This window comes from Zonotrichia leucophrys, chromosome 6 (assembly GCF_028769735.1).
Source record: "Zonotrichia leucophrys gambelii isolate GWCS_2022_RI chromosome 6, RI_Zleu_2.0, whole genome shotgun sequence".
Classification (NCBI taxonomy): Eukaryota; Metazoa; Chordata; class Aves; order Passeriformes; family Passerellidae; genus Zonotrichia; species Zonotrichia leucophrys.
The window spans coordinates 16,037,387-16,325,744 of NC_088176.1; the positions used below are offsets into that span (position 1 = coordinate 16,037,387).

Below are 288,358 nucleotides of genomic sequence, written 5' to 3' on the forward strand. Positions count from 1 at the left end.
AGAATACCTGATAGCCCTCCTTGCTCCTGCACTCAGAGCAGGCACCCAGAAGCTGCCCTTGGAAGAAGAGAATGAGCCCCAGTCATGCCTCAAGAGAAACAATTTCCTTGAGGTACAGCCACAGACCAGAGGCGTTCCCCTCAGTGACAAGGACAGCTCAGCAAGGTCTTGAGGGCAGCAGCTTGTGCATGTCAGAACATTCCCGGTTTTGCTGGTATTTCAGAGGGAGTAATCAGCTTGTGTGTGTCATCAAACCCGAGCTCACTTAGCGTCCACTTGCTGGGAGCCAGGAACAGATTGCAGAGGTCAGCACACGCCGCAAAAGCTTGGTCAGCCCATTCCTAGGGGGCTGCCACTCTGGCACTGTTCACAGGATCTGAGCTAGCTGAGGTTACAGGGACATAAAAATAACCATTTGGAGTTAGACCTGAGCTCGTGTGCTCCAGGGTCCTGCCTGCTTGGTGATGTTTATTAGAAAACCCAACAATATGGAATTACAACACTGTGATTTCCCAGTATACCCTCCCAGCCTCCTGCAAGAAAGGAAAAGAAACCCTGCTTCTTTCCTTAAGGAGGTGATCTTGTGGACAGCAAATGCCCAGAATAGGTACATCCCTCATGCAAGGCAGCAGCAGGGTTTTTGCTCTAATGAGGAATGCTCTTCTGCATTGCGGCTCCTGGAGGTAATGAAGGAGCACTGACTCAATTAAAAAATCATGAAAAAAAAAAGACCCCACTTATGTCTGTGACTCTGACAAAACAAAAGGGCTTTCAAATCTGTATTGCAAGGTTTTCTTTCCTTAACAAAAGCTGGAGCTGCATTTCAGATCACTCCCCTTTGAACATACTGGTACAAGAAAACTGACAGGAGTGAGCTTGTTGGAATAAGGTGAGAGGTGCACAGGCTGAATGATGTTGGTGTTTCATATGTTTGTCACAAGTCTATATATACATACCAACATAAATATGCTTTATATAATAATGTAACAATAGAATAAATCATTCAGATATATAAAAATATATAAATGTGTCATAGAGTCCCAATGCACTAGTACTGAACCGTCACCTGTGACAAGGTTATTTACATTTTATGTAATTTTTGTTCGGGAGAAAAGTAGAAGCTAATGAAGAATAATCTCCTTCAAGTAAGGCATATAAACAATTGCTTAATAATTCATAGGAGTTGCTAGTAAGGAAGCATCCTCCTTCTTGCCCTGCAGAGCAGCCCCAGGCAGATAGCTTACAGAATAGGAAACATACTGTGTAAGTGCCAAGAAATGCAGCTGATTGAAATAGTTCTCTCCCTTTCCACGAAGAGAAACTATACATTCAGTCATTTCTACTGCTGTAAAAAGTCAGTTAAAGTGACAGTGACAAAATATAATTGAACAAATTATCTTCCTCTCAAAGTCAAAAAAGGGCATTATAGAACAGAACAAAAGAAGCAAAAATGGCAACTGTGAGCAATTTCCACTTTCCTTCACTCCTCCTAGGGAGCTCTGACCCTCAATGGCACTCAAGCTGTACTTCTGTTTTCTGATTTTTGTACTGTACTGCCAGAAATCTCTGGAAAGTCACCACCACAAACTTTAGGATTACATAATATTTTATATCTCCTTTGTTTTTTTCTCTCCATGGTGCTTCGTGCTATGAACAAGAAAGAAATATGCCCCCTTGTCTGCTCCTAATTCTCTAACTGAGTAACTTAAAAGGAGTATGTATTTTATGATTGCATCATTTCTACTCAAGCAGGTTGCAGAATGGTAACTGATAACCTTCTGCCTATTCCTGTTTTTTCTATCTGTGTTTCAAAGACTATCTGCCCTTCCCTCTTTCAAGCCCTTTGGCTTTAGTAGCTGTGTGGAACAAGCTTTTATAGTAATTTCAGTTATACATAGTGGCAACTAAATAACAGGAAAAATTATTTCCAAGATTTCCAAGAACCTCTCCAAGAGAGAGGTAGAAAAAAAGAAGAGTTACCAAAGAAGAGCTACCAAAATTCCCAAAGATGTTTTTTTTTTTGAAAGATCCAGAAATTGGGATAGATTTGGGAAAGAATTTTAAATGAAAAATATGTTTGGGACTTAATATTGTTGAAACTCCAAATTTAGATATTTCAAAATGAAGCACTGTATTTTGGAAAGATCTAAATTTAAGAAACCACTGGGAGGAGATGCTTACCAGAAGAAGCAACTACCCAAGGCAGTGCATGCATAAATTCTAGCATGCTCATTTCTTCTTTTTCATAATCATATGCCATCATCTTTTGATTTATTTTTCTGGATTCCTTTTAAAGTTTCTTGTATTTTCCTTCTTTTTTTCCACTGTGCATCACTGACTGATCTTAATCTTTATGAGTAACAACTTATTCAAAGGGAACCGATCTTTACTCAGTTTTATGGCTAATCTGATAACTCATAACTAAAAATAGTACTGACACATCAGAAAGTGCAGTGAGGCAAAGGGAACATGCCAAGATTGCACTCACTGCATAAATGGCTCCAATAAACAACTGGAATTGTAAGAATTCCTGTCCTGCAAGTTTTTTATGTATAGTGAGTACTCAGATACCTCCAACCCACCAAATGAGACAATATGCCTGAATAAAACCCCACCCACAATTCTTTTGCCAGAAAGGAGACTTTTCTAAATTCAGACTTTCACACTGGTTGCATTGCCAAGTTTATATTAAAAATATAGATTCTCCTAAAGAAGTAGAAATAATAACCTTGTACATGTTTTATCAAGCACTGCCAGTTTGAAACATTAGGAATTCTGTTCATTACCTGCACTGTATCACTGCATAAACTAAGAACATACCTGACATGGAGGACTTACACCTGAGAGAGAGGCACACAGGCTGTGTAAATATGCATTTATTGTTACAAACTCCTTTCACTGAGAATAGCATGATATACTTGTAACAATCTATAAAACTTCACTGCAGTACCACAGCTAGTGGTGCTGCTGCTTCCTCAGAGTAGCAGGCCAAGGCCTGAATGCCACCCATCACCACAGTGCTTACAAAACTTATTACAGTTTTGGCCTGTGGCAAATACAAATGATCCACAAAACCAGTGCACTGCTGTTCGTTTTCTTTTCCAACAGTGAGTTCTTTCCCAAGAGTGAGTGAACTACAGTTCACTCTCTTGGTTTGCATAGATGTTTGTTTTCTTTGGTGGAAATAAAATAATAGAAAAAGGAAGAATCATACAGATTTTTCATTAGGTGAGTAAAAGAAAATATGTTTTTGTCCAAGATGTATTGGAATAACAGTCTTTTCCATGTGCTTAAAAAGAATTTAAAAATTGCATAAATTTTTAAAGATCACCATCTAAATTTGCATAAGCTCTGCAGACATTCATGTGAAATACAAGAATGAAAACACTGTGGTCTTCAGAGTACGTAGAAATTATTTTTAATTTATCCTTCCAGGAATACTAGCTACAGAGACTTGACTGCTTAGCAAGCAGTGCAGTTAAGCCATCTGAGTACAGAAGCATGACCTTTATGTGACCAAAGTCAGTTAAGCAGTATACCTTTAATACTGGATTGAAAGCACCCTAACAAGTATAGAAGCAGAATTCTAATATTGTCCTGCTTATCCATTATTTTTCAATTCTTCAGAAGTAAAAAAAAGAAATTCTTCCATTCTGGAGACCTCAGAATTTTTTTTTACTTCTTACTTCTACTGAATTTACCTATCTCAACACTTTCAGTTTCCTGAAGAGCAACTGCTAGTAGTGCAATCTGGAAAATGCAGTTAAAAAAGAGCCTCAGGGTATCTCCCTTATATTGACCATAACTGCAGGATTCCCTATTATTTCAGTGTTCCACCCCATCTCCTGTTTTATAATACTATTCATTACAACCACCAGCTCAGGAAGAAGAAAACTGTGATACTTGGAACATACTGTGACACAAGATTAAAATGTTTGTACAACAGTCCTAAATATACATGCAGAAGCAATTAGTGGTGATGGCAAAACCTGGGCTCATTCACCATCCACCTTAACAGGGAACCTGAAAAGTACAGGTCTCTTCTAACACCTGAGGAGGACATGAAACCCACTAAGACAGACTAGAATTTTGATGGGGAGGCAGGAGCTCATATGGACCACATTTTCACTGTGCTGAAAGACTACAAGTTTTCATTCATCTTAAACATAACTTTTGTTTTAAAGTTTTTTTTTAATGTGTTTGAACACAAGAGCATGTTGCCCTGGGAGGTGGTGCAGTCTCCATCCTTGGAGATATTCAAAGTCCCAACAGAGAGAGAATCTTGAACTCTAGCTGACCCCACTTTGAGCAGGGGAGGGTGGAGCAGATGACCTCTCAGGGCACCAGATGTGCCATCAGCCTCAGCTATTCTGATTCCCAAACAGCTCTGGGTTGGACAGAAGTTTGAATGAATGACCAGGACAATGAAACTCCTTGGTGCTGCAATAATCATCTGTTTTATGGCACTCAGGTGCAGAGGTAAATGGTTATTACAACGCACTTAAGAGTTGGATCCATTTCAGAAGCTGAGAAAGTAATTCTTATCTGGTTTTTTGTTAAACCTTTTCAGAAGGAAAGGAAACCATGCAAGTTTATTATTTATTTTGCTACTTCACATTAGTCTGTATTTCTTTGGATGAAATTTTGCTCGACAACTTTAAAAAATTGGTTTTACAGAACTGGCATTTTTACAGAATAAGTGTCATTGATATGGACTACTGTTTTGATTTAAATCTACTACTTTTATAGCTTAAGCAGTACCTAACAGTGCTGACACAGCTATGTTCAGATGAAACTGGGATAGATGTCACCAGGGTGTTCCACGTACCAGGAATCCAGATGCCTTTCCTGCTGGAGCTCTGCAGAGCTCTTAGTGCTGCCCTCAGGAGAGGTGAGTAAGGGCCACCTCAGCCCTCAGTTTATATTATTTAGTTCTCACTAAACCTCCAAGAGCAGCAGTGTTCCAAAAAGCTTATTAGGATACATCAGCAGTGGATAAAAGAAGTTTTGTGATAATGGATAAAGTTCTTATAATCTCTTAGAAAAGTCCCACGGTTCTCCACAAAACTTACTTAATTGCTTTGTCATTTGTGCTTGTTAGTGTTTCTGGAAAGCCACTCTGAGGAGTCAGAAACAGCATTTGCAGGGGGGGAGATGGAAACCAAAGGGTCCCTTATGAGGCACACAGACCAGCGACTCATTACGGGACTTTCAGTACCTGCCAGGCCTGCAACTCAGCCTGCAGGGAAATACTGGATTGTTCCTGGCATTTATAGTGACAAAACCTGTGCCTGAATTCTGGATGACAATATTCTTCCTTTGGAAAGAGCAGCCTCAGAAAGCTCTATGTGTGGAGAGTGGTGACTGTGCAGGAGCTGGCTCGCTTTCTGCACTTATGGAAACCAAATAAATGCCATTCTAGCTGGTGCTGCAGTTACATTTCAATGATCAAATTGCCCATGCTTACTAAAGCCTTTTCTTATGGAGTTTGCACTCAGCAAAGACATTATAGGTGATGTGCTGGAGAAAGGAACAGCCAGTTCTGGGCACAGTATCACAGAGATGAGACTTAATCTGTACTTGAAAAAGCCGCATTAGACATTGACCTGCACATTTATGCAGGTACTTAATTTTCCAATCTAGGGCAGCATGCCTGCAAATTACATTTGCCTGCTGCTTAGTTTGGGCAGCTGCAACTGCTCTGTTTCCTTGTTCAGGGAAGAGGGTTGTACTTTACAAGGAGAACTTGGAAGCTCTCAAGCTGAGACAAACCTGGCAGTTTGACCAGGAGCAAACAGAACACTTCATGTATCTTGGCATAAACAAACACTGCCCTCAGATGTTCCCTTTCAAAACCAGACACGGAGGGGTACGGAGGGGGTTGTTGCAGTCTCTTTGAAACTCTCAACAGCTCAGCACTTGGCATTTTAAAAAAAATTACTATTATAAAATAAATATATAATCTGCACATTTTAAGAAATAGCCAGAAATTGTAAGAACTCATTAAAATTTATTCTGTGTCTGTGCTGTGGACCATGTTTAGGCTCTGGTTTTGTTCACTGAAGATGAGTTAGCCAGCTGCTTCTGCTGTTACTGACTCCAAAGGCAACTCACCCAGCGACTGTGCAGCCAGCCACAAAAGTTGGGGTGAGTGTGTTCTGCTGCACCCCCAGTGCCCAGGGGATGGGCCAGGTGTTCCCCTGAGACACCTGTGGGATCAGCAGCCTGGGATGGCTGCTGAGAAAGGATCCCCACTGCCCTTCCACCAAAACTCGTCTGGGGAAGGACAGCTCTAACTTTGTGTTGGTGATTCATGGAACAGCGGCCTGTGAAAGCCGCCTTGGAGTGCAGGGAAGCGTAAGTTTCTTCAGAAAGCAGCAGACTGCCAGGTTTATTTGCACCTTTCTCTCTAAATTAAACTCTGATTAATAGATAAGTGCATTAAGAAAAAGTAACTTCTTAATTAAGAGAAATTTGGGAAATTTGGGAAATTTTTCCTCTGGAGAAATTGTATCTCCAGAGGAAAGATTAAAGCTTTCAGTATAGACTTTGTAGAGAGCTATGTTGATAGGAACTGTAACACAAGTTGTTCATAAATACTGCAGCATATATTTAATTATTTTCTTGGTTCATAGCAACAGAAGTTTAGATAATGTAAATATTTAGAGATAATTCTGATTTCAACACAACCTTATTAATTGATTTCTCTTATTTTAATAATTGATATAGCACATCTAATTTTTAGTTAAGAACAATTTGTGAAACAATTCTGGTCATATTAATCAACTGCTGGCTCCAAGATAATGAAATACTTACAGCCTCTGGTGGGTTAGCATGGACTATAAAATGTGCTAAATTAGAGACACCAAAAGCTTGAAATAGCTTTTATGAGGTAGCTTGAGGGAAAACCTAAAATCGTTTGTAGGAAATAGCTTTTATCTACCATTTGGCATTCATTTTGCTAAAGCTGTAGATTACATTTCCCTTTGTTAAGAATAAAGAAATAAACAGGGATTAATTTATGCAGCTAAGAGATTAATGTGAGCATAAATCTTTCCTTTTAATAGAAATTCCTCCCATTTTAATTATTGATAACAGTTCAACTTGCTCAAAAGGGGAAAAAATAGCATTTTAAATTTATTCTGCTTCTTTTACTCTGCACTTTTTTATGGGTGAGGAAAAAGGACTACTCCTGTTTTTCTCTCTACCCTTTCCGATTCCCCTGCCCAAAGGCATCGGCAGCATTGCTTTCTTAGAGAAAATATCCAAGGAGGTGGCTACATTTCTGTACCTCACTAACAATCCTGACTGAACTGCCCACCAGGTTCGCATCTCCACTTTCACCCGGAGCAGGCAGCAGCTCTGGCAGGGAGCGATGCGCTGTCCCTGCTCACCCACACAGCAGCACTGACGGGGGCTCCGGGGCCATCCCGGCTCTTCACGGGGCGCGGAGCGGGTCCGGGGAGGTCCCAGGGTGACAGCCGGGCCAGGCGAGGCTGCGGCCGCTGCACTGTCTCGGGGCAGTATCTCGGGGCAGTATGTGGGTGCAGTATGTGGGTGCAGTATCTCGGGGCAGTATGTGGGTGCAGTGTTCGGGCGATGGGCCCGGCCAGGCTGAGCTGAGCTGAGGGGTCAATGCCGCGGGCACTCACAGCGCTGCTTTCACTTTGGGCGCGCAAATGACGCAACGACGCCCCCAAAATAACTTCGCGTCACCTTTCCCCAGTGTTTTATCTCTTCTGCTCGCAAACAGCCGCGGCCTGCGCGGCCCCCTCCGCTCTCCGGCGGGGTCAGAGCTCCCCCTCCCGAGGCACCACGGCCTCGCTGCTCCCCGGCACCGCTCCCGCTGCCCCCGCCGGGTGTCTCTCCGGTGGACGCCAGGAAGGAAGCGGCGGGGCGCTGCCTCCTGTCCCGGCAGGGGCGCTCCACCGCCGCCCGGCTCGCAGGCAGGTACCGGCCGCGGGAGGGCCGGGCCGCCCGGGCGGTTCCAGGCGGGGCCTGGCGGGGGGTGGCGGAGCCGGGACCCGGTGCAGCCTCCCCCGCGGGTGCTCGGCGCTGCGGGCGGGCGGGGGCAAGGCGGCGGGCGGCGCTGGGCGGCCGCACCGCATGCGCAGGAGGGCAGGTGTCGCCGGCAGCCGAGGAGCCGCCGGGAGCATCGCGGCAGCTCCGCGTCCTCATGGTGCTGTATCAGGGCGGAGAGGGCGACGCTGCTCCGGCAGCGAGCGGGCAGGAGCCGGAGGTGCCGCCGGGCCGGGAGGACGGGCTGGGTGCGGTGCAGCCATGCCCGGCGCCCGGCGTCGAGGCGGCGGGTGCCGAGGAGCGCCGCGCTTGTGGCTGCTGCTCGGGCATGTCCTGGCCGTTCTGCTGCGAGGCACCTGGTGAGGAGAGAGAGTCGGGCAGGGGGGCAGCGTCGTCCCGGCAGGGCTGCCCGCTCTCGGGGTGACATTGCCGGGCCACGGGGGATGAAGAGGCGGCCCGAGGGCATCGGGCCGTCCGCACGTGGCGGCGGAGCGGGGAGCGGCCTCGGGCGGCTGCAGAGGGCGCCCGGCATCGGTGCCCGCCCCGCCGGCGGCAGGAGCCGCCTCGCCGCTTCCGAGCCGTCCCCGGCGGCGGCAGCTCGCACCTGGTGCCCGCGGGTCACCTGCGAGGGGGTTCCGCCTCGCCCTCGTCCTCCCGTCCTTTTGAGCGGACAGGCCGGCTCGGTGAGGGAATCAGCGGGCCGGCAGCACGTCCTGCTCCGTGCCCCTGTGCCTGTGTGCCGGGCGCGGCTCGGCCGGGTGCCCGGTGCCCCCCGCCCCGGGAGCGGGCACAGCGCCGGCACCGCTCACCCCCAGGGCCGGGCGGCTCTGTCGCCTTTGTGAGAGCCTCGGGAGCGGTTATTCCTCGGGAAAACAGTACTTCCTGTTTTTTAAAGTTTTAAAGACTTGACAGGTTTGGATAAATAGAGGTGCCTTCTGCCTGTGTGAACTTCTGACACTGTAAATGCATTTGAGAGCGCGCTTTAGTTGGTCCATGTACTTGGGACTGTGACTTCCTGATAAAGCCACAAATTGATAAAGCCACAAACGTGTTGGGAAATGTAGGTTTAAAGTGGAGTTGTCTTAAAACATGAATGCCACCTTAAAATAATTTCTGAAGTTATCTGGAGTACTTTTTTTAAAACAATTTCACTGAAAATGTGTTTGTCATTAAAATGACTGTAATTGGCTTTCCAGCAGAAAATAGATTTGTTGGTGAGCTGTGGAGAGGCCAGAGTCCTTCATCAGTAAAATTCACATTAGTGTCACTTACAAAGCAAAGCTTGGGGGAGAAAACCCAGTGTTTGAAATCCTGAGAAACTTTGATTAATTAACCAGAAAGAGTACTTCGGTTTTGGGTTGTCTGCCTCACAAAATTGTTGACTGAGGTGATGACTGAAGACTATGAATCACCCCTAGATCTTGTCTGCATGACCATGATTAGTTCCAATGCAGGCTGTTGTGCTCCTGGCGCTTAACACAAGTCATAGAGAGCTCTTCTGCTTTTTATGACTTGGGGAATCTTCTGCCTTTCCTGAAGGTCTAAGACAATCATCTTCTCACTGACTATCTTTCCCAAAGCCAGTACTCTTCTGCCTCTCCTGCTATTCTTGAGATTCTTGTATGTGAGAAGATTTTTTTTTCATTGCATGCATTTTGCAAGTGTAAAACTGTTTGCAACAAAGTACAGCATTAAAAACTCAATTAGAATTTACAACTAAAACAGGTCACAGTGGGAGGCATTTACCTATGACTTAAAACAGAAGTGGAAGATTGTTTGAAAGTATTATGTGTGGAGATGGCCAGGAAATAAAACTGGAAAACTAAATCTGTAGCCAGTCAAAAAAAGAGGACTTGGGTACTGCTTGAAATCTTTTGATTTTCAAGCTGCTACATTCTTTGAAACAAGCATGAGTGCTTGACTGTTTTGATGGTGTTAGGCTGGTATTTTGAGGCTTAATATTTTGTGGGGTGGGAATGTTATCTTAATGTAACTTCTCTCTAAAACTTACTTTGAAATAAGTACTCTTCAGAACTGCAGTTCTTGTTTTTGGTGGAAGAACAGACCATTTTATTTTTAAAAGGAAATAAAACACTTTCTTATTGCGCTAAGTACATACTTTGGCAATTCAAGATGTTGATGGTTTAAATTCTAGTATTACAAGATTCTAAAGATTCTGGTTTTCATAGGCTTGGTCTATTGGGTAGCTTACAGAAATTAGTTCCTTCTGATTTTTGTTTGTTCCTTACAATCCAAAGTTTAGTTCTGGATATAAGATCCTTTCAGTATATTTTGCTTTAATTTGATTGGTTTTCCATTTCAGCGCTTCCTTTATTTAGGTTGGCTTCATTCTGTAATAATCAGAGAAGCTATCATGCCTGAGATAAAAGTTAATAGTTCTGTTTGTGCTGTGTTCATCCATAAGCCAGCCTGGGTTTGGATTTCCCATTTCATTTATAAGCCAGTCTGATTCCTCTTGTTTCAATATTAGTGACTGTTAATTTTGAAGTTCTGTTATGTGACTGTGTGGATTAAGGCATTACGTAGTTCATGGACACTTTTTAAACACTTTGTTTCATAGCTGGTAGGTGTCCTGGTCCAGTGTTGGTTTGTGGTAGTTTTTATAGTCAGTTTTATGTAAGAGGCTGTTGCTAAACAGAAATATTTCAAGTGGAAGCTGTAACTCTCAGCTGCAATGTGGCAGGATTCCTTGAGAAGTAAACCTTTTGCCTACTTCAGGTTGTGGTTGCTGTTGTAAAGCCTGGGTCCCTAGGACTCCTGCCTGCAGTCTTCCCTTCTAGGCAGTAAGTAAGATGCACTTTCTCAGCCTTGAGTGCTGATCTCAAGGAAGATCAAAATGGTTTGTGACAAGTTTTGTTAATTTAAAAAAAAAAAACCTCTCAAAACCATACTTAGTTGCTAAGCAACTCGCAGCAGTACCCAGCTGATGGTGTTTTGGAGGATCCATAAGGCTCACAGGCTGCCACACTAATGTGAGATGAGACACCCTTTTATCAAAGCACTGCCTCTGGGACATGGAGTTCTTGCTCCTATCTTTAGAGGGAGTTGCAGAAGAAAAGGTAGCTCCCAGTGTTTTATGCAGGTAGAGAAAAAAGAAAGAGATAGTGAGGTGACATCCCACTCAAATTTTTCGATGGGCTCTGTTTTCATTGATGTTCACCTCTAGGTTCAGTGGAAATACTGTTCCTTTTATGCAACAAAGCAGTAACAAAAAAGGCTGATTTCTTTGGAGATTGCTGCTGCTGACTTCAACACAGTTCACTGTCTCACAGTTCTCCCTCTCCTTGTTTGCCTTTTTTTTTTTTTTATTTCAATCAGTGTGGAGAAAATGAGTGGAATGAGGAAGAGTATGTTGTGGAAGAGAGCCTGAGGCAGTGAGGAAACTTGAATAGAAACATGAGACTTGGGAAACTTTCAGGAAGGGGAAGTCTGATAAATAAGCATAAACTAAGGTCTTCATGGAATTATGATAAATACCAGGCCTTTGATGTTCTAACATTAGTTACTTAAATTTATTCTGCTTAAAAATCTGTATTTGATGCCTATTTGAGGAAAATATTTGGATTCTTACAGCGAGATAAAAATGTTATCGGTCTTGGTCAAATTTAGGGTGATTTCGTTGCAAAGTAAACATGAGGTATAATAAAAATGAACTTCTGTACAGAGATTTTATATTGTGTATTTGTGAGAAAGGAAATGAACTTTTGCTTAGGAACCTTAGTTAACTAAGCAGCTGATTCCCAAGATAATAGTTTCAGAGTCTGACCATGGACTGTTTTGTAGTCAGTTACATTTGTTGGTTCCTGGGCAGAATTGTGACTAGTCCCTATATAAATCACCCGTACTAGTTGATATCTACAAGAAGTTAAGTCTGCCATCTTGTGTAGAACTGCAGTGTTATGTATCTCCAGTGTTAGAGTTCATCTCTTACACCCTGTTGTAAGAAAAAAAGAAGACCCATAATGGTCAGTGAAAAGAATTCGCATGATAGATTTGGTAAATACATGTAATATTTGCATTTGTTGCTTTGGTTCCCCTGTTCTCCATCACAAAAATCACTGCAGATACGTGGAGCACTGCAGTGTATAGAGCTGTCTGATCAGAAAAGTCTTCTAATAGATTCTTATTAACTGCAGTTTTATCTGTTGCAGGGGCAAAGAAGAAAGCTGCGTGCCCAGGACTTGGTCTGTTTTATACCATACTGTCTGCCTTCCTTTTCTCAGTGGCCTCTTTACTTCTTAAAAAAATAGAAGATGTGCATTCAGTGGAAGTGAGTGCATTTCGATGTGTTTTCCAAATGGCATTTGTTCTTCCTGGTTTAATATACTACAAGTAAGTGTAAAAAATGTTTAAATTTCAAGTTATTTCTTAAAACTAGATCTAGAATTATCACTCAAATATGATTTCAATGCAGTGGTATTTTAGTTTGGACGTCAGTTGCATAACTGCATTATTTTAGATTAGTTGGTTGTTTCTTAATATGATACAGAAAACTGAAAATCCTTGACTCCCTGAATGGTTAGAGGCTTCTACTAGGATTATTGTATCAAATGCTTTGGTTTCCACAAAGGGGTGATCTTAAAAAAAACAGAAGATAATTTGTAGATACTATTGGGTTATTTTGGAAGTGAAAAATTAATCACTTCCAAGAACAGGTTCTGAACTCTGAATGTGATTGGGGGTCATGATGGAAATAAGCTGGTCTGTGATCAGACAGTTAAGAATATTTGGGTATTAAACTCCTTTGTCTAGAAAGGTGTATACCATACTTAAATATGTTTGGATGTTAGTCATGAAATAAGCAAGGTAGTGACATTAATGTAACATTTCTGTTTTTCAGAACAGGGTTTTTGGGACCAAAAGGTAAAAGAATTTTTCTTTTCTTCCGAGGATTCCTTGGCTCTACTGCAATGATTCTTCTCTACTACGCATTACAAGTCATGCCGCTAGCTGATGCCACTGTTATAACTTTTACCTGTCCTGTTTTTACGTCATTGCTGGCATGGATCTTTCTCAAAGAGAAATACAGCCTTTGGGATGTTCTGTTCACTCTCTTTGCAGTCACTGGAGTGATTCTTATTGCCAGACCACCATTTCTGTTTGGCTCACGTGTTACAGGGATTGAAGGAAGTTACTCAGATCACCTTAAAGGAACTATAGCAGCGATTGCAAGCACGTTATCTGCAGCTTCAACTATTGTTATACTAAGGAAGGTGGGAAAGTCTGTGCATTATTTTTTGTCAATTTGGTATTATGCAGTCATTGGATTAATTGGATGTGTTATAGCATTGTTTGTTTTGAATGAATGGCGTTTACCACATTGTGGTAGAGATAGGGTTTTTCTAATATTAATAGGCTTCTTGGGGTTGGGGGGTCAGATATTTCTCACAAAAGCATTACAGATAGAGAAAGCTGGACCTGTGTCAATAATGAGAACAATGGATGTGGTGTTTGCTTTTATTTTACAAGTTCTTTTTCTCAATCATATACCAACTTGGTGGACTGTGGGTGGTGCCCTTTGTGTAGTAGCAAGTAGTTCCGGAACCGCCCTTCGTAAGTGGAGACACAGTGTGAAAAAAGCTAAAGAGAGGGAAATCTGACAATACAGACACCAATTCACTACAGAAACAAGCAATCTTGAAAGATATATAAATACAATATTTATTTTTATTTATTTATATATCCCATTTACCAAATTGTAGTACCAGATTATATCCAGTAAAATAAGTTGACTTTTTTTTTAACCAAAATCGAATGTTTTAGCAACTGATGAGGTATATACTTTCTTATATTTAGGTGTGCTAATATGGGCAGTAGAAAGATACTTCAAAGATGTTGCTTCTTTTCAGAAGTGTACAATATTTATTTTCCTAAAGTTCCTGACTCTCCACTTAGACTCTGTTTTTCAGAGCAGTGGAAATAAGTCTCCCAGACTTAATAATATTCTGTGCTTGATTACCACAGGGATTGCAGTACAAAAGTTGGAAGAGAATTAAGAGCTGATAATCCTTAAGCAACCAGCTTTTATACAATAGATGAAACTTGTACTTCTATAAGCTTTCTAATTATTATTTTGCACAAAGAGATGCCAAATGTGGATTTAATTTGGATTCTAAAAAAACAAAAGCGATTTCATTTTTCCAAGTAACATAAAGAGAAAATTAACTTGGGAAAATTACCTATCAGCTTTGCTTTTTTAAAAAAAGTATTTTAAGTGTTTGCACTTACTTCACAGACATAGTGAAATAACCTAATCACCTATTTTTTTCACAAGTGATTTTCCCTGTAAACATGTCTTTGGTTGCTGCAGTCTCAGTGATGAGAGACAACAGTTAATTCTATACCACACATAAATTAGCCCTTTCTTCTGGTAGGGACTGCTGCGCTGTAGCTGCACTTTTCTTTATTCTATGCAAAAGATTATATATTTTAGGTATTTAATATAGGTTATATTTAATGCTGCTTATGACTTTTCAGATCCTTCTATACAAAAGTTCTTTATGAGACCAAGTTTGAGTCTCCTTTGCCTTCATAAACTTAGAAGGATTTACATTAAAGCTTTTGCCTGTTTCCTAAGAATGTACAAGAGTGCAGTGTAATTGCAGTTTCACAGAAAATGCAGGTTGGCCAAGGTCATACAGAGATTCTACAGAAGAGATTTGAGGAAAGCTTGGTGGAAGGGTGACACTATGCATACAAATCACATTCAGGCATCCACACTGCATCAGACAGTCCTAGTGGGCAACTTCAGTCCCACTTCTCATGCTGGCCCTTTTGAGTCTGCATTTATCACTTCTCTTGCACATCTTCTTATTTTTGTCGGCTTTAGTTTGAATGCAACAAATACTAAAGAAAAATAGTTTTATTACTGATCTTGGTGTCTTTCACATTTCAGGAGGACTAAGTGTTTAGTATTAGGAAGTGGAATTTTCCCAGGTTGAAACTTTTGGGTCTTATCTCAGTAAAGTTTAAAGAAAATTTTTATTGGAATCTTTATTTGGTCCTTTGTATCTTGAGGAGGTTTTCAGTTACTTACTCAGTCTAATGTCTTTTTAAAGAGAATGCTGTCTACTATACATTTGATAGATGTTTTTTTCTAAATCACTAAATGTGGTGGAATTTTTTTGATTTATAGATGTCTGGTCACATGTCTTTTCCTTTGCCAGTTAGTGTTGCATCCTGTCAGGGCAGATCCAGGGACTTCAATCCCAAAGGCATCGAATGCAAATAGTACTTTAGGGTCAAAGTACCATAATATACTGAGTCAGAAAGGGCCTGTCAGAATTATTGAGTCCAACTCCTGGCCCTGCACAGGACACCCAAAGGGTCACACCACGTGCCTGAGAGCATTGTCCAAATGTTCCTTGAATCAGATAGGCTTGGTGCTGTGACTGCTTCCCTGGGGACCTTGTTCCAGTCCCCAGATATCCTCTGGGTGAAGAACCTCTTCCTAATATCCAGCTTAAACCTCCCCTGACAGCTTCAGGGCCTTTACTTGAGTTCTGTCACTGACTACAGGGAAAAGAGATCAGCACCTGCCCCTCCACTTCCCCTTATGAGGATGCTGAAGACCTCAGTGAGGTGTCCTCTCATTCTCTTCTTCTCCAGGGTGAACAGACCAAGTGACCTTAGCAACTCCTCATAAATCTTCCCCTGCAGACCCTTCACCATCTTCATGGCCCTGCATTAAGCTCTCTAATAGCTTAATGTTGTTTTACCTTATGGCACCTAAAACTGCCCCCAGCACTCAGTGCAAGATGCAGTGCAGAGCAGAGTGGGACAGTCCCCTCCCTCACCCAGCTGGCCGTGCTGTGCCCCGTGCTGTGCCCAGTGCTGTGCCCGGTGCCCCCCAGAACACGCTTGGCCCTCGTGGCTGCCAGGGCACTGCTGACTCTTACTCACTCACCTTGCCATCCACCAGGCCTCCAAGATCCCTTTCTGTGGTGCTGCTCTCCAGCCTCTCATTCCCCAGTCTGTCTGTTGCCCCACCCCAGGTGCAGAATCTGTCACTTGACCTTGTTAAACTTTGTATGTTTGGTGGTTGCCCAGCCCTCTAATTTATCAAGGTATCTGCAGGGCCTCCCTGCATTTGGGGGAGTCAGCAGCTCCTCCCAGTTTAGTGTCATTGATATTCCCTGATATTCCTTGGGGTCCTGCATCCAAGTCATTAATGAAGATGTTGAAGAGAACTGGGCTGTGTCTGGAGCCCATTAGAGACTGGACCCCTGATGTCGCCCCATTCTCTGTAACTCTCTGTGCCTGACCCATGAGCCAGTTGCTCACCCATTGTGTAACACAGTTATCCAGCTGTGTGCTGGACATTTTGTCCAGAAGGATGCTGTGACAGTATCAAAAGCTCTGCTGAAATCCAGAAAGATGTGTGTACTGGCTTTCCTAGATTGACTAGGAGGTTTGACAATCAAGACTTGCATTCATGAAGCCGTGCTGGCTGGGACCAATGATTTTGTCCTCCAGGTGTTTTTCATTACCTCACAGAAAAACCTTTATCTATGTATCTGGATATGAGGAGCTGTCTTTGTCCAAGTTTCTGTAGGTAAAACCTGTACCCTGAATCTGAATGTTTTTATGGATATGAGGAGATTCCATTTGAGTGGTAGAACTGGTTCCTGCTTACAGCTGTCTGTTCTCTGCTTTTCCTGAGCACTGAAGCTCAGCTACTGCTGACAAGGTCAGAAAACTGCTTTATTATCTCTTAAAAGCCTCACATAATAATAAAGTTCCAGTTTGGCACCCTTTTTGCTTAATACTTGAAACTGAACTGGGATTGTTTTTCTGCTGCTTAACCATCACTGCCATTGAGAGCAGCTTTCAGGGGAGGGAAAGAAAACAGACTGCATTTTTTACTGCTTCACTTCATGTGTAATATGCATGTGTTTGAGTTGCCACTTATAAAGGTGTGGTTCCAAAGCTGTTCAGATTGATGAAAACTTGGATTGTCAGCTAGCCCTGCTCTCTCCTCTTGGCTCAATGCCTATGTGATTATGTGATGAGCTACTCCTGGGAGCTGATCCAGTACATATCTTCTTAGTAAGGGTGTTGGAGAGGGCAAAACTGGAGTAGCCTAAACTTGATGACAGTATAAAAACTTCAGGAAGTAGAATTCAGTAGTAGTTTAAATTACATTATATGAATGCTGCTTTGTCAGTAAAGAATAAAAATTATGTGAAAGCTTACATTAAAAAATATCTTTAATCCGTGTGATTTCAGTCAATCTTGTTTACACTCAGTAGAGAAAACAGGTTACTGAAGAAAGGATTGTTTTCTTGTCCTTAACACATAAGTAAATGTAGAAAATATGCTACATGAGCAGAAGTCAACATCTAGGTATAGTGGTTTGTAGTTTTTGTCTCAAGTTCTAGCAGAAACTCCTTCAATCTATTTCTTGTGCCAAAACCCCCAGATGATTGGTTTTTTTCTTTGTTCAAACATACAGGGTTTCCTTATGGCTTCATCTGCTTATTTCCTCTTGCTGTTCTTAAACCTTGCTAAATATTTAAGTTGTTAAGATAATAATCTAAACCAGATCCTGTGTTGGCAGATGTATGTTTTGGAACATTGTTTGGATTTTGATCGATCTTTTAGGGAACTGTTTAACTGGAATGAGAATGAAGGACTTGACCAGGGCTTCTCTGTCCATACAGCATGACAAGGTAGTTTCTGTAATTGGCTTTTCTAGATGATGTTGGGAATTAAAGACATTTAAGCTTTAAGTTCTTCAACCACCTCAATTTTAAAATTTTTCTTCCTCTCAAATATAGGCAGAAAGCCTAAATATTAGTTGCAAGCCTTAAAGATAATGAAACTACAGAAGTGTGGATACAATGAAATGCTGGGGTTTTTCAATTGAAAATATTTCTTAAAATTTCTGTTGGGATGGTAAAACTTTTCTTCAAAAAATAACAGTTTGAGAATCTGAAATGAAACTGGCTGAGTCTTGATTCTTTTAGATTTTGATCTTCTTTAGCTTTTTAATACAACAAGTTTCTCAGGGTCAAAAGTTATTTTTCTGAGCTTTGAGTCAGAAATATATTGATGTTCATTGTCTGTAGTGTCCTGCTGTGATCTTTACTTTATAAATATGCTATTCTAATAGCAACTCCTTCCTAGGTAATATGATGAAATATTGTTGGATTGCAATTGCTTTGTTATAATGTTAAGTTTCTCTTGAATTTCAACATATTCATTCAATGTTCTGATTTCAGTAGATTCTGAATAGAGGGAGTAATAATTAATTACTGGTTATTTTGCACAGAAACATAGGGATAAAAAGATTTAATTGTCACTGATGCATCATAAGTTTGGTTCATATGTTCTTTACTATGCAAGACACTGTAATTGCTGGTGGTGAGACTTTGTAGCCTTAATGCCTTATGTACCTAACTCTTCTATAGAAAGCTGATGGCTTTGTTCTGTCACTGTGCAGCAGCCAATTTCTTTCAGGTTCAGTTGGTTGTTCAAAGTATGCTCTAAAAGCCCTTTAAATAAGGGCTTTTAAATAAGTCTATGCCAATAATTTGACAAGCTCATTGTAGTAGACAAGAGTGATCTATATAATTAAAATGGATTTCTATCTAACACTAGGCATGAAATAACCTCAACTTAACAGCATTGGTGATATTACTATTTAAATGTGTAATTTTTATTCTGAAAACAGATTCCCAATTCCAAAAAGTGGTCCAAGATGATGCTTCTCAGAATTAGTAATAACAAAATGGATTGCACTTCCCTTGATCATAATTTAAAAAATTAACAACTACTCCCATGGTATTTTCTCTTCCTTGAGCTTTTGTTTTAAGAGCTGTCTGATGGAGGGTTTATTTCTGGGGAGGCAGCCTCTTTTGAAGTTATTTCCTTGCTAACTAGCAGTAGTTACCCAGGAAGAGTTTATGTTTTAGTTCTCTAACCTTGATTACCATGGCAGGCTCATCTGTGGCATCAGCCCCACCAGGGTAATAAAAACATTGTCCGTGTCCCTGCGTGGATTCAGTGTTGGCAGTGCTGATCTCTGACTTCAGCAGGACATTGCAGCTACCAGCAGAATGTTTTTGGGGTCATAACTGCCTGTACATCCAAAGAAAAGTTTTGGCTTTATGTTCCTGCACATGCAGGTGACTTCGGGGGGGAACACACATAGAGTTCTATGGTGATAACTTCTGTATATCAGAATGAGTAATTTCCTATGTTATGTGAATTACTGTTTGACAAAAAGGGGGTAAAATACTCTCAGCATTAATTAAAGGATTTTTGCTATGTTCTATATTGTCAAATATATGTTGAATTATATGTTTTGTAGAAGTTAATGGCTTTGTTATGTAGTAGTATATTTTTATAGACAATTCTTATATATTGAAATGTTAAGATTATTTTCATAAGAGATTTATATTCCTTATTGCTAATAAAATGATTCTGAAGAATTAATCTCTGGTTTTGCATTGATTAGTGGAATATAACTGAATGCATTAATTGTAAAACTTAATGAAATAACTGTTAATCAAACAGTCCCCAGTAAACATGAACATAGGCCTCAAATTCTGCTAATACTGTCATGCTGCATCACTTTTTATGCCTTGCAACAAGCTAGTGACAAAAGGAAGCTTCATCAACTTCCATCCATTAATTTCTTTACTGGAAACACTGTAGCATTGACAGATCAGTAAAGTTACATTTTCCTGTGTCGAACTGGCAGTCTGTTTCTGTGGATTTTTTTGTTCTGTTTTATTACTATACATCATGATTGGAATTCAACTTTTGTCCCACATGTCACAAGGTGATACTTAATTCACCCTTATGCTTCCCATTATCTAGTGTGTTAATAATTAATTTTTCACCAAAGAGGAAAAAAAATCACATTTCTTAAGTATTACAGAAAGATTGCTAATTTTTATTGTCCTTACAGCAGTGCTGCTTCCTACAGTGTTGTCAGTTCTTGTAAGAGCAGAAGATACCAGAAATGAACTTGTCAAGCTTGCACTTTAGAGCTTTGAAAGGAGGTGAGAGAGGTTTTTTTCTGGGTGTAACTTAGAGAGGGGAAAATAGAGGAGAGACTGTGAGTTCCATCGTGGGGAGTTACTGGCAGCATCCTCTTCACTTTGTATGCTCAAAAATTAACTCATTGTAGGACAACTTGTCACTGTTTGTTTCACATGCTTTGAAGTAAAGGAAAAGCAAGGCACTTTGCAGAGATCTAACTCTGCCAGGCATAGGCAAGGGAAGATTATTTGTGAAAGAAACTTTGCCCCTTTCTCTTGGCAGTTCTGTGTGTTCTTTGGAATAGCTAATCTAAAAGAAATTTAAGCTTTGAGGGAAGGGGGAGGGAAAAGAGCTTTTTTGATGACTATTAAAATTTTTAATTTAGAAATTATTAGTGACATAGCCTAAGAGACAAAGGCTATTACTAGATGATAAAACTCTTGAAACAAAATTACACAATTATGCTGTTCACACACACATGAAAAAAAAAAAAATCCAAAACCAGACAAAAAACCAACAAAAACCAACAAAACAAACAAACCAAAAAACCCTCAAGTAAAAGAGATCAAAGGATTTAAAATTAAAGAGTATTCCCATTACTGGAAAACAAACTTCACTCAAATTGCAAAATATTTACATGCCCTGTACTTTATTGATTTGATACAGTGTTCTTACAGTCCTGAGCACAGGAAGTAGTGCATGAGATTAAATATGCAGATGAACTCTTCAAATACATTTCAGTTGATTGTTCTTCAATTGACTTTTATGGAACTCTATTTTCTGACCATTCTGAATATTTCATACATTACCCTGTTGAAGAGCAGTGAGTTCCAGAAAGGATGAAAAACTGATTTGTCAGCTGAGTTTATACTCCGAGCAAAGGGAAAAAGATTTGAGTTCTTGCAATGCTGGAATGAAGTGTTTTTGGGGTTCCTATGAAAGAAGTGGAAAGAAAATTTGTGTTTCCTGGCTAGCAAAGTTCATTTTCCCTCTGTAGTGTGGCTGTTCTGTCGGCAGGTGGGGCTGTCTTTCTTAATTTATTCCTTAGGGTGTAAGATTAAATCCTCTTAAAAATCCAAATCCACAGATCTAGACATTAAAAGTTTTAGTACAATGATGTACTCAGTTTAAATATGAAATTTAAGTGGGATTCAAAAGGCTATTGAAGCATTTTCTTGACTACACAGAATACTGCTCAGCAGACCCTTGAATAATTTCTTTAACTCTTTTCTCTGATGTTTTAAACTGTATCCTGCACCTCCCCCAGAGTAAAAGATTCTAGATGGTGCTGGATGACTTTGGCAAGGCTCTGTCTAAAATTCTAGGGAGCAAGGAGAGAGGGTCTGCTCCATTCTTGTGAGCATCACTGGTTGGCAGGGGTCCTGTAGTGAGATTGGACTTCTTGCCAGTAATGATGGTACTGGATATGATGTAGTCTATATATGTAGCAGATGTCCTAAACATTCTTATTATTATTAAATAAAAAACAATTAAAAGGGAGGAATAGCAAGTACATTCTTACTGCTAGATTCTTTGTGGTGGCCTAGGATGAATTTAGGCTACTGGTTTTAAGGTTGCACAGAAACAGCACATATGCTGTCTGAGCAGTTGACCTTGGTGCTCTCTGTTTTTCTCCTGTTTGGCTGGGGAATTTAAAAAGTATTTCTGTTCCACTCTTAATTTTTATTTTGGGGTTGGGGTGAGACCCATGCATAGTTCTTGAGCAGGTTCTTGGTGCAGGTGCTGAGGCAGGGAGGCCTTTTACATCATCTAGCACCTCATCCCCAGGCCCTACTGCCAAATATTTCCAGTGCTTGGGTTTCTCAGTAACTGTTGTTCTGGTTTCCCAGTAACTGTTCTGGTGCACAGCACAGGGCTGTGGACAGGAGCAGGTGTGCTGGAAGAGCCTCTTGAGCAGAGCAGCTGATTAAATAAGGAAGTTGTGCGGCCTTTGGAGCATGGATGCACCATACTGTGCCTGAAGCCTGGTAGAGTTGGGAAAGCTGGTACCAACTTAAATTAAGGCAGAGAAATATTAGAAAGGGAGGAGGTGACATGGCTAAGTACTACAGTGAGCTAGAAAAAATACTTGTCAACATGTTTTCCATTAGAAGTTTGGCTGGAGTATATTTTGCTGGTGTTAACTGGCACTGTTAGGTGTTGTTCTACTTCATAGGAAGTACTGGACAGTTTTTGGGAAGCTGAGTAATGTTAAAGAAGAGAAAAACCTTTTTAATACTATTTGGAAAGGCTACGTGGCAAACTCATTTTATTTTATAAAAATACAGTGCACTGTGAGTCAGATATTAATATTTACTTTCTTGTTTTCCCATTAGTACTTTATTACTTAAAGCAAATATTCCTTTATATTACCATAAAATTGTTCAGTCACTAAGAAGTTTTCATCAGGAAATGAAGGAAAAAGCTGTTTGCTTTTGAAAAGTAAACCTGATTTTTTTTTTCACTTTGCCAGAATCATTTCATGTCAATCCATGCCTTGTAAAAGATGTGTGTTGAATTTCTTCATTAAACATCATCTTTATGTAATATGAACAAGACCCTATGTTCTGCTATTTGTAGTAATGTATGTAGGGAGTCCATATGAAAACACTTAGCTGATGTTCTTTATTCTTGCCATGTGATATTTTATTATTAAAAATGGAGAGTGATAATAAAATACTACAATCTGAAATCTCGCATGAGAGGACTGCAGGACAGCCTTTTCTTCCCCAGAAGCCTCGTTTGCTTATGTGATTTATCTCCCTTTTCTGCTTTACCTGCCAGAACCATGTAACTGTGTTTCCTTTGCAATTTCTTACTTCTTAATTTGCACAAAAGGTGGCTAATTTGAATTTCTGATGTTACCAGCACAGTTATGTGGTTTTTTAAAGGAAGGAAGGAAGGCACAAAATACACACATACACATATATTAAGACAAGCTAGAAACTTTTTATAGACTAACCATATTTTTTGCATCAACAAGACTTGTAAATTTCAATTACAATGTCTGTCATAAATCATCTTGGCTCAGCTTTACAGAACAGCCTCTTGTGTCTCCTGTTCTCTTAGGAGGGGGAAGGAAGGGGGAGAAAAGGGAAACGAAAAGTCTGGGGGAAAATCTTTGTTCTCTCACTGGCAAGTTCTCAGTAGCAAAGCTGTCCCACTGAAGCCTGACTGTGTGATTGGGTACAGATTTAAGGAAGAGAAGGAACAGTTTGTTCTCTGCTGATTATATAAGAATACCCTTGACAGCATGTTGCTTGCTTCAGATTACAGCCTGTATCCCATGATTAGCATGGAAAAAAATAGGAAAACTAGAGTGATACCCACATTTCTATTTCTTTACTATGCCTTTTTTTAATCCTGGAAACTTTGGGTTTAAGATGATGGACACTATTTTAGCCCGTAGCTCTCTAAATCTCAGTTTTGATCAATAAACTTAAATACTGTTTTCCTCAAGAAAAATATATTTTCCAGTTTGATTCTGACTTTTAAAATTTTTTGGAGGATTCTGGTCTTTCCAAATTCTCTGATGCCCACAGATATTTTTGTAGCATGTTTTTCTAATTTGCCTTTTGTCTCCTTGGATATTTAGAACTTCATTTCAGGATTGAAAGCATTTTTGCAGTCTTCAAAGATCTTTTTTTGTGACAAGACAGATTTCCTCTTTCATATGCAGAGTTGGAAATATGTTCCAGGTAGATAATGAACAAGCATTATTAACATTTCATTTCTCCTATTTAAATGTTTTTAAAGCATTAGGAACTTCTAGACAGAAGCAGGAAGGGTTACATTGCACTTTTTAAAACTGCAGCCTAGATGTCTTTCTCTGGAGCTTAATGGATGTGTTTAGGCCCCCAAATTTTTATATAGATCATTACATGCTCACATACAATTTGCTGTAAAGAACAGCAGCTACTTGGAGTTGTCCTCACACTGTCATCTCTCAGAGGTGGAATCAATGGGATTATTATGGTTGTACTCTCAGGGAACTGGCACTGGGTGTGCAGTGAGGGTGCTCAGAAAAGGGAATACAGCCCTACAGATCAGTCAGGGCTGCAAAACTCTAATCCTGCATATGGCGAAGGTTCATGTGGTTTGAGATCATCTTCTGCTCCCTCTCCTCTCAAATGCTGCCATGGATGGACTGTTCACTGGAAAGCCAACCACATTTACAATACACTGGCAACTGAGAAACCTGAAACCAGCAAATATCAACACTGTACTGTCTTCAGAAATCCTAGAAATTTGTTTTGGATAAATATTTTATGAAGATGTTTCCATACTAGTCCCATTCAGAAACAATTAGGTTCTTTAGCAGCAGTCTTGCTGTCACACTCTCCTTGGTAACTTTTCTGCAGATGATTGTAGGTCATTGCTTTGGAATCTGGTGGTGCTTATGTATAGTTTTATTATTTACTCTTTTCCTTTAAGTGTCAATTTTGTTTTTATGACTTCCATGATAACTTCAGATGTACTTTTATTGGTATGTTACTACACTTAGAAGAATTTTTGACTCGGTTGTCTGGGATTTTCAGTATTAAATGCCTCATAACCACATGTATTTATCTTCTTAACCTTAGCATATATATGACTCCAAGTTGTAATTAGTGACTCCATGTTAAACTGCACCAACTTGTATATAAAACACAGCATATGGATATCTTGATGAAAGGAAATTGGGAGATGCTGCTTTTATAAACCTGAAAGCTGCAGAGCAGATGTGGAAGGAATTACTGCAAAGAATCTCAACTGGCATATAAAACAGAAGCTGAAGTTTATTTTGGTTTTATTATAAAAGAAAAAGCATTTTACTAAAGCTCTGTTGTATTTAGGTTACATAAAATTGTGTTGTTCAGGACTAGCTGTGAAACTACGTGCACTGATGTGACAATGGAACAAGGCAATTTTTTGTCCTTTAAATATTTAGTACTAGAACTTTACAAGTGGATTGTAAAATACGTATTTTTAGAATATACAGTAAATTTAATAATGTTCCTTTTTGGAGGAGAAGACTGTAATAGATATTGTAAAGTTAATATCCTTTTTTTAATTTCATGAGCAAAGAGCAAAATAGTGATTACCCTTTTTGCAGTCTGATTGTCTGGCTTCTTCTGCGGAAAGTCCTGGTCATAAATGCTCATTTCTGAAGAACTATTAACCACAAGCATTCTCATGCTCTCATATTTTCAACACCTAATCAGTGAGCCAGACTTTGTAGAAAACACTAGATTATTGTTTACTTACCTATTATAGATTTCAGAAAAGCATTGATGTGCTTACCAGGCAAGTCTTGTAATTTTATGCAAGAAAGAACACACTTTATAATTATAAAGGTATTAAGGATTTTACTGTGTATTTGAGGAACTTTAAGACTATATGAAGAAAGTAATAAAGCAGGCTTCTCAATACATCTTCAACATGACCGTATAATCTGATGTGGAGTGAAAGTGCTAGTTACTTGCCACTTTAAAATTACTAACATTTATGTCTATTTTTGACTCCCAAATTCTCATAGATTAGTCAATTAATAGCTATATATTTTCTGTCTTCTGTTTTGTTTTTTTTTTAGGTAGAATTAGCAGAAAATTATGGTATAGTACTCAATTTTATAAAAATTTATGAACTTTATTCAATTACTGGTATTAATACTTTGACTTCCATTATCCTGAATTGTAATATGAAATAAACAAGAGTTATCACTGCAATGTTTTGAGGACCTGTATTTTAATGTAGTCTCTAACTTTAAAAACCATCATAAGATAATGGCATACTAAAAACATAGCTAGGTTATACAAAGGGAATACAGTTAAGGCATAAAAGGCTTTTTTTTGATCTACATCAGGAGCTACTTCATTGAAATATGAAATTTCTCAGACTAAAACTTGTGTAGCCCAACAATGCTAATGCAGTTGATCCATATTTACAATTTATTATCAATAGGAGAAATGGTCTCTCCTAGAGATATTTGAAAAAAGTGTGTGAACTTTTTTCAAGTTTACTATGAAACCTTTTGTAGCTCTTCCAAAGACTAACTAAAGACTTTATTACTGATTTGAAAGTCAAACAGCCGATGTCAATTCCAAAGATCATTGTTTCAGCTTTTTTTAACTGTTATTTTTAAAAATTAGCTACATTTTTTTTTTCCTAACTGAAATGTCAGAAAGTCTTTAAGCAAGTGCAGTAGACTTTCAGAATTGCCTCCATGACTGCTGATGGTTATAATAGTCAGGCAAAACTGACCTCACATCACATAAAGTAACATTAAGTTTGGAATATAGTTACAAAGCTTCTGGAACATTTGTAGAATAGCAGACTTTGTAAGAAACCTTCAATCCAGAGTTAATACTGTAAAAACAGTTTCTGAAATTCAAGTAGTTTGTATTATTTATTATGTATGTATTTATTTATTATTTTGAATCAGTATAGAAGTCGTACTGGTTGGGATTATTTATTTAGCAATCACAAACAGCTTTCAAATAGGTCTGTTAGTAAAAAAATTGTCTTAAGTGAAACTGCCTTTGTGTAAGAACTGTTTTCATGGGGCAGAGTCCCTTTATGACTGAAGCAGGGTTGTGCTTTACAGAGTTGAGATGCCCTGACAGAGCAGTCACCACCCTGCCTCTGTGGGCTGCACTTCTGTAGAATGATAATTGGTTTCTTGGAAGCAAGGAATTAATTGCAGATAAAGCCTGTGTGTTTCTTCACAAGAAAACTGCCTATCCATTAGTAAATCAATGAAAATTTTGCTGTGCAGAAACCAGAGTGCAGTTAAGAAAACATTCTCTTTCCTTACTTTCATGTGTTTCTAATTTTCTTTTAGAATTTCTGTTTGCATTTGTGCAAATGTGCGTGCTTTTCTTTAGTCCTAGCTGAAGGGTGAGTTTTGGAGCAAAGCCCAAGGAAAAACCTTTTGGCTATTTTTTTTAAATTAAAAGCATATTTTAAGTGTTTTATGTAATTTGTTAAATAAATTGTTTGAAAATATTGCTATATAATACCACAATTAAAAACAAAATATTCCTTTATACACTATACTGCAGGGTTTAGGCAAGTGATTCATAGTTCAGACTGAGAGCACAAAAAAGCCAGGTATTCTGGAGTACTGATGCTACCACTGTACTTTTTTTTTCTGGTGGGAAAATTGCCCAAGTAAACTCACATTGCTTTAGTTTCCCCATCTGTATAATGTGAATAATACTTAACTATCTTACAGGAATGTGTGGAATGTAATATTTATGCATCACTTTGAAGTTCATCTCTAAATCAATTCTGTAACCCAAACTCCAGACTGTATGGTTGGTGGAAGACTGTGAGACACACCAATATTTTCTGGAAGCACTGCATTTTTCTCTACCTATGAATACCGTATTTGTGCTGGATGTGTTGTCTTTAGTTTATCATCAATTTAGTTTATCATCATTACTGCCTGATGGAGCAGTAGGGTATAATGTGATGACTAACAGAGAGTTCTCATGAGAACAGGGTAGACACTGATGTACAGTGAGAGAGAAAACTGAAGCATTCTCAAGGCACTCTCTGCTTGGCTGAGAATGTTAAAAAGAAACCTTGACCCGTGAATTAAGTCCAGCAAAAAAATACTTTCTTCATCTGTATAACACTGAGGTTGCCAGGCAGCTCAAAATTCACTTCTGCAAAGCTCAGATGTGGGATTCCCCCAGAGAAAGTGGAATTCTGGCTGCCTGCAGAGTTTGCTTACCTTGGGAACAAATTTGAAAGGAAGAAGGTGACTTTTTTTGAGAGGAGTCACTTCCATTGTGTGTACAACCAGGGAGAGATGTCCTGGCTAACAATCCTAACACCAGCTTTCCAACTTGTCACCAAGGAAACGAGCTTCCTCCCAAGTAGGTCTGCTTGCAGCAGCTTTATTACATATATCTAGACACCATTATTTCTTAGTCAAATTTTTCTCAACCTGCAATGCTTCGTAGCAGGGATGCAATTTCTGAACTGGTAATTGCATAAATACATTCTAGGAAAATACCAGTTCTGCAGCTTTTTGATACTCATCATTACTTCTTTCCTACACTTTCAGAGAAGCAAATGTCCTGGAGAAAATGAGCATCTAATTACCTTGTAGAGAGCACCTGTCACTTTTGTATCTCAAGTGTAGCTTTCACAGTGCTCAAAAATCTTACTGTTATTAAATAATTGTCCAGTATCCTGATGAAATGAGAAGTCTTCAATTTACACGTGAGGAGCTGGATAAAGAATAAAATCCTTAATACAAGGAATTGCTCGAGCTTGTTATTGATCCCCAGTGTGCTAAGTTGGCCCATTGATATGTGCCTGAAGACAGATGCCTTTTTGGCAGGTCAAGGTGATTTCTCCAAATTTTCCATTCAGTAAAATGCAACACTTCCTTTTCAGTATAGCATGTCTTTTATTGTTGGAGGTTTGAAAGTTGGAAAAAAAGTGCAAACACATTGTAAAGGAACAGTTATATATATTTTCCCCTGGAATAATGTGATAGCAACTTTCCTACACTCTTTAAAACAAGTGGAAAAGCAGAGAGAAACTGGAAAAAGCTTCTGTGGAAAGGTTGGTGTTGCCTGTGTGTTTGGAGGATAATTCATTGTCACTATTGTAGAGCTGAAAACCCATTGCATGGCTTGCTATGAAGCAACTGACATAAGTTGTAGTGTACACTAGAATATTATTAATTAAATGTATTTTGAGCCAATATTCAGGCTCTAAATATATGAAAGTATGGAAAAATACACAGATCACACAAAACATGAGTTGGAAAAGATTCACTACTCAAATTTCAGTTTCTGCAAAATATTGTCTTACGGCATTTTTTGGATACTATATGCACTGAATGAAATCCAGGCCATGCTGGAGGCAAAGGCAAGGATAAATTTTCAGCAGGACCTGGATTTTATTCAATATATATGATATTTCAGTATAGGATGATCAACATTACAAGTTAATTACCTAAATTAGTTCAGACTGACCATGTGTTATGTCTTTTAAACAATAAATTATTTAGATGGTATTCTGCTAAAAAGATTAAGGTGCTCTTCTATGGTGGATGTATTTTATTCTCTAATAACCAGAATCTATAAGCCAGGGAAAGACTCAGAATAGGTAATAAATGTAAAGCCAGGAATTAATAATGAACAAATATATAACACACTATACCTGACCTGATTTGTTTTAAAATTCCAAATAACAACATAAAACCTGTTTGAAAACATGTAACTTACCAGTGGGTAACTTCACTGGCTTTTTTGATGTATTTGTTGAATAGAGTGTTTGCTAACAGACCTTCTCCACAGTTATTAGTGTCTACAGGATATCAATACTCTCGTATTATGCTCACAAGTTAATTGTTGCAATGAGGTGATGTGTGTTTGCTCAGGTAACAAAGTAGAATATGTAGGGATAGATCTGATTTTCAGGTGGTAGTAATCTAAATAGTATCATGTAAAATGGTACGACGAGTTCCTTGCTTTGAAAGAGAATGAAATAAATGAACTCTAAGTTTTACAGCCCCACACTGGGACACAATCCCTGCATACCTTTGTTATGAGAATCGGTGCCCTTCACATAAAAACGTCCTAAACAAACACGTGTTAGCTTATAGCCAACTCTCGCCAGTTTAAAAACTGAGAATGGTTCCTTTAAACTAGAACTTTACGAGACTTTTCTTTCTTCTACTTTCGTACAGAAAAAATCGCAGGCAGAGGTGCACTGCTGCCTTCACCAAACCGCGTTGTCCCGCAGCGATGATGAAGCCCCGCCGCGTTCCGCTGCCCTCCGCAGGCTCCGCTGCCCGCGGAGCTGCTGCGGGGCGAGGCAGCGGGCAGGCTGCGCTCCCCGAGCCGCTCCGGGCGCTGCGGGCGGGGGGCGCGGGCCCGCATTCCGATGCGCTGAGGCAGCCGCGGCCCGGCCCGCCCCCGCCCCGGCCCCCGCTCGCAGGGCGCGCACGGCGATGGCGCTGGACCGGCTCCAGCCGCGCGGGACGGCGCCGCTGCTCCGCGGTGCGGAGGCGCGGCGCTGGGGCGCTTGGCCGACGGCGCCCGTTCGCGGGAGGTAGGAGGAAACTCTTCCGCGGGCGGCTCCAGCTGGCAGCTCCGAGCGGCGGGACGGGACCCGGGGCGCGCTCTCTGGCTCCGGGAGTCCCCTCAGCGGGAGCCGCCCGGTCCTTCAGGGGCAGCCGCGCGCACGCGGGGCCGGGGCCAGCCGTTCCCGCTGCCGCACTTGCGGGGGCTCCACAGTGCCTGCGGGAGCGCGGGGCTGCCCCGGGCAGGACAAGGAGGAGCTGCCGCATCCCATCTGTCTCGGTGCAGGGGATGATCCTAGCGACCGTCCCTAGGGCAGCCATCCGGTGGGAGAAACCCGCTCTCCATCGAGGAGGGGCGGTCCCGGGGCACCCCTCCCTGGCGGCCCCGCGCCCTCTGTCCGCGGCTGACTGAGCCGGCGGCGCTGCCCCGCGGCCCCTCCCCAGCTCTCCCCGTCCCTCCCGAGCCCGGCGGGGCGGTGCGCGCCCGCAGCCCCCGCCCCCGGCCCGCCGGGGAAGGCGCCTCGCTCGCTCCGCCGCCCCGGGCAGCGGCGGCCGTGGAGCTCTGGCGAGGCGGGGGCGGCCCCGTCCCGCAGAGCGCTCCGCCGCCGCGGCCCCGCCGCCGCTGGAGTCACCGCCGAGCCGAGGAGGAGGACGAGATACCGGGGGGACGCTGAAAGGTGCGTCCCCTGCACACCCCGCCCGCTCTCACGGGCTCTTTCCCTGACTCCCGAGCGTGGTTGGCTCTCCTCAGGGGCTCTCTGGGGCCCCCACGGCTCTCGTGGCCCCGGGGGGCTGCCGAGGGCTGCCCGGCCGCTGCGGCCGTGCCCGGGGCGGGCGGGGGCTCCGCTTTCGGCCATGTTCCGCAGCCCCCGCGCCCTCCCCGCCTGACCTTCGGCTTACGGCTTCTCCCCCTTCCTCTGGCAGGGTTCAAGGAAACCCCAATTGCAAATGAAAATTGGGGTGGGCTGCCCTTATCCCACATGCTAGAAATTGTTCTCAATTCATCCCTCGCTTTCTCTCTTCCCCTGTACAATGAGTTGTAATTTTTACGTTCAAGTCTGGCAAAATTTAGTCCCAGCTTGGTGCAGCGCATCGGAGATGTGGCGTTGGAGGGCGCCTGTGGCTGTAAAGGACAAGGGGTGCTGTGTCTCCCCCTCAGTGGCTCTCTGCTCTTTGGGGGTGCTGCAGGCCCTGACACCCAGGCGTGGAGGGGCAGTGCATTCCTCCCAGCTCCAGACTTCTCTTTGCCCCACTTGCTGAAGTGCTGTTGAGTTAGAAAGACTCAAAGTCTGCAAACACTAGAGAAGTAGTTTTGCTGAAGTGTTTGTAGGATCAGGACCAAAGTGTCTAGGTGTGATGCTTATCTGTTCTGCTGCACCCTCTTGGGATGCCACCAGCACAGGTGATAAAGGGAAGAGCCTATACAGGTGACTGTGAACTGGGCTTCTTCTGATAAGGGCAATGAAAGAGCTGGATTAGGAGTGGTAGAGAAATGCCTGAAGGATCAGCTGTACTTCAAGGAACAGTAAAATGTTTTGTTTCATTGTGAGGCATTTGTGTAAGGTACAGAATTGGCCTTCTTGTTCCATTTATTATTATAAAGTTTTCCAAATATTTCTGTCCTCTATATTGTATGACAAAAATTTGTAAATATTTCAATCATTTACATTTATATATTTGAAAGAAGATCAGAGAATCTGTCAATTATGAAGCAGCCTCTTAGTAATCACTGCAGAGCAGTGACTATTATGTATTTTAAGAAGTCATGTTTTTCCAGCTACATATAATCATCTTTGATCTGTGCTATCACATCCCTTAAAAAGTCAATGGCAAACAACCAATGTTTGTGATGGTTACAAAAGCAGTGAAACATACAAGGTGAAACGTGAAACAGACACTGGTTTGTGTAGTAGGAAGTGCTCAAGAGAAATTCACAAGACACACTGGACATGGATGCCCATCTGCACAAATTTGCAGGGGATTTCTAAAAGTCTTGCTTTCCTAGTGATCTAAATAGAATTCATTCTTGCCACATTGAGGTAGTAATCTCAGATGCTGTAATGAGTTCATTTGTGTTTTCATACAAGTTAAAGTTTGTTATTTAGACTTTGTGACTGTGGACGAGGCAAGTGCAGGTCCTGTCCTCTCAGTTAACATTAATTTAATGTGATGCATTTTATGCAATAAAAGTGTGATGTCCAACCAGGGCTCCAAGACATTAAAAAGGAAAAGAAATACCACAAGGTAAAACTTTCAGATCAAGAAATATGGAAGCCCTACTGCAGAATAACTAATATCTCAAAACTGTGTTAAACATAGAGCAAGTTCATGGAGATGATAAGGTAATTTGAGATTTGGAAGATTTGTAATATGAGAAAAAGAAACTCTCTGTATTAGGTTATCCAAAAGAATGTAATGAAACAATTTGAGCACTATTTGTAAGTATCCATAGAAGAATTTCTTTTATCAAAGGGCTGTTTTATTTGTTGTATATGAAACATGGATGTTAAGATCCTCTAGTGACTAGAACCTGCATGGAAATCCAATATAGGACAAGGCACATATTGAAAAGTGACAGCTGTGACTATTCATGAAAGATTGTAGATATATAACCACTGGAAACATTTTGCTTAAGTTAGCAGCTCTTCCTTCTTTTTTGGAGAAAAGCAGCTATTATTTACCAATAGTTCTTGGATTTGAAGTGAGAATTAGTTAGAGAAAAACTTCAGTTATTAAGGAGGCAAAAAGTAATTAATCTATTATTTCATTAGAGGGCCATGATTTGCATAGGGATTTTTTTATTAAACATTAAACTAAGGGGTTTTTTTTAGTGATCATTTATGTGCGTATTGCAAGAGCATTTCTTTAGGAGTGTTTTCTTCTAAACACTTCTAAAACACTGATAACCACACTTCAGAACTTGGGTTGTGATTTTGTTTCTTGTTTCTACAGCACTTAGTACAAAACAGATTTTGGGTCATGACTGACTCTTAAATTTTATAAATGACAATGATACGTGTTATTAGCAATAACTCACATCTCTTTGTTTGTTTGTTTTATATACTTCTTGAAAATACCAGTAACTGGAAGGTTGGAACAAATCATGCAGTTCCAGCGTGGACAGACTTTCGTGCCTGTTCACAATGCAGCCATTGATGGTTTCATTGAGCAATGTCTGTCATTTGATTGTGCAGACAGCAGGTTAACAGCTCTCTGTACCTTTAACATGCAGTCTGATTCGTTTGTAAGTAACACTTTTCATCATGTATCTGTTTTAGGAAGCTGTTAGCATGCTAGCATTAAATCCATGTTTTCCTTAATTTTGTCCCTTCCTGAGCTTTCTTAATCGTTTAGAAGAGAAGTGTTGCTCATGTACTTGAGGACCTACATGACTGAGTACGTTATGTGAGAGCCATCCAGCTCACAGCTTACACTGCATACTGCTTTATTTGTCTTGGCAAAACTATATATATATATATCTGCTTATGGGTAGGGTTTTCCATAGTCATGGAAATGCCAGATATTGGTCATATTTCACTCCTTGACGGTCGTATTTCACTCCTTGATTTTTTTGAGCAAAACATCTATCTGCTGAAACAAGACTTGTGTTTAAGAGCTGAGGATAAGGTGCTGACAGACTTTCTATAAATTTCCTGTATTGGGAAGTCTCTAATATTTTTACTCTGTTTCAAGGCACAGAATTTTGGTTTTTACTTGAAACAAAGAAGTTAATTTGTAAGTATATCAATGTGTGATCAAAGTCTGGTCCTCTGGTTTCTCCTACTCTGTCACGTTGACATCTCTGTGCAAGACATAATTAATGTCACTGATTTTAAACTAGGCCATCCACAATACTTTCTTCTTAACTGCCCAGTCGTTCATAAATAATCCAACATGTTCAAGCAGGAGCTCGATGTGGCAGCACTTACTGAAACCTGGTAACCAGAGCTGAGAGGAGTGAGCTCAGCTCCTCACCAGAATTATCCTTCTTCCTGAGCCCGCTACGTTGCTCCAATTTATCAAGTGTCAGTGTAATACCAGCTCTTTCAGTGAATGATTTAGAGCAGCAGAGACACAAACCTTGTGGAATATGTGACGTGCCCCACGGAGCTGCCTCCTGCATTCTTTACATCTGAAACTTGTGTGTACTTGGCTTAGCATTGGGGGTACAGACAGTGCAGGCTTGAGTCCTTTAGGAGGAGGTGTCTGTGGGCCAGTAGAGGTACTGTGACATTTACAGTACTCTGAGGCATAGCATTAGGGTTTAAATAGGCTGTCCACTTGGGATGCTTTTTATTCTACATTGCTATCAGTAAGTAATATTTAATAACTTGTTACAACACTTTCAGTGATGCCTCCTCATTAAAAAAAATGAGTATACTATTGTATTTGTCAGTTGTAACATTTCATAAGTAATTTAAAAATTAAATGCTCAGGCATTTTTAGTGTTCTTTATGTTACTTATTTCAATGTTTTAAATGAGACACAAAAAAGCAGAAACACTGAGAGCAAAGTTGAAGCTACCAATTTAAAATATTTTGGGGTAATGGTTTTATTCTGTCAGTATGCACAAGTGCTGCATAACTTGCATCTAATAATAGTGTGTTTTCTTAAACAGATGACTCTCCAGTTGTGTTGACCTTGCCTTGTGTAGTAGGACCTTGCTGTCTGCTGTTTCAGACAATGCTCTGATGTGAGATCTCTCCTCCCACAGTATTTTCTCTGTCTGTGCTACAGCATACAGCAAGAATGCTGCTGCAGTGATCTTTGGTATTTGAGGTTTTTGTTACACTGCATCTTCTTTCAAACATGTTCATAATGCATTCCTTTACTCCAAGTACAAAACTCTGTTGCTTGGATTAGGTTTAATTTCTTTCTGTAGTGGTACAAATACCTTTCAGCAGTGTTTTGGGGAGAACCAACTTGGTTTCCCTTTGGAATTTAGCAAGATAAAAAGGGATCATACCAGACCAGCTACTGCTCGGTGCACTACAGGCAGTTCACATCAAAGAACAACCTGTAGATTTCTTCTCGAGGAACTTTCTTGATATGAATGCCTCCTTTTTAATTCCTTTAAAGTTTTGGATTTGTAGCTATGTACCAAATTGCAAGGGAAAAAGAAAACACAGTGTTGTAATATCCGGGTTGGTTTGCATTTTGAAGATGGTATTTTGCTTCTGTTCTAATTCTAGATGATTTTCATACTCTGACATTTTTCAAAGATGTATTTTCAACCAGTTAGCTATTGTTCAATGTGGACAAGTATGTTAAAATATGTTTATATGAGATTGTTGCCCATTGGTGGGCAATTTCTAATAATTGGATGTTATTTTTCTAACTTTTTCTAGAGTCACACTTCCAGTGACTTTCAAGTGTTCAGATGTTCTGTGAGTACATGCATTGTTCCTATTGAAAGCAGTGGGGAAATAACCTCATTGCAGGTATTTCTTGTGAAAGCTCTGAGTTTCTGATCACTCGCTGTGCACCCATTGTAGTTCAGCACACTTGGGGAAGCAGTGACCATTGAGGAGTGTCTCTGCAAGGCAGCCCCTGGGTTTCTGACTGCAGGCTGAGTCCCTGCTTGGGTGTGGAGTTCATATTCACTCCTTAGCTGTGCCACAGCCCGTGGTTTTGGAGCGTTTTCAGTGGCTGTGGTGTCAAAGAAGACCAGGCAGATAATGCTTCTTGAAGTCTTTTGTGTTATGGTACTTCTTTATTTTTTACATAAAGAATATTTCTTACTGTGGCTCCTTTAGAGCCCTTGAAGATTTTCAGTGTAGCCATGAAAAGTCTGTTGTTTGCATTTTTACGTCCAAAAGACATATAAAAAGGGAAAATCTTGCATAATTACCTTTGTATTGTTATGATTGCACCTTTTTTGTTTGTTTGTGGTTTTCTTAATAATCAATTTATGGAATAGACAACAAAAATAGAAACAGTGAAATCAAACAGTTGGACACCTGCTGGAGTTTTTTTTGTCTTAAGAGCCACTCAGAATGTTGTCATTATGGGAATATACATGTCTTCTCATTCTGTGCTTTTATTCAGAAAAATATATGCAAGAAGTTCAGCGGTGGTTTCACTCAGTAGACTTAGAAATGAAATAGGGAGAAATAACAACATGAAATAAATGGTTTCGTATGTGTGTCATTTAAAAAAATCTCCTTGACAATACCACTTAGAGGCATTCCTTATATCATTAGCCTGGGTAATTTAAATATTTTAGTACAATTATAGGCTTTTTTATTCTGGTTTTTTTTTTTTGATGGATTTAGAATGTAGCTATCAGTATTCCATCATCTTGTGAAATTATATTAGCTTAGGCCAAGTCCAAATAGCATTGGGTGCTGTTGTTTTAATTGCGGTACTTGTTATGCTTTTGTCCCTCTAGTTAAAGCAGATTTCAGAGACTGTAGGACTGCAATACAGTTTAAACTAAGTTGCAGTACGAAACAGAATTGTTTATTAATTGTTTAATAAACAAATCCTTTAATTTGTCTTTAGATGTGTCAGGTTGAAGAAGGTGTTTTTTTTTTACCTAAGCCAAACTAGCCTTCCTGCTAATTAAGCAGAAAACATTTGTAGATAAAAGTCGAAAATTGACTGTTTCTCATTTCCTATCCTTACCTAACTTTTCTAAAAGAGAATAAAAGTTAAATGTATATGTAGTACCCTGGTATAGGAAGGCTGTGATCATTAAAAATGAAGCTTTAGCAGCCAGTTTCATTGTGGAGAAAGAGTATAATATTAATACTGTTTGTTCTTGTTTGTGTTAAGCAGATATTGTCAACTACCAATCTATTTGTGCCGATTGAATTTGTTTATATATAGTTATGGGAACATTTTGGATTTGCAATAAAGAAAGAATATTCTTGTAAAATGTTAGTTTAGGCCCATGACTAAGAAGGCATTTATGAGTCTCTTAAATTATTCAATGCTTTTTTTTTTTTAGTGGTCAGCTGAAATTTTTTCTTGTCCCAGCAAATTTCTGAGCTATGGCAAATGTTTTTTGCTGGATCCCTGTGTCACTCACTATGAACATTTTTTGGAAGAATGTTTTGCTTGCTCTGATTATGTTCATGCAGCAAATTCTGTAACTCTGTCTTAAAACTTCTTATTTCTTTGTAGTAGGAGATATAACGACTTCAGGGATCAGGGAAAAAAGAGTCTTGTTTAAAATTTTGTAGTTTCATTTGTAGAAAGCAATATGATACCTTGAAAGTCAGTGACATTTTGGATTGTAAATGGTCCTTCTGCTTTACCAGGATAAGGAAATACTAAAATTTTAGATTAACTTTGGGGGCATTGGAAAAATGATGGGGTAGTTTATGATATTAATAAATGGATAATAGCTACAACTGAGATGTATCTTCACTGTTTTATCTCATCATTCTGATCCATTCTGGGGACATACCAACAAACTGATTTTATTATGAAAAATGTGTTTATAGCACCGAATTCCAAAATCTCATTTTCCTTCAATGGAACCTTCCTTTTTTGTCTTAGAATTATGAAACCATTATTGTTTCCATTTGCATTTTGTTTTTATAAACAAAGGTCCTGTTTTTAAGGTTCAGATTATGAATAATTATATTACCAGTACAACTAGTAATTATATAATAGTTCAACTAGGGCTTCTGGAAAAACAGTGCCTCTCTGAGTACATTACTGTAAGAATTGGCAATACTGGGAATCCCCTTCAGAAATTAATTCTTTATACTTTGTGAACTGTGATTCTAGATTTGCAAGCCAGGTTCAGTAGTGGTGTGTAGAAATAAACAGTTCCCTAGACAGCAGCCTATAAAACAGGTCAGTGTTAAAATATGCAGTAACATCTTTCAAATGTCTGTTTAGCATTAGACTACTATGCCTGCCTGAATTCTCTTTCAGAATTCAGATCATAGCATTTATTTGGAGTTTTGTTACCTGGTAGGTGTAGGAATGTTAGAGATTCACAGACAGTAATGGGTTCTCTGGAGATCTTCACTTCCACCCTCCCAGAAGAGGCAAGTTTGTGTATTCTCTAAAAATTTGTGAATATCATTCTACTTTGCCCAAAGCTTAACTTCATCTTCGTGCCATCCCCTCGTTTTCTTCCACATGGTTTTTATTCTGTTATGCAAGTCGATAATGAAAATGTTGGTCCTTAACAGTCAGTTATCTTGTTGGCTAGGTGCAGAAAGCTGGTTTTGAGGCTAAAATTTCTGATTTTAGCCTCAAAAGATACTGTACCACTTGCAACAGTACGGCATAGTATTGTCCTTTATAACAGCTTCAGTGCACCCTTGAACTTCTTTTCAACTGTGGTGCTTTACAGAAAGCTGCATAGAATTGACTTAGGAGTTAGTGGGAGAGCTGTAAAAATATTTGAGGAAGGTGTGTGCACAGATTTAAAGCAAAGAAAATTGTTTGGTGTGACAGCATTGGAGCTCTGAGGTTGCTGTTGAGAAGAATGGAAAGCCCTGGACAAAAGAAAAAAAAAAACAACCTTCAGTTTCTTGTTCTTGCTTGCACTTGCATTTAGCAAAACTCTCCCATACATTTTCTGTGCATTTGAGTCAAAGAAATCAGTGGATAATTTTATTTAAAAAGCCTTTGTGGCCTGGTTTTCCCGCCTTAGCCATTTTGCTTACAATAAAGCTCTATTCTGTGAGCAACCATATGCATCCCAATAAAGGTTTTAAAGTTTGAATTGAGACAGAGACTGTCTCAGCTTTTGGCCAGCAAATGCAAAGAAAGTTGGCCATGTTCCCTCTATTTGCCAGAAAAGCATGAAAGCTGGGGCCCCTCCTCTGTCAGAGAGAAAGGGAAGCTCTGATCTTTCTGCATACAGAGTTTTGCAAGTATTGGTCCTTGACATATTATTGGTATGACTTGTCTGTCTCTCTCTTGCTAGATGTGACCCAAACCCCCTGAGAAAAGATCTCATATCTACAGTGAACTTGTATATATTAACCTGGGCTTTTTTCTCTGATTATCAGTTTGGTAGTACTTTTTTCCCTTCTAGTTGCAGTCCTAAATATCAACAATTAATTCCATGTCTACAGAATTACAGGTTTTTTGCATGTGGCTTGTCTCTCATGCTACTAAATCTAAAGATTGCTTACTTTTTCAATATTTGATGTACATATGGGTGTGTAATTAAAAAAGCATAGATATTGTACTATTTATTGCATGTTTGTGTGTAGGCATTTCTACTACTTGGTTTGCTCGTATTCAGGGCTTTGCAACTTTCAGTATTCAGATAATCTGACAATCCCTTGAATGATGTATGACTATATAAAATAAGAATCTTAAGTTATGAAGGAGATTATCCATAAAATTTAGACTATTTTTAATGTGTTCTGTTATGGTTCAAAAAGAATTAATTATTGTAAAATATTTGAACTTAAAATATTAAAGATCAGAATATGGGTTTTATAATTAGTACATAATAATATCTCTTGCACTTTTTTTTTTTTACCATAACTGTACCTAAGATTATGTATATGTTGCTGTGTAATTTTTTTCTGGTGAGTGAATCATGGAAACTAAGCAAGTACTTTGGTTTTTATGGTTATTATAAGCAGTAGTTATGCACACCTGGATTACGTACAGCTATTATTAAGTTATATAAACAATGTACACCCAAACTGCTTGCTTTTTCTCTATAATTACGAAATTTATATAGTGGGTACAGTTTTTGTTTTTTAGAGCAGTAGCTTGTAAGATTAGAAGTGCTGAAATGCATGCATTGTATTTTCAAAAATAAGTTTAAATGTGGTAGTACTGCTACCCTTATTACTTCCATAGCTGTTTCTGCTTTTATAAAAGCATTAGAACACTTAAATAAAACCAACCAGCATTAATGAACAAGTAATACACCAGAAAACTATACAGAATCCTTGAATACTTCAGTGTGAGGAGTGTGCTGTTTCAAATTAAATTTGTTCTTATATTACTCTCATGAAGTGTTCGAAGTTTGTCAAATACTCTGTGAGGTCTAAGGTAGATTTTGTGTTTGAAGGTAGAGCTTGCCTTTCCTAAACTAAATTAAATTCTACTGATTTTTCTTTTTTCTTAAAGGTAGGTAAAAAGGGAAAGCAGATAGTTTTGGAAATCAGTAAGAAGTTGTCTGGAATACAGTGGATCTGAGTGTGACACAGTCCCCACTAAATTATCAGGACCAGATCTATAAGGAGGTACTTACAAGATTGCAAGATCAACTCGTAATAAAATAAAAGGGCTACTGATAAAAAATTAAAGAATCAAGAAAAAAGTTGATCTAGAACTTGAAGAAAAAGATGAAAATGAAAAAGATTTGCAGGAGCAGCTAACTGTTTTGAGGTGTGGCAGTAGTTTGCCTAAGAAGACAGATGAACAATATTTAATTTGAAATCTCAAAGGACAGGTTAGTCTGCATTCATTTACGTATGCTGGTTTTATATGCTCTTTCTTCAGAGGTCACCTGCGGTTATCCATGAACTGTATTCTAGATGTACAGGTACTGTATCTTTATACCTCATCTCCACATTTCTCACACAACCTTGTGAGAAATTGACTTTTCCTTGTTGGCTTTCTATATCTAGGAAGTACCAGAGAGGAAAGCAATACCATCCACATTAGAAACTGTTACTATTAAACAAAGATCTCCGTACAGTATGCAAGATATTGATTGGAAAAGGGAGAGCTACAGTCTGCCTGTTGCACCTTGTGAGCTGGAACAGGTGGGACCCTCCCTGAGCTACCATGTGTAAGCACTTTCTGTTCATGTCACCATGAACGTGACCAGTTGTGGCACGTCACTGAGAGGCATCACCTTGCAGACTGTCTTGGAGCAGGTTTTTGTTTTGCACGTTTTGAAACATTACAAGGTTTTTGTTGCAAGCAGAGCACTGTTGCCAGCATCAGCCCTTGTTTTGCTCAGAGCTGTGTAGACTGCACAGACCATTACTTTTCCTTGCTGCTTTGCCTCCCTTCAGGGATCTTTTCTCGTGCCAGTTATTACTTCATAACACACTCAGCCGCCTGCTGGGGTCAGCGCTGGTTTGAACGGTCTGTCCTGCAGGTGAGCCTCCTCCTGCACTGGTCTGCAGGGTTTTCCCCTCAGCGGGATGAAGTCACTGTTGTCATCTTGCCCAAGAGAAGTCTGATTACAAGGCCTTGGACTGCTCCTTATCTTTCAGTTTGCTGGTTCAGTGCTGGCCTGATAGTGTTTGATTCAGCATTTCAGAGTAACCTCCTCATCCCTGTTCTTGGCGACATTGAAAAGTCCATATTCTTACTGCTGCTCGAGTGTTACTTGATAATTAGTTTCCCTCAACTTCTTTTTATCATTTGTGGTTGTGCCTAATGGTGAGACAGATGACCTCTTGTGCTGGGGAGTTGCAGGAGGGATCAGTGGGAGGACAAGCCCGGGGCTGAGAGTCTGCTGCAGTCCACCTGGGTCAAGAAAGGCAGAAAGTGGGTGAGCTGGGTCCTGATTCTGATCTTAAAAATCTCATCAAATGGTTGGGAGCAGCAGAGAGCGGGGCCTGAGCCCAGAGATGTCAGCAACATAGCTCAGCCAGAGCTGGTGCAGTCCTGAGCTGAAATGGCTCCTGGCCTGCTGTGGGGGGCTGCAGGTGGGGCTGCTGATGCCGTTTGAGGACTTGGTGTTCTCAGAGCCCTGACAGTGCCTCTGATAAATGCCCACATTGATCCTGTCCTGGGTTAACACCATGGAATGCTGTGCTGCTTGTAGCATTCATTATCGTGCCCAAGAACGGTACAGAAAACAGAGTGGTTTGGTCTTAAACTGTTACAGCAGAAATAACCTTGAGTGTTTCAGCATGCGTCTGCTGGCTCGTTATCTTTTACAGTCCTTTTGTGGTTGTGTTCTTTGGCTTGTTTAATTGTGGCACCAGCTGCTTCCTCTGTGGTGCTGTCCCTTCTCTGCTCAAGTTTAGAGCCTGGATCAGGCATATGTGCACACCTCCTCCCTTCCAGGACCTTTCTGACCTAAATACAGGGAGTAGAGTTGTATTGAGTTAATGTGTTAGCAGCAGGGCTGCACAATCAAATGGATGCAAACAAATCTTTCTGCTTGACTGAGAAAGTATATATGTAACGCCCATTTTTATGTAATATGTTATTACAGAGGCATATTAATATAAGAATGTATCCTAGGGTGAAAGAACCAAGATGATTTCCTAGCAACATTTTCAGATTTTAATGAAACAGTTTTGTTTGGATACTAGCAGACTCTCTGGCACGTATTGCCAGTTAAGTCAAAATAGAAAAAAAGGTGTTCTGGAGAAGGAAGTGTCATTTTCCAAATTATGACTGCAGTTTTTAGCCTAGTTTCTTATGGAAATGACTTTGTAAAGGCACACTATGTGTCTGTACACATTTTCTTCCAACTTTTAACTTGGCCTGTGGCAACTGGGTTTATTACAAAGTGCAGGTCTCGAAAATGCTAGACTCAATAAATTTCATGCAGATGTAACTCAGATATAGAAGAGAAGTTCTGTAAATCATTTTGGCTGGGAAGAAGTCGCACATTAGTTGAGGGTCTGTAGAGGAGAAAGACCTTGGTAATACCTTAGCATTAAGAAAAGCTTTTGTTGGAAGTGGCGTCACAGTTATTTCGAATTCATTTCTTCTAGGAGTAACTAAGTTATAAAATGCTTGATTATTGTGCATTCTCTTGTTTTAGATTGTACTTTTAGCTACTCTACATGAACCTTAAATATCCTCTGAGATGCTTGTCCATTGATTTTACCAACAACTTCATTGGGTTAAAATTCCATCTATTCAGCTGAAAGTACAAGAACTTTTTGAGAAATGTAAGAAGCTTTGAGCAAGTGATTGTTTGTGTTAGATAATACAGAATTAGCTTTTGCCACATATTCTTAACTAATTAACTATAGTGTGTGGACTGAAGTAGACTAAAATCTGGCAAAAACTCCCATCTCATCAAGGGAGCAGATTTTAGTGTTTACAATTCTATATTCTTACTCTTCTTGAAGCAAGGAGCTTAACTGTACTACCCATGAGTGACCTGTTTTATGAAGACTGAACTTAAATTGAATACTTGGTGCAGGTTGTCTTTTTATCCTGAAATAATGGGTGAAGTACAAATGCACATTTATGAGCCACAGATTATAAGTACAAGTAGTCAGAAATATTTAATGGACTACTTTCTTAAAGTGTCTGAAAGATAACCAGGAAAAGCAAATAAATACCTCCTCAGCAAGGATGTAAGTGTTCATTACGATGATTTTGAAGGTTCTCAAATGAAAGATCACCTAAATATGTCACAATCATTAACAAAGACATGCTATGGTAATCTTCAGGCATGTTTCTCCTTCAAATAGGTTAAGTTGTTAAAGAAATGCAACTGAGACTTAAGAAACATGGAATTTGTTTTGTATTTTCTATATTTGACTCCATTTATCTTGGAAGATGTGACAGTATATTATAAAAGAAACTTTGTAATTTTGATTGTGGGTATATTTCTGTCCTATTTATTTATTGAGTGAGATTGAATAAATAGTATTTATAATTTGAATTGCAATGAGGCCTACAGGGGTTTTAAAGTATTAAAACATTTAATTTAAAATGATCACTGAAGGGGTCTTTCTCAACATAATCAATTTTATCTGAACATAAGGAACATCTTCCAGCATCCTGAAAAAATAATTTGCAGTCGTGTGGTGACTTGCTGCTTGCACATTTCATTTTAGCAAGAGCAAACATCTTAGAGGTTGCTTCATGGCTTGAATTAGATGTCAGGGTGGGCTTTCTCCCAGAGAATGATGTGACTGATAAAACCATCATAGGAAAAAAATTAATGTAGTCTTGATTCGCTGAGCAAATATTATTTGAGTAGTGCTGTTTTCAGTGTCACAGTGCTTAATATTTAGAAATATTAGAACAGTAATAGTAATATAGAAATAGTTTAAATGTATTTTCAGGGCTGCTGAATCAATAGTCTTCTGAAAATTCCATGTTTTTAAAGAAGATAATTGATTACAACTGAAGTAAACAGGTTGTTTGCTCTTGCCTTGTTTTACTTTTACCCTGTTTTTTACTCTTATATTCTCTCTTAGGCATAATAATATGCACAGGACATAGCAGATGTTCAAAAGAGAAAGAATCAGAGGTTAAATATTAAGTTTCCTGAATGAATTGCATTAATAGATCCAGAGTGGTATACAAAGAAAATCTATTTTGAGAAAGGGAAATTGTGCAGTAATTTAATAATGTCAGTTTTCAGCATTTGAAATATTTTTCTTTGCTTTTCCTTAACTAAAGTGTAAATGCATAAATTGACAAATGACTGAACTTTTGTCCTCCTACAGATTAGCATTTAATTTTTATTTGAAACATATACTGGGGTTTCAAACTCAATCTTATTGTAGTTATGACAGCTGAACAGTAACATTAAAGTTATTTCTCAAGCCATGTTTTAAATAGGACTACTGTGGCTTAACATACTGTGACTAAAAGTCTTAGCTTGGGTTTACAGAACATAAATTGTAGTGATATATGTGCCTTTAACGTACCCTCAGACATTTTAGTCTCAGAAATATTTTTATTGCAGGTTTGTTCTGTTCTCACCAGCGTGGCTTGAATTACAGCTAATACAGGACAGAGAGAGAGAGGGAAATGAGAGAAGATTTGGGTGCTCCAACGAGGAAAATGCTGTAAGGAAAAACAAACAAGACTAGGAAACTGAAGTGTTCTTGCTGCTTGTTGTGTCACATCTGGATTGGAGTAATTTTAAAACTTCAGTGGGGTGACAGGTTGATATGACAAAGTGCAGTTGCTGTTTATGGAAATATGTGTCAGTGTGGCACATAAAGTCCCTTGAAGGCATGGTTTCACATTGGGTGCAGTTGCTAGTGAGCTCACATGGGAAGACTACTGGCAGTGGCACTTTGCTGTTAAGCTGAGCCAGATAAGAAAGAGGCTTGCCAGGGCTAGAGATTCCTGCTGGACATGGGGTTTTGCTTTGTGATGTGAACCTCTCTCTGCCGTAGGAAAAAGGAGAATGAGAGTTAATGGTGTTTGCATATTTGGTAGAGGGTTCTTTACCTCAGGGCTGAACTGTCACTGTGTTACCAGTGTCCAGGCAAATAATCCTGTGCTGTAGGAACTGATGTGCTGGTTTCTGTCCCTGCTGAAGTGTGGGTCCCAGCACAGGGGGTGGAACTTTGCTGGGAGGCGTGGGTGCTACTCGAGGTGGGGTGTGGAGTGTGGCTGGCATGCTGTGGTACTGTAGGGCTTGGCCAATGCCTGGCTGACCTCTGGAGGCCTGGGGCAGCTGACTCAGACGAATGGTATCCTCTGGTTAAGGCAGCATCTCCAAAAGCATTTCTCACAGGTGTGGTAGGAGGAGACTGGGATCAGAATGTGAAACACCCAGTTCTGTCACTGGTGTGCCATTGTGAATCTGTGATTGGATGTTTTTTACAACTGAAGGCCAACATCTGTTTCCTACTTACTTCCTTTCACATCTGAGAACTCATCTGGCTTTTATCTGGCTTTCTGTAATTTGTCCTGCTCACGTACTTAGTTTGTTTGTACTACTGACTCTTTGAAGAGAGAGTTTGATAAAAACTATGATGGATATGGTATGCCATTTTGCTACTACATTAGTCTGTAGTCCCAGGTTGGTGTTGACTCTTTGGAGTCATAATCAGTTCATATTTCCAAGTGGTAGATTTTGAATGTGATAACCAAAGTCTCAGCATATTAGTTTTTGTCTGTAAGCCCTCCATTTTGTATTAATGTTTTAAGTGATTGATAAATAAGTACGTACTATAATTTCCCCCATATTTATTAATTGTATTTTGATGACAACAATTATTTTCATCAGTATTTTAACAGACACAATTTCAAATATTTTAAAAATAATTTCAAATCAATGTGTGTTGTGCACAAAGCACTTTCAATTCTTCTTCACTTCCATTTGATAGACTTAGAGCCTTGATCAGTAGAAAAGTCTCCTGTTATTTTTCAACATATTTAGTACTTGGTGGCCTTAATGAAGGTTCTTACTGTGCTTTAGCAACTGAGGAGAAATGGCATAATTTGACTGAAGTGAAACCATGCAAATGAAGGGGGGTGTGTGTGTGTAGAACTCGATAATTTTTTTAAGGGTAAGATGAAAGTATGAATGATGGCATTGAGTTCAGGGGAACTATAAAGTTTTCAAAGGCAGACAAAGCCTTGAAATAGGATGATGGATGAATTATTTTCAAGTCTGAAGCTCTAGGTGCTTCAAAGGATCTGAATGACTAATTGTTGGTACTCAAACACACATTCAATGTGTGGGCAGGGCAGTTGGCTTAAAACTCAAACCTCATTTTTAATTGTGTCTATTTTTTTGCATGGTTTGTATGATTACTTTTTAAATTTCCAGATCTTAAATTCTGATGACGCTAGTGCATTTGTTTTTTACTTGCTTATAAAAAAATCCTTTTATTTCTCACTGTATTTCTTATTTTCTTCTGTATAAGCATTATTTAGCGTATTCTTTTGTGTAATATAGTTTATTAATTGTCAGTAATTTTCTTCTCGCTTTTTATTTTGTCTTATCTTTCTGAGAGATGTACTTACCAGTGATAAGTCTGCTGAATTCTGTGCCTTGAAGATTTTTGTTTTTAATTGTACTGCGCTTTGTTTTCCTGTGAGTGACTCAGTGCTTGAAAATCTTTTTTATGCATTTAAGACTGTTTTCACATTCCTCAAAAAATTAAGAAAAGTTATTCCAGAAGTACTTGTTCAAAGATGGAGAAGAATTATTCTGCCTTCAACAGCTGGAGTTGTGCATCTCAGATAGAAGGGCTTGTTCGTCCAAGTGTCAGTGATGGAATTACAGCTTCCAGATAAGGTCACTTAGCATGAAATTCAAGTAACCACTAAACAGAAAGTTTATTTAAACAGCTTATTACAGGTCAAATCTAGAAAGAAATACAGAACTGATCCTGACAGTGAGATAAATGCAATTTTGGCTTCTCTCTGTGCATCTCCTTGGCAGAAAAGGAATTCCTGTAAAGAAATGAAGAGTGGAGCTGGTATCTGGCAGAAGCTTCACATTCTCCCTGATGGAGTGATGAATGATGAGGCAATTGAGAGGGTTCACCATCTGGCAGACATTTGCATAGTTTGAGACATCTAATACACAATTATGTTTAGATAAGTATTCTAGAAATTAGAAAAAAGGCTCTAACTTGACAGGACATATAAATACTGTAGTTCTTTGAGATTTTTTTGTTGTTGAAACACAGATGCTGGTGGTAAATCTGAAGTTCTGAATGATGCTCTTTGCCAAATCAAATGTTGTTATAACTTGCTTCCAACTGTTCAAATAGGATTTGTGCACATCTTGAGTGATTCTTAAGAGTCTAGCTATTTCCTTTTACTGTTTGCCCATAGTCCCCTAGGGAGAAATGAGGTTTAGAAAATGGTGATGACATGTTGGTGCCCTGTTATTGTGATAGTATCTCCTGCTTGTTTCTGACATAAAACACTGTAATGAAGAACTTACAGTGTGCATGATACAGCATAAATTGAAGAGGGCTCAATAAATGTGGTTTCTTACTCTGTTTAAGGAATTGGTCTGGAACAAACTATAGCTTACATACTAAAAAACAAAGCCCATTATTCTTTTTTAATTGTAAATGGATAGTTCTAATATACAAAACATTTTCCTGATCAATCAGTTTTCTCCTTAAGAGCTTGAACTGGGATTATAGTTGTCAAGCATAGTTGTTAGGGTGATGTGACAAAGATGATCAGTAGTTTTATATCCACTTACTATGCCAAATTGTTTTCTGTAATTTCCCAAGAATCTCTCAGTAACTGATTGCTTATTCCTTAGATACTATGTAAATAACAGTAATTTGAAATAATTAATGAAATCACTTGGTTGTTGGTGGGTGTTTTGTATGCTGAAATGACTTTTGCTTAGGATAGTTACCTTGTATACGTAGCACGTAGGATGAACACTGAAGAAATGGTTGTAAATGTCCCAGTGTGGCCAGGGTAGAGGGGAGGATTGTCAGGGTTCTTGCACTTCCCTTTAGCTGTTTTGAATTACTGTCTGTCTCAGTCCAAAAGCAGATAGTCCATGGAAACCACAGTATGTGTTTAGTAATGTCATGTATCTGTTTCAGTCCCCCTTATTCTCTGCACTCATAATCCTGGCCCTACCAGGCATTCACTGAATTTCCTGTGCAGCTTCCATGGCATCATACATACAGAATTGCATTTGGCATCACTGACAGCACCCAGCTTCTCCAAACAATCCCCATCTTCACCTTGACACCCATCCCCTACTGCCTCTCATGCAGTTGCTACTTGTTCCCACAATCCAAAGAGCATCCTCAAACATTTACATGATCCTCTTTTCCTTGACAGCCTAGAATTGAAGGGCTTTCTAATTTCACGTGATGGTTCTGGTCCTTCACATGCCTTTTCTAAGACTAAATAATGCTCTAAGTTCAACATGCTATATTTTGTTTTCACTGAAGCAGAATTCTGTCTGACTTCAGATTGAGTAATGAGTTACTGGTTAAATGGATAGTAAATTAATACAGTTTTGTAGTCTTTGATTATGTTGGATGTTTTGCCTAGACTGTTGTAGACTGCAGGTCCAGATATCTGGGGATTAAGAAATCATTAAATGCTGATATTAATTGTTATTAATACTAATTAGAACCAGCTTGTACTTGAAGTCTTAAAATGCATGCAGTCAGTAAATGGAAAAAAAAAAAAGTAGACAAATTACTTTTGTATCACATGTTTTCAGACTTAATACATTCTGAGAATGAGTGTGCTGAATGGTTGCCAGGTTGTTTATTTTAATTACTCATTTGTCTTTGTTGGCTGACCTCTGCATCCACAATGATTCACTAACGCTGGATCTAATGTCTTATATTTTTACTTTCCTTTACTGATAGAAGGAGCACATTACATTTCTGACATAACTTAGGCCTTGTAAAATGAACCAGTGTCATTATTAATGGATTTCATCAGCCAATCTATTGGCTTTAGAAAATGCCAGCATGTACTGAGTACAGTGCAGGCTTTGCTGTCTGCTTCAAATGCTTTTATGGTCAGATTTAACTGTAAACTACATCAGTGTGGATGTACAACGGGAAGAGTATGCTTTTGAATAGTTTCAGCTTTTTTACATGCAAGTGCATGTGTATGTTTGTTTGAGGGTTTTATATGGAGATCTAGGCTTTGGCCACCCAAATGCAGACGGGCAAGTAAAGGAAGCCGCAGGGAGTGATAGTTCTGCAATTCTGCAGTAAGATACGAAATACAGTTTTATTGGTTGAGCTTGTGAGGTTTTTACTTGATAGCATATATAACACTGTGTTAACACACTTCATAGCATGTGTAATGAATTCCATCAGTTTCAGGAATTTGCTGTGCACACCGAGTTGAAGTCTGTTGGTTGCAGTGGAAAGCAGATGCTGAGAAGAGTATAACTGAGGACACATGAAACCCCTGTCATCTGTTCAGCAGAGCCACAACTTCAGATATTTCTGCAGTTGTCCGTAGATCATAGGCTTTGCCAATGTGGTATTTACTTGCTATCTCATGAGGTTTTGCATCATACACTAGACATACCAGACTTAGAGAAATTTCAGGGTCCATTTAGACATCCTAGCAAACATGATCTAAACTGAAGCTTCTGCTGAGATGTGTTGTCCCTACCAGGCATTCCTGATATTTTCCTTTCATGGAATACAGTGATCATGTCGCTGCAGTTTGTTTGGATGAAAAGAATAATTTTTGACTTATCAACCAAGTGAATCAGTTTGACTCTGTGGATTCATGATCTCCAAATGAGTGAGGTGGAGAGAGTGGGGACAAAAAGAGAAGAGTGAGGAGAGGAATAGGTCTACCAGTTTTGGTGGCAGCTACCTGCTAGATTGACATAGTTGAAATATCAAATTATGTTTGAAAATTGCAGAAATGTATAAACCATATTAGGAAGCATTTTCTTCCATTCCCTATGCTGCTCATTTTCTCCCTTGAGCTATTGTAGCACTTTAGTGCAACCATACTACGAATTAGATTAGGAAGATATTTTAGCTGTGAAGTAACTTGAGTAAAAAGATTCTTGAGATGTATCACATTTGCATTGCAGTCACATTGCAGTGATCACAAGGGGATGGGAACAGCTGGACATGCAGTGGGAGCTTCTTATGCAGACATTATTCTTGATGACTTGGATTTCAAACAGGCACAGATGGAGAAGAGTGATACTGGTAGAGAGAATGGGCAAGGAAGGAATGGAGAGTAGTATGGCCTCAGCAGCTCAGGAGAGAGGGGTCCAACAGAGCCAGTGTTGAGGGAGATTTGAGATAATTTCTAGAGAAAAGAAAAAGGTCTGAGAGAAGCTGTTTGGGGAGGGAGTGGAAACACTTTGGTGTAAGAGAGAGATGGGAAAATTATTCCATTATTATTAGTAGGAGGAGAACTGTGAAAGCTCAGTCCTAGTCTGTGAATGGACTTTTTGGATAGTCAGGGATCTAAATGGGCTTCTGGTTCTAGTAAATTTCTACTTAGAGAAGCAAATCAGTGATGTCATTAGTTTTCTTTTTTAATGTTTCTTCATAAAATACCAGTGTAATTTAACATACATGGTCAATTTCATGATCTTAAAGTCATTGTGAGATGTTAAAGTTGCATAATAATGTTGTCTTTTTGCACAGTAGAGTGATATTTTGTTAGAGCTTCACTTAGCAAAAGCTGTAATGAGAGGTATAATACTTGCAGTGACAATCCAATCCATTATTTTTTATCCTTGACTTAGGAATAATACAGGGAGTACATTTATGTATATATCATGGTGGCAGGAAAGATAAATCAATAGAGTAAGACATTTTGATAGATCACAGGATTCTTTGAAAAATCAGTGCTGAAGACAACTACTGATAGACATGTTTTATACCTTTTACAAAGAATTATTATTACTTGATAAAGCAGGAAAAAAAAAAAAAGAGATCAAGAAAAAAATCAGTTGCTTCTCCTTCCTAAATCTTTCTCTTTTGATCAGCATCACTGCATGTAGATTTCGACTGAATGGCCCCGATTGCCAGAAAAAATAAGATGGGCTCCATCAAGTGTGTAGTGTCAAAAAGTTACGTAAGCTGTCATCTGTGTATTTGAAGAGGAGGGACAGGGAAGAGGGATAGGAAATGATATAATAAGAATTGCTGAAATGCTTTCCTTTTTTTGTGTGCATGTTGGTGGTAGTGTGGGGTTTTTTGTTTTTTTTTATAAGTGAAATAAGTGAGGTTGAAGAAAGTGGATTAAAATAAATTTCAGGGTACAGTTTAAAGGTAGCGGGACTACCAGAGAATGTAGACTTTAAAAATTGCAGGAGTGTTACCTTTTCATTGTATGTGCCCTGCAGCTGAGCTGTTGCAGTAAGTCATAGGGTGCTCTGTGATCTGTGTTGGTAACATGACTCTTGTCCTAAGACCCAAGCTTGCCGCTCCATTGAACTACTGCTGTCTCCTTCTACACAACTTTTCTATGAACTGGGGCTGTTATTTTCCTTTCTGGTGCGAAATCTCTCTAGTACAGGATCCGAGTTTGCCACCTGGACTCTGATCTGGCCGATCTGGCATGCACGTGCGCTTCGTAATGGGTGGACAATGTAAAACTTGTGGCTCTTTGTTCTCTGTCACTTTCCTTTGTAACCCTCCCTGTTTTTAAACCAGTAAAATTGAAGTCTTTATTGAAGTATGAAATTGCATTTTTTTTCCATGTACTAGTGGTAGTTATTGTATGAAGAAATAGTGCTGTTCCCGGCCTAGCAATCTTTTAAGCCACAGATTTGTAGCTAAATGTCACTTCTTTTAAATTTTTTTCCTTTTTTTTTTTTTTGTGACCCTCCATCCACCGTAGCAAATATGATGCATTTAGTTACACTTATTAATTTAATTTGGTGGGAAAATGGGATGTCAAATATCCCATGAACTAATGATTGTGTTTACCTTTTGATTGGTGCCAGACTGCCTTTGGATGAAGGTTAGCAACCAATAAAAAATGGAAGCTGACACTCTAAAATGGATTAAAATAAAATTGTTAATCATAATTACTTGAGAAGAATATCAAAATAGATTTTACACTTCAAATTAATCATTGTGCTTTGCTGCTTTTTATGCCCCCCACAATTTCTAATTCTATCTACTATGGATGATTTCATTATTATGTGTTGCTGAAACACTGATTTCATCATTTGCCTTTGTTTTCTGCTATTTTTCAAACTTTAAAGTTTTATTTTCTTTTGCTTGTTCCTATTGAATTTAGACTGTTCTGGTAAATGTAGGCCTTAATATAACTGCCTACATTTTCCATAGTTTTAATAGTACATGTTATGTTTTGCAGTGGCAAATGTGATAAATTGAAGTATAAGTGCATTTGTTTAATTCACCATGATTTATCTAGGCATGTCTCTTTTAGTCTTCTGTTTCCTTTGTTGAGCTGTCTGTAATCTCGTATTTTCTGACTCCAAGATTTATTTCTAATATGCTGCTTGCAGGAAGGTAGTTGAGAATTAATGACAGTGTTGAAAGGCAGGTTAGCTTTCTAGCTTAAGGCATACAGTAAAGGAGTCAGAATATTATTTGTGTTTCAGTTTTACTCTTCATGCTTTTTTAGTTATAAGCTTGTGGTGAAGATACTGTGTTTTCTTTACGATTTTGTGGTAACAGCATACAGTTTAAGGAAAGCAAAAACCATATAACACCAAAACAATTGTAGTTGTACTTCTGAACACGAAAAGAATTGCTTAAAAGACAGTGTAGATTTAAAACTGTGTTCCTCAAAATATTTTATCCCAGCTATGAGTCAGAAAAAAAATATGGAAAGTACATTTTCTCTTTTCCCTTTTTATTTATGTGTTCAATTTCATTGTTACAGCTTCAGACTAATAAGTTTTCTGCAGTCATGTGGCCTTCCGTAGTGCAGTGGAGAAAGCCGTTTTAAATATGTAAAACATGACAATGATGACAGTCCAAAATTCTTCTGTGAAATTTTAAGACAGATTTAAATGTGTATTTTGGAATTCTCTAGGTTTCAGTACAATTATCTTGTGTTTGTAGTTGTGATGGTGAATTTTGTGCCATGGATGCTGTTTAATATCTCTATATATGTTTTTTCTCTACAGAAAAACAACTTTGTGGGTGCCCTGTGGGGAGATGCATCTGTGACCTGAAATATGTGTTTGGTCATCTACAGTCTGAGGCAACGGTGTGTGGGCTATATATGACAGAAGAATTACTTGTGGATTCAGTCCAGCTGAATGGCTATGTCGTAATAAAGAACTGGTTTAAAAATGTTAATGTCTCAAGCCATTAATCCAAGTTTGGGAAAGCCTGGCCGCCCAACAGTAAAAACAATGAATTTTTTGTAAACGTCGGTGCATAAAGAACAAGCGGTTGATATATATTTTACCATGTGTTCCCTGATTGTTTAGCACTGAATCTTTCATTACACTGAAATCATGGTATGAGGACCGGTGGGGAAGGCCCTCCCCCCATCCCCAGCACACATCCAGCAACTAGAGACTGTGTCAAGATGACCTCTGAGGAGATGACAGCGTCTGTTCTGCTCTCTGTGGTACAGGGTAAGGTGATAGCTGCCCAGTCAGCTGGAGATGAAAATACTGAGAATGCTTTGGACACCAGTGTTATAAGAAGACATAAAGCCAGTTCAGGAAGGCAAACCACACACGATCTGTCTTACTTACACAGACTTGAAGAAGAAAGTCTTCAGGGCTCAGTGCCCAAAATATTCCCTCTGGCTAAAGAACAACTGGCTAACGACAAGAGTAATGAAAACTTCTGGGAGAGGAACAACTCCATCTCTGATTCAGTGGAATTTTTTAACATTAACTGTAACATTGTACAGAAGAACTACAAGAGCAATATCTCCTGCAGCCAGTTGTATCAATCTTGTGGTCCTTTAGCAGGGGAAGAGGCATGCCTGGAAACTGGAATTCCTGTTTCTCTGGAAAGAGCCATGCTTGCTGAAATTCAGTTGAAAATGAATGGACCTTCATTAAGAAGCCAGACAGCAGTAAATAAGAATGACAGCAGTGATCCTGATAAAGTGGCCTTTTTTCACTTACATTGTGCTAGTGAAAGGAATATATCAAAGGCTTTGTGTGGTTTACACAAGAGCTTCCTTTTGGATGACTGCTTGCAGCCCACGAGTGATGGTGATGGTAACACCGCTGGTTCCCCAGCCTGCACTTGCAGCATAATGCAGTTAACAAATAATTGTGAGAATAAAAATGGACAGCAGTTGTATGAAGATGCTTTAAGGGATAAGTTCTTATGTCTGGAAAGAGCACCACGAAAGGTTAAAGTGGCATGCTCAGGTGACAACTTCTGTGGAAATAACTTTACTGGAAGGATGCCCTCAAAGCCCTTTCTGAGCCATTTTGAGGACTGCAGTGATAACTGTGAAGAAGAGCTGGAAGAGGATTTTTTTAGAAACAAAAAGGAACGTTCGACGCTATTAATAAGACGTTTCTGTAAAAATGATAAAGAGGTTAAAAAATCAGTTTATACTGGAACAAGAGCAATTTTTAGGACTTTACCATCAGGGCACATAGGAACTGTTGCTTGGAATTTTGTTGAGCAAAGGAGAAACAACAGTGGCATGAAGCTTTCTAGGATTACAACAGAACAGCTAACTATAATTCAGTCCCTAATAAAATGGAAATTTAATTCCTGTCCTGAGAAGTCTTTATGGTATGAGGTAAGCTTTTCATAGTGTTTTTTGGTTTGGTTTTTTTTTTGTTTTGTTTTGCTTCCTTTTTTGTTTTGATAAGGTGATGACCTTTCCATTAAAAAAGTGGCTTCAACTAGTAAATACTTAGTAACATTGAATGTGATATTTCACTTACCCACATTGAACAACCTTATGCTAAACACTGCTTTTCAGAAAAAAGTATTGACATCTTCTAAAATTCTTTTGGTTTAAAATAGACATGTGGTAAATTATATGTGTATAAAATTTATACGTATATAGCTGTATACATATAGATCAGTATAAAAATGTGTATAGGTAAATATTTATGCCTAGATTTATGTATAAATTTGTTTCTTGATAAATATTCTTTTCATATAAGAATATAACACACCTATATACGGGATAAAAAGATAAATGCATTTTATAGATATTTCTATTTTAAACAGAAAAGGTATGTAATATACATTTATATTTTTCCATATATATGATAGGTATAAAATGATTCATTATAATTCTATGCAATTGAATATACATAACATATATGTATGTATAAACATTTGATGGATATAGTAATAATATAGTTGTTCCATAAATATAATAAAACCATTATATATGAGAGTCATAGATTACAGTGAAAAATTTGTTGCTCAGGAAAAGAAAGCACAGTATTTCCCCAAGTTGAAGGTATTTCTATTTCTTTTACACCTCTTTTACAATAATAAAACAAGTAATACTTGAATAAGGTACATTAATGTGCTGATACTGCCCTGGTTTGTGTTCCCTTAAGTTATGTAACACAATGAATATAAGTTTAGAATGAAATCATGAATGTATAAATTATTATAGAAATTACATAGCGCATTTTTAATATTTTAATATTTTAAGCACGTTCTTAATTATTTTAAGTAGTAAAAGATTTTCTGCACTGGTGGAAATTAAATAGTTGTTGATGTAATCTATAAAAGATTTTGACCACTGATTACTGAGCTTAGCAAAAAAAGGACTGTAGTTTTCCTGTGTTAAAATGTATGAATAAGCTGGAGGAAGGGGTAAAAATAATCAAGGTAAAGGAGTGTGTTGTCATATAAGCTATGCTTATAAATTGGTCCTGAATAAATGGAAATCTCTTCTCGAAGAAATTTCTAGCAATTATTGCTCGGAGTCTTCAACAACTTCCAGTAGGAATGAAATGGAAGAAACTTACATATTCATCTATCATTTACATTCATGTGAGATCACAGAATCCTGTGGTAAAATTGATCAAACAAATACGAAGTTTTGTCAGTGATAAGGGAAGAGAGGACTCTGACTCCATGACAGTTGTGCCCTCCTGTAATAGACTCGTGTCCTTCTAGAAATTAGTATTTTTCCACTTAAGTAGTTAATTGAAGAGTTCTCTAAATGTGTATATGTCAGGTTTTTTACCGGTTTGCAGAGCTTTGTGGTACTGTTGATTGTTGTGAAATTCACCACACTGCTCAGTGGAAGTACACACTTGCTGGGACAGCAGATGCAGTGAAGAGGGCGTGATCACTGTCCCACAAAGGGGTGAATATAATTCTGTAGGTTTACTTAACATGGTGTATGAAATTTTATGGGGGAGAGATGGGGCAGTGTTTTGTAGCTGAGATAGCTGAAGGATGTGTTTATATTTTTTCATTGGACATTTCCAATTTGACATGAGTTCCTTAGGTTCTATTGTGCTTGCCTGTTTAACCACTTTCCACCACTGCTGTATAATACAGAATATACGGCATTTTGTGGTGGGAGAGCTTTAATTTGAAGATTTTTTGTAGTCTATGTATATGAAATAAAAGTAGTAAGCACTCACTGAATAATTATTTAAGTAGAAAAAGTTCTGTCTCCAAGTCAGCAAAAGATAAACAGGCACTGTAAAGCACTTTGCATAACTGCAATGCACAGAATGGCACATGGTCAGAAAAAGCTTAAAACCACGTTTCTAAGTCTTTCTTCATCCAGATGGACACTAAAACTGTTTTCCTTCTTATCAACCTCTGTATATAATCTCCTTATATACAACATGCATCAAGTTCTCTTAGCATTGTTTTCTTGTTATTTTAGTGTAGAATATTGTTTTTGTAATATTATTTGTATGGGTTTATGGCTTATATTATTAGCATTATAGATGGATTTACACAAACATAGAAATTAACTTAATGGATGTGATAAAATATATGGACCTATTGAATGTATGCACTGGGTTAAAATAATTTAATGAATTATGGGCATTTGTAGGAATCTTTCACGCTAATAATCAAAGGAAGAAGGAAAAAGTAATAAATGAATGTGGTAATTTGTTCTTCCTTTCCCCTTATCTCACCCTTTGAGCATGCATTCTGTTTGGAACAGCTAAGTGAACAGTAGTTCTGTTCTTCAAGAGGAAAAAAAAGTTGGAGAAATTAAGTTTTCATAGCAGTACTGGTGCAACATGGAACAATAGAGACCTTTATATTTTAAAGTAGGAAAATGTGGGTCTCATTTGTGCATATCCCTTACATAAAAGTTCTAGCTCTAATAAAGGAAAGGCACTGAAATGTCGTTTGGTTAAGTGATTTTTTCTTTTTTCTTCCTCTGCTTAGGGAGGTGGGCCTAAGGATTTGCGCTATATTGAAAATACGTGATGTTACATTTTTCTTCATGTAGCATATTATTACTGTTGGTAGGTATTTCATATGCAGATTTAGACTCCTCTGGATTTAATGTATGTTTTGTATGAAGAGAGAAGATCTTTATCTTGAATATTTTTTCTAATTTTGCACTTAATTTTTGTAGCTAAATTCAGGCAGCATTTCCCCTTATTGGATGGGTGTGTGTAACGGGGCTGTTGTATCTGTTCAGGAGACACCTACCTGTCTGTGTTGGAACAGTGCAAACCCCTCACATTAGTACATATTCAGACATATTCAGGGAGTCACAAGTGCAAACAGTTTGCCCTAAAACAAATAGTGAGAGTGCAGGCTCTGGTGTTGGCTTTGCTTGAACAGGGATCCGCTGCTTAGGTTGAGTTCAGCTGCGCTGTGTTAGCAATCTGATTAATTCCTAGTCAGAGTTTCTGGGATCTGTGAGATGTAAAGTTCACAGAGCTGAAATACACTTTGGTTTTTGCTGGTATGATGGTGATTTTGCCATGGTGGTAAAGTAATGTGACAAAAGTGAACCTGTCCACCATTGACTAAGATAAGAAATCTGGGCAGCTCACTAGACTTTCACAGAGTGATTCTCTCAAGCTCTGGAAGTGACCTCAAGATCTGCAGATGGCAGCTGCAACAACATAGTTGCAGTGCATAATAGCTAAATTCTTTAGTTAAGCTTATTTTGTAGGCGTCAGTACTATCTCTGCTGTGTCATTACATTCCTGGTGCCAGCAGTTTGAGCTTTAAGAAGCAAGAACTCTGCTGCCTTGCTCAACTCCGCTCAGATGTAAATTAGCACTCTAATATACCTGATGTTCTTCATAGTTGCTAAGTTAGTAAAATGCCAAATACTAATTGGGCAGCAATTAAAGAAAATATTAATTGCTCCATGTCTGTTCCCATGGAGAATAGTGATTCTCTAATAGATTTACCTTGTGGGAGTTTTTCATAATTCATGCAATGGTTTGGTACAGTACCTCAGCATTTGTTAGCATGAGGTTTTTTCCCCTGTAGTGTCCATGGTGCTTTTATGACTCCTGTGTTAAATAAATGTAATGCAAAGATTTGTGATATGCATGGCTAATGTAAGAAGTTGCATGTGAAGATTTCTTTATTTCCATGAAGTTGAGCTATAATCAGTTGGTGGTGTCTGTTAACAAAAATTTCAGGGAGAAAAAAGATTTGGAGGTAAAAAATGTTTATTTTTGTAAACATTTTATAAAAATCTATATTTTAAAATTTTTATTAAGGTGGAATATAAAACAGTCATTTTGGATAATATTTTTTAACAAATAGAGCTAGGCAGAAGTTTTCTGTTTAATATATAATATTTTTGTTGTTGATAATTGATTTTTAATTCTTAATAGATTATTAGTTACAGTAAACATTTTGTAATTAATATAAATATTGATTTTAATTTTTGAACCTTTAGAGAGATCTCAGTTCCCTCCCTTTGCTGTCCTCCTCCCTTCCAGAGCTGTATCAGCAATTCTAGTCGGTGCATGCTTTTGTGGCATTTCTGAAAATACAGATAGATTGAGTATTTCACTATCAGTCATGGAAGTGATGTTTGCTTAGGCTATTTCAACAACAGTTGCATTAACCAAATGCAGAAACCCAATTTTTCACATGTTGAGTTAATTGTAATCTTAACTTCTCAATATTTATCACAATAAAGAGTGCAACCCTCTTTTTTATCTAGTAGTATTTTGGAAGATACACTTTTCCAATGTATTCAAAACCTAATTTATATAATGAAGAGGCCCATATTGATTCTTAAGAAGTGAAAGAAAAACTTGCAAGCAGTTGATTACCCTCTGTGCTGGTATGAATTAGCAGTATAGAGTCCCCGTTTGTGTGCTGTGTTTCAGTCACGACGGATCTGAGCTATTGCACAGAGGGCTTGTGGAGTGTCCGCATGAAGTTACCTGGACACAAGTCTTGTTAGTAAAGTTATTCTGCCAAACTCTCTGAGACCCACAACACACAAAGTAGTCTAAAAAAATTAAATTATTACTGACTTTCACTTCTGGGTTGTTTTTAATTGTTTCTGTAGGAATTTCAGGTCTGGGTTTGCTGTCATACCTTATTTCTGTCAGAATTATGTGCTTTTCCCACAGTTTTTTACTTTTTGCTACATATTTTAAAAGATAGAATTCTTTAAATGGACTTTTACTCTCTTCCTTCACAGTTTTCCCTGCATACCTGAAATGTAACATTGCTTTTCAGGCTAACATTTATGCTGTACTTGTATTTAACAAAAAAGGCTACTTTGTGATTCTATGGTGTGGACCACAGGCAGATTTGAGATTTTTCAGCTTTCCATTTTGAAATAAAATTTCTAGTCTAGCATGCTGAAAGGAATTTACAGGAAATAATGACATAAAGCAAATAATCTGCAAGTGGTTGGAGTGTTTCTCCACTCTAACAATAATTTTTTTATCTGACGTGCATGAGTATTTTGCCTGTTAAAATGCCATTGTGCTTTTTAGACATAAAGGTGTATATTTACTTATGGTAAAGTAGTTGGTAGGTAAGGACAAACAGGTTTTTATTCTACCTGGACCCAGTATTTCTCATTTCTTTGTTTAAAAAAAGAAGTTAATGAGCAGAATTGACTATTTGGAAAAAAATCAGGGAAGGAGGAGAAAAGCCAAATAGGCATGAAATTATGTTTTCCCTTCAGTAAGTACTGTAAAAATAAATGGAACTTTTAAAAATGAAGGTCTATACTTGTATTTGCTTTGGGTTGAGTTACTCCAGCTTTACAGGCTAGCTTTAAAACCAGAAAACTTACCCTCTGTCTGTAGAAGTCATTTTACTGCCATAATGTGATAGGGTTTGAGCTAAATTGCTTAATATTTTGTATTATTTTACAGTTGCCTTATACCTTTAACAACATTGGGCCAAATTATGAACAATAAGTTTTAGCTGTGACCACACTTAGGTATTTAGAGCCAATAGTGTGGGAGTCTTGGCAAGAACATTATATTATGCTTTCAGTTTTTCCACATTTTCTGTCTTTCCTTCTAGTGACTGTTCATTAACTGTAAAGCAGCATGAAGTTCTGGTTTAGAAAATCTCCCTGCAGCACATTAAAGGGTTCATTTTAGAGTGTTAGAGTTGGACACTTTTCTAAATTCTTTCTCAGTTGAAACTAAGTTATCTCCATTACCTGTATGAACTGTTGAAAAGTTGGGTTGTTTACTCTGGTGTAAGTTAATAAAAACTGTGCCATATAAACATGACTCTCTTGGTGAGTGAATAACTAAAATTTGAATTTATGAGATTTCATATACATTTTAATTTATCTTGCTTTTCTACAATCTTTCAGAATATTTTAAAAAAAATTTTCTAAAATGAAGTAAGCTTGGCTTGACAGTAGTTGGTGGGCATATACCTAAACAGTATGATATTTCAAGAACAACTTAGAGGAAAAATGTCTGTTGGAAAATTTTATTTTGCCACAATATCTAAGCCATCCTCCATGAGATGTGAGGCTATTTGGTTCTTCTGTGTGTGAAAAGTGCTTTGATAATGTACAGTTATGAGCCCTCTGGTCGTGAAATTTTCTTGAAAATATGGACTAGTGGCAACCTAAAAGTGAAAATAAAGATTGAACATAATACAGTCATTGAGCACTGTCCAAGAATGCCCACTTGGCTGGGCCACCAAGTGCCAGGGGGTCTGAGGGTGCTCCCGCACCCGTCAGCGCCAATGGCACCAGGGCAGCGCTGGAGCCAGGCTGGCTCAGGGCGGGGTGACAGCACACAGAGTGCTGCTAGTGGGGCAGTGCTGGAAACAGCAGCCCTGACATTTGTGGCCACTTTTTCATTTTCTTTCCTTTTTAGAATTTTTGTTGTCCTAATAATTTCACTAGACAATGATATAGTTAGACACTATTATTTACCTGTAAAACACACGTATCAGACAGTGCTTCTATTGTCCTGCAAATCGCGTGAAAGTACAAATTTGTTTAATATTTTCAACTGTAACCAGATACGTTAATTTTTGAACTGAGATTGAAGACTTGCTTTTAGTATAGAAAATAATGGAAGATGGAGACCTACAGAGAAGGTTGCTGGGATAGCACAGAAGAATACAAAAGCAATGAAAAAGTTTATTTTTGTCTTGAAATCAGCACCTGCACTTGTTGCAGGACTCTGAATACTCTAATGAACTCTCATGAAAGTAGGGTTTTTTTTTCTCTTAGCTTTTCCAGTAACTGTAATGCCTGTTGAGTGTTGCTACCATTTGGACTTTGAATCCACAGTAAAATAATGTAATCTTCTTTTAAGGTGATTAAAAGTGATTGTTATGTACTGGTTATTTTCATGCTAGTCTCTCAACACTGTAAATATTGTTTTCGAGCAATCAGAATGGATACAGGCCTTCATTAGTAAATAGTGGACAAAACAAAGGAGGTATTATTAGCTGCTCCAGTTTCATGTTACAGCAGTCATAGTTCTTAGAGTGTTTAGGAATTCGCTTCAAGTATTAGAGAATGGGTGAAATCCTGGTCATACTGTAATCTTTTAAAATCTCCTGTTGGGATAATGTTACTTGGAGGGAGAAAAAGAAGCATGTGCAGAATGAAGCTATTGGTTTCATGTGAACCATAGTTTTATGTCAAATGTTTTAAGAGACAGACATGTGCCAGGATGACAGACAAGCTTATATTAAGCACTTTTAAAACGACAGTTTTATACTAAAAATATTCCCTATATAAATGTATATTTATTGTAATATAAATCAGGTGGGATCATTAACTTAACAAATAAAAGTTCCCTCAGTCCCTATCAGTTGTTTATGCTGTTTTTTACTGGTCATGTTATCACAGTGCCTGGAAGCCCTGCTTCTGGACTCGAGTCTGTGTCCTAGCTGTTTTACAAACAAGTGATGATCTCATCTGTTCTCTAGACTTAGAGGCAGTTGGTTGTTAGTGAGCTCACTCAGAGTTTGAAGATAAACTTCTCCCAAACACTCTCCATATGCTGTGGCTAGATTTCCTTTTATCCTCAGCAAGCTCAGTAGCTGTGTGCTGCACTGTAGTCTGCACAAGAGACATATCCTGTAAGTTTCCAGTGAAGGGGAGGGGGTGGAAACCCACCTTCAAATTTACCTACCAGTTATTAAAATTAATGTTAAGGAACTTTGTAGTTACAAGCATAAAAGCAAAGAAAAACCAAGTTTTTAATAACAATGTATATAACCAATCAACTATGAACTACTTCTAGGCTGAATAAAAATCTGAATGATAGTTCTGGATGGTTTGTCTTTCAGAAAAAATATAAGAATGTATCTGAGGCCTGGAGAATTTTTCTAAATGTGATTTTGTATTGAATCAAGAAAATACTCCATAGAGCAAACTGCCCTCCATCTCCTGATTTAAATCCTTGAGTAACTTTGCAGACTTAAAACATCCTGCAGCATGCTTGAAGCCATTATCGTTCTGACCCTTGCATATGTGAGATTTTTTGATTTTATAGAAGCACATTGCTGTTGTCATGGGAGCTGTAACATTGGACTTCCTGTCTGCTGTTTGCAGTCTTGGGATTGCATTGGTGGCTTGTGTATGTCCATGTATGCATTTTCAAGGGAAAACATGTTATTTCATGAGCATTCAGAATATTTCCCTTTCAAGAAAGTTACTTGTATTCTGGGTTACCTATATGTCTTTTTGAAACTTACCTTACTTGAAATGCAGTCAAGAGAAACTACAAAAGTGCAAAACCTTTTGCTATGTGGCCATTTCATTGAGATGTAGTGATTTACTGTCAGCATAAAGGAATTTTTGGTCTATTCACACCAAGTCACTCAACAGGGTTGGGGCTGCAGAAAAGATAGAGGTTATCTATAAGCATGAAGTATAACATGAAGCATGTTTTACAGCAGTGTATTAATTTTCTTGTTTTCTGTAAGTACAGAAGTAAGTAAGAAATAGAGAGGTTTGTTTCTTTTTTATTGTTTTTCTTAACCAACAGATTGTGGATGGACATCTATTATAGTTTAAATGCATTTGAGCAACAAAGTTCTTTCATCTTTAGTGGGCATTTGTGAATCATTGCATATCTAATTTAGCTTGCATAGTGATTCTTCGCAATTGGTTTGTAAAAACTGCAAATCCAGCCTTTGTAAATGATGATCACTTTTGAGTCATATTTTTTCTAGTTTTGAATAAATTTCTCATCACACATTGGTTTTGCCCAGCTGTTTCCTGTTTTTCCTCCCAGTGGTTCAGCTGCTGAGGAGATAAATGCATCAATGCTTTGTTTCAGAATTAAATTACCTTTATAAAATGATGGAAGAGTACAACAAATATGTTGGACACCATTACAAGTATGAAGTTATGCTGAAATTCAAGAGATGAAGTACTATTTGCTATACCTAGGTGTTTCATACTGCAGGGCTTTTGCTACACCAGGAACTCACTTGATACAGAATTACCAGAATTACCATCGGAAATACCAGGATAAAGCTTTGTGTGGGGAATTTGGATGTGTGTGATGGAATTTTCAAGCAGTTCCAGGTTTTTGTGTTTGCATGAGGATATTTTGATTTATCTGGTATATCATCTACATAATTACCAGACCATTACATCATATTTGTCCTGTTCTGCTACCCCCAGGTTTTGGACTGCTTTGGATAGATAACAGGTTCATTTTTGTAATCATACAAATAACTTTGGAATTTTAAAACTGAATTTGATATATATTTTCAGAATAAAGCCGGGCTGGTGTATCAGGGAAGACAGAGAATAGTTGGTATATTTCCTGCCTATTAGAGCTGGCTTGTTCAGTACACTTTGTTTCTGTTTTGTTCATGGTGAACTGACTCCATATCCACATAGAGACCAGCTGTGTTTTGTCCTTGCTTCAGACGTCTTTCTTGAGGACCTTTGAATGACTTAGTTACTAACCCAAAAGGTGTTTATATAGATAATAAAGAAAATATTGCTCCCTATCTTCAGATTTGAAGTAATTTCTGTGTAGGATTGTAGAAGGATCACCTGTTGCCCCAGATTTGTTTTGCTCTAGACTAGCAGGCTGTTCTGTGGCATCCAGCTGCACCTGTCCCTCGTGCTGTTTTAGTCCTCCCCGGAGAGCTGAGTGGGCAGATTTTATTTAGTCTGCGCCCTCTGGCATGATAGAAAAGCACACAGAGACAGTTGGTAGCATGTCTTCTCCCATGGTCAGTCCCCTGGGCTGAGGGCTTTAAATATTCTTTACTGTTGGGTCACTGAGTTTCTTATCAGTGAGTAGCAGAGGAAGAGCTGGGTCTGTAGTGAAGGCCCCAGCTCCAGAACCTCAGGGCATGCGTTTGCTTCCTTGGACTACTTCCTCAATTATTTTATTTACCCATTTGTAGGCTTATTCCATTCCTGTTTTAAGGGCTCTGCAGTTTTCTACACATGCCACGCTTAACAGTATTTACCTCAGGATATAGTCCAGCTCTTGCCATTTGAAAAAGTTTCACCGCTGCAGTTTGCACTCTCTTCATTTCTCTATGGCTTTTCCAGGCTCCTTCTCCCTGCGTTTCTTTTGGTGGCTGACTACAAGATCTGCTCTCTCTTTCAAGGCTTCCTGACCTTGGAAGTCTCCGTGGGAATTCTCATTAAATGCAGTGATAGGAAGGGGGAAGCATTTTCCTCTCTCCCTTGAAAATTCTAGTTATTTATAACTCTCCTAAGTAGCTTTGCTGTTTTTACAGCAAGCGTATCGAATGGTTTTCTGATCTTGTCTTCTAGTGCCATTCTTGAGCTTACATTCAGCATGCTTACTATTCCCTACCCTGGTGATCTTGATGGGGATCTCCTTTATTCTTAATTTCCTTTATAGAGGGCAAGAATTTCCCAATATATTTTTCTTTAGTTCTCTACTATTAGATAGTACTTTTTTGTAATATTCACAATCTACGTTCAGCCAAGTCCAGTACTTAAGGCTGAAATTCCTTCTTCATGAAATTGCATGGTCTTAATGGGCATTTCTACTTATAAAAGTCCAGCTTTGTGGAGCTCACATTCCCATGCGGCATCTGTTGCATTTTTAGCTATTATATGTCAGTTTAAAATTTTGTTTTGTCCTCTTGTTTTCCATATTATTTTTAGGGAATTTTTTTCATGTGAGATTCGGTAAATGGCATTCAAACTTTACATTGGGTGATTGATATGCAAATGGTTGTACTGTTACACTTCAAGACTGCAATTTCCTTTCCTAAAGAGCTGGTATTTTTGGCCAAAGTTAAATCCAACTATGATAGAGCATAGTACGTTTGTAAGGGGTTTTTTTCTACTGTACTCATCAGGAAATAATAAGTATTTGCTAATTAATATTTATATTAGGCAGTGATGACCAGATTCCCCTAATCCTTGCTAAATTTAAATTCTGCCAGTCTGCCAAAAACCACAAGGAAAACAACAGCCAAGATGAAAGCAGATTCACAGGACATACCCATGTGGTTGTGACTCAGTGAATCTAAGAGAACAAAACCTTTAAAACCCCTTTTTTTAAAGTAAAAGACATGGAAATTGATTTAACAGTAGTGGGCGAACTTGCTAATGGGGTATGAAAGGTAGTTAACTGAAAGAACTAATGAAAAGGAGCCAGTGTTCTATGACAAACTTGGAAGGAAAATAAAAGAGATAGTTGACAAAGCGTCCTTTGAGTTTTGGAACTTGAAAAATGTAGAGAGCAAAAACCGACAAAATCTTGTTTTGAAACCTAACCAGAACTAAGAGATTTGCTGGTTTTCTGTGGAACTAAGACAAGTGTAAACCAGTGCTAATGCTGTCATGATAGTCATGTACAGAGTTTGTACTTTCAAGTAGAAATATAAAGAAAGTTAATAGAATTTGGAGAGAGATTACCAGTCATCATTTGATTTGTAAATCATTTGAATTGAGACACTTTGGCAAAGCTTGATGTGACAAGGCCAAGCATGTGTGGCAAGGCTCAGTAGTTGGGCAGTTTTACTACCTTCTTGGATTTTTAATTGCATGATATTTTATAGGGTTTTTTTCCTCAACAACATTTCTGTCATGGAAAATATTTGACAAACTGACCTGCTTTTTAAAAAATGGTTGTTAGTTTAAAAAAGACAGATCTTCAAGAAGATTTAGTGTCTCAAGTTTGATAAAAATTGGTTTTAAATTCTTACCTGATCAACAAATGAAATTAAATAACGAAATAGAATGGCACATAATTTTGGAAACCTTAGAATTACAAAGTTTCTTAGAAGACTAAGATGAGGCATATCAAAATATTTAACACTGCTGCTGCTAGTTTGAGTCTGCTTTCAGAGACTTGCAGACTTCCACCTTTCTCCCAGAGACAAGGAGCAGAGCTCCCCACTTTCCTTGCTCATATATTACATTGCCACAGTACTGGCAGTATTTGTGTGCATACAAGAGGAGGTTTTTGGTTGCTTAGCTGACATTTGTGTGTCATTAATAGTATGTGGACCACAGCTTGGAAACCCATGACTGAGTCCATGACTTTGTTGGATCAAATTGTGAAGTTTTTGACTGAGATGACATTATTTGCTTTATGTTCTTTTGATAAATACTATGCTGGGCTCCATAAAGACAGTCTAGACCATTAAGTTGTTTTCATGTTTGGAAAACAGCCTGTTAGCATCCCTTATGTCTTAGGCTTGTCCTGAATCACATCATAGAGCCTCTCTTTGTGCCTGTGTCAGTTCCAGCTGCTTGGGAGGGAGTCCCACAGCTGTACCAGGGACCTGGAGCAGCTGCTTGGTGAACAGGGGCTCAATGGCACAGCATGTCTGCAGGACTGTAAAACCAGTTTCAGGGTTTACAGATATTTTTATAAAAACCTTGCCATGTTGTTAGGCCAAGATGTTAAGATATTAAAAGTCTTTGATACCCATTAAGACTGGGGAAAAAAGTTCTTGATGACTTGTCAAGATTACCATTGTAGGATAACAGAGGTTTGAGGCATGTTTTTCTACAATAGATTATTCATTATTTTGTATGGTGGAAAACCATACTATATTTTCTTCTAGATATTTGCCTCATTGTAATTCTTTTCATTAAGAATCATTCATAAAATTGATTAAGCATTGACAAAATGCTAACTGGAAATTTGAAACCACGCTGTTTTTGAAAGACAGCAGTGTTGTTACCACCGAGCATTCAGCAGTTTTGATTTTTGTACTTCTCTAATTTTTAACTTCTTTGTGCAATCAAGTACTATAGGCAAGTCACTGGTACCAGTTTTTTTTCTCTAGGCCAGGAGAGAAGTGCTTATTAACATACTTTACCTGATATTTTCTTCTATATGATCAGTAGTTAAAGGATCTCCTTATTAGTATATCCATTAGCATGTGATTCAGCAGTTGATCCTCTACATTTATTGACATAAGACTTAGGTAAGAATGAAGGGCATAAAAGAAATTATATTTTGTGTGTCCTGCCTGAATCAAGTTTGGTCATAGGATTTGCTTGGATCAGATGGCTGTAGGACCATTAGATTTTGTACATCCCTGGTTCAAAGACTATTTGCATTTTGCTAATTGGTGCATGTTGCTCCTCTCCAGCCAGCTGTTGCCATGTTGTCCAACACAGCGCTTTTAACTTAGCCTAATACCATGGACAGATACAATTGGTCTGGCTGACATCAGCCAATGAAAGCATGAAAGTTTGAACTGTTTGTCAGAGTTGAGTCCCAAAAACAAGATGGAGATGATCTGAGAAAGCTTTGTTTATACAGTCATTCTCATTATACTTTTCTGAAGTTAGACTTCACACTTTGGTGCTATTCAGAAAGTATTGCAGCCAAAATTGTGTGTTTAAATTAGACATAGAAATTTCCTAATCAGTCTGCTCGCAAAACTACCATGATTTTCAAGATGCTGAATGCCCTGTGTTCCTCATAATCAGACAGCAACAGTTAGAAGTCTTAGGGATTTACAGGTTTGATTTTTAGGAGTCCAGTTTGAAAATTGGGCCTATGTTTCACTGAAACACTCTTTGAAAGTATTGACAGGGCTGCTGCATCACTGTCATCACTGATTTCCACTTAGACCTGGTTTGGATGTGTATGTACGTGCACATACATATATAATCAGGAGTAACTGCCAGAATGTGGTATGACACCCATGATGATAAAATATTTGTACTTCTGCAGTCCTTTTGACAATAAGGCTTCATTAGATAAGAATCTTTATACTATATGTATACTGACCCAGATCTCTGCTAGGATAGTTTTACAGGTGTAACTTTCCCAACAGAACTGTGTTAGCGTCTCCTTGCTAGGAGAGCAAAGGCTAAGGTTTCAAAACAGCTCACAGATGGGCTTGTGTTTATTTTATATGTGGGAATTCTCATTTTTCCATACCGTGGTTACAGAACACGTATTTTCATTTGTTAAAACTGTATGAATACTAAAATATAATTAAAATTTGTACATTAGAAGATAAAGAAATAGGAAAGATCTGATCTTTGCACCTGTCATTGAAATTGTACTATATTTGAAGTAAAATGTGAGGTATATGCCATCTGGTGGATAGAATAATTCATACAGTTTTACTGCAAATCTTGATATATATTCTCTGCTGCATTATCACTTTTAATTGGCATTGGTGGGTATTTCTTCAGTCAGAAAGGGAAAAAAGCCCTGAAAACTGAATTTGAGGCAAAATGGAATTCCAGACTTGGTGCTGGTGTTTGATTAGACAACTGGATGCTTGGAAGAAAAACTCCAAAGCCCAAATGATAATGAAACCATTTTCCCCCACTTCAAATATTAATTCTAAATGTTTAAAATTGTGTACCAACTAGTCAAAGATCATACCTGACAGACCTTTCTCCAGGCTCTGGCTTGTTGCAGATGATGAGGTGTTTGCCATGGCTGTTGCTGTGTCTGCGCTGGCGCAGCAGTGGGGCCGGGGCAGCCTTTCTGAGCCCCTGCAGCCGTGTCCCACAGCATCATTCAGGTGCCTTTGCCTGCAGGTCACAATTCCATTTTCCCACCCATTTGGAGCACAGTTTCATTGAATATCATTTTCTGCAGAAAGCTGTGCTTCTAAAACTGTTGGATTGCTGGTTGGGGTGAATGCAGAGGTGACTTGACTATTTAAAAAGCCTGGGTTAGGCAGATACACTAGAGAGCATGGCCACTATCCAGTATTTCTCTTTGCACACAATGCTGCAGGGGGGCATGGCTTCATGGTACACATCTCAGGATGGTTTATGGAATAGACATAGTATGGGATAACAAGTGGAGCAGTTGATAGAGAATTTCTGTTATATTGATGAATAGTTTATATTCTTTGCTCTTTCATGGACATGAAGGAATGTAACATCCTGTTAATCTACTGGAAGACTGATAGTACAGCTCCCTTGTTTTTTCTTCAGATTGACTGACCCAATATCTGCAATTAAAATATCTAAAATTAGTTTTTCAAAACTTACTATTTACTTGCTTTAAACTTTAAACTTATTTATTTACTTTAAACTTGCTTTTAACTTTTTTGAAACTTAATATTAGCCTATTAGAAAATAATGGAAGTACTTCATAATATCTTTCATACTGGGATTTACTACAGATTTGATCTAATAAAAGCACGTTTGTGCTTAGAGTCTGAAAAGGAACAGATTATTCAATTACATTGTAATCAATGCATGTATGAAATGGAATTGTCATCACCATGTTATGTCATTGTTCCACTAGCTAATGAAAAGGCAAGGAAAGAGCTGAAATACAATACAGTGGAAAAAACAAGTAATGCTATTGCTTCCACATGCTCCTGATTTCCCTAATTCACACTAGCTCAGGTGTCTGGAGGTTTATTGGTTCAGTCATGGTGCACAGGAGGGAGATATAATTGTACATGGAAGCATTCATGGTGTGTTTTATTATTGGAAGTAATGGGCTACTTTAGAAATATTTTTAAAGATTCTTCTTGACAGTAAACTTGCTTAGAGGAGACTCAACAGACTTGCTATATGTGACTCCAGACTTCATGGAGTTTTTATTCTCCTTGTAACTGAATTATTTCTCAACATTCAAAGATAAATAATGTTTAAAAATATAGTAGAACAAGTGTTCAGCTTATTTGCAAAAATTAGAGTTGAGATGTTATTTGCACTGTGGTATTATACAGGCTTCTTTCTGAACTAAGCTACTTTGGCACTTTTTTGTGTTGAATATTTAGTGAAGAAAGAGCACTTACAGTCTTGTTTAACAGTCTTTTAACTGTTTCACTGGTCAGGAAACACATACTCAGTAGAACACTGCTAAAATGTTGACAGGCTTATACTTCACATGGTTGCAGTCTTGCAGAAGCATATGTATGCTATACTTGGAGTAAATTCTCTGGTTTGTGCTATGAATCTTACTGTGACTAAAATGTTTTGTATGATTATTTACCCTCAGAAAGGCCACAGCACTTCAAAAGGTTCAACAAACACTGGTGTCGAAAGTTGCTTTGAAAAGAACGTTTTCCATAAACTTTTAAGCATTTTCCACATGCTGCTTTCTCCCCCTGAAATTCTGAATTACTTCTATCATATTTAAAAAAAAAAAAAAAGGTGTTCTTCCCATCCTGGTTAAATGATGGTCAGCCAAAGGAGGAGCCCAAAGAGAGGTCATAAACAAAAAAAGTGCTCGTGTATAGGTATATTTTCCTAATGATTGTTGGGGAGAGTATTTTTATGATATTTCAGGGGTACTCAAGGATTCCTTTAGGCAACTTGTGGTGAAGCCTTCCTCCATTCTTCCAGCTGAAGAGTGCAGTTAGGGAGGCCGGTCTGCTTCCGTCCTGTGGGACCAAGTGGAAGGGCGAGGTCTTTTCAGAGGCTTTGCGATGTCACGTAGGTCCAGATCCCATGTTTTATTTAGGACAATTAGGTCTAGGATGTATATATCAAACCTTAGTTTTCTGAGATATCCATTGCCTTGCCAGCTTGAGAATCCTCAGAAAATGGTTAAGGTTTGGTTTTAGTGTTTTGCTGAATTTCTTCTACAAACCAGACAAAATAATCTTTTCCTGAGGTGAATTTGCCCATCATGGAGCCAGCCTTCCTGGCTTTTTGTGCTTATATGGCTTGAACAGAGATGATATTTTCTCTTGGATAGTCTTATGCCATGACACTTACATTTATATGAATATAAACAAAAAGAAGGGTTTTTTTGAGCAAATTATCTTAATATAAAAGATCTATTCCATTTGCTTTGTGTTGTTGATTAAAATGTCCTTTGTCTTCATGTATGTATTTAAAAACATTTAAAAATCTGTGTCTAGTAAAACATTGCTCTTGGCAAAAGGATGAAAAGAAACATTTTTTCATGTAAAAAACATTACAAACACTAAATATAATAGATTGAATAAAAGAAAATTTAAAATAAATTTTTTTTTCAATCTTCAATGCTATTTATTTCAAACAAGTTTAGGCTTTAAAGTTAGCCAAGCCTCAAAACAGCCTGTGAATTTTAAAAAAATGGAATGTCACTCCAACTCTTTACTAGGACCTTTTAGATTTAAATTCCTTGTTTAAAAAAACAATTTTCCCTTTTACTCTCTATTACTTGAATAACATTGTGGGCAAAGCTTTTTTCTTGTTTATGTCACTATCAAGGCTATAGAAAACAATTTTCCTACCAGTAGGTGGAATCAGATGAAAATCTTAATTATTAAACAGAATGTAGCTGTATTTTCTGATCCAGCTAAAAAAAAATCATCTGAGTTGCTCCAGTTTTGAAATAGCAGCTTTCTAAAAAATATGTAGCTCATGAGAATAGAAATTAGACTAATAGAAAGTTATTATTTATATTTAAGAATACTATGACTTTGACACCAATTCCTTACATGCACTTTTGGAGAGTACTCCTGGATAGGTTAAAAATGTTGCATGAAAGAAATTTCCGTTATTAGTTAATATCTGTGTCTGTTCAGTAGGCAGTTATTCTTCTGGGCAACTTTTTAATAAAACTTTAGAATTAAAATCTTCAAATTATGAATACAAATATAAGATACAAAAAGAATACAGTGCCAGAAACTTATGAACATCTGGGTTTTATAGACACTATTTTAGAAAATAATTCTGATCATTTTTGTAATTGTTTTGTATTACATTTATTCCCACACCTCCTATAAAGAAAGTTGGCCAAATAATTGATTTTATGCATTTATTCAGAAGGAAAGAGGGAGTAAAGGTTTCCTGGTAGTGTGTATAGTTTCATGTATAGTGTGTATAAAGTTTTGGCAGTGTTAACTCTTAGTTTTACATTTAATTAAGGTAGCAGGGTTGTCACATATATCTCTTCTGAAAAATCTGAGATTATGCACAGAAGAGTGGCTGATTCACACACCAGTTTATCTTCATCCTGCTGATTGAAAGAGGTCTGGAATCCTTTGGCAAGCTCAAGCAGGAGAAAAAGGTTTGTCCAGCCTTGTTGTATTCGTGGCAGTTGAGGGCGAGTTGTTCAGCGAAGAGCAAGATGCTGAAGTTAGACATTACAAATTTTCCTTCTGATTCTTTCTCTGTTTTCACTTTGAAAATGCTATTTACATGCTCATTTTTTCCATGGGTTCTGTATTTGTAAATCTATAGTAGTTTTATGTACTGATTTTGGGGTATAGTTTGTTTTCCTTCTGGGTGTTTTGGAAAGTGAATGAAAATATTCACCCACCCAGTACTTGTGAAACTTTTCAATAAACTTTAGAAATTAGGAATTATACAGCAAAGAAAATGTTAAGGTCTTCAGTGGTGGACAATGCAGATTTTCCAGCTTGTCTTTGGCAGATATAAAAAGTGCAAGTTAGACTTCAGTCTTTTTTTTTTTTTAAATCTGCTAAAATTGTCTCCTGCATTCTTGCCTTTCGTCCTTCTTTACTGTAACTTTGTGTGCTGGAGAGTTCCCATGTATGTTCTAGGAGGAAATAATTTTTCATGGGAATGTTTTTCTCCTTTCACCGAGGACAAGATTTCCAGGGATGGTTTGGATCAAATCATACAGAATATTTGTGATGGAAAGTATAATTTACTGGAGCTCAAAATGCAGCTTACACTTTCTCTGTGAAAGGACAGGGATGTTTAATGTATTGCAAATGCATGTCTTGGTATGGACACAGGTTCCAAAATGTTTGAAGAACGAAAGCCCTCAGGGAGAAACCTACACAGACAAATTCATGAGAGGTATGTGGGAGAACTTGTAACACCAGAATTCTGCATCTGGGGTTTCCAGCTATGGGACAGACTTGGCAAGCAGACCAAAGGGAATATGTTTGTTGTGGTCTTTTTTTTTCTTTCCTAGGATGTATACTGTAGTAAAATTCTTTGCAGATATGCACTCTCTATAGTTCCATTCAGACAGAGAAGCAGAAAGCTAATGAGTTATGGATTTAAGGATTTGTAGGAAATACGGAGTTTGCTTCTGTTCCATAGCACAAAGTTTCTGCTCTTTGCAATGTCAGAGAAGGTCACTGTGATTAAAGCTATATTAGAATTGACTGCTCTTAAATAAGAGGTCAAATAATCAGTCTTTTGCAGAGATGGATTGTTCTCTTTGGAAGGAAAACAAAGTTGAGTAATAGGGTACCTTCACCTTTTTGTCAAGAAAATCCCACAGCTGGGGACAATGTCAGCTTCTCTGAAAACATGTCACACCATTTATGACTTGTGCTGGCACAATAAACTCTAACTCTCATCCCTCAGGCATTCGTAGCGGTTTGTTTACCTAAAATTTCTTGATATTGTTGAGAAAACATTGCTTTTCTTCCTTGGACTGAAAGAGCAACAAACCCAAAAAAAGCTGTTGATGTGGGTTGGAGGGAACAATGTTGTTCATCTGTTGGATTCCACAGATGAATGGGACGTCTTGTAAATGCTATTAGGTCCATATGTTATGAGACTGAAAAATACATGAAAAGTGTATTTGACAGGAAAAGCTTTTGGTTTTCCTGCTGACCCTGTGCAAAGATGAAGAGAGCAAGGATGTCTTAAGGGTGCCTGACTCCTGACTGTGTTAGTCATGCCAATACTTTACCTCATGTCCTTCAGGTGATACTGGAGTTCCTGGTGAGAGCTTAGAAACAACTCAGAACTGACAACTTAAATGAATGTGGACTTGTCAGCTGCCTCCTCTGTCTTCCTTTTTTTTTTTTTGTGTGTGTGTGTATGTATGCACAGGGACACACTTCAGAGTGCTGTCATTTTAGTTAGATTGACAAGCCTACTTGTGTAGAAAATATGTTCCAGACCAGAGTGACATGATGATCTTAAATTCAACTGATAGAGAACATTACCAGACTATAGATGGAATTTAGATAGTGTTGTGTTTTTCTACACAAACCCTAAGTCCCCAAAAGAATGAGAGAATTTTCATTGTTTATCTGCCAGAAGTGCACTTAAATTGTATTTGAATAAATCTGTTAGATTATTGTTTTGTTGGGACTGCCAAGAACGGATTGGCTGTCTTGAAGTATTTCTTTGCATAGTGGATCATGCTGCATATTAAAGAAGCTTAAAAGAAGAAAGCAGTTTCTGTGCTAGATGGTTTCAGGGTTCACGCTTTGGATAATGATGTGTGGTTGTAGGCACTTAGAATTAAGATTCTAGTATGGACAGCAGAAGTTAGGAATTTTTAGCAGAAATTAGGAATTTTCAGTTCAAATTGCATCTTTTTTCAGGTGATTTTTTCTAGATTCTCAAACATTTCTGCAGCTTTTGTGGAGTAGTAGCTATAAGAGACTATGAACATAAGCAGCACACAGTATATATAGGTAAAGCTACAGATAGGTAGAGCTGCTTAGCTAAATCCATTGTAAATTTTAAAATTTTTTTCCAGTTACCTTCTTTGAAAATCATTTTGCTAAGAAATCATTAATGTCTCCTTTAAAACATCCATATACTTGAAAATGTCAATTCATTCTGAACTAAATGCCTGTAGCAAACTTCACTTTTATCTTGGAATAAATGTCCTTGTAATTAAGAAAAACAGTTACAACTCTTTGTCTGAACTTTATCATATTTATTCATTATATTAAGTTTTTTTTAATTCAGAACAACAATTTTTCCCCTACTTTACAGTGTAAGTAGAAGCTGACACTGAGACTGGAATGAATGTAGTAAAGATGAGCATCTTTTCAGTGATAATCTCCCAGTAAAAGTAGGGCCACCTGTTATACAGAAAGTGGTTTTGTTGAAATGAAGGAACAGGATTGTCATCTGAGATGTCCATTATTTAAAATACTAGCAGGTAGAACATCCGCTGACATTTCTCTCTGTTTCCAGTATAACATTGGCAGGCTGCTAAAGGACTAGAGCTGGGTTTTGTGACTTGTAGTTTCAAACATTATAATAATGGTAGGGAATTTCTTTGAGGAGCTAATCTGTGTTGCAAACCTCAGCATGGTTCGAAGTCTGTACAACATATTTTCTGTAGGAGAGGTATCTTAAAATATTTATATGATATGTCTCTACCAAAGGCTCTAGATTTTGACATTTCAACAAAAGTTAATCATGAGCAAGAAAGCAGAAGGCTGAGTGTGTACCTCCTATGTTGTCATACTGTGTAGAAACACTCATTATTGGGCACAAAATAGGCAAGAAGAGACTACAGCTATTTGTCTCGCTCTTTACCCATATAAACTCTCCTTCCCTTGTTGTTTTACTGTTGCACTTTTGCTCAAAAGTATTTGATCCATCTCTGACTACAAAAGATGCAATGATATTGGTATATGTGGAAGAGGTGTTTACGCTGTTCTTTTCCAAGGGGTTGTCTTCTAGACACAAATCTGTATGGGAACAGTGAACCAAATTTTAGAAGATCCTAAAGGCGTCATGCCTTGTCAATCAAAAGTACATTTTCCCTGAATATAACCACTAAAATATTTCCTCCAGCTTCTAGCACTTGAGAAAATAAACCAGAAATTGGTATTAGGGAGGTTGGATACTAAAGCACATCTTAAAATATCAAAGCAATACCAGAGGATCAGTTATTAGAGTTAAACAAATTATTTTGTTCTAAAGAAAAGTCCTTCATGTGTAATTGTTGTATGATATTTCATTATTTTTAGAGAAATAAAAGATTCTGTAGAAAAGTTTATTTTATGAATCCTAGGAAGCCTTATTCAACAAAAGCATGCATGTGAAATTTTTCTTGCTTCAGTTTTGGAAGAGTGAGATAACTGCATTGTAATGCCAGAGCCTAAATACTTAAAATGGTTGTAATGTATTGATCTTTGGGGTGTTTAATGACAAGGTGTTAAGAAATTTTATAAATTTTTTTGTATAGCCTTAAGCTACTTCCTGCTACTTTTGCATTACTTGCCTAGATGATCTTGTATTTAAAATTGATAGTCCTGATAAATATAATAATATTAAAACATTTATTATAGAGGTTTTTTCCAGAAATCATTATATCTGTTTTCTTTGAACATAATGCTCTCTGCCATATGCGTTTTTTATGTACTTACTGCTGTCTGGTAATTATTGTAAAAGAATACTGAATGAAGCTATCATGTTTTACTAATAGTTGGACATTTTACATGCTTTTTACTTTCCCAGCATCCTAGCATGCAACTGTAGCTTATGTTTTAAGAGTTTTTCTTCTGTGTGTTTCCATAACTGTAGAGAAAGGTAAAGACAGTAAATGGTGTATCATGTTATTTAAAAAGAATTCAGAAGATATGCAGCTCTCACATTTACGTCACACGTTCTGCTACTCAGTGGTTCTTCAAAACTCCTGCTAGTCAGTGGTTTTCCTACTTTCACCATTGTCATCATTACCTTTATCACATGCTTCTTTTTTTTTCTCCCTTCCATAACTTGTTATTCTCACCTATAATCTTTTTTCAATCAGTGTTTGTTCAGAGATCAAGTTACTGAAGAGCAGTATGTGAGGGATAACTAAAGAGTAACAAGGCCCACTTCTGAGATAAAGTTAGCCAGGTTACCAGATACGGAATTAGTCATGTTTATTTGAAGTGTGACCCACATTAAGGACCCTTTCTGGGGAAAACCGCAAAATAGCCAGTGTGCTGCAGAGCTTTCATGTTGGCTCCATCGTGTATCTTTAATTAACGAAAACAAGGATTTGTAAAGCTGCTTATTTCAGTTCCTGTACTAGCAAAAATTCTCCTTCATCTACTTTGTGTTCCTCTGGGACTCTCTAAAAGTAGGATACAGCTGTCCTTGGAATTTTTTAGGCTTGCAAAAATGACGTGTGCACCAGGCCTTTCCTTTATAAATTGTGCCCCCTTGTGAAGAAATATGGTGGGTCAGTAGGAAGGACAGCATGAGAGCAGAGCAGTGTGTGGCAGCCTCAGCTGTGTGCTTGGGAACTGATTCTGGAGGACTGCAATTAGAAATAATCCTTCTGTTTATATAATTTGTCTCAAAGTTTTTTTTCCTGTTAATCTGTACATTTTCTGCAGTGGTATAATTGTATTAGTAGCTTAGAGGTGAGAAATCTAATGTGGGAAGAATCATTTTACTTTTGCTTACAGTGAGTTTACATCATGCCAGTGACCTTATTTTCTGTATTTATAAATAAGTTTTAGAAATTGCTTCATGGCTGGCATTGTAAATTAATGTTTTCTGTAAATTCATACAATACCAAGCACAATGCAGTGCCTTCAGATAAATTTAGCATTGCATCATTTTATTTGCAGTAATGTAAACACAAACTCCAGTAGACCTGCAAAATTAAACATTAAATGTATCAGATTTTATTATCTCTGTGTCTGTGATCACATTGAAATGCTTATGGAGTTTTAACAAGGAACAAATTTCCACAGACTGTTGGGAAGTAGACTTGTAGGAGCTGCGGAGGTGAGGCAGCCCCATGTGCAGTGCGGCCACGGGATTAGGATTTGGCAGCAGAGTTCTGTTCTCTGCAGGCTCTCAGGCAGCCTCTGTAGACGGGAACCGGCTGTCACCGGGGGTTGCTGAAAGGCAGCCTGCACTTTCTGCTTCTGTTGGCTTCTTTCAGTCTCTATAAGTTTGGTCATTTTTCCTGCCAGATGGTATGATATGGATATGGTGAAACACAAGGGAAAAAGGTATGGTTCATGTAATACTAACTGTTAAAAAGTTTTTCTTACTCCAGGGATAATAGGAAAGCTTTCCTTCGCCAGAAAGAAGAATGTAGTGCTGGAGAAAAATATATTCTTGCTTTATTAAGCGAGACATTTCTTTCTGGAACAACTTTCTTTTCAGTCAGTACTTATCCTGTTGTTGTAAACAGTTAGTAATTTTGAAGAGTCTGTGTTGTTTCCTTTTTATTTTAAATAGGGGTACTGAATGTGAATGTTTACTAGCTTATTGCGTTTAATTGATTGTAAAGCCAGAATTTTAGCACATAAAGTTATGAAGTCTACTTTTTTGCTTAGTATTGGGCTCTAACTCTGTAAATAATGTAAATATTAATTACATACATTTATTTTTCTTACTTTATTGTTTTGATAAAATACTTAGATGTCATTAGTGAAGTTGACATTAAACCCCCCAATGAATTTCGGACTCTTACTGTGACTTGATGAAGAAATATTACATGTACAATAGGATTTATAGAAAACACTGGATATTTTTTAGTAAAGAATATTGAAATCATATGCAAAGTATGTAAGACTTGTTTTTTTTGAACATGCAGTAAAATATAAATGGAAAAAAATTCTATAGCTATCGCTTCACCCAGTGTAATCAATACAAAACTGTTCAGTAGAAATGCAATCAGGATGACATTTGATTATTATATATATTTTTATAAATGCTAAAAATTTGGTTTTGTCTTATTTTCCCGTCATGTGCATGTGAAGCTAAAATTACACTACCCACTAGTGATGATAGAGAATTGTTTCATTTTCTCAAACAGATGTTGTACTTTTAAATAGTGTATAAAACTTGGAAATTGTCTAATGTTTAAATGTACTGGACTAGTCTTCCAGTAAAGAAATGTGTTTCAGGAATTTAAACTGAACAGTGCTTTTGACTTCAGAAGCAATTTATTGTGTAGGTTGGTTTATGGGGGGATCCAAGTACCTGCTTGTGAAAAATAACAAAATACTGTTCTTTTTTATACATGAGCTCTCATGATTAGTAAGAATAAGTTGTGATGGTTACACTTAATGAATGCAAACTTTGTATCTCTGTGACAACTTTTCTTACTTTCACTTAAATAGCAGGAGTTTTACTTTTCTGATACCTTGTAGTTTGGTTATGTTCAAATCAAATGACATGGGAAGATTAGGACAGAGCTTTGGGGTTTTAAGGAACGTGTCCAAATATTAATTTGTTTTTGTGCTGCTACAAAATCATAACACAAAGGGGAACTAAAGGTTGATACATTAAAAATATGTTAAATCGTATGTACTATGGTAATGTTTGGCAGCATTAGGTTGTGGGACCTACTCTCCAGGAAGCAGAATAAATGCATAGGAAGATAAAAGTTCCTGTTTTAAAGTGTGTACACAGTGATAGAAAGGTGAGTTGTGGGTTATACAGATAGGGCATTTTATTAAATTACCATATTACTAAGTAGCATGTAAATATGGGCTTTTGCTGATATATTAGTAAGTCTAGGGCACTAATGTCCTGTAAATGAATAAAATACACAGTCAGCCAGTCAGAAGATTAAAAAAAAGAATGACTGGAAAAAATGTTGAGTTACAGTCACACACGTGTCAAGCGTATATTGAAGGAGCAGTTAGCAAGCCCATTCTTAGTTTATGGAATTGTATTTGTTGCCATCTTTATTTGTTCTTATCTTTCTATTAATTTAGAGAGGGGACATGACTCTCAGACAGCGTCTTTTTTGTATCAGTCATTTTAATAAAACCAAACTAGTGCCCAAGCTTTACATCTTCCATTTTCATAAGTACCTAGACCTCCATCATTGCGTCAGTTTGTTTTCATGTGGTCTTTACATCTTCATGAGCAGATTTCATTATAGAAGAATGCGTTAGTACAGTTTGTAGAGTAACTTATGGAATCTAAAGACTGAGTTTGAAAATAGGTTTTAGAAGTACAGATGGAAATTACTTTTTTGCACCACGCAGTTGCCCTTTGCGGTGCCAGTATTGCAATAGGTTTACATATTTAATGTAGATTTGGCATTTGATGAGATTTCTGTTATAAAAAGCATATGTAAACTTTTCCGTCTACGGAATAGATTGTCCTTGATGTGGTTCTGAGAAGATAGGAGCCTGGAAATTATCTCTCCTTGTTTATTCTGTTCTACAGTAAAGATCCATTAGATCTATCTAATCTTTATGAAGTACTGGTTTTCTGGGGTTTTTGTCCCTGATGTCACCTTAAGTTTTTATCGTAGCACTGTTTGAACAAGTCTTCCTGCTTATTCTCAAAATGATGATCCTGTGACAAAACTGCCCTCTAAAGATCTTAAGAATGTACTTGTCAAGTTGAAAGTATTTGGGACTTGAGTAAAATGTTAAGCTACTGCTAGAGTTTCATTGAAACGTATAATGCTTTCTACGTTTTTTTGTCTTTCCATGATAATTATTTAAAACAAGGGCAAACAACCATTTTTGCTTCATAGTTAACTAAAACATCCATTACAAATTTTCCTCCCTCAAGTACATGAATAGTTCGTTATGTACATGAAAACTTGCTGCAGTTAATTCAAAACAAACCTGTACTCAGCTCTCCCAAAGCTGTTAAAGAGCACTATTTCTCATTAAGGTGAAGCTTTTGAAGTTTAAAGAATCCTAAATTTGGCTCATGTACTTATAGATAAATAAGTCAAAATGTGTTCAGAACTGGTGTGATAGTATGAAAGAGAAGCTTGTAATAGGAATCTAGGTTTTATCCTTCATTTTGTGAGGCTAAGCATACACACAGATCACTTATGCATGCAATTCAGTGTAATATAATTGCAATTTATAAAAATGATTACACTGAGCAGAGTGGCTATGAATTTTGGTAAGGAAGCTGTTGTATATACAAAGTTTAGTTGAAACTAATGCTAAAGCAAAATAAATCTCATGGATGACTAAACTCTAGTCCCTGGGTCTGTAACAATCCCCAGAGAATAAGGAAAGTTAGTTTAAAATATTTTTGTTCATCTGGTCTTAAGCCAGATGCCTTAAATTCTGAAAATCAAGCCTCCAGTGACATTCCACTCCAGTGGGAAAAGAAAGGAGAACATATACTCTGATCCTGCAGAAACTTAACTTCATCCACAATTAAAAAGTGTAATTTAAATACTGAACTACTGTGCTCTTATTCCTTCTCCCTTGTTCAGTCACTCCACTTTTTCATTCATACTCATTCTCTTAAAACAAGCATATTTACCTTAAAAACATGTTTTAAATGTGATGAAGGAATTAGAATTTTTGAAAATTGCAAAACTTTAGACTTAGATTATCTATTTTGTGATTTTCAGTGCAGTTAAACTGAACTGGAAATATAATTAATGAATCAATGCCCCATGTTTAGATCTTGGACTTGACTTCCAAAGCTCCCTTTGGAGACAGCATCAATTATAACTTAATAACAATGTTACCACCCTTGCATCATTTTAGCAGATTTGGATGATAATTAAAAACTCTTTCAGTGACAATTACTGCCATAGATTCAGTTTGATTCCAGTATACAGTTGTCTTAATGTACGTATGGCTGTTAGTGTGTATTCAGTATCTATCATCAAAAGTGTTTCATAAAATAGAAATATGATGTGAAAATTGAATGTATGGTGTTCCCTAGAACAGTTATTTAGGGGCAACAGGTGAACACCCAGCTGAGCTGGCAACAAGGAAAACAGGAAGTTATTTTTTAAGTTGCTGCATTGTATATTAGTTCACAGTGTCTTCACATGTATAGCTTTTCTACGCTTCCAGATGCAGTGCAGTCTTCCTTAGCAGCTAATGACCAGGGAAGATGAGTAGTGTTGAAGGTAGTGCCTTCTTGATCCAAGAAAGCAACATAAGGAGAATTGCTGCATTGTATCGTGATGGATCATTGTGATCGCTTAGTTTTAGCTGAAATTTATATTCTAAAAATTTACAAGATAGCCCTTTTTTATTCTTATCTTTTTGTAGGGGTTGTTATTAAATGTTCATTGTAAACAATGATGAATGAAGACTCACTTTTTATCAGTAAATTATGATTAAACATGTCACTTCAAAGTTAAGTTTGAAATATCAATATTCTCTTGTGACTTTGGCAAGGAATTTTGCCTTTCCTATTTCTGGGTAATTTTTAAAAAAACCCTTAAAGTGGAAAATGCCTCTTTATAGAACAGAGTTATTTTGTTTCATGAAATCATGTTCTGTATCCTGACCTAAAAGTCTATCAAACAATTCAGTCATGAAAACTCTGAGAATTTCCTGGCCCCGAAGTACTATCCAAAATAATCTTATAATTATTCATGTGACCCTATGAACCCAACAGCTGAAGTAGAAGCAAACAAATAAGCATGGATTCAGTGTCTATAAAATTAGAAAATGAGAACTAGATTTCCTGTGCTAAGGAAAACGTGCTCTTTTATTAGCTGTATGCCATGGGTAGGATGCATAAACTTCACAGCTGTAGTAATCTGCCTACCAATCTTTTACTGTAATATCAGTTAAAATTGGTTATAAATAAAAGTATTTTGCGATACAGCAAGGTTCTATTGCACTTTACATTTATTCAGTCCTTAGGTTTCTGTCTACATATCTGAACTATAGACTGTTTCTGATAGATGGGCTGAGATCCACCTTTCAATGTAAGTCCAGAATGTAAAGTACAATAAAATCCCATTATGAACCCTTTTTGATGCAAATAGAAATAGTGATTGTATAATTAGAAAGGCAGTTTTATTACACGTACTTTGTGTCTGAGCTTTGGCATATTTACTCTGAGCTTGAGATCTTAAGCAATTCTGAGCAGTTTGTCTACTTACAGGGATGCAGCATTACTCTGTAAAAACAGAATTAGCCAGCTCTAGGACCTTTAACCCTTGCCACTGGCTATCTTATGAATTTTAATATGAAAGACATGGGAATGGAACAGACTGTGTGCTTTCTGAATCAGTTATAAGTATACATATTAACAAAATATTTTTAAAGAATACTTAAGGCCAGAGTTCGGCATAAGCAGCTATAGTGAACTTTGACAAATAGATGAGATTGTAGAAAGAGGATGAGAAACCAAACTTGTAAGGGATGGTGAGATACGGTTTTCAGCAGCCATAATTTTTAGGTTTTTCTGTTTGATTCTAAGATGATCATGTTGACAGGAGATCTCTTAAGTGGTTTTTTTTCTCTACTGCATGTTACTCCCAAACCTTATTGTCAGTTTATAGATCAGGACTATGCCACTAAGCTCATCTTTCAAAGTTGTTTAAATAATCAGTTCACATGAGTGGGAATGCAGCTATTTTTAAATGTGTGAGTTCTCTGGAAGCTTTTCATCTAATGGGAAGAATACAGTTGATATTAAGGTACAAACCCATAGAGATTTCTGCCTGTATCTGATGCGTGTCTGGAGTTTTTGTTTATTTTTTAGAGAAAATCTAGACTTGCTATTGCTCCACATACAGAATAATAGGTGAAAAAAAAAAAACCGTGGGACATTTGGAAGATGCAGTGATCCATTGTAATAGCAGCATCCTTTATGGTTTGACTACCAAAGACCTTTCTACTATGATGAAAGGAGGAATTTAAAAATGAAAATATTAACCTGTCCTGAATTGAAATTGTTTCATCATGACACATTTAATATTCTAACATCTAAATTATTTGAGTGAATTATTTCTGTCTTTCTGAGAGTTTTAAGCCTAATTCGCCTATTTTAGGTAATGTACATAGCTACACCAAACCTTCAGAATCAAAAATTCAACTTGCTAATCATCCTCTTGTTTTAAATACTTTTTATAACATACCTGTGAAGTTTTATATGAATGCTTTTTTTCCATCAGTAAGGTATATCAAAAGTCATTATTAAAATATATTTTTGAACAGCGCTTATGTGTGTGGTACTTATACTTTTATGTTTAAAACATAGTAGGTAACAAGCTGATAACCCAAGAAATTCCAGTCCACATGCTCAGGTATTCAAAGACATGATCCACTTCAGACTAGTAAAATTATCAGCTTTTCAATAAAATACCCAAGGTGTGCATTAGTTAGGTGGAGATTACGCAGATGTTTATTTAAAGAGTAATTTAACTTATTTAGTTACTAAGGCAGCAATTTTTTTCATAAATTATGTTGTTGGTGAAAGTTTGGAGGAAGTAAATAAATACTCAGGAAATAAAACTAATACTGGCTGCATGTAGAATTGACAAGGGTAGAACAGAAAATGTTTAAAAGTTATATGTTGCAAAGTACTATAAAAAGATAAAAATATTTAAAACTCAGGAAGTGAACTTAGTAATAAAATAATTAATAACTATATATTTTTTTTTCACATACACACTTGTACCAACAGAGGTGTAAATAACTGACTCCGCCGGAAATGATATTTCGGCTTTTCCTAGCTAAGATTACAGAGGTTTCTCTCAGTGGCAAAGGCATTGTTTCACATTGCTGAAAAGTGATGTGAAGAACTCCTGTTTTGTGTTCTGTGTCATCCTTTCATTTTCTCTGTAATCAACTTGAAATTTCAAGCATTTATGAAAAAACTTCCAAATTGCAATTAATGCCTTTTATCAGCTTCTGTTTTATATCTTAACTTGATTCTTCTTAGTAGTTATTTGAATCTAAAGTGTAATACCTGCCATAAAAAGCAGGACTTTCTTGGAGTGGAGGTACTGTTTTAAATCTGTATCTTAATTAGATCACACTGCTTTTTCTGTCTTCTAAATCTGTGAAGTTCATCTTTCCTTTGGAAAGGGCTATTTAATACTGTTACCTTACAGAAATGGAAAATAAGTAAGTAATAGCAACCAAGTTTTTACCAGAAGTAAAAATGATGACTTGTTGGAAGTTTCGATCTTCTGTTACAATTTCTGTTCATAAATCCAAATGTCAAATTAATTTTTTTTAAAACTGTGTCATTATTTCCTGATGATAAGGAATGAAAAAAATTCTCCACTAAAGGCGTTTGTCAGACACCAGAACTGAGTAGGGGTGGCTGTTAATATTTCTGAATAATGTTGAACTGTACTTAAGGATTATTGCCTGTGCAAGATAGTTTGATCCTCATTAAATTCTGTTTCTGTTCTTGAAATTATCTCATCCTTAACAGGATGCAATTCATAAAAAATATTGGCTGGTGAGGTAATGCACATTCTGTAGTTGCAATTGAAGCTGTAGAAAGTTCACAGAACATCACTTAATGAATATTAGTGTTTGGGCACATCTGTGCTTGATCGCTCTTTTGGCAGCCTTCCAGCTGCCACTGCCACTGATTTCCATGTTCCCAGGGTCAGCTCATCTGTTCTCTGTGTGTCCTCTGCTGCTCTGGGCCACGTTGCCCATTTACAACTTACTGTGTAGAGCTGAATACTCAACAGAACTTGCTGTTGAGTAAGTGAGCATTGTTGCTCTGTAGCACAATACTGTTGTCTTGTGCTCTGTGCTGACATTCTGTCAGCATCTTCCTCATCCTTGAAGACAGCACAAAAGCTGGAAAGGTTTTTGAGAGCAGAAATTGCAAAAAGGATATTGGCAAGACAGCTGCTGGAAGGGTTTCTTCTAACTTGCTGGAACCTGAAGATCATTTGCAGAAAAGGAAAATATCTGGGTCTCCCCCAGTGACTGCATCCCTGGGCATTGGAAAAGCTATGTGAGTATGCTGGAAAAAGCATTGACTCCTATGATGAAGAGATGCCTGAAGCCTTTTATTGCTTTCCTGTGATCTGTTCTTTCCTTCAGGTGTGTAAGGGGACTGGACAGGTATGTGCCCTACCCCAGGGAGGGCAGCCTCTGTTTCAATTGGGAGATTTATTCCTACTGTAAGGAGAAGGTGAAGACAACATAGCATTCCTTGTATGTTATGAAGTACATTTCAGATTATACCATGACACTGTATCCTCTTATTTTTTTCTTATTTTTTAAAATACAGTACACTGTTTCAGCAGTCTAGGGATACTTTAAGGAACTTTTCCATTACAAAAACTGGCATCTCAGCAGGGAAGTTATTCCATTTTAACACCATGTGAAAAAACATAGAAAGCAAGATATGAGCAAGTTAAAATATAGACAATACTCTTACTCCGTGCCATTCTTTCCATTTTTGCTGAATTGCATATATTTCACTGTGAATATGTATTTATAGCTCTAGTTTTCTTGTTGATTAGTTATCAAAATAGCCCTTTACTGCTGTTTCTTAAGCACATATGCAAACCTGCGCCAAATGGCCGTGTTTCAGCAAAACCTTCAGGTGGTGGTAGTTCTTGTTCGCGTGTTGGTGAAGCTGCAGGCAGGCTGGGTGGCAAGTGCCACTGCTGAGTCTGTCAGTTCTGCTTGGTGGGGCAATTGCTGGCTTGCAAAGCCACCTGAAGGGTGATGTTCAAATACATCTCCAAAACTGTTGAGTATGAAGAAAGGCATCATAATATGTAACCCTTTATTTGATTGCATTTTATTTTAATCTGGGATGGCTGTTTGTACTTTGAGAATGTTGCCTGTTAGCCAAAAATGTTGGATCATGAGATGCTGGGAGAGGATCTGTGAGTTTGATGCCAGCTTGCAAAACTGCCAGATAGTTGTCTTTGTGTTTGCCACAGGGAGAAACTGCAATAGAGTGTCATGGCAAACAACAGATCAGAGAAGCTTGGGAGAGGTAGTTGCCCTGGTTTCAGGTAGGGTAGAGCTTTCTTCTTAGTAGCTGTTACAGTGGATTTGGAATGGAAATGGTGTTTCATCTCCTGCTGGGCTGGACAGTCAAGAGTCTCTCACACATTTCAGTGGTGCTACAATTTAGAAGAGCTTACAATTGAGTGATTGCATTCATCCACTTCATCTGGAATAATAAGTTGGGAATGAAATTTCGTTGACCACAGGTTTTATCATAAACCTTGCCCTGCTTGTTCTTGTAAATACCAGAACTCAGTTAGACACATAGCCAAAAATTTCATCAGCTGTCCTGGTGTGTGCTTATTTGGTTACAGGCTGCTGAGTACCACCAAGAAGTTCGTGTTCTAACAGTCCAAATGTCTGACTTTTGTACTCCAAACACTGAAAGCCACTTATCAAAATGTCCAGTTTCTTGAAAGGATTTCTGAAGACCTCACCTGATCGATTGCTGAAGTGAACAAGACTTGCCAGTGAACAGAGCTGAGAAATAGTCCTGACAGAGCAGACCTTTCTGCCGTTCTCAGCATCCTCTTTGTCTAACACAGTAAAATCCCTCGGCTTTGAACAACCTGCACAACTGTTTGAGATGTGGCCTCTGGCATGTCCTCTTGAGAATATCATGTACACAGTAGGGAGAAAGATAAACATATACACTATTGTAAGGATAACAAAAAATGCATTCGGTGTTTAATGTATTTCAGTTCTTATAATTGATACATAATCAGAAATTGTTACAAGATAATTCATATTTTAGAAAGACCTTGAATTAAAGATTTGTACTTTAGCAATGATCTTGAAATGTCATGAACTGATGAGTGGGGGTATGGTCATAACCTGAATGAGATAAAGCTGAGAAAATCCAGTGTATTTCAGAAAATTAACTATCAGCAGTACCTGTTTTTACATTGTGCTGGAGTACCATTTTGGAAGACATAAAACTGAAATATTGACCAATTCTGCATTAATGCCTCATTCACCCAAGTTCACCTTGCATATTAGTTTCTTTCTGACAAAGGTGTTTTTTTGCATAGCAGACTGTGCTTCTATTCCATGCTATATATGTCCAATATATAAATGATATAATGATGGAATAAATACATGATAGAATGATAAGTAAATAAATGATAGAATAAATACATGTAAACACAATTGGAGTAGTCCTTGGTCATGACTTCCAAGAGACCACTGTTAGCTTCATTTGACCAATTTTAGTAAGGGTTTTCTTCTGAAAAATCTGCAAGGCCAAAATGAAAAATCACCCACAGAATTTCCTCACTTTAATGTAATTTTTCTTGGAACAGAACAAATTTGAAAAGAGCAGCGTTTCCTGTTCTGTTAATTGTGTTTAGGCTTGTATGTTCTGTGAAACCTTTGTGTTTTCGAAGGAGATGTTTAAATAATCTTCAACACATACTGTCCTGAGAGTTATTACTTGCTAATATACCACTATGGCTTACAGGCATTTTAAAATGCTTTAAAAGTGTGCAACAAATGAAGGCAGGCTGCTGTCAGCATCCTCCATCACAGAAGTGCTCTGCAGGTGAACAGCCAGGAAATCAGACTGAAATGTGTTGTACAAACTGAACACATGCACACACCTCCTACATTTCAATATTTAATCTTGATCATTCAGGATATCTTGATAGATGTGTTTAGAGAGTGTTTGGACAGATGCAGTGAAGTATTAAAACCTCATTACCCTTTTGTATTATATTTTACAGCGCAGTAGCAGTAAGCGTAATTTTTCATTACTGTTCTTTGCAATGAAATTCTTGGGTACACATATCCTTCTGTACATATTCTGCTGCCTAATAAATGGGACATTTTTAGTCGGCTCATAATTCCAGTTTCTGGGTTTCAAAAGCACAGCAGCAGCTAGATATTTGACAATATGATAGCATGCTTCCAAGTTCTAAACTAAATACTCGAGGCAGAAAAAATATGAAAAGAGAAACAAAAAAAAGACTACAGTAAGAGATACATGTGAATTTAAGTAAGAAATTGCAATTATTTTTTATGAACTGCTATATCTGATATTTCCAGTACAGCAGTACCCATGAACTCCAGCTTCATTTTGGGGGAATATGTGTCATAAACTGGACAGTAAGTGGCTGCGGTGTTTAGGTTTCTGCCATTTCTACACAGTAAAGCTGTAGTAATGTTGTGGAGAAAAGGACATATTGCAATTTGCAATTCTGTGATGATTAAACAGGAAAAAAAAAAGATTGCAAGAGAAAACTAAGGTATAATTTCAAGGCTAGCATAAGTTGCTTGTTCTTGTAGTTAATTTTAAAGAGATTTTTAATATCTTAGCAAAATATGTCTGTCGTCACTGTAGGAAACTTTTATTGCCTGAAGGTTATCAGTAAGTTAACTTGCAGATACCATTTTAAGTTACTAGAAGCAAAACTGAGGGGCTTTTAAAACTAAAGTTTTGATGATTTATTGCATACATTATTAAGAGGTGAATATTCTATTTTGTTTCCATGCATTTTCCAAGTATGGACTTGGTTGTAAAGCTGCAAGGATGGAATTCTGTCTGAATTTAATCTTTATTTTAATGCTAATTTTAATTTTTGAGTTGGAGGACAGTTTTCTCTACTAGAAATCAGAAATATTGTATGTTGCAAGTAATTTTTATTTTCTTTTTACTTACCATTAAAATCTCCTTAAACAAGAAAAGAAAGTAAAAAGCTATTGAAGCCATAGTATACTTTTATTGGAATACTGGTGTATTACTATATGGAGTTTCTGGTTTCATCTTGTTTCTTTTTTTAAAAGTGTTGTGTGTTCATTACTGAGTGTTTAGTATTGCAACACTTTCAGAGTCAGATACTGTCCTGAGTTTCTTTTGAGTTACTGTTTTGTATGCAGTAAGTGAGACATGGCAACATCAGGCTGCAGATGGTTTTGAAATCTTTAATTTAATATGTAAGGCAAAAGTGAGGCTTGGTTTTCTTGATGTGTAGCTTTCAGTTCAGTGCTGCATCTTACTCTTTTTGGTTTACATTCATTTTTAATTACATTAACCATTCTTTGTTAGTGGCATTGATCAATAGGATCTGGATTCTGCCAGGATAAATTGTAAGCTCTGGCTTGGAATAAACTTCTTTGTCTCCCAGGCAAGATTAAGTTTCCCAATTGTCTGTGCAATCTCTCTGAAAGGTGGTTTTCCCTATCAGTTACCTGAGGGATTTGTTGCTATTCTGATTGTTTCAGTTCTTTACAGGGGCTGACAAGTATACACATTGTAAGTCTGTATTTTTTCATAACCTCATCTGTGTGCAGCAGAAGTAACATGTTCAGAACTTTAACACATCAAAACAAACAGAAGTTGAAAATGTTAGGTGATGTGCAAAGTCTTTGGAGACAGCTAGTGCCCCAAAGTCTACTTTACACAGAAGAGATTAACACCATTATTCTATGTATAATCTCTCTGGCAAAACACTGTCGCCTATTTCTGTCAACAAATGGTTTCTTTGCTTTGGCAGCTGAGAGAAATTTTAGTCGTGTAGGCAACAGAACATGCCTTTATAAGTTGCAGAACCCAATTTTAAAAATATTTTGGATGGTAACTGCAGTTTTGAGAAGTTAAATTATATTCATTAACTAAATATTTCTTTAAAACAAACTGAAAAGACTAATTATGTCTACTATGTGTAACACACTCATAGTCCAAAGGTTTACTGTTTCGCAGTACACCTTTTGAAAAGGTACTTGCAGACAGTTAGCTAAATAAAAGATCTATACACATCCCATCCAGGTAAGGCACGCTTTAAAAACACATTTTCTTTCTGAATTAAGGTGATGATGTGTCTATACGGACAGTCAAAAGTCTGTGAAACTGCCAGATAGCAAAGAAAAGAAGATAAAGATGCAGGTGTAATATTTCTAGAAACCTCAGACCAAACAAATTTTGGAAAATCTGCAGGGAGAGGGGAAAAAAGAAAGGTGCCACAGCATTTCATGCTGTAGTGTAGTACATGAGTAGTGCAGTGCATCACAGAAGGTATCTTTTAAAGGGATTGAGTTATATTATAACCGTAGTCAACATGTGAAAGTTTCTTTTTTTATCTTAATAATATGTCAATGTTCTTTTTCAGATCATTGAGTTACATTACTAGTTAATGAATTATTATGTTTTTAATATAAAATTTTACTGTTTTCCCCCAAAGGTGGTTATTACAAAAATTAAAGCTAAAATAACAAATATCTACTTAATAGATTAAATTGTAATTGATTTTCTGCAATTTGTTTACACAGATGAAGGAACCACATCATTGTTCACCTCTTCTGTTAGTGGAGGGTCAGATCCCTCGTGGAGCAGGCAGTTGGATCCCTCCTCACTGACCTGGCAGGGTGAATGGCAGGCTTGGGCAGAAGTGATGGGTGTGAGATCCCTGTGCTGGGAGCCCCTTCCCTCCCGGGATCCGTGGCTGGGCACGTGCGTGTCCCGTGGGCAGGGTGTCAGTGCCTCTGACACGTGGCGTGCACAGGCTGTGCAAACAGGTTCTTATCATTTGGCTGAGCACATGTGTGCTTGCTTTGTAGGGCTGGCTGCAGTTTCTGCCATGTTGATGGATAGCTGTATTTTGTTTATATGTGGGAAAGGATGGCAACAAGACACAAGGCGCTAATTGAAAAAAACTGTCATTAAGCCATCAGCTTGTTTCTTCTGCACATCTTTGACTGGTGGGGATCAATCTCATGAAAATTGTCTCAGCACCTGTCCTGGTGGCAGTAATGCTGACCTTTCCCTGTGTTAATTTTTAGTTTACACTTTGTAATTAAGAAGCACAGATCATTGAAACAAATTATTAATGTTAATCAGTAAGTCAGCATGGAAGAATGCAAAGAATCAAGTCTCCCCTTGTATACTAAATGAAGAGATTTCTTCCAGATTCTTGCTTTGATCATTAGACTCTTTTAAATAAGCAAACATTACTTAGTTGCTAAGCCACAGACTGAAGTTCATTAGTGTGTTATCACAAATATTGGAGAAAGAGTACTAAACCAATATAAGATAGAGGACCTGTGCGTAGGCTGGAAGTAATGCAATAAATGTGAACATTTTGAAGGAGGGTTCAGAGTGATTAAAACCATCTCTGTTTGCAAAACCCCGCCTACTCAGTAAGAAAAAGTGCCAACCCTAAGTTGATCTGTTTTTTTCTGCTACTGATATCTCTAAGGTTTTCTGGAAGTACAACAGATCTAATAGTATTATAAACAATTTTATTCATATTCAGTATTTTAAATGTTGATGAGGTATATTGATATGGGGTTTTTTTAGTCTAATGGTTTTCTTTAGAATGCTTTTAAACATAGATTGAAGGCCAGAATGACTTCTTACTTAAATATTCGGTTTGGGAGCCTGACCCAAAATTCTAACAAACCAGTTTTGGATAAGTAGATACTGCAGGTCATTGAACTTCACAAGAAGTCGTGGTCATTTGGAATTGTTTTATATTCAGTATGTTATTCTAAGCAAGTGAACTAACAGTCCATGCTTTTCCATTCTTCACAGATCTTCAGTACAGTGAGAGAAGAGGAGGAAGGAGCAGAAGATATTTTTGAATTTATTCCTCATCTTCTGAGGAAGCTCCCAACATCTGTTACAGACTGTATATACAAAGGAGATGGTTTTTGTGTAAAACCATGTGTAACAGGTGCTTACTGTCAATATCGTGCCACTTCTCAGAGGACTGCACTCTCTAACTATGTAACTGGTGCTTTACTAGAAGCAACTACATCATTAGGAGCAAGAAGTGGTCTGTTAAATATCTTCGGAGGATCAACTGGAAGAACAATGCTTAAAGGTAATGAAGATTTTCTTTTATCTCTGTCCACTTAAAGTATAGAATGAGTTGCAAAATTATGAATACAGATAAAAAAGATTTTATGTTTTCAAATATTTTCCTTTGCAGTCATTATATGAATGGCTGTCTTAGTTTAATAAAGTAAAAATGCAACTAAACTGAAGAGACTTGTGTTACAAAATGTTTCAGGTTTTTTTCTTGTTAGAATCTTTTCTGCCTGCATCCAAATTTAATGCCTAAGCCATTGTTTTTAGGGTGTTTCCATGTGTAGTATTTCTCATTTACCAAGTGCTCCTGCTCATGGGCTGACTTGGTTCAGAACTAGAGAAAGGAGTGTATGCTCTACTTGGTTATTACTGTTGTCATTGTACAAGTAGCTGTCAGCATTGCACTGTATTGTGAAGCATGAACGCTTCGTTACTGGTTTATATTGGCCTTCTCTTGGGTCCATCATCTTTGTAGTACTGGATCATTTCAGATAACATGGGTGCTCTGTGTGTGGAAAGTGCCTGTTGGAAAATGGATGTTGCATAGTAAACTTCCATGCTGATCATCTTCATATGTAATAATATCCTCAGTGTGATTTAGTTTGATCTGTTTTGGAAGCTAAACAAAGCCTTCTTAGTAAAAATTCTATGCTTTAAAATATGGTATTGTACACAGCAGTACTTATATTATTGATTAATTTTTAAATCATGCCTAGAATATTTCATAAGTTACTCAAGAATGTGGAGATCTGTCATCATCTGATAAACCATAACAAAAGGATGTACTATCTCTGTCATGCCGTGGTAGGAGTGATGCATGTGGGTATTATGGCTTGCCCAAAATTTTACAGAAATATGACAAAATAAGTGGAAAACCAGTGCGGTTCCTTAACTAACGCAAATACTGACTTCATTTCTAACAGACAAATAATGGTATAGTTTATGGTCATATATGACTGTCTTATTTTTATCCCAAGAAGTGGCCCTTTCTTGTTTTAATTCTAGGTGAATCAAAGGGTAGAGAGAAGCACTGAAATATTCTATGAAAGACAGGTACAGATGGCAAACTTGTAGCATGTGAATGAATTTCAGTAGTGCCTTTAGTAACGTTACTAAGCGTCATGTACCATCATCTGTGAGAGACAGATACGTACAGTATAGCACCCAATTTTGGTAGGGTTTTCCATTTTATTTTGTTTGGTTTTATTTGTTCTGGGGAGATGAGTTCTTTAGAAAAATGAACAGGAACAGTCCTGTGCTAGCTTGGAAATCAAGATTAGAAGAGCTGAGCCATGTGCTTCAGAGCGGAGTTCTGGAACTGAAGCAGCAGCAATAGTTAGCTCAGGCCCACCAAGCTGCTGATATGGCTACATCTTTTTATGGAGCCTCAGCTAGTGAGTGCTCTTGTGTGCTTTGTGTACTCCATGTACCAGCACACTTTGCACTAATGTGGGGGTATCTATGGTGACAGTATTACGTGATGTATGTTGTTGGATTCTGAGCCAAAAGATGTAAGACATTAAAAAAATAGTTCAAGATTTTGAACTCAGTTTGCAATTCCACTGATAGCCTGTGTAGAGAGTAGAGACTGGATTTACTGTAGTGGTCTAGGCATGATTTGCTGTGCTGATCTCTGGTGAGGAAGAGGTGTGCTGCAGCTCTAGGATATTGAAATTTTCTGGATGTGGAAGCTTCCTGTTCATTTATATTGTGATGATGTATTATATCTGAGAAATTATGAGAGTTCTCTTTAAAACATTTATATGGAGTGTTACCTGGTGATGTGACCAAGTCATTTACATTAGCAGGGAACCCAGCTGTATTCTGAATTCAGAGCTCTGGTCATCATTCATGGGTGTGTACCTTTTGAGAAATTGTCCTGTCTATACAGATTGATAAGAAGGTTATTTTCATCTGTCTGGCATCCTCTGTATTGCTGAATTTAACCTCAATAAGCTAACCTCATCTAAACCTGAGAAATTTTAATTCACATCAATAACTCTGTAATCAAATGCAATGGAGGATTTATCTCAGGATACAGAATGTCATGGGAACACTTCACTCAGTAGTTGTTTGCAGGCATTGAAAAGGGAAGATATTGATTGTGTTGTGGTTTAATAGCTGCTGTTGTTTAACCCTGGTAGATAGCATCTTGCTGCCCCTCACTCCCCTAGAATGAGATGGGAAGAGAATCAGAAGGGTAACAGTGCAAAAATTCATTGAAAAATTCATTGAAAAATTCAGTTGAAGAGAGTTTAATAGATAAAGTAAAAGCTGTGTGTGCAATCAAAGCAAAATAAAGAAGTAATTCAACACCTGCAGTCAGCAGGCAGGTGTTTTAGCCCTTTCCATGAAAGCAGGGCTCTGTCACATACAGTGACTTCTTGGGAAGACAGGCACTGTAACTCCAAACTGGTTGTTAACAAAAGAGTAAATATTACTGCACTTCACATGATTTTCAAGACAGTTCTTAAAAAGCTTCCAAAGCAGAAGTAACTCTGCTTAATAGAACCAATCTATATCATGAAGTCTTGAAAAGATCTCAAGGGCTATTGAATTTGTGTTTGGAAACCTTTTCTGGACTAGACAACATTCCACTACTTTCAAAATGTTCGCAATTTTTGGAGACAAAGTTCAGTACTCTCTTGCACAGTGTGTTTAAAGAGGAGCTCATTACTTTAATGGGGAGTGCATTCATGGTTCAAAAAGAGGACTTCTCAAAAAATCAATTCTCTCTTTAGTTAGGGCTTTTATGTAATATCTGCCCAGGAAATAGGGATCCTGCGAGCAGGAAGTCCCTAATACTGGGATAGCCTCCTGGGTTTGTGTCTCTCTAGCACCAAGCACTTCGTCAGTTCTTTGTGCTCAGTCCTTCAGGGGTTACTGAGTGACCTGAGCAATGAACCTTGCAGTCACAAGCAGTCCAACTCCAGGGAATACTTTCTAAGGTTTTGCTTGGTAGCTAAGGACCTTAAATGCTCCGAGTCCCCAGGGCTGGGATGGTTTTGTGGGCAGATCAGCCACTGTTGTTAGTTCCACAGAAGGCTTCCAAACATACCAGACCTTCTAAGCCAGAATTCCCAGTCACGTGGATCTGGGACTGAAGAGTTTTCAGAAACTCAAGTAGGGCCTGCTGTGTAGGAGAGTCATGTCTGGGGCCTGGAGCAGAGCTCCTGCAAGCCCTGCTCTCAGATGGCTCTCAGGGCTCTCAGGCTCCCGACTGAGGGGCTGCCACTCCGCTCCCGCTAGCACAGGGATAGTCTGAGACTGCTCCCGGGAACCACGGATGCCTGGAGTTCCCACAGCTGCTCAGTGACATTCACATCCTTGTCAGCATCTTTTTCCTACAGAGAACATAATTTTCACATATGAATGCTGAAGACATTTAGGCTGCGCTGTTTTAGTACCTCTGTATGTAACTCAGAGTTTTTGGTTGGTAAAAATTTTAAGTGTGTCTTTCAATGGGATTTGGATTGAAGCCAAGTCTTTTTTCCTGTAGAAAGGAAACCCTGCTTCTCAGCCTGCTCTGTGTCTTACAAATTGATTGTCATAGAAATTTGCTCATAGTTGTGAATGGGCCAGAACTTCCACTGGAATCATATTTGAAGGGCCAGTCATTGTCATAGTTCATATGGTGTTGACATTTTTATGCAGAAAGTGAAAAAGTTGTGTCTTTCTTAAAGAAGGAACTAAAGTATGTGAAAATGTTTGTACTTTACATTTGATAGAATTATCGTTTGAAGGAAACGTGTACACTTCCCCCCCCAATTTAGTTCTGTTTGTAATCTAAGAAAAAGGGAAGGACAGTTAGAAAGAGGTGTCTGAAGATGGAGCAGACTGCAAACACATTTCTTATCAGTACTGTTTTCACTTTAGAGTCTTCTAAAATGGGTAAGTCTGATGCCACTCTCTGTGATATAAATCGGACTACATCTTCTAGAGAAAGCTCAACAAGACTTGTTAGACAGACAATAGCAGGTTTTGACCAAGAACATAAGGAAAGTAATTTGTCATGAATGTGGAGACAGACTGCAATGATCTTAAGAAAACCTGCTCTGTTCATCCTTCAGAATTTAGTGATTTCCCATTTTTTGTAATCAGACTTTGCCATCTGCAAGACTGCACAGCAAACAGGTGCCCAAGTCTCTGTGGCTTTTCCCACTGCTGTTTCTTGTATCCTTTGCAAAAAGTGTATTGTTGCAATACTGGGAAAATTCCAGGATCTCTCTAGTTAGGGCAGTTGTCTGATAGCTATATGTCAGAGTCATGGATGATAACAAGCTTGATGTACATAGATTTAGAAAGGCCAGCATAATTTAGCTGGTGGGTTGTGTGTGTGTTTGTGTATGTTGTGCCCAAAGGTTAAGACCATATAGAATGAGAGATAAAGCCAAACAAGCTGAAATTGAGACCTGAAAAGACAAAATGTGTCTTAAGGTGACAGTCTGTGGTGAGATGTGTCAATGCACTGTAGGAGAGGAAATCAGATACTGGAGACAGGTCAGTCTGTACGTAGATAATGTGGCCTGAGGCAAGGGTGTGAGTCAGGAAACAAGGATTTCATGCCTGCTGTGTTGCCTCCAGGATGTAGGTTAGGAATAGCAGGAGCAAGTGCAGGTCATCTGGTTAGGAACAGAAAGACGACAGGAAGCACAGATCGAGGCTGACATCAGGAAGGAGGAGAAAGATTTTGGAGGACAGCTGTAAGTGTAGGGACACGTGGGACTGTCTGGAGCTGGCTACTGTGATTGTCCCTGCAAACTGGCAGAAGGGAAAGATCACTGAGGTCGGTATCCTGGACCTGTCTCACCCTTTGGCCAGCCCTAATTGCAACCAGATTGGGCTGCAATCAAAGGGACACACAAAGGGTAGTGGGAGAAGGGCTTAATGAGGATCCTTGACAACATTAATTTAACAAAAAACTTCCTTCAATCCAACCTGTTTAATACATTATAGGCACAAAGATTTATGTTCTGTCGGCATAGCTTGTCTTATCCTTACAGTCTTCTTTCCAGGGTCAGTAAGGCATAGTACTGCAAGATAGACACATAATTGAACCAGGCAGAAAATTGAAGTTAACCAGTGTAAGTAATCTTATTAAAAGAATTTAAAATATTTTCGTCTTTAAAATTGCACCTTTGGATGTGATAGATATCATACTTCTGGTACATGTCTGTATGGATCTGGATATCCTAATCTGTGTACAGGGCTAAGCAATTAAGAAACAACTGAATTTCAGCTGCTTTTATGTAGATTTTCAATAATACTGTGTGAGAGTTTGGGTACACTGTTGATCCTTTAACCTGTCTATCTGAGTCTCAGCTTATAGCAATATTTTTCTTGGGAGTCTATAGCTGTTATTTCCACTAAAAGAAAAACAAAAGGGTTTAAATACATAGAATGAGTCTGTTGTTAGAGGTTTGTTGTGAGGAAGGTAGTAAAGGACATGCTGATGTCTGTAGATGAAGGCTGAGAGAGCAGAAGTTTGTGCAAAGTGATGTTAGTTTTAAAATCAAATTTATTATTTTTTTATGACAACTACTCTTCAGAGAAAAATGAAAAGGGATTGAGTGCAGATAGTTAATCCCTGAACTGCCTATTATTGTTTATTATTTCAAAGGTCTGAACATTTGTTTGAATGGACCTTGTAAAAGTAGTGTCCATGGGAACTTTTAAAGTGTAGAATGGAACTTTTTCAGTATGTTTATGTTAGCATGTCAGTCATGAGCAGAAAACCCCAAGGACTCAAGAAACAAGATGACTCAAAAGTCATCTCTTGAAGCTTTGGTTTTAGGAAACAAACTAGAAGAGAAAATTCAGTTTTGTAGGATAATGGTGTTCTATTTCTCAGAAATAGAGTCTTGTGACAGAATTTTTTTGCTAAATTTCAAGAAATAATGTGCAGTTCACTTAGCAGATCAAAGACATTCAATTTTTTTTCCTTTGGGCTTTCAGATATTTGCTTTTATAACTAGTGAAAAATACTTTAGTAATTGAGCCTATAATGATGAAAAATGCCTAATTTGATGGCTCATTTTTTATATTTGTAGTGAGATAGCATTAATAAAATTTATATTTATAAATAAAATTATTTTTAAAGTTTTCTATTGCATCTCCATGTGCATCCTTATGTTTTCATATATAACATGATTTTTTTTGAAAATCTAAGTGTCCTAGTTTCCATCTGGAAGTGGGAAACAACACTAAATTGTCATTCTTCCAATTAAGAAAGAATATGCTTGTGTTGTCAATGAAAAAATAATGTTGTGTGGGCCAGGTCCCATGGTCCTTCCTTCAGTAGAGATTTTTCAGACAAGACGTATATTCACCGTATAAACAAAGTGTCTCTGAGTGTACTGCTCGCGTTCCAGCTCTGCACAGACCTCTCTCAGACTTCCTGGGGAAATGGAGAAAGCTTTCTTGTGGCAGCATATTGGTGTTCAGTCTTGTGTACTCTAGCAAATTTCATAACTGACTTTTCAGTGATGTAGTCCTGCTGCTTATAAAAGTGATGTAAACCTTGTGTAGGCAAGGGTTAGGTTAGAATGAAGAAAAGAAGTGATAAAAGTGCCAGAGCCAGATACTGACTATGGGATGAAGGCAGGGGTTTGGTTTCTACTGACTTTCTGGACATAGATGCTGTCTTTTTAATTCCCCCTATTTGTAATTTCTTCAAGGTTAATCACATTTCTGGAAGCCTCAGGGTGGTTTTTCTCTACTTTGCCTCTCAAATAAAATTTTTTGGATGGTTGCCTAAGTCATAGCCCTTTGTCCCAGAAAGTTAATGCTATTGCCTTTTACTAGAGTTGTTAGTGCAGAGAGCATAATAGCTGTAAAGGTAGGGCATTTGCTAATAAAGAAACACACATTGTGGTTTTTGTAATGCTTCAGATGAAGTTTCCTAAAACAAAAGTAATTCCATTTATTACTTTTGGCCTGTTTAAACAACATTGATATAAATATAACTTGTACAAAAGCCTCAGTGTAGGGTAACTTATTTCTTAATATATTTAAAGACAAAAATCCAGCAGAATTAAAATGACTCTTGTTTATAACTCTGCTGTCAAAATCAAATGCTTTTAGTCTTAGCAGGATGTATGCTCATCCTTAATTTCTAAACTTCCTTCCATTTGAATCCTAGTGTTTCAGCTTTTATCTGGGGAGGTGGGAAACCTGACCTTTCGGTGAGCCAGCCAAATGCATGTCTTCTTCATGGCTTACACAAGGCATGTCAGTTATGCATTTTGCCACAGTTTGTAGCTTTAAACTGAGCAGCTGTTGCCTCACTGTTAGTTTGGACAAGTGCAGCGTGGAGACTTTTTGGGGCACTGAAGTACCTGCTCTTCTGGCATTTTAGGAGGAATCTAGGATTCAATGGAAGGCACATGTGCTGGTGAGATTTGCCCTTCTGTGACCCGTAGTACACGGTTCTGATTACGCACAGGGAGTTAAATCAAAGTGATAGTTTTGTTTCCAGAAAAGTAACTTGGGTGCCGGTTTTCTAATCTTATTTTAGAGCTATAATGGCTGCATTTAATATTAGTGCTGTAAGGACACAAAACTGTTTCTAGGTGGAAAATGAAGTAAGGATTTAATTTAGGCAATATGAAATAATGTCTTAACGGTGTATTTTGTATTTCAGCTTGTTTGAAATGGAATGCAATATTTCAAATAATTTAGGAAAATTGCTTTGCATTTATTTAGTTCACATTGCAACTATTTCAATATTAAATTATGTTGTGGGACATTCCTTTGTTTTGTATTCTACAAAAAAACAAGTGTCTGTTGCAAAATTGCTGGACGAAATATGAATTTCAGTACTTTAAGAAGTACTAGAACAAGGTAAGGGTTTTTTTCCTAAAGTATATCAATTACTCAAACATTACACGTTCATAACATGTTTTTGAATGTAAATGCACTGCTGCTTTTTCTTTAGTGAGCTTTTCTTCCTGGATCTTCAATATGCAAGCTTATAACTTGCAAGCAGTTTTTGTTTCATGATTGCTTAAGGGATTTTATGGTTTTTTTTCCTTTCTGAGTGGCATGTACACATAGTGGCATGTAATAGCGATGTTTTGCTCCCAATTGGTCACAAAGAAACCCCTCCATTTGCATATTTTTTTCAAGTGGCATTTGTAACTTGAATGAAGGTTCATAATATTTTACTCTGTGAAAGGAATGTCCGTTCTGTGCTAACTCTCCCATTGCCCTAATCTGGCTGTTGGCTAAAGGCTGTGACAAGCATTCACCATTGCAAGCGGCAGTACACATTGCAATAGGAAGGTTGTCTTGGTTGTCAGCACCGTTATTCTCACCTCAGTGATTTAGAGAGCACAGAAAAAAAGCACCCTGATATCAAGTGTATCTGTATTAATTGCAAAACAGTGGTGGTTTTGATGTGCCTATTCAGGCAGTGATAACAACTCTGAGATAACTAGAAATAGTACAAGAAAGGGAGTGAAATTTATTTTAGTTAATTTCAGCTCAGACTCTTCTCTTTGGCTGTTTTGTAATGTTTTTAGCTTTGATTTGAGACGGAATGGCGTAAACATTTTTCTAAAAATTGAGCTGATATGAGGATTTTTCTTAGGGCATAATTGGTTTAGCTTTTATTTAAGAGGATTCATATTGACATAGTTTTGAAATGTTTAGGTATTTGCTTTTGAAATAATAGTTATGTATATAAAAGCATTGCTATCTATTTTAGTAATTCAGAAATAAGTAATCTGCCAGGAAGATTTATCAAAAGCGAATTGAAAATATTTCAAAATAATAGTAGAAGAACTAGGATACAATTTGCTGCTAAAAGTACCTTTAACTTTTTTCTTGAGCTTAATTTTAAGGGCTTTGCACAACTCTACAGTAATTACATATTTTTGTCTACATTTCCCATGGACTTTGTGGGACAGATTTCATGCACACTTGCATGTTTCTTTGTAAGTGTTGAGATCCTCTAGGAAAGGGATAGATCTGCTTCTGTTGCATTATGTTTCCTCTCTTTGCCCCCATCCATAAGAGCATTTTTCTTTGAGAGGAGAAAAAGAATTCTCAATCTGGAAAAGCTATTGCTTCAAATGCCTTTTATTATGTTACTCCTAGCTTTAGAGTACATTTTACCTGGAGCTGTTCACCTGTATTTGCTTGTTCAAATTTAAATTGCAAAGCTCTGCAGAGAAACAGCAAAATGGTCCTGTGGAGAGCCAGGAGTTGGGCTGGATGATCCTTCTGGTCCTTTCCAGCTCAGCATGTTCTGTGATTCTGTGAAAAATTTGTTTAACATGGATGAAGTGTCATAAATATTTGTAACTTATTCTAAAAATGATTATACAGTTTTTTCAAATAAACTGCTCTTCTTATTAATTTCTAGAACTTTCAAGTTGGAATTCAGAAGAATTCCAATTGGAAAGGTCATTAATCTTTGGGACTTGATTCTGAAAATAGCTATACCTAAAAATAATGCTTTTGTGTTGTTTGCTTAGAAGAGTTAGTTCTGTTCTTGTGTTGGTGTAGGCACGCTGCTGATAAACTGTAATTTAACATTTTAGGAACTTATTTGTGGTATTAAACTTTAAAGCACCATGAAATAGCTTTGTTATTATTTAAGTTGAAGTGTCTTAAATGTAAAAAAAAAAAAAAAAAAAAAGAACCTTAGAAGTAGAATTTTCTTCTAGGCTTTAGGTGTTCATAATATGCAGTTCTGTAATTGCCATGAAGTACCAGAAATTGAATTAAATCATATAGTTCATGTCTACCTCATAGGTACAGTATTTGAATATAAAACCTCCTAATAGCTACTAACAAAACTTTTAAATCTGTATTGAGTACAAAAAGAAGAGGTGCTGGTTGTCTTGAGGATGGTGGTAGAATTTGCATACTAAGTCAATGTTTGGGAGAGAAGTCTTCAGGTATTTTCCATTACCATATATAGAATTAATTTCTCTAAAAAAGACATCAAGAGGAAAAATGAAAATATTCTTGTTTTCAAAAATAGAACTAGAACTGTGTCAGTAGCTAGGATTTCTGTTTGATTCCAAATCACCAAAATATTATACTTTCTTTTGTTCAAAAGAAACAGATCCTTCAAAACCAAAACTTTTCTTTGAACATCAAATATTGGAAAATATTTCAGAAATCTTGAGAAGGAAAAAAGGTTTAGTTATTGCATGGATGATGGTACATCAAATTTGAAAACAGGACGGCACTAACAGCATGTTGTTTGGGAAAGTAAGAAAGCTCATAGAATTGCAAAGCCTGGTGTCAGTGGAGACATTTAGCTGGTCTGGCATCATTCTGAGTTGTCTCTGTTCTAAGCTCAGTAGTCAAAAGGCAGCTGTGCTACTGTTCAGCCTTCTGAGGAAGCCTGAGAACCATCATCCACAGGCTCTGCTTTTCCCAAGGCAAAGAAGAGTGGCACTTCTAGTGTGAGTTTGTCTGTCATCAACGTCCAACCATTTGTTCTTGTTATGAATTTTTTCTGTTGGATTTAATTATTTCAAATCTGATATATTTCCCCTGCTATGAGGTGCTTACATATCTGCTACAGTCAAGTCTCCTCTCAATTTCACTTTAGTTCAGTAAAGTTACACATTTCTGATCTAAATATCTTTCTCTGGGTCTCACTATTCAATCCTGGAATTATTTTATAGCTCTCTTTGGATACTCTGTGGTTTGTCTGTGTCTTTAAGAAGTAGAGAAAGGATAACTGCATGTTACTGGTGTCATCCATGATCTATACAGGGGGACCTGGTTTTGCCAGCACCACTTCCTAAAAGCTCATAGACAAAATTTGGTTTTAGGGTCCCAAAAATTTATTTCTACAGAGCTGTTAACCTTAGGAAAGCAAACCTCCTTTTCATACACAGGATTTGCAGTTCTTATGCCTGGAATGCTTCCTCTTTCTTATAGATCTATAATGTGTACACTAACCTGGCTACTTGCTTTTCTCTTAAAGTCAGGTTTGTAAGGTAAAATGGTTAATTGCCCTGTAACAGTCCTGGAATAATTTGCGTTGGAAGGGACTGTGCTGGTCTTAAAGACAAATGTGCTTTATTTTTCCAGTTGTTTTATTTTCTTGCTATATAAACAATATTGTTGACATGGTTGGGCCTAACTCTATTTAAAGTCAACTTCAATATAGGTAGCAGTAGCACCACAAGGAAGGAAGAGGAGTGTTAATTTTTGCTGTGTACTTTTATAGAAGGAATTAATTGTGTTTGAAGTCTTCAAGTTAAGGGAGATTTCTTAAAGTCTGAGGAAGGTACTAGTTTTGAGTTTGTTTTCAGATGGTAAAATCACTGGCTTTGATAGTTTCCTGTTAAGAAAGGACTGCAAACACCCTTTCTAGTATAATCTGCTAAAGCCTAATGACAAAGGCACAATTCATTAAGGAGTCTTGTGACTGTTTAGAACAGCTTTTATGTAGCAAGTGTATTAATCCTGTGAAAGCCAAATGTAATAAATACTTTCTTTTTTTACAAAATAGCTAGCTTCAGCAGTATGATACATAGACCTATATTCATTTGCTTGAACACAATCTTGTATAAATGTATCTTTTTAAATTTACCTCATGATCCCCAAATGATATAAACTAAACAAAGACAATTACAGAAAATAGTTGCTTATATAGTTGATTATAGCAGGGTTTAGTCCAAGCAGAACTGTATCAATTTACTAGTGAAGTTGTAGAAAAGCTTGCAATGATAAATAAGTACTTAGAGCATTTATATTAGAGGTAGGAAGAAGTAAGTAATATTGAGACAAGTCATAGATGTTGAGATTGTTTAGATCTCTATTATGAAGTTAAGGTTGATTTAATGCTTTGTGTAGTCTATTGTTTTACTTCTTCTGGCTTCCAGACATGTGCCTGCCCTGTTCTCTGCTGTCTGCTGTATTCCACTAATCCCCCTCTGGCTTAAACTTCTGTGTCGTAGAGCCGATTTCAGTTCTAAGGCTAAATCACACAGACTGCTCCACTCTGTAATTTAAAAACATAGGAAAGGAAGAATCAAAATCTTTGAAGCTTTGACTTTTTTGGCAATTCTTGTTATTGTGATGAGTTTTTTTTCATTAAGCTGCATAATGTTTTTGGTGTCTGAGTACTACAGAACTTTCCTTGGACTCCAGATTTTATTAAGCATATCAGCATTTCCCCTGGTCACTTGCCTGGCCATGTCTGTACTGCATAGCACTCATGGCTCTGTCTGAAGTGGTGAGGAAGCCCATGGTGCCATTGGTCCTTCAGTCCTTGGTATAGCCAATGAAAGTATGGGACTGTGTTCTGTATGTCTGTGAAAGAACTTTGATTATATTGACCTGAGTTTTGTTGTGTATTCCTCTTTTCCTCTTTAAAATGTCTCACAGCATCCTTTGGGTTGTGCTTCTGGCACAGGCCTTTGTGGTTCCAGAAACCTTGCTAAGAATAGCTGGCTAGTAGCAATACTTTCTTAAAAGAAAAACTGGCGTGATATAATACTTACATAACATCATGAATGTGACTTACTATGATGGGAAGTTGTAAATTCATGTTAATCCCTTATAAAAATAGTGTATAAATTTTCCTTAGCTTCCCATCAGCTTCCTCATGAGAAAAATCAGCTTGGTAAGGATGCAGGCTGTTACAACCCTTTTGAAAATTTTCTGGTAATTGGCATCATTAGGTGTTTGCATTGAAAGATACCTTTCAAAATTACCTTTTTAAAATTTGGAAATTGCATTCTAGAGTAAGGAATAGCTTCTTTCATTTAATTCTGTAAACTCATTACAGAATCTTTTTCTTCACTCAGTAAATTTAGCAATGGTAATTGGACTTGGCCAAACAGGTATTGTACTACACTGGAAGCTTGCATTCAAATTGCAAATAAAGAAAAAATGTGAGACTAAGAGGATTGTTATTCTAGGTAGAGAGATTAGTTTTACTCTTCCTGAATTACGAGAGGAAGTAGTTTACAGAAGAAAAGAGCTGAATTACTTCCCTTCTGAAAAAAAACCCAAAACCAACACTATGGCAATAATTTTACTTTTTTCCTCTGTAGTTACAAACTTTCCTTTTTTTCAGGCTGGCTTCCTCAGTTGTATTTTTAACCCTACAGGAAAAATGCTAATTTGACATGCTGTACGTTTACAATACTTATTCACCAATGAGCTTGAGAAAAGACTGTGTCTGGGGGAAGAGAAAAAGCAGATAAACTAATCCACACTAAAATAAACAATAAACATGTATTAGGAGAGCCATCTGTGTTTTGCCTGCATGGACATGCATGTTGTCTGCATGTTGTTTTTCCTTCCTTTAAATGATCTGTTAAGTAACATACCTTTTGTCCTGAGAGCACTCAACCCAGGATACTTAGCCCATAAAACTGTATTTCTCAGAAATTATTGTTAATACTAGCTTTGAAGATAGTTCAATTTTACTTCCAACCACAAGGAAAAAATATAAATAATATGTAGAATACAGTAGTCCAAAATAGTTCAGTTGGAAGGGCCCTACACATCATCTAGTCCAACTGCAGTAGCTAGCCTTAATTCTTTTAAACTAAAACTTAGGAGATTGTTTTTACCCAGGAGTACATGTAAGGATTATGGCAAGGGCATCTGCTGTGATTCTGCCTTTGTGTTTCTGTGCAGTGTAAACAGGACACAGACCAAATGATATTTTGTAGGCAGACACCTAAGGAGGAGTAGCACAGCTCTGGCTGTGTTGGGGAAGAGTGGAGGTCCCTGACCGCCGTGGCAGTGCTCTGCAGGACGTGCAAGGAGAGCCGTGGATTTGCTGCACAGTGGCTGCACGTTACTGACTGGGTCATCATCAGTTAATGACATACTCATTTTCACATCTTAAACATCTCCCTCTCTTTTTGACCAGTTTCAGTGAATACTCTTTTAGTATGTCTTAAAATGCTTTCGAGCCATTTCTTTATAATGAAGTGCAAGTGCTGAATGGTTGTGAATTATTAGTATTAGCCTTGCCCTTCACCCTGTTATGTAATCCATCAATTTATTTCCAGTTCATAATTTTTCTCCATTTTTGGCATCTTTTTCAATTAGTGTCCTTGGTTCACTCATTTATCCTTATGCAAGAGAATCTTTTCATATTTTCCTCTACATCATGAATTTTGAACTAGGAGGTAGAATTACTGCAGCATTTCTTTTTAGCAGCATAGAACTCACTGTTCTTATTAACTCTTTTTAAAGTATCTTTATAAATTATGGTACTGTCTTTAACAGCACTTTGAAAAGTGTGTTAAAGTGTGTGAAAAGTATTTTGTTCTTAGGTTCTTCCTGCTGTACACTGCTGATACAAAACTATTATCACAATAGTTTTGTGGTGTTCCATTACTAAGTTTTTGACTAATGCCTTAAAAAATCATGCAGTTTTCTCTGATGTGTCTTAGGGAATTTCTGTGTGTATGTTTTTGATAAATACAGGTATATTTCCTGGATTTTGTTTTTGTTAGAAATCTAAAAATCTTGGATATCAAAATAAATTATAGCTGCTACAATAAATGTGACTGTGCTGGCCTATTCACAAAATGTTCTCATTATCAGAGAAAATTCAGAGCACACAATAATTGAATCATCACCAAAACCAAGTGGTGAAGGGGTAGATTTTGTAGGTGCTTCAGTTATGTAGAGGTTGAATTTATATTATTCCAAGTGTAATATCAAATAAGTTAAAAAGTTTCCATAGCAGATCATACAAAGACATTTTGTACCCAGGTGCACAATCAAAGTATCTGCTGTTAGTGATTTTATTCTCTATCCATTTTCGTAGTTATGTAGAGGACAGGTCTCAAAATAAACTCATGTTAGGAACAGAATCTGTTTAGGGAAATACTGAAAGCAGGCCAGAATGATGAAAACTCTGAACTGATTGAGCATTTTTCAAGTGTATTCCATTCTTTTAAAATTCTTTCACTGCTAAGCTTCAGGGCTTAAATCGGGAACATCTAATCAAGTGTTGTTTTTACTGGATGTGGCTTGGATTAATTTTGTTCCAATAATCAGTAAGAATAATAACCAAAACACCTTATGCAGCAGATTTGCCTGCCCTTTGGTCTATGTGGAAAATCTGGTAGCGTGTCTCATGCACTGGATTGTCTTTCCTTTGAAGATTCAAAAGACAAGAAAAATTAGTTGTAAGTGTTGTACGCTTATCAGATCTTACTTAATTCTCATGTTATTCTTTGACATGATTAAAATCAAGTTCTCAGATTGGCATCTAGTGTTCATCTTGTGTCTCTAACACCAATGGCAGTTTTGGTGTGTGCTTCACTTGGTATGGCACTGAAGCCGTAGGAAGCATTCTTATTATTTTTACCTTGAAAGACTGTATTTAATGATTGTTGTCCAAATTGAAACAGTTTTCATGGGGATAGTTGCTATAACTTGGGCATTCCTGTGCAGTATTTGTAAAACTGGACCCGATGGGAGCAGACCATTGCTCTTTCCCACCTATCCTTGAAGGTTCACTGCTGCATGTAATCTGAACTTCATGATAGAGCAAAGTAAGGAAGATGATGCTTTTTACAAAATGTATTTCTGAGGATCTTAAGGCCAGAAATGAGTTTTAATTTGTGCTTATGGTAATTTATGAAGTTGTGCAGCAAGGTGCAAACTTCAACATATCATTAATTAAATGCAGGGATTGTTAATGTCAAAGTCCAGTGCACTCAGACTAGAAAGAAATTACTCAAGGCTGAGGCATTGAAAATGCCTGTTGCAGTTTTACAGGTATTTACATTATGAATGCTATGTTTTGCTGCTACAGTTTGTAGTCTTTTAAAATTAAAACATTCCTAAAGCAACAACAAAAAAGAAAATGTAGAAAACCAGTATCATAAGCCCTTGCCTTAATGGGTATATAACTGTATATGCATCTAATTTTTAACATCCTTCTTTTCCATAGGTGTGTGTATATATATTTTCAAACTACATTTTTGTTTGCATTTTCTGCCATACTCACTGATTATAACAGAGTTCTTTAATTCTTAAAATTGAAAAACTTTTGCATTACATAAATGGAAAAAAATAGAAGCAAGATTAATTTTTACTGTCTTGATTGAAATACTCAAATATTGGAACCTGACTTGAGATTCTTGCACTCTGTCAAATCACTGGATATTTCTCCATTGCAGCATTAACTGAAAGTTGTATGCATTTTAATTTAATTTTGAACAGCAGCTCCTGTTTTGATTTTGGACAAGCTTTGTGTTATTTTGGGAGGTGAGGTCAAACCTTGAGTTCTGCTTTGACTCAAGCAGTAACGAGTTCATTTTGCATTGAGAATTATGTGTTCTTTGTCTACAATACTCTTTTCTTCCAAAGTAAACTCATAAATCTTCCCTTTTGACCATTTTGTTCTTATGGGCTGGAATTTATCTGGTAATTTACATGTACATTTATTTAGCATTTGAACTTAACATTCCATATGCTATGCTGTATTTATATCCAGATCTTTAAAGGTCTTGAATACAGATGCTGCACAGAGAACCCTCCTGCTGGTGTGTGTTGCTCAAGTCAAAGTCCTGTTAGTCTACCACTGTGGCAGCCTTTAGGAGAAAGATTTATGAAATGCATGTGAAAGTGGAATATTTCTGAAATCATTTAGGAGTTTTGCAGGGGAGGGGATTCATTAGATGGGATTACATTGCAGGAAAAAAATGAAAAACTCAAAACCACTTGAACAGCAAGTGCGGTGGTGTCATATTAACCTCTTTCCAGCCTTTTCACATATCTGTTACACTGTGGTATAAAGATGTAGGTTTAGCCCAGAATCCCTTCATCCAGCCTTCTTGGTGATAGTTGCCTCTGAAGCAATGGAATCTTGTGTCTGGTCTTGCGCAGTGCATGCTGCAGCATGCCACAGCAAGACAGATGGCATGTTGGTATCAAACAGCTTTTGAGAGCTAATTTTCAACCAGTCAAGCAGACATTCGCAGTCTATCTACCAAATTATAATTAAACCTTCTTCTGGCAGGTGTTCTGAAATGAGGATCCAGTTTCATAACAGCAGTAGGTGAAGGTCCCCTAAAATAGCAGGTCTCAGGTGGCCCATTGCCATACATGTAGACTGGAAGCAATAAAGCTGCTTTCTGACTAAATATGTACATGGTGGATCTCTTCAGACTTCTGGCAGCACTGCTGATTCATCTCTCCATAATACCTATAAGCATGTCTCTGTTCAGCAAACCCTGTGTGACACAGGGTGCCCTTTGTAGTTGAAGTATCCATTTGCTACCCTGTTAGCCTCAGGGTAATTTTTACAGGTGCTGCCTTCAAAGCCTGTTATTTCAAGTGCAGAAGAAATGTTTACTGGCTGGGGTTAACACACAAAAACCACATTGATTGTTATGCAGATATTCTGCAGCCATTGCTAGTTGTACTTTTCTCCATGATGATGCAGTCTCAGCTCTTTGCTAGCTGCCCTGAAAATGGAAAGGAATTGGAAAATCAGCATCAAATTGGATGAGTTTTGTCCTGAGATCTTCTGATTTTGCCAAGTCAAAATTAATGTTACACCAGTACTCGTTGCATCTTTTTTCTTGGGAGTTTACAGCCAGAAGAAAACCCAGTATGTATTATGGACTTTTGTCAGTCAGTACTAGCCAACCTGCATACAGAGAGGAAATGGTTGGTTAAATGTGTTGATAATATATGGTAATTCAGGGACAAGCAGCCAGGTTCTCCTGTACACTGCAAAATATTTCCATGAATGACTCAGGCTAGTGGAGTGGTAAAAGCCCTTGGATACAATTCCAGAAATCTGAGCAGCAGCGTGGCTGTAATTACACACGGCAGTGTAGCTGTACACTGGGGATGATGGGAGGCAGGCATGGCAGTTCAGGTGTGGTGAAATCATGGTGATGCTTTGAATTCCTTGCATGTATGATGTCAGTGCTTGTATTTCACAGAGATTTCACAGGATATTCTGAGTTGGAAGGGACCCGGAAGAATCATTGAGTCCAACTCTTAAGTGAATGGCCCATACAGGGATAGAACACATGGCTTTGGTGTTATTAGCACATGCTCCAGCCAACTGAGCTAATGTCAGTAAATCCAGTTTAGAACCAGGATCTTCTAATCCAGCCATAAACAGAGTTCAAATAGGTTTTCAAGCTCATACTTATGGGTAGGAACTTCTGAAAAATGTAAGGACTGCTATGTAGTTGTTAACTCAAAGTTAATATATTAATAAATACTTCATGCTGATCATCTTTAAATCAACTTTACAATCTGAATGAATGTTTTGTTGTGCATAGGTTTCACCCTGTGAAAATGTTTACCCAACTTTGGTGGTTAAAGAAAAAAAAATATTTCTCATGCTTGTGCATCTCACCTGTCCTAATGATTATGTCACCTTTTTAGAAAACTTAAATTTGTTTCAAGTCAGAAATTATATAGGCAGGTTGTATCTCTTAACAATACAGCACTTTTATGGTTTTTTCCCCTGGGATTTCACATGATTGATCCTATAATTGCAAAATTTTAAAAGTGTGTTCAAAGTCTGGTTTTCAAACCTGAACTCTTTGCCAGTTCCTAAAACAAGAAGTTATTTTAGGAGTGACTGTTGTTACAATCACTCCATATCTTTCTTTTTGCTGAATTCCACTATTCAGTCAGTTCGTGAGTCAGGATTTTGTGGTATATAATGTCATTTAATTCAGTTATACTTCAACATGCTAGTTGCCTTTTTAAAAAATCCTCTCCAGAAGTTTCATAAATCTGTTCAGCAATAAAATCTCAGCCTCAGTAGAAATATCTGTGTGTTATAGTTTCAGGGTGTTCTATTTCCAGCAAAATTCTTTTCTACATGTGATTTCTCCTTTTTCATTTTCCCTTTGTACTATAGAACCTATCTCTTTTTTCACCTGGCCCAATGTTGTAACTTGCTGCTGCTCCCCAAGAGAAGATCACCTTCTCCAATGTCTTGTTCTTACTATGACTGAATTAAACTCAAAGCAGGCGTTCTTGAACTAGCTGTGAAGTTTGCTGTTTCTATTCCAAACCTGGAAAGGGCCCTGTGCCCTCTGAGTGTATCAGTAATCTTACTTAGTCTAATAAAAAAAAATAATTCTAGAGACTCATCTTCATTTCTTCATGTTGTCTCTGTGTCTTCTGCTTGCTGATGCTTAGGTCCTAAAGAACTCAGTTTATGTAGTGCAAGTACACTGTAGATCAGAGCTCCCCTGCTAATAATAATTTCCAATGTGTGCTGATAGGCAGTTTTAAGAGGTAGCCCATATTGCTAGATTTAGGTATATGGACAGAGAACCTGAGTGTCTTCTCATTCTTTGATTACTTAACTCATAAGTAAATTTGAAGACAAAACAGATCTATTGATTTCAGTGGTTTCTACAGTGAAATTGAACTTGAACTTGATCGTGTTCTGTGTCAAGCTTCCCACTTAGTTAAATATCAGGCTCTTTATTAGTGGAGTGAGTTGTTTGCAGTCAAGATTGATAATGGTGAATTCATGTTCATTAAGGGAGAGAGAGATATTTTTAATTAGATAGAAGAGAAACAGGAAATTAACAGAAGCTTGTTGGTTTGGTTATTATGGTATTGAGATATGGAGCATCCAAGGGACAGCAAAACAATGTTATCCCAGTTGTGCTGATCCATACTGGAAGCTGGTGTTCCATTTAACTGCTGTATATTGCATAGGTGTCTTCTGCTTGGGCAGCTTTTATTGTATTTTTCCTCTTTTTTGAACAGAACAGTTCTACATTTTCTATATTGACAGTTGTTCACCTGTGGCTATTTCTTAATTTTTTTTACTGTGGTCAGATTATATTTTCTCACTGTACACATAATCCATATGTTCTCCTAAAGCATATGAGCAGTTTGGAGGATATCTGTAGCATAGCTTACTAAAAAGGCTTCTATTAGAATCCATTTATTGCACACACATTTTAATACCAGCAGAGAAAAAGAATTGTCGTAAGATTTTTCTGTACTTTCAGTTAGATTAGTATAATGTCATAGAAGCAAAGTCTATTATCAAAAACTGTCTAAGTTAAAAGATATTATAATAGGTTGAGTAATTACTTTTATTCTTTCAGCTATTGAAATCCGTCTTTTGCTCTTGTGCACAGTCTGTCATAATCACAAGATCTTTTCCAGTGGCCTTCTAGAGAGTGAGAATGTTGTTAGGGGCTGTAATTTTCACTTTACAGCTCTAAAACTGTTTTTTGAATGTAAAGATAGAATAATTTTTTTTTAATCAAAGTAAGTGTAGAAAGAAAAGGAGCTAGAAATAAAACTAAGACAGAAATACAGTTATTGAATATTTCAGTTCATCAAACTTTGTTGAAAGAAGATTTTCATATTCTAGGCAGGCTTACTCTTTTTAGACAGCATTCATTTAAAAAATGTAGTGACTTTTCCCTGGCACTCTGTATTTTTCTCCCATTCTTAAAAAGATTATTCTTTTGTTAGAGAAGAGGAGCCCTCTTTGTTCCCACGGGCATCAGCGATGATTAAGTCAGTCTAGGAGTCCTTTGTTAAAACTAAGCAGAGGTTATCTTGTTTTGAGTAATAAAGGCAATACTTGTGGTGTTAAAGATTATCTGCTTCAGCTGTTTATCAGCAGGATAAGCAGAGCTATCCATTTCGGCTTCAGGCAATTCGCAAATGAATAGTCTGGGTCCTCATTTTCTTGTAATATTTTTAGCATTAACTTGATGTGGTAGAACACAAAAACCAGTAGCATTTGCTGCAGCAGCTAATTTTAGTGAGGATCGTATCTTGCCTTAACTGTGAAAAAAACTACTGTGATTTGGGTCTGAAAGCAGTTCCATTCTGCAAGTTACTCTAAGGACCTGGCCGTTCTTTGAAGTGCAGAAAGCTACTATCTGTTTCCTGAAGAACACAAACTGACAACACAAAGCTGGAGGATTTGCGTATGAGACTGGATAAGGAGTTTTATAGCAGAAGCAGATCCGTTCCTGGAGTGAAAAATGGTGGAAGTCTGAAGCACACACACACACAAAAAGATGAAAAAATAGTCCAGGGAAAAAAAAACCTAGCTTAATACAGGCAAAGAGACAGAAAAGTACACTTTCATGCAGAGTGTAAATCATGGAAGGTGGTGAAGTTGAGAATAAGGATCCTGGATTTTCTGTGATGAAACACAGAAGACTGGAATGACGAAAGATAAGATACCTGAATCTGGAGAGGTAAATCATGCCAACAACCAAGACTTGCAAAAGATGTGAATTATGGAAGAATTAAATATTTATAGGTGTAGAAAAAGTCAACAGAAATAAGTTATTCTACTTACTTAAATAAGTTATTTCTACTTCTTCAGTATTTATAGCCATACTTTAGCCATGAGCTGTGTGCCTTCAGATTTCTGTTTAGCCTCTGTTCCGCTCCTTGGATATCAGCTGCATTTTTGCTGTAGCAGCCTGTTCCATGTGCTCTCACATTACAGAGAGAATTTACATAAAGTTCTTCCAGTTTAATGAAGAATTGAGAAATGCTAGTTTGAAATTCAGTGTTTTGAATCAGGAAGTGTTTTATTTACTTTCAATCTTTCAAATCCAGCAATACTAGTGGCTGCTCTTGAGTCATCTTGGCTTCACTTCCATGAAAAGATTTTCTTCTTTGACAACTTCATTTTTTTGTTAAAGTGAAGCTGGGTTGTGAAGATTTCATTATGAAGGATGATAGTTCCATTAAAGGTAGTTTTATTAAAGGCATTCAAAATCCCTCCGCTAGCTTTCTGCTGGATTTGATCAATGGGCAGTCAGTGTAGTGAAATCCAGTTTTAATGAGATTCTTATTCTTAATGGTTTCAGGCAATATAGAGATATGCTTTGCAGCCAGCCTTGGCTGTGGTCACTTTGTGGTGTTGAGCCTTGTTCTAAGATGTGAGAGGTTGTGCTAAGTGGAGCCTGAAGGGTGATTATACTTAGGCAAGGTAATGCGCCAAGATAATGACCAGTGCTCTACCCTATTGCAAATTCAGTGTCAAATTTTGCCAGATTTTGAGGTCTTTGTGCATGGTGTGGTTGGTACAGTGATGGAGAAGGTGAATTACTAAGAATGCGCCTTTAAACCTCATCAGCGAGCAATGGGATGCAGAACAGCTCATATGTTTTCTCTCTTTCATCAGTCACTAGGCACTCCTTATTCTTCCTGCCCTGCCACATTGACAGCTATAAGGTGTTTACAGCTGTACTTACCAAATAACGTTGGGTTTGCAAAGCACCAGTGTCGCTGTGGCCTTGCACTGTCCGTAGTACTTGCTGTCTGCCTCCTCTGGTACGTGATCACCTGCAGCCAAGCCACCATCTGAGCTGCCTGTCCTTTCCTGACCTCGGTGCTTGTTCCAGAGACTGGATGTTTCTGACAGCTACAGCTTTTTACCAGTTGGGATGTGTTAGTTGCCTTCTGGGGGCACATCTTCTGGTGCAGTTTTGTCTGAAAAGAATCCATTTTTTTGCACTAAGACTAAAGTAAAGCACAGTAAGTGAGGATGCTTGGGAGATTCACTTCAGAAGTCCATTTGAGATCTGAAATAAATGTACAGTATAGACACAACGAAACACCCTCTGTTTCAGTGTGAGATGCAGGGAGGCTGGTGTGGGAAGGGCTTTCATGCACGTGGAGTCAGTGAGGCATTGTGACTTCTAGGGAGCAGATAGGTGTTAGTGGGCGTTTGTGTCACACCTTCCATATCATCTTCCTGAGATAATGCTGGTTGTGACAGTGACAGTTCAGTCCATGTATGTAAAGCATGTGTAAATACGTAGTGCTTCTAATATAAAATGAACATTGTATTTTGCGTTGTTTTTATTTAGGCATAAGCTTGTGTTCTGCTGCAAAGTCAAGAATAGTGCACATGAGCTTTTAGTGCTTTTTATTACAAAACCTCTCAGAATAGCTCTGTGCAGGTTGAGGCAGGAAACAGAACTGAAGTCTCATGTAGAATTGAAGCAAAGACAGCTGAAAGGGAGCCCAGAAGCTCACTGCACTCCACCTGTTGCCCAAACCTGCACCACATATCAGTGGTGTTCCTAACTGGCTTTCCCCCCCCTCAGTCTTTGCTGTAATGACAGAGATTTCTCAGTATATACAGATACTGTGCAGCACTTCTTCATTATCACCAAAGTTACATATGTTTCCTGCTATTTAACCAAGCTACTGCTTGTTGCAAAGTAATCCCATTACTTTTTTTCTTGCTGGTGTAGACAGAAACAAATTGTTCTTTCAGAAGTTTCTTCACTATTTGAACATTTCTCAATAGGTTCTGTTAGCCCAAAGACTTTATTTAGGGCTATTGCAATTTATCATTTGACTTTCAGTAGACTTTATTAAGAAAAGCCAATTTTCTGTCTCCTTAACTTCCCTCTGATTAATAATAGTTTGCACAAAATGACTTAGAGTGGAAAACTCATGTAGCATATTTTATGTTTACTAAAAGGGACTGAATTTTAATCAGTCATTATGAACTTGGTTTTTTCTTTCTTAGAGAAACAAATTGCACCCTTTATTACTTGAGAGCTTATAGATATATTAAAAACACTGGGTAAGAGATAGTTCTAGGGTGTAATCTCATTATGTGTGGAAAAAATCTCTGAAGATATTTCATGAAGCAATGCAAAAAAATAAACTCCTTTTACTGAGAATGATGAAGAGTATGTAATATATGGCTATGAATGTTTTTACATTTAAGTAATTATTGAAATATTTTTCAGAGAACCCATTCTAAACTTATCTAGTAAGAAGATTCACTCAGTATTTTGGAATCATTGTGTTGATGTTTCATGCTTCCCACATGATCTTAGAAAGCTTGCCTTCTTAGGAAAAGTTTTATTTTTCAAGAGATATCACTGCTGGGATATTATAAAACTACCATGAATGTTTTGTATTAACGGATAAAACATGCATGCTCCCAAATATATGGATTTTCTGAGAGGAATGAAAAATATTTTGTGGCCTTGGACATTTGGTTTCACGATGCAGCAAGCTCAAATACAATTTATTTTATAGCAAGTGGATTATGAAGAAAAATACTGACCCACATGGGTTTTTAATTATCATTATACATTATTTCTTGTGGGAATCGGGTCTCAGTGCCCCAGTCAAGCCCTCAAACTGCTTTGCACCGTGGCTGTTACATGGGGGCAAAGCAGAGGCACACTCTGCCAGATGAGCCCTTTATTTGAGGCTGTGACAAGGCCACGGGTGCTGGAGGGAGGTATTTGGATGTTTCTGGAAGCAGGTGTGTTTTGGCAGGTGGCTTTACAATCTCCTAACTCTAACTGCCCTCTATCTAGCCAGCACCAGATATAAAAAAACCATGTAAAAGAACATATTAGGTTGTTTAAACAGAAAGAAGGTACTTAGAATATAGTGTGCTGCTGAGTAAATGAATGAACAGCTTAACAAAACCAAAATACCAAGTTGTCTCACTTTTGCACAGCACGGTCCAAGAGTTAAAGGCAAAGCCTGATGAATTTTTCCTTTGTTTTGTTTTAGAACGACAAGCGTGTACATCCATGGCTGGCTCCAGCGTGCTTCCCTCCAGCGTGGCCGGTATCAGCAGGGAGCTGATCGAGCTGCAGCACCTCATCCAGTTCCCAGAGGAGGTTGCCAGCATCCTGACCGAGCAGGAGCAGGAGCTCTACCGCAAAGTCTTACCCATCGACTACCTCTGCTTCCTCACCAGGGATTTGGGCAGTGCTGAGTGTCAAAGCAAGCTGCCGTCTATTAAGGCATCCATATCTGCTACTGTTCTTTCTGCTCCCAATGGAGAACATAACGCTGTAGAAGATCTTGTGACAAGGTTTAATGAGGTAAATCTTTTAAATTGCTTTTTGTAAGGGTTATTACCTGATGTGTGGGTTTGTTATTTCCTTTATCTCTCTGAGCCGAATTTAGCTGTAACAACAAATTTTTAAAATATAACTTAAGATGACCAGTTTTTTAGCTAAATAACTTACACATTAATTCAATTAAGTAGGAGCTATGTGATCAATTTGCTCAGTGATGTTGGGAAACAGTGGCCAACCTTTTTCTTGCACATTGTAAAGTAAACATGAAGAAAAAAATTACAGACTTCTAATTCTTGGTATTTATACTGACAGTATGGGGTAAAGTTTCAGTCAGTTTATTATTTTGTTTAGGTGCTGGAGTTCTATTTATTTGTTTTGGATTCTTGTAGACTAAGCATGATCTTAGGAGTCAGCACGGAAGTATTATAAACTAGAATTTTCTGTATTTGCTGTAATATAACTACACTAGTCTGCACTATTTATTTAATCACTGTGTGTGTCTTAAGCATTGTTATACAAAGAAGTGTCACTTGACATGACATTTTCACAAGCCAAGTTGAGTTCTTCAGTAAGATTTTATTTTATTTTCAGAAAGGTGGTCTTCTGACGAGTTTAATAGAAAACTGGTTAAGGATTGAGAAAATTATTTAAAAAAATCCACCCAAAACTCCAACCCAAATCAAAAATCAAACCACCTAAATAAAAGCTACTGGTTTAGCTGCAGAAACATGGAACAGTTTGTTCTTTTTTTGGGAGTAGAGGGGGGTGAACTATGTGTGATGTTAGCAGTTTCTAGAATTGTAGAAGTGGAATAAAATGAAGATATAGTTGACTTAATGCTTTTTTAGTTTGCTATCCACTGCATTCTTATGGGGGGTGAGATAAAAATTTCTTTACTACTATGCAAGTAGAAAATTTTTTTGCTACTATGCAAGTAGTAAAAAAAAGACATAAAATTAAGTAAATGTAGAAGAATGTGTATTGACCCCCAGTGACCTTCCTGTGTGCTGGGCAAAAAAGAATCAGGGAATGAATAGTTAGCATGCTTCAAAGTGTTCCTTCTTGTGTATTACTGAGATTTAGCAACTAAAATAGGGTAAATATATTGGCTTCTCTCGCCTCATTCAATTATGGGAACATACATAAAAGCTGAAGCTACAATATTCAGTCTTTAAACAGAGCCTAAAAATGGTTTTATTTAACTGCAGTAGCAGTACTCCGTTGGAACGGACTACAGAAGGTGCTGTGGCTGGAGAGGACTGTAGGTGCTGACCCTGCTGGGGCCCTCCCTCCTGGGGGGCTTCTCCTGGGGCTGAGGCAGGGGAGATGAGGTGCTCTGGCCAAGCTGTGCTCCAGCCTGGTGAGGCACAGTGCCAGGGCAGTGTCCTGAGGACATGTGGCCATCAGCCGCACAAATCAGACTGACCATGATTGTGTTCTGACATTGAAGGGTCCCAGGATTGAAAAGCAAGTAGGTCCTGAAGAAGGCTTGTCAGAAATTACTGAAATTACTGAGTCTGTTCCATATCAATGACAATTTTATCATTAAAGTTGCCTTTTGATAAGATAGTCAGCATTATCTTTTAATCTTGGAGGTTTTTGACTTTGCAGTTTTTGTTGTCTAGTGTTCCTTGTTTGGTAATTGTGCAGGATAGTTTTTTATATCATTTGAATTAATTCCCAGATCTTCAGTGCACAAATTCTTTGGTATTTAGTGCAATGGATTATTTGAAGCATAATCTGGAATGCATTTTTAAAAACATAGATGTTATGTGTTTAAATAGAGTTATTGTAAAATATTTACTGCTTGTAATAAATCACTGGTTTGCTATATGCTTTATCTTACAGTGGAGTATATCAGTTGCCATAGCCAATCATGAGCGTGAACTCTCAAAGTGTCTTTGTTTATAAATGGAAAGAAAATTCTTGTACAAAGAGTCATGATTTTGTTGGCAAAACTCCGTGAGCACTTGCTGATTTTTTTGGCATTCCCTATAGAAATACTGAAGTGTATTTGTAATGTGGGAGCCAAAACTACTTTTAGGATGACAGGCTTCTGATACATGATGGGGAAAAACAATTCCACGTAATTTTTCTGTTAAATAATAATTATATTATTTTGTGAATTTTTTATAAAGCAGTACACTTTTTAGTATTTTTTTTCTGACAATACATATTAAGGAGGAACACTATAAAACTTGTGTAAAATGATAGTCAATCCTGAAGATTTTGGGCTACATGCATACAGTATCATCAGCTATAAATAAAGCATGTAGTCTTTAGGGTTTGATTAAAAATGGAATTGCATAATAGTGGGGCCTTGGGCACAACACGTACTCACCGGTGAGCCACAGCTCATACTTCATTTGCTGCTAATAATATCCAGTTGATCTTAGAGTCTTGTCAGAGCAAGGCTCTAGACCAAGCTAAAGGCAGATATTCTTTCCTGTTACTAAATGTAATTAAAAGCTGATTCTGAATTAGTGGCTAGTGGGAGGATTAGAGTGAAATACAGTAACATCTACCTTTACAAAACTATTGGCTCTTAGACTGTGCACTCCATAGTGCTAGTAATGTATTTTTCTGCTCTGATGGAGCTTTGGCTATAAGAAGTTTAGTTTTCAAGGATGTAAAACTGTAGGAAGAAACTGTTGAGGTTCTGCAGAGTTAGCAGAGCCCTGGCAGCTGGGAAGTTTGGAAAATGGTGCCTAAGTGTGCTTTAGGACTCTAACAACTGGAACATACTTTTTTGCCATCTCTCCTTGTTGCCTGCTGTGCCTCTCTGCGGAGGGGAGCATAACAACACACTACAGCACCTCTCTTCTTGATTCAGTTCTTTTCTCTGATTCTTGTATGACATGAGTTCACCCTGCTTCTTTACATGGAGTGACACGTGCTCTTTCCCCACTGTCATATGGCACAGTCTTCTTGGGATTCTGTTTCTTTTTCTGTCTCTTTACCCCTCCAGGCTCTTGTACCTTTATGACTGACTCCCAGCCATTCCTCTGCCTGTTACCAGCAAAGTGACCACAGAGACACAAGCACAATGCACATGTTGTAAACATTCATGTGTATGTAAACATTAAAATCATTTCAATCATTGCTTTATATAAACATGAAAAGACTCTCTTGTAACTTGATGTTTCTGGCTTAAGCTTCAAGTAAAAGAAAGCCAATAAAGCTTTAAACAAACTGAAACATTTAATTTTCCATGCTGACATATAGGAACAGAGCAATTGTGGGTTCTTAGATTGAAAGTTGCATCAGATTGGAAGACAGACAACTGACTGTGAAGTTAGTCCCACTGATGAACTGAAAATGCAAAATCAGAAGTCAAATGCGTAAGGTGATTTTTTGGAAAGATATGGTTGCCAGAAAATAAGCTAAAAAGGTTAAAAAGTTTCAAAAGTGTTAGTATAGCCCTGCTACTGGAGTGGGTTCATCACTCATTAAAGCCTTCTTAAAATCAATAAAGTTAATAAAATATGGTTACCTAGGTCACTTAGTGATGTTAGTTTTATTTTTAATGGTTAAATTTTGTAAGGTTTTTTCATTTTTCATTCAAAATACAAATTTAAACCTCACTAGCAAAACAGAGACATATCATTTTACTGAAATAATGGAATGTAAATAAATATTGCAGTCTGTCTCTTAGTTCAGCATTTTTTTGCAATGCCTAAATGGGTTTGCATAATGCTTTTTAAAAGATTGTGTTTGTACAAATATCAAACTCTTTCCAGTCCTTGTTTGGAATAGTGTTTAATCAGATTTAAAATGGTAAATGTTCTCTGTAATGTTATATAATTTCACACAAGCGTGTAAAGTAAACCATCTATTAATAAGCTATGCAACTTAAAATATTCAGATATTAAAAATGCATCTGAAAATTATCTTGCATATTATACCAAGAGCCAAAAAAATTTACTAATTTAACCTCAGTGAAACTCATGTAAAAATTCCAGTTCTGTTTTATACATAGAACTGTGTATAGATATATACACAGATATTCATCAATATGCACTGACAGGTTTGTGCACAGTTATCAGTGCAGAGGAACTCATTTCAGGCAGCTATTAGTGCTAATGCTGCATACTGCTAGTGTTTTTTAATTACTGTTTTTAAAGGGAGAAATTGGATGATCCTGATACACTAAGAATTCTGCTTTTAAACAAAGTAATGTTTTTCCCTCTTGCCGTGATTACCATCGGATATCTGAGGAAGATTATCATTCATGTTCTTTAGATTTTACTCAAATGTCTTGATTTTTATCAGAAAAAAATTACTAAAACCAGATTGACTTGTTTAAATGGGTTATAGATTGCCATGCTTATCCTTTGGATACCTTAAAAATCATCTTGTTTTGTATGCAGGTATTTTTCATACACATACTCTATTTTGTCAGTATTAAAGTTTCTGTCTTTCTTGCTCCAGTTTAGGCAGTATTTAAATCAGCTACAATTTGTTATAGAAAGATATCCATGGCTAATTTATGGTAGGAGTTAAGGAAGGTATGTACTGTAATCTTACCTTGTGGTGAACCAAAAGATTTTGTTTTACTTGCTAGCAACAGTAATTGCTAAACTTCAGGCAGGCAGCTGTGTTTGGTAATTTCACCTCTGAAAGCTGCATCTCTCAAATATTATTAATTTCCTGAAAATGTAATATAAATATAGAAGACATCATTTCTTCCATTTAGCCTCACCCCCTGAAGTATGTAGCTTGGGAATTGCTGTAAAAGTTTTACAAACTGAAGTGCTGGTGAAATGAATGTAAAACACTACAGATGATAAAACACGGCACACTGCAGCTAGAAATTGTTAATAATTTCCTCCCTCAAAGCACCACTACATTTCCATTCTTATAAAATATAAAAAGTAAGTTAATTCCCATTTTTAAAAATCACATAATGCATTCTCTAGCAGGTATATAGAGGATAGTTAAGAATTCATATATATATATATAAATATATATGTATATCTATATGAATAATCTAAATTTTGAGTATTAGAAGACTGAAATAAGAGAATGATTGAGGAAAATCCACGACAGATTTAGGGATACAGTTAGTAATTCAACATGCATTAAATGCTGTTCCTTCCTGTGTACTACATGGAGCGAGGTTCCCATAGAGTGAATGATAAACAGTCCTGTAGGTTGCACTTGTACAGTGATTTAAGGTCATGTACCATAACTTGAGGATCAAGTTCCATCAGGAGTGTCTCTTTCATGTCCTTCATGTTTTATTAGTAAAAGCAGCTGACCCTCAGTAATAAGCTATATCCTGGCCCTGACAAATTGGTAAATATTTGCCTGCATATAGATTTGTCTTGAAATCAGAGGGAGTCCAATAATTGGGTAATCAAAAACATAGGCTCATTTTACATTTTTAGTGACTGATATATATTTCTCATGTTTAAAAGTAAAAAATAATAACACTGAGTAAAAATATGCCTTTCCTAAGTGCATTAGCAATAGCTAACCTGAATTTACTTGAAGTCTTTGATCAAAGTAAGGTAAGCCAAACAAACTTCTAAAAAATAGTTAAATTAGTTATTGAATGCAGCAGATTTTGGTGCAGTTAAAATAGTAGCAATTATATAAAAAGATAATTTCAGAAAACCTGAAACTGTACAGATCTTTTTGTACTACAAACCGTAGTACATATTGCTCAGTATAGCTTGCATTGCCAGGACATCGATACAGGTCCTGTGTGCTCGGATTCGCATTTGAAGGAGATTCCTATATCTCTTAAACTTTGCAAATGAGACTACTTTCTATGTATCTGAACTTTATCTGGCTCAATGTTGTTAGTGCTTCTATTAGGGCACCAGAAAATATTTAAATCTTAAGCAAATATCTGTTCAGTTTGACTGGTTTAGTACTTAATATTAGTGTCCAGTAATCCTGAATGTCACTCATTTTTATCCATCTGAATGAAAAGACTGATGTTATTATCTACTTGTTTGAGTGGATTGTGTGTTAATTTATTACTTTTCTTGTGTCTTGCCATCATGTGGGTTACGGTAACAAAGCCAGGATACATTTTCTCATGCTTTTCAGACTCATCAGCAGTGCAGCGGAAATCTAATTATAGGTTTGCTGTGATGATTTCTGTTCTGAAGGGAGCTTAAAATGACTTACATAAACAGAACTATGTAAGTCAAGTGTGAAAAAAAAGAGTAAACTAAGGAAATAGTGATTACTGTGTTGAAATGTAGATCATGATCTGATGTTGGAAGTACTGTCCAACACAAAAACTTAGTCCAAAAAGCTTTACTGCTCTTTCTGACAAATACTTGCAATGCATTTTGATCTCCTTGGCAAGGCTACTCCTGTGCACTCTTGGCTGGGATGTGCTGTGTGTGCTCAGGCGCTGCCTGAGCCCTGAAGCTCTCGTGCTGATGTCATGGCAGCCTGGTACCAAGGCAGCTGATGGTGCTGCATCCTGAGGTCAGGTGTTCCTCGGCTGTGCTGCAGCTGGGGACGTGGCTCTGCAAGCCAGCCAAGAGGGAAGTGCTGCAAGAGGAGGTGCTGTTCTGTATCCACTTGGCTGGAGTGTCCAGGAGTCGGAGCTTGCCAGGATGGAGCTTCCCTTTGCTCTCTTCCCCTGCTAGAAATCCCTGGATTTAGTGACAGAGAAATTGTGCCACATCAAAATACCATCTATGCTAATAGCTTGCCAAAGTAGGATTCTGAATTCAGCTTCCAGATGAATTCCACAGCCACCAAAAAATTAGTACCTATAGAGTTCTCTGCTTTTGTGTGAGGTGCATCTAGCTCAGCTGTACATGGACAGCATCTGAGGAAACTCACTTCTGAACTCCCATTTCAATGAAAATTTGATAAGTTTGTTATTTCTTGAATACCATCTGTTCCAGGAAAAATTAAAATACCAGCATTTCTAAGGCAGGCATGTTCATTATTTCTCAGGAGTGGTATGTGTCTTAGATGCTCACTTCTGTCCCCTGATTCTACCCAGTCGGTTATATCTGCCTTTGTCTATTCTATTTTAGAATGAAAAGATTCAGATACCTTTTTTTCTTGTTTAATGAAAGATTTTTTAAAATGTTTTCTACTCCTCTATTGTTGTCCAACAGGAGGAGTGAGCGTGAACTTCCTGGTGCCTTTTGTACCCTTCTTTTGCTCTTACATGTTATACAGTATCTCAAGTCGGCAAAGGCTCACCCATGCTGCCCTTTATAGTTTTTTGTTTGTGTTTACGAATTGTAAAAGTTCATCATGCGGTTTATAGTGATCTTAAACTCTCTATTAAATAGAATTTCATCAAGTGGCTGCTCTAGTTTAAAGGTTTCCTGTTAACAGGGAGTCTGAAGTCAGTTGCCTATTTAAATATTCTTTCTCAATTTTGATAGTGTTTTCTCCTGATCATTACATCTTTACTACTTTAGATTAAAACATATCTGTTTAAAATTATATGATTCATTAAAACTTTTTAAACCTTATTAATCAAGTCATTACCACATTTGGTATTGCATAGCAAACAAATATCAATTTTTTGTGAGATTGCATGTTTAGCAGTTCCATTCCCTAACAGAGCCATTTCTGGAAAATGAGAATAATCTCCAAGAATAATATGTTGCTTTATTCCAGCATACAAAAACAAATCTGTGCCACAGATCTGATTGTTCTGTTTCACAGTTTCTGATTTTTTAATGGATTTGTTTTATTACGTTTTATTCTGGTTTTGCCCTCATTTGATGCCCGTGCCATGCAGTTCTGTGATGGTTTGTATTTTCCATACCTTCATGTTCTTTGGGTATGCGCTTCTTGGTCAATTGAGTTTTTATATTTTCGGAGTAACTAAGTAAATACACCAAATAAAATTTCAGCTGAATTCAGAATCTCATTCTGAGCTGCTGCAGTGGTTAGTGTGCTGCCCCTGATGCACACAACCTATTGCAGCATCCCCATAGTCACTGTCCTCACTCCCGAGTATGTCCCCAGTGAATGAATCTTCAAGAATTCTGTCCCAAAAGTGTGGCTTTTAATTTTTTTTCTGTATAGGATGTATGACTTTTCTTCTCACATGGACATTTCTCCTTTACTGTTCTTGATTGATGTTGCCCTCAGACAGGTTAAATAGTAACTTAGATTTTTTGTAGTCTTTGATTTTCCTCCCTCAGAAGCAGGTGGCTTGGAACACAGAGTCTGTATAGATATGCATAAATAGAAGCCCTATATATTTTCAGGAGGGTTATTTTCCTGTTAGTACTAATGCATTTACATTTTATTTCACATGCTTGGTTTTTAAAATAAAAGTCTGTGGCCCCTGAGGGGTGAACTAGTGTTTCCTAATTGTTACAAGCCTCTCTTCACACTGGTATTATCTGTAAACACTTGAGTCCTTCAGGACCAAAGAATGGAACACAGTGTCAGTAAACAAATCACGTTTATTGCCTCCTAAGTGTTTACACAATGACAAAAATCAAGCCTCCAGGGAGTCATATTGTAAAAAGAAACAGTTGGTTTAAATTAGTTTTCCATGTGAAATATAGCTACTTTTTATGGATATTGTGGGAACATAAACTGGAAAGAAAATCTGCACACTGATAAAATGAAGGGTTGATTCTTATTTGTTTAAATACAAACAGAATCATGTAGTGAGTTGATTTCTGATTCCAGCATTAATTGCCAAAGAGAAGTTGGTAGTATGGGCACACTTTGAAAGATGAGAATTCTTTTTATTTGCTTGATTAGTGATCTTGCAAACAAATAATGCAAAATACCTGAAATGTTCAGTGCATGTAGGAATTAGCAAAATTGTGCATTAAATGCAGCTAGTTTTATGAAATTAACCAAAACCAAAAATTCCAATTTATCAACTTTCACTGTTCATATTGTTAACAAGGGTTGTGTGGGACTGAGATCTATAAGCCACGTTAATGAGAAATTACACTGCAGATCTCTCCAGCAGCTTTAGAAATCAGCACTAGCTGAAGCTGTCCATTTTCTTCTGTAGCATCAATGCAGATTCAGAATATCTTATATTAAGATGCTGTAGATTTTTGTTTAATAAAAGTTTTTCTAGACTAATTAATGATTTAACTGTTGCCATGTAAATGTCACTATGTAGGTTGTGTTTGCAGTGCATATGTGATTTGGCTATGAGCCTGTAAGTGGAATTTTGGCTGATACCCTCCTGATGGAAGAAACCAAACAAACCCATGTTACCTGTCAAGGAAGCATGAGTGCTCCAAGGGTTATTGTTTTGGCTGACCATACTGTCTGTTTGGGTTTACCAGGTGAGCTCCTGGGTGACCTGGCTGATCCTGACTGCAGGTTCTATGGAGGAGAAACGAGAAGTCTTCTCATACTTAGTACATGTGGCAAAGTGCTGCTGGAATATGGGCAACTACAATGCTGTAATGGAATTCCTGGCAGGGCTAAGGTACTGGCAACTCTTTTTTGTTAAATGGCTTTTCAGTGATAGATTGCATTGCAGCTTCTGTTAAGCAGATGTCTCTGGAGAACAATGAAACTAAACAAAAATCCATGGCTAAGCCACATCATCTCATGCTGTGACTTTCTAGTAATCCCTTTTTGAAAAATGAAGCATGCTAAACCCTTTCTTTTTTCTCAAAATGCTCTGAGAACTCCATCCGTTTTCCTGGTGCATGTTGAATATATTGCATTGCAAAACTTTTTTTAACAGAAATTTTAAAAAATGTTAAAAGAAGGTGGGAAAGCAGTTGTGGTCTATCTAATGAGCAATAACTAATGTAACCTTTGGTTGGAGTCTCCAGAATACAAGTGCAGCATGATCATGGTGATGCTTTAAAAGGATCAGTCTTAAGTGTAAAACAGAAACTACCCGAAAATTACAAAAAACCCTCAAAAGACCAAACAGCCAAACCTGTGTTTAATTCCTCTGATTTACTTACACAGACTGATGTTGGGATCTCATGCTGTCATGGTCTTATTATCTGCATGGTCTGCATTATCTCAAGGAGGAGAGAATGGGGGCTCGCGGTGTGCTTTCCTCTGGAATGACAGGTTCCTGTAGGGCCAGGGGAGCAGGAAGGCAGTGCCTTAGCACTGGCACTTCAGAGGGCAGCAAGTGCCTCTGAACAGGGAAGAGTTAAGATCAAGTTTCCTATCTCTTGGCTTTGACCCTCGTTGTATAATATGTTTGTGTAACAAAGCTGTAAAGTGTTTGCATTGCTGTTCTTTGTGGTTCAGTAAGGACCTCACTGAGCTATTTGTTTATGGTTTTGGTATATAAAGCTCTTTTGGGACACTCATAGGCGTGGGGAGTATATTTCAGCAGAATTCATCCACCAGCTCTAAGCCATATAAGTTATGAGGGAAAATGCAAGGCCAATTAAGGGCTTAATTTTGTCTCCAGTGCATCTGCACAGTGCAGGAGAGAAGGGAGAGGAGGGTTAGTGCTGATGAGCAGCATTTCAGGACAGGGATGGAAAGTGGGGTTAAGGGCACTCTACAGTGAGGTATCTTTGGATCTTTTGGTATGTCTGAGGCCAGGGGTGGGAGGAAAGGGCATGTGATTACACAGACATACAGTTCAGAAGGTAAAAGAACTCCCAGAGGTACTCATAGTCCTTGCAGCTATTTCTGTTGGAAATCAGAATTTCTTTTCAGCTACAACTCTGTACTGATGCCTGAGAGCTTAAACATGGTCCTGACTTCCTTATTTCTGTGAAATTGAATAATTTGTGAGTAAATCAGGGAAGAAATCAATGTAAATTCGTAAAAATAAATTTAATTAAAACTCTCCAACTTTTGTTTACTTTATGGATTGTTCATAATATAGTTGAAGGAATTTGTAAGAAACAATCTGATTTATCTTTATGCTGTTTCCTCAATCTTTTCTTATTTCTTTATGAGCCCTTAGAAATTTTAGGCAACGACACAATAAAAATGTTAGAAAGCCTACTGGTGTGTTTTATGCAGCTGGGCTTTTATAAAAATGTGAAATACTGCTCCAGTAGATCAGACTGCTAGTTTCTCATTTTTAGTTTTGTTCTTTGATTATTCAAAAGGAGAATTTTTATAAAAATAATGGTCTTGATTTCATTCATCTCTGTGCAATTATGATTTTCTCTATTACATATATGCTGCAGATGTTGGACTTGAAGGTAAGTTGTTGAAATGTAATAAATTTTGTGATCCCTTCTTGCAATAGGTCTAGAAAGGTTTTAAAAATGTGGCAATTTATGGACCAGTCTGATATTGAAACCATGCGAAGTCTGAAGGATGCTATGGCACAGCATGAGTCATCATCTGAATACAGGAAAGTGGTCAACCGGGCACTCAATATTCCAGGCTGCAAAGTTGTTCCTTTCTGTGGTGTCTTTTTAAAAGAGCTCTGTGAAGTTTTGGATGGAGCATCAAGCCTCATCAGACTCTGTCCACGATATAACTCCCAGGATGAAACACTAGAGGTAAATGAGACAAATATTCTAGGATGTTATGTTCTTAGCCAGTGCTTTATTTTATATAATCTTACCCATAGGCATCATCAAATTAAGTTTTCTAAACCAGACTGTTACTAGGCTACTCATTTACATGGACCTCAATTTAATTCCTTTAGTTCCTTGGCAATTTAGATTTGGTTGTTTCTACCTAGTTCAATATCAGAGTACTGAGAAATCAGCATTACTAATAAAGGATCTTGATTATACTGTGGATTAAGTAAGTATGTGAAACCTGAAATGTGTTACTATTTTCTGCTAAATACTCCGACCTTCTACTTAATTAAGTGGGAATTGGAAGTTTGTGGTTTCTTAAAAACAGAATTTAGAAGCTCAGCAGATCAAGCTTTTGCTCTATGGAAAGAAACTATTCTTATGAGTTCTGTTATTGTGGTTTGAAAAGAAAAATGCCCCTGTTAGATGAAACATTAAAGACGAAGCCTTTTTTTTAGGTTTTCAGGAGTTTTAACTTATCTTGCTTGATTTATGAAATTATTTGGTCTGTTTTGTATTGCAAGTAGGTACAAAATCCCATGGGAAGCAAATAGGAAATATACACTAAATGTTCTTAATAGTAAATATTCCTACAGTGAGAAGTAGATGATACAATGTTCTATTTGTAGCTGTACTAATCTTTTAAATATCTCTATAGTTTGTTTCAGATTACAGTGGACAAGATAATTTCCTACAACGAGTAGGCCAGGATGGTTTAAATAATCCAGAAAAAGAATCAACAACAAACAATATCTTTCAAACAATTCGGAGCTGCAATCGCAGTTTGGAGTCTGAAGAGGGTGAAGATAATGTCAGTGAAGGGAGCAGCTCAAGGAAAAACTCCTTGAAGGACAAAAACCGCTACCAGTAGGTCTCATTTTATTTACTGTCACCACTTCTATATGTCATGGATTTGGTCTTTGATTTTCTTTTACCAAGGCTTGCCTTTTGAAATAAGAGCAACTTCAGCATCTTTCCTTGTATTTACCCATTTCCAGTTCAGAACTTTTCTCCCCTGATACTCAACTGCTTGGAAACTCTCTGTATAGCTGTATTTTCCCTCATGATGTAGTTACTTCCTCTCATGATAAGGGTAAATCCATTTTGTCTTACACAGAGAGCTTTAAAAATCCACAGTTACAATTACAATTTTGATCTCTAGCGACAGGAATAGCACCAGGACATATTTGCTATCAGAGCTCAGAACATTATATTCTGCATGCTCAGGCAGTGTTCTGGCCCCTTCAAAAAAAAGGGTTATTTATTATCCTTCAAAAGACTTCTTCTTTTAAGGACATGTTACTTTGAGGGGTTTCAGTTTTGTCCAGGAAACATTCATGTGTGAGTACATATTTTGAATTTTCAGGTTGCTGTTAGTCCTGCTGTTTTGCAAAGAAGTTTACTTCATTGTGCTCTGTGTAAAAAAAGGCAGTGTTCAGTCTGATTTCACTTTGAAGACGACTCTTGAAGACTGTACTTGTCACCAGCGGGAAATACAGGAAATGTAAAACTTAGGACATCACAGGATGTTCTAGATTGTTGCTTTGCAGAGAAGTTTCATTGCAAAGCCCATGTAGACATAGGTGGGTCAGGTCAGCTTTCAACTAAGTAACTGTGTTAGACTAACTTCAAATTAAGTAACAGAACTTTACTGCTCTGAGGTAAAGCATTGTAAAATTACGTGAGGGCTTGCATAAAAACATGCTTAAGTCACTGCTTGAGTTATTTTACTGATAATGTGTGTCAGAAATATCAATATGTTCAGAACTATCCAACTTACTTCACCTACTTAAACATTGAATATAAAAAGTGACTGCCTGAGAGGCAACTGCTATCTTCCTGTTTAAAATGCATTTATTTCATTAACATGTAATTCTAAATTTCATTTAAAATAAATCATCGTGATTTCCTGAAAGAATGGTTTCTAATAGAATTATTCACATCTGGCTTTAGCTGCTTCTGGGAAGTGGTGCACTAGATTAAGCCAAGAAAGACAGACCCACTTCTCTGCCCACGTATGCTGTCTCTTCACTTACTTCAAGTAATACTTTCAAGTACTAATACTTTCTTCCAGAAATTATTTTTTGTTAATTAATATGCCTTGAGATCAACTTGCAGATTGCAGTTCAAATGGTGAATACATGAGGCATATAAACACTTCACTTGGATGAACAAAATAGAAATTAAATGGAGTTCCTTTTTTTATGTCTTTATGAAATAATTTCTTGGTAAATTACTTATGCTTTATTCATAAATGTAATATAGTGAGTTGCACTCCAAACTAAAGTAGGAATTCAGTTTTTTAAAAATCCCAGTATGAATCTGAAAGGAACATTTAAAATTTAAATGAACAAAACTGCAGATAGGTAATTAAAGTTGTGTTTCCTGGTTCAGGCCACTACCTACTCAGTTATGAATATCTGTACTTCTGATGCAGTAAATACTGATTTTAGCAGTAAAATACTTGTAGGAGAATAGTTCTGAAAGTACTGATTTAACTCAAGTGTCTCACAGGCTTTGGAAATTCCTTCTTCACTTGCCATGTTGTTCCTGGGCATGCAGAGAACTGAGTGAGGCACAGGAGCAAATTGCTACAGAGGCAGATGAGCCATGTTCTGCTGTACTTGTATGGAGGCTGTGTTTGGTTTATTTTTATTCCTATGAATAACTAAAGGGTTCTAAGGAAGAAATTTAGTCCTCTTTCTGGTGAGACCTGTCATATTTGGATACAGTGTTATAAAATCCAAATTATACCCTAATTATGCATTATCTGATAATTGTAACATTGTGGTCATAAAGGCAGAAAAATACACTGCAAAACATGTTTCTCATTACTTTGTAATTGTAAGAAAGATTTTCAATTAGTTTTTCTTTTGATGATTTGGATTAGTATTGTGGAACATGAATGCACCAAAGCTGGTAGGTTAATTTGATTTGAAGAAAATGAAAGGCATCTAATAAAATCAGTGGGCAATGGGTATAATTACTTTCCTAGTTGCGTTAGCAAATAAGCTCCATCACTCTGTAGTCAGTGACCCAGCTAATTGCCCTTGATTTCTGTACATGCCAGATAAATGTCAAACATTAATCTTTCTTAGAACTCTGTTCTGATGATTAATAAATTTACAAAAAATAAAGGTGTGCAGGAAAATGGGGAAAAAAACACCAACCAAATTTGAAGTAGAGTTTTTATGAAATTGTTAATTATTGAGTGACCTATGAAGATACTCCTTACTTTGAATCATTGCTTCATTAGCCTCATCTTATCTTCACATTTAAACTTTTCCAATTATGGTAAATAGCGTATAAAATAGTGGTGGAAAACGTCAGGGGTTTTCTTTTCTTTTTGTATACCTTGCAATTTTCTCCTCTAAAACTGCAATCTGTGTCACTGTTTTCTTTACTTTTCATTTCCTTGCCTCTCAGGGCAGCACATGTAAAGAAAGCCCCGGGTCCAGCCCAGGCTCTGTAAGTGCTCTCAGGAATTGGCAGCGGTGTCGCTTTTGGCAGCTCGTGTCAGAGGCTCCATTTCTGTGTGTGCTTGGCTTACCTGCTTCTTGTATGTTCCAGTCTGCAGCCTGCAACATGTGAAACCAGGCATCAGCAAAGCTCTGCCATTGCTGCCTCTGCTGTGATAGACTCCTCCAGCCATGCACAGCTGCTCTCCAAATACATGCTACAGCATTTGTACAGAGACCTGTTCCATTGTTTTGAGGGCGTAGGGGAGAAAGAGCTGCTTCAGTTTTTGTTTCATTTTAAAATGTAATTTTATATAATACAGATAAATATTTCAATTTACATATGTCTAGTAAGACAATTTATATCAGCTCAGTCAAAACACATGACCTTTATTTGTAGCAACATTTCTTAAAGAAACTAGGCTACACTTAAGACCAATGCAGTTATTTTGTCAGTCCCTTCACAACAAGCAATAAAACCTCTACCTGTTTGCCACTATTTTTTAAATTTGGTGAAGAGACAGAGATCTCACCCATTAATAAATTCATAGAGGAATCATTGCTGTATAGAATGAGGGAAAAATTCAGATTAATTTGTCATCCAGGTAGAGGAGAGTTTGAGGAAAAGCTGATGATCATCTGTGCTGTTTAGCACTCGGGGAGATGGTGTATGTGACTTGGAAACACGACATGAGTCATCTTTGGCTTAGTTGGTAGGTAAGGGGCAGGAACTAGGAGTACTGCGGTGCTAAGAAGGGGAAGCAAAGAGGGTATTAGGACAAGATATCTTGAAGGATATGTAGAAGAAGATGGTTTTTATTTTATTGCCTGGATATCCTTAGGAAAATGTGCTTGATTAGTTCTGTTGTACACAGAACAGTTTGTCCTTGTTTATGTTCACTGAAGTACCCAAAGAGCATATTGAACATTTCTGCATTTAGACATGTTAGAGACTTCTGCAGGGAAGACATTTCATTTTAAGTACCTCTCCTATTAGCTCAGTATTGTTGTTCTTTATCTACTGTTTCTAATTTTGGCAAAATATATCAGAAATTTTGGCTGCTGCATACAAGTTTATGTTAATATTTTCTTTAAGTAAAATAAAATTTCTTATGGAAAGTATCTGATAAAATTATTTGTGCATTCTTATGAGGAAGATATGTATTTTAACCAATATTTTACTTATTTTAATCAGAATAATATACAATGTGAAAGGTCTGCACATTAAATCAGTAATAGAACAGAGATTAGAAGTCCTGTCTGAAATGTGCTATATCCTCTAACAGTTTCCACATATGGCACTTAATATTTCAGCTGAAGCAATCTTACACAGAGGATTTAAAAACTGGTATCACTTGGCCTTAAGAACCAATCAGACACTCTTTATTATTAATGCAAAGTTTGGAAAGGTCTAGGAAAGTATAATGTTATTGTTTCAGGAGTTACAAGTAATTGTAACAGCATCTCTTACCTGATGCAAAATTGCACTAACATAAATTATAGTACTTCAAAAACTACACAAGTTCTTGTAAGTCCCAATTATATAGTGATGATAGTATTCCCTTCATTTAAACTACAGCAGAAAAAATATTCATCAAGCATAGCACAAGTCAGTACATGTATCACTAAATATAAATCTCTCATCTTTGCTCACTTGCAGATTTCTCATTGGAGATCTTTCAGACTCTGAAAGTGACATATTTGAGCAGTTGAAAGAATGGGACACCAGTTCAACAGAAGAGCAGCAAAAGGCTTTCTGCCATGGGATAGAGCTCATTCCCTGGTACGTGTTGTCCATCCGGGCTGACGTCCATCAGTTCATGCAGCAAGGGGCGACCGTCATTCATTACGACCAGGAGACACATCTCTCCGCTCGCTGCTTCCTCCAGCTCCAGCCTGACAATAGTACTTTGACTTGGACAAAACCCACCACAGTTTGCCCTGCAAATGCTAAGGCAAAACTGAGTGTGCTGGGCAATACTGCTGAGCTTGGTAAATACCAGTTTCTTGGTAATACTGGGCTGGTGGAAGGCTTTTTGGACTTGTTTTCTGCCAAGGCAGTATATATGGGGCACTCAGGCATTGATATGCACACTGTGTGTGTTCAAAATAAGCTTTGCAATATGTCCCTTGAAGAAAATGGTATAACACTACTTTATGGACTTCAGACTACTGATAATAAGTTGCTGCACTTTGTTGCTCCAAAATACACTGCCAGAATGCTGTATGATGGATTGCTGGAATTGACTAAAGCTGTAAGAAAAATGAGGAGATTCCCTGATCAAAGACTACAGTGGCTACGGAAACAGTATGTCAGCCTTTACCAGGTAAAAAATGCTGTGATTCTCTATAAAAAAGTTTAAAAATATCAACAACTTAATGTAATGCAATTAGTTTCCATCTTAAGTAAGATTAGATTAAAGATTAACACTAAATCTCCAATTTTGTAACACGGATTAAGCAGCAAGATCTGATTCTCCACACAAGGTTATGTCAAACCTTGCAAGTGTCCAATACACTGAGGTTAAATTTTTTTTCTTACAAAGCTCTTCATATATTTGGAGTTTTGAAATAAGTATTTTTTTAAGGAAAAAACAATGACTGTAGTTTAAAAGGGCACGAAAATAATGAGTGATAATAGTTAGGGCCAAAAACATCCCCAAAGCAGCAAACAAAATAGCCCTGGGGAATTCACTCAGTAATCAGAAATTGTCTCCTCTTGATGTTTCTTTCATTGGTTCCTCAGAGATCTATATTATTGCTTTAAAAATGTGTCCTTATTCTCCTTGTTTTGTTAACACTGAGAATCTTTGTAGGAGGATGGAAGGTTTGAAGGCCCAACCTTGGCTCAGGCTGTTGAGCTGTTTGGAGGCAGACGATGGAGTGCAAGAAGCACAGGCACGGGATCTCTCACCAAAAGCACTGAGAAGCCCAATGTGCAGAGGAACAACACTCTGGGAATCAGTACAGCTAAGAAAAAGAAGAAAGTACTCATCAGGGTAGAATATTTTGTTATTCACGTGTTTTGTTTCCTCCTTGCAGTCACTCTGTAGCTGTGTTCAGAACCAGAGAAAAGAAGTTTGATGATGATGATGATGATGATGATTTTTAAACTGTTTATTGTCATTTCAGGTTTGAGGATTATTATTTTCCAGTAGTTTGTTCTTATCTCATGCTTGCAGCGTTGTTAGGATGTGTAGGTGCCAGGGCTAACAGAATGGGACAGAATCTTCTTGCAGCCTTTGAGTGCTACCTCAGTATAAAGAAAAAATACTGGTGGTGATAAAAATCTTAACATGCAAAGTGGTGTCTGGAGGGTGGTGTAATTTTTTTTAATCCTTTATGCTTTCATGTTTCGAAAAACACTACCATTGTTATTCCACATTGCATTAGATTGCATTTTGTCTTGTTTGGGTGACAGGAACATGACCTAGTCTGACAGTCTCCTCTTTTCCTGGACTAAACTGCTTTCAACAATAGGCAGGAGAGAGGAAAATGCAGGACTAGCACCTCTGCGCTACCCACATTTTCTAGTGGGCAGGTAGAAAGATTCTCAAATGACAAGATCCATCCTCTTTAGGGCTCCAGTGCACCAGTGAAATAGTGTAAAATCAGCTGCAGCATTCTAGAGAGGCACAATCATTATCTTCTGTCTGGTGTCAAACTGAGGTAACACCTTATGGTCCCATGCTATGCATCTGTTTAAGTTGTCTCTTTTCTACTGTTACTGGCCTCACAGGAGTCTGTTTCCTAAGGAATAGCTGATTTATCTCATGATTTTGTTACAGATTGTACTGAAATGAAGTGGAAATAGTAGGTTTGGGATGTTTATTATTATGCTCATTATTTTAGGGTGAAAGTGGAGAGGCCACTGATGATGAAATGGCAACTCGGAAGGCAAAAAGCTGTAAGGAATATCGTAATAGAAGTGGTTCAGATCCCCAAGATATTGATGAACAAGAAGAACCAGGTAAATATATTGCTTCAGTAATTAAAAATCTGTCAAGGTTTTGCTCAAAGCCTTTTTAGACAGATATTTTTTGTAGTGTTAAAAATAAACTTATAAAGCTACTTTTGCAGTTGAAACTCCAAATCTGTGGACTCTGAAATTAATTTCTTTAGTTGTTCATGATTGTTCTTTCATTTAGTTTCAGTAGCATTCCCTTTCTATTCAGATAAAATACATTCGTAATGTTGTTCAGTACATACTTTTTTAACTGTTTTGGGACAAAGCTGGAATCCTGCTAGTGTCTTACTGTGTTTTAATGAATTTTCATATAGGTCTCCTGGACAAAAGCATTTTTATTGGGCCAAATGTAATTGTGATGAAAACTTTATTTTTTCCTTAGATCAAAATATTATTATTAATGCTTCTCCATCTAACAACCTTCCATCAAGAAGAGCTCACTCTCTGACAGCATCTGGATCTCCCAGCTTAGGAGCCACATCATCTTCACCAGCAAGACCAGTCTCCTCTCCTGTAATATCATCAAGCAAAAGTCAGTCTAGGTAAGGGCAAAATCCATTTGATGGAAAAAAGAAAAGAAGCTACTATTACTTATTTATTATCTAATGTGGGGTTTGTGCCCAACTGGCAAAATCTGACAAAAACAGCACCAGAAATGTCATTAGCCTTTTTGTAGACATCTAAAACACATTTGTAGGAGAACACAAGACATTTAAGCTGAAATGCCATGAATCTGAGGATGGCTTTGTAGCAAGTCCCTGAGCAGCATGTTTTCAGTTTATATCTGTTACAGAAGCAGATTGGAATGCTGTTCCAAAGCTGCACAAATACAGAGATTAACTCTTTCTCCAGATCTTCTCCAAAACATTATAGGCATTTTCTGAATAGTGAAAATCAACAGAAATGTTATAGATGTGTGAGCTGAGGTTCTGAGGTTTCTCAGCATAAATAATTTCTACCTGAGGGAGTAATAGCCTCTGCTGACATTCCTGGTGATGGCTGAAGTACTATATTGGGAAATGGAGGAACCAATTTGGAATCTCTTACAGGCGTCTTTTTCTTGAACATTCATCCTTTCTGTGCCACTCAGGCAGTGTGAAAGGTTGTGCTGTTGCAATATGTGCAGTATCATAGTGCACTATTATATTCATGCTATAGATACTAATGGTGATGGTAGTAGTAATTACAGTATTAATAATAGTTCAGAGATGTGGACAGTACTTTTAAACATACAAGAAGACAGTCTCTGAGGAGGCTTTCCAGTGCGTTTCTGGAGAAGGATTGCTGAAATATCATTATGAATATGAATCTTGGGGGTTCCAGGAGAGAACAGTAAACAATAGAAGGGATTACTGCTGCTGATAGAACATTTTATTTGTAGAGACATGTCTTGTACAGTGGTTTCAGTTGTGTATTTCTTGGGTATTGTATTTATACTTAAAATAGTTGGATTTGGCAACAGGTGGGATTAGTAGAGTCACCTGTGGACATGTGTGGTTGGGTTAATGCTGCTTTGTGAGCCTCTGTGTTCCTTTTGTTTTCCACTGTCATTCACAAACTTGGATTTGTCTTGGTAAGCAATTTTTTTTTTTTGGTAATGGTGAGAACAGCTTTATTTTACACTGAACTGAAGAAATACTGCTTTACAATCTCTAGAAAATTATTCCATGTTTTGCAAATCTGCTTTTTGCTTTTATGCTAAAATAGTTGTTGTCTCTAAATTAGATTAAAAGGTTCAATGGAGAACTCACATTCCCTGGAAAAGGACAGCTAATATTCTTTTAAATCCTCTCAGGCCTGGGTTTCTGCATGGATCTGTGTGTAGCTAAGCACTGTGGACCTCCCCCAGTTACCACAGGTTTTCCCTGGCAACGTTGCCTGGCACTTGCACAGCATCACTTTGCAGAGCAGTCCCAACTTTGCTGTGACCCTTCCTGACAGAACTTGCTCAGGATGTACCTTATGGCTGTTTCATCTGTCCTGAAGGAGTCTTTGACATATTTGACCCATTATCTTGACCCTGTTTTAATGAGCCATTAATAAATTTGGAGCACTGGAGAGAGTTTTATTCTGAACACAAGTAGCTTGCAGCTGCCTTTGTCATTCCTTCCAAGCAGATGGGCATCTGATGAATTTCCAAGTTCCTTGGAAATCTAGTGCTGCTTGTAAAGTGGAGGAAGCAGGAGGATGGTTGATAAGATCCTGGGACACAGAGGACAGTATACAGAAAACTAGAGATGGTGGCTTTTTTGGGAAGAGAGAGTAAACCTCCTCACTCAGCAGTCAATCCAGATTGCTACTAATTGCAATTTTGGTGGTTGGATTTTGGCTTTTTTATTTAAACCTTTTGTTTGTATTGTTTTCCCATTACTCTGGAAGATAATCTTTAGTGATCAGATTGGGTGAAATGGTGAGCATTTTCTTCTGCTCTTGGTCTCCCATTTGGTACTCTGCAGTTCCAATCTGTTTTCTGGAATCTAGAGGCTTTCCTCATCATGGTTTATTTTTCCTGTCTTATAAAAATGCTGGGAATTATTTTAGCTAAAAAAGTTTTATGCAGTATGTCAGTACTTTCCATAGTGATGTCAAACAAATCCAATATTATCAACTAAAGTAGATGGCATTTTTTAATACTTTTAAATCACACTTTGTTTTCAATTGCATGCATCCATCCATTGCCAGGAGTGAACTCAGGAATCTGGTCCAGCCTATTTGTGTGGAAAGTCACCTGCTTGCAGGCATGTCCTTAGGAGTACTGGACAACAAGCTGGTCCTGTTTTTCCATCACAGCTGTCTGAACTATTTGTACTGAGCCTGATGGCAAAATTCGTAGAAGAATGGATCAGTATATTTGAACATTACAGAGCAATGAAATCTGACATGTGATCTGATATTTTGAAGGAAATACTGTAACTTGTGCAGTTAATTATGGTTCAAACTAGATAGTTCTTGATATTTGTGTTGTTGCTTAGATCCTGCCCTTTTCAGGGCACTGTTGCTGGCAGATCCCATTCCTGTAATGTGTGTTCATTGGTGTTTAGGCCCAGGAAGGGGCTCTGCATCTCAGCCCCTCATTGCAAGTTACTCCATGTAGTTCACTAAGGACTTGTTCATAGTGCTCAAGTAAGGACTAACTGTACTTATTAGTGCAAATCCTCTAGAAGTCAAAGATTTTGGGACGTGACTTTTGGAAATGTGCTGGTTCTACTTCAGAAATGTTCAGCTGCACAACTTAGATTAATGATTGCAGTTACAGAACAATCTGTTTTATTATTTTGTCTTCAATGGACCTTATACACAGCCTGCATTACAAGAATCTTGGCATTGTTTTCTTTAAAGGGAAAATAAGTGCTTTCATTTGTGCCATGTACATCAGGCCTTTTTCCACATGAAATTTTAAAAGTTATATTATTTAAAAATTTAAATTAAGTTTTAAAATAATATATGTTATTCATTCTGATAAAGTTTACAGTTGTCTTGAAGAAAAAAAATAGCTGCTATAAACCTAGAAGGTAGAAAACATCATTATGCATCTTAGAAGATGGTGCTTTATTTGCTTCTTCCAGATACTGGTAATAAATGCATTAAGGAGAGCACAAATAAGCTGTTAATATGTTAATGCATAATATTTCAGTTAAGTAGAAGTTTAATGTAACTAAACTACAGCAGTCTTTTTTTGATTTAGCACATGGAGCAGCAGTAGCTGGCATGGCCGTGTCAAAGGAGGAATGAAAGGATTTCAGAACTTCATGGTGTCTGATAGTAACATGACTTTTGTGGAATTTGTAGAGCTCTTCAAATCTTTCAGGTAAAAGATTTTTTTTTCTGTACTAATTTCATTCATCCAAGTTTGTAAAAGAGCAAAAATTGAATTTTTCTGTTCTTTTTGCAGTGTCCGTAGCCGCAAGGATCTGAAAGACCTTTTTGATGTTTACGCTGTGCCTTGCAATCGATCTGGCTTAGAGCCTGCTCCACTTTATACTAATTTGAAGATTGATGAAAATAGCTGTGGATTCCAGCCTGATTTAGGTTTGTTAAGGAGAAAAATGCAATTGTTAGACTACTGAGCAGCTTCAGTTATTTCACTTAATAAAATGTGTCTCAGTCAGTCTCCTTATCAGTTACGAGTGTAAGTAGAGGACTGCTGCCATGCCTCCACTAATACTAGTTAGTGGGCTATAAGAGAAAAATGAAGGGAAAGAAAAATATTCCAGCTTTCCATTAGCCAGATATATTTGTAACTGGTAATAGCAGAGGAATAAAACTTGTTGCTGAATGGCTGAGCTCAGGGATCTGTACAGATTGCAGGAGTCCTGGAAAGGCTAAAACACTGAGCAAATATAGGGAGGAGAAATGAAGAGGCTGTGCCCTGTGTCCCATTTGGCTGTTCTTTTCTTATCTACTTTCCTAGTGGATCTGCTTTATGTGGGATAAAGGGGAAGGAAGCCTCTGTCCCCCTTTGCATTCCTCAGTTACCATAATCTAAGTCTGGGATTTTCGCCACATGTTAAGAAAAGTCTTTCTGCCAAGCAACCTGTGGGGAGGGTGCGGAACAATTGGCATATGAAACTGGAAGAAGATAAAGGGCAATTGAACAGTAAGGGTGTGGGGTTGCACACAGTGAAGGCAAGGCTTTGAGGCTATTTGTGGTGATGAGATGGAGCAGGAGAATCCTGGGTGTGTAAGAGGCTGTGGATCCGTGTTAAAGGTTCCAGGATTTTGTTCAGAGTAATTGGATACTTGTAATCTGCTCACATGCATGCTTAATTCTCTCTTTTATTAGTGGGTAGAAATGAGATTTTGTTCTAATTTACTGCTAAAACACCCAGTGAGATACTTGTGTGTATTGTATACTAGATTATCTTCTATACAGGATATGTAATACACATAATTTGTTTAGCTTATACTGTTATTTCCTCATTTTTTTTTTTAAGATTTGTTGACTAGAAATGTTTCAGACCTTGGTTTGTTCATTAAGAGCAGGCAGCAGCTATCAGACAACCAGAGGCAAATATCTGATGCTATTGCTGCTGCCAGCATCGTAACCAATGGTACTGGAGTTGAAAGCACATCACTGGGAGTGTTTGGAGTAGGAATCCAGCAGCTGAACGACTTCCTAGTGAATTGCCAAGGAGAACACTGCACCTATGATGAAATCCTCAGTATTATCCAGGTCTGTAATACAAATATCTTGCAATTCCTTTTTACTGGAACTCCAGTTACTTCCATTTTCCCCATTAACATTGTGTGTTGTTCAGAATAGCATCTGTGTGGGTATCTCCTTTCACACTGATATTGTCTCTACAGTTTACTTGAATTTAAAATTTAATACTATCCTTATTTTGGACTAGAAAATTGTATGGATGTCAATAAATATATCCATTAAAAATGCAAATAAATAGTTTTATTAGCAATGTGTACTTTAGCAGAGAAGGGATGTCACCACCTACAAAAAGTGTTTATGACTTTTTTTTTAATTTTTTCTTTGTCTGGCCCCATATTTGATTGAGCATAATCTTACATTGGAACTTTAAAAAGCACCATTTCCACATATTTTTGTTTTATTGTAAAAAATCTTCCCGAGCAAACATGGCCACTTTATTCCCTTATGTACTATGGCTGAAGATTTTAGAAACTGTGTAGAAAACTTTTTATTCCTTCAAATTCCTCCATGTGTAATTAATATACTCCAAAACTAAATCCCTTTTTAACAGTTAACAAAGGCTAAAAACTATATATAAACTACCAACATGTAAGATAGAATTGCAGAGTTTAAAAGACAGAAATTCTAAAGAAACTTCAAATTGGAATACCACAACTCTTGTTGACATGGTGGTATGTTGTATTTAAGCATATTAGATAGGAGTAGGACACCTGATCATAAATCTTTCTTAATTGCAAATTAATGGCTGTCTCATCTTGGAACAGGAGGTTGGATTAGGCAACATCTCTTTCAACCTGAATGCCTCTTTGATTTATGATTATGCTTTTAGTATGTTTGTGTAGTCATTTGTAAAACACAGTTTGCAGGCACCTGATTACTTTATCCACAAAGAGACTGTGTTTAAATACTAACTGTTTAGTGCTATGAGCAGACTACTTATAAAAACATGACAAAGACATGTTTCTAAAAATTTTTATTATTTACATCTTTGATTTCTTCCTCCTCATAGAAATTTGAACCTAGTGTGAACATGTGCCAGCAGGGGCTGCTATCTTTTGAAGGATTTGCAAGGTAATTACTTATGTGCTTTTATATATATATATATATATATATATATATATATATATATATATATATTTGTATGTATATATAAAAAGATGATACCAGTGTATTGATGTTTCTCAGAGAGTCACAAAATGCTCATCACAGTATAAAATTTCCTCACATCTTCTCACTTCTAGATTTTTGATGGATAAAGACAACTTTGCCTCCAAAAATGATGAATCACAGGAGAATGCTGAGGACTTGCACTTTCCCCTCTCATATTACTACATAGAATCCTCACACAATACTTACCTTACTGGCCATCAGCTTAAAGGGGAGTCCTCAGTGGAGCTGTACAGCCAGGTATGCAAGATTGGATTGTTGTGTAGCTTTCAACATGAACTTGTTTGTTTTACTGGCAAGTTTCAGGAACGTGACCTTTTTGCTTTGAAAATCTAGATGTCCTAAACCCCTGCTTGCAAAACGTTGGAAAACATGATGTGTGGGAAAGCTGCCTGTAAGCACAGTTGTGCTCAAATGCCTTTTCTAAAGCAAAAAAAATGGGTTTAGTTTGAGATTCATAGCATTTAGACACCAGTCGGTCTGACCCAACCTACTAAAATTAGACGTTCCCACAGGAAAGACTGATCTAATATTTTAGTTCATTCAGATGTCAGAAACACTACTGAGATACTGTACATTGCACTGCAAAGACTAATTTCAAATAGAGCTATAACTTCTAAAAACGTTACTTCTAGGAATATTTTACAGTTTTTGCTTATTGGGGAAGGAACAATTTCTCCCTTGGGCTTTCAGTTCTGTATTTGTTTGTGTGTATATTATTTACATATATATATATATATTTGTATGTTTATGTGTTTACAAAATGCTGGAGAAAGCATCAAACTTCCTGGCAGCAGTGTTTTCATTATGCTGAGAGTTAATGAGAGTTAATGACTCATCACTGAGAATGGGACTCATCTGGTGTCCCCTATGCTCCTTCACCTCGGGCTATAGGCAGAGAGGTGAGGCTGTGTTAGGAAATCCTGAATAACACAAATGCACTGAGTAATGCAGTTGCAGAGGTTCCTGTACTAGCACTGCACAGTGATCTTAGTATTGTGTTGGTAATAGATGGGAAGTGAGATAGAGATCAACTGCCTTCAAAGTTTGCATGATTAAGAAAAGCTTCTTCCTGTCCCTCAAGTACTTGTTGCCAGCTGAAGGGGCACTTTGGTCTGGCTCAGTGTGTCTGGCTCTCAGAGAAGTGGTGGCGTGCCAGCTATGGACACAACTGTCTGAAATAAAATTATTCAGGTTTTGAGTAGAAGTAATTTTTTCTTTGTTCTTGAATGGTTTTGCTGGAAATGGTTTTAATTTTTGGGATCTTTCTATTCAGTAAAATATTAGCTTGTAGTACAGATGGCAGGCATGCTAAATACTGATCACAATAATAAGGTGGGCTGCCAAAAGATGGATTAACTCATCTCTTCCTTCATCCTTCCTCTTTGCTTCCTTAGTTTTCTAGCAATGGCTTTCTAAAAGAAATAAATTAATAATTTAAAAATTGATGAATTAATTGATGGCTGTAAATAGCTTGATATAATTGATTAACATGGCCTGGCACATTTCCATTGTAACTATTCTCATAGAAGCTTCTCAAGACTTCATTTTCAGACTATCTTTTATTTATAAAGCTAATAATAACAAAAAAAAAAACCAGCAAACAAACTGCAGATGCTTTCTCCATAAGTCATCATGAGAGCAACCTGAAAGAAATTGCCATGTTCCTTTATAGCTGTTTTTGCAGGTAAAAATATGGGAATATTTCTCTCTCTCAGCAAATTAAGCTATGCAATAAGAACCACCTGCTGCAAACAGATTCCATGTGTCCTATATGATACCATGATTTTCAAAGCTTTATGGTAATTCTCCCAAGAATATACATGCTTTGCTTAATTTTCCCAGTCTTTTTCAATGGGAAATAAGGAATTCAGTTAGGGAATGGAGTTAGCTGGGGGCTGTACATTCCATGGACTGTTCACTTCACAGAGATTGCTCTTTCCAGCAATTTCGCTGAATCACTGGGCTTTCATTCAGCTCTGCTTTGATGGCATGATACTGTGGCTTAGATGTGCTTACACTGTTTAATTGCATTTTAGGTTCTTTTACAAGGCTGCAGAAGCGTAGAATTGGACTGCTGGGATGGTGATGATGGCATGCCTATCATTTATCATGGGCACACTCTTACTACAAAGATCTCTTTTAAGGTATGCTGGTAATGCATGTAGAAGCAAAAAAAATGAGAAGTTATTTTTTCCGTAATGAAGGGGAAAAGAAATTGCCTGCTAGAAAAATAAAAATTCTAATGGGCTAAATTCTAACAGAATATAAACTATAGATTATGTCAGACATTAAATTCTCAGCAGTAAATATGCTTTCAAGTTAGTTTTTGTAGCATATGTAATGTGATTTTCTGTCATTTTGTTGGTACCTAAGTAACAAAAGTGCTACCACCTGTGTTGTAGCAAGTGGTAGTGCAAGTGTGCTTGCATTACTCTGTGCTTTCAAAGCAAGATGACAGCTTGGTTTGAAAGCACAGAGTGGCCTCTTCCTTCTTGCAGAGGAAGGCAGATGTCTCCCCTCTCAGCTAGCAGTAGGTAACTGAGAGCTGCAGGATGCTGCTGTGCTCTTTCAATGGCCTCTGTCTGTCTGTGGCAGGAGGTGGTGGAAGCCATCGACCGCAACGCGTTCATCACCTCCGACATGCCGGTCATCATCTCCATAGAGAACCACTGCTCGCTGCCCCAGCAGCGCAAGATGGCCGAGATCTTCAAGGTGGGCCCTGCACTGTGCTCAGGTATTCCCAGCACGAGCCCTGGGGCTTTCCATAACACATCACCTGTTCTTGTTATTTCAGAGTGTATTTGGAGATAAGTTGGTGACAAAGTTTTTATTTGAGAGTGACTTTTCTGATGATCCCATGCTGCCTTCCCCTGGTCAACTGAGAAGAAAAATCCTGCTTAAAAACAAAAAGCTGAAAGCCCATCAAACTCCAGTGGATATATTGAAACAAAAGGTACAGTCCTTCCTTAAAAGCTAGCAGTGAGACCCAACTCTTGTTAGAAATAGTTCATTTGTGTTTGAAGTTTTTGCTAATCCCAATGTACAGCAGAATAATCTAACGCACATTCATGCTTGGATAACTCACAGTGAATTGCAGTGCTTTCAGATAAGTAGACAACACATACAGTAAATTATAGCTACAGCTTAACTAAATTTTAGTGTCTATTAATTTTATAAAACTTCATAATATTATGATTAACACCACATGCCCTGTGTGACAAATATAAATAAATCTTTTTCTCTGAGATTTTAACATTTACTATTCATGTTTATTGAGAAAGAGTCATATGCATTGAGTATGTGTGTGTATTTACAGTATGTAGTCATTTTTGGTAGAGTTCTGCTTTGTTTCTTTTTTCAAATTCAAGCCAGTCAAATACTTGATTTTGTAATTGACTTTCTGTGGTAGACTCTGCTACTCAAATGGTGTTTATTCCCATGTGAGAATCTTTTTGATTTCTAGAATTTAGGGCTGCATCTCAAGTAGCCTTAATCTAATAATGTCTGTGGTTACTCAGCAGTTCAATTGAATCCTTGAAAACTAATTGCCATTACTCAAAATGTAAACACAATTGCATTAGACTTAAATTCTTGTTATCAGATGAGTAAATCACACTGATCATACCCAGTATATAGATATTCTCCATCTTTTGAAAAAGTATTTAACTGTTTCTGAAACAGCATATCTCAGACTGGAAAAAGATAGTCTTGAATGATGTGCAACTTTGACATATTTCCATAATAAATTAGGTTTCATATCTTATTAAGTGTTTTTCTTGCAGTGCAATTTCTCTTTATGTTCAAACCCCCAAAGTGGTATTTTAGTGTGATCTCAACAATCTTACCTATTTCTCACTTAATATATTCAGTGCTTTCATAGAAACAAAACAAGATACAAACATGAAAACTCTTTTTCTCTTCAAAAGTACTTAGCAATGATGTAGTGTTTCTGTTGTTGTAGGCTCACCAACTGGCACATTTGCAAGCACAGGCTAACAACGGGGCTAGCAACCCCACACCCACCAATGAAGAGGAAGAAGATGAGGAAGATGAATATGACTATGACTATGAATCTCTCTCTGATGGTAACTATATTTATTTCTTTGTTTGTTTTTTACAGTGCTTTTGTTAGAACTGTAGTAATAAGATGTGAATATTCTAGTTCAAGCATGAGCTGGGTAAGCAGTGTCTTTGCATGAGTCTGAGAAGGCTGAAATTCTTCAGCTGGTGGAGAAGAGGGGTAAATAGGAAGCAGATTTACTAAGTCATGAAGTGATGGATTAAGGGAAGCACAGAATGTTACTCATTAGATCTAGCAAGTGCTCAGTAAAGCAAGTGGAAGATCAGTCTAAAATAGGTAAAATATTTGTTTGTGCAGCTGGTAGTAAACTTCTGGAATGTGCTGCCTTGGGAAATTGCAGAGCCAAATAGCATCAGCATATTAAAAAAAAAGGATTGGACAAATTCATGAAGAGATGTATAAGCAGTTGTTATTGGTAGCAGTATTTGGTCCAACATCCTATTATTCAGTGATTGTAGTTGTTGGGGTGGTGATTAGTGGCTGGTTGCTCCGTTGCCACTTTCAGAAAGAATACTGGGCTAGATGGACAACTGGTCTGACAGAGCTGGGGATGTTCTCCTGAGTGAGCAGCTTCACTCACTGCACTTTTCATTCTGCTGGGAACCCATTTAAGTTCTAGGTGTCATGTCCTGCAGCACAGGCTTCTTTCCAGGTGGTCTCTTGTTTACAATACTTGTTCCTCTGTTTAGTAATTTTAAAAATAGGCACAAAATTAACAAATGCAGTTCAAGACTTGACACTGCTTGTGGAATAGCAATGTTATTTATGAGTTTGATGTCAATGCTGCCTTCAGTTGCATTTTGCCTGAACGTTGGCCTAGCTGGCTACTTGAGCATACTCTTTGTGAGCAACAGGGTGGAGATGCTGTAGATGTAAATTGCAGTGAAAACTCAAATCTTTGCTAACAGATTTGCTGAGGAAATTTTGGAAACTGATTGCAGTAAGTGAGTAAGTGGCTTTTTAGCACTGTTCTAGTTAAGAGAAGTCTTGAAAAATCTGAAGCTAGCAAGAAACATTTACACCTTCCAGTATGTGAAGGAATCTGCAGCATGGTTTACTACCTTATTACAATGATTATTCTTTGAAGTCTTTAATTATCTTAATATTTTGTTAAAACTAATCTAAATAATAGTCTGTAAACTTTCTAAAAGAGATTCAGTTTTAATTTTCTTACCGATACATTTTTTTGTGTAAGGCTAATAGTTTTACAACTGACACTTACTTTTCATATCTCTGGCTCTAAGTCTTAATTCCCTTTACTCTTATTCCCTCTCTGACTCGTTTCCCTGTAGCTGATGTCCTTAATGCTTCTCCTGCTCCTAACAGCCAGGAAGGTAAAAGCCACTTGGTTGAGCATTTTAACTGCATGAAATCAGCACTGCATCTTCAGCCTGTTCAGTGTGACAGTGTGAATATATAGCTTCTACTTCATATTATAAATGCAAGCAGATATTCTTACATGGCATTGTTAACTGGTCAGGAGCTGTTAGAAGCCTGCATGTGTGACACTTGTTATGCATAAAAAGAATATGGTCAAAGCATCAGGATTATCAAGAATAAATTGAAACCATTCCTTTTGCGACAACTGTAACATTTTGAAAGACCACATCATTATGAGGCATACTGTTCTCTGAAAAATACATAGCTTTGAAGAGGTACTTCTATAGATGCAAAAAATACTTGTACATGATAAAAGTAAGGAGAGGAAAGCCAAAAATTGCTGTACAAAATGTTTACATATTTGACGGAGTTAATTGTGCTTGGTCTTTGGCATTTTTTTGTCATTCAGGAATACCAGTTATTTTCAGATGGCAAACTTAATTTATTAGATGGTTTGGTTGTAAAGATCTTCTGAGCACAAAAGGATGGGCTTTAAAGGAAAGGCAGTGTCTTAACCAAACTGAAGCATAAAATTTTTAAATAGAAGGTTACTACTAGAGGATGATGCTCTGACCAGTAAATGCATTATTTTAGCATCTAATTATTCATATAAGATTCACAACACTGTCCACAAATATTGTTAATTCAAGTTAAATTTCCAGTTGAAATTGTTTGGTTTTATGTTTATTAAAATCCCATTAATTTTTAGATAATATTCTTGAAGATCGACCTGAGAATAAATTATCAAGTGATAAACTGCAGTTTGAATATAATGAAGAGACTGCCAAACGACTAAAGAAGGCTGATGGTGCTACTTACAATAACAAAGGAAAGGTAGTTCTGCTTTTTCCCTCTTTCTTCTCAGCTGCACTTTTATATATAACCAGGTTCAAAAGGATTTGGACAGTTTAGGTAACTGAGACATCAGATAGCAAATGCACTTTAATGAAGAGAAACAATAGAAAGCATGCAGAGACACCAGAGAAAATAGCCTAAGTAGAACAAATGCTCAACATACTGTTCAAGAAATGTCCTCAGAGGTTATAGTATATGTAGGCTGCTTGGCTGAAAATTAATATTGATGGAACTGAAGATTTCATCTGAATCTTCAGCATCTTTATGCTTCAAAATAAGTTTAAAATGCTGCACTATGATATCAGATAATCACAGCACCTCTTATTAAATCATCTGGAAAAAGAACCAGTATATTGCTGTTTAGTGTTTTGTAGATTCTTCTCAACAGGGATGTGTTTGTTTTGTCTAAATGTTTGTAGAACTGACAGAATAAGGCCTTTACACACTACTGCAGAATCAGTAACAGGTATTGATCAGAAATGTGCACATGGGAGGGAGATTTGTTAGGTGAGAACAGAAACCATATAGGAAGAAAGTGATAAAATATTTCAAAGACCTAAGTAAGATATGCAACAGTCCTTCTGCATTCAGTAATACTATTATTAAATGTTCTTGGTATTATCACTCAGGTTTACGACATGGAGCTGGGTGAAGAATTCTATCTTCCACAGAACAAGAAGGAAAGCAGACAGATAGCCCCAGAGCTATCAGATCTTGTCATTTACTGTCAGGCAGTAAAGTTCCCTGGTGAGTACACTGCCCTGTTTTATTGCTTTAAGCTGTCTAACTCCTGGAGACTTTATGTTTATGTTTTGAATTAGTTTGAAGTAGTTGAGGAGGTCCTTTCTTCATGATTTGGTAGTCTTCGTAATAGCAGCTCCTGGCTGAGAAGCAGTGTTCATAAATTATGTGAATACATACTGTTTGTCATATTAAAATGTTTACAAAAGTGAAATTTGCCAGTCTTCACAACTTAGACAACTGCTTCACTGCCAAATGCCAGATGACAGAAAGCTTTATCTTAAGAGCTCTGAGTTTCCATGTAAGGACCTACTGAATTAAGAAGGAGAATATTCTTAAGGCCTTGAAGGTAGAGTGTGTCACATTTCTTTAAGTGACCTCTGTTTAGTGTGTTTCACCTTTGCCTCCAGCTGCATTTTCTGTTCTTTCCCAAGTGGACAGGAGAGGAGCCATTTGCAGGGTTAAAGCATCTTCTCACAGGGTGAGTGAGGGCAGCTGCTTGCAGACTCTCACCCAGTCTTCATGGAAGCAGTTATGGAAATCAGAAAATGTTCTTCTGTACATAGGAAGAATAACTTTTGCAGAGAAAAGGAGGAGGAATAACTAAAGAGATCACTGATAGGCACTTGTTCAGTACTGAAATATGAGGTTGGGTATATTTTGGCTCATACTATGTACATAAATACTTTTAAATTGGGAATTTATTGTTTATTGATATGTTTAATGTTTTGAATGAAAAATCTGGTCTTTAGTGCAATGGTTCTCTGTGGAAAAATTAGCAATTCTGCCAAATCATGATCTTACACAAACAGAACTTTAATCAGATTAGAGAAGCTAACCAAACATAAAATAGTGTCAAATAGGCAAGATAAACATGCTGAAAAATGGACAGACATTCTTTTATAACTTCAAAAGTTGTAGGTGTCACTTGTAAAAATAATGCCTTCTAAATATCCAAATCTGATACTCTTTTTAATGAAATCTGCAATGAGATATATTTCAAGTAAAATATTTTCCTTTAAGAAAATATATTCAAGATTAAATGGGGATAGTTTGGGTTGTTCCAAGCATTTTGACACGTAAAAAATTCTGATGTTCTAAGAAAACTTCGAAGTATTTAATTTTTAATGTAATACTGGTTATTAAAGAAATACCTGCTTTCCTTCTCAAATTTCTTCTTCTTCCTCTAAAGGGATCATGAATAGAACAATTTAGAACATTATCTCTTTTCACAGATGAACACATAAAGCTGTAGAAATTACTTTTCCAGCGAACTTTGTCTCCTTTGAGACAAATACTGCCTCCTCTGGAGGAATGTAGGTTTCCATGGCCCCCAGGCCGCTGGTTGGATTGCTCTGCTCAACTGGAGGGCACAGCTGTGCTGCAGTGCCCTACCCAGTATTGCCCGTGAATGATGGGAGCAAGGCTGCTGGATCCATGACTGTGAGCTCTGGTGCCTGTGTTCCTAACCAGCTCAGAAAATGCAGGAGTTTTGGAAATAGGGAGGGTAGAATTCATGTCAGTGTCTGATCAATGGTGTAAATACTTTATTTCTTCTGTCTTCATATAATTTTGTTCTGTGTTTACACTTGCCTACATCCCTGAATGTTAAACACTGATTTGTGACTATAAAAAAGGACGAGGACCATAATGTTCACTTACCCTAACCTACTGGGTAACACAGACTTCCCTAAGTGTTCCCTGGTCGAAACAGAATTTATCATGTGGAGAAAATAACATTTCTTGTTTATAAAACTTCTGGTAACAAGGAACCCACCATGGCTCTTGTTGTTTCTGTGCTCCTTGGCCTAACAGTCCTTGCTTAACTTGAATTCCAGTGTGTTGGATATCACTGTACCATTATCTGGGAGGCTGGAGGTCTGTTCTCTTGGGTCACCCAAGCTGAGGGCAGTGGAGCACCCCTGAGCACTGCTACTGGCACATGGCTCATCCCCTTGGTGCTGAGATCCTTACACAATGAGTAGAGAAACTCAGTACATGAGAGCAGGATTTGCACAATCAAGTGGAGGGGGCAGGGAATCACCTGCGCTCACCAGCATGAAATTTGTCACCATCATCTCCATCATATCAGATTACCTGCCCCTATAATAGCACTGCTCAAGAAACTAAAGTGAACATAAAAAGGGGCACCCTGCATATGAAAATCCTGTAAATTCCCTTTTAAGGTCTGCAAACCTGCAGACTTTCTGTTGGTTGGAAACACACGGTGAGAAGGTGGCAATCACAGCTTAACCTGTTATGTTAGTGTGGTGAGAGGGAGCAGGGCAGGGAAGCTTGCAATCCTCTGGATTGAGTCCAGAAGCAGTAAAGCACTGTGCTTGTGTCTAACACATGAGAGGGGCACTGAATTCTGTAACTTGAGAAACATGGCACAGGAGATGTAGGGAAACACAGAACATTTACTCTGATGCTGTGGTAGTACAGTAGGATTTGTGTACAGTATGGTGGAATCTGAGCTGGTCCTACTTTGACCAGAGTTGGACCAGATGACTTCCATATCCTTGTCAACCTCTATTATTTTGTGATTTGATGATTCTGTGAATTGGTAAAGCTTTGTTTTGAAGTCAAATTTAAATTGGAGTGAAAAATGGAGCTTGTGTGTGGGAGGAGATGTGTGACATGCAGAGCATGGGAGAGACTGAAAGGAAGCTGCCAGCTGCAGTGTGCCCTGTGGCATCACGCTGGGCTGTCAGCCCTGGGCTCTGCACTGCTCTCTGCTGATTTATGAGGTCAGTTTGTTTCCTCAGTGACTGTCTCCACAACAGGACTTTGAAACTGGATCTTACTTGCCAAATCCATTTGATCCATTCAAAACTGGATTTAAATAGTGCTGGAAGCACACAGTGCATAACTGCTCATTCTCCAATTCAATTCATATTCCTTGATCCCAGTTTCTACCATCTTCTGTGGTTTATGTGTATGCTTTGGCCCAAAGAGACAATACATCTCCAACATGGAAAACATTTATGTATGTTCTCAATTTTACTAACCCAAGCAGTTCCATTGAAATTGTGTGCATAATTTTAGTAAGTACATGTACACATGCCATAGAGATTGAGAGCTGAAAATTTGCAGCTGTGGGCAGACTTCAATCAGAAGAGGCCAATGTATCCTCTTGGTTATTTACATTTGTGTTTGAAATATTAGTATTAAATCCAGAACTGTCTTTAGGCAGGTGTGAATTGATGTGACTTAAAGTGGAAAGTTTTAGGAGTCACCGTTAGGCATGTAACAGTGTATTTGCTTTGTTACATTCCATATCACAAATACATCTTGGGTTTCTGAGAGCATCCCACATCTCACTGCTGTGGGTGCCAGAATAATTATTGTGCACTTTAATTTTGATCTGCTTTGTGCTCTCTCCAAGCCAACAGAAAAAAACTGACCTTAAGTGGGATTAAGTCTGTTTACTTCACCAGGATTCAGGTCATGACTTTTAATGATTATGTTTCTAGAATGCACAAGTTTGAATAATAGCTATACTAGAGCTTTCCAGCTCCACTCCTAGTATGTATTGGCTATTAAATATGTAATGGATTTTGCACGCCTAACTGTATTTAGCAATACTGAAGTATAAATAAACAGAAGAAGAGGAATCTGAAAACATTTTTTGAAGTTAAACTGTTTAATCAACAGCATTTGGACATATAATATTTATAATATTATATCTTTCAATCATGATCTTGCATTTATTTAATTACATAGGTATTGTAACCTAGATTAATTTCATTATATTCGCTACTGATTTATTGCTTCTGTAGGAAAGATTTTTATTTTTTTAAATTATTCCTAGGATGAATACATTGGGACTGTTACTGCATACTTTTTTAGTATCAGTTTGGACCATTTAGTAATTTGAGAGGAAGCCTTTACCTTCTTCAAGCCAAAAAGTAAAATGGAGAAAAGTTATATCACACAGAGAGGATTGTATATTTTATTGTTTCATATGGGTTTCTATATACATTATATAAATGTATGCATATATGCATTATATATGAAACTATGCATAATATATAAATATATATATAAAAGTGTGTATATATTTAAAGATGTTAAGATTAAATTGTGGAGAAAATACACTGTTTGTCCTGTGTGCTATATAACAAGAGTATTCATACCTTCAAAAATAATGTAAAATATGGTGGAAAATGTCATGCCCTCTTGGTCATGTTTTTTGGCTCATTTATTTTGCATTTATGGGAATAGGCTTGTCAACTCTAAACCCATCTGGCTCTAGCAGAGGAAAAGAAAGAAAAAGCAGGAAGTCCATTTTTGGCAACAATCCTGGCAGGCTGAGCCCTGGGGAGTCAGCTGCTCTTGCCAAAGCATCTGGAAAAGGTAAAGTTAGCATCTTCTTTCACCAGTCACGTGGAATGACACTGTAATCCAACACATGTAGCAGACCAAGTTGTTAAAGATCAAATACTTCGCAATGTGTAAAACGTTAAACTTTGGAATGGTTTTTTGTTAGCACAGCAGCTATTACAGTACCACTATTACAACTGAAGTGGTGAGTGTGGAATATTAGGATTACTTGATCAGAAATGTGATGACCCTAATTCATAAGCAATTTGAAACTAATGTACATTTTAAGTATCTTGAAATTTATATTTTTAAAGACATAAGTGAATATTTTCAAAGTACAAATGAAAGCCAGGACTGCTGGGCTGGTCCAGAAGAGAATTTTTATTGTCTGAAGTAGAATTTAGAGGCCTGAAATTTGGCCAAGTCCAAATGCATAATTGTGCAAATTAGACTCTGTAGGTGATTCAGTTTGTGAACCTGGAAATTGTGCCTCTGCCTAGGAACAGATGTAAAGAAATGCAGAGAAAGTACAGGAAAGGCTCTGGAGCGGGAGTAAGGCCCAGATCCCCTGCCTTTCAAGTGAGTGCCATAAACAGATATTTTGAACTCATTTTCTGGCTCAGGGAGGGTTGTATTTCTTGTAGCCCAAGGGCATGGCTGCAGCAGACAGGAGAGATTTCCTTCTAGAGGCCAGTGTCCTAAAAATTAAGAAGTGTGGTGCCTTATTCTAAAGCATATAAGTATTTTGCTGCCTTTTTCCCCAAATTCTGCAGTCTCTGTAGACTGTTTGGAAAATTAGCAGATGGCTTTCAGTCTTGCCTCTCTTCCTCATGTAAAATGCATAAATGAGAAGAAGGGAATTTTATTCCTTTATGTCATTTTTTTATTCCTTAATTTAATTTTTTATTCCTTAATTTAATTTTTTTATTCCTTAATTTTTAATTCCTAAATTTTTCCTAACTGACAAGTGCCAGTTAGGTATATATTTATGAAAGTGCTTGTTAGCACATCTAATCATGGTATTATTTCAATACTTGGACATTGTGTTTCCTCTCAAGGATTGTTCTTACTGTGTCAGAAGGACTGTGACACTTGTCCTGGGAAGTGTCATTTTCCAGGATCACCTTTTTCTACCATAACCAAAGCACACACACATACTCCACTAGAAAACCTTGCGTTTGTGGAGCCTCTGGGCCTGCAGCCGTACCTTGAGGGCACTGTTTGTTTTCCAGGTCCCTTTGATGCGATGCGGCCGACCTGGGAAGATCCTTGCTCTCCTTACAACTCTCCAGCCTCCCTCAGTGCCATCATAAGGACTCCCAAGTGCTACCACATCTCGTCCCTGAACGAGAACGCGGCCAAGCGGCTCTGCAGGCGCTACTCGCAGAAGCTGATCCAGCACACCACCTGCCAGCTGCTGAGGACCTACCCCGCTGCCACGCGCATCGACTCCTCCAACCCCCAGCCCCTCATCTTCTGGCTCCACGGCGTGCAGCTCGTGGCTCTGAACTACCAAACAGACGGTAAGGCTGCACAAACACAGGGTTTAGTACGTTGGAAATTTGATAGGAGGCCTTAAGTTGTGAATTTGTGTTTTCCCTATTTATTTTTCCCGGCTCTTCCAAGGGGACCTTCCTGTACCTGCAGCCCATCCACAAGCAGGTTCATACCACAAGAGTCTGGTCCATGAGGGCAGTGACCTCAGAGTACAGGTGCTTTATGCTAGTGCACCAGGTTCTCTGATAACCCAGAAGTGCCTGGACAGCAATACTTCCATTTTTATTTTTATTTTATTGATGAAGGTTGTTTTTTTTCCTCCCAGTTCAAGTAACTCTTATCCCTTCCTGATAATTTCAAGCATAAAAAAGTGCTGAATTACTTTTCACTTGGAAGTGCTGCCTTGGATGTTGGTTTAATGTTGATCAAAACATTTTTTGAATATTTGCTATCCTATCTTGTGTTCCTTCACATTTTCCATGGAGGATCCATTAGGTCATCTACAGTGCTCTACAGAGCCTGGCATTAGCTCAGTTTGTTAGAGCATGGTGCTAACAACATCAAGGCTGTGTGTTTGATCCCCAGTGGGCCATTCTCTTAAGAGCTGGACATGATGATCCTTATGGGTCCCTTCCAACTCAGAATATTCTGTGATTCTGTGATTCGTTATACAGTTCAGGGCACATTCCTAGAAACTTCCCAGAGAACTGTTGTAGGCAAGCCCTACAGCTCAATAAAGACAATGGAAAGGAAAAAATGAACTGTTCTTAGAGTTTTGTGTAATTACTGGATAGGTTGGACACATAAATCACAGATAGTTGTGAAAACCAGGAATAGTACATAACTAAAATAGTTTAAAAAAGATATTTCAAACATGACTTTGCCTTCACTGTTGCGGTTTTTCCATTGTACCATTGCTCTCTGTCAGTTTTGGCTGCCTTAATTTCGCAGATCTTCCTCTGCAACTCAACGCAGCAATGTTTGAGGCTAACGGTGGCTGTGGATATGTGCTGAAACCTCCAGTTCTGTGGGATAAAAACTGTTCTATGTACCAGCATTTTTGTCCATTGGAAAGAGATCTTGATAATAAGGAGCCAGCTATATATTCTTTAACAGTAAGTACATTAAAAGGGAATTTCATACAGGCAAACAGATAGAAGTAGACAATATACAACTACAGTCTTTAACCAGTATTGAAGTCACTTTTTATGCTTCTAAATGAAAAGATTGAATCTTTCAATGTTGCTTCCAAAGGTCAGCCTAACTGACAGAAATTGGAGAGGAAAGGAACAAAGATTTGTCTTTATTTCATTGTATTGGCTGATTTGTATCCATAGTTACTTCCCCTGTTTCCTTCACAGTATTTGTTGAAACTCAGTCCTGAAAGCATTTTCCCTGGGACTACACAACTGTGTAAAATTACACATGTGCCTTGATGTTATACACATTTGTGAACACTTGAAAAGCTGCACAAAAAGCCATTATGAAAAGCTGTACTGAGTCTTGAAAAAATATTTTTTTGTAAGTCATATAACAAGATATGTAATTCATGGATTTGTGGCCAAAAAAATGTACTCTCAGAAGCTAGTCCTTTCCAGGAAATGTGTCAGAAAAGTGAAATTCATAAGAACCAGAATTTTCCCAGCTGTGGTAATTGCGCACTTAATTCTTGTGTTGAGTGTGCCAGAGCTCAGTGCCATCACCCCCAGAGTAATGGAGAAGAAAGTGATCCTTTTTGACTGCATTACTGGTACATTCATTGTGGATTAATGTTCAGATGCCTTGAACAGTTGTATTTTTTCAGAGGAAAGATACCAGAGCAGTGGTGTTGGGGGTGAGACAATTGAGGGAGCTCTGCTTTTGAACTTACTGCCCTGGCAATCCCAAAAGTGAGCGTTGTAAAACTGTGCTGTGCAGAGCAGTGTTTGGCTCAGGGTCATGGCAGCTTAGATTGTTAATGGGATTGCCCCACTGACAGTTCTCCGTGCTCCTCCCTCTGCTGCAGATCGTGTCTGGCCAGAACGTTTGCCCCAGCAACAGCACGGGCAGCCCCTGCATCGAGATCGACGTGCTGGGGATGCCCCTGGACAGCTGCCACTTCCGCACCAAGCCCATCCACCGCAACACCCTCAACCCCATGTGGAACGAGCAGTTCCTGTTCCGCGTTCACTTCGAGGATTTGGTCTTTCTGCGCTTCGCCGTGGTTGAAAACAACTGCTCGGCTGTCACAGCCCAGAGGATCATTCCCCTGAAGGCGCTGAAGAGAGGTACAGCATGAACAGTGCTGGCACCCTAAGCCAAAGTGGTCCAGCACATTCCTGGGTTGAATCCTTCCAGAGGGAAATTTTTAATCAGTTGCATTTTTCTGGAGGAGACAGGGAGCAAATACCAGACAGCACACCACGGCCTGGCAGCACAGTGCTGATCTGGGACTCCCAGGGAGCTGGCAGCCACCCCAGGGGCTTGTGAAAGGTCTGATCCTGTGCTGTTGTGGAGGCAGGGCCATGTGGGACACACCTGCCCCATCCTGAGGCTGCTCCTGAGGCTGTGTCACCAGGGGACTGGCTGCTCCCTGAGGAAGCTTGGGGGGATTTCATTCCTGCCTTGTCCTTTGCCCAAGAAACTGCTGCAACAGCTGAGCACTGTGCAGAAGGGAACTGCACTTCTCACAGCCACATGGCTGGAGAGGAGTCGGAGAAAGGGTGAAAAAACCCCCATCACTAATTGTGTGACACCTGGGGGAGAGAGTTTCCATCTTGCCAGTAGCTGTTTTACATTTGCTTTGTACCACTCTAATGTCACACAACTGTCTGGGGTGGTGTGTGAGATTTCGCCGTACACATCTGTTTCCAATGAGAATTTGACCTTGCTTCATTTGTGTTCGGATATTTCGATATTTTGTGTATGACTCTATTGAATATTATGGTAAAACAAAGGCAGGATGCTCTATGAGCCACTCAGCAGTAGGATTCGTGTTACTCTGTTGTACAGTGTGTTAATGCAGTGCTATTAAAGTGCTTCAAATCCTACCTGTGTGGCAAAGGGTAGCTATAAAAACAGCAAATTTGATTTTTCCATTTATGAGACTTGCTAGGATGTGGCAAAGTATTTACAGAAGGATTTTTCCTCTTTAGGCTACAGACATGTCCAGCTCCATAACCTACACAATGAAACATTAGAAATTTCCAGTTTGTTCATTAACAGTCGGAGAATGGAAGAAAGTCCCTCTGGAAACACTCTGCCTGCATCTATGGTAATTTATTTTTTGTTTGTGTGCATGAACTACCTGTATTCTTGGTTGAATAACTACTATGGCGTGAAGATTTATAGAGCCAGAGTGGCATTCTTCAGAGATACCTTGATGGGTTTTTTTTTGGTGCCTTTTTGTTGTTGTTGTTGTTATTTGGTTTTTGTTGGTGTTTTTTTTTGTTGTTGTTTTTTTTTTCTTCTTCTTTGGTGGAAATAAGGTTATCCCACCTGGATAAAACTGTGGGAAGATAAATATTTTTAAATCCTTTCAAAGTCTGGCTCCTCTGCTGTATTTAGTTATAGAACAAGAAATGTGCTCCTTGACTGGGGGAGTGTGGATGAGCAGTCAGGTTCAGTGCAGCCTCATGCATTCCTTTGTGCATGAATTGTAAGCAAAGCATTTGAGACCAAAAAAAAAAAAAAAAAAAGGGAAGACATACATAAATTACCAACAACTTTGAAATAATGAGAATAAAATTGATTTCTGTTACAAGAAAAGATGAATTCTGCAGTTCCATAAATATGTACAGATTTATATATGTGTGCACATCCACTGTTTATTTGTGCAAGTATGTATACATACATACAGGTATCTGTATATATAAAAATATACATGCATAGATGTGATTTTTGTTTAAAAAGTCCTTACTGTTAGTTACCTGGGTTACTCATATTTTGGCAAATTTAAAAAGGTATTTTATCATTTTGCCAACTCCTAAAGTCTTAGATAAAACCTTCTGAGCTCCTGTGTGTGCAGCAGATAGGTTGCAGATATTCCCTCCTTTGAATACATTCCAAATTTGTATCTTGGTGAATTACTAGGGTAGAAAGGAAGAACAAAGAATTTGGAGGTTGAAACAAAGCTATTGCTTTTCATCCAGTGATCTGTATGCTGAAACCAAATATGTGAGCTCAGCTAGAATGGGGAATGAGTGGTGGAGATTGGCCCTTTGTCGAGGGGTAGTTTATGTATTCCCACTGGAAATCTTCCTTTTTTTCCTTAGCTTCAAGAGATGATGGAGGCTTTTGGAGGGTTTGTTGGGGTTTTTTAGATGCCTTAATGTGTAGTGTAAGGAAGAGCCATGTATGAACTGAACAGCTTTGCTTTGTCAAGGCACTCACAACTTGTGTGTACAGTTTCTTTTAAGCAACCTAGAAATAACATGCCTGTGTAAAAACGTCCAGTAACCTGTTGAATGTTGTCTGAACAGTTGTTTAGCCCGGGAGAAAGGAAAGCTGCCGTGACTTACAAAGTGACAGTTCATGGAATTCCAGGCCCGGAGCCTTTCACTGTGTTCAGTGTGAGTGCAGGGACCACGGCTGCACAGCTGCTCCATCAGGTGAGCTCCTGCTGAACTGCAGACTCTGCATTGCCAGAAGCCACACCAACATCTGCTCCACCTCTGTCTCCCTGCACTTCTCACACCTCATCCCAGCAAGGGGTGCTGTTAGAAATGCATTGCTGTGCAATTAATTACACAGCAAACACACAATAGAAGCAGTGGAATTTTCCCAATAGTGGCTTCAGAGAATGGGTTTTTAATGTTAAAACATATTCTCTATTAGTATTTTAATATTTGGGCATATGCAGATGAGAAAAGCAATGTCTCTAGTCAGTGGGTGCTGTGGGTTCTCCTTGCAACAAAGACAAACATTTCTGCACAGTTCTTTGAACTGAGGCACCGTAGGAACAGAGAGTAAAAGTTAGAGGGCTAAGTTCATGAGTAGAAAAACCAGTTAACTCAGCAGGGATTGTTATTCTAGCAGTGGGAAAAGACTGTACTGTCCTGGGATTATGAATAAATTTTCTGGCCAGCCAAAAAGGACCAAAATAAGCTGAAATAGTACTGCCTTGTCTGGAATAGTTGAACTGCTTGGCTGGGCTAAAGAGAACAGGACATTACCCTGGAGTAAAATATCTGAATAATAAATAGCACATCAGAAATCCTGCCTGCACTGTCAGAATAGTTACTGATTCTTAAAGCTTCCTTATTCATTCTCATTTATAACTAGTAATTATGCAGTGTTTATATTTAGCATTCTGATTGTTGTGTGTTTTCTGTCTTAGCTCTTGGCTACCATAAAAGGCACCGAGTCATGCGCTGCAGACTATTTTCTGATGGAAGAGAAAAGTTTTATATCAAAAGAAAAGAGTGAATGCAGAAAACCACCATTCCAGAGAGTGATTGGTCCTGAAGAAGGGCTAGTGCAGCTTTTAAACAGTTGGTTTCCAGAAGAAGGATATGTTGGAAGAATTATCTTTAAAACTCGAGAGGAAGTAAGTCTGTTTTAGATAAATTATTATTTACAAAAGTAGCTAAAAATAGTTCTTAGGGCCACAAGACAAAAGGGCGCTGTATTTGTTTCACTACTCAGTGAGTAATGTCAATGCTGTGTCCATTATTTAAAAACAAACTTAACTCTTGAGTGAGAAGCACAACTGGACTTTATACACCTGTGTGACACCACCTGCACCTCCCTGAGCTCAGCTGTGTGGTGTTTATTCATTATGGCTCAGTCACCAGTTCAGTGACTCTGTTTGGAGTGATAGTTCTAATTTAATGCAAATCTCAGTGATGCCATGATAGGAAATTAATATAAAGATAATAGTTAATACCAAAGGATCATAGTAGAACTCCAGAAAACCACCATCAATTTAGATGGCAGCAATTTATCATCTGTCTAGAAAAAATAGAAATAATTTTAATATTAAAGAATAAGTCTAAAAGCCTCAAAAGATGATTAAATTATCATTTATAGGCTAAAATAATTAACTAGGTGATTTCTTTTAATTTAAAGGAGAGAGATTACTTCAGTTTACACTATGAGCAAAGCATCCACAGTTTAAAATATGCTAGTGCCCAGGCTTGTGAGACAGAGAAAAAAAAGCAGGAGAAAGACACTTAATGATCCCATTATCCCATTTTCAGATGCACTTTCTTTGGTCAGTTAGGCAAATAAAAACGCTTGCTTAGTACACTGATTTTATATATATATATGTGTGTGTATGTGTATATATATATATATATATATATATATATATATATATATATATATATATTACAGTGGTGCTCTGGTATACTTTAAACTGAAAAAATGTATTTTTGCTTATTTTGACGGAACTTTTGATAAAGCATCAATCTGAATTGCTATTATTTTACACAAGTCCATATTTTGGTTTCCTTTGTATCTAATCTTTGGAACAAAAATAACAAGGTAGAAATTTGTTTGTAGAAATAGAATTCCACTGACTGCAGCACTGCCTCTGTCAGTGAATGCTGCCACATGTGTCCTGCCAAGCCGTGTTCCTTCAGAAAATGGGTAAAAATCTGCCTGAGGTCATATGAAAATTATGCTGTTGTTCTGTCCTGTTGTGTGAGTACCTCAAAGCATTTTCCATAATTCTGAGCCTTTCTGGAGACAGCAGCATGTCAGAGCTTGGGCTAGAAATGAAGCTGCAAATCTGACAGGAAAAACAAGGAGCAGGTCCAGTGACAGGGTGCAATACACAGCCCATATTTACAGCTTATGAATCCCAGCTGTGTTCCAAGTGTTCCAACGCTTGGACAGAAATGCATTCTCTGAGAGAAGGTTCAAGGAGGAATTCTGTCTAAAATCTGCAGTAGTCATTGAAAAGGGAGAGAGAAACATGCAGCCTTCCTCTTGCTCCACACCACAGGAAAATGTTCACTCAGATTCTGGCTCTCTAAATTCTTTTGGCTTTAGTGCAGGAACAAGAAAGAAAAGAACCCTTTCCACCCTCTCCCATCGTACTGGCACCATTGCATGACAAAACATCATTTTGTAGACATAAAGGAAGGATTTAAGGGACCATTTTTGTGAAATAGAATGTTATGCAAACATCTCCATTCTTCACCTACTATGAAAGGTATTTCAGATATTGATTTCAGAAAACAGGGGTATTTAGTAGCATTATTATTATTATTTATTATTAGCCATAGTGGCTTGTCAAACCTCTCTTAAATGCATTTAACAAAATGGAGCCAAGGCAACCGCAGTCTCCAATTTCCATGTAATAAAATCCTTGTGTGACCCCCAGCTACTAGTTACCTCTCTTCAGTAAATGAATTTGTCTGTCATTTTCTCTGTAGAATTTAAATGAGAGAAATGTCTTTCAAGAAGCAAAGGAAGAAGCAGCCCTCAGCTCTGAGGATGACAGCTTCTTTGTTCAGGTACATGATGTCTCCCCAGAGCAGCCACGCACCGTGATCAAAGCTCCGCGCCTCAGCACGGCCCAGGATGTCATACAGCAGGTAAGGGAGCGTGCCCACCTCAGCATGTGGGCTGGAAGTTGGTTTCAAACAAGCTAAGGTGGGATTTGTTCTCAGCACTAACGGAAGAATCGATTTAGTAACCTGAATCTGAGAGAATGCCTTGTTTTTTGTTTTTCTGCTTTTAAACAGACTCTCTGCAAAGCCAAGTACTCCTACAGCATTTTGAGCAATCCAAACCCAAGTGATTATGTGCTCTTGGAAGAGGTGACTAAAGAGCCAGCAAACAAAAAGTCTTCAACATCTAAACCATCTCAGAGGATTCTCTCTGATCAGGAGTGTGTGTTTCAGGCCCAAAGCAAGTGGAAGGGAGCAGGAAAATTCATCCTTAAGCTCAAAGAACAGGTTCAGGTAAAGATGCAATACTTTGCAGCAGATGTTACAGATGGTCTGTAATCAGCTCAATGGGAACCTGCTTTCCATGCAAGGGGGACACAAAGGCATGAGAGCAGGTGGAGAGGACAGACTACAGCAAAAAGCAAATTTCCTCTTTTCTCTGAACCTCCCTTACTTCTTTGCAAAACTGCATCAGTTATGTTCAGCAGTACGATTCCCTCACAGCCTGCAAATCCAGAGCAAACTTTATCTGCTACCAGCTTTCTGTTTCTCAAAACCTTCTGGCTGTGCATGCCATGTTCCCTATCATAATAAAGGACCATTCAAATGGGCAGAACTTAAAAGCTGCTGGAATAAAGTCGCCTTTATTCCTGGCCAGTGAAAAAGTTGTTCTGTTGCTTTATCTCAGGCTTTAAAAAATGGCAGGAATTAAGTACATGCCTGCTGGGAGAAGGAGCTGCAAACACCACCAATCCACAGCTGCTGTTGCTTTAAAGTAACTGCATTATAAGCAGAGATTACCAAATTTGCTAAACACATCTTTAACAATGAGTAATTTTAAATTAATTTATTCAGAACAATCAGAAGGAAGTGCCTGGATGAAAGCACAGCCGTACTGAATTCCTAAAGGGAGGTCTGCTCAGCAGTGTCAGGTGTTTTCATATTCATTCCTTATTTCCCAGCGAACAAGCAGCTGTTAAACCACCTCTGTGATCTTTCGTAATTTTTACAGGCAGCACGAGATGACAAGAGAAGAGGCATCTCCTTCACCAGCGAGCTGAAGAAGCTGACCAAGTCGAGCAGGCAGTACCGGGGCTTCGTGTCCGACAGCGGCCAGGGCAGGGAGGACAGAGCCGCGTGCGCCCTGGCCTTCAGCGACATCATGGAGTAGTCCTGCCCAGGTATGGGACAGTGCCCAGCTCTGGGCAGCCTTTCAGAGCAGCATTCCCACAGGATTCCTGCTCCCAGGCTGGAGCTGAGCAAACCAAGTGAGGTACAAGCATTGGCAGAATGATCCAGAAAAGCCTCAGACACTGGTGTGCACGAGCACGATGACAGGAAGGTCTCAGAGTGAACCAGAATGGAGGAGTTTCACCCACTTTCTCTGGCCATTTAATCCAAAATGTTGCATCCCAGTTGATTTTGCAGTTCTCCTTTTTCTCAACAATTGTGCTCAAATAGCAACACTCTCTTACTCTTTTGCTCTGGGCTATGGCAAATGGAAGTGAGCAGTAGAGTTTTCATTGTTTTTTGTTATGTCCTGATAATAAAATCATCAGGACTGGTGATCTCTTTTTCAGCTAAAACAAGTTTATAGTGTTAATTTCTGTCTGTGGAAATCTTGCCAGTAATGTTTAAACATTTACACTATCCTTTGTGTATCTCTTCAATTTCTTCCATCTTGCTTGACTTCAGACAGATGAAATACACAACAAAGACTGTCCCATTTATTTGGAGATAGTAAGTGCCGCTTGCCCAGCACTGTACACTAACCAGACACTTGCACAGAGCTACTACAGCACTGTGACAGCTGCTGGGAAGTTGCAGCTCATTGCAAATGAACTAGAAATCTTTTTCAGTGTTGATAATCCCGCCTCACTGATGGCCAATTTAAGATTTTTTTTTGTATACATCTAATCATTAAAGCATTATTTAGCATGTACTGTAATGCTACTGCTAAGTCACTAAATTAACAGAATTTAAGCACTGTTTCCATTTGCAAAGTATTTCAAATAGGAAAGGATGAATTTGATAGCCTATTTCTAGGCTGCTGTAAAACCCTAATGCATTAAAACAATCTGAATTCAAGGAAAGCAAAGTAAATTATGGGAAAATCAGAGTCACTTTCCCTCTTCTGCATTTGGCTGGGTTTTTGTTTTGATGGGGTTTTGTTTTGTTGTGTTTTCTTGGGGTGGTTTTTTCCCTTTTTTTTTTCTGAAATCCAAATGTGGAATTTACATGACTGAATCCTTCTGCAGTGCCTTTGAAGGATCCTGCTGCGGACTGACCTGGTCAGAGTTGTGTGCCCTGTGCTACAGATGCTTAATGCAGGCAGTGCTGCTGGATTAACATCCAGACTCTGGGAATCCTAAATGGGAGGCTGTAGATGGGAGAGGTGCCCGTCAGCTCTTGGAAGATTCCTCTCTTCCTGTTTCTTCACATCTGCAGATTCTCCATAGGCGGATGGAGAAGTTTTCTTGGACTGTATGTTGTAAACAAGCACGTGTCATCATCCTCCCCTTTTTAAACAAAAGATAATTTTAGCTTGTTGCCTCTAAGGAATCAGAAGGCAGAGAACCAGAGTGGTCTTTTATGTGTATTATATTAAAATAACGCACTTTTACCTGATGATTACTGTTAAACACTGTGTTAAGTGATTGTAAAGAGATTTAAATATACTGTAACTTCCTTTGCATATCTGTTTAACTTTGGTGAATATACACAAAACACTCAAAATTATTTATGGTTTATCTACATTAACAAAATAATGTACAATACCTGAGTATACCTTACTGGTAGTGAGACCTTGGCAAGGAACAACATTTTCTTCTTATAAATTTTTGTTTTCCAGGCTTGTGTTTAAAGAAAGAATATTTATTATCATGTTTCAAAGTACATGCCTTTGTATAGTATATTTATCATATACTACTTTTTAGAAAATGCAGATTTTTTTATCTTTCTCTGGATTTAGAGGAAAAAAAATGTTAGAACTTTTCTGGTTCTTTCTTTTCAGCACAAGATGTATAATACCCAGTACTGACCAAATTAAAAACAATGCATTGATAAGTGTAATTAACATTTCAAAATTTTGAATTCAAACCACATTTTTCCATGGAGTCAGGAACTGTCTTTTTACTTGTCTGTTAAACCCAGATAGTATAAAGAACTTTTAACTCTTGACAATTCTGTTTACATAGCAACACTGTTGTGAAGTTTTACTTGTGTGCTGAATTCATCTTTTGTTATCTAAGTTAGTTATGGTAGTCTTTTATTTTTCCCTCCATGGGAGTTACTGGTGTGTTTAGTTATTTAAAATAATCCATTACAGGGGCACAAATTAAACAACTGCTGCCATCAGCCATCCCTTTCATCTCCCACAAGAGGAGTGTCTGTGGGGAACAAACTGCTCTGCACATGTTTTTGTTTCACTAGAGCAAACCCTAAACAGAGGAAAAAAGTTACAGGCAGTAGTCTCATGACAGCTAATGCCATTCCCCCCATGAATAAGAAAGTGTAATAAAAGAAAACAAAATTATTAACTGGCATATAAACAAGCAGACAGAACCTGCATTCTGTCACCAGAAACTACGGTGTCTTTCACTATACACGACAGAAAATGCCTATAAGGTAGCCATTTACCAAAGCAAAAAAGTGCCCTCTTGAGGTCACTTCCAGCTTTCAGAAAAAATAACCACAGACATACAAAAAAGTCAAATTTCTCAGTGGCATATCCTCACAGAGGCCATGCACTTCCCACTGCTCATCTTTCACAGAAGTTTTGAACTTAGGTACCAAATCAGCATTTTGCCAATCAGCAACATGGCCCAAGTCAAGCCCCCAAGCAGCTCATGCTGTCACTCATTTCCAGGCCCAGCTGCAGCAGCCCCTGTGAGGGACATGTGCTCCCTCCCCTCCCTCCCAAGGGAAAGACTGAGCTCCAGCAAAATGTTAACAACTGACAACTTACACATAGGTCTATATGCATCATTTGCTTTGGATACTTTGGAATTACTGGGAAATACATCAACCTGCTGCACAGTTCAACTGATGCAACCATTTTTTAAATGTTAGCTTCATTCTCTCTGTTACTTTAACACAGCAGTAGTTTGATGTCACTGAGAAATTTTTCCTTTTGGTGTTTTTTATGGCATTTTAAAAACACTTAAAGTCCTGTAGTTTGCCCTTACCTGTTTAGCTTTTTCTTTTTTGTTGGTGTGGTTTTTTGGGTTGATTTTTATCTTTAGCCACTCTGAAAATTTTTAGTATCACCTGTAATATCACAGTAGGCTAGCAGACACCCTTGCTAATTAGTTGGATTCAATATAGAAAGTTCTTATACCCACGGGGTCATCCCCTAGTGCTTTTCTGTCACATAGATTTAAAATAAAAATCATGGAGAAGCAAAGGGGACATCAGCAGTCATGTCATATTGTGCACCACAGGCCCAACACTAGCCTGAAGTATTCTGGACATTTAAAATCAGCAGTTTCATACTATTTCTGCTAACACAATTGTTCTAGCTGTTGGAATAACTTCTTAATATAAATATCTTCATCATCAATCACAGTCAAAACCTCCTTTGTCTGCTCTTTATCACAGTGAAAGAGAACAGCAAAATATTTGGCTTTTTATTTAAAAACTCGAACTTTGTAGGCATGTAGACATCTGGAACTGTGGAAGACTAATGAACCTGTTCCAGTATTTTCATTAAAATACACACATCACTTAATTTAAAGTGTTGGTAAATATCCAGGTGAACTTTTCTTGGTGAAACATGATACACTTTGGGGTGAATTTGGGAAAGAACTGCAGTGCCCTTCCTCTTGCTGGTTCCAAGTAGTGGAAATACAACTCCACTTGAAGCATTAAAGAGCAAGGGGGAGTTGTTAGCGTTTGTGAAAGCCCAATTAAAGAGCTTGCATGTGCTAAGCTGTTACACTAATAGGAATGTTTATTCTGTTTAGCCACAGATTTTATTTCTGCAAAAATCTGTCCACACATTCCTATGACAAAACTGACAAAATAACTTCGTCCTTTTCCATGCTTTTGGCTGAGTATGGATATCAATTAGGAAAATACATTCATTTTTACATTACAAACTACTTACAGGAAGCAACTTCCAGGATAAAGTTTGAAGGAAAGGAATGTAAATAATCAACATCTTCCAGAAACATGCAGTCTCTGAGCAGTAGCAGGCCTTGCACCGCACACTTTTCAGGTGGAAATCTCTTGCTTCTCCTGCTCCACTGCCTATTGGCAAAACCACAAAAGTACTCTATTCTGTCCTATTTAAAACCTGCTCCCTTTCTACCAGTTTCTGACCCTTTTGTGTGCAGCACATGGTGCTTGCAGTGTGTGGCTGTCAGAGCCAAGAGCTGGGCAGTCCCAGAGCTGTGTGCGTGCAGAGCTCTCCGCTTGTAGGGCCCGGGCACTCCAGGAGCTGCTTCCTCTGCCGCCCACAGGGCTTCCTGCCTCTGCCTCACTGACCCCAGCAACAGCAGGCAGAACTCTAAAAAATACCATCTCAGCTTTTGGCTTTTTAAGCCTAGCTTTTCCCTTGCTCACAAATATTACCAGGTGAGGTGTCTGAATAGCTGCTTTTAGGAAGGTGTCTGCTAGAATTCACAGGCTTTCGAGAATTAAACACTTCAACACAGAAATATCCAAATACTTCAACAACACTTTCTCTTCCATTCATCATTTATTTTCAAAAAGAGAAAACTGCTGGTAGCTTTAGAGGCTAAGTCTTCAGCTTCTGAAACTCAACTGTCTTTTCTGCTTTTCAAATGCTTCAATTAACATCTGGTGTTTAATCACTGTCTGTTACTATTCCACTGTAAAACTCAGTTTACTTTTAGGGTAGCCCACTAAATGTACCAATGGTGGCAGTTTTTTCCTGTCTGTGATAAATATTTTGTAACTTAAATAGTGATAGACATTTGGCAGAGTTAGCAAATTAAACACAAAAATAAACAGCAGTAAATAGATTTTGCTCCAATAGATGTATAAGCTCTTTCAGAATGACTTGTACAGTTGTCTTCCTCTGCCTCTTCAAGCATGTCAAAATATTCTGACAATGCAACATCACTATGTGCCAGTCTTTATATGTTTGGAAATTATGTAAAATGAACAATTTTAAAAGAGACTTTTCCACCTGGACTGTTTTCTCTCTGCTGACTTGAATAAACTGTATTTGTATATGTTGTAAAAAAATAAATGGTTTAAGATGTTGAATCTTTGTTTTTGCTTTCCTGAACTGACAAAGGTACTGACAAATGGCCCCCTTGGAATTTTGCAGAATTTAAATCACATCTGTATTTGCAAACATTTAACAACTAAACTAAAAAGAACTACTCAAAATGAATGGGAATGACAGCCTAAGCAGACAGAAATGTGTATAATCACTAGTGTTATGCATGCAGGTTTGTAGTGCACATAGTAAATATAATATAATACATAGGTATTTTATATGTATAATACAATACATAGGTATTTTCTAATCCCTTACAGATGCCTGTTCTAAAACTATTTGTAAATTTATGTTTAATTACTTGGTGACCTAGTGAGATCAATACTGAAAATGTATTAAAAGAGAAATAAATTAATTGTAAAACTACCTAAGAAACATAAAGCAAGGATAAAGGACTAAATACCCTATAGAAAATAAGATATTTTCTAACTTAAAGGAAAGCTTTGCAAAACTTACACACATACCATTATCACATCACAGCTTAAGCACTACTGAAGTGCATTAGCTGTCAGCCAGGGACAGCCCACTACTCACCTTTAAATTATTTCATATATTTCACCTGCTCTTTGCAAAGCAAACATGTAGCTGAAAATGGATTCTAAAACAGTCAGACAATAAATAATATTTGGAGAATGTGGAGACAATTACCTACCAAAAAAAACCCCACAACCCAAACATTCTTACCTTGTATTTGTCCATTTGTCCAGTATTCTTGACAGCAATGCTTTATTGAAGACACTGCAGTAGAGCATTCAATCATGATGATAGCTTAGAACTGAAATTCAATATTCTTAATTTGTCACAGTCAAGATTCATCAGAAGGGAAAAAACCACCAAATTCAAAATCATTTCAAGATGAGATAAATGGCTAGAGGACATCAGAAGAGGAAAAATGCAATACATATTCCAAATGTAACTTAGACATCAAAAAGTCAGTATTATGTTAACATTTTCAAAATATTTATTAAGTTATCAGCACAACCCAGTGAGTTTGCAGAAACACACATGTTTATATTCTGTTATAAAAATTAGAAAAATACATAAAATACAATGTGCATGGTTGCAAACAATTCTTAAATTACTTGGGTTTGTATATTTCTAAAACACTGAATTGACAGTTCATTGTGATTCCCCAGCCCCCTGAACAGGGACTTGGTGGTTAGGGGGACAGGCCTGTAGCTGTGTGAAAAACTGCTGTTACATTTTTGTGTATTTCTATATTCACACAAAAGCCTGCTTGTATTCCTTTTATGATGACTGGTGATTTCTTTCAGCCAATCTTTCTCCATAATTAAGAATCCAAGTGAACTTGATTGATAGGTACATTTATGCCAAGGATGATTCCTTCAAGTGCTTAGCAAAATCCAAGTGTTTGTGAGCAACAGTCTCACTGATGTGTTGTTGAAGCTGTTTGTTTAGTTCTTCATCTACAAATGAATCCCTTTGTGAGAAGGTATCCTGAAAATTACAAAATAGGAGTCTATTACTAAACAAGGCCATGTTTTCCATGCCTACCTCAGTTTAGCAGTCTTGTTTCTCTCTCCTGGTCCCAGACATTTAGCCCAGACCTGTTCAAGTGGCAAGCACCGTGTCAGGCAGTCCTTCATAAGCTCCTGGGTTTGGTGAGGCTTTTCTGCTTTGTGCTAAGCTGGGCTTTAGAAGATTACCTAAAACTCACAGCCATGGCTGCCAGCTCGGGGTGGGGGGTTCACACTCTGCCCCCTGTTCAACACCTTACAAATACAAATCAAGCACACTGTGGTGACAGCACACATTTATACATCAAGCACCTCTGACCAAAAGGCAACAATGCTCAGAGCACAGGTTGTGAGTCGGAAAGGAATCCCCTGAGCCTTCTGCCTGCAGCCATAACTGGAGTTCTGCATTTTCCTGGTGCTCAAATAAAGAATTATGACCAAGCACATGATTTACATTTCCCTGTGAAAGTCTTAAAATTTCCATTGCCAAGTACTTTGTGCACTCATGGAGAAATGAGAGCCTCATTTGCATAGGGCTCCAGTTTGGAGCTTCTGTCAAGAGCAGGGAGATGCTGACAGCCTGGCAAGGGACATGCAGAACACAGAGGGTAAAACTCGGGTAACTGCCAAAATTTGTTAAACGAGTCAAACAGCCATAGAGCAGGCAAGACCCCAAGGTAATTTTCCCACTTAGGTCCATTATAGATATCCATCTATGGGCACTTTGTGATCTTCTGTTCCATTGTTTCTGCTCCCTAAAGGAGCTTGTGCATTTCCTTACTCAAACCCTCATTTTTCTCCCATCTGCTGTTCTCAGCCTTGCTCTGTCAGAGCTACTCATGTAACTCCCCAGCAGGACACACATATCAAAGAGTCATTATAAAACAACTGAGTAAGTTAAGTACAAACACATTTTCAGAAGTTGCTTCTCTAAAATGGAAAAAAAAAAATTGTGCTCCCAAGGCTTGAACTGACATTACTGAGTTACAAAGTGGAGCACTGGCAAGGTTATAGGTTATAATGTTTGCATTAGAAAGGAGAATTATCACTTTTTAAAGGACACCACTACCTTGACACTTAATGGAGGCTGGCATCTGGAACACATCCAGCACTGAGGATATAAACACACTTTCCCCATTTCTCCTCTTTTTACATTAACCCTTTGTTTCCTCATATTTCCACTTTAGAGCTGTAGTGACACTAACAGGGATCAGTATCTCTCAACACACTGAATCAAACACTCTGGAAATCCAGCTGTCTTGGCAACTACCCACCCTGGGGAAAGAGCTGGCTTTTTAGCATTGCTTTTTGAACAAACATTAGTACATCATTACAGAAAAGAGCCAAGAAATCTGCACTGAACCACTGCAAAGTGCAAAATAACAGCTACCATATTAATCTTGCTATGTTAACTGATGCTGTGGGAGGTAGGATTATTTATACAGCTATTTTTTCCTTCCTTATACTCAGTCCTATCTTATCCCAGTTTAAAAAATGCAGAAAGTACAGAAACCAGAAAGCCCCAGAGTGTGCCAATGCCTGGGCACTGCACAGTGAGCCAGCAGATACAGGTTACATTGGTGTGTCACATGGCTAGAAAAGGACACAGAGCTATGAGAACAGTACCTTTCTTCTGGGTGCTACTGATGCAACAGGAGGATTAAAGGTCATTCCTTTCATACAATATGTCTCAAAAAGCTCTGTAGTAGACCTACAGTAAATAAACAGTGAAAGAAAAATGGCATTAGATAAACACAACTTCAGCTGATCTATCACCCAGAGGAGCATCCCACACAAACCCCACTGTGCCCCACAAGGCACCTGCTGCCAGCCACTGCCAAAGACAGGATGCTGAATGAGATCTTGGTCTGATGGCTGCTCTCATGTTTTAACCTACTACAGACCTTACACTGCAACTTGGCTTCTAGTTTCCTCTGGACACCCCAGTTCAGTGATCCTGATCCATATTCAGATCAGGGCTGCTGCTGAAGGTATTTTGCTCCCAGGGGAAGAAAACATACTGCATTTTGAGATGTTTACCCTTGTCACAGCCTGGCAACAAGTCTCCAAAGGGAAAAGAAAGGGAAAAACAAAAGGGCAGCCAGCATTCTGCATTCTGTACTGGCAGAAGAAGAAAGAGTTTGAAGATCAGAGTCTTAAGTTATTTTTAGGAATTCCTTTAATATAGTATAAGTAACAGCTTCCTTTCAGGGCCTATTATAAAAAAAGGAACTCTTTGATAACTCACCTTTGGCTCAAATCAAGTGGAAGAACTCCTGAGCCTTCAGTTGGAGCTCCAGCAATAAGGTGAGATGCAAATTTCTGAACTGTTGGATGATAATGTCTCTGAAAGAAAGGAAGAATGAAGGCAGTAGACAGGCAGTAAGGGATAATGTATTTATCTACAGAATCTCATGTTTATTTCCAATTCATAAGATGGAAGGTCTGCTTTTATTTTAGAAACTGAGTACCTCAAAATCAGTCAGTTTGTGGGATTAATGTCATGCATTTATTCCCTCAAATCATGCTGTGAGCATGACTCTCCACAGTTAGATAATTCCTACTCCCAGAAAACAGGGACAAAGGGCAGAGGAAGCACTCTCCAAACCCTGACTGGAATGACAGATCAAGGTGTCAGTTGCTCTTGGAAGAAGAGCTGGACTGCAAGAGAACTTAACAGATCTAAAAAGTCTCCAAAGGAATCTAATAAGGCAACCTGCAGTATGAACCAGTGTGGTATTATAATAGGGGATGTGTAACCCCTGTGTCCATACCATTGTGCTGGTCTTCATCTTCCTCTGTGTTGGAATAGGCTCACATGGGCCGAGATTTGACAGATAAGCCTGAAGACCTCTGCTCTCCATTTGTGTAAAGCACCTAAACATTGAGCAGCTATTTACTGCTGTTACTTCCCAAATCCCTGAGCTACTCACAAACCTGCAGCAGATGCAGCTCCCACAGTGCTGTGTTCTGGGCATTGCAATGCTCTGGTTCATCTAATTCTGGGAGATAAATTCCACTGCCTTGAGATTCGTTGTCTAGTAAGAGGTCCATCCTTGGGAATGTCTACAACACAAAAATAAAAAAAAGAAACTGAGTTGTTTATATTACCCACCCAATTATAACATGGTTGAGTCAGTTTCAGGATTCATCCCACTTCAGTCAGCTTCAGCAGCATTTAAACATATTCTGTTTTCATTATTCTTGTTAAAGATGCTTTAAAAAGTTCTGCACAAAATCATTTTAACAAAAAAATTCCATAGCCTTTAGCCAGTAAGCTAAAAATTTGAACAAGTAAAACTTACTTGCATGAATACCCTGTTTGTTGCCAAGATGCCAACACTGGAATTTGGAAGCACATGAAGAGCAAGGATGGAAAGTCGCTTTAGGAAAGCAAGAGCTCGTTGCTGGGAGACTTGCTTCCTCCTCTTGGCAAACATGACATCCAGGCACTGCAGCACAATCCCCATGTCCTCATTGGTGCCACCTCAAAAGCAGAATTTCCCACAGAGAGTAAAGAACCATCTCATGGACAAACACAGTGTACCCTGCTAGGGGCTGGGCACTGAACTGAGAACAGCTGGGAGCTCAGACACCTCTCATGTGACACACATTAAACATCCACCCTTTCTTGGTCAAAATAGTCCAGCTTTGAACAGAAAAAATGTACCATTGTTTCTGTGCTCCCTTCTAAGAATATACTTGTTCCATCAAAAGTATCTAATCATCAAACACTGCTTATTAGTGTTACAAACAATGCTTATTAGAATTAAGCTACTGTTTTAATCCTAAATGCATTCATTGTAACATTTTATATAAATTATTAAAAAGTGAAAAGATCTTTTACCTATCCAGAACAGCAGAATGTTTATTCTTAATAGTTTATTCCTAGTGAATCCATATTTATTTATAAAGTTAATTAAAATTATGTTAATTTCAAATTTTATAAATTTTTTTTCATCAATTTTTCAACTTCTCAAAATTACCAGAAAATTTAGATTAGAACATATAAATGTTATCATTATAAAAATCAGAAATATATACTAGAAAATTTTTAAAGCAGAATATAAATTTAAATTATCTTTAGAATTATATTGGAAAAATCAGGTGTTTTTTCTTTATTGGAGAGAGAATTAGAGAAAAAAGACAAAAATTTTTAAATTGCAACTGAAAGAAATAATTATAAGGAAGCAAAAAAACTGAGGATAGACTAAATGCTTATCCAAGATCAAATATTTGGCATTTCCTAATGAAATGACATGATTAGAACCTGTTACCATGTACTGGAATAATAATTCAAGTATTTGTATTGCAGTAATGCAATGTGCAACTTGAGAAAAAAAAAGTAGGTTAAATCAGACAATAATCTTCTCAGAAATCAGATATCTTAAAAAAGGGTAGTTTATTAATGCTACATAAAGGCTTTGCTAGCAAGGAAACAGAATAAACATTATCTAGGTGAACAGTGAAAACAGGAATCTGGAATTACCTGCATGTAGGCTGAACAGTGTCTTGTATAGATGTGTGTAAAATTTCATTGGATCGATGTTAAGAACATCACCTATAAACATAATCCCAAATAAACACATTTACTCCATTTGTTTATCAGGCAATATTAAACAAAAGTTTGTTTTAAAAAATCTCTTACCTTGACCAGAGAGTATATGAAAAGCACTGAGAATGCAATGAAGACTCTCACGATAGCTTAAATCCTAAGAACACAAAACTGATTAAGTACCCAAAAGAAAGTAATTTTAAGAAAACTGTAATAAAATTCAACTTACCCCAGATGCAATAAGAGAATGAAGGACAATCAATAGGTCATCAAAAAATTCCACATTTATGAGATGAGCAAACCTGCAATGAAAGAGATTTTAATTTTTAAATTATAGACATTATCTTTAAACTCAGTTCAAAGTGTTCTGAATTGCCAAGATCCAAACTTTAAAAGCAGGCTAAATCAAATGCTGAACATTTACTATCTTCACAGGAAAGAATAATTCAGCCCACAACATGCTAATCATGGCTCTTCTAGAGCATTAAAGACATGCCTGTGTCCTTCAGCAATTAATCAGACAAAAGAATGGAATCACATCACACTCTGTGGTGTTTGCATCACATCAATTCTATCGTGAAACTTCAAATCACATTGAAATGGTTTTGGAAATAGCAGAAAACTTCAGCAGAGAAATAAAAGAATTTCAACTAATTTATCAGGGACTATCTTTTCTCACTGCTTCAGACAAAAATTTCTTTAGTGCTTTATGTCTTTTCCAACACACACAAAAGAGGGTAGTCAGTTCTTACTTTGCAAGACCTTCTAGCACAGCTGGCAAAAGTGGAGACTTCTGAGCTTTCTTCAAGATCCTGAAGTAAGTTACAAATACAATATTCAAGGTCTCTGTGTGCTGAAGGAAAGAAAATAAAAATACTTAATCATGTGAAACAGACATTTCTATTTCACTTCAACTCAACTGAAATGCTTTTCTCTGTCCAAGCCTGCACTCAGGCCTTCCCAATCAGTCCTGGCACTGCCATCTCTGCTCTTCTTACACTGCAAAGCTCGAGTGCTCTCCTGGCTCTCTCCTGGCTCCAGCCAACTCCTCCTTTGCCTGAAGGCCCCTCTGAGAGGCTGTAACTCCCACTGCACAGTGTCCTGTGGAGCAGGGCACCTGCAGGACTTTTGGCAATGGAGTCAATACCATCTTGAGCAGACAGCAGAAGGGAATAGGAATGGCTACGCTGGCTTAAACTGAGAGTGTGGTTTACTAAAACCTAGATCTCTGTCACAGGCAAAGTGTTAGCTAACAGCATGATACAGAGATGTGGAATGCTGCCAGCTTGGGATGGAGGGAAGACAGTTTCAAAAGGGTTAGGAGCTGCCACTCTGCTAAAATAGGGGAAAAATGTCTAAATTATTTACCAACTTCAGTTTCTTTTCTTTACTTTCTGATGCTTCTGCTTCCAGGAGTTCTCGTTCCAGTTTCTCTTCAGCTTTCTTCCACTGAAAATACACAGTTGATTTTAAGACAACACATCCAATGTTTCCAACCAGTCTGGATATCCAGATTGAAAAGATACCCAGAGAATAAATTTTCCATGCTTGGTGAGTTGCTTAAGTCACCCTGTGATTCTACAGGGTAACCCTTGTCCTATCAGAAACAACCAATCAAAGGCATTATCAACACAGGAAAGAGGAAAAAGTAGGAAGATAATTAAATTCCGTCTAGAACCTCATTAATTTTCAAGTACAATGCAAAAATTGATCACTGATGCTGAGAGTTAACAATGGCAACAGCAGATATGCAGTCATTGCTGGAACAAATTGCTACATTAAATAACAGAAGTAGAGCATGAGAAAGCACATGTCCTACCTTTCTTTGCATTCTGGAAAGATTTTTTCTTTTCTCTTTGTAAGTCATGAACTTTTTCTTTGGTGCAATGTCTTCAGAATCTTTTTGTAATTCTACTTCCTTAATTCTTAAGTGAAGAAATACTTTTAACACCTATTGTAAAATAAAACAAATACAATGGAAGGTGATCTACAACCTGACAGGAACTAGGGCAAGAAATCCTGAATTCCATTTCATCTAGTGGGCTTTGATGGTCAAAGGTTCTGTTTACTCCCCTCCTGTTCCTTCACACCTGTATCTCTTGATCCCTGCTCCCAGTTCCTTCCCCAGCACTGTCCATTTCTATCCATTCCTCCATTTGCCTCTCACTTCAAGTCTCTGGCAGAATCTGATCTCTACCTCCCAGTCTCCTTCTCTTGCCCCATACCTCCCCAATTCTCTGGCTCAGCCTAATCCTGAATTGTCTGTGGTCTGACAGAGTGAGGAAATTCTGCTTGTCTGTAGCCAGCAGTTGCAGTAACTTTAACATCTGGGGATTTCTGAAACTTTTGACAGAAGAATATTGTGAGGTATAACAGAAAGACTCTTACCTCAGGTCTGACATCATAATTTCTACCCCTCACAAGGCCAGAAATTACTTTAACAACACCAAGTGAAGCATAGCCCAACTTGTCCTGTTTAAAGAGCTTCTTAACTGCCTCAACACACAGTTCAGAAATCTGAAAAGCAAAGCACAGAAACTGTTCTGTAAAGCCAGTCCACAACAACAGCTACTAACAGATAATACTCATGGTATTTACTAATTATAAAGTGCACACAGACTGTAAAATAGTGAACAGATACGGCCAAAAGATCTGGATATTGTGGAATAAAGCTCAGAAATAATTATTTTTCAGACAAAACAAGAACTCTTTCTCTCATCAGAAAATCACTTACCATTTTTGATGGATCATTCATGAGTGGAACAATGAGAACAATAATGTTATTGTGGAAGTTGAAGTGGGGTAGGGCCACAAACAGCTCACAGAGACACTTCACTGCTACCTCTGCTAGACCTTTATATGCCTTTAATGAGATGACATTGCTTTTCTTCAATTTCCTTTGCTTCCAATCTGCACAAAATATTATTTTTAGTGATTACTCGTCAGAATGATGATGATCTTATTAGTATTTACATTTTTAGTGATTGCATGTGTACTCCATACAAGTGCTATCTCAAAGACAGAAGTGCTATCTCAAAGACAGAAGGTACCATTCATTCAGAGGAGGGAAACTGCTGCAAACAATTTTGCCTTTACTACAACAAATGAGAAATGTTAACTGTACCTTTAATTGTTTGTTCCAGATTTTCCAAGTAAAATTTATACTGGCTTACAAGGCCTTCCTCAAATTCTCTCAGTTTCTGAGTTTCTTTTTTAACCTGTAAACATAATTGAAATGAGATTTATTTGGAGAGCTTAATATGGAAATTAGCCAACGGTGAAAAAAAAGTTTTAAAACAAATATCAGATATCTAAGCAGTTTTTTCTTCTAGACAGACATTCCTAGAAATGTATTCAAAATAAAACATATCTGCACTTTTCTACAGATGTGTTCTGAGGGCTTTTTCCAACTAGGCCTATTTCATTTATAGAGCTTGAAGAAATATTATCAACTAGATGCTATTTTAAAACCATGACTCTAAACTGCACTAAACCTATATCCAAAATACCTTCTAAATATTGGTTAAAAACAAGCTCCAGAAAACAAGTTACTCTGCATTTGTTCAGCAAATTGTTGAAGACATTTCAAAGAAATCTATGCCAGTTAGGTGACAACACTGCATAATTTGCTTTCTTTCTAATTCTCTTTAGTGCAGGTTCTTATTCCAAGGTTCATGAGGAAAGTCACCCAGGTTTGCTATACTACTTTCAGACACAACTTTTCCCCTCCATTACCACCTGCATGTCACCTGCTTATTGAAGGAAGTATGTAGGAATTTAATGCTCAAAACCAAAACCTCTCTTCCTGAAAGTGTCACAGCTTTAGAGCTTCAACAAGTATTTGTGTATTTGTCCCCTTTGCTCAAACCATAAAACCATATTAAACAAGTCAGTCTTAGCATCTGGCATAGCTGAAAACAACATTAACTGCTCACATACACAATAAAAAGATTTGCTATTTCACCTTGGTAGCCTTTTCTACTTCGGTCAGAGGCCGAATTTTGTAGGAAGGTGCAATATCTTTGAATATCTCCATCAAAGACACCATGACCAGCTTCCTCACAATCACAGCCACGTGAGGATCCTGCTCCATCAGCATGGCACGCAGCTCCTTCAGCTTCTTAATCTGATTGGAGAAAACAGGCAGACAGCAGATGAAAATCAACTGCAAACCAAGGGACAGGCACAACATACATTAACTCAGCAGTTACTCAGACTCTACTTAGCACTGCATAAAGAGCCAGGAAATTATAGATATCCCAACAAAATTTTAGTCTCAGGAATATTCAAAATATTACAAACTTGCACAGAATTACAGAAAATTATTGGTATATCCTGAAGCATTGAGAACTATCAGATACAACCCTGAAATCAGAGCTTAAGCATAAAGGTCATGCTTAAGGAACAAGAAAAATAACTAAGTGATACAACACTGACCTTTTCCTTGTTCTACCCATATATTCTCGTGCTTTTGCTACTGTTTGCTCATTCAGATCTTTGTTTCTTGACACAGTGAACAACACAGACACTTGTACATGCAGGTTAAGTAAATGTACCTACATTGCTGTCTGGCTCTGAGAGAATGGCAGATGCTAAGGCAGCTATGTGCATCTTCCTCTCCTGTAGCTTTTGTCTCCTTTGGGCAGCCATTTCCTCAGGAGTGAGAACAGGCAGGGGCTCCTCAATGAAGTCTGGCACAGACATGAGAGTCAGAAAAGAGGAGAATCATTTAACAAATACCATGTTGCAGATGCTGCATTTCAAACAGGTACCCAAGTAAGGCCCCATGAGATCAACACAAGAAGTTCCACAACCAAAGAAGCTTTAAGAATGACTTTGCTAGATCTTATATAGTCCATAGATTCATTTTTGCTCCACTTCAAAATCTTCTGCTTCCAAAAAGAAGTTGACTAAATGTTTTTGAATCTGCTCATGGTGTTCTCTGAATACAGTGGGAACATACAAACTCACTGCAATGTATTACCCCATTGCAGTGCTCTGCAATTTGTATCAAATTATTCACCATTCATTTTTTCTCTTAAAAATACAATTGTTTCTGTTTGTGTTTTCTGAGTATTATTTTGCTACAAGTATTTCCTTCCACAACTTTATATTTAGACAGTGAAGACCCAGAAGTCACAAAGTTATTTGAAAATTATCATTACTCAATAGCCAACTGCAAATGAAAATTACAGTGTCCTGGTATTGATGTTTTAAGTAAAAAAATTTAAAGACAAAGACAGACACTTAAAGCCTACAAAGGCTGTGTCCAGAACTGCATTTCAAAATTATCTCAAAATAGAACCACACAGATATTCTTTATGTAAGACCAATATTTCCTTTTTACTAGCAAATATGACACAAAGGATAAAAGCAACATCATGCAAGCAGCAGTTCTAGGTGAAAAATCATAATAATTTTGAACAAAGAGAATCTGAAGCCAGCCATTTCTGAGATTCTAACAGGTAACATTTGAATAATGGCTATGCTTTGGCGGCAATGTGGTAATGAACATATTCAAAAACATCCTGAAAAAATACACTTCAATTGCAAACTTCCTTGGGGAACAGCAAAATACTTTTCAGGTATGTAAGTGATTTGGAAAAAAAAACAACAGAAAGCAAACAAAATTTTTTATTACCCTCTGTTTCCTCCATTTCTTCTGTGTCCTCTTCTTCATCATGTGCAACATTGAGAACTGCAAAAACAGAGTATCTAGCATCAAGCACATAACAAAACTGTGAAATTTTAAACCAATAAATTATACACTTCTTGGCTACTGTACCAGCTCCAGAATCTGTGTCTTACCTGGCTTTTCCACAGCTTGAGGAATTATGCCACTCTTGTCTTTGATGGGGAGCAGATGGATGAGTTCTTTTTCTGGCTCTGTTTGCAAACGTCTTGGCACCTTCTCGTATTTCTCAATCACACTTTCATGTTTTCGTTTTTTGATGTGAACAGGTTCACTGAAAAATACAAGGCAAACTAAATGAACCAGCCATGTAATTAGACAAGAACCATGCCTGACCAGCTGGATTAAGTGGCTGCCTCTCACCCAGGCCAGGGTGCTGTTTCACCTCTCCTTCCTTCCCTTCTGAGCTCCTCCACAGCAGAGTGGCTGTCCTGGCAGGGCTGAGACCCAGCAAACCACCCCGAGCAGTCCTGCCATGAAGGACTCCAGCAGCAGCAACCAGCAGTACCAGGATCCTCTCACTGGGCAACCAGCCCAGAGCCTTCCTGTCCCTGCCCCACAGCCTCTCTCCTGCTCACTGTGTCTGACCCTCCTGTCCTTGCCCCACAGCCTCTCTCCTGCTCACTGTGTCTGACCCTCCTGTCCATGCCCCACAGCCTCTCTCCTCCTCACTGTGTCTGACCTTCCAGGTGAGGCTTAACCAGGACATGACAATGAGTGACCAAGGTCAGTGACCATTTCTACCCACCCCACTCCATGGCTGTTTTCAGCACTGTCACTGTCACTTCTCTGCTCTGCCCACCGGCAGAGCCTGTGTCACACATCCCCCTGCAATGACAACAGCAATCACCCAGGTGTGGCAGCCTTTCACAGGAATGCTCCTGAGCTGTGCCTAAGGGTACAGGAGGGTATTTAGTCTGGGCTAATATGAGCACACGATTTGTAAGCGCTGTAATATCTGACAAGTTTTTAAGACAGATTGTAGCTGATCAGTGTAAAGCAGACTGAAAATGTAAATTCTCCAATTTAAGGGAACACTATGACAGGAAAAAGACCATAACAGTGAAACAGGTAAAAGAACAATCATTTCCACTGTTTTCCTACCATTCTAAAAACATTCTGGCATAATGAATGTAAGACACACAGAACTACATTTTGCAAAATATCTCTAAATAGAACCACACAATAAATTTTGAGTTTTGCAAGACTTTAAACTTGTGTCACACCCAGTTAATTTGAAAGGGGAAGGGGAAGGTTTAAAACAAAATTCTTCTAATTCAAAACTTGCAGTGTGGCTACAAGACACCATGCAGCACAACTGCAACTTTGTACATAAAAGCTATTTGCCATTTATGCCTTTCCTTCAAACTAGACTAAATTATTAATTACTAAGCAGAATCAGCATTAAGAAATTAAAATCACCCTACAGCAGCATAGAGAGTCCTTTCACATCCATCAAAAAGGGCAAGGTAAGATTTTCAAACAATCATGTACCCAGACAACACTGTAGAAGTGTATTTCTAAAGACTATTCTACAACTAGGAGCACTGCCTTTCTACATATGTCACTGTGAACTGTACCCAATGCCTTGGTCCACAAAACTGATAACAAATTTTTGGTATGAATGTTTTGGTGTTGCATGTGTTTACAGACATGGCTTACAGAACCCTTTTTTTTTTTTTTTCCAGCAATCTGCAGTGCAATATGTGGTCCACAGTCCAGGGAATGTCCTGAACACTTTATATAGAAAGAAGACTCTGTTTACAGATTAAAGCATTTCTTCCATTTGAGGGATGCTACTTATCTCAGAGCCAGGGACCTCCCAGGAAGGAACACTGCAGCAGCAGTACCCTGAAGGTCAGGCAGAGCACCTGAATGCACTGATACACACTGACACACTGATAATGAAGTACAGACAGGCTGAGGAAACACTAAACCGGAGCTGCAAAGAAACACCAGACTGAAAGAGACCTCCTTATAAATGCATTACTTTACATATTAATTACATATTAACCACACAAGGCTGAATTAGTATGAAAAGGAGACATTGCAACTCACTTAGACGAAAGATCTCTGGTTAAAAAGGATGCTTTTTGGGCCAGATCCTCCATTAATTTTAAGTCATCTTCATCCATCATGTCCAGGGGAAGAGCATCTTCTTCTTCTTTTTCTTCCCATTTTTTAGCTATTTTAGAAGACGATGTTTACAGATTAAGATCCCATATGTATAGTCACCTTTGAAAACCTAACCCTGCCTACACTTTTGAGACCATTTTATGCCTTACTTCTACCTGGAGCTACTGACCTTTATGCCTGTGGGTTTTGTTATCCCAGAAAAGTGCACCTTTACTATGATATCCAAAATGATCAGTGCAAACACATTTCTACCATCTTTAACTGACAGTTTTAGGTGCCAGAATGGCCACATTTTGTATTTTTAACAAGTCTCCCATTCTTTCAACAGGAACAGCAGCTATTTGTATACAGAAAATGAAATGCTGCTTTCTCCAATTTTGTAACAGGAAGCAGCAGGATATTCAGTGAACAAACACTTACCAACTTGTTTCTTCTTGCATTCCTCCAGTGGAAAAGGCTTTCTAGAAATAGCATCTCTGACAGCTTCCCTTAGCTTCTTTTGTTCTTTACGATACTTCTTAGCAGCACTCTTCTGCTTGTACTGTTTATTCTTTAATTTATTGTCAAGTTTTATTTGACTAGTTCTCAGCAACTTGCGAAAACTTGGAACTCGCTTTGTGTTTTTTCTCTAGAAAACAAACAGAAAGCTACAAGTCACTGACATGTTAACAGTCTTTGCATAATTTATTCCAGTGTTTAAGATCTCTGAGTTCCTGTTTCTATTAGGACTGAACAATATGTTTCTTGCTAAAAGTATCATCAACTAGCCTCAAATTTACACAACTGTGTTACATCTTTGAGAAAGAGAGCACGGTGACAAATGTTTTACAGGAACATTCTCTGACAATTTTTTTATTAAACCCTATGTCCATCACTTTTAGACACTCAAGGTATGAACACAGCTCGTCAGGGCGCAGTTCTTTGCTCCCAAGCACTCTGTTCTCTTCTCACGGTGCTGCTGTTCCCCAGCACATGCTAAAGTACCTAGGGGGACTTTAATGTCCAAGGCCCCAGTCTTGGGCAAATGTCCTCCTGCAGGACACCTCCCCAAGCTGAGCTCTGGCTTTCTCCTGCCTGAAGCTCTCCCTGCCCAGCAGCTGCAGGGACCTGGCGAGGCTGCCTGCTGCCAGGCTCTCAACAGCAGCCGTAGCACAACAGGGTTACGGGGCCAGAGCTCGGGGAGGCACCGGGGGCTGAGGAACCGGGCCCGATCGGGGAAAGCCTGGAGGCTCGGGTCAATACACGCGGCCCGTGCCAAACCCGCAAAGCTCTTCCGAGGGTGCTCGGGATGGGAATGGACACGGCAGGGATCACCTTACGAGGGGCCTGGGAAGGCAAGGCTGTGCAGAGGAGCTGCCACGGAAGCGCTGTTGGGGACACTGTGTCCCTTTACAAAGGGGACAAGTGGCTGGATCGGTGTGGGGATCCCTCAGCTCATGGCTGGATCACGGCGCTACTAACAGCGCGATTGTGGATCACTGCCTGTACGGGCCGGTCAGAGTTGGGCTCCAAGACCCTTACGGGCCCCTTCCAACTGAGAACATGTGAGAATCTGTGAACCCGGAATTTCTGTCAGCTCAACTTTAGCTTCCCTTTTTATGCTGGATTATCGGGAGGGCCCTGAAAGGTCAGCGTTCGTCTCGGGGTGAGATGAGCCTGCGCTGCGCCGCCGGTGCCCACCCAAAACACCCGCACTGCTCTGCCCTTTCCGGAGCCCCGGCAGCACCGGCCGCTAGCGACCACGGCTCCCCGTCCCGCCCGTGAGCCCCGGGCTCCCTCCCCGCGCCCCCGGCCCGCTCCCCTCACGGCCCCTACCGGCTTCATGGCGGCGGCCCGCGCGTGCTGCCGGCGGCGGAAGCGCTCCCCGCCCGGCCCGGCCCGGCGCGGCCACAGCGGCCCCTGGCGGCGGAGGCCGGAGGCGCCCCCGGGCCAGCGCCGCCCACAGGAGCGGCCCGGGCGGCGGCAACGGGAAAGAAGCACGGCCCGCAGCTAATGTAAGTTTTATTTACACAGGAATCGGTACTAGTGGTCTTAAAGGAAGGCTTGAGCCTTCTATTTACAATTATATACAGATTTATAGTTGAAAAGTAAGAAAACTGTACAAGATAACACAAAAATATAAGACAAATTGGATCCAATTAGTGAATACATAAGTTAAGAAAAATCGGACATTTACATTTCAAATTGTAATGTTATGAGTAGCATATATGTAGATTTTAAACCAGATAGCAACGCAAGTTACACCACACTAAATCTTTACCCCGATTATGCAGACTCTGCTTTTAAAACACCAGACAACTGGAAGCCTCCTGCACTTAAAAATACATAATGGAAATTTTTACTTGATTTCCAGAGGGACCAGTTACAAAAACCCACATGTAAGGAATTTATTTACATTAAATATTAGCAAAAAATGGATCAAGAGAGTGCAAGTGTTCCTCACCTGCAGTGCTATCCATTTTAAATTTCTGTCCCCTACAACCACAGGTTGTTGTACAGCATCTTCTAGAACAGGAAATGTTTGAAAATATTTGCCGTGACACATACAGCATGACCTTATGTCTCACAGTTAAAAGATGTTAGAGAATTATCACTTAACAGATGCTTTTTGGATTTCAGTATTGCACACTAACAAAAAGACAGTTTCAAAAACAATTCTGTGTCTGCATTATTTCCAAGTGTTAAAAGTGGCTGCTTCTTTGAGAACACAAAATCCTTTAGATAGCCTTGTCATTTTCTAGTGTTCACCATTACATACAAGTATTTTTTAGTTGGAAATGGCTCGACAATATAAAACTTCTGGTGGCAAAACCCTTTCACAGAATACCCACTCCATTTACTGCACAATCAATACACCAAAAATGCCTAAACACCACTTGCTTTGAAAGCTGTACAGTGAAAATAGCAGCCCTGTTCTTACCACTGTTTAAAATTCAGATTATTTTTGCTCTAGGTTTGGGCACAATATGTCTACAGTTCCTGAGTTAATTACATTTGCCCAGACTGAAGAATGAAGCTGCAACTTAAACAAAAAACCAAAACAAGTAAATAAGACAATACCCCTTTCCCAAATCTTAACCAACTTGCACATAAACACACCAAACCATTTTATTTGGTCCTCAATACTTGCAAATTGTTAATTTTGGAGGTAATGTTTGCACCAAAGCATTTGGTTTGGATAGCAGTTTTGGGGTCTTAAGATTTAGCATTTCCCTCATCCCCTCCAAAAAGTGCCTTTGTGGTATTTTTAAAAACAGTTATGCCTCAAAAATTTGCTTAAAGTACCAACAGAAGTTATTACAAATGTTTATTGCATTGAGCTGATTCTTTTAAAGTATTAAATATGAACTCCTCGCTTCTCAGTTTCATAGGTTTTAGTATTCTGTGTGAAATCAGATCTTCCCATGGCAAAAACTAATACTGGCAAAAGGGTGAAGATTTCATCAGTTCGTTACTCCACTGAGAGCTGTGTCTTTTTTCCATCTCGTTTTCACATTTTCTTTAGTGCTTTTCCCACATAGAAGTGACATGAAGACTTCTTTGTCATCCAGTGGTTTTCCACATTTCCAATGGACCCCAACATTAGCTTTTTGGTGCTGGGCTATGGTTCTTGTCCCCTTCTTTGTTGTCCTTCATCAGTGAGGCAAACACCTGGAAAAGTAAATCACTGAATGAATATGAAGGCTGCCAGTGTTATAATAATATCCATATTAACTGCCACAATATTAGCATGCAGATGAATTTCTAGAATGAGACACTAGGAAGGAAGTGCCCATTGCTCAGGAGTCAGACAAGCAGCTTAAATAATCACAAAGAGAGGTGCCCCATATATTCATGTGCTGACATGTCAGATTTGATATCTACCTCCAAGAAACTCACCTGTGCCCATTTTTTGTTACTGTTCTGCATCTGAATAGCTGCAATACAACTAAAAAGCTTTTCTGATGTAATATCTTCTGGAAGTTTTGTTAGAAACTGTGCTATATGAATAAAGTCCATCTGTAGGAGAATATCTTCATATAACCGAAGGATTCCTAATCCTGTCCTAAACAAAAATTCTTCTCCATCTCTACAGAAAACATCCCAGACACGACAGGCCAGATCAAGTGGTAATGACTTGCTGTAGAGTGTAAAAATCCTACAAATGAGTCAAAAACAAACAAAAAGGAAGAGTTATAACTTATTTCAGAAAAAATGAAAAGACAACTTCCTTTAAATCTCAGTTACATTACTTTAAAGTAAGCAGAAGACAAGTTATTTTATACATTTATTCCCCTATTTCAATGATCCACAAGTCTCCAGTTCTTGAAGTCAGAACTTGTACTGTGAAAGCCATCTCTTTTGATGCCACAGGAAATCCTCCATTTCAATGCCATCTCCTTTAGAAAGCTCTGGCTAGAAAGGTGACAAATCTCTTCATACTCCAACAGAGTATAATAAACACATAAGAACTTAAGCAACAAAGATCACCACTGTGTGACTTAACCTTTCCCATTTAAGCCATACAGTTTAACAGCTCTGTTCATTTGTTTCCTAAAGTAAATCTAAAGCCACAACTAATCTCAATAGAGGGCTGCATCCCACCAATGTACTAATGATAAATCAATAGCTACATTTCTGTGATACATTTTCGAGTTTTTCATGTTAAAATCACAAAAATCTAATAATAATTCTAGATGAAGCTCACCCTTATGCACAAACAGATACTCTGTTTTTGACAGCACTACCACACTTCAAGGGTGCCTGCACTACTACCTTCCATTACAGACACACACACAGAGCTTGCTACTCTGTGCTTTAGAACATTCCTTACTTGAAATTTTTCACTGCATTTTCAAGTTTATCCCTTTTAACCAGGCCTTAAATTTCATCCTCCCTCTGCTTTAAAGTCTCTATTCCTACAGCCATGCTTTCTTCAGTAGCTGACTATGCTCATTTCATCAGGTCACTTACAATCACAGTACACCATACTGCTATGGTGTAGTGGCCTCCTCTCCCCTACTTATGTCACATAACTGCAGCAACAAGAAAATGAACACACAGAACTCCTGTTTGTCTCATTTTTTAACTGAATACATCCCTTTTAATAAAGCTTGAAGCCTGCCAGAGGAACTGCAGTTACACAAAACAGTTCATCATGATTTCACAAGACCTACTGAATGCCTTTTTTATGCTTTATTCCAGTGTTGAAAGATCTATAGCAAAGTAGAAAGTGTTCCAACAGTTCTGTGTTCTATGAACTCACCAGTCTATCAAATATATGTCTGGAGTAAGACTGTATGACTTGAAATGAAGAAACAATTTAGGAAGATTTTCTTCAAAAAATACTTCAAAGGCTGCAAAGTATTTCAGCATCTGTAGGGATAGTGAAGCACATGATAAGCCATCATCAAAAGAATGGTTGTAAACCAACACAAACCCCACCAAGAACTGATGTCAACACAGCACAATGTGACTCCTTAGGATAAGTAAAATGATTAAATGATCCTAGAGGAGAAATCAAAACATGAGAATGAGTTCTATGGATTAGTACCTAGTATTCTCACTTTTATAATCACAGGTTAAAGTCCTCCATTATTCAATAGGACAAAAGGAAGTCATCAATAAAACAACTATGCTTCAAGTCAAAAGAACGGTAAGGTCCAAAACCAGAAAACTCAGTGCATACCATGCTGTGATCCACACGGAAAAAGGCCAGCTGGCATGGCTTGTTTAGAAGGTTAGCAAAGGCAATGAAAGCATCTGCCTCCTCCAGATTGAGAATGAGCACAGCAGCAATGAAGGACATCCCTTGTACCTTCAAGTGGGAAAAGCATGGGGCAAATAAAGGTGAGTAGGTTCAGTAGATCTAACATCTTTGGAAATGGAAATATTTACAGTTTGCAATTTATCAAGTACTATTGCATAACATTTCCAGATGAATAGAAACAAGGTGGATAAATTATTTTTATGCATGCAATCAATTTGATTCCAGCAGTTCAGACGCTCTGGGAGGTCTCATGATCACAAGTCCTCAGGACTTGAAATACAAGAAAGTTAAAACCACACAGAGTGAATGCAGAGCTCATGAGAAACAAAACCTGGTCTCAAGTTCATTGTTAAACTATGGGAAAAGCAGTCATGGAGAAAAACTTCACATATGGGACAGTTTAGACCCAGACAGATACATTGGAACTGAGACAAAATTCTGTTTCAGAACAGTCAATACATGCCTTTCCACTTGCCAAACCATAATTTTTCACATATATAAAATTACTTCTAGGTGGTTAGCTGCAGTGCAAGTTTACATTTTTCCACCATTACTCTCCCAAAAACACTTTAGCCTGCAATAAAAGTAAAGAGCATGATTCTTGTAGTTAAATGATGATCTGAATACCCATTATCCTAACAATAATTTTACCAATTTCAATTGCAATCATCTTTATTCCACTGTCTCTAAACATTCATGCTGCCTGTTCTCATTAAAAAAACCCATGCAGTCAGCATTTTAACCAACTAGGGAAAAGAGTATTGATATGCATCAGAAACAGACAATCAGCTTTCCATTTCTGGGGCATAAATAGGTGTGGAAATAAGATTTCATTACATTTACTGCCATATTAACATTTTAAAAATGTGATAAGAAATATCAACACTAGCTATACTTCTAACTTATCTACAAAAAATTACTTCTTTGAATTTTGAGACTCCACCCTGGGAACAAGCAGTCTCAGAACCTGCAGAGTTTGTAATCTCACTTAAAAAATATGGGAGAGTCTCCAAAAATGAGGTCACAGATGACAGAATTCAGGCCTAAAAACATTTGAACATGAAAAACCAACTAGTTATTTATGCAGAGTCCCAAGCATATCTGATTTAGAGAGGAAGACACACCCTGTGCTAAATAATGCTTTGTTGTATGGATGAGACTTAAAACTTTTCAAGTGTTTTTGAGCCCTGAAGCATTAGAGCTTGTGAAAGATGTTCCTAGATACCCCCAGGAACAAAGGAAAACAAAACCCTTTTCTTCATTACTGTTCATTATTTAAATGCTTCTGTAAGCTAACACCATTCAGAGAGATGTTAGGTTTAGTTGGTTTGTTCAGGGGTTTTTGACAGTTTTTTTAATGGGTTTTTTTTGCTTGTCTTTAAACACAGTAATGTTTGCTGAAAACAGTCTAATCTTCACTGAACTCAGAGGGAGTGATTATTCTGTGTCAGCAAGACACTAAGATGGAATTTCTGGATTTTAGGACGTGCAGTAGTGAAGCAGGGAGTATCACTATGGAAATGGCAACTGGGAAGAAAAAGTAAGACAGAACAAGTGAGGTGCTAACTGGAAGCCCACTAACACCTTGTGGGCTTCTTTCCTGTGGATACTCTGTCAGAACTATAATGTCTTATGAACACACCCATTTAAAATTTTCCATGCAATCCAGATACTCAACAATAACATTCAGTACATTTTTAGCTATTTAATTGTCTCTAAGAACTACCATCGTCGTGACTGCTATGAAATAACTGCCAAAGTCTAATTATTAAAGCATAATAAATTATTATTATGCTTGTAGCATAATGTTTAGAACACCTATTTATTAAATATACTTTAATACATGACATCTTAAGCTTATTTGTCATGTTAGAAACATTGTACAGCAAATACTTACATATCCCACATCTGGTCTGTAACATGTATATGCTCCCAAAACGCTATGAAGGAGATCATGATAAGGACCACCCTAATAAGAGGAGAGAGTAGAAGGAGAAAAGAAATAGTTATTAAAAACAAAAATACAGGAAAGGAACAAGCTGATATTTTAAGATGCAGGTGAGCCAGTGAATTGTTGCTTTCTTCATACCATCTTTTACTCCAAGCATTACCACAAATGCTTTTGAGATGTTAAAAGAAAAGTAACAATAATCCGATTAAATAATTCAGCAGAAACCAGTACATAATAGAAAATGAGGCTATCTGGTACAGATCCAAGGTTGGACTTTCCTTTTCAGAGACAATGGGTATTTTGATTCTTCGTAGTGCAAATTACTGTATAACGATATTGCATCTTATTTTATATACATGTATGCACATATTATAGCTATATAAAAATCATAAAGCCTGAAAATGCATCAAGATTTCTGTAGCAGTGAGAATACTCTCATTTCTGCCTGTAGTTTCAAAATTAATAGGAATCAATTAATAGGAATCTCATCAACAGGAATCTCATACATTTTCAAGGAGAAAAAAAATCTCATGGTCCATCACTAAGTGTCTCTATTTTATTCTCATTTAAGAACATTTAAGAAGTCCAAACAACTTCTAAAAACTCTTCCATATTTGGCCAGTTATGTTTCTTGTTTAACTATTCAGAATTTTAAAGCTGTCATAATGAAAGTTAAAGGCATCTCACCTTCTGGAAAATATACAGGGATGGAAATGTGCGCGATATATCCAACTTAATTAGCTCCAGACTGGCCTCACGATCAGCAACAGATGCACCTGCATCTGCAAGCAAAACCAACATTTATTAAAGCTGATCAATTCTACAAACTTCAGAACAAAACTCCTGTAGGCACATAAAGACAAGGAAGGCAGCATTCATCCAAAAGCTTCCAGAAGAAATTCTGCCAGCCCTTGAATTATCTCTGTTCAATCCTCTCCACAGGGGCATGACAAAAACACTAGTGAAAATGTGGGAAAAAATACAGGTAAAAGACTTGGGGAAAGAGCTCTTTCAGAAGGCTTAAATCAGACAAGATTTCCAACTGGAAAGCAAAGATGACAATCTGATGAACAGCTAAACAGAACCTGCTCTGCTGAAGCTTGGGAAGCAGCATTTCATTCCAGTCTTCCTAAAACTATCATAATAGTTGGTCTTCCAGACTTTGCTACCAAAGATTAGTAATAAGCACTGTCAGCTTGCTTGCTTTTCAGAGATGAAAATTCTATCACTCTTCAGTTTCTCTTATTACACCATTTCCCAGGACATCTGGCACAATTAAAACAGCTCCTTCTCCCTTCATTCCCATCCAGAACTATTACCTCTCAAAAAACCAGATTACCTAAGCTTTTCCCCAAAGACAGCCCATACCCCCCACAACAAAAGAACAAGCAAAGCCCCACTCCACAGACCAAGGGCGATGGCAAACATGTTTTCCAAGGATAAGCATGTTTACAGTCATATACACCCCCCAAATTTTTTATAAATTGTTTGTCTCAAGACAACCTTCAGATGAGTCACAGGGCTATCCTATGGCAAGCACAAACAACTAAAGTAATGGAAAAGACACTAATCACAGGGCAGCATTTTAAAAATTATCAGTCAACAGCACAAAGAGTTAACCTTTATAACAAGGAGACATCCAACATTAAAAACATCACTGATACTATTTTTAACAGAAAGAACATGCACAGGAGACAGCAGTATGCCAGTGAATAAACTGCATTTGACAAAAGAGTGCTAATATCCCCACTTAATAGATCTGGAAGGAAGGGCCATCTGGGCAGGCAAGGAAATACAAGTGGGATCTGAAATGTGTCATGTTTTGTATTTTTCACCTCTCAGTTTCAGAACTAAAAAATAGAGGATATTCTTTTTTTTTTTTTTCTCAAAATCATGGATGTGATACTGAGGAGAACCCATCTAAGACGAGCTAAGCAAGAGCATGTATTGCAATTGAGTTTCCTGTTTCTTATTTTTGTATTTCATCTAATATTTTCATGAGAGCCTGAGTCTTGATACTTCAAAGGAAACATTTATTTGAAAGTAGCACATGCAATATTTTAATCTGTCTTTTATTGATACAGTAAGTGGTACCAAGCCCCTCGCTCACTGACTTGTTATAAGACAGCAAACATTTAAGTAAGGAATGACTTTGAGAACTTTTAACAAGTACTCTTGATGCTGAAATTGCAGAAGAACTTGTGAGACTTCTTGATTTTGCAAAAGTTGATAGGAGGTTGTTGAGCACTCACCTTCTATGTCGTTCTCAGTACTTGTCTCACTGAAGCTTTTCCATCGTTCCTTAGCTCTTGACAAGAAGATTTCATAAAGTTCTGCAAGAAAGCAAAACAAAACCAATAACCAAAAGGGAAGTAGTAAGAAAAGCACCCATCCAAGACAAAAGCATGCTAAGTATTCTTGGCTCTGGTTATTTGGTTTCATCACTGGGGGCAGGAAACGAGTCTATGAGATGGTTACCACGATACACAGTTTTATAGTGTGCACTGTATTGTACTTTCTGCTGGGAACATGCAAATTATGACAGGGAAATCATGCCTTACATAATTCAGATTTGTATTTTTGAATAAAATGCTTACAATTCATCAGTCATTAGTCATAAAATAAAGCAATTCCCCTTTTCACCCCCTTAAGAAAGCAAAGCTACAAATTCTCAGTTTTAAACAAAACAACTGTTTTCTGGGGGGAAGCACTACCTTAATTCTTAAAATACTAAATGTTTTTCTAAGCAGGTTTTGAACCTTGTTTCCATAATTTATGAGGCTACAGTGTCTAACTGTAAAACATAATTGTTCCCAGCCTTATAAAATACATTTATTCAGAAAGAAATATACCCTGATTTATAGACCTAGATTTTTTTTTTTTAAAAAAAAGCTCACATTTTTCTTTGAAAATAATCAACTTAATTTAGCATTAACATGTGATCTGTTAGGAACATACCAGGAGTGATGTTTAATTCATTTCCCACAGCTAGACTCCAAACCTTCCCACGTACACTTGGGGGCAATCCCTGCCACCACAGCTCTCGAACTCTTCGGGTAGCACGCCTAATATATAGGAGCAGGGAGAAGAAAAAAACAAAAGGCACATATTGCACATTTTTGTTTTGTAAAATCACTAGGCAATTTACAAGCAAAATAACATATTGTTTACCAAATCAATATTCAAAGATCTCTGCTGATGCTAAAGCCCCAATAAAAACCCCCAAACATTCAGCTCCCAGAAAGCACATGTCATGTTGCTCTGTAATGACCTCACACTATATCATGGCAACAAAAACTGACTTCTTGACAACACAGAAAAGGAAAATAAGGTATGTGGTCCTCAGTTTCCAGAGGAGAAACAAGCCATGCTTGCCTCATTTATACAGCAGAACTTTACTTACATGCCTTCCCAGTTAGGTAGTATTTCATTGACCCAAATCACCATAGCACTAGCGATATTCTCTTCTTGCTTGAAACGCTCTCTCATTATTTTTTTCCTTTTATGTGCTTCTTTAATTTCTGTCAGGCATAACATGTTAATAACTCTGTATTAGTGTATACAAATTAGTAGGTAAATAATTCAGCTACTACCCAAGTATTTAGATGTCTAAAAGATCAAGGGTAAATTACTGTTGCATGTACTATTTCTGTTGATTGTAGGTGTATTTCTCTGGACATTTTTAAATTTAAGCTAAGTTGTTCAAATACAGTGATTTAGAAAAGCAAAAATCAGGCTAGAAAACTAAGATAATTCTCTTCTGCAGTACACAGGATAACTAATAAGCAAGCACATCATCAGCGCTCTTTTCCACTCATGATTTTCATACAATATTTCATCTGAGCCTTATTCATTTATTAGACTAACCAGCAATATTTATGGATAATTTTATTATTTAAAAGTGCAATTCTACATCCATTTTAAAACTATTCAAATTTTACTGAAGCTTCCACCTAAAAGGATTCTTATTTTCTTTTCTGGAAACAGGACCTAAAGACCTAAGACAAAGTCACAATGCTGAACAAGAGAACAATGTCCTGCCTTCTGATAAAAAAAAGATCATTTGCAGATTCCTCTTATCAAAAAGGCTAAAAGAAGGACAGACCAATGCTCTCCTGACATCACTTAGAACCACTGTGAAATTGCAAGACATTTTCTATTTAAGCATGCACTGATGACATCAAGAGAGTAAACATGCCCTCCCTGGTAAACAGAGATGGCTGACCAGCTTCATCGAGGTTTTACTGAAGCTTTGAGTGTGTAGCAACAGTTAATAAACCAGGGCACACACATGAAAACACCACACATGGCTGAACCTCCAAAGATGCCGTTATTAAAGAACACAGACCACAGATCACAATTTACAAGAAACACACCACAAGAGCAGAGTGAAATGCATTGTCAAATGCTGTGGATTTCTTATTGCATCTTTCAAAGTAAGCTGCCATGGATCCATAGATGATCAGTCAGTTCAGAAGTTTGTATCTCTGACAATAGCCCAAGTAAAACATGCAGCACAGATTCTTAAAATAGCTTATTCCCTGAATACTAGGCACAAGACTACAAAAGTCCTTTCAACAACTATTCATAGATTGACACAGCACCAGATGCTACAGATCTGTTTTTTAATTAATCATGCCTAGTGGGAATAAGAAGGTTCACACAGGTACAACTAATTGAAAAATAACCCCAAAGTTTTCATCTCTCTTCACATTGAAATTGATCTGAAATTCTTAGGAAACCAGATCTTAAAGCAGTCAGCTTTATTATACTGTGGCTCGTAGTGGCAACTGCAGCAACACAGCTTGCAAAAAGAGTCCAAGTATCCAGAAAGTTAAGTATCTTAAAAACATTAAGTCTTTCCTTAAAAAGTAAATGAAAGGTTAAGTTGCATTCTGAACTTAGCTACGTTCATTGTAGTACAATAACAATTTGATAACTGAGTTCTGTTTTAAACTGCGTGCCCCTATGCACCAGAGAATAACCCAGACATTACACAAGAGGTTCTTTAATGTACCCACTTGCCTACAAGCCAGGATTTGCTTTATTTTTGCAGCAGAGCGGAGAGGAATTACAGTGATTGCTGGCAGTGGACATACCTCGTTTTTTTGCTTCTGCCACCATCTCGTCATACTCCTGTCGATGACGTAAAGCCTCCTCCACTGATTTGGCAGGAAGATTTCTGAAAACAAGTTGTTCCTGAATTCAATACACACAAATGACATTCTGGACCATTTCAGAACAGGATTAAATTCGGTTTCTCTCAAAGGTGAGCTTTGGGGCTGCCGTACTGTCAGTGTTCCAGTAACAGCTGTAGAGAACTACTAGATGTTTGCTGCTCCTGTTTTTTAGTTCTCCTAGAGCTTCCCCCAAAGTAAGGTTACTGAATTTGTTGAACACCTGGAATGATGCTCAAGTGAGTGACAAAAGGAAAATGCTGATATACAATATAGTTATTTATTCCAATGCATTTCTGGCCATGTGTATTTTAATCATATGTTCATATGAAATCTATAATGAAGTATTTTCAACAAAAGGTAAAGGTTTTTATTCATTGTAGTTAACCTCTTAAAATTCTCACAAAAGAAGGTAAGTTTGCCAAAGGAAGAAAGGGTAAATCACCCCTGATGTCAGAGCTGAAGCTAAGGAAGCTTGGTGCAGTCTAAAAGTTCACCAGATAAAAATGTGTTTGTTTTTTGGCTGCATAATGATCCCCTAATTGCTAAACACACTTCCTCTTGACCAAGAAGACTCACTTCAAAGAAAATTAGAACACAGGGTTTGGTCTCAGGCCCTTAACTAATATCTAGTCTACTTTGGTCCAAAATAAATAGAAAACAGTTTTGTCGTTTTAATATTTAAAAAGTTTTCTGTCTCCTCTCTCATATAAGCAGACAAAATAACTTATTAATGTTTTCAATGAAAGTGACAGCAGAATGTATTTTCAAAGGTTAGACTGTGGCAACACACTGCATGCTTGGGATGGCACTCCAATTTGAAAGAAGTGTCATTTGTAAAAGCATATTTATCTTGGCTTGTGAATTCTAATACTGTAAAAGTAAAGAAAAACATCAGCAATCAAGTTGTTGCATATCTTACCCTCTACCATACAGTAAAAGAAATAATGCACTTATGAAAACAAATACTCATAGTAATCTGTAATTCCATTCAGAATATTTCTGTCTTAGGAAGGAATGAGTTTATACAGTCCCAGAGAGAATATCCAAAGAAACACTAATATGCTTTATTTTCCATTTCCTAATTGGAAGAGATTAGAGCAAACATTTAACAGTGCTATCACAAGCTTTTCCATGGTGCAATTTGAAAACATTGCTCTATTTGTTTTCTTTATGTTCTTAGTCAGCAGCTCCTTTCTCTTTTCTTCAAACTGCTGAAGACTGTGGATCTGAAAATACTGACCATTTTTTATTACTATTCTTATTTGCACTTTATGTGGATTTTGTTACATCTTCGACTGCTGTTTCTCTGCCTTCAGCTGCACTTTTAGGTATTACCTACCTAAGATGTTTTAAGTTTCCAAAATAGGGTAAGGGAGGATAAGGGAGAAGGAAGTGCACACTGAAAAAGCAGGGAAGAAACAAATTAAGAAAATTCCTGAAGATTTGGGGATGCCCAGAGCATGGTCACAGACAGCTGTGAGACACAGTAGATTACAGACTGGTGGCTCCATTACAGTGAGAAAAAATTCCTCAAATACACTGTGATTCACTTAAAGGCTCTTCTGAGAAGTTTGTTAGGCTATTATGTGGGACAGCATAATCCAACCATTCTTTCACAAAAGACTTGAGAATTTTAGCTAAAATTCAGTCCTTCAGTTGCACAGCAGACTCATACTTACGCTGGTCGATCCTCCAGAATCAAAGCAGTAGTTGAAAGTGGTTCAAACTCAATGTTTTTACGTCTGGCTGATGGGGGTGGAGGTTTATACATTCTTCCTGTCCGTGCTTCATATTCCTAAACAGCGTTATTGATAAAAATTACATTTCAACTTTCAGCCTCACTCCAAATTAGTAACCGTATTACTAAATGCATAAATAATTTCACATTAAATACTTTAACATTACTTAGTAAGACAGCAAACACTACAAGTTGAAATTGCTGATAGCAACAGTGCAGCTTTCCAGGACTGCCGAGTAAAGATGAATGAGAAAGCAGTTTCTTGTATCAACTTAATCTTTGATCTGTTCTCGTTCAGTGTTTCAACTGAGCATCCCAGGATCAGGTGGTAAAGAAATCTGCATAATCTACCCAGCCTAGCTAGTGCACAAGTGTATTTAAGTAACATGTGAAGCTGACAATTAAAAAACCCACCACTAATTAATCAAGAACATGTGTCTCTTTCCATTTCTTCCTCCCGATTCCAGCCCCCCTTAAGATCCAGGACACCTCACATTCCCGAGGCCTGGAACAACCCCATCACACCCACATAAACCCAAACCACCTACACTACACTCAGTGACAATATACCAGTATTTATCATTACAAGCCTGTTCCATATAATTTCCTTCTGCTGAGGTTAAAACATGCAATCTACTTAGAAAGAAATATTTAACTGCCTCCAATACACACAAGATTCTGAGGAAGAAAGAATTCTAATCCTTTGACCAAAACAGCAACTCAACAAAACAAAAATATGACACAATCCTTAGAAAAAAGCTAAACAGAGCCAGATGAAAACGTCAAATCTCACATCCCCTTCTTTTTCTCCTCTGTAAACAAAAATTTACTGCCAAGTTAATGGAATAATATGCATCAACACCATTCAGCACATTGAAACAAGTATCTTGAACGACTGGACACAGGACTGGTAGAGTTCTGTTGTAATTTACACAAGCAAAATCAAAAAATCAATGCTCACCATTTGAATGAACACACATACTCTCAAGCCGAAAATTATTTCATTCCACTTAAAAATAGAAACAACCTCAGTACTCCTGTCACGTTGTATACCTCAGGACACTCAGTACATCTGTAAATTAGGAATGTATCCTGTGATAACACCCAGAGATCAGCATCCAGGCTGCAGCACAATAGCAATGCCATCCCAGCTTGGTAGAAGTTCTGATTTACTTCCATATTCTCCTTTGTAACAAGAGTCACCAAATCAAGTTCATTTAGTGGTCAGAGGCGAGGAAGCTCAAACATTAGCAACCTTTTCAACATCTCTACATATCTAACTTGTATGCAAAAAAAAAAGGGGGGGGAAAGGAAAAAAAATTTTAAAAAGCACTGCAAGATGTCTATCAGAAATGAAGCCACTCTTAAGCCATTTTTTAACACAAGTGATACATGTGAACAAGACTAGTGGTTCCAGCTATTGCCTGTGCTAAGAACTGATACACTATTTCCAAGGCAACAGAGGAAGAAAAAAAACAAAAATTAAAAATTATTCAACAGAGATTTTCACAAAAGGCAGAAACTCATCATCCACCTGTGTTTCTGAAAGTACACATTATGAACAGCTGGATTTTTTTAAAAAGAGATCACATGGGCAGAGAAGGAGAACTATAAGTGTTACTAGAAAGAGTCAACAGAGAGACCAAAATAGCCTCAGGCTCAAACTGTCATGGCTGCACATTCCCCAAACTGAAATATATTCCAAAGTATCAGAACCTTCCAAGGGAAGATGCTTTTTCCTAAAGAAGCCTGTGCTCTAGGAAACTGATTTGAAGATCAGATCCCACAACCATCAGATGTGTAGAGAAATCCTGCAAATAAAGAATCCATTTTTTTCTGGAATACTTTATATGACTACATGTAAAGAATCCAATATCCTTCACTGTGCAGTTGATGCAGAATCTAAAAAGCTTGAACTGACATAAAACTTCACTTTGAAAGATGCGAGTTAATATTCTCCCACAACAAGGTAAAAATACAACTTAAAGTCAAATGCTTGACATGCAGGGCATGAGGCAGAAGATAGAACAGTTGACAGCTAAGATTCAAGACTATGTAAAACCTGTATATGTAAAACAATTACTTTGGAAGCATCACATGTATGGTTTCACAAGAAGGTTGTTTAAAAAAAAATTATTGCAACATATCAGGCATTTATTTAAAATTCCAGAACACTTCCTAATTCCAAAATAAACAAATTTCAGCTTTAATAAAAAGTTATCATCTTACTAAGTCTGGAACGGCATCCTGTTATCTACTGCCAATAATTAACTCAGTAAGAAGCTAAAATCATGTTTTTCCTGAAAAGCACTGTGACAATATACTTAAGAGTGCTTCAATATGTGGAGGGACTTGCATTTCTGGTATTTATTCCTGCACAGACACAGATAAGCCTATTAAACTACAGACAGGTAACTGGGGCTGGGAAAACATCTTTTGCTTATAAACTGCATTTGTTTAACAAGATAAAGATATCTCAAATAGTTTCTTCTTAAAACAACAAAAAACCCCACCCAAAAACCAGAAACCCAAAAAACCCCACCCCCTACCACCACAACAAAGAACACCAAAAAAATTCTCTGGTATTCTAAATAATAATTTAAAAAAGTAAATAAACCCACAGAGGTCTTTATTGCTTGCACCTTTTTGTTATCTACATGGAAAACATGCAAGTCTGAAATTTCATTCATTCTTCTGCTGTAGTACCATAAAGGACAGTCAGACCATTGAGAGTCATTTTCAATACCTCTAAACAGGACTGGATTGCTCTGTGTAACATAAAAGTAACTGCTCGTAGCTTCCTCTTCCAATACTTAAGCCAATGACCTTAGAGAAAGGAAAACCACTGCACTGCAGCATTCCAAAAGCATTAGTAGACCTGAAGCAGGGTATGCTTGTGGGGATAAAGTATTTAGCTAAGTGTGAAACACAGGGATTCAGTGTGAAAAGACAAACTTGCATCTACAGAGCTCAAACGATACAGCTGTAAAGGAATAAATACCAACCATAAAATTCAACATGAATCTGGAATTAAGTTTGATCTATTTATGATCCAACAACAAAAGCTGAACTCGTGGGAATGAGTGATAAAAGCCTTTGGTTACAAGGACTATGAAAGTTCTCACAGTACCTATTATACAGACAAAACACCACACATCCAATTATTTTGTAGGTATGCTGGAGGAGAAAGGCATCTGATGTGTAGAGAATTTCTGCAACTAAAGAATGCAACACTGAATAAGCTTCCCCTGTCTTAAGGACTGCCTCTATTTAAAGTAGATGTTAAGGCATACTAATACTCCAATTAAACATCCTGTGTATGACAGTTTCTTCTAATATGCTTTCTCCTCTCTAATGCTAAGTCTGATCCTAAAATAGTTTTTATTCAATCAGCTGTGGCTTCTGCTGATGAAACAGAGTGGGGATTGCCATATATTGTGCAAAAGGTTTTAAACCTCTCTCCCTCCTACACACATGTGACTGGAGCAGATGGGTCTATGAAACATCTATATGATTATTTTCATTATGTTGTACAGCTAACTAGATATATCATCAGAAAGATTACAGGCCTTCATTTGAATCAGGGCTGATCATCCAAGAATAGAAGCATTAATAGAATCACCTAGGAGTGCATCCATGTAAGAAGAATTTCTGCTAATGAATAATCCTACATCAGCATGCATGTTGCCTCCAGGTTAAATGTTAAAATTGCTGAGCTAGCACTGGCTATAAAGTGATTATAAACAAAGGAGTGTTTATAGCAAGAGTAGATGTCACTTAAAAATCCTGTGAGTCATAAACTAGACATTTTCCCAGAAATAGGAATTCCAGATGCTGTCAGGACAGGCAGAACAGTACATTCTCACCTAATTTGCAGGTGAAATAGAAAGAACAGATGTATTGATGGAGAAGAAAATACTAATCTTCACACAGTACAAAAGGACAACCAAACAGACACTTAAGAGTTTCTAGGTCAATCTTCCAAAGTTAATGCCATTCACTTTCAATTCTTTGTTTGCTGTATTTTTTCCTCAGTTGGATATTTAAAAAGGTGCATCAAGTTTCATCTGTTGTTTACAAGAAGTCACCGGCCCTGGGCCCAATAAAGGCACGCTGAGAGCGGCCAGGCCATGTAATGTGAACCACAGGCACCAGAACCAACCAGCAGTTATGGGCCTGCTCTGTTCCACACTTCCACAGAACTGAGAAGCCAATCTGTACTCTTCATGTTTAACACAGAGTGCAGAATTACACAAAAAGTGTACAAAGTAATGGGCATGCACAATTTTAGAAGGATCCCAGTCACACAAATAGATAATGTAAATTGTAACAAAAGTTTCAATAGCTACGCTTTTCTAATTTTCCAATTCCACATTGGAAATAGTGATTAAAAGCATGTGGAGTTCTGAAGTGCTAATAGCTTGTGTGGCTCAGACACAGAAAGATTCTAATATATAAATTTTCAAATTTAATAAGTTGTTAAAAAATATTACAAATTTAGCCTTTAAAATACTTTTGCCATTAAGCAATGAGGCACAGCAAACATAGAAAGTAAATTACTGTCAAGCTGTATGATTACCTATTTCTTGCTATCCAAGAACATGCAATATAAACAATACACAATAATTCTCTATCACTTGAAGTTGTTAGTGAGATTCACATGTGAAACTTGTTTATTTTGCTAATGGTTTTTAATGAGTTGATGGTTAGTGCCATAAAATATTCATGCTACTGTGAAAATGTGATGTTTGTACTATTTTAATGAGTGCTACACAGTCCCATGCATGGCATCAAGTACAACTACAAAAAGTATATATTAAATTTCATACCCCTGTGTTTAATAGACTGAGAGCAGATATTGACGCAAGACTGCCAGAACTGTCATCCTAATAAGAAAAACAGAAGCAGAGCCTTAGTGAATTAATAAAGGAAAAGACCATTACAAAACAGCAATATACAACCCAAAATTTAAATTCACATGTAGACTATTTATCTTGTATTTTTGAAAAAACATGGATGTGTCTGTTCCTCTTCCTTTTCCAGCCCTCAAAACAGACATATACAAAGACTTCCCACTTGTGCAAGGTCTGTACAGACATTGACTGGATTGTTCTTCTGCTTTAATTGATGTTTTATATTTTCAGTAATCAGCCCCTTTGCCCAAAGGGAGATTTTTTCCATGGTGCTTCTCAGATGCATGACAAAGGCAGTCCCTGATACACCCTGTGTCTCCCTAGCACACCCCACTCACAGACATTAGACTGACTTAACCACAGCCTTGGAAGGTACATGCTGTTAGAAAGGAGAAACAAAACATTGTCCTCTGCCATGTTATTATTGATATTTCTAAACTGAAAGCTCAAAAGAGGGCTATAACTCAGCCTTGCTGGTGATAACAAGGATGTATTTGTAAAGCTTTGAGCAACAGTCACTTCCATTAAAAATAAGATTCTAAGCACCACTCAAGCAGCAATCAGGTATAAAAGCAAGCCCAACTACAGGAGATCCTGTACAACTACAGCTCTGCACATTTCCAACCAAAAGTCAAAGTTGGCTTTATAATGGAAAGATAAGCCAAGGTAAAATATGGGGTGCAGGGGAGGTGACAAAGCCCGCTGCTTTTAAGCCTGTGCCTGGAAGAAGGAAAAAAATGTTTTTATCATTAATTCAACAGAACATATTTGCAGTATTCAGAATAATAGAAACCATTTTAAAGGCTTTCTTCTTCCTTGCTATACTATTTTTCCTTTTCCATACTGAAGTACGATGCTAGCCTTGGAAGGATAAGATTTATATTAAAACAAACCAACAAAAAAACCCCCCAATCTCACACTTTAAATAAATGTCCATGAAAGACGGCAGATTTACCACCTGAACCTATCCTTCTGGAATTCGATACAGCCTGCCTAGATGATGACTTTGCTTCCTCAGCACCTCAAGCACAGCAGCACGTCTGCTTAACCTGCAAATGCTCAGTTCTTTGAGAGAAGAAAAAATCCTACAGATCATGCTTGGCTAAAGAAATTCAAAGGCCCAAGAGAGGGAGAGGGATCCCACAAAGAGAGAATCCAGAAGACCAAAAAAAAATAAAGTAATGTCCCACCACATCAAAGTAAAGTAAGTTCTATAATTTTTATTATCTCAATTTATATTATTTGTTTCCTCCAAATCCAGCAACTTTCAGGAACAGAAATGAAAACACATACCTACGTATGCCCATGCTTTCTTTTTCAAACCTTAGTAAGAGAACAGTTGCTTCAATACTCATTGTAGTTGTTCTTAAAGACTTTGTTTTTAAAAAAACAGCAGTCAAAAGAATTCACATCAGCAGAGTCCATACTTCCATGTTATTTTCAAAACACTGATCCCTTCTACCCTTGTAAGGTACTCCCCTGAAGATGCATTTGTACCACCAACATAGCACTGACATTGTTAGAAGTTCTCCTTAACAAGTTTCCCTTGTCAAAGCAACTTGGGACGTCCTGGCAGTAGGAGCTGAACTGCATTTTATGGCCTTTATTCAAAACAAAAGAAAGCATCTGTCACTCTGAGGTCCTACCAGTTTCACTACCATTTTACTGACAAGATACTCACTGAAGAAATCTAAAACATCGGGGAATGTCTATGGTTTACCTCTAGAACAGATATTTTACTGACTACACATGTGATAATTGAATGATGCAGGATATTTCTTGAAAATCTGACCAGCTACAGCATCTACAAAGAAACCATCCCAGCCTTCTCACTGCTTCTTGCAGGGCAAATTGTTATAATACTGCTATAGGTGTTACAGGTTCCTTGCAAGACCCAATATCCCCATTTATTATCTGTCCTTGTTTCTAGGCAGTTTGTTACCAATGTATTTCTGCTCTGTATCTGGCAAACAGGCAGAAGTATTGCCTTTCCTTTTTCTCCAGTAGTAGTGCAAGGTGAGCCAATGGGGCCTCTAAATAACAATATGCTTAAGAACCGCTCCTGTAAAAAAGCATTCAACAACTTTTCTAAGATAGTCAGTCCTTGGGTTTGCTTACAAACACACACACACACATTTTATAGGCATTAAGAGCTTTGTGCACTTTTAAACTCTAAAAACCAAGACTGGAGGGAAGAGGGAAGAGTTAATATTGCAAGCCAAAGTGTTTGAGTCATACGAAAACTGATTCAAACCACATCTGTTCCTCTGAAGAGAAGCCTCTGAAAACCCTTGTCCCTGGGAGACCATGGGAATTCTGCCGAATTAATGACTGCAATTTCTCTGTTAGATCTCAGACTGCAGATAACAACATTGGAAAAATATTCAAGTGAAGACACTTGTCTTAGCCCTCAGGTACTTCATCTTTGTAAATATTTCAGAGCCATCCCAACATATTTTCAGAGGTTAGATGTAAAACAGTGACCCAGTCAAAGCTAGTACTTAATGGACTGTCAAAGATTAAAACCTTCAATTTTGTACACAAGGTGACAGCTATTGGAAAAGATGGCTTCACTTCTGAACAAGCAGTCATTGCTAAAATCACTGCAAGCTTTTAATGGTGTGGCAGATTTAAGCAGAAAAGAAGCTTTTTTTTTCCACTTCATTTAAGGCTGCCACTGAGAAAAGCATTATTAAAACTGCTGATAAAGCAAGTTTGGTCTATGTTTTGCTTGATTTTTATATTGCAAAGTGTAATTGCATATTTTGAATTTACTTTAATTCAGGCGTATTATGAAAAACCCACCATACTGCTTTAAACACATTAATAAAACGCATGCAAGCCTGCCTTAATAAAATAAGGTAAACTTAATGATTTGATATTCAGAAAAATTTTTATCATAGATTAAAAGCTCTTTAACTGTAAGCACAAAAACTGAAATTGTGCTTGCATTTTTAAACAGAATCTGGACTTTGGGTCAATACATTCCAAAATGTTATATATCAGCCCACAAGTCTGTTTCTGCTTTAAATGCTTCTGCATTAAAGTATTTCAACAGTCTAATTTAAAGCAGATTTCCGTACAGACTGAAAAGAATTTACCAAACTGATCATTAATGACAACACGCTTCTTATAATAGCTAGTTTTATTAGCTGCAGTTCATGAAAAAAGGCACACTTCCTAAAACCATCAGATGCATTTGACATTTGCAGTCCTGGGGAGTTGTTTTCCCTTTTCAAAAAAAAAAAAAACAGTGAAGGAAAAAAGCCCAGAGGAAGGAGATGTCCAGCAAAAGAGTTGGCCTCAATCACATCCTGCTTGGGCAGCTCTAAATCCAAGGAGAGCTGAGCGTGCCAGCAGCTGCGAGTGGGGATCTGCAGCTGCCAACAACTTCCAACCTCTGACCCAGTTTGAGGGAGCGCAGGGCGCCCGGGGCGGCGCAGCTGCACGCACGGTGCAAACCCCGCAGGCTGCCGTGCCACGGAACACAGCAGCTTCACACGGCCTGAGAGGCTTGCAAAGAAATTATTCACAATCATGTTCATTAGGCAGTCTCTGAAGGCACAGCTGGCTGGCATCATCATCTGAAAAATGTCTGAAACAGTATCCCCAATGAAGGTCCCAGATTTTCGTGGAGGTTATTCAAGATAATACACGCACTACCTGACTTCTCTGGAGGTGAAGTTGTCATATAGCAGTGTCTAGTTGATACAGTGACTGGGAGCCACAAGCATTCATTTAAATGTGATCAGTAATTTACTACATCATCTTTACCATTAACAAAAAGAAAAAAAGAGGTTTCCTTCAGCCAGGATGGGAAAGGGACACATAAGCCCCACCAGTCTTTTGGCTATATATCTACAATGATGCAATTTTTCTCAGTTTTACTAATAGGAAAGTATTTCATGCTTCATGATATTGCCATAAAACTTTGATGTAAGTATTATCCTTATCCAAAAGACTTCCTCCTCCTATTAATTGCAAAGTTTTTCCTGTTGTGAGTTAATTTTTCTTGCAACAGGACTTCTTAAGATCTCATCTTTTACATGCAGGATGCTGACTCATTACTGAGTTTCCTTAATCAAGGGTTTATTTGCACCCTCCCAAAGCTGGCCACTGACATCAGTAAAGTGAAAGGACCATGTCCAACCATGAAAAATCATGTTCAGGAATGGCAAGATTTATGGCTAATAATAAACTGCCATAAACTCCCTCACAGGCAGCTTTCCTACCTTCTTGTAGTCTTACACATAAGGTTCCTTTTAAAAAACTGGCTAACAAGAAGTAACCATGGTTCTGGCCACAAAGAGCTAAAAAATTGGGGGGAAATGTGAGGTTTCTGTTTCAATCATATCTGATCCTTCCACTCTGATTTAGAAAGTCAAAGGGCACGTTTGGAGAGATATTCCATGTAGGTTATGAAGTCACCTGACAGATTCACAGAATTCCATGTAAACAAAACACATTAAGCTTTAATCATACTTTTGTCAACTTCTTGAAGGCCTTATATTCTTTTCACTCACATCCCCAGCATAGTGAGAAATTAGTCTAGAGACTACAGTCAGCCATTTGAAGTGAAGATTCTATTCCCCATTGATCTTCAATAACCAGCTGTGCCTACATTCATTCTAACCCATCATCAGCTTAGTAAATTCCAACATTTTTTGAGAAAAGAAACCATCAGCTTTTCTTCAAAGGCATATGCACAAGGAGCTACATAGTAAGTTTTAAACACACGTGCAAGACATTTGGCATATGCTAATTATGGAGACACTGGGGTCATTTCACAATTTAAAATCAAATTTCCTTAGGTATGTAGTTCTAACTGTGTGTAGAGCAGACTCTCAAGCTGGTTCCCCCACTGGTAACTGTATCTTTTAGCTCATGATGCTTTAGATAAAGACCATGAATGCTTTAGCCAAATAGAAAGCTAAAACCATTAGCAATTACTGGTACTTCACTCAAGATCATGTAAATCCAACAGTGACTCTAATCTGGAAAACATTATAGCACAAACCACATGACTAGGAGCAACTCAGTCATGGCTAAAGATAATAAATTGTTGTGATACATTTGCTTTTCTGACACTTTGGAGGAGTTAAAAAACAGAAACACTACTGTTGAAAACAAACACCATCACTGAGGGAAAACAGAATAAGAAAGTAAGACTATTTCTTCAGATCATCATCTTCAACAGGTAGCCCAGGAAAGATGTGGATGCCCCATCCCTGAAAGTGTTCAAAGTCAGGTTGGACAGGGCTTAGAGCAACCTGGTCTATTGGAAGGTGTCTGCCCATAGCAGGGAGAGCAGGACTCCCTTCCAACCCAAACAATTCTATTATAACATGATCTCCAGATCAAATATCTTCATTACTAGAAAACAGTAAGCAGATGACAGGTAACACTGTGCAGATTCTCCATTTCTCAGGATGGAAGAGACATCTGGATTTTACCACAGTATTTTCACAGCACAAGGCCAACAGCATGCACCTGCAAGCAAAGCAAGAATGCTTGCCCTCTCCCACCCAAAGAGGAAAACCACTTAAATTTGAAAAAGCATTCATTTTACTTCACACTCAAATCACAGAATAATCTGAGTTGGAAGGGATCTTCAAAGGTCACATAGTTGCAACCCATTGTCACAAGTCACATTGCATTAAAGTCCTTCAAAAAGATCCTCTAGTTTTTGACCTTGGTTGCTCCCAAAAGGCCCTCTTTGCCACAAAGCCCCGTCTAGGAGATACTGAACACTGCCTCATTCACAGCCATTTACACCTGCCAAACACATCAGCTTATTTGGAATTTAACAAAGCAGACAGAGAAAGCAGACCTCAAGAGATTCAAGTTACTGTTTTAACCAACACAGGGGACATTTATATTTCTTATGTCAACAAATCTTTCAGGTTTGCACGCTAACATTATGGTAATGATACATTACCAACTGCTCCCCTTTGAACACTGACATCTTAGTATTATTTTATCAGAAGTATTATTTTATCAAAGACAGATTCCACAGGAACAATTATATGGAAGTGCAACCTTGTGGTAGAGGAAGGAAATCAGAGGTGTCTTTGTGAAGAATTCCAGTAGCTCAAAATCAAGTTTAATTTACAGTATTATTTTGCAGCAAAGTATCTTGAGTGAGATTAAAACTTTAAATTAAAGATGATTACATGTTTCAGAATTCTAAGCAATTTGTCAGAGGTCACCTACATAGGAAGTCTTCCAGACAAGGATGGCAATGGAAAAATGAGTCATATTGCAGCATACCATGTTAAATATGACAAAATTTTATGGGAAATTAATGCAAGTTCTAATGTCTTGACAAAAGCAGCTTAAGTGCTTTCTGAACCTATACCATCTTTTTGGAAGTACTTTTTATAAGTACTGAGATGTACTGAAGAATGCACAAAATAATCATAAAACTCAAATTCCTTAGTAACTACTATTACTTAAACAAAGCCCCAAAATAATGTTCTCAGAGCAGCCTGTGGTCATATAACACCAATGTGGATATAACAGCAGAGAAATGCAGTACCTGTATCTTATTTTTACAATTTTCCTACCTTGAGTTATGTGATGTTTACTCACCTGCTGAATAATTTTGGAATCTTTTGGAAGGTTTTCCCTGGGTGGGACTTTTCCAAACAACTTCCAACCAGGAGCACTTTGGACAGCAGGTTTGAGTTCCTTTGTCCTTTTAGTGAAGAAGTTTCTGAAAAGAGAGAAAGGATTTGTTTTGTTTGTTATAAGCATATAAACAAAGTATATTGTTCCTATTTACATTTCTTCAACTTCTCCACCAGTTCACTTGGGTGAACTGTAGAGATTTACTGCTCGGCAAATGCAAAGTGCATTCTGCTTTCAAATAATTAATTTGAAGCGGAGCACCTTTCATTACAGGTGCTTTGATGCTAATATTTGTATTTAACACTCAATTTTACATCTAAACCACTTTATCAGACCTCTTTTTAGTAATAGCAGGCACTTATATATAAACACACACCACAGATTCTCAAACTTTTATTTGGGGCTTGTTTTAAGTGTTTCTTCCTGATTTATTTGGACACCGAAATGACTACAGCTGAAAAACACCCTGTAACTTAATGAGATTTTTTTTAATCGTGAATTATTACTTCTAATCTTCACGGCTTCAACTTTCATAGCATGGACTAGAAAACCATGAAACAATCACACAGCTTCAGTTTGGCAGACAAGCTTTATCAGTGCCTGAAGCAATTACCCCCAAAGAGGCAGATGACTGCATTGCTCCTACTTCTTAGAAAGCCAACCATCACAAGACCCTGTTAGTGACCACTTGTCAGATACTCAGCTATACTATTTGACTCCAATCACAAGTTCCCACAGAGCATGTTATGTACAAGTGCTTTAAAAATGAAAGAAGTGTATTTATTCTGAATACTGGAAAGTTACTTTCCAGAAACTCTTACCACAAAGGGATTAAAAGCTCAGGAGCCTGTAAGGTTATTTCTCAGGAAGCTTACCAGCTGACCTCAGAGAACACAACAGGGGAGTACTTTTAGTGGGAGATGTTTTTGTAGTGTTAACTAGCTAACTTCACACTCTTCTTCTGGAAAGAGATCCTCAGATTTACCCTTCACTTAATGTATTTGCTGTATTTTAAAATACAATTCCTTTTCAAATTGGAAGTAGTCATGTTTGTGCACAGCAAACAGTCTCCTAGCTTTGCTCCCAGATAAAAGGAGCATGCTTCAACAACCACAATCTGTCTGAAAAGTGTTCAGGGCTCCTAAATTCCAGTGCTGTCAGGGTTTCTGGCCAGACAGCATAGCTTTACAATTAGGAACTGTAGTGTTTGTAAGACATTGTATGATCTTCATATACAAGCTAATTTTTTTGTTCCCAGAATGTTTTTTGTTATTTGGGAAACAAGGAAATGCCTGTCAAAAATCCCTTCAGTGCAAGTCTGTGTGAATGAACTCTACAGCCTGTGAGCTTGTGTGTAGTTGAGGATCTAGCCACCAGCAAACTGGAGAGATGGAGAAGTAGGTGCTGATAGAGCATGGAAGCCTCCCAAAAAACTGTTAAGCTCAAGACTGGTGGTCCCATGGAATCCAGAAAAAAAAAAAATCAAGAAACCCAGAACACCAAGACTCTCTTCATTCCATTTGAGGCCACTGCCACTCACTACATCACCAACAGCTCGTCAAAAAAAAAAAAAATTAAAAGACTGCAATCAAGAAAACAGCAATTGCTACAGGCAGGCAGGGAGTACAGGATTACACACACACCTGATTGACAAGAACACCATGAGACATTTTTGTGGAATGCCCACAAAAGAGAATAGAATCTTTTGGTGCCACAGTACACTGTGCCACTTCTGTGGAGGTCTCCCAGATGTTGTTCCAACCCAATTATTGGGAAAGCATGCTTGGGAATAACTGATTGCATGGTTTGAATAGTTGTTTGCCATTATTGAAATTGAGCCATTGCTACTAATAATAGAATACAAATTGTTCTAGGAAGCATTGGTTGTGATCCACACATCCCACAGATGTCCCCATCAGAGAAATTTGTAATATCTTCATCCATCCCTGTGGAAGCCAAGTTAGCTCAGAAGCTCCAAGACAGTGGTTTCTGATACACAGCCTGGAAAGGAGGAACAGTGAAAAAGATCATGGTTCCCTATGCCTTTGAAAAAAAACACCCTTAGTCAATCCCAGAACTGAACACTATTAGTGAAATAAACAGATCCACTCTGTAAGACAAAAGTGTGCTTACATAAATAACAAAGGCTCATTTCATAAGGACACTTTTCACAGTGCTTTACATTGTCTTCAGGAGGGAAGGAGGAGCAGTCAAAGAATAAACAACAAAACAAGACACAAGTTTTCTAAAGACTCTGCACTACCCCACAGCCTTGCCCTTAAATCTGCAACAGCTGTATTTGAACTTCATTAGAGAAGACTTTTTCCCCCAAAAGCAGGTATGCAGGAAGGTACATTCTGGAGCACCTTTCTTGATTTCACAGGCAGCAATAACCACCCAGTCTCTGTACACACTATGGAATACCACCAGGGTTACTGGGCAGTTGAACTCCACTGCCTCTAGCATATGTAGAAGCTGAAAGATGCATTTAATATTGATGGCAATCTGTCATTGTATCAAAGCTGGTTCATTATTAACCAGGTAACTGGTAGATTTTTAAAAGGAAAAAAATGAGATTTAGGCATGCTCATGGCTTTTACAAGATTTAATTTTTCAGTTTTTTTAAACAAATAAAACATCAAGACAAACCTTTAATGTAGTCTGGAAGGAATGAAGTTTAACATTTATTGAGCACATATTGAATGAAGTCTGTTTCTTGTGAAGGCTAAGAGCTCGTAAAACTTTGTATTCTGTCAGAATAAACTTCACATAGGAATTCTAATCAGAAAGACATTAATGACAGATTACAAATAAGCTGTGCTGAAGATGGAAGGACACTTCTTAATACATTGTTTTGGCAAAGAACAGTATCACATCTGAGGTGTTCCTGACAGCAGCAAAGCCTTACAAAAGCCTTGTTAAGGAACAGCATCTGTGAATGCTCACAAGTTGCATTCACTGAACTGCAGGAAGTGTACTAGATTTGATGTATTTGTTGCTGCTTAGAATATTCATGAGTCTCACTGATCCTGGGAAGAGTCAACTATTGAAATGGCTGAAAAGCCAATAGCATTTTGGTACAGAATCTCAAAATCCATTTGAAAACCTCAAAATTCCTTAAAAGAGAGTCTACACTTTAGAACTGAACAATTCTTTCTCTTGCAAGGACCCATGGGATAGAAGTATTAAATTAGTTCATTGATTTAAGCTCTGGTTTACAAAAGCCCAGGGGAAAGCTGCAAGAGTTTTTTTTTCCCTGCTTCTTTTATATAACACATATTAACACCCTCAAATGACACTCCAAAATGTCTCAGTAGGTGCCTTGAAGAGCTCAAAAGCTAAATGAAGTGCCACAGGAGAGCATAAACCATGTTATAATCATCACTACTGTTATACATGAGGAAAGTATGCTTCCTTACAGTTCATTTTAATATAAAAATTAATTTAACTTGAAATGTTGCATTACATTAGACAAAAAAACCCAAACAACACAAATCACACACAACCAAAAAAAAAAAAAACCACAAACAAAAACTAGAAAAAAACCAACCAACCAACCAACAAAAACCCCAAAAACCAAAACAAAACCACTAAACTATGGGCACCTTTGGCAAACATACAGTGTGGCAACAAAAAAAACATCTTTCCAAATAAAATACACATAATTTAGGATTATTTTACCAATAAATCAATATTGTGTTTATATCTCAACGCTGAAAGGTAAACTACTATTCTCTGATTTCTAATCCTTACAAGATAACTTTGAGCTTGCTCAAAATGTTTACCCATTAATTTACAAAAAGCAACTCCAAGTTATATTAGCATAGTAAAAGTTACTTTTTTTAGATAAAAAAGCTAACTGTCAAAATATTTTCTGACTTTTACTTTACACACAACAATCTCGTTTACTGTCATTTTCCATCATCAATCATTTCTTCTCATTGCATCCATCTTTCAAGAGCTTTGATAAGAGGGAATTGTTCTGCTGAGAAAACAAGATTTGAAAGCCACAAGGACTGACAGAGGAAGTGAGGGCTGATTAGATTTTCCTTTTGATTAAGCACCTAGTACCTGTTAGTAAACACTGCATAAGACAACTGCATCATTTTAAATCCAGGGAAGCAACACACAAACAGGAAGGAATCAGCATCCCATCAAGAACATCCTCACTCTATCACACATAGCTTTTCCTCACAGAATCACAAAGAAGGGAAATCCAGCATAGAAGTAATAATACAAATGAGCACCAAGTTGGAGCAAAAAAACCCCAGTACATTTTCTCTGTGTTTTTAATATAGTTACAAAAACACAGTTAAAAGCCCTGAAGTTAAATTTCTCTGAAAGATCATTAAAAATCTACTGATTCCAACAAAACCTCAGAGCATGTAAAAGGAATGAAGTAACAAAAGTCATTAAAAACTGTGTTTGTATTACAAAACAACTGATTTTGCATCCGCACAAAGAGCAGAGTTCTGCTTGTACATGCCATCTGCTCTTGCTCCACCCCATGCTAATTTCTTAATAAGCTTCATGGGCATACAAAATAGGTGTATGTTTAAAACTTACTGAAATTTGAATTAGCTGAAAGATGAGCTGATAAGGAAATTGCTTATTTACCCAACAATCTTTACCCAGAGAATTGTATCAGTAAGGAGTTAGAAGAGACATGTTCCAGGAATTGCTACAGAAACATTTTAAAAAGCCCTAAAATTAGACGTTTTTACTTAAAACCATACTTTTAGAACAAATTCTGGAAACCTCTACATGCCTGCAATTCCATCTTCTGTATGGAATATTCCATAGCCAAATACATAACAAGAACTATTAATTCATATTGGCATCTCTTTACCAGGCATAACACACAAAAGCTGTTTAAGAACACAGCAGAATTCTTCTCCATACTCGAGTCTTGGCCATTCTGTTATGCTCTCATATGAAATAATTTGGAAATAACAGCAGACAAAAAAACCCCATTGCTTTATTAAGCATAATTAACCCCTCTGCTTTAAACAAGACTTTTCAATAATTTACATGCAGAAACAAAGGTAACTCAACTCTAAGCATAAATAATGAATCATTGAAAGGAAATAAAACCTTTTTGGTTAGCCACTTACAAAGCCTGCAGAGCAACAGGTATTCTACATTTTTAATTTCAATAGCTTCAAGTGTCAGCCCATTTTGATCCAACACATTTTTGATTGCTCTCAGCACAAGTTTCCAAGTTGTGCTCTATACTGGAAGAGATGTGACCCAACCAATTTTACAGTTTGCAATTTCCATCATTTTGCTACAAGCAGCAGCTAGATTATAGATTCTCTTTTAATTGTATTACCCCAACCACAGATTTGTTACAGGTTTCCAGTTTCAGCACCTTCTAGATGTAAAGATCTCCTCCTACCCTCTGCACCAAGACAACTCAAAGAATATTCCAAACTACCCTCTCCAAAGAAGTTTCAGTGTTTGCAATACTATAAACCTGCAGTCTTAGATGCTACACAAGCAAGCTTTTGGCCTCTCTCCCCTCCTCACCCCTCCAACAAAAACAAATAAAATAAGGAAATGAAAAATCCTACCCAGAAAAACAACCATCCTCAGCAAGACCAAGCTTGTAATATTTTTTTTAATTAAATATGTCTCCATTTGTATTAGTGATCAACTAAAGCCTTGGCTACAATTAGGTCCACCTGAAATTTAATGAACTGTCAAGGAGAGTTCTCAAGCCAAGGATTGAGAAGCTGGAAGGAGGTGGCCTCTGGTGTCTTGGAGAGGACAAAGATTGACAGAACTATCATGGAACTGCACTGATGAGACTTAATTAGATCAACTCTCTTATCAAGCTCCTAGTGAATACCAGTCCCAAAGTGGCTTTACAAACTCTGCTGGCAGACCAGTTTTACTACAGGTACACAAACACTTGGGAAGTTTTAAGAGTTGAAAGTGTTTAGCAGTATTGCAGAACATCTTGTACAGAACACTCACTGATAAACTCTATTTTACCAGACTACATGCTTCCCCCAACAAAGAGCTGTTGCCCAGGTAAGCTTTACAAGCAGTTCAGGCATTCAAAAACACACATAAACAAGCAGACATATAAGCAAGGTAACTGATGGCGTTGAATTTCAGAATGGTTTAATACAAATAAAGGAAGAGAATCAGCCTTTACTTTTCAGAGTGAAGTAGCAAAGCAGAGCTTTATGTTAGACTGTTCTATCATTTTCATATTTGATCAGGCAGTTATAAAGCTATTTTGACACTACACCAAACACTATGGTCAATCTTCTCTAATAATGATCAAAGGACACTTACCCACAGCATTTAAAACAAAGTCTTAGATCACAGCTGTGAGAAGTGGAGAATTTTTACCAGCTGACTACAGATATTCTGTGTATCTGTATTTTCTGGTATTTTTTGTATGGCCAGGAATATCTAATCCATCAAAGTCACAGCTACTTAATGAGCAACATACTCCAAGCAAAACAGTGCTAGAGGAACAAGAGCCCTTCCTCCCACAAACCCACATAATGGGAAGCCCATTTCCCCTCCTTGCACAGTAATGTCCTACAATCCCTTCTGCTGCATCAGCTCCCACACCCTCCACACCTTGCAAGTCAATCCAGCTCACTAATCCCACAGAAAACCATCAACACTTTTTCACTCTCCAACTTAATGAGCAACAAGCAGCTCACAGAGGATCATATAAATACCAGAAGCAGGGATGAAACATTTCCTTTGTTTCCTGACAATAACAAATTCTTCAGGCAGCTTACCAAGATATCTCACAAAGTACAACTCAGTTAAACAAAGCACCTGAAATTGTTCTAGATGTGACTCACTTTCAGTTGAGGCAAAACTCACCAGCTTTATAAGGGCAATCCCTATACCTATAGTTCAAATGCTTCCATACAATGCATGCTTTCAAAACAAAGGTGATAAAGATTTCCAGCCTTTGACATGGCCTACAAGTCTGTGAACTGGAAGTTCAAACACAGGGCAGAGTTTTATTTTGCAGACTGTCCCAGGGGTGATTGTAACTGTGACCAGCCTGGTTAAGCCTCAGTTAATATTTTTCCTTTCTGGTGCCTGACAGAGTGCCTGTCAACTACTCGATTGCACAATGTAGCACTACAAGCACTGGAGCACTTTTGCAGTCACTCAGTGCACTGGGTTTCAGCTGCAACTAGCAATTCACAATATATTTTGTCATTGCTTCAGTGATCAATTGCAGAAATACTACAAAACACAAGAATTAATTTTTGATCTCTTAGCTGATATAAGAAGGCAGGGGACTGATTTAATTCAGTTTTGCCTGACATCTTTTCTAAGAATGAGGAAGAAATTTTCCAGTCTACCACTCCACTACTTACAGAATTTGAGGAACAGCAAGCAATTTGCAAAACACAGTTTACAACAAGACAAAGCAAGAATAATAGAATCATTTAGGTTAGAAAAGATCTCTAAGATAATTGAGTCAAACAATTAGCCCAGCACTGTTAGGATCACCACCAAACCATGTCCCTAAGTGTCACACCCACATGACTTTTAAACACTTCCAGGGATGGTGACTCAACCACTTCCTTGGGCAGCCTGTTCCAATGCTTGACTAGCCTTTCAGTGATGGTGCTTTTCCTAATATCCAACCTAAACCTCCCTTGCCACAATATGAGGCTTGATAAGTGGAAAAAGAAACTGACACCCATGTCACTACAACCTCCTCTCAAGTATTTGTAGAATGACAAGGTCTCCCTTCAGTTTTCTCTTGTCCAAACCACCCCAGTTTGGCAGTTTGGCATCTAAGGCAGACAGATGCCAGCCACACAAATACCTTTGAAGCAAGTGGATTGTTTGAGTTTTAAAGCATTCTGGCATCCAGCACCCAAACTGCTTCATTACTGCCCAGCAGCAGACAGACAAGATCCCACATTAATGAATGCATTAGGCAACTGAAGCAACACAGACAGGACAGAGCTTTGCAAGGTCTGAGGCCTGACCACAGCCAAGCTTAGATTGCCTATTCTACAGCTGGCCTTCAGGAAGCTTAGACCAACAAATATCACAGGCAAGGAGAGCCAACAAGGAAGCTTTATTATGCTACAGGATCAAAAGACACATTTTCACTTAGCCAAGAGCGCATTACAATGTGCACCCAACATAACAATGGAAACGGAACATAGCTTCTTCTTAATAAAGGAGTACCTTGGAGAAGGGAGAAAAATTGTAGGAAAGCACTCCTCTAGGCTACAGCTTTTCAGTCAGGCTATAAGAAAGCAGGAAAGGCATTCAGAAGAACACCAGCCCGAGTGTTTGGCTCTCAGAAGTTCTGAAAGAATAAACTAATCTATGACCATGAAAACTAGTTTTCTACTAATTGAAGTCATAAGTTCACCCACACAACAGCCACACTCTTCTTCAGACTGTTACCCCAATATCGAGCCAGAAGCAAAATGCTCTGCAGGTGGCTTGCACAGCTGACTGGTTTCTGAAAATACAGAGGCAAATTATCAGTCTTTTTTGCAGGCTATCCTTGTGTTCAGACTTCATTCAAAAATCTGTAGGATTTTTATGCTGGAGCTCTCTCAGACTCTGAGAGTTTGACTGACCTCAGAAACAGGCTGCAGTACTAGAGAGATGAAGCAGAAATCATGCTTCACTTCCTTAGAAAGCAATAATAAAAAGATGCACACACAGAGATTGCAAAGTTTAAAGCAGTGCCAATCACCCCGTTCAACAAACCTAGTTCCTTCCCAGCTGAACAACAAACAAGACCAATTATGATAAATATAAAAGGACAGATGTTTATGTCGTAAACATCTCAGCAGTTCCAATAAACTCAAGAGAGGAGTAACAATTTTTTCATCTACATGAATGAAATGTGACCAAAAACCCTTAAACTCCTTTTTTATTCTTAAGCAATCAGGACAAAACAACCGAATGAATAACTGGAACAGCCAAGAGAGCAAAAACATAGAACTATCATTTTCTTAGAGGCCAGCTGTGATTTAAGTGAACTCCTTTGGTTGTTATTTCCCATGTAAAACATTCTTCTTTTAGTCATAGCCTATTCAGAAGAGATGTTCCATTCACTTTGTTACTACTCTCAATATACTCTGTAAGAAACCCTGTGACCCCAAATAAGCAGAAGAGACCAATGAATGAAAAGGCCTTCTGCAAAATGAAGGGGAGGGGGAGAAGAGAAGATGCTTTCAGATTAAGTTTAAATGCTTCTGTAGAACAGTCCTGAACAAAACAAGCTATGATTCCAACAGTTTGCTGCATACAAAACAGCAATTTAAGCTATTTGGCTCAAAAAAATCCACACAGTCCCCCACAAAAAAAACCCTACAGCATTAGTTTAATGAGAACTTACTTCATGAAAATTTATACTAAGATTACAAAACTCCTAGTGCAAATATATGTACCAGTGTAGAATATAACACTGTTCATTACACTATCCACCAAGGAGAGCACAAAAATTGCTAACAATACTTTAGGCATTACAGACTGATGAAGACTATATATCTGAGGTCTCAGAATTGACATTTATTCAGGCAGCATTTTTTCCTTGAGGAGGTAACTGGGGAAAGACTTGCTGCAAACAGAAGCTGGAGCAACGTGGCCTTCTGAAACATATCCAGAATTAAATTAATGTAACATTCTTCTGCTTGAGCTCCTGAAATTTCATTTTCATTTGCTAGTCAACAGACATCCTAACCAAATTGATTCCACGGGTGCAAAGCATCTTATCTATGGTGAAACACTCACTGAAAGTCAGAAACTGGTCAACATGTGAACACAACCTCACAAAACAAATCATTCTTCACAAATGTCAAGGAAGAATCCACAGAGGAGCTTCTCAACTTGATAATATGAATGCCATATCCTATTTTATCAAGTCACTTATGTCTCTAACTCAGGGAAAAAAAAGGACTGTTTGAAGTTGCCCACAGATTAGGGTCCAGGTACTCTTGCTTACTTTCTCCAATCAGTTTAATTCAAAGCAATTATATGTATCCATTTCTTCCCTTAGGTTACAAAATTACTTATAGAAAGCAGAAACAACTGCACCCAAAAACAGAAGGCAGAAGGGTGCTCTCATAATTTCTCAGGGAAGCTTTTATGTATTCCCTTAACTCTTTTCTCTAATCATCTTTCCAATATATATTGATGGTAGAGCTGTACTTTTTTTCATTCGGTTTGTTTTGATCTGGACAATGTAAAAACAACACCAAAATCATAAAACACACAGGTTTTTTTTCAGTAAGATCTGATCAAGATATAGGCACAAGCAATAGCAGAATAGAAATTAAGCACTGTGAAGTGACCCCATCAATCTGATTTCTCATCTTCACATGAATGGAAGGTTTAGAAGACCTGTCACAAGGACAGCCCATTCCCACTTGATTCATTTTTGATCAGAAGTCCACTAAAGATTTTTCTTCTCCATAGGGGCCCAGTACATCCCCTGAAGTTTCATGATGATTTATGTATGCAGAGCTTTTCTCTAAGAGAAATGTTGATTCTGGTACTAAACTTTCACAAGACCCATCTAGGTAGATGCCTAGGTAGTGCAAAGAGCTGCAAGTGGCACTTAGTAAAAAAACTGAAATATAAACTACATAGCTAGGGACACTACTGTGTACTGAGTAACAGCACTCAGTGAACCTCCCTGCAACCCTCCAGTCTGTGCCAAGGACATCTGTAAAGGCAAGAAGATTAGCAGCTTTTGAAGGACTGCCTACTCAAGGCTGTGTTTACAAAGAGGGAGACAAAGATGTGAGCTTCAGTGATGTCTTAGTGCTTTGTGCCTACAAATACCGACTACTTTTGACTTTCCATCACCTCTTCAAGTGAACATTTTTCAAAACTTCTGGACAACAAACACAATCACTCTGGGCAATGAAAAAAATAAGAGACTAAAGACATTTTCCATAAGAATATGTGTGCCAACTAGCCTTCATGCTTATAACCCCTTACACCTATTTCTCACAGCACACTCCAAAGACCTACAAGAAGTGGCAGTTATTAATTAATCTCATTGTGAATCTGAGGTGAATACTGGAACACAAGTACTTGGGAAAATGGTGCTCTACTACTACAAAAGCAAATATCACTGTTGTCAACAGTAAGCTTTGAATCAAGGAATAACAAACTACCAGATACCTAAATTTGTCTAGCAAATACACAATTCACAAAGGTACAATATCTACACAAGCTGAAAAGATGTCTGGTACCTACCCACAGAGCTATGAAGTAGAAGTCATCTTTAGAAGAGGTTCAGAATCAAGTCTTTATCTCAGCCCTGGATTACTTGCTGCTGCTTGACCTTTCTGGTGTCCTGTTTTGCTCTGCCCCCAAAAGCAGCACATTTAGAGCATACTGTAGTCGAGGTAATAATCATGGCTTTAATTCAACTGTCCATGCAATGTTCCTGCTCACTGAACCATTCTGCACCCAACAGGGATCCAGTAACCCAAGAACAGAGCATTGCCCTTGTAAGCTGCTGTGTAAGACCACAAACCATCAGAACAATGCCTGTATATGACTGCATTATGAATTATACACTACAGGACTACAAAGCAGTGACAGTTGACTTCCAAGAAGCCATTTCTTGCTCTGACCAAAACAGCAGCACAGTGGATACAACTGACCATAGCCATGCAATTTTCCTTGCCATGACACTCTGCTCCACATACTGATCTACTTGTGGCATCCCTACTTCACATGTGAAGAGAAATAAGATGTACAGCAAAACCAATTATTTTTCTGTTAAAAGTTGTTAGTATTGATTTGACAGGCTTAATGATTTTGGACAAATACAACTTAAGATTCCAAGGCTATACACCATACCTAACATTCACCTGAAAAAAAGGTTCTAGTCACTAATGCAAACTTCCCCAGGATCTTAAAGTAATTACTAATGACAGTTTCAAGGGCACAGACACTCTCCCTGTCACAGAGTTTGGATAAGATGCATCTGATTACAGCTGCTTGCTTTTTCGCCCACCTTACCTCACCAGTTTTCTCTCTGGTTCAGTGAATGAAGACAGACAATTAACACAGATTATTTCAAAGAACTATGAAGCAGGTCAGTCTGATAACTGAAGAGCTGGGAACAAGCTGGACCAGCTGGAAACAGCAGCCTCCTAACCCAGATCTGTCTGATCAAACTGTTCGGTCACAGCAATTACAACAATAAAGCCGAAGGCAGTACGACTTCCTTTGCCTTCTCTAAGTATCTGCAAGAAATGTCCAGCTTCTAGAATCATTTCCATATAATTATGGCTATTAGAAAAACACAATGGGAAATACCAAATTTTAGACAGTTTGCAAACTCAACTAAGAGCATTGCAAGCACAAAACATCCTACATAAAATACTCCAGGTTGCTGGGCTACCTACGGAGCACATCCAGTACCTTTTGGGTTTTCTTTTTTTACATTGTGGGAGCAGCTACACTCTGACAAAACACAAATGAGTTGCTCTCTCTCAGGTACACAGCCACTTGGTACAACTCAAACTCTGGGGAACAATATCATTTACGAGCCCGTGCACATTCAAAAATACAAGCAACCTTCTCCTGAGAACTTCACATGGGAGTAGAGTTGCTACAAACATTCAAACACAGGACAATTTTTTATACCATTTCAGTTCTCATTAGTGACATCCCCTTTTTAAGAACTACAGGATAACCCACTTACATTGGCAATTGTCAGCTTTGTATAAATCTGGACGGTTTAAAACAAAAGTGAGAAGTCTAAGCTTTTGAATTACAGGTTCAGAAGAAAAGAACTAACTACTGAGAAAGTTATAAAAGCTTTATTACACTTTTCATAACGGATATTACCCATTCTGGTATTTATTTTTCTAGAGACAAATCTGTCAAGCAAGACAAGTTTGAACTTGTTTTTAAAGAAAATGACTGGAAGTTTTCACTAGCCAATCTCATTTTGGCTGATGAGATGAAATCAGCTGTAACTAAGACTCTTTTATGAATGTATAGGCAGAATTGAAGGTAGCCAGTATTGCTCACCAGGCCAAATGCACCAGAGGCACAGCCAGCTGGGCCAGTCAGGCACTGTGAAATGGGATTTCCTGAGAGCCACTCTTCCACTGAGGTGTCTGCGCTATAGCTTTTGTCAGGATAGAAGCAATTACACTTTTTCATCTATTACCCAAGCCTTTACTAAAACCAGCAAATATCAATGTATATTGACCACTTCTACTGCACATCAAGTTCAGACTTTTCTATTGTCCTGGTTTTATCTGGGATAGAGTTAACTTCTTCCCAGTAGCTGGTACAGAGCTCTGTTTTGGATTCAGTACCGGAACAATGTTGATAACACGCTGATGTTTTGTTTGTTGCTAAGTTGTGCTTATCCTAAGTCAAGGACTGTGTCTCATGCTCTGCCAGTGAGGAAGCACACAAAAAGGGATTATAGCTGGGACAGGTGATCCACACTGGCCAAAAGGATTCCACACTATAAAAACCTAATGCCCAGAACATAAACTGAGGGAGGGGAGTTACCCAGAATGGGCTGATCAGTGTGTGGGGAAAGGTCTGGCATTAATCAATGGGTGGTGAGCAACTGTGTTGTGCATCACTTCGTTTTTCTTTATATTATCATTATTACTATTATAATTACATTTTACTTTGCTTAAATTACCAAATTTTTCTTACATCAACCTACAAGTTTTACTTTTGATTCTCTTTCCCATTTCACTGGGGCCAGGGGTGAAGGAGGTGGAAAGCAAGAAGCTGTGTAGTGCTTAGTTACTACCTGGGGTTAAACCACAGCACCTATGAGGAAAATGCTCCAGAATTTCAATCAATTACTGATTTGGGGCAAAAGCAACAACATAAATGTTACTGGTAGACGTGCTCAAGTAGTGAGGCAAAAGGAAGGTAATTACAGAATATTCTGACTTGAAGGGACCCACAAGGATCATCGAGTCCAACTCTTTAAGTGAACGGCTCAGACAGGGACTGAATTCACAACCTTGGCCTTATTAGCATCATTCTCCAACCAACTGAACTACTCTCATACAATATACTGCAGTCTACATAACATGAGGGAAAAGGAACGAAAGCATGGGATGGAAGATCACTAATATGGAATAGGAGGAATTGCAGGAATCTCTCAGTCTATCCCTGAAACAAAGTGGGTGCACCAAACTTATCTTCAACTGCTACTATCTTTATCCTCAAGAATCCATCTCTCCCTTTTCTGAGAGTTGGCAGAGGGAGCCCATTTCTCCATTTGGGAATCCCATTTTGAGATCAAACCTCTCCCATCTCAATTCTTCAGTTAATAAATTAATCTTATTTTATCATCTTAAAACACTTAAAAGACCTACTGTCCTATCAGCGACTTGAACAACAACTATAACCCCTCGGTTTGGGAGACTTAAAACTGCCGGAAATTAAATTCCTCACTTCAAACATAATAAAGGTACTATAGAGCGTGCTATAAATTATTATGGTCCAGCTGCACCTCCTGTGTAGTATGCTAAAGAGTGAGTAATGCGACAGAGATCCTAGGTGACAAAGCTGGATGTCCCACAGCTTTCGGTTTTGTGCTAGAAACTTAACACAAGTCAATCCAAGCACAAAGCATAGTCCTTGAAGTTTTCAACACCACGCTTAGAACTAAATAAGTAACCTCTATCTACACCGTCAACAAGTAGGAAACGCTTTATAACACTTGGCAATTTCCACGACGATTTGAAAGGCGTTTCCACCACCACCAACTTTCACTTTATTCTCCAGCGGTTTAATGAGTACCACTGTGATCGTTCAGCGATATGCCCTGGTACAGGAAGCAAATTCCAGTTTGAAGTCCATGAAGTTCGTAGCAGTAAAAGGGTCTTTATCATCTTACTGTCACGTCCAAAGCCTCTATCCTGCCCTGACAGTATGTGCTTCCTAGCGAAAAGAGCCCGCGAGGGTCGGAGCCACTCTTCCCTGTGCTACCCGCACAAGACCCTGCTGCCCCGAGAGCCGCTCCCGCACAGAGCCCACGGCCGCCCGTGCCCCGGCCGGCAGACCCGCATCCCCCCGGCCCCAGGCTCTGCCGGGCACGGCCTCACCGGCCCCGCCGCCGGCTCCTTTACCTGGTGAAGAACTCGGCGAAGCTGCTGCCGGCGCCGGCGATGCCCACCCGGTGCCGGGCCCTCTCCGTGGGCTCCTGTGGCGGCGGGGCCGGCTCGGCGGGCGCGGTCCCTCCGTGGGGCAGGTGCTCCGGGGCGCTGCGGCGGCGGCTCACCTCGTACGTGTTGCGGGAGTTCAGGTTCACGTCCGTGAAGCCGAGGGGCGCCGGGGGCAGGGCAGCGGGCTCTGCCCGGTCCCGGCAGGTCCGCGCGGCTGGGGCGTCGCCCCCCGGGCTGCGGGGCGGCGAGGGACTCTCGGCCGCCGCCCCCCCGCGCCGCTCCGCCTCGCTCCGCAGCCGGCAGCTCCTCAGCGGCTCTTCCAAGGCGGTTCCCAAGGGGACGCCTCCCGCCGGGCAGGGGAGGAAGCCCCCGTTCTGCAGTTTCGCTTCCTCCTCCTCCGGCCCCGGCTCATCCCGTCTTGCCCGAGGGGGAGGCGGCGGCGGCTCCTGCGGCGGCAGCAGGAAGCCGACGTCCCCGTTGGTCATCCTCCCGCAGGGGCCCACGGCGCAGGCGGCTCCGTTCGCGGGCTTCTCCGGGCAGCGCTTCCCACTCGCCGCCGCGGCGGGGCCGAGCGCCGCCAGGTACCGCTGCAGCAGCCGCTCCTGCCCCGGCCCGCCGCTCCGCCGGCTCGAGCCCCGGCTCCCATCCCGTTCCCCGTCCTCCTCCTCCTCCGCCGCCTCTTCCTCCGCCGCCTCCTGCCGGCCCGCGGGAAACACGGCTGCGCCGCCCGGAGCTCCGGCATCGTCCGGCCCCACCATTTGCCGCCGCGGAGCCCCGGGGGCGCGGCGGGGGCCGGGGCGCGCGCGCCTTCCTCCGCACCGGCGGCGCCGCGAGCGCTGGCAGCCGGCGCCGCTCCGCGCGTCGGGCAGCGGCCTCGGCGGGGGGCGGGCGGGCCCGGCACACGCAGGCGCGCGGCGCCGGCGGCGGCCCTTCCCCCCGGAAAGTCACCATAGAGAGGCCGGGCAGGAAGCGCCCGCCCGCTCGCCCTCCCGGCAGGGCCACACCCGGAACCATAGAGATGCCACCCAGACGGACCCTCGCCCGCCAGGGGCGCTGTGGAGGCCGCGCCGCGCCCCCGGTACCGTGTTCCGCCCAGGGGCTCGCAGCATGGACCGCGTTCCGCCGATGTGCCGCGGCTGCGGAAAGCCCAGCCCGGCCGCCTCATCCCTCCGTCCCTGCCCCAGAGCCGCCCGGGCTGGGATTGAGCGAACTGTCCTGGCTGGCACACGCACTGCACACAGGCGGGCTCCGAGCGGAGGGCCCGGGGAGCCCCGGCACCGCCGCCCCCACGGCGGCCGAGCTGTGGGCACGAGGGACGGGCAGGGCAGGGCAGCATCGCTTCTTGGAGGAGACGGGACCTACCTGAGCTCTGGGGAAACGGGACGGGGAGTAAAGGGAAATTACATCGGCGCTTCGAAATCCTGGGGTGAATCCTCTCCTGAGCAAGGGATGGGATGTCACAACTCCAGGTTAACGCTGGAGAGGTGGATGGAGGGCATGTACAAGTCCCATCAGCTCTGTTCCCCACCACATTTCTTAGAGAAAAACCAAATTATTACAGATGCTTCGGCCCGGCAGGAGAGCAAGGAGGTAAAGGGGCTTCAAGTGCCCGGAAAAGCAGCAACAGCATTAGGTCCCATGGCTGCCATTGCAGACTACCCCTCATCCTAGACAAACACAAAAACCACCCCAACCCAACAGATTACTTAGGTATTCCAACAGCAAATACTCACAGTTCATTGCAAGACAAGTGCCATTGTCCTGGAAATCCCTGACCAAAGAAGTTCTCCATTTAATATCCCCACTTAGAAGGTGCTCCAGCGTGGTTGGAGGGCCTTGCTTTCAAAGGCAGACAAGGGGAGCATGCCCAGGAGGAGGTGTGACCTGCCACAGGGAAGGAACAGCCTCTCTTTAGCTTCTTTCTTTTTTTTTCCTTAAAAATTGTGAGCATTTTGGAAAGAAAGGTTTAGACTGGGATTTCCCACCTAAATAAAAAGTTGATACATTTCGTTGTGTTGTGACTTCTTAGCACTTTGCAGTATAAAGTCTGGGCTTTGCTCAAGTTAAAAAAATAGTGATTTTTTTTTTTCTTGTTGTGAGGTCAGATGTGCAACACTGGTGTTATACATGCAGCAAGGAAGTCTGATCTCACCCTTTTTGACTTGAGTAACTGGCTAATAGTTATAATCTCAAATTTGATTTGACTATCTTGATAGCAAGCATGCAGCCTCATCCAGCTGCAGCTGTGCCAAATGTAAAGGACTATTTACCACAGCTGCTTGCAAAAAATGCCCAATAAATATCTCCAGGATTGCCTATCCTTTGAATATGACATCTGAACTGCTTGTGAGAACACTTTGTATGCTACTTTGGTCAAAAGGAACCATTAACAAAGATGAACTAATTAAGTTTTTTTGTTAGCTAAAGCTTTCTAATTAAGGTTTTGCTGTAACTAAGATGGTAGGCTATTTGTTCTCCACTGTGATTCGGGTCATCTCAGACACGTGGAGACTGATCAGTCTGCCTGCTGAATGAACATTCATCCTGGGTGCTACAGAGGCTCTCCTGCTTTTACCAGTGAGTTCAGGTTTAAGGAAACACTCAGATCCAGAGAGTGTCTGTGCTCATTCTCAACAGTGTTCATTGTTTACCTGGGATGCTCCATGGCAGTGTCACCCTTGAACAGACCTCAGTGATTTCATTAATGCAGCAGCAGCAAAGCAGTCCCAGATGTTAAACAAGCTGAGTGAAATGGAGACTGGCCTGAGGGTGTAACACAGGGCTGGTTGTGGTGCACCAATTTCAGTCAGTGCAGCAGCTGGTAATTGTACCAGGGCTTCCAAAGGATAGCATATTGTGCTGCACAAAATAGGACCAGTTGGTTCATTGGATTTGCATTGATTTCCACCTCCAGAACTGCTGTGGTTTAATCCCAGACAGCAGCTAAGGCCCACACAGCCATTCACTCAATCTCCCTGTGGGATGGAGGGGTGTAAAAAGAAGGAAATCCATAGGTTGAGATAAAGACAGTTTAACAGGTAAAGCAAAAGCTGTGCACACAAGAAAACAAAGCAGGGAATTAATTCAGCACTTCCCGTCATCAGGCAAATGTTCAGCCAGTTCAGCTCAGTCTGATTTGAATGAGTAAGGATGAGCAGGTAGTTTACAAAATGTTGTGAGCAATTCACAGGGAAGAAGTGGGACTGAACAGCAGATTATGAATGAGGAAAGTGTAATTTATAATTTGTTCCCAAAGGCTGAGAAAAAACACTAGTCTGTAAAAAAATCCAAACAACAAACTGTATAACTAATAAGCCAATGCCCATCACTAACTTCTCATTGTCAAAAGGACAGCATAACAAGGATTCAAATATTAGTCTAACTCTTGTGCAATCAATGCTGCTAACTGAAATACCCACTGTAACAGGTACACCATGACCAATACCCTGCTGATGGTTTCTCAGAGCTGTTTCATTACTTCTGTAATTAAAACATGGAATGGCTTCCTCAAATCAATGTATAAGAAGAGCTCTTCCCTAGGGCTCCCAAAAGCTCAGATGTTCTTCTATTTACAATATAGGTGTGATCTCTGGCAGTTCACTCCCAAGGCTTTCACTCCTTTGGAAATGCTGCTTTGGAAAGAACATCTTGCAGCCCACTAATAGCAGTTTGCACGTTCAATACAAAGCCCTCTGGACAAGATCTCATCACAGAGTGTAACTAACAATTAATTTAGTTGTTTGGCAGACTCCTGCACACTGAAAGCTTCTCCTTGGCACACTCCCAGTCCTGCTGCAGTCCTAGAATTAAATTACACTGCCTGTGGATCAAACCCTCTGTATACCTGTATTAAGGCAGTTCAGTCTGTATTACTTTGCTTGTGTATGTTTATGCTTGTGGTGGTTCAAACAGTGCCAAAACCACCCTGGGCACTGCTAGGGGCTAAGCTGTAGTTGTCATTGCTCTGTTAGGCACCAGGAGCCTTTCCAGGTTATTGACAGTCACTGGGAGACTCTCTCTCCTTCCATGTAACCTCCATGTTTCCCACTGCCAGACAGGGCTAATTAGATTATATACCTATATATAGACTTCTATTTCCTTCTGGCCATCACCATCAAAATACAGAAAAGCCAAAGACTCCAAATGTATCCAGATGTTCCGGGTTTAAATGCCATTAAATCCATATGGACAGAGAGTTACCTAGAAATCACCCTTATCTAAAACCAGGTTAAAATAGAAACAAAAAGAAATATTTATTACCACATCCAAAACAGATTTGTAACCACACAGGTTCTTAACAGTGTAGAAGATATTAATGAAAGAAATTTAAAATCCACTTCTGTTATGATCCAAAACTCTTTTGCTTTCCTCTTTCTATCCAGTGAACCAATTAGACACTTACTTACCTGATCCACAGTCTCTGTCCATGTCTGCCAGAAACCTCATGATGTGTTCACAGACTTCAAGTTTTCTCTTCCTTTTTGTACAAATTCACCCCTTGAGATGCACAAAAATGGGCAGAGAACAGACACAGATGAAGCAGAAGAAAAGGAACAAGTGTCAACAGGCAACACAGGACCTCATGTTCCTCAGCCTGATTGTCACCTGCTCAGGCAGTAGCTCTGTGTTGTTAGGGGAGGCATCTTTTTGGGATTAAGTGAAAAGGGGGTCACTGAATGAGGAGATGATCTGAGCCTATTTCTCCTGTCCCTGAGAACATTTTGGCCAGTTGTTCTCAGCCTACCTCTTTTGGGTTTCTATAAGGGGCTTAGAGGACCAAGAACAGTTATTCTCTCACATATTTCATCCCCTAATTTTGAATCACATATATTCAGTCTCAACCGGTTTTGGAGGTTTTAAAAACTTTCTGGTTTTTAGGCAGGATAGCACCATGGTAGCCTACAGCAGTACCCATTTTTTGTGAGAGTTCATTGAACTGCAGAGATTTTACTTTGCACTTTTCCAACCAACATATATGGTCATGTGCAATTAGAGTGTTTACTTTTCTAATATCAATATATTGTTGATAAACATTTGTTAGTTCTCCCCTATGGTGATTACAACAAATTCCTGTCTCAGTCTTGTGCTGTTTGCTTAATGTGTCATTAATACAGATAAAATCACTTCTATGGCTGATAAAGCAAAAGCAGGAAGAAAAGTAATACATGGGAATTATTATTTTAATTTTTTTGCCAAGTCATATTTGATTTATATTCTGTAATAAAATTTTAAGTAATGTTGTAATACACATTGGGAGCTATGAGAAGAGGAGTCTGTCTTCTCTTTCTCCAAACACATCCTCTTCATTAAGTTCACATTAAATATTTAGGAATAATCTAGTTGATCTGATTTTAATTTGTCCTGAACCTACAGATGCTATGTATGAATATACAGCATGACTCTAAAATGTTGCAAAGACTGAGTTTCAGGACCTGGGTGCTTTTGAATTCTGTTTGATAAATTTAGTGGCAAGAGAAGTACTCTAAGAAAAAAAAAGTCCACTAAGATGAAACTTGAAAGAGTCTTTCCTTCTGAACTCAAGGGAAGTTGAAAGGGGCTTAGGACTATTTGCAGATCAAAACTTTTAATTGGATTTTATTATAAATTATTTTCTTCAGATATGACCAGCATAGAAGCTTTCAAACCTTTCATAGAAAGTTGAAGAAATGATTACAGAATGTACAAGAGCAAATGAGTGAACAGTTTTCAGTGACAATATTGGTATGAATTGGTCTTACGGATGAAAAACAACCTAATTTTTTTTTTGCCATGTTTTTTTGACTTTACTGTCCTTGCAATTCTGTTGGTTTCACAGCACATGAAGCTGGAAGGAACAGATACAGGAATAAATAGCTGGAAGCAAGAGCTGCCTACCTCAGTTTACGAAGCACTGCTTGTGAATGTTGAACCAGGTCCGAAATAACAGCAAAAAGGAGTTTATCCTTAAAAGAACAAATCTCCCTTATCTTGGGCAAACAGAATAAGAGGGAGTGGTTGGAAAGTTGGAAAGGGTAAGGTTCAATTTACTGCAGTGTGTTTACTGGCAGACAATCCCTCAGGAAATGCTGCAGCCAGGCACAGCCAGTAGGAGTAGGGCTAATCACAGGCAGTGCAAAAGGGGAAAAACTTTTAAAGTGTATAATTTATTAAGGACATTTGTTAATTATATTTGCTGAGAAGTGTTTTTCTGTTTGTACAAACCAATTTGCAACATTTGGCATCATGGATGGACAGGAATGAGGGAAATGAGAAAAAAAAAGGCGTATATTTACTACACAGAAATATCACCTTCTAATTATGCAGTGTTGCATCCTACACATAGCCTGAGCTATTTTCCAGACAGCACTGAGGGCCTGTGTTGCTGAATTATTCCATAAAGTTTTTCATGTAATTCTTATCAGTGAAGTGTCCCAGTCCAACACTGCTGTAAATGGAGCTATTAGATGATGGCTGTGGCTGAACAGTGTGACAGTGGAACACTTCTCATTTTTCAGTTCCAAGGGCATTATGTACATTGTACTTATTTCATCCTGACTCAGTCTTAAGAACCAATCATACACACTGCCTCCATTTCTCTGTGTAATTGTTTCCATAGATGGAGCACCAAGGAAGAGCTGAAAGAGGCCTGTTCCCTAGACTGGTGTGTCTCCAGGAAAGTACCTATCATGCAATCAAGCTATAGCCAGTGCACCTGATATTTGGCATGTTCCACCACAGGAAAATCAGCATATACTACAAACAAGGGGGTTTTTAATCTGTTTTTTATTCAAACACAAGTTTGCTCAGTCCTTGCTGGAGAAGGAACATGGAACACTAGGTGGCAAGGTGTGTGAGCTGTTGGAACTTCTGGGGCAAAGATTATAACCAAGGGATCCCTTCAGGATGGGTTTGTTTCTGGCCGGGGATGATTACCAAGTAGTTATTACTACTGTGATCTTTACTGTGAGGATTTTCTGTGGCCTTTACCAGCATGAAGCTTGGGGAAACCCAGATTAATTTGCGTATTAAGAACAAGAACTTGAATCTGAATCAACTTCCAAAGTAGTAAGTGTAGGCTGTGGAACCTTATCTGTTGTGCCTGCAAGTCTGTAAGTGTCCTTGAGCATCAATGCCCAGTTACTTTACATGCTGTGGTCCAGAGCTTGCAGTAAGTGGATAAAATAGGCTTGCCAGTATGGGCTCATTCCCTAACTTAGGTAAGAGAAAATTTGTGCTGTCAAATGAGTGAGAGGAATCCAAAGATTGCTCTAAAATATGTGTTGGACAGATTCTAGGGATGTAAAATCTTCAGAGATAGAAGAGAGAATATAGGGCTGTGAACCCCTCAAAGGGATTTTATCTGCCTCCTGGCATCACTTCTGCCTTACTTATTTTCTCCGTACTGAACCACTGCTAATGCTCAAACACAGGCTTTCCAAGCTCCAAGCCTTACCAGGGCAGTGGCAGGATCTTCCCTTCAGGAAGCAATTGTGCTCCATGCTCATGCAGTGTGACTGTGCAGTCCAAGCTGTTCTGGCACGGGCTGTGTGCACCCTTGTATCAAGATGAGAGACTGAAATGCTCCTTATGAAACACTGGAATTCAGCCTATCAAATATCACATCTCCCAAGGTGCTAGAAAGCTTGCCAGCTTGCTCATAGGCTCTGTTTCACTAAATCTCTGAAATAAATGAACACAAAACAAAACACAGTGTTATGGCTGTCTGAAATTCTGGCCACATACTAAAAGTTGACACCACTTCCCAAGGTTTGTTATAATAATCCTCCCCCATTTGGACAAGATCTCAAAATTGAATTAACTATTTAATTAACCACTTTGATATTACATTCATTTGAAAAAGCAGAAATGCTGGCACTGGATCAATGTGGCTGCAGCCTCCAGTCACTGCCTGTATGAGCACACACAGCACCAGTGACACTGGCACTGACCCTGCACACAGCATCAGTGACACTGGCACTGACCCTCACACAGCATCAGTGACACTGGCACTGACCCTCACACAACAGCAGTGACATTGGCACTGACCCTCACACAGCATCAGTGACACTGCCATTAACCCTGCACACAGCATCAGTGACACTGGCACTGTCCCTGCACACAGCATCAGTGACACTGGCACTGTCCCTCACACAGCATCAGTGACACTGGCACTGTCCCTCACACAGCATCAGTGACACTGGCACTGACCCTCACACAGCTCCCAGCACAGAGCAGACCCTGCCATCCCCCCAGCCAGCTGTGGCACCACGGCACAGGTCATGACAAAGGCAGTGCCCTTCCAGGAGGCACCTTGAGGCTTGGGTTGAATTACTGTGTCCTGTTTGAGCGCTGAGTTTTAACCTCAGTTGTCCAGCTGGCATGCAGTGAGCTTGACTTCCAAATGCAGTCAGTAGTAAACTGTTAAAGACTCAATTTTAATTTCTGAATCACGGCTCCTTTTAGTCATATGTGCTATAAAACATGTGAGCACTTAGTCTAGAATGAGGTAATTTTATAGGGGAGAAGTAAGACAAGGAGAAAGAAAGGGGAAGGAGAAGGAAACTGATTTTGGTGTCTTATATAAATCTCTTCTTGGAGGGAGAGAGATTTTAAATGCAGTGATTGCATTTAAAATACATACAGTGTCAAGCCATTATATACATATTGTAATATGTCTTACATATATTCTCTGGATAAGTTTATATTTGTCACAGGTGGAACAAGCTTGCAAATTTTCTGAAGTCACGAGAGGCTGATTTACCCATTCCATCAGTATTTTTCAGTTATTTTGCCCAGAGCTTTCCTGTTCTATTTCAAGTAAGATAAATTCAAGAAATAGTTAAAATCAAAGCTTACAGCATTTGCAACTCACCTCACACACTTATTTTCACACAGTGTTGTGTTTTCCCCTGTGGTTTTCTTTCCTCCCTCTCCCATAAGCTTACACTTCACTCCTTCCAACCCAATATAGGAATAAAAGCAGGGCAATGCTTCTATTTCTGTCTTTGCCACTGACTCACCATATAGTTTCTTAAGCATTTACATTTTCCACTTGGATCCTCTGGTATCTAAGAAAATGAATGTGTCTGTTGATGTTTTCTTCATGGTAAGAGCACTCGCAATGTCTCTCTCTATGCAGATTCTATTGCATTTAGTAAGGCTTGAGTCCACACTACAACCTTCCTATCAGTGAGGATATTAGCAGGGGTTCTGACTTCAGCCTAGATGCCTACTTTAATTACAACAATCAGAAATGTATCTTTTAAGATTGGTCAGTCAGATTTTACTTCAACAGCCACAAAATTTTGAGGTGAAGTACTCACAGATTTGCACACAAAACAGCATCATCATATACACTCTCCTTTATAATGCATGCTAAAAAGGAGCCAGAGATATTCACAGAGCATAATGTGATCCTGGGAACAGGAGATACACAGAGTTATTTTAATATGGAGAATGCTGGCTACTTTGTGCTACAGAGCCCTGCAGCACTACTGTCTGCTGAATATGCAAAAGCATTGCTCTTTCCTTTTCAGTGCTGTATTGCCTTAGGTCCAGCTGCTGCCCCACTTACAATCCTTCACAAATATATTCTGTCCTTTGGGGCCATTTTATTGATTGCTACATAAAAGTAAATGTATCAAGTCAAATTAGCAAGTGTGTAGATAAATCTTACAAACTAAGCTTCAGTCCTTACTGTTGGAATGACCATCAGAGACCTACTTGGTTTGCAGATGTTGGCAAAAGCCACGTATGTGGAACTACAGATGGTTCCAAATAAGACAAAAGTGGAGTTGGTTCTTATATGCCAGCCTGTGTTATTTTTACAGCTCCTACTGCTTTAACAAAGTATATATTTAATTAGAGAAGATTCTCCAGCAGTTGTATGAATTATGAGTTAGTCTTACAGATAAACACATTAATAAGAAATGTATTCCAATTTTCAGTATCATAGCAGGAATAACACAGTGGGATACTTAATGAAGACTGTGATGTCCAAGGCACAAAGAAAAATAGGACCAAGTGTTAACAATCTGTTATGAAATGGTACAATCCAACTAGCTGAGCTTAAATATTTTTTAACAAGGTAAGCTGCCAGCTATGCTGTTCAAGGCTAATTTTAAAAAATTTCCACCCTCTCTACTAATTACCAGAAATATCATAAGAATACAATGAAAATCACATACTGCTTGAAAATTATTTGTATTGGAACTAGCGACTGGAGTAGTTTTAATTAAGAGACAAAGGAATAAAAAAGTACCTAATGTAAAAATAAATATCTAATGTAAAAAAAAAAATTAATTGCATTAATTGATATTTTCTATTCATATTCTAATCTCTTTTTTCTCATGACGGGATTACCAGGCAAATTCTTTGAAAATGAAGGATTACGCCCTATTTGCATGAGGATACTTTATTGAATGTAGGCTGTAAATATGTGCAGTAATTATATAAATTTAAATTACAATATGCATATTATTATAATAATAAATAGAAGACTGTTGAAATACATCAGAAGACACCTTTGGCTGAAAAATAAAGACACAGGGTTTGGGTGCTGTGAACAACTTATTGCCAAAATGCAGCAGATCCAAACTAGAGATCTTAGGTTTCTGTGCTTTTGGTTTCATTACATAAAATTTCAAACAAAAAAATAAAAGGCACAATACTATTTTGGTGAAAACAGATTCTGACAGCCAGATCTGAGCGCATTCCCAGTGGATGCAAACCGACACGAAGTGACATCCTGCTCTCTAACCAAGCTGTGATCGCGGTCTCCAAAAGGAGACGCTCGGAGAGCGCCAGGTCGTGCCTCGCCCCGGACACTTGGACAAGTACAGGCTGAGTTCTGGCACAGGGCTCTTCCCGGGGCGATGCTGCGGGGAAAGCTCCCCCCGCGCGCTTGGGGACAGCGCTCCGTCCCTTCCAGGGCAGCGCCCGCTCGGTCCGGCGGCGCGGGGGCCGCGGGCACCGGCTCGGCCCGGGGCTGCCGCCGCCGCCGCTCGGTGCCGGCGCTGCGGGCGGAACGCGCGGCTGCCCCGGCCCCAGCCCGGCCCCGCTCCGCCGGCCGGAGCCCCCGCGGGGCCGCTGCGGGACAGCGCCTCCCTCGGGCCCCGGGAGCGGCGGCAGCGAGCCGGGAGGCGGAGGCGAGGCCCCGGCAGCCGGCGGGTGAGTAGCCCGGGACAGCCCGGGACAGCCCGGGGCGCACCGAGGGCGGCGGGCAGAGATGCCCCCGCGGGCGGCCGCTCGCACAGCCGCTGGCCGGGGCGGGTCCCGCCGCCGCTTCGGGCGCTGTCCCGCCGGCAGGAGCGGCCGGGGGGGCCGGGGCAGCGCCCCCGATGGGGAGCGCGGCGCCGGGGGGCGGCCCGTGGGTGCTGCGGGCGCTCACCGGGTGCCTGCTGGGCGCGCTGGTGCTGGGCACGCTGCTGGGCAACGCGCTCGTGTGCCTCGCCATCCTGCGCTTCCGCCACCTCCGCAACAAGGTCACCAACTGGTTCGTGCTGTCACTGGCCATCTCGGACCTCTGCGTGGCCCTTTTGGTGATGCCCTGGAAGGCGGTCACTGAGGTGGCTGGAGGCTCCTGGCTCTTTGGCAGCCACTTTTGTGACACCTGGGTGGCCTTCGACATCATGTGCTCCACCGCCTCCATCCTGCACCTCTGCATCATCAGCCTGGACCGGTACTGGGCCATCGCCAGCCCCTTTCGCTATGAGCGCAGGATGACGCAGCGCCTCGCTTGTGCCATGATAGCCATGGCCTGGGCTCTCTCCATCCTCATCTCCTTCATCCCCGTGCAGCTGCACTGGCATAAAGCCAAGGACAGTGGAGATCCAGGCTCCTGGCTACCTGCGACACCCCGCTGCGATGTCAGGTTGAACCGCACTTATGCCATCACCTCCTCCCTTATCAGCTTCTACATCCCGGTGGCCATAATGATCATCACCTACACCAGGATCTACAGAATTGCCCAGGCCCAGATCCGCCGCATCTCCACCCTTGAGAGAGCAGGAGGGCAGTGGCCAGGTCCTGGCAAGGAGCCCACATCCTCTCTGCGGCGTTCCTTGCGCAAGGAGACCAGGGTGCTGCAGACCCTTTCTATCATAATGGGAGTCTTTGTTTGCTGCTGGCTGCCCTTCTTCCTGCTGAACTGCCTGCTGCCTTTCTGCCAGCCCAGCCTCCAGGAGGACCCTGAAGGGCAGCCACTCTGTATCGGCCAAACCACCTTCAACGTCTTTGTGTGGTTTGGCTGGGCCAACTCTTCACTGAATCCAGTCATCTATGCTTTCAATGCAGACTTCAGGAGGGCTTTCAGCAATCTCTTGGGCTGCCAATGCTGCTGCACACCTGAATCCCCTGTGGAGAGGGTCAACTTCAGCAATGAGCTGGTTTCCTATCACCGTGACACCACCTGCCAGAAGGAAGGAGCTGTCCCATCGTCAGTGCCTCCTGCTGCCACTACTGCCTGGGTGCAACCCGTGCCCCATGCCATAAACCTCCAGGGAGAGCACAGCAGTGAGGAGATGTCTATGGAGAAGAGGGCTGTGACTTCTCAGACTGCCCTTGGCAGCAGCCCCAGCAGTTGTCAAGTGCCAGCTATTCTGCAATTGGATTGCAAGGCAAAGCCATCCCTGTAAACTGCTGCCCCCTGTACAGGACTTGGTCAGTGTGAGGGACCCTCTTGTCTCAGAGGGATGAGAGATGAATCACTTCTCACACACACAGCCACCGCACACGGAGAGTTCTCCCTGTCTCCATGTAAGCTCCCCAGCAACAAAAGTCCCATGCCAGAGGGATGGGAAAACACTGCTCCTACCACACGGGAGGCATATGGAGTCCATTCCAAAGGCACATAGCTGCCACACATTTACCTCTTCCCATGGCCACCTTCACCCCTTACTCCCACATAAGACATCTCCCATGCATTTGTTCACCCCCGTTCTACAGTCAAATTCAAGGTATATATTAAGAATAGTAGATAATTAGATCAAAGTAAAAAAAGCTCATAGTTCAGGCAGCCAATCCCTTCAGAAAGTAGAAATATAGTATGATCCACAAAATAAAGAGTGACCAGGTCATCTCTGTCAACCCATTTCACTACTTGCAAATATGAAGATCAACACAAGGCAGAGCAAATGAGTGTTGGATGCAGGCAAGAGAATACTGGGAAAACTATGATTGTTTCTATCTGTGTGGAAGGGTTCAGCAGACATTAAGGCAATACAGTGGCATCTCATTGTCCTCTGTTTCTCTGTCCACTAAAAGGTTCTGCTGCTGGCCATTTATAATAGAATGCTCCACTCACCACCATCCTTGTCCCATTTTTTCTGTCCCTCACCTATGATGGATTGCCTTTGATTTTCAGGAAGATGATGGAGATGCAACTGTCCAGAAAAAGACATAAAGGATGCTTACAATGCAAGAGCTTTCTTGGGCATTGTCTCACAGATGGTACAAATTCTACTTTTCAGAACAGTGATCTGTGCTGAAAGGACAGCAGCAGCAAAGAGACTCTCCTCCCAGTGATCCTGCTCCCTGTGATTTTAAACCAGGTGTAGTTCTTAAATCCCTGTATGCATTTTCCCCATCATTAGTTCCTATGTGAAAATATGCTCATGCTACCCTGCTCTTTTCAGGAATGTGTCCTTGGGGAATACTTGGGTGTGACTGCCATCTGTTCTTGGGCTACAGAGGCAGGACAAGAGGTAATGGGCTGTAAGGAAGACCAAGGCAAGACTTTGTAAAAGCTTTCTAAGAATAAGGGTAATTAAACACTGGAGTAGATTGCCTAGGCAAATGATGACTTCTCTCTCAGTAAAATGACTGTAAGCTTCTGTCAGATATGACAGTGACAATGTTGATCCTGCCTTGGGGCAGAGGCACAGAGTAATGGTCTCTTGAGATAATTCTCTCTCTCTAGTCCTGCTTCACTATGACAATATGTCTCCTTGAGAAGCATTGAGCTTCAGATGTTTGCCTGTGGGTTTTTTTGCATGCAACTATCCTTAGATGTTTTATTGTAGGCAAAATAGTACAGATAAGAACTTTGAGATGTCATTGGTGTACTTCCTTTCTTTTAGTGATTATCCATGTTTCTGAGCATTTCACTATCATTCAGCATGCCTAGTGCCTCCTCTGGAGAGCAAGAGGTGATCATATACGAACTGTACATGGATTCAGATGTTAAAGATTCTATTTATATTTTCCTCAATACATTCTTTCTTCTTACACAAACCAGAAATGCATAACAATGTCAGAGTCTAACTCCTTAAAACAAACAAACAAGCAAACAAACAAACACACATTTCTATCTTCAAGCTCTAAGAGACATCTCATTCCATGCTCTCCACACTAAAACCCTCCTGGGGAGATGCTGATAAACCTGACAAGACACTGCCCTGCAGTGTGAGCTCCCAGCTGCCTGCCACCCTTGTGCTTCTGTTGCCCGAGCTTCAGCAGGCTCCATCCCTCAGGGAGGGAACTGTCCCTGCCCTCACACCTTCCTGCTCATGGGCAGGTACTCCTCTGGCAGTTGAGGTCACACATGAAATTACTATGCACAGGAGATAATTTTTTTTTTTTTTTTTAGTATGTGTACAGTCTCATTATTAGTGATAAAATAAGTTAATGAATGGAAGAGAAAGATTTACCTTCTCCCAAGGTTTGTCCTGCTATGGGAGCTGTCTCACCCAGGAATTAGGCTGGATTTACTATTTAGAGTGATGATGAAAATGGTGAAGGACAGAGTGGGTAGCAGAAATTAAGCAATGGATATATTTGAATAATGTTTTCTCTTAAGAACAATCAAAAATGCATGGTAGCTTCAATCTATGAAACTATATTTGTATTAAGAATAGAAAAAGCTATTTCTGTCAGTGCTTGTGGTCATAGTTCAAATATGCTTCATTAATAGATCAGATTGTACCTGAAAATAAGTGTACATTTTCCTGAAGAAAAACTCCTGGTCTTTACTGCATCTTTTTAAAGTGACAACTTGGAATTGTTTTTTGTAAGTGATATTGGAAATAATTGTTTGTAGCTAATTGCTAATGGTTATTACTGATGTGCAAATGATACACATTACAGTAGTTTACAGTAGTAAGGTCTGCTGCAGTAAGTGCAGTGTAATGATCAAGACTGCAATAAATTTCAGAAATTGCATATTATAAACTCTTTATTCTCATTTTCAGTAGCATATTACTGAAGGTACTTCATATGAAACTACACCACATAGCTATTCAGACTACATCTGCTGTTGCTGATTTAATAACATATAAATATTGACACTCTATGTAGTTTTATTTTCCTAGACTGGGAAGCATTCTACAGATCACCACTTCTGTGAATAGCAAATGAGCAAGACTCATTTTTCCTAATAATTTTTTTGCAATGATTAATTGTGATTTCTGACTGACATTTTTCTCATGACAGGGCAAGCTCCTGTTTTAGGTTACACAAGATTCAATTAATATTGTTAGGTTCAAGTGTGATAAGAAATATTAAAATTATTACAGTAAACCAAGGTTTACTTCAGCAGAAATTAATAGGCAAAATTATTTCCTATTTACACTATTGCAGCCACTCAAAAGAAGTATCTTCAAAGAAAAAACTTGGCAGGGCTTTGTTATCGATGTACCAACTTTCTTGGTTTGGCAGGGTAAAATAAAGGTATTTTTTTAGTAAATAGAAGTAAAGTTTTTTTTTTTAGGGAGTTCTATGGCTGTTCCTCAAACACACTCTCTATAACTCAGATCACCAAATATCTACTCATGGATTCAGCACAGTGTGTGTGAGGTATTTCACTGACCAAAAGCAGATCATTTCCTTGCCTAATAGCACCACATGTACAATACCATTAGCATCACAGTGACCTAAAAATAGCTTCTAAATAGCCCTGGTGTCAAAACAGGGCAACTTCACAGATACCTCATCAAAACACTCTCATTAGCCAGTGCCTAAATGTCTGAATCAAAACACAGTTCAGTGCAGCAAAGTGCAAGTGGAGGGGTTTACAGTGCATACCAAACGCCTCTCCTGTTCAAATAATTCCCACTGTCTTCCCTTCTGTCACTCTACAAAGTTCTCAACCACCTGCAGGTCTTGTTCCTTTATTATATACTCGAGATAAATACAGAATTCCTGTGGTGATACAAAAGCTCAAGTAGCAGAGTTTATGGTCATGTGCAACTTTAGCAAATGAAGAATCCAGTGGAAATATCAATGTAAGGAAAACAAGATCATACCTCCATTGTATGTATCACACCTCCAGTTTTTTCTTATCCCTCTGATTAGTATCAGATGCCCTAACATTTCAGTTAAACTTTCTGTGAGGAACAGCTGACCTAGGTTGCAGAAAGAGAAACCTGTTACACAACTCAGTTGTCAGAAGCATCTGTTGCTGCTTTGCCTTTGCCAAAATCATGCCTCTTGTGTTGGATTTCAGACGAGGCACCTACGCACACCATATTGAGCACATTTCCATCACTTGAATATCAGTAAAAATTATTTTGTGAAAAAGTCTTGATTCTTCATAAACTGTATTTACCCCTTAATTTGGGAGGTTGAAGTGGCTTTGTGGATATTAACCACCATCAGTCCAGTGCCCCGGGCTCTGATGTACCTGAGTGGTTTCATCACCACCGTTACAAACTCCCACCACATAACTTTATCTCTTTGAAATAGTTTGACTCACTTTCCTGAAACCTCTTGCCCTTCCCACTGTAAAGCAAAGTAGGATGCACCCTCTGGGCATGGGCTATTCCTCAGATTTCTAGTTCTCTTAAGAACCAATTTTCATTTACACCAAAGAACGGTACCAAGATATTAAAGGCCTGACTTTTTTTTCCCTAGCATATTTGGCTTGAAAAAACTTCTGTAGTCCTGATCTGGTCTTGTTATTCCTTCCCAGTCCCTACTCGTGTCTAATCATCGAAGATATTTTAGAAAACCCAGGGCTTATGAATGAATTTCACATTTTTCTTACATTAGGTAGCTACACGATAGGAAAACTACCAATCAGTGGAACTACCGACAGCAGTAAATGAACCCAAGATTTTTCATATGTGCATAGCACAAAATTAATGAAGATGCTAGAGAACATGTAGGTTTATCTTCATCCACAAGAGCAGAATTTCATCTTGAGACAGTTTTAGTTTACTTTAGATACTAAGAAGACATTAGTAAAATTTGCAGAAACTGTTGCTGGGTTCCCTTTTTTCTTTTAAAAAAAGATTTCATAGAGCTTCCTGCAGTTCAACATTTTAATAGATTTTTAACTAATTAAATTCATCTTTGCTCCCACCCCCAGTGAGAACACATCACTTTATTTTACCTTTTTCATATTTAAATCTGAACTGGCTGGATGGAGTCTGTATACACTATTTCATGGGCTCACATCTGATGATGACTTTTGCATGACACGTGAGCAAGTTCTCTGAGCTTCTTTTACAGTCAGAGGAAATCTGGGCCAAAGAGTCAAACATGTCTGGAGCAATTCCCTGAATCAAGTGTAGATACCTTCTTCAGGCTGAGAGAAAACCTGGCTAGGCTGATCAGCTGACAGGGAAAAAGCCAGGGGTGCAGGATGGTAAGAGAAAGGGAGTAACAAGATCCAATGAGCAAACAAAGCAGTTGTAACTTTTTGCTGTTGGTAACAAAGCTGAACCAGCTAGAGGTTTTAAATAAATGAATGAATAAATAAAACAGAGTATAGAATATTTACTAATGCCTAAGGCAATAACATAATCATCAGAGCTAACATCATGACAAATGTTCTTGGTGCTCATTTGCTAACAGAAGGAGAGAAATACATAAAAGAGCTGAGTTTCAAGAGGTGAAACTGCAAATTAGGCATTGCCTCTTATGCCTTGGATTATAACAGAATATTAGTATTGCCAAACCACATTGTGACAACAAATTAACAGATAATGGTGATTAATAACCCTAAATTTCACTTCAAGAATGTTTATCCTGTAGTACCAGTGCACCCAAGCTATGAATTACAGTTTCACCAGACTGATGCTTCCTTGGTGTGCTACCAGCCTACAGTTTTTAAGCTCTTCAAGGGTTTGAAAACCCCAAATACGTGTTACCATCACAGGTAGCACACAGAGCAGCTGCTACTGGGAACAACAGGGCTTTGGGGACCCAGCAGCTCACTGCAGGCTTCTTTCAAAGGGGTTGGAGCTTCACTGTACTGCCAACAGCTATGTACTGCAGGGGTACAAAGTACTCTGAAAGATGTTTGTAGTGGAAGCCATTCCTTGAAGTGTGTTCAAAAGTTACCACGATGATCCTTAGAGGCATCACCTCAGCACAGATAGGGTGAGTCCAGGGACAGGGGAATAGAGATAAAACATAATGTCTTTTGTGATGAGCTGATATCTGACAATGCAAACTGATTTTATTTGCAGCACAGGTCACTGCACTCACTACTACCATCACTTTTGGTTCCAGATAATGCACAACAGTTTCTTATCTGAATGTGCACTACATTTTAATTTTTTTTTAAATAGAAGCAGCATTTTATTTTGCTCCTGAATAACCCCCTTTGTGAACTTAAGCCTAACTTTCAGTGACAGGCAAGCTAGACAGGCACAAAATTTGAATTGTAAATGCTTTGTTGAGCTTCAAATGTTGTTCAGTAGGCCTTACTTTATAAGGCTGAAACGTGTAATTTTGGGGTGGCACAAGCTGAGCTCAAACAATGCCTCAAGTCATATGCTTCCAAATATATATTCTGTCTTTAAGTGTTGCTACAGCATTCCTGCTCCCCTGCAGTCCAGTCATGAGAGTCATTCCTGGGAAACACACTGACATAAGATGAAGGAAATCTATATCCAGTAAAAAAAAAAACCAAAAAACCCAAACCCCTTGGATGTAGAATAGTAGTACAGGGTAAAATTTTCACATAATTTAATGCCACTGATTATTGACACTAAAGTTTCTGCATTACTTAGAAAAATCATAATTTCCTTTCAAGAAATACTCAATGCTGTCTCTGAGGCTCAGCTATAGGAGTGTTTCCAATGAAAAAGGCAGTTTTTAGCCTCATATGCTGACTTACACTATAGGATTTTAGGGGCAGAAGATCCATCATTCAGCACCCCCAAGGGGTTCACTGGGGAGAACTGGACGTGTTGGGCAGAAGGAGTCACTGAGATTTTGGTAGCCCTTAGCTGAGCACCCAACATCAGGCATGCAGTCTTGTAGCACAAACCAGATTTTCCCTAAACCTCAGTCTGCAATCCCACTGCTCTATTGTGCCTGCCACCTGCACCTCCCAAGCCCTGCAAGCAGCTCCCTCCCTGCAGGACACTCTGGTATTTGCTGGGATTCTGGCACTGCCCGATCCAGTAATTCTAAAGGTCTCATCACTATGCTCTTCTAATCAGTCAGGGTAGAGAAAAACTATTTCCCATTTCTAATTGAGCCTTTTAGGCCCAGAGAGACCAGGATGCAGAAAGGAGAAAGCAACTTGGACTGCCTAACAGAAGAAAAGACACAAACCTGACCATGTGGGATGTGGAAACTCAGTGGCCTGTGTAGTGGCAAGGCAAATGCAAAGGAGCAGAAATATGATAATCAACTGCCTTAAGTAATGTTTGCTTTTCTACATTTTAGTTCTTTTTTTCCAGGTGTTTTTCTTTGATGTTTCTTTGTTATGGTGTACGGTGTTTTAATTTATTTGGTATTTATGCAGAGTATAGTTCTACTTAAGAAACACAATATATCAAACTCATTTGAATTTTGTAAGAGCCACCAATTGTATGCTGACAGAGTATATAAAGGCTTGCACAGCCTGTGTATTTCTGCCCCATAAAAATCACAGTAATTTATAGGACAGTGCCAACTTCATTGTTTGCTTGTATCTAATATACCAGCATTCTCCCCGCTATTTTGGAACTTCAGATAAAACCACAATGTAAAAATAAACATAATCCATAAAAAAATGGGGTTCCCGTAGAAAAACATCCACATTTTAGGTACATGACATTTTTCACAATTATCTCATTTGACATTTACTTTTTGCTGTAATAGATTACATATCAGCTCACACCATGGAAAACCAATCTCCAGCCTTCAGCAGGTGGCAAAAGAATTCGGTCCAAATAAACTGACTTTCTGGGCAAGTTAAACATCTGAATCTCTTCCAGTTTCAGGAGATGTATTTTACCATGGAGATACGCAGAAAGCACTGTGAATATTGCATTTTCATCAATGACAAAAAATTGACTATTTCTACCATCTTTTACAAAATTAAATTAAACATACCAGGATGGTTTATTGTTATAAGTTTTATACATTTGCCATTTAGTTTTTCTGGAATTTTAACTGGAATCTGGTAGTTCAGACCTTTTCTTCTAGAAATCTTTTTTTTAAACTTGTGTTCCAGCATACAGCCTTTTTACTAATTTGTAAGATATTTAAAAGAACTCAATCTTCTGTTTACAGCTTGGTTGTCAAATAACCATGATTTGTTTCCTCATTGAAAGGCTCTACAGTTACATTTTTTAAATTGAAACCCTCACAATTGACATTTTCAGAATGTGAAATTTCCTTGCATTTCACAAAAAGAAGAAAAGAGAGAAGCAACCCCAGCCCTGTGAGCTGTCTCAGTGGTCTGTGCAATGTTCCCTGCCCTGTGTGCTCAGCTCATGCCCAGCCCAGGTTTCCATCCCCAGCCCTCTGCTCTCCCCGAGCTGTGCCTGCTGCTGCTGCAGTACCAACGTGCTCTCACACCATCTGATACAGGAGTTCCCTGATAACATTTTAATAGATCAGCTCCTGCGTCACTTTAGCTCCCCACACCCTCCTGCTCTTCAGCTGCTTTTGTCACTTCAATTATGAAATAAGCCTTCCCTGGCATGCTGGTCACCTCCACCACACTGCAGCTGAGAAATAGTGTCAAGGTGCATTTGTTGAACTAATTTTAACACTTTACATTTCTAGAAATGTTCAGATTAAATGGGTTCCTCCAATCCTTCTGTGCCTAAAATAAGGGGAGCAGGGCTATTCAAAAGGGAGCTTGTTTTCCTTCTGCAGTACTTGCATGGGGTTACATGTAGGTCATGTTGCTACAACAGGTAATGGATCTCTTACTTCTTCAAATTGACCATAGGATGACCAGCCATAAATTCTATGAATTGTAACATTCTAATGGAGTCCTCTGTGCATTACTAGCTGAAATAAACTCCTTCTGTGATTTTCTTCACTATTATTTTGAACAAGCTTAAAGAACGGAAAAGGCAAAGCTCAAGATCAGCCTTTCACAAGACTTAGAGCTTTGATCAGCTGATAGAAAAGCCTGGAGTTGTAGGGGTGCTCCAGCAGGTCCCATACCCAGCTCAACAAGGGGCATTGTCAACACTGAGGTCAGTCTGTTCACTGCACAGTGAAGAATGAAGGTAGGAAATATTGGTCATGTGGGCTCTCTGCTAATGGAGACAACAATGACTCTTTGACAAGCACTTGGGAAGCAGAAACTAAAAAGCTTTCCAAGTTTGTTTATGAAGGTAAAGAATAAGCATGGCAACCTTTATATGGCTGATAAAGCAGCATCCTCACAGTGGAAAGCAGATTACAGAAGAGAACATTAAGAGGTGGACTCTTAAATATGAAAAATAACATACTTTGAAAAATAATAGGATGTAGTTGGGCATCTCTAATTAGAAACACAACAATCTGAATTGAGAAAGTACAAGTCAGCTAAAGAAAGGAATGCATACATGGTGCAAGGAACAAAGCAGCTCCTGTGGAGCACAGGAACCACTACCAAAAACTCAATTCTCTAAGACTTCCTGACCTGGGTGGAAAACAAGGCAATGACTCAGACCAGCTCATGGAAAGGCCTGCAGAGAATGCAAGATGAAAAAGATGGTGGATATGTGGGACATTTTCTGTTAAAGTAGATGAATTAAAGAGAAAATGTATTCTGGGATGACTCAGAAGTAGTGCAATGTCCTGGCTTCCAAGAGAGCAATCATCAGCAGCACGACCTGTTGACTGAAGGATGGGCATATGAACAGTTTCAAACCAATTCTGCATCATAAGAAATTTATTTATAAATCCCCTGATCAATACTATGTAGTTTCTTTTCTATAATTTTGCAAAAAGCTACCTTTTGAACAAAAGGTTGGGTTGAATTTCAGTGGCACTTGGTTGTCAGGGAATGAAAGAAGCAACACATGAACATGTCAAAAACCTGGACAAAGGCATCAGTCTGACTGTAGAGAAGTGCTTAAATGGGATCTAAAGGTAATTGAGAAGGTCAGTCTACCTCCCTGTAGACACATTAAATATGATGCTATTCTCTTGAGCCAGTACCAAGAAATTGGAAGATTGATAGCTCAAACAAGAAGGTTAAACACAGCTATGGTCTTGTGTATTTAAACCATTTCAGTTTATGAATCATAAACATTGCTTACACTACCCACTTCTCTAAATGGAATTTATAATGACAAGGCTGGAAATTGTGACTACTTTCCACTTGTAAAACAAAAATGTTTTGCAAACATTTGCAGTTGTTACTGCAGTCCTAGAAGCTAGAATAAGAGAAACTGATATTATTCTTCACAGTGACTGGAGTTTTTATAAAATATAAATGATTAATTCAACTGAATTTTTAAAGATCAAAACCCTGAAGTCAAAACCCTAACACAGTTTCCTGTGCAATATCTTCAAAGTCTGCAAAGTGGCCTCTAAACATAATACAGGTTTTTCAGTTCAGAGTTAAAACCTAAAGGATAATTTATTCATTGACCAATGCAAAGTGGGATTAAGGCTATGATTTGAACTTCTGGAATAAAAAGATGCATAAGGAGATATCTTTAATCAGTGATTCATTTTTTACCATTTGCCTTCTCAATTCTTTTCTTTGTTAGGTTAACAAGCCCCTTGTTTAAATCATCTCATCATAAAGCAAGTTCTCTAGGTCTGTGATACTCTCATTGTTCTTTTACAGACTCAGTTCAGTTGATCTTTATCACTTTTTGAAGTATCACTTTTTGAAGAGTAATGCTTAAACTGGATAAAATGCCCCATTCAAAGCCTGGCTTTAGCCCATGTCCTTGTCTTATGGCTGATATCTTTATTTCTGTGCTTGCCTTTTCTGCTATTGTATGACAGCTGTTGTCTCACATTCATTGTGGTCCCTGTAGCCTTTCATGCTTTCCTGCAGACATTGCTCCATCAGTATCCATCCCCTTGGCTTTGTGCAGGTGTTTCAGACCAGGACCTTGCACTGTCTCCATTGAACTGAGTTGCATGCTTTAGGCTGGTCCTGAGTGTTCACATTAACTTTGAATTTGGTTTGGGATCTGGACTGAAGTCCAGGTTACATCCAACAGGGTACATCTGTAGCTCCTCATTGTAGAACTCGCATGGTAAAGCACACTCTTTATTTCATCTGTCAGATGGGCAGGCCCATTAACTCCCCAGGGATTTGGTTCAGGCTCTCTGCAGAGGCAAGGGAAGCATCTCTGCACATGATTCGTGTGCACAAATCATGTTTTCAGAGATAACTCCATAACCAGCTGCTTCTAGGGCTATGAAGGTTATTCTAACATAGGGGGAGAGTCGGGAAAGAGCAGTCAAAACCCAGCTACAACAGCAACACAGACTAACTAGGTTTAAACTGCAAACACAGAACAAAACGATACAGTGATTTTAGTAATATAAGAAAGATCTTCCCCCCCACTATATCCCCATCAAATCCAAGAGAGAAATTGCAGCTTGTGCAGGAAAATTCATATAAAAGGAATAAGCATCAAAGACTAACACCTGCTTTACTGCAAAAGAGAAGTCACAGTCATGGAGGGAAATGTGTGTGTAAATATAGGAGCAGGAGAACATGGCAAAGAATATTAAGAAAGATTAGTTATTGTATGGGTAGGTTAGAGAAATCTCATTCTGGTTTATTTTCTTTCCTTAGCTCCTAAAGTTTAATGATTTGTATGAGATGTAAAGTAAATTGTCCAAAAAAAATATAACAGCAATGTGCTCATTGAAACACAGAGTAATATTTTCCTCCAAAGCTGATACACATAGGATAATCTCCTATAAAAATTATCTCAAACATATTAGACAACTCCATTTCACACTGCATAAGTGGCAGCAAGAATGTGAAAAATGGACAGAGATCTCAGTGTAATAATATATAACAATTACAGGTGGTCAGAACTTAATTTGAAAGCAACACCAATGTTTGGTGAATTAATAAGCCAAGGCACATGATGTGCCTTGTGCTCACTGGAGCCATAGAAGATTTTAAAAGTCACAATGCAGTCCTTTATGATGCCTCATGGTACCCACAGCCCTCAGTCAAAGGCCAAAATTCCTCCTACAGCCCATGGGGAGTCCTCAGCACCCATGAAAGTGAAATACACTATGTGGCATGCTGAGAAAGGAGCCACACAGTTATGCATGCAACTCCAGGCAGCTTCCTTTTGAGAATCTTGGTTGTAAACCCTCTCCTATGGTTTGTTGCCCAAGATATTTTATTTCCTTCTCAGGGTCCTCTCTCCTCTGCTGTTTCTCTCCCACTCCAAACAACCAACCAGGGAGAGCTCTAACTATGCAGTGCAGTTAGGAACTGGGAGAGCTACCTGAAAATGTTCCCTCTTCCCTGAATTAGAGAATCCCACCTCTTCTCCAGGAGTCAGTCTCTCAGACTCTGCAGAGGTCTTCCATTTTTAGCACAGAAAGATCAATTAGTCAATATCAATTGCTCTTGTCATATCATAGAATGAGTTATATCATAGAATGGTTTGGGTTGTGAGAGACTTTTAAAGGTCTCCTAGTTCACCTATTCAACAGGCTGGGACATCTTCAACCGGTTCAGATTGCTCAGAGCCCCCTCCAGCCGGGCCTCAGACGTTTCCAGGGATGTCCCCGCGCTGTGCCCCCGGGGAGGGGCGTCGGCGGGGGCAGTCCCGGAGCGAGCATTGATAACCGCGTGCCGGGCCCGCCGCGGGCAGCCGGGAGCGCCTGTCCCGCACCGCCACGCACCGCACGGCCGCCGTGAGTGCTCGGGGCTGCGCGGAGAACACCGGGCTGCGTGGGGAGAACCGGGTGCGGGGGAAAGGACGGGCTTGTCCCTAGCCGGGTCTGATGCCGCTCGCAGCTGCGATGCCGCACGGTGGGCTCCGGCTGCTGCTGTCCAGTTACGGCTTCCGGCCGCGGTGGTCCCGGGAAGGAGCTGACGGATGGACGGACGCGAACTAAAAGCCCCGGGGGTTACGAGCCTGGAGGGATCAGCCCTCTCCGCGTCCGGCTGGGGCTGGCGGGGTCCCGGGGGCTGCGCTCCCGCCGGGGCACCGCCCGCCACGCTCCGTGTGTCCGCAGGGCGCGGAGGATGCGGCGGGAGGGAGCGTCCCGCACCGGGCCGCCCCGTCGCTGAGGCACGCCGAGGATGAGGCCGCCCCTGGCGCTGCTGGCCCTGGCCGCCCTGGGGGCCGCCGCCGGCGGCGCGGAGCGGGAGGAGGCGGAGGAGGCGCGGGCGGGGCGGTTCTCCACGCCGGAGCGGCACCGGTGCCGCTGGGAGCTGCGCTCGGCGGCGGGGGCCAGCGAGCTGCGGCTGAGCTGCCGGGCGGCGGGCGGCGGGGCGGCGCGGAGCTGCGCCTACCGCGGGGAGCCGCGGCGCTGCCCGGCCTTCGGCGCCCGCAGCCGCCACTACTGGCGGCAGGTCCTGTCCCGGCTGCGGCGGCGGCGAAACCCCTGCGCCCCGGGAGCGCCGCTCAGCGCCCGCCCCTGCGGCCCGGGCCGGGCCCCGCCCGAGGCGCTGCTGCGCCTGCTGCCCGACCCCGGCCCGGCCACGCCGGCCCCCGGCCCGGAGCCCTCCGAGGACCCGGCGCAGACCTACTGCGCCGAGCGCTGGCACTCGCTGTGCAGCTTCTTCGTCGGCTTCTGGGAGGGCTGAGCCGCTCCGGGCCGCGGGACAGAGCGCGGCCGCCCCGGCTCCGCGCCCCGACACTGCCGGCCCCGCCTGCCCTCGGCTACCGCCGGCAGTGCCCCCAGACCCTGTCCGCTCCTCTTCTACTCCCCAATAAAGCGGCAACTGTTTTGTACAAGAAGCTCGCGTAATTCTTTGTCTCGCCGAAGCCCTGTAACGCCTGCAGCACGGTTCCAGTGTGTAACTGACCCGGGTGAGAGCCCCTAGGCTCATGCATTCAAGTACGTTAACTTCTTTCAAGGGACATAAATACAAAGAGACAGCTGTTCTCTCCCCAAAATCAATTTCTATGAGCCTAAAGTTTAAAGTTAGACTGATTACCCAAGTAGAAAACCATACATTTATACCAGAATAAGAAACGACTGAGACCTCATTGAACCCTAGAAAAACCTTTCTTGCTGACCGATTTCACAAGCTATGTGAACCAGTCTTGTTTCCCACAGAACAGCTGGGCAACTATCTCTACACAAGAACTTGAACAGGGCTGGGCAAGAAACCAGCTGTGAAAATAAAGGCTGAGAAACTCGGAAGCATCTAGGTACAGGAACTGGATTTAGGAGGTGAATGGTATTTCACCCAGCTAATGGGCATACTGTTGAAACAGGCAAGTTGATTTTCCGGGGGAAAGAGGGGTTTGAGAGATACTTTATCCACACAGAATGGGGTACATTTTGGTAAAGAAAGCTAAAGTTTCCCTCAGCTGCCTGGGGTCCTACATGGCCCTAGACATCTGCCTATCACCAGGAACAGTTGCAGACTCTTTCTGTACGTTTTTAAGGATGGCTGTGAGAAGGCCACTAAGAAGTAATCAGGATCTTCCCAGTGCCTCTCACAAGGATCTAGGCTGTTGTATGCAACTCTTAGTGCCAAAACAATTTCCTTTACAGCAAATAGCTGGATAATGCTCTGTGCAAGCACTATGCCAAAGTTTCATCACCACTGAATGTGGCTTGGATGACTATTTTTTAATGACTGCTCACTTTTCCTTCATGTGCCTGCCACCCAAGCAGCCACAGAGCCGGCTGCTGGCTCGAGCATTGTACAGTACCTTGCAATAATGCCCAGCTTTGTTTTACTTCCATGGGCCCAGCACAGCAGCTTTGTGCAGTGCTGCTAGAGCTTGTATTTCTCACCATCAGATGCAAAGGTGGAACACCATGGCAACCAAGCTGATTACCCACATCACTCTGCATTTAAAAACCCAGCTAGGAACGCTGAACAAATTCATTGTTTACCCAAGAGGGAGAAGAAAGAAGAGGATCCCTTACTTTATGTTTAACCACAATATTTCCCTGAGTCTCCAAAATAGCTCTAAGTCTGCCTTTTAGCACCACTAACTAATAAAATACAACAACCCAAGAGACTGTATTAATTGCATTTACTGTGGTTAATAACACCAAAGCCTAGTGCTGAATAACATACACCCAGTTTTTCTACTGACAAACTGATCTGCAGATCCCAAAGGCTGGGAAACCATAGTGAGATCCTCAGATTTGTTTTTCAGGCGGAAGACCGTGGCTTTTTGCTTCCTATCTCAACATTTTACTCCTCTCCCATGACTGGGTAACAGCTGCTGTTCAGCTCCCCAGATCTGCCCGTGCACCCACGCCTTACCTCGGCTCTCCCTTGCAGCTGGGCAGTCCTGCGCCGCTGCTCTGGGTCCTGCCTTGGCTGCTCCTGTCACCGCATCCTTCCTTCCTCAGCACCTCCTGCCTGTCCTCAGCAAGAAGAGCCAGCAGGGCCAACCTGGCAGGACCAAACCCTGGCTGTTTGTCCCGCTGGTGTGATAAACTCTTCCCTCCCCAAGGAAGGTGGTGCTGGGGATAATCAACCTTTCCCATATGCAGCTGGGTGCTGCCAGCTGACAGATCAGTACACTAGGTGTGTTTTTCAAGGAAAAGCATAAGCTATCTAAAAAAAAAAACCCAAAAAAACAAACATCAAATTATTGACGTTTTAGCTTTTCCTAATTTTCCTTTGGAGAAAAATCAGTAATGCTGAATTTGGGCATACTATTAGTGCATCTGGCTTTAATTGCTTTCTTTATTTGTAGAAAGCCCTTGATCCTATTAAATAGCACTAATCTCTCTTTCACCACCTTCTGATTTTGAAGGAAATTAGAAGATGTTACTGTAATTTGCAAGGTTAAAGAAGGCAGTAAGCTGTCTTGCTGCATGTAGCAATTCTTTCCTGTAAAGTGACATCAAAAATTAATAAATGGAATGGAATTACTCTTTCATCACTGTCTAAGCAGAGCTTGTCCCACAATGGATCTGGAGTTGCAGACCCCAGACTTTGAGCAGTTCAGTCTTTTGTCTCAGTCCACAACAGGGATTACTCCTTCCTGGGTTCTGCACTAGGCACTTCCTTCTGGAAGATGCTGATTTTCCCTCTCATTCTTGATTCATTCCTCTGAATTCAACAACTGAAAACTTCTCAGACAGTCATAGCTCAACCCTCAGCTCTACCCGCTGTACTTGCCAATATTTGCATGTTAATGTTTCCACATGTAATTTTGATGTTTCCTACTTGAGTTTATGACCAGCCTGTGCTAGGAGAGTCTGTGAAGGGATGCAATGTTTTTGGAGGTTTGTGGTGCAAGGTAAAAGCCATCAGACTATTAGCAAATAAGAACAAAGTGGAGACACAGAAAGAATAAAAAGAAATTAAAAATTAAAAAAGCAACTACTCAAGCTGGAGCTCATTGGATAATGGAATCTTTGGGAATCTCTCTTTAATTGCCCCTGACATATTTCAGGTCTCTCTTGTGCTGTGAACCCTATCTAAGACTTACTGTAAAGCCAAGCTGCACACGAGGTGAGTGAATGGCAGGCTTTGTCAATTTGCCAAACAACAAATCCCCTCCTCTGTAATAATCTGGATTTTTAAGAATTCCAAACTCACTTCATGAACACAGCTACATGAAAGAGGCTTTTAACCATACAATATTACAGAGTTTAGATTAACTCTCTCAGCCCTCATTCTCCTTCCTTGTACCTTGTACAGATACCTAATTTGTATCTGTTAGGTACAAGTGTATATCTGTTTGATACATGTATATCTCCAGCTTTAATAATTTTAGGCTCTAACATGATATTATTTTCTGGCATAAAATGAGAAAATGTTTCATGGAAGCGTCATGGTAAAACACAGAACTAATTTCTTATTACACATTCACAAAATACTAAAATATCTGTTTAACAAAGGAAATCCCTTGGACAAAATCTGGTCCAATTAAAGATATCCAAATCCTAAAATACAGATTTGTATTGAATATCTACTTAGGCACACAGTCTTAATTCAATAAGAAATGTCTTAAAGCATTTCATTCTTCATATTATTTACAGAGCCTGTATTTATTCTCACTACTAGAGCCAGCAGATATTCTCTCATGAGTAAATTAAAGTCGTAGGTCCCAAAATGTCTGTAGGGCTAGAATTCTTGGTTGAAAAAGAACAAAAATTCCTAATTAATTTCTTTTTTTCACTCTGCAGTTGGAACTAGAAAATACATTAGCTGTATCATCCTCAGAGTTAGTTTAGTGAAATGCAGGAGAAGAAAGTGTAGTGGCTAACCTTTTAAAGCTGTGTTTCTTTTCAATTTAAAAAAGTACTCTGCGCTTCTCAAAGTCACGATCCTTAGCAGCAGCATGATTTGCACTAACAGGAATAAATATAGACTCAACTCCATGTGTTTTCTGCTTCTTTTTTAATTTTAAGAGCAAAACCTTTCCCAAAATTATGAATAAATTTATCACTGCGATTCTTTTGATGGGAAAAGACTAACAAGACAGCCACACAAGACAGTATTATTTTGTGTTGGTCGAGACGAGATGCTGAGGATTTGGAGCTGATCTTTTGTTTCTGCTCAAAGACAAATGGTATAAAATTTATATGCATGCTTCTGTCCTGACAGCAAAGGGCTTCAGCACGACTCTCGCTGAGAGCAAATGGCTCTTGGGGATGCTGCTCTCTGAAGTCCGTGGGCGTGAAATGGTCTCTCGCAATTCATCTCCCGTTAATAGCAAGACTACAGCGTCTCTTTTTTTTTTTTAAGTTCTTTTATCCCCGCCTGAAGCTGCCTGTGTTGCCATTGGAGCCGGGAGGGTGTGGTGTGATGGTTTTCTCCCCTCAGCAGACGTCGGGGCGAGCTGGAGGCCCTGTGGCAAGCGGGGCTGATGTCATCCCACCCAGCAGGGGCCAATGAACGCCTGCAGCCCCCGCCGGCACACACGGACACACGGACACACGGACAGCATCTCAATGCCTCGGGCTCTGTGCAGCTCTGTGGGGCCTGGCAAATGGCAGCGGGAACCAACGGGACGGCTCCTTCCAATGGGCATCTCAGGGCTGGAACACCGTGGGGCCATGGTCATGTAGGAAAACAGCAGCGAAAAACAAAAAGTAGTTTGGTTTAAGAAAGAAGGTATTATAGACCCAAGGGAGATAAAGCTTCTGTTTTCATTTCTGTGAGACGAGGTAGCCCTGGAGTGGGGGCCAGCCATGTGCAGGGGGCACCTATGGGGAAAACACAGAACTGGGACACCAAGAGGAGCCAGCTGGCCCTTTCTGCCAGCACCAGGCTGGTGGGGAGAGCTCAAATCACTGGCATTGGTTGCTTTCTTCCTTTTAATGTGCCCATGTGGTAAATGTAGCTTAGTAATGAAATAACATCACAAAAAGATTAGTATATGCCTAATAATACCCCAATATAATCAGCCACAGCTTGGTCTGCCTTTTACATGGCTCCTCCTCACCTGCAGTGGTTGTGCAGATGTTTCATTGCCTTCTTCACACTCTTTACTGCCTCAGGAAATCAGACTCTGATGCTCAGGTACATTTCCACCTCTGTAGCTCCTTTGCTCACAACCTGATGGAGTTGGGACTCTCAACAGTGCTAGTTCCTTTCAAATTATTCAAACTAAGGTACCAGTGTGGAGTAGGCTTCTTGTGGGAAATTTGGAGCTAATCCCTGAATGAGGTTAATGAAAATATTTCCATCACACATCAGTTGTAGTAGAAGTCATTTACACTTGAGAGGAAGTATCAGCTAATTTTAAATCAATGAAAGTGTGAGTAAAAAATTGGCATAGGTAACTCAGAAGATAAGCCTGGAAAAGTCATAATTTCCTGAAAAATGATAGCTAATTTGATTTTTATTATTGCAGTCTAGGTAAGGAATCAGTACATATAAATATTCTTTGTAAGTTTAAAACAGTGGTTTGTTGGACACCCTCTCTTTTCTAGGCACCTTAGGGATCCTGTTCAGCACAGGCTTGTGCTGTTAACCCAGTTATCCCACACGGGCACCCCAAGGCTGGGGAATATTGTGAGGGGTGTGTGGCCATTGTCACTCAACACACACAGCAAAGTGAAGCCATCTCCAGTCTAGTGACAAGCACAAACTATATTTTACCCACACTGGATGATCACCATTTATAAATAAATATAAAATAAAAATAATTACGAAAAAAAAAGTGGTCTAAAGTCTTGTGTGGGGAGGGGGTGAAGGGACAGAGATTTAAGCTATGTTCCTACTGGTAAATTAACCTTTCCAAAACTTTCAATAATTGCTTGAGGCCATAGAAAGGTACCTTCTGTCAGATCTTCTCTCTTTAACTCCTAGGGACAACTTTTGTGGGCTCTGATAGAAATGCATTATCATTCAACTTCATGTGTATGTCTGCATGAGCTCACCACAGGGAAGAGCATCCTTCCCTGAGCAAAACAGCTTTTACAGCTGCTGCTGCTTTTGAGTTGCATTAAGGTTCTAGCTGGAAGAAGTCAGACCAAGCAATATGATTTCTGTTAGGTCTGTTAAACCAACACAGCCAGGCCACTGCCAGACTGACTGGAAGAGCAGCAGGATGTAAAGGGAGAATCTATGCCTCCACTGCCTCCCAGTCTATTAAAATGAGCCACAAACACAATACTGATGTGGTAAGTCAGGCAATATGCAAATGGCTGCATGTCCCAGAAACCCTAATCCTATCAAGAATGCAGAAGATGTTAATTTGGCCATCTTTCACAGCTCATAAATCTATGTGTAGCAAAGCCAGGCTGGCAGATGTCATCCTCTAGCACTTCTTTGAGGCTGGCAGTCTCGGCATAGATGCCCGATCATGCCTCAGTAAAGACCAATGAAGAGCATTGTTTGTGTGGCCTGGGGGCAGCTTCTCACATTTTGCTACAATAGCAGAAAACAGTGGGAAATGTGAATGACTGATTGGCAGAACTGGTGGTCTTGGTTGTCCTGCTTTCCACATAGGGAGCTACAGATTTCACATGCATTTTTCATCAGCAGCAAGCAGATTTGTCTACCTTGTTCTCAACAGTTAGTGGTGTATATTCCCCAACTTAAGTTTTTGAATCCTAAACTATAAATCCAAGCTGGACACAGTTCCTTTTCTCTCAGGCAGATACTCCTTACTTCAAACTACTTAAAAGGGCAAACAGCTTTATTAAGATGTGATCTTACTCCTAAGATTTAACTAATATTTCTATCTAGGATAGAAATATTCTATTTCAAAGCAAGCAAAGGTCTGTAAATAAAATATCTCTATAGCAATATACTCATTTTATCCTTCTTAAATACAAGCTTTGAAATTACCTGTTGCAATATAGCTTCTTTAATATCAGCCAGAATTAATCTAATTTTTACAATGAGGATGGTAAAATGGTAGCACAGGTTGCTCAGAGGGGTGGTAGATCACCCATCCCTGGAAATATTCAACTTGGACAGGGCTCTGAGTAACCTGATGACATAGTTGAAGATGTCCCTGCTCATCTGGGACTGGGGTTTGGACTAGAGGATTTTTAAGGGTCCCTTCCTACCCTACTATTCTAGGATTCTGTAATAATTTGCTTTTAAAAGGTGTATACTGAAAACACCACAGCAGAATTTTTTGTGTGAAGTTACCTGGGACCAAGGTGGATGACCTCACTTTTATGAACTGAAATGTCTTTCATCTTCTTAGTGGATGTTGTGACTATCACAGAACTCCATGTCAAATCACTTTATTACAGCACTGGGCTGAAAAAAGAAACAAGACAAAATTATAAAGAATGCTGTTAGAGAAGCAGGGATTTCCAGCAATAAAAATGGCACGTGATTGTGTGCTATTACAGGTACAGACATCCCCATGGAAACTGCTGTTCATTTAGGATGTGTGCATTCCTGTCACAAGCCACCCACATCACTTCATTTTAGATCATGAAGCTGCAGCCCCACAGAACAGATTTCTCTGCTTGTTCAGAGGGTCTAGAGAGGGGCAGGCTCTAACTGAGAAGCTGCTTAATGCTGGCAAATCCTTGCTCTCTGCAACAAGGGAGAAGGTGCAAAAGGCAGACACAGTTAAATAATTCAGATGGGTCTAAAGAGACAGAATGCTGCAAAGAAGAAGAAACCAAAATGAAGTCAGTTTTAAAACCTAAGGACATAATGAATTTGTTTGGGAAATCCTGGTTGCATTTCACCATTAGAATTAGATACAACAGGGGAGAATGCATTGTGTCTGATGAAGAAATGATAACTATTCCAACTCAATAACCTAAAATCATTATTGCTAAATTATGGTATAAATATAATTCTGATTAATTTTCTGGACACTAATAGAATTAAGAGGCAAATGTGTGTTTACAGGTATGAGATAATTCATTGTGTTAAAACTAGTAGGTCAGTGAGTCCAAACACATTATTTTAAGTAGGTAAAAGCTGCTGAACCACAAACCCCACAAAATAAGTACTGTAAATTCTGTTCAGTGGAGGAGACATATTAAACATTATTTTGTAGTCTGTTTCTTTTTTAAAAGGAAAACATGTTATTTATTGATATTGCAGTAAAACATCTGTAATACATAACAATGCACCCTATCACACAATAATATCTAAGCTATTAATTGTACAAAGTCACACCATTTTTCTTTCTTCTTTACAAAATACTAAACACAGCTGAAACTTGACATATGAAATATTTAACTCATACATTTTGTTCAACTGCTTTACTGAACTAGAATTTCTGAGAGAGGGAAGTCTCAGAAGACAAAGAGGAGGCATACCTAAACCCAAGAGTTTATGGACTATTTTTATATGACTCCTTGGCTTTTAAAATTTGCCACAAGGTTCCCGTATCTCTTGCAAAGTATTGCCATGATTTCAGTATTTCTGCTGGACTATGTCCCTACAGCTGACACATGGCACTCACATGAATAAAACTATCGAAAACTTTAAAGCATGTCCCTGAATAAATATATTTACACTAAGTGTCAAATTTTCCTTCTAACTGAAACATTCCACTTAACTGCTCCAGGTCTGAAACTACTATTATTTCTTTCTGCATTTTATAAATATCTGTTCTTTTTATTAGTGTTTCCAAATTTATAATTGACTAAGAACACTTTAAATAATAGGTGGTATTTCAGAAGTGCATTGGAATATGGTTTAATATACAATTACATAAAAAAGCAGGTTTCCATATTTGTCCAGTCCTATCCATAATGGGTTATCTCCATTAGAATTCCCCTGGGACTTATCTGCTCTGTGCTAATATTGAGAATTGCTTGAAATGAGCTAGCTCATCATTCTGCCTCTCCACCTCATTTTGAGTCTGATTATACAAATGCCAAGAGGCTTTTAAAGCTGCCCAAAATGATTACATGGCATATATATGTAGGATATTGGATAGAAGGTTCACTGTAAGTTTTTTTTTTTTTATTTCAGAAATTCAGCAGTCTGACACACTGACAAAAAAGAGCAGTGTGTTTCTCTAATTTTTCCTCCTTATCAAGACACTTGGTGCCTTTCACTCTAATTTAGTGTGGATGATTTCCTTGACCTTGTGGTGTAACACTGACCTGATTTTCTGTTAATGTAGTCGCCACCACTCTGAGATGCTCAGTCAATTGCACCCACAACCCTGCTCCCTTCCTCTTTTTAAAACCTCATTTTTTTCTTAAGGTCTGTTCTGCACCTTCAGACATCCATCTCTCTAGTAATGTGCTAAATGGTTCTCCATTCAGAGATTTACTCCCAATAGGAGAATGTTTTCTTAAAACCTATCATTTTGCAGTTTCTAGTGCATTTTCACATTCCTAATCTTTTGAAATAAGCTTTAACATTACCTCATTTAGTTTGAAGTCAGATGTATTTCACTGTCTGATTACCTGGTTTAGAATCTTTGCATTAAAAAACACCTTTGGCACAATGTGCTTCAGGGGCCTCATGTCATTACTGGAACTATGCTGCTGTCTATACAAATTGCACTTATTTATGTGGTTTTTAATTATTTCTAAATCTTGAAGTTTTAGTACCCAACTGCTAAGTGGTTTTTTTCCCTAAATACTGAATTAGACTTTGTTCAACAGAAACAAGTGCCCTAATGAATACTTATTATTCAAAGTAAACCTCTTTAATTTCAAATCTAATTAGTTTATCTCATGTTTGCTATGCTTCAGTAAAATACTTTCAAATAGGGAACTATGATAAGTCATCATATGCAGGTTTATTTATTTAAAGATGACACTTTTGCACTGCTTAGTAGCTAACTCTGTCATTAATTGAAACAATACTTAATGTGACTGCTGTCAGCTTCTACTTTGACTAAAAAGCTATTAGATACAATATCCGCCTCAGCTGGGTCATAAATTTACATAGACTAATTGATTTACTGTTACTAATTTTTGCAACAAAATCAGTTTTTACCTTTCACAGAATCACAGAATCAGTATGATTGGAAAAGCCCTCAAAGATTGAGTCCAAACTATTTGCTTAATTTATTAACCTGCTTAATTTACTTACCAGCTTCTTTATCAGGCTAGTAAGAAATTCTATTTCTGTACACATCTATTGAGCTATGATGTGCACAGCCCCAGAAAACTGAACAGATTTCTTGTGAAAGAAATAAATATGAATTAATAAATTTATTGTGAAATAAGCTTCCAAATGCATTGCTGGCAAAGTTACCTTTTGAAGAGGAGCTGGACAGCACAAAGCCAGACATTTCTGGCCCTGACAAAAACTAGTTCCCAATCCACTTCACAGGCTACTTCTGTCAACTATTTAATATTAACCCTTCCCCACATGCACCACTCCAGCTCTGTACACAGTATTAGCAGGCGACACGAAGCCGCTTTTCCAACTATAAAAGGCCTCCATCACACATTCCTAGGCACTGGTGCATCTTCTTTTGCTCCTTAAACAATTCACATTTGCTTTACATGTTAAGGTCTGCAAATACTTCGTGGTCTTTTGAAAACTGCAAATGGTCCTACCTTAAAAACTCTGCTCGGAAGTGTTCCCCTGGCTGTGTCACTGCACATGTCAGGAGCCACCCCAATCACCTTGGGTGCCACTCAGGAAGACTCCAGCTGAAACACACTCATAAATGAACCAGCTTTATCAAGTTTGCAGATGGAGAGAGGGATCTCACCTCCACTTCCTTCGAATTTCCTGGCTGCATTAACATCCCCACCTTCCCAAATACATCCTACCACTATACAGAATCCAGGGGGTTTTCAGCTTGCCTCTGATAAATCAATGCTTCAAAACCAAAGTTTTGAAGATCTGTTGCGCATGACACTTGCCTTTGGTATTCAAACTCTATTTCTTTTCTTGCACACAGTTCACCAGGTCTAACATTAATGTTTTGAATTGGCTGCAAATTTTCCCCTTCTAAAACATGTGTTCTTCTCAAAAGGAGCCTCATAATGTCCATACATCAGTGTTTGTTTGCTTTTTTATGTCAAATGTAAATTGGGAAGCTGATATACACTGACTACTTTGGCCATTCCCAACAATTACATTTGTTATTCCTAACACGCCTTTTCAGTGGGTGTAGAATTTGCCTTTTTTTGCAGGTTACTATTTCTTCTATTCTCTCCTTTCTGTCTTCTCTCAGTTGCCATCCTTGCCCTTTTTATGGCAGAACTCTTCATCTTCAAACCAATCACCTACATGCTTTTTCTTTTGTGTCCTGCTCTGGCTGTCTGTAGCTCTTTCTGATCTAGTGAGCCACAGGGAGAGGGAAGAAAGCCCTTGATACTCTCAGAAGCAGCACTGCTTATGCTTGCTGCACTGGGACAGGAGGGACACACCTCCCCTCATGCCCTCACGGTCACACCACCACCTCACCTCCTGCTGCAACTTAAGCACAGCTCCAGGAACCAGAGAGGGGCAGGCCTCAGCCAGCCTCACTGCCAGGTCACTGAAGGCAAGAAAGCAACCTTCAGCTCAATACCAATCAAGTCTCTATTTTTTAAACTGGAAGGCAGAAGGAAAGCCACCCACTCTTTCTTCCAGTGAAAGAGAAAACCCATTTTATTATATTAAGTTCAGGAGATGGGCCAAAGAAGGGGACATGGCTCCTAGGCTGCAGCACTCTCACTGACAATAATGTTCTACAAGAAAAAACACCTTCAAAACTTCTTTTAAGTTTTTCTTTCAGAGACTGAGCAAGAGTATGTGTATGCACAGATACACATACATGGCTAATGAGCAAGTTCAGGGTAGAAAGGACAGTGGTAATTCCTTTATACACTCTGTCATTTGCATTCTAAATGAGTGCCAACATACCTCTGTAACATGCACTGTACGGGTAATCAACTTTTTCAATTATATAAGAGTGTGGCTGATTTTTTTTTGATTTCTAAGAACTAAAGTTTAACTTCTGATTAAGTTTTTTTAATAAAAGATCCTAATATTTCCAATTTGGTTAGTTGCATAATTTCTTTTTATACTAATTATTTAATTAAACAAAACCAAATCTAATGCAAAATGGAAAGTTAATTTTTACAACCCAGACAGGTGGAATTTTCAAAAGCAATTTTATCAGAAGTTATGTTTCCAAGATCCTTTAAAGATTTTCATTACCCTTGATCTTAGAAAACATTTGCTGTTGTGCCCTCTAGTGCTCATGTCTATTTAAGTCTTATATACAAACCTGTTTTTGGAAACCTACCACCATATAAATGGTCCTATTGAAATAAAATTACTCACTTATTGCAATACTACCAGTGATCTAAACAGTTCCTTCTGTTGTTTCTCAGGTATGTATAACACCCATGCAGTTATCTGAAAGGTAAGACTCTTCAGGTTACTTTTCATTTTACCAAACCAATGTAAGCAAGTTTTCTTTCTCAGTTCTGGACCGTATAATGGAGTTTGAAGTGCACAAATTGTAGCTGACTTCTGGGTTTATTACTAAAACATTTTCACTACTAGCTAAAGCTGTTAGTTAGCCACATATAAAACTACAAGTTTTCACAGTATTTACAGGTTTTCATTCACATTAAAAGCTCTTCTACTTAATGCAATTAATTTTGCCTCCAGTGATGCAGTTTGTTACAGCATTGTGCATGCTTACATTTAAAACAATGGGTTAACATACTACATCTGTAATTACTCCCAAGCTACCAGAAAACCAGTGAATTAAATTTATTTAGTGTTAAATGGATATGGAATGTCATACAGTACATGTAAAGACACTTCAAGATGAGTAAAGCAGAACTAATTGCACAAGGGATTAAAGGTTCACCTCAACAGTCAGTATTATCAAATCATTACAGCTTCCATCTTCAGAGTGCAAGGTATGTCATGCAAAAAAACAGCTCAAAAAATCCCCAAACAGACAAAACCAACATTGTGGTACCACTTAAAATGCTATCATACCACAACATTTTACAAGACATTAGGTGATCATTCATATAGAATGAAGCATTTTAGCAATAACAAAAAAGTTTTAAACATAATTAACAGATTTTGCATGAACACAAATTCCAGCATTACTATACCTAAGGAACAGGCAACATGCTGGGAGAAAGTACCTAAAAATCAATGCCTTTTTTATTCATAGCCAATATTACCTTCTGCAAGAATTCTGCAATCTTATTCAGTTTCCTTACATAACCGGGTAAGGTTCAATACATTTTTACATAGAGCATAATCACATAACCACCACATCAGCAAGAGGATTTCATTATCTTGATCAGTTACTACATTTAAAACCATGGTAAAATAACATGCCCGGCAAACAAATTGTCTTCTGGGACAGTGTTCTGTATGTAGAAATATTAAACAACTAAAATATACTCCTACCCACTTTAACCCCAAGTAACTTATAATTTGTATTTACATATTTTTGAAATATGTAGGTAAAAACTGCAGATGGCAGGAAAGCAGAACACACAGAGAGCTATGACAGCGCTGACAGAGCGGGTGGCGCAGCCAGGAGCCCCCAGTGACACCTGGGCAGGGGCTGCACCTTCTGCACTCTTGCTCTGCCCAAGGGGCCTCAGCAGGGCTACCAAAGGCAGCAGCTGCTGTGGCAGGGCTGCTCCTCCCCTCCCAGCTGGCTGAGCTGGGAGCAGAAGGCGCAGCCCCAGCAGCTCCACTCAGCTGAAAGCAGACAAACACACCCCTACACACCTGCTTCAACCACAGCTTCAATGTTAACATGGACGAGACACAGGAGATGAGAGGATGGCTTTTAACATTTCCACCTTGCAATGCTCTTATTCTGATTAATCTACCAAAACAGGTAGATTAATCTACCAAAAAAAGCATACAAAAAAGGCCAAGTTGTTTGCCCTCATATTAGGAATAAACTAACTTCCTGGCTTAAATGTAAGCAAGAGAAACTCAAGAAAGAACTTCTTGAGGTTAATTTTCCATCTATATTCAAAGAAAATAATTTACTAAAACTGTAACTTGCAAGGTCTACTAGCCTTGAAGTGAGCATACAGGTTAACTATACCTATAGTTAAATAAAAAACTTCAGAAGGCATTTTACGGAAATAAAATATGCAACTCTAGGAAGTAGGTGGAAAACCACTTTAGTATTTGTCTGGAACATTCTATTTTCATAGCCCATCATTCTCAGGAATGTATATTTCATAAATAAAAATACAGAACAAAAATTTGTGTATTCAATCTAAATACTGAATGTTGGATATTTCTAAGCCTCTTCAGATAAAATTTGCTTTCTCCCCCACAATTAAGTGATAAAACCTGAAAAAATTGACTTTTCAAATCTATCTTGCATGAGAAAACACAGATGAACAAACCAACATCTGGAAAGAACATTTTGTACAAGATTGCAGTTCTAAAACACTTATATTACAAAGCAATGTAAATAAATACCAGGCTAGTACAAAAGCTCTTATTTACAGTTTTACAAATGAAAACGTTTTCAGTGTAAATGCAGTGTTTTAAAGAACACAATATTAGTAAAATGAGTTCCTGTATAGACCGTTACAATTTCTGCTAGGTTTGAATGCAGTATTGTATAAAATCATTGTTTCAAGTTAATTTTTGTTTATAATTTAGTACAGCCAAACCCCAGTTTATGCCTGGAATGGTATCTGTTAAAGTGCTGAAAAAGAGGACATTTCTGAAATTTTAGAAAAACATACTGTACATTATTAAAGCTTTATCAAGTCAAAACTGGTGTATTTTGTTCACATTTGCTACCACACCACCTAGGAATGGGAAGTTTTTCAACAAGAAGTTGTTATTTTTGGGATGGCAGCCATTGCTATCTTCGCATCTGAAGTTTGATGGTTTCCCACAAGTAACTCGTCTTAAGCTTCAGTGGTGGCTTCAGGTTTCATAATCTGGTAAGTAATCAAGTATTCTGGATAAGCCTGGAAAAGTGACAAACACATTGTTTATTACTATTTGATTCTCTGGATGAATTAATAATGTTTGTTAAGGAGGAGAAAAAATTACCACCAAAGGAAAAAAGGGCAAATCGCCGAAGGTAAAAATCCCTGGATCATTCAGGAAACGTGCATCCTTTCACCTGCAACCACAGCTGGAGTTTGTTTAAAAACAAAATCAAGCCCTAGCACCCACAAACCTAGGGAACAAGCCCCCAATGCATGACATGCCTTGGAAAAGACAAAAGAGAGTCTATAAAACCAACCCAAACGCTCTTTACCTGCTCTCCTCTGTAAATGACGTATTCTGCCAATGCCAGTCCGTTGACACTGGGCCGCCCGGTCACTGAGTGATGTCCTGGGGGAGAATGAGCCATTTTCATGGCACTGAACTGCAGGAAGGACTTGCCCAATGTTACACGACAGAACAGCAACTGCCTGTGTTGAAAGGGAAAAAGGACCATGAATGCACAATGCTTATGACTCTGAACCTTGAAGCCAATTCAGCTTTCATAGCTCATAAATTTCTCAGATTCTGTTCTGCTGAACAAAAGTTGCACTCACTTTGGGAAGCTCTAGTCCAAGGAAAGGGTTGGTAGTAATATGGAAAAATGTTTATTTAAGTTACTGGAAACAGCATGTTTAACAATATACTCAGAGACTGCCACCACCTTTTCTTTGTTACTTATTTTAAAATTTTGGGCTTTTTAGGAAAAAGTTTTTTATCCCCTCCCCCCATTACTCATCCTGACAACATAATTCACAAGTGTTCCAATGTTAGATTTGTATCCAACAGCCAAGTCAACATCAAGGCCAAGGCAAACTCTAGGTCCATGCAAAACACCTCAGACTAGCATTTACCAGTTTGTAATGCTGTTTTCACTATTAAAAGACTCAACAAAGGCTCTTATTTCTGTACACATGTACCTACTGCAATGACAATGGAATCCTGGCATTTTTATCACCTCACTTTGCCAGAACTTTTGCTTTTCTCACTCTTTGCAGAAGACAAACTAAAAATCCCTTCTTATTCAAAACTTTAAAAGGCATGAAGAGACTCTGGCATCCTCTGTAACTCTGGAAGAAGATCCTCATTATTTGAGAGTCCCAGAAAAGAGTAAGCAACATGAAAAGGGGGAGAGACTCAAAGGAGGATCCTGGAAGGATAACTTTATCCTTGTATACCAATGTAAAAGATGATGTACACAAACACTAGATATTCTTCTGGTTGAAATGACTGCCACCACCAAAACGGACTCCATGACCTAAGAGTTTATTCTGAACTGATGGTGTTGCTAACAGATGTTCTTGTTGAAAAGTGGATTCAAGAACTCAGTTGGTGGCAGCACCCACAAATCCACATCTCTATTTCAGAATGTGAAAAAGCAGTGATGTGCGGTGAGTGCTGACTGTTACAAAGTACATCCTCCTCAAAGAAATACTGCATCTGAATATCTCTGAATTTCTCCTTCCTCTGTAACAGACAAAGAACTAAACTGTCAAACTGCCTCTTTCACATAAGCATCTAGCAGATCCTCTTCATTCTCTGGCTTCCTAAGTCTGATTTTTACACTAAGTAAAGGGCAAAGATGTGGTTAAATGCACTTAAGATGGTCGAAAGTTCTTTAGGACTTTGAAATGTCAAAGTTTTCTGAAAGTTTCTATTAGGCCCAGCACACAGAGAGTACTGAGAAAGTCTGGTTAGCAAGCAAACCTCTCTTCAGAGAGAGACTGCTGCATTGATAATCTAGGACTCAATATGCTAAAGAAAAATCAGATTCTTTCAAGGGACTTACCTGTGGCAAACATAGCAAGATCTATCTTTGTGGATTGGACATCCAGTGCCACCTCCAATTCCATACACATACTGATTGCTTTTGGAAGAATTTTCAGCAAAATAAATCCCAGCTCCAAACATGCCGCCTATATAGGCATGTCTCTCATCAAAGCCTTTGTGAATGATTGCATTCACAAACGGGGAGCCTAAGAGAAAGGAAGTAAAACACTGAAAACACTTTTGTATGTGTCACAATTCAATCACTCATTCCCAGTGTGTCGGGAACTATGCAGCCCTCCTTGTGAACATGCACTGTGAACTTTGCTCACCAGGACAAACTATGTATTTGTGTACAGGAAAGGCTTCAACTGGCTTTACCTTGCTAATGATAAGCTATCTTTGGAATGTTTAACAAAACTAAGTTATCAACTTATAAAACCAAGAAAACAAACAAAAAAAGTCCCACCCCAAAACAATCCTTAACAGAATAAAGTTTGACCTTTAATCATTTTGGTCATACAGCTGAAAAACAGACTCAAGGAGGCACACAACTTAACTTTCATTCATAATTACTGAAATGTTTTCACTCAGATCTTTGAAGTCTCCTTTGGGGAGAGACAAGGAGGTGCAAATTTCAGAAGAACAGTACATTGCATGCTATCATCCCTTGTGAAATACACAAACACTTGTTCATAAAAAACTCATGTAAAACCTGGAACCTACTTCCACTGAGGAAATTTACTTTGAGACAGGAGAAACCCTCCAATAAAGAGTGGTGCTGATGAAATAAGTTCATAAAGTACATTTCAAATTCTCACCATGAAACAGCATCCTTTCATTGGCATGGTTATGGTTCTCTTCAGAGACCTCTTTCCTTCTGTGTGTGTATCTTTCCCAGAGTTTTTTGTTGCACACTTTCTGAATCTGAAACAGTCAAAATGACACCAAAAATCTCAGTTCACTTCACTGGACAGATAATCTATAGCCACTACAGTACAGTTACACTGCCACTGCAATGAGAATATTTTTTCTTGGGACTCAATGAAACACAAATTGAGTTACCCTGCACAAACTGATTGTTGTTTTATGACAAGTAATAACTTTATACTTAAGAATCAATTCATTTTACAGAGCTCTGTGTTAATAATCCTTAAATTAAATATGCTCTAATTAAAATTTAACAGGCTCAGTCACAATTTTTCTTGATGCCAAATCACTAGTAAAAAGATCAATCAATAAATTAAGAAATGCCTTCCATGAAGATTTGTGAAGCATTTCTAAAAGAAAGTAAATGACATACTTCCTGCAGAGGTATGCTGGGCATTGCAAAATCTTGTGCATGCAGATATAGCACAGCAATTCCACTGCAACTTCAGTTAAGAATTAAACTTAGTAGTACTTACTTGCAAATCAAAATATTTATGATACTAATGAAAATTACCATTACTTCAGAAGGAAAGCCACATAAATACAAACCAAAATTCCATTAGATTATTTAAACTCATCTACTGCCTGTTTTTTTACACTTGTTTGATGTTAAATCAAGCCAAAATAAGAGTTCAAAAGTTGTGCCTTTCTTTATTCCCTTTCTTTTCTGCCTCAAAAGACACCCTCTTCTGTTTCTCATAAAACCTCCTGCCTTTTTCTTCAAAAATTCTCCAGTTTTCAGTGACATTTTTCTATGTCAATTTCTTCCTGACTATTAACTTATAAATAGCTTCTCCGTATAAATTAAGTCTTTGAATTTCCCTGGAAAGTGATTTTTATCCTCTGCAGATCCCAGAATGGCACATCTTGTCACTTTATGGAACTCAAGTGTAGAACACTTTACAGATATGTTACTTTAAGACAAAGCCCCAAACGTGTAAAACCACTGGCCACAAAAAACTCAGGCACCTTTAAGATGTTGTATCTATTGAAGACTCCACCAGCATGTCCTCCATCTCTGTGCTCTCGGACAGTACTCTGCATCTGAAAATGGAGAATTTAAAGAGGATGACATTCCTGCAGAAGATCTCCAACACGTTTCCTTTACACAAGTCAAGTAACGAAAATAATGAATTATGTATTAACACAATTAAAAATCATAAGAGAAATTTTTAGGTGACTCGTTGTTAAGTAATGTCAGATTTTGTGAATACACATGAATATGTTTAATGATTAAAAAAAAAAACCAAAACAGTATTTTGACTGCTCCATGGTCTAGTCTTCAAACTGGAGAAGATTGTCACTAATCTCTTTAAAATTGTAGTTGTTCAGAATTTTGCCTTGTGTGATTACGGCACTTTGGAGGAAGTGATGTAAAACTGTCTATGACAAACAGGCAATCAATTGGTAGCAGAGAACTTGTTATCTTGAAGATATTTGATATATGGTACAGGTTCTAAAAATACTACAAGCAATAATAATGTAAGAAAGAAAAAAGTTACAGACATCATGACCACAGGTTATAAGTGGTGCAGTCAAAGTTGGGAGTCTGAAGTATCCTTCTGCAGGTTTTACTTAAACTTAGTGATGTTTACTGCACAGTTAAACTGTCTAGCAATGCTTCCTTATCTGCTTCTTTAGCAGCAATAGCAAAAATACTGAGAGAATACAAAGAATGGCATTTACCTCTTCTTCTACAGACTGAAATTCCTTGTCTTCGGTGGAAAGGTCTATGAGAATAGTTCCACTAGCAGAAGTATTTAGAGTCAGGTATGGGTTCAGTCCTGTGAATGCAATAAAACACAGCAAAATGTATGTGAATCTAATAAAACAGAGTGTCAGAAACCACAACTGTTTTCTCTCATCTGTGGACACTGATCCTTGTCTCAGCAAGAATCATCATTTCAGATGCACTAACCCATTTATCCATGCTTAGCTCAGTATACTAATACACACAACAGGGGAAATACTTGTAAACACTGCTTACTTCAGAAGTCATTTCAACTCCAGGCAGTGACACAGTGAGCAACCAGTCCCTGTACAGTCCACAACTACTGGTGGCAGTGGCATCATGAATGGGAAGAGCAACCTGAAGCACTAATTTGGTAGGAGTATTTTTCCCATGGTCATGCACAGAGAACTGACAAAGAACTAAGTCTGTCAATCCAACATGCTTGAGCCTGGTATTGAAAGCTTAAAAGATACTGAATGTTTAAAAAAAAACTTCTCTATCTTTCCAAATATGAAAAAAAATTGGAATTTTACACAGAATCCAATGTCAGTTTGCACTGGATAAACTGCAATCACAACTGGTAAGTAATGGGAGCGTAATTACTGGACACAAAAATATGAAGACTGCGTGTATCAAGTGTTTTTCCTGGCCATGTCTTTCCAGACAACTAACAAGTGGCCAGAATTAAACATTGGGTCTGCCATGAACTCTTTAAAAGGAATAATCTGGGGGAAGTGGAAATTACAGATTCATGCACAGTCTGGAGCCTCATGTTAGCAGTGTGCAACTGGAATAGTGCTCAGGAGAAACAAAGTGGCAAGAACCAAAATAAAGCTCATCCACTACTAACCTCAAAACAATGGTTATACTTCAGGAAGAGATGCCATATGTACAAATACACACATGTTCAAAAACACATCAGGCCTACTTAAAAGGCAAAGTATACAGTTAGTGGCTATGTAAACTTTGAACTCAAACAAGACACAAGGCCGAAATCACACCTTAAAACTAACTTTTATCCAAATTACTCATGAGTCTGTCCAGAAAGACCTGACAATTACGAGACAATTATCCAGATTCATTTAAATACTTCATTATCAGGGAAAGAATTACCTTAGGGTTGGTTCTTACTGTTTTAAGGAGCAAAAAGTAATTTAGAGCTTGGGATAGTGACTCATTACTATGGACTGAAAATTTTAGAATGAGATTTCACAAATGGTGAATCAGGAAGGGAGAAAATCCTACCAATTCTAATTTATTTCATTTCTGTGAAACATAGCAATACAACAGTAAGTGATATTTCAAGGAGTCAAAGAAGAAAAACAGATTTGGAGGGTTTTATTTGCCTTCTCTGCAGCCATAGTTAAATGAAGCATACTGAATGATGATGAATTCACAACTGCTGGGACTGTGCTGGTATCAAGAGTCCTGCACAACTAAAGAGGCTTCAGCAGTAATTTCAATGCAAACTAAAGCTGTTGAAAAAAGCAATTAGGTTAATTTTGGTTCACTGAAAGCACACCAACTCTATTTTTAAAGAAAAGTGTAAGAATTTCAGCTGCTCTCTGAGTGAGCAGACAGCATTCTGTGGCAGGACCCAACAAACAGGACATAACAGGCCTGAACTTGTCAACAGAATGTGCTCTGCCCGTCAGAGTGCTCTGATGAAGATAAATATTCCCTATGTCAAGGAGCTTATGAGCATTTTGCACTAAGTCAACACTCTACTTATATAAACAAAAAAGAGTAACCACAGAGAAAAAAAATAAAGCAGAGAACTGAAAGGCAAGATTCACAGTAATTCACAGCATAAATACAAGTACCCAAGTTTCCAGTCAGAAGACATTCTTACCATTTAAAGTGCCATTTTCTAGGTCAGGTTTTATTACCAATTCTTTTTTAATGAGATACAATTTGGAATAACATAAGTAATTAATAAAAATTGATTATGTAAAGGCAGTATTACGTGATAATTCAAAATAAGCATATACCTTGTTGTCCAGAAATAAGTCTTTCAACTCCTTTGATGATTTTATGCCTATGGCCATAAGCATTAATGCCAATTTCCTTCAATTCTTTGTGTCCCATTTCAACCAATACGTCCAATGTTATCTATAATGAAAGCAAGACCATGTTTTTTGTACCAGAACAAATGCCAGTGACAGTGAAAATATATCTTACAATAGCTGTGAGAAAAAGCAAGTGTGAAAAGAACAGGAACATCAGATTCACTGTATTATTTTTGTATTTTACTTTTACTCAACTGCTTTCTTCTAACTTTTTGTCTTAAGTAAACATGCTACAAACTACAAACTGTAACTTGCATTGGTTGCAAGTGTTATATATATGTTAATATATACACATCTATTTTAAGATACATTTTTTTAATATAGCAATTAAAAATCCAGTTACAGTCCTCTCCTTCACCCCACTCATTCTGACTGTCACACATTGAAAATCTGTCTTATTACATTATACTAATATACAGTTACTATTTATTCCATTGCTTTCTAGCCCAGACTATCAGGAAATAAATACAACCACTTACCTGCTCTCTCTCAAATATGTCAATTAGATGTTCAAGGCCAAGGTTCCGCACAAACTGATTAATGCTAAAATCTACACCTGAAACTGGGTAAGAAGAAAAACATAATGTACATTCATACCTGTATTGTAAAATAAGGCATACACATCTGTCTGTGGCAACAATGAGAGAGGCAGGAATTCCTGGTCTTTTGCAGATGTAGGTTAAATATTAAATATCACTAATCAGTAGCAACTAATCTGCTCTTCTACCTCCCTAAGAGCAGTCTTTGCCACAGAACAAGGCAACCAGCTACCAGAAATGCACATTACTACAGAAAATGTATTGACAAGTAAAATGTCATAGAAGTAACCTTTTTAAGATACTTTGATCTAAGAACAGCCTCTTAAAAACCACATAAAGTTTGAAGTAAAATACTGCTTGGTATGCAGCCAAATTTCATTTGACTTCTCTTTTAAAACACAATTCACCATATTGGTTCTGTTCAGAAAAAAAAAAAAAATTAACGGCTCTGTAAGGGGAAAACAGTAAAATCTTATACTGCAAAACCTTCAGACTTCTGTTCCTCATTAATGACATCATAAGGAATCTAACTATTGTGTATGCTATAATACCTCGATGAATGTATGGGAAACTTCACACCTTTGTGTTCTTTTCACCAGTTAAGAAATGCTATTCCCTCCTGAGAAAGCCTCACCTTCTTTTTTCTCCAGAACAGCAGCTCCCTCTGCACAGTTTGTACCAACAACAGAGGGAAGTTCAGAAAAACTACCAGACAAGTTGTCAAGACTACTTGCAGCAGACAGACTGGATGGACTGGATGGAACAGAAGAGAGGGAATCAGCTGCAGAGCCTGTAGTCTGAGACACACTTATAACCTGAGGCTTGTAGCAAGTCGGTAAGGCAGAAGGAGGCATTGCTGCAGTCAGTAACGCACTGACATCGTCTGCCTAAAGAGCAGAAACAACTCATTAAAACAGAGAAACACTTCTGCACAAGATTTTTTCCTAGAATGCACTATCATTATATGAGATTTCGTAAGTACACTGCAAAATAATACTGGGAAAATATGCATTTTACAGTGCAGCTTACAAACGGCCTTTTCTGCCAAAAGCATACATAAAATTGCAAAATGTCTTTTTTTTAATGTAAATTATGTAAAAGGTGTAAAAAGGTAAAGACTTCAGTATTTCTAAAAAAAATGTAAGGGCAGTTAAACAGAATTAACTTGCTATGACAGAAGCTTCTACTGGCAACCAGAATTTATGAAACAAAATAATTTCTCTAAGTGTAGTTTTGGATTACATTATAATACTTAGAAAGAACACCCCAAGAACTTAACAGACAGATAATTTCTTACATTTATGCTGCTACAAGGTTTACTTATATTTTATTGTCACAATTTTTGTATTAGTCAAACTGTAAGCCCTGAACTCAAAGCATCACATTACAACCATTAATCCATTTTGTTAGCATTCTGAGGTTTTTTCACCCCCAGTCCATACTGAAATAAGATGCCTAAAGCAAGAAATTATTTAAGGAGAGTTTATAAAGCTCTATTGACTTCTCTTGCCAGGCACATACAAACCCCACAGAAACCACAGTATTTTTGATTGTGCATAAGTGGTTGCATTACTGTTTTTTTAAAGGATAGTTTAAAATGAGGCGTCACACATAAATAAGTATGGATTTCCCAAGAGGAGCCCCATCACTTACAGTGACCAGGTCCAATGGTGTTTGTCCTTCTTGGTTTTTCAGAGTAGGATCAGCCCCATGTGCCAGTAACAAGGCACAGAGCTGAGTCCTTCCTTTCTGGGCTGCTTCATGAAGTGGTGTGAAAGCCCATTTGTCTGTAGCATTCACACATGCATTGTATTTTATAAGTAAAGCTGCTACATCAACATGCTGGAAAAGTGAAAAACACCTGTTAAATTCCAAGGTACCACAGTGTACTAAAATAATTCAGAACTATTACTGTTATTTCTCTGTAATCAGAATAATTCTGAATGTTCTTAGAATGCATTTAATTATGATTTTAGAAAGTATTAAAGCTAGGTGTTTTCTTCCTCACCAATGACATATCAGCAAAAAGATAAGTAAGATTTGTTCTTTTGTGAAAAAAGGATAGAGTAAAATAAAATTCCAAATCCAGAGGAATCTGAAGGAAAAAAAGCCTGATTCTGAACTTCCAGTTTGGAAAGTTCTCCAACTGTTTTGGTTAAAGAGTTGACTCAAGGACAAAGATACAGGAAGTTCACAAAAACAACTGCTGTCTCAACAGCATTCATATAAGTGAAAGTGAGATCTTCCTGATAAAATCTGATTGGCACAGGTAAGGAAAGGCATTTTACAGAACACCTTTCAGCCTGCTGGCTTTTTAGGCATTCATGGTCAGAAATTAGCCATGGTTAGAATTTAGCCATTCGTGACTTTACAAGTTTATGAGTCTTTACCTACAACATAAGCTGTGATCTAATTATTCATTCTATGTGTTACAAATAAGATTACACTATAGCTCAACAGCAAAAGCCTTCTACAGAGGCTCAAAATGCTGTCAATGAAATGTATCATTTAAAAAAATAAATGAAGTCTCGGGAAGTTTGAGCTATTTACCCCGTAAGATGCTGCATTATGCAGAGGAATCAAGCCTCCTTTATCCTGTGCATTCACATCTGCTCCATGCTGCAACAGGTATTCTGCAACCTCCAAATTATTGTAACCAGCTGGAATTGCAGAAAGACAGAACGAATAGAATTACAACACCACCCCCAACAGGCTGTGGAGAAGTTAATAATTAACGTAAATTACTTGAAAGTAAATTAAATTGTCAGTCCCAGTGAAGACAGTGCAATACCTATTACGAAGGACAGCATTACCTTAAGAGTATTTGGTATTAAAACCTGTCAATAAACAATAAAAGACCCTCTCTGGCTAGACAGAACAGGAAAATAATTATAGAGTTTGAAACGCAACCCAAAATTAATAAGCATAAGAATCTATTTTTTTTAAAGAAAAGGAACAGAATCCTCCAGCTCGAGGCTACACTACAACTTGTGTAGACATAGAAAGTTCAGGCACAGCAATTAGAAACCAATCAAACTAGTTCACTAGAGCACTGACCTGCTAAATGTAGCGGTGTAGAATGCCGTCCCTGTGTGTCCCGACAGTTGACATTGTCAGGTGAACAGAGCTTTTTTACTCGAGCCAAACAACCTTTCTTTGCAGCATCTAGGAGAGCTGCATCTCCTCTAAGCAGGTCTTGAATATCAGTATCACCATCTTTAACAAGGTCCAGAGGAGTATTTCCATCCCTGTTTTTCTTTGTAGGGTCAGCTCCATGCTGTGCACACCAAAAACAGGTGGTAAGTATATTAGTAGAATAAACATGATGCATCTTAGGCATCTAATGCCTTGTTGAGCAAGTATTCTGACACATACTGGAATCCTGCAGAGAGCCTTCCATTTACTGTGGGAAAAAGGCCAACACAGGTATACTAACAGTATCCCTTTTACTAAAAACATTTAACTACAATAATTTAGAAACCACAAATCAATTTCTGAAACTTAAATGGACTTTGAAAGTGAACAAGAAAGAAATGTACCTCCCTCCAGCATATGTAATACCTGTAACAGGAGTTTGCAAATCTCGTATTTTCCTTTTGCTGCAGCTTCATGCAAGGGAGTGAATTTCCACAAGTCAGCTACGTTGACAACGGCACCATGTTTAACCAACAGCTCTGCGACTTCATAGTGACCGTATGAGCAGGCGTTATGTAAAGGGACAAGTCCTCTGGAAACAATTAGAAGAAGAGAAAAACTCTCTTTAAAAACAGGGTGTTTTTTCAAGAACAATATAAACTTAAAACAAAATGCATCTTTGACCATATCAAACCATATCAAATTATATCCCTACCCCCGCAACAGTCTAATACAGTAGGAACACCTACTGCAGTAAAAACTTAATCAGCAGGGCACTAAAGAGAAGTAAAAGCACAATGCCAGAGAAATTCTTGATGCTCTAATATTAAGTACTGCAAAATGCTTTTGGATAGTCTTAACATCTTCATTCTAAGAGAAGTTTCCATGAAAATAAAAATATGTCTTAAGAAAAATGGGATGCTTATCAGTTAGCAAAATTCAAAACTGACAGATATGACCAATTACAATTGCCAAGAAAATATATATTCAAGCATTTACCCCTTATCTTTTGCATGTACATCAGCTCCATGCTGAAGAAGATACTCCACAACAGATACTCTGTTGTATCCAGCTGCAAAATGAAGTGGTGTAGACTGACGTCCTTCAATATCTCTGCAGTTCACACTCTGCACTGTACACAGCTTCTGTGAATTTCCCCAAACAAAACACGTCACTATATTAGTGTTGACACTTCTAATTTAGTCACAGAATATTGTTATACACATCTAATTTTGCACAACTGCTTTCAATAAAAAAACAGTATTTTTACAGTCTTTACTTTTTACAGATTTAATCCTGAGGAAAAAATCCACCTGCCCCCATATCCACACCTCTGACTTTCATTAATGCTTTTTATATAAGGCATCTGGAGGTGATGAATATTGTACTCTGCAATTTTTAGTAATTGTGCAATACAAAGGATTTATGATTGATCATAATTCTAAAGCAGTCAGTGAAGGATTGGTTGATTGCTTGCTTTGAGAAATTATACACTGGCATATAATTCTGTGCTACTTTGGCTGGGGTGCAGTTAATTTTCTTCACAGTGGCTGGTATGGGGCTGTGTTTTGGATTTGTGCTGCACACAGGGCTGATAACAGAGGTGGTGTTGTCATTGCTGAGCAGGGCTCAGACACAGCCAAGGCCTTTCGTGCTGCCACGCTGGCCAGGAGGCCGGGGGGAGACACAGCCAGGACAGGTGACCCCAACTGACCAAAGGGCTGCTCCAGAGCAGATGGCATCATGCTCAGTCCATAAGTGGGGGAACAAGGAGGAAAGGAGGGAACATTTGGAGTGATGGAGTTTGTCTTCTGAAGTCACTGTTATCCAAGATGGGGCCCTGCTCTCCTGGGGATGGCTGAACACCTGCCTGCCCATGGGAAGTAGTGAAATAACTCCTTGCTCTGCTTTGCTTGTGTGTGTGGCTTTTGTTTTCTCTATTAAGGTGCCTTAATCTCAGCCCACGAGTTTTCCAGCTTTTACCCTTCTGATTCTCTTCTGATCCTGCTGGGGGGAAATTGACCAAGCATCTGTGTGGGGCTCGGTTGCTGGCAGAGGTTAAACCATGACAAATTCCCTCTTCTTTTTAAGGAGAGGTTTAAGCTTACTTTTACGGTATCCACATCTCCAGCCTTTGCAGCCTCCAGCAACTGTCGATCTGCATCAGAATTACCTAATGGGATACCTTCTGCAAAATAAATGAGATTGCATCACAGGTAAGTGTAGGCAGTTGAAGAAATTTGTTAAGACAGGAAATAACTTGAGTTTTTTAAAAGGGAAATCCTTGAAATAAAGTTAACTAATTACTGACAAGTTTTGTCTCTGTTTACTATCTACAACAATAGCTGCTAGAGCTAATGGTGTTTAAACATCAGCTAATGGGAAGTTAACTTCAGCAGCAGGCTTCCTGTATGTTTTGGAATATTGTGGAACCAACAAAGCATTCTTATTTCTGTTTCAGAATTAGACCAGATCAAGTTTATGTATGCATTATAATGTCCAAATCTTACTCTTGAAAATCCACCTACACTGTTGCCTCCACTCACAAATGCAAATCAAGCATTTTGTGTTTTAGAAACTCATTTTCTACTTTCAAGATTCCCCCTACCCTATGTCAGGATTTTAATAAAATTATTCCAGGTGACTATACCCCAAATCTTCATATCTGATTATTCATACAGTAAATGATATTGTTAAGCAGGAAGTAAAACATCACCTAGTACAGTCTTTCATAGAACATTTTGTTTTTGTTGACTAGTCTTCACTGTTATTTGGCAGCACTTGGAACAGCAAGTAACACAAAGCACCTCGGTGGATGCTGAATAACCCAGCATACCTTGTAGTAGCTGTTGCACACTTTCAGTCCCCATTTGTAAGGCAGTAAAGCCCTGCAGAGACACGATGGAAGGATCACACCCAGAACTCAGCAGCAACCTGCATGTCTGAAGATGACCACAATGTGCTGCTCTATGAAGAGAGGTCTGGCCAAGATTATCTAATGCATTAACCTAAAAAATAACACAGACAAGAAATACCACCATCAAGTTGGTATTAAGATGTTTTCATTGCTGACTGGGAACATTTCACAGGCAGCATCCTTACTCTAATAAAAAGAACATTTTTAGTATATTTCCAAAGGTGATGACATTTCAAACAAAAACAGTTCATAATGTAGCCCCCTTTTAGAGGTATGGGAATAATGCACTGCATTTTTACCATAAACAGGAGTAATTCACTATTTTGCTCCTTGCAGTACAAACTTCAATGCTAACATGTAGAACAGCTTCTACCTTGCATTGGCTGACAGTGGTTTCTCAGACTGAGGGCTTCCTATCTGTTGGTTCAAAGTGTATTCAACAATTTAAAACTCTGCACCTAAACCCTACTTTTATTCCCTACTCTTCCTCTGTTTTTTGAAAACTTCATACAGTCAGGCTACAATCAAATTTCTATGAGAGAGATTCAACTCAGTCTTGGAGGGTTCAAGCACTAGAGTCTCTCCACATTTTCTTTCTGTGGAAGTTTGAACTAAATACTGTATTATCAATTAACATTTTGTTTTAATTTTACTTTTTACTGCATACATCATCATGTAAAGTCTGCCACACAGTTCAGTTTAGCTTCTTGCTGTTCATATACACCCCTCATTTTTTTTCTCATGTATTCCATTATTCCTGCTGGACCATGAAACACTGAATAAGACACTTTGAAAGTTTTCCAATCCCAGAGAGAAGTACATCCTCACTTCTTAAAAAACAGGACCAAACCAATGATGATTCTGTAATGTACAGGGCTGTACTGATGGATTGATGGCCTGTAGCTGAAGTCTCCAAATCTAGAACCTTCCAAAACAAATTATTTTACAAAAACTTCCACTCTCATGGTGTGAAAACCTGTATAGTACATGAATGTCAACAGAAGTATGATACTCATACCTTAGCTTCATGTTTCACAACTACTTCAACAACATCATTATGAGCTTTTTCTGATGCCACATGCAGAGGAGTCAAGAAGCTTAAAAAAAAAAAAAGAATAATTCAAAATGTGTTTTGCAAAATCTTCTAAACAAAAAGTTAAGACCATTCATTTGTAACCACTCACTCTTTTGTTTTTTCATTGATATTGGCTCCTTTCCTCAGCAGCAATTCACATACTTGTTTCCTCTTAGGATATGGAGATGCAGCAGCACAGTGCTGTAAACATGAAAAAGTTTACAATTAACAACCAGCTAATAATATCCAGGTTTTGCTGATCAGTAGGCAGTTAAGAGCTGGTGGCGTACAAAGACAACAGAAAAAAATCCCCAAAACCTGCAGACACTTATTAATTTGGAAGATTCCACGTGGGCTTTTGGATTTACTCTGGTGTTTTCAAGAACCCCCCTTTCTAATAACTGCTGGAAACCATCAAAACAAAGCTAGTACATATAGCTTGCTGTTGCTTAAGATAAGACTATTCTACAAAACCCAGTCATTTAGACAATCTAACAGGCCTAAATAATTTATGTTAGTCTTAACATCAAGAACAAAATATCAGTCAGTGTTATTTGCTTAGCTAGACACTGTGTGTTCCAGGTTGGTCTGAATTACAGCACTTGACACTGCAGTATTTATTGCTAAACTATTACCTAGTGTGCTTAGGTTAGTCACAATATATACAAAGCCATTAATAGATCCTGAGATATTACCAATGCTGTCTCATGTGTCTGAGGATGCTTGAAGTTCACTGTTTCCAAAGAAAGATGTTTCTTTATACGAGCTACATCTGATTCTCTCGCAGCCTGCAGCAGTGAGTGACCTTTGAATTCATCTTAAAAAACAAAGAAATACATAGCAGAGAGTTACACTCCTTGGCTCAAGAAGGATCAAGAGAATTGCTTCTTTCAGTTGAAAAAAAGGAAATTAATTGTATTCAGCAGACCATGGAGCACACATTTCCAAGTCTGACTCAAGCTATTACATCAATTGACAGAACTTGTTAGTTAAGTCAAAACACTACACAACTTTGGCTTTGTTTCTAAACCAAAGCCAGACACATCCAAACTGGCTGCACAAGATCTGTTTCACTCACCTCTCTGTAGGTTCTACTGTTCACACAGCTACTAACTCAGGCATATAAAAATCTCTACTTCTGACCTATTTCTGGAAAATAATTTCTAGATGCTTTCATGAAGCCTAGTGTAGCATTTACTGACAATTTTTGTAAATATCCCAGAAAGTTATTGTTTCAACTACTCAAGGACAGAATCTGAGTTCACTCTTTTCACTCTTCCAGTTTGTTGGACAAAAATCAATGCCCTTCATCAGTTTTTTTCAACTTTCAGTGATTGTGGCACACTCAAATGTATTCAGCATTCTAAACAGTTACTCTTTTCTTCAAAGAAAAAACTGTGGAATAAAATTTAATATTTCAACACTCTTGATGCAATGACAGGAACAAGTACAGGATATGAAAGTGTACTGGCAAGGTCATGAGGGAAAGCATTTAATAGGGGAAAAGCTACAAAACCCATCACAACCACTTGACTATAAAACTGACAGTAAAAATATTTTAAATGCTTTCATTCAGAAAAATATAGCAGTTTCAAATTATAAACAGTGAAATATACTGTGTTAACACTGCACAATTACGGTTAAAGCATAAGCATGTTCCAAATCTGGTTTCTGGCAGGTCACTGCCTAGGGAATCTAATGACACATTACAAGCTGTAATGCAGAACTGATCCCACTTGATACTCACATGCTAATCGTTCTTTTAACTGGGGCGTTGGAGCCAAATCAATGGTGCTTTTGTTGTGACAGTTCAACAGTGTTGGGTCAGCACCATAACTTAACAAAAGAGAACATACTTCCACCCTGTTCTTAGAAGCTGCTTCATGCAGAGGGGTGAATTGCCACAGATCCATTGCATTCACACATGCTCCATGCTTGAAAGGGAAAGGGGTAAAAAAAGATGCAATCAAAACCAGGACGTTAGAAAAAGACTATGTTATTAGTTTTAATACAGTAGACTGTTAAAATAAAAATCAATGCTTATATGCAAACTGTTTCCAAGACACTAATTTTCAATCTAACGCAACATTTCAGCACATTGTGGTTTTTAATCACCTGGTGTCCCACAGGTACAATCAAAGAATCCAAAGGCTAGCTAGTCTTTTCAGGCTTTTTTCAGAAAGGAAAGGAGCTCTGCTACAGGTCAAATCAGAGAAAGAGAAATATTCACATTCTCCAAATCACCTGTGAACAAGCTCTGGTTCTCTGCAGCTCTAGAAAATGTCCAGAGTGACCAGATGCACTAAGATAAATACATGTTCTGTGAATAACCCCCAAGATATGAATGCCACGGTTTCTCAACTGAGATGGGCACTCAATTTTAATTCAAAACATTTACGTACAAGATTCTATAAGTAATACTCCTGGATGAGTAATGTATGTGTAATTCTTCTCCAGTAACATTTTGATTGTACTTCAAGTTCAGTCTATAAGCAAGTACATGCTCTTAGCCACTGCTTCTCTAAAAGATGTATAGCTTTGCAAAAAGTAATTCAGAATTTCCTAGAGCAGAAATCCAATACAGAACACAACTCTAGCTAAATCGTTAAGACACACAGTAGTGTATAGCCAAAAGCTCATTTGTGGGGCTGTGTCTAGGACCACCACTGTAAAAATTCACTTTACAACTGGCCCCTGAAGTAAAAAAAATCGTGACTATTTATATTTACTGCAATGTAAGTTTATTTCAATAGGTTCTTTTGCAAAATTTTTTGCTAAACAAGTAGAAAGATGCACAGAATTAGTGGGGGACTGAAACACACATAGCAGAACAAGAGCTATTCTCTGAGCAGCCAAATGCCTGGAGTTAGACAACAGAATACTCTCAGTTGTTATAACAATCTTGATTTGCTGTGGCAGCTGAGAATAGGCACAGCTCAAAACTCCTTTGGTGGAGTACACATATCATGCTGCAGCCCACATCTTCAAGCCACTAGTTTAATGTGTATCATACCTATCTTCAAGACTAACATAATCCAGATACACTGCTTCAGTTCCAAGAGTTCCCTTTTGTTAGGAAAACTGACAGGTTTCCCTTTCTTTGGAGTAAAACCTACAATTCAGGGCCAGAACTGATGCTGTAAAGTTAATTTCCTGAAAAGACTGACTGCTCTTTAGTTTTAAAACATTTACTATCTTTACCAGTATTCTTTTTAAACATCTCTTATTGCTCTGTCTTCTAAAATATTCTTCTACTGTCAAACTCAAAAAATTACTCAGCTTGTAGGAGGCTTTTTGGTGCTTCATTTTTTTTGTTGGGAGTGTAGAAAGATTGAGATAAGCAGTACTTACTTGGTGGTATGAAAATATTCAACTTTGGAGCAGAGAGTGTTAAAAACAGAAAGCACATTTATAAAGAAAAAAGCTTCCTTGCAAGCAGAAGATTCTGTAGCTCCAGCTTAATAATCATAATCATGTAGAGCAAAAGCAATTTATTATTAAGTTTTGTAAATCTACGTACAAAATAAAAAAAATATGCAACTTGTATTAGTCTATTATAAACTGTTCTTATTTAATAATATGCAATTTGATCTCCTCAAAGACCAACCTTGACTAGAAGCTCTGTTACTTCGTAATGACCGTAGGAACAGGCATTGTGAAGTGGTACGAGGTCTCTACAAAGAAGCAAAAGGAAAAGGATGATTAGTTTAGAATACACATATATTAATTTCAAATGCATCTAATACATTGCAACTGGTACTATGCTTCATATTGAACATTCTACAAAAATAATATGACAAATGTTCAAATGAAACTATGGGGAAACAAGAAGCTGAAGAAGAAACCAGAAGATCCCATCAGCATTTATTAGAACAGTAAGCATCTAAAATAACCAGAAGATAAGAAGTGAATTGAATTGTGTCAGTGCAGATGAAATGGTTCCACTCAGACTTGGAACCCTAAGCAGGAAGAACTACCTGCAGGGGACGTTCAGCAGTGACCCTAATTATATCCTTTTTCACAAGAACAACGCTGTAATATCTTCTCCTGTGAAAACTAATCAACTTGCATTTTGGTCACAACAGAAAGTTTAAAGGTTACAGAACAGTCTAAAGTTGGAAATTCTCGGTGGTTAAAACATTATTACTGCTGTTTACTTCACCTCCATTTTTAATGGATTCTGTTTATTCTGAAGAAAGGGAAAAAGGAACCTACCCTTTATCCTTAGCGTGCACATCAGCTCCATGCTGCAGTAAGAGCTGCACTATTTTCACACGGTTATACCCAGCTGCTAAATGCAATGGAGTAGACTGAAACAAGAGAATGCAGAATGAATCAGTAACACAAAATCAAGGTTCAGTTTCTATTCATTTTTTCACAACTTGTTAACAGTACTAAATGATGAAGTCCTTCAAGACTTACAAGCTTTAAAAAATCCCAGAGTGCTTGAATCAGACATTTGATAACTATGTTCATTGTTCACTGACTACTCTTGAAGTCAACATAAACACAAATCCCAAATTTACTCCATCACTAATACAAAGGCCACTTTTGGTTTTTTAGCCTACCATAGTTATAAATACTTTGCTGGCATGAACGATATCCTTGTGAAAGGGGAAGTAGGAAGACCATTAGCAACAATGACTGGTAAACTATGAAGAATTCTCTCTGCCAATCAGTGAAGTAAGTTTGAAAATTATCAAGAGGGATTGTTATCCACATTTGTGAATGCAGTGAGCAGGGTGTGGGGGAAATTTCATCTCTTCTAAACTCTCACCCTCCAGAGAGCAGACAGATAACTAACTGCTCTATGATCTTTTCTAGCAAATGCATTCAAGCATCAGCAGCGCTAAAGGCAGAGCTACAAATGAGTGAGTAGGAATCTTATCCTCTGCATTTACAAACCCACCCACTGAACCAGATTTCTACAGTTCCTAGAGGATGAGCCTCATAACCAGATGAGAAAACAGAGATGCATCAGTGTTCTGGAGATCCCAAGCTTCACAAAGGGGAAGTAACTAAATCCAAACTTGGGTGAATGAGTACAAATACTTCATGAGAATAATGATGCCAAAAAGTGATACTCAATAACCTGAACCTTCTGTAGGCCAGGGGCTGAAACCAGAAGACTCAGGATTTTTCAGAATGGAGATTCTCAACATTTTTATGTCCTTTTTTACTTACAGCAATGAGCAGCTTGCTCCTGCATCAGGAGCAGCAACTTGCCTAAGGGTGCATGTCAAATAAAGCACCTGTGTATTTCTCCCTGACAGGGACAAAAATCTGTGCAAAGGCCTCGCTTCTTTATCACTGCAGATATGAAGGTCAAGCAGAAGCTTCAGCTGAGGAGTTTGCTTATTGATCCTATATAGAATTACTTGCATAGTCCTTTTAAGATTAAAAAACAAAAAAACCAAAAAACAACAACAACAACAACCAAAAAAAAAAAACCTATAAAAAAAGCCCCCAAAAAGCAACCACTAAGCTGGCTGCGAGAGAGGTGGAATCTTATTTTCCCACATACAGTGAAGCAAGTAGATTTTATGTTTAACATTTTTAAAATCTGATCAAACAGTAACCGGATCATGTAAGAGATAACTACTTTTAAATCAATTTTAAACAAAAATACCTTTCTGCCATCACTTGCATGACAGTTAACGTTTAATGGTGTAAGAAGAGACATCATCTTTTCCTCATTTCCACTCCTGAAAAACAAGATGTGAAATGAGCAGAAATATTCTTATCCCAATTTTTAGTAGCTTATTTTGGTTTTTTATTTTTCACTGTGGTAACATTCAACAGATCTGACGCAATACATTCCCCTCTGTATTGTCAGCATTAAAGAGAAAACAAAAATGCATTTATGTAACTACTTTTGTAGCTTCATTCACAGAAAACAGGCAAAACTTAGCATCTAAATGGAATGCAAGCTCCAAAGACTACATATCTATATATTAATTACACAAAATTCTGCAAATACAACTAATTCCAGTTATTTTCCAAACATACGTACCTGGCACTTTCTAAGAGTTCATCTTTCTTGTATTCACCTAGAAGACAAAAGGGCTTTCTTTAGCTATCAAATAAATATCTGCATGTGAAGTTTACTATTTATCCTCCTCTTCAAAAATTTTAGAGAACGTAAGTGCTAGAATACTTACAAATACTCTTCTCAGTTGTTAAAGAGAGCTTTTAAAAAAGAGGATGGGTGAGTTTTTACACATGTGGGTATTGATAGGACAAAGGGAAATGTGCTGAAACTGGAAGAGGAGAGATTTAAATTAAATGTTAGGAGGAAATTCAATACCCAGAGAGTAGTGAGGCACTGGAATAGGATGCCCAGAGAAGTTGTAGATTCCCTGCCCCTGGATGTGTTTAAGGCCATGTTGGATGGGGTCTGGGCAGCCTGGTCTAGTCAATGTTCCTGCCCATGACAGGGGGTTGGAATTATGTAATCTTTAGGGTACCTTCCAACCTAAGCTATTCTATGACTCTAAAAATTTGACAGTTCATTATTGAACTAGCATGATAAACTATCCAGAACACATGCCATGACTGAGATGATGAAAGCCATATGGGAATTCTATTTAGAATTATAAACCAGAGACAAGTTAAAGTAGTATCAAAAAGACAAGCTCCAAACTACTGTGTTAACACCAGTTCAACTGTTACTAGTCATAAAGGAATCTAAAGATTATCACTTACCAGTCAGCACTGCTTTTGCAGATGGGTCTGCTAGATCCAAAGCCGTTCTTCCATCTGTGTTCCGGATGGTTGGTTCAGCACCGTGCTGCAACAGTACTGCAAAAATGCCAAAGTTTTCCATGAGAAAACAATTCTACAAGACAAGGTTTATGAGACATAACATTACTGTAATCTGCAAACAACAAAAGAAACATTCTAACTTCCTTTTTCAAATTTTTCATGTCAGCATTCTGCAATGTCATCTGTGACCAGTGTCTCTGATGAAGTATGTCTAGACACATTTTAAGAGAAAAAAGCAGATCAGAAAGAGAACACAGACAGAACCACAGCCTGACCAGAGACAATCTCTCTTGAAAGCTTGTAACTGACCCACCACAAAACTCAGCTATTTTCCATCAGCTCCAGAGCATGCTGCCCCAAATCCTGTGCTAACCTGCAGACAGCAGTGGCAGGCTGTGCATGCTGCACTCAGGCCAAACAGGCAGTGTTATCTGTACAGCTCTCTTAAAGTAAATGGCAGCAAACCACACAATCAAGAAATGTGTCTCGACTATGTGTCTAACTTTCTACCACCTCCTTAAAGAGTTCCTTTTAAGAACTGTGTAGGTAAAACAGGTAGTCAATATAATTGAAGTTTTCCCATCCTTAACTAATTTAACACAGCTGCTACATATAAGACAGAATTAATCCATTATTAAGATCACTTTTGTTCTTCCCACTGCACTGTGATCCGAAGCAGAAGGCAGCATAAGAGTCTCAGCTGAAATAGAAGAGAATTTAGCTCCATCATGTCACTTTAAAGCACTTTCCCCATGATAAACCTTAATAGGTAGACAATTATAAAAAAAGATCCAAAAACCTGTATCTTGTAACAGTGACATATGAATTGAAGTTTATGAAAGATGTTTACTTTTAACCCTTGTATCAGCCATAGCTCCATAGAGTTAAAGTGGTCTTAAAAGGGTTCTAGATTGTTCACAGTGAAAACAAGTGAGTCAGTCACAGGAAGAGTGGGAGAAAATTACCAATGCAGACATCTGTCTTCCCCTTAATGGCAGCTTCATGAAGGGGAGTGTAATTCCAATTATCTCGAGCATTGGGATCTGCACCGTGCCGCAGGAGCAGATTGACAACCTCAGCATGGCCGAAGGAGCAGGCGTTGTGCAGAGGAATAAGGCCGCCATCGTCCCGCGCATGGACATTGGCACCACTCTGGAGTAAATACTCAACTACATCCTTCCGACCAAAACCTGCAAGAGGAAAGGGGACAAAAGGCTTCAGGGTGGGGGAAGAGAAATTCCTGCCCCAGATGTGCAGATTAAACCAACAAACTTCAGTAACCACTCCTTAAGACAATCACAACTGGCATGGTTTGCTAAAGAAACATTTACACACTAAGGATGTTTCTGAAATTCTAAACAATTAGACTGAATTCAGTAGATTAAAGATTACAGAAACAATTAATACCTTGATAGGGTTCCCTCATGTTTCAGCTGTATCTGGCATACTTATACAATGGCAAATGAACTAGGACATCAAACTGTATCTCTATTTGCTTTACTATCTCCATATGAGGCCAGAACCACAGACCCTACAGCAAATTCACTTTTGAGTCTCACCATGGCACTTATCCACCCTGCCTGTCCTAACAGAGAACAGAAGCTCAGAATACTTGGGATGAGAACTGGATCAGACACATGGTCCATGCAAAACCAATTTATCTACACAGGCACAGTAACTCATATTCACTGCACACACAAGCATAGTTCTGCTGCCAAAAAAATTCTTAGTGGCTATACCCATGCAGTCTTATTGTCTATATTACATTATATGCATAATGTTTCTCATTTTTCAATATGTTCAGCTATTCTAAGTCTTATAAATACTGTTATTTTTCTTAATTGTGTCCTGACATTTTTCTTGTTTCCTCAAGCTTTCAAAAAATTCTGTTTATAGTTTGAATATATACTCAAAATGTACAAAATTATTCTGAGGAACTACTCAGAAGAGACCTTCACATGTGCAGCAGTCCTGCAA

The 288,358-nt window shown here is 38.6% G+C and overlaps 7 protein-coding genes and 1 long non-coding RNA gene across 12 annotated transcripts in view; 4 read left to right on the forward strand and 4 right to left on the reverse strand.

Annotated features, from left to right (window-relative positions):
- Nucleotides 1-8,106: 8,106 nt before the first annotated feature.
- SLC35G1 (solute carrier family 35 member G1) lies at nt 8,107-13,784 on the forward strand. Its single transcript, XM_064717113.1, is given in 4 exon segments — nt 8,107-8,141; nt 8,143-8,378; nt 12,192-12,372; nt 12,881-13,784. Coding segments are annotated over 4 exon segments (1,212 nt in total). The 3' UTR covers nt 13,641-13,784.
- Nucleotides 13,785-30,023: 16,239 nt separating this feature from the next.
- Nucleotides 30,024-169,686, forward strand: PLCE1 (phospholipase C epsilon 1). Of its 4 annotated transcripts, none has more exons than XM_064716297.1 (33): nt 30,024-30,090; nt 53,229-54,826; nt 92,708-92,999; nt 117,473-117,789; nt 127,032-127,177; nt 128,933-129,191; nt 129,874-130,082; nt 134,334-135,000; nt 135,490-135,672; nt 136,526-136,643; nt 137,023-137,182; nt 140,326-140,448; nt 140,533-140,669; nt 141,575-141,813; nt 142,814-142,875; nt 143,046-143,211; nt 145,011-145,118; nt 145,570-145,686; nt 145,769-145,927; nt 146,936-147,059; nt 149,145-149,269; nt 149,920-150,037; nt 154,259-154,390; nt 155,590-155,880; nt 156,806-156,969; nt 157,860-158,121; nt 158,989-159,107; nt 160,315-160,443; nt 161,172-161,381; nt 163,216-163,377; nt 163,528-163,746; nt 164,465-164,633; nt 165,711-169,686. In XM_064716297.1, the coding sequence occupies exons 2-32, from the start codon at nt 53,570-53,572 to the stop codon at nt 164,621-164,623; spliced, it is 6,933 nt and encodes a 2,310-aa protein (XP_064572367.1). In that variant the 5' UTR covers nt 30,024-30,090; nt 53,229-53,569; the 3' UTR covers nt 164,624-164,633; nt 165,711-169,686. The 4 variants fall into 4 exon arrangements, with proteins under 4 accessions (XP_064572367.1, XP_064572366.1, XP_064572368.1 ...); XM_064716296.1 differs by lacking the exon at nt 30,024-30,090 and adding an exon at nt 30,611-30,738; XM_064716298.1 differs by lacking the exon at nt 30,024-30,090 and adding an exon at nt 40,771-40,793.
- A 955-nt stretch (nt 169,687-170,641) lies between these two features.
- Nucleotides 170,642-185,422, reverse strand: NOC3L (NOC3 like DNA replication regulator). The gene is made up of 21 exons (XM_064717190.1): nt 185,379-185,422; nt 183,984-184,191; nt 183,486-183,612; nt 181,544-181,701; nt 181,377-181,433; nt 180,296-180,426; nt 179,700-179,861; nt 178,860-178,953; nt 178,470-178,645; nt 178,124-178,252; nt 177,555-177,686; nt 177,104-177,184; nt 176,488-176,588; nt 175,965-176,037; nt 175,829-175,892; nt 175,670-175,741; nt 174,486-174,667; nt 174,118-174,246; nt 173,429-173,526; nt 172,807-172,891; nt 170,642-171,160 (listed from the first exon to the last, which is right to left on the reverse strand). The coding sequence occupies exons 1-21, from the start codon at nt 185,385-185,387 to the stop codon at nt 171,029-171,031; spliced, it is 2,400 nt and encodes a 799-aa protein (XP_064573260.1). The 5' UTR covers nt 185,388-185,422; the 3' UTR covers nt 170,642-171,028.
- A 125-nt stretch (nt 185,423-185,547) lies between these two features.
- TBC1D12 (TBC1 domain family member 12) lies at nt 185,548-225,708 on the reverse strand. Of its 2 annotated transcripts, XM_064716438.1 has the most exons (14): nt 224,832-225,708; nt 209,686-209,809; nt 203,011-203,067; nt 198,123-198,238; nt 196,363-196,445; nt 194,667-194,784; nt 194,222-194,328; nt 193,516-193,596; nt 191,951-192,045; nt 191,210-191,281; nt 189,232-189,360; nt 188,809-188,918; nt 187,443-187,701; nt 185,548-187,214 (listed from the first exon to the last, which is right to left on the reverse strand). In XM_064716438.1, exons 1-14 carry the CDS (start codon nt 225,623-225,625, stop codon nt 187,146-187,148), a joined length of 2,214 nt encoding a protein of 737 aa, XP_064572508.1. In that variant the 5' UTR covers nt 225,626-225,708; the 3' UTR covers nt 185,548-187,145. The 2 variants fall into 2 exon arrangements, with proteins under 2 accessions (XP_064572508.1, XP_064572509.1); XM_064716439.1 differs by lacking the exon at nt 203,011-203,067 and having other exon boundaries at nt 224,832-225,707.
- A 305-nt stretch (nt 225,709-226,013) lies between these two features.
- On the reverse strand, nt 226,014-252,580 carry LOC135449736 (uncharacterized). The gene is made up of 4 exons (XR_010440822.1): nt 252,409-252,580; nt 232,300-232,526; nt 229,274-229,364; nt 226,014-226,751 (listed from the first exon to the last, which is right to left on the reverse strand). It is a non-coding gene; the product is annotated as an uncharacterized LOC135449736 (long non-coding RNA).
- Nucleotides 236,186-239,840, forward strand: LOC135449443 (D(1)-like dopamine receptor). The gene has a single exon (XM_064716464.1). It carries the CDS (start codon nt 236,186-236,188, stop codon nt 237,479-237,481), a length of 1,296 nt encoding a protein of 431 aa, XP_064572534.1. The 3' UTR covers nt 237,482-239,840.
- FGFBP3 (fibroblast growth factor binding protein 3) lies at nt 249,821-250,903 on the forward strand. Its single transcript, XM_064717101.1, has 2 exons — nt 249,821-249,863; nt 250,188-250,903. Exon 2 carries the CDS (start codon nt 250,255-250,257, stop codon nt 250,759-250,761), a length of 507 nt encoding a protein of 168 aa, XP_064573171.1. The 5' UTR covers nt 249,821-249,863; nt 250,188-250,254; the 3' UTR covers nt 250,762-250,903.
- A 10,619-nt stretch (nt 252,581-263,199) lies between the features above and the next one.
- The window catches only part of TNKS2 (tankyrase 2), a 28,793-nt gene continuing 3,634 nt past the window's right edge, over nt 263,200-288,358 (reverse strand). The window contains exons 2-27 of the mRNA XM_064716316.1: nt 287,347-287,571; nt 286,322-286,417; nt 285,630-285,666; nt 285,246-285,321; nt 283,832-283,926; nt 283,224-283,290; nt 281,364-281,550; nt 280,312-280,433; nt 279,726-279,817; nt 279,560-279,638; nt 278,461-278,632; nt 277,733-277,812; nt 276,624-276,769; nt 276,051-276,216; nt 275,547-275,766; nt 275,040-275,149; nt 274,143-274,331; nt 273,124-273,376; nt 272,430-272,512; nt 271,873-271,993; nt 269,836-269,933; nt 269,119-269,193; nt 268,041-268,146; nt 267,242-267,428; nt 265,727-265,883; nt 263,200-265,430 (exon numbers count right to left, since the gene is read on the reverse strand). Of these exons, the coding sequence (XP_064572386.1) occupies nt 265,368-265,430; nt 265,727-265,883; nt 267,242-267,428; nt 268,041-268,146; nt 269,119-269,193; nt 269,836-269,933; nt 271,873-271,993; nt 272,430-272,512; nt 273,124-273,376; nt 274,143-274,331; nt 275,040-275,149; nt 275,547-275,766; nt 276,051-276,216; nt 276,624-276,769; nt 277,733-277,812; nt 278,461-278,632; nt 279,560-279,638; nt 279,726-279,817; nt 280,312-280,433; nt 281,364-281,550; nt 283,224-283,290; nt 283,832-283,926; nt 285,246-285,321; nt 285,630-285,666; nt 286,322-286,417; nt 287,347-287,571 (3,302 nt within the window). The 3' untranslated portion in view covers nt 263,200-265,367. The remainder of the gene's footprint in view (nt 265,431-265,726; nt 265,884-267,241; nt 267,429-268,040; nt 268,147-269,118; nt 269,194-269,835; nt 269,934-271,872; nt 271,994-272,429; nt 272,513-273,123; nt 273,377-274,142; nt 274,332-275,039; nt 275,150-275,546; nt 275,767-276,050; nt 276,217-276,623; nt 276,770-277,732; nt 277,813-278,460; nt 278,633-279,559; nt 279,639-279,725; nt 279,818-280,311; nt 280,434-281,363; nt 281,551-283,223; nt 283,291-283,831; nt 283,927-285,245; nt 285,322-285,629; nt 285,667-286,321; nt 286,418-287,346; nt 287,572-288,358) is intronic.

Excerpts from the sequence above, each read along its gene's own strand:
- PLCE1 (XM_064716297.1), top strand. The coding sequence starts at position 53,570 with ATGAGGACCGGTGGGGAAGGCCCTCCCCCCATCCCCAGCACACATCCA. Across the intron at positions 130,083-134,333 it reads AAGGACAAAAACCGCTACCA|ATTTCTCATTGGAGATCTTT; the intron begins GTAGGTCTCATT and ends GCTCACTTGCAG. Across the intron at positions 141,814-142,813 it reads AAATCCTCAGTATTATCCAG|AAATTTGAACCTAGTGTGAA; the intron begins GTCTGTAATACA and ends TCCTCCTCATAG.
- NOC3L (XM_064717190.1), bottom strand. Across the intron at positions 175,893-175,964 it reads ATTCTCTTATTGCATCTGGG|GATTTAAGCTATCGTGAGAG; the intron begins GTAAGTTGAATT and ends TTGTGTTCTTAG. Across the intron at positions 174,668-175,669 it reads ACTGTTCAGCCTACATGCAG|GTGGCACCAATGAGGACATG; the intron begins GTAATTCCAGAT and ends TCTGCTTTTGAG.
- TBC1D12 (XM_064716438.1), bottom strand. The coding sequence starts at position 225,625 with ATGGTGGGGCCGGACGATGCCGGAGCTCCGGGCGGCGCAGCCGTGTTT. Across the intron at positions 198,239-203,010 it reads TCAGTCTATTAAACACAGGG|GAATATGAAGCACGGACAGG; the intron begins GTATGAAATTTA and ends AACGCTGTTTAG. Across the intron at positions 196,446-198,122 it reads ATTCTGGAGGATCGACCAGC|AAATCTTCCTGCCAAATCAG; the intron begins GTAAGTATGAGT and ends ACTTGTTTTCAG.
- LOC135449443 (XM_064716464.1), top strand. The coding sequence starts at position 236,186 with ATGGGGAGCGCGGCGCCGGGGGGCGGCCCGTGGGTGCTGCGGGCGCTC.
- FGFBP3 (XM_064717101.1), top strand. The coding sequence starts at position 250,255 with ATGAGGCCGCCCCTGGCGCTGCTGGCCCTGGCCGCCCTGGGGGCCGCC.